Below are 288358 nucleotides of genomic sequence, written 5' to 3'. Positions count from 1 at the left end.
TATCGCACTGCCCACTTCTGGAAAGCCCTGATTTCCGCTACATCCATCTTGGCAGCTGTAAAAATGAGACAGGCAACCATCAGGGTCATCATTGTGTGATGCATGTACAGATGAAAATCTAACACTCTGCCTCAATATGCACATTCAGTCCAAATCACAGTTCAGATAATACAATGTCCCTGATGAATGTAATGGCAACGCTTCCCACCCATCATGTCTTTTACACCAGAGCAAAGCAGAACAAGAGTTGGACCAAATAAAGTGATCTGTGCATTGATGTACTGCAATGTCTCACAATGCAAAGGCAGCAACTACTTCACATAGGCCAGGCTAACTAATCTTTAGCGTCTGAGTCAACTTCAAAGCACACAATACCATGATTTGTAGATGTAATTGAAGGGATCAGTGTTGTTCGGGACACATGCATGCTTGAATGAGATGACTGTCATCTACACTGTGACCATCACATCTACCACATATATGTTGTTCCCCTACCCCTGTGCCTCAGGGCGGATGGGCATGCAATACATCATCACAGCTGTCAAGGACAACCTTGAAGGCATGTCCACTTGTACATGGATTTAATTAGTGGAACACATGTGAGGAGGGCTGCCACCTAGGAATAAGGTATCCATAGGTCATTCACATCTACATTCATGTGTCCAGTTGTAGACAACCATCAACACGTGATCTGCCAACACAATTTCCAAAACACCCACATTGATGCCAGCACATGTCTAGCCTTGACATGCATGCACCCCTATTACATACCACATAAGTGTCACGTAAATGGAGTACAACTTATGGGGCCAGATGCTGGTGGACAGTTACCCATACAGTCCCACATGTACATTACAATACAGGCATGCATCATTTTGTGTGGAAAACTGATGCATCACTGTGTTGTGAGAATGAGTGTATGACCCAGTGCCAATATACTGACACTGGAGCACTTCCAAGTCACATGTGGGCCTACACGTGGCTAGTAATCACCTTGTTCACACGCTGCTGCCTATTGCGCAGCACAAGACTCCCAAGATATGACTCTCTGCCTGTGAATGTCTAGCCCTTGCACAGAACACTCTGTCGATATCCAGCCAAGTGATATGTCATATCACGTGCCAGCTCATCATATCTTGCAATGAGTGCAACACACACGAATCACTCACACAACAGCTGCAATCACTACACAGGACAGACATTATCACACTTACTGGATACGTCTCGGTCCTGAAATCGAGCCACTTCTCCGATGGTATAGAGGGCAGGTCCACCTGTAACACATGAAAAGGAAACATATGCTCAATGTCAGATCACTGTAAAACGTGTGGGCAACATATCACAGTGTATAACATTTTACATGAGTGAGCTGGTGATCCTGCATGTAGACAGTACAACAGACATTCCACTGCAAACTCACACTGACACTCCAGTGAGTGATAGCCACACATCTGCACACATCCACTGGGCCTAACAATCATGTGGAGCTAAACCTGATTACAACCATTTGTGGCTAATCCATTTCAGATGGTACTCCATGGCATGATTTTCATTATGGTGACAATTTCAATGGCACTTCCCTGGTGCAGTGCAATACAAGTGACTCAGGTATTGCGGCTTGTGCATCAAGGGACACTGAGTTACTGTGTGATGAACATGTGGCTCAATTTTCAGTCTGCAATTATCATGCATTCAGTGGTCCATGACAGATGTGGCACAGTTGTATGTAGATAACAAATGCCCCATTGGCAGTGTCCCCTAAGCCGTGTATGCCTCCTTTCCAACATAATGGCAGGGATCATGGGTGTTAATGATGACAGTGTAGTGCTAAACATGGATTGCCCACTTTGCTGTCCTGATACAGTGCAATGTGGTATGCTGACAGTGTCTTACCTGATCATCATTGACAGAATGCATAGGCACAGGTGTTGCCATTGCACCTGAAATGTGTGACTAAGGGCCACATGTACGAAGATCAGGTTTTGTGAGTCATACATTGCAAGACCTAGCACCTCGCACTTGCGTGTAGGATAATATGATGTACAACACTGTTTGCAAATCACAAATGTGGTAGCAAATGACCTACCTCATGAATATTAATGAGGTAGGTCTCATTTTGCAAACCCCTTGGGAATGGAGGCACTCACAGGGATGCTGGCCTGCTGGGCTCAGCAGACCACCATGTCTGTGACTGCTCTCAAATGAAGATGTATTTTCTTTTTTAAAATGAAGCCTTATTTCATTAAGGGTAAACAGAAAACATGTCAAAAACAAATATTATAACTTTAATACATTTTTTTTCAAAGCAGACAGTGGTCCCTGGGACCACTGCCTGCTCTGACACAATTTTTTGCCATGCATTCACAAAGAGGAAGGGATCTCATGGGGACCCCTTCCCTTTTGCGAATGGGTTAGCACCAACTTGAAACTGGTGATAACTGCAATTGTTTTGTGACGGCATTCGCAGTCACCAAACAATCAATCAGCGGACTGTAACTCTCAAATAGGAAGGGAATGCACCTTCCTAAATGCCACTAGCAAACCATGTTTTGTGATTTGGCAATGTGATTGCAGAATGGCAAAATTGGGTATGTGCATTGGAATAAAAAAAAAATCTTGACGTAAACACACAAATTATGAAAACTAGGCCGTTTGTGACAGTTAAAAATAGCTTGGTACATGTGGCCCTAAGTGATAGTCGTACATGACTCATCAAGCCTCAGGACTGCATTGTTAACATGTATAGACATGTGGACACCATCTCGTTACTGGGACACTAACACTTTGTTCTGCTTTTATTCAACATGGCCACAAACATTGCATGCAGCACGTCAAGATATCTGCTACTGTCACTCAAGCATTGACATCTGCTACTGCCACTCAAGAGCATTCTACTGTACACATTTGTTAATGTGATACTCACCAACAGGGCCACCAATCACCATACCCAGCCGGTCCAGCAGATCCTGCTCTCTGGCTGCCAGGTCATCCCAGCGATGCTTCAGCTGATGCTCATTCCTGCTCATATGGTAGACTCTTTTGAAGTGGTAGAGCACCTTGCCCCACCGCAGTTGCCTTGCCTCCGTTTGATACTCCTGTATCACATGCCCACCCATATCGAGCACCAAGGGAAGGAAGTGGCACACCAGCCACTCAAAGCCCCCAAGCTCCTCCTCCTCCATGTGGGTCAGCCTCGTCCTTACCGACATGTCCTTGACCAACAAATCAAAACTGAAAAAGTCAAAAAAAGAAGGAAAATAAATGTACAAAAAGGAAACTTACAGCCCACACCTAAGAACCCCAACTAAACCAACTAATCTAACCCCCAAACAGACACCCGACAGTACACATACAATCTGAAAGACACTAAACTACACAAAAGCACATACACAGGTACAATAAACAACCAGAATTCAGAAAAGACACAAGAGAGACACCACAAGATACAAGAAAAACAATTGAGACACCAGCAACACCGAGACACAGCCACACAGTCAAGAAAAAACACAGACTGTAAAGTGAAAGTACACCCACTGCCCCATGCCTGTAAACAGGATTTCTTATTACATTACTTCCTGTCCCCTTTGCAGCCCGTTTTCAGTCATGCATGTATTCTTTTGATGCATACGATGTTTGTGTGCATATTTTCGACAGCAAAATACCATGCATTACCTGTAGACTTCAATTTCAATGGATATCCGCATGCATGTGGTGCACAGGTGGAATTTACGCGAATGGCCCACGTATGGTTAGTTAGCGTTTTGCGTGATTTTTTTACGCATTTGCATCACGATTTTTGACTCAGTCTGTGATTGCCTGATTTTCAAATATTTAACATGCATGCACCCTGTATCAACATGAAGATGGGATGGTATGGCCTGCAGTGTGTGGTATAGTGGTTTGTCGCATGTGGTAGAGCATGCAACTGTGTGTTTTGGGTGTGAATGATCTGTAACAACAATATGTGTGTTTCTGAAGGAACGGCATGCAATACATTGGACGTAATGCTAATGTTTGAATGTGTTCCAAATTGGTATCTACATCTGATGGCAATCAGTGATCTACAACAGTCATGATATGTGTTTGTAATATGTGTTGACTCATGTAATGTGTGTAGTTGTTTGACTTTGGGGACATTACATTTCACACGACAAACAAAACTCAGGGATGATTGAGGATGGCTGATGAGTGCTATTTAGGATATGTTACCCCTCATATGTCATTAATTGTTGGTTATGACTTCATGGTGACTTATGTGTGAACTACACAAATGTGGTACATGTGTACATGTTTGGGATGTACTGTGTTTGAGACTCTGTGCCTTAATTCCACCCATAAAATGTTAGGAACACGTCGATTTGACTGATAATAATTACCTATGTTACTTGTGTTGCTGTGGTGGACCTGCTGCTTTGGCTGCATGTGTTCACATATTTTCAGATGTGCATTCCACAGAAGTGTCCAGTTCAAGTGTGTGGGCATGTGTACCCTCTTTCAGGATTGGGCTCCATGGTGTTATGGTTTCGGGCGGGTCTAGTCAGGACTCTGTTAGGGGCACACCTTGAGTTCACAGAGTATCTCCCAAGGAGGTACAGTACCAAAGCAGAAGGGCATCTAAAGGCATACAAGGGGAAAGGCCAGCTATGGTAAGGCAGAGCCAACAGAAATGTGAAGGCAGCGCAACCTTAGTGTTAACAAATATGGAACGGGTCAGTAATGGACAAACACGCTGGGGTCATCACTAATGTTGTACACAGGGTAGGGCTCAGAACTTTCCACAGCAACAGGGAATGTCAGTGCCTCTGTGCAGATTAATCTTATAGATAGTCACCATGAAAGCCCCATAGAAAGGAGGCAGCAGAAGTGATTCTGGGTCTGGACCCTTAGGGCACAAACAAGTATTGTACTTACATACACAAGACCAGCCCTTTCGGGTCCGGCTGGAGACACAGTGGCAATTCCTGGAATACAGCCATAGCACACTGTCAAGACTACATGCAACACTAAGGATGGGGGCTGGATTTGCCTCCTGGAAACCAGGTGCCAACCCAAGTACAAAGGAAAACACTTCTAAACTGGTGAGGACTGATAGGAAACATACCAGACACGACAACCCAAGAGGAAACAGAAAGCGAAGAACCAACTAGGAGGCAAAGCCAGGCACAGGGAACAGGCTCAGGCTGACGCAAAGGCTGGAACAGGTCTGGGAAACAGAAAGCCGGCTCTGGCAGAAACAAACATAAACAAGGCTGAGAAACAGAGCAGACTCTGACTGGAAGAGAACAGGTTCAGGCTGAATCAGGACTGTAACGCAATCCAACAAGGGGTCTGGAACACAAGGGAATCGTACTCCAATGCACGACAAGGAGCTTCAGGGAATGGCAGCTTATAGGCAGTTCCAGGCAGCAGCAATGCCATGGCAGAGCCACATGGCTGACCTGCACAAGAGAGGTCACAAGTGTGTGCAGCTTCAGTCTCTCACAAGTCCAGGAGGAGAGAATCCAGTATAAAGGGTCAACCGGACTTTTCCCATAGGAAACAATGGACAGAAGATTACAGGTCTTACCGTCTACCAGGTAGTACATTATGGGACAGGAAGTCCATGCAAGCTAATGTAGTTATTCTGTAGCATGCCATATGGAAAAGGGAAGAATACAGGAGTAAGAAAGGGACTCTGGGTGAGTATTAATGATGATTCCCAGGGTACAGATAGTCAGTTTACAGTGCCCCCTAGAGATGGGAGGGCAGAGACGTATCACATGGGACTTATTTCCAGGGATGGACTGCACAGGGCATGTGTTGTGAACATTGCTTGTCATACCTGGAACACTCATTCTATCCATTTTCACAAATGATGGCCCCTTGTCACACAAGCTCCTTCCAGAGATTGAAAATGTCACACTTACTAATGTCAGGGGTATGTTCATACATTCCTGTTTCCACTGATATTTCACATCCACTGCCTCATGTATATGGCGCTTATTTAGCTTATGACTGTAGATGTCATAGTTGTGTGTCATGTGCTACAGTAGACCATGTTGGCAACGTGGATGTAAGTCATATGCTCTGGTCCATTGATTTTTTCCTTCATATGTGAAATTCAAAAGATGAGTATTTTTTATATGTGTGTGATGTTTGCTGTACAATCATATGCATCACCTGTGATGTTGCATCAGAAGTAGTCAGATTTGTCTTTGTACATTTTCCCTGAGGTAATACTCCCATTCCTAAGGAACATGTGATGGGGAATGAAGAAACCAGACAGGATTGTGTGATCAATAATGTGTTTATTTACATACCTTAACAAGGTGGATAGAGCGACTATTGGTTGAAAACGTTTTATACAATTAGCTGTCTGCGGCGTATTCCTGAAGCTGTGTTCTGCTGTTCCCCTCTTTTTCCCTGCCACTATCCTTCTCCTCCTCCTCCTCAGGCAGTTCTTGCTGTGGCTCATATAGAGGTATATTCCTCCTCACACAAATGCTATGCAGGATAGCACAGGTAAGTAACATTTTCCACACAATGTGTGGGGCATATAGGAGGCTGCCTCCTGTGATGTCCAGGAACCTGAATCTGGACTTCAGGATGCCAAAGATCCTTTCCACAAAGGTGTGTGTCCCCCGATGTGTCTCATTATAGGCACGCTCTGCTGCTGTGTTTGGGTTGGGGAATGGGGTCACGATCCATGGCTGGATCCCGTAACCCTGATTCGCTGCAAAAGATAATAGGAGTGAGTAATTTTGTTAGTGCTTGCAACAGGAATGTCATGTAGCATGGCAGTTGCTATCTTGTGTCGTCTGTGACTCATATGTGTTTGTAGTATTGTGTAAGATCCTGGGCTTCTGTGAGTTTTTTTTTGCAGAGGATTGTTTGACTTGACAGTTTGTGTTTTTTTTTTCATTGACCTGGGATCTATGATTTTGTTTCCAAACTGTTGGTCAGTATGTATGTACCATGCATTGTGTAGTGTCCAACATGATTTAGTGTGCTTTCACTGGAGGGGACATGTCACTTCCACCACACAATAGATTCCGATGCAGTGGTAACATGGTTGCACTACATGGCCTGGACATCCCATCCATTTAGACATATGTCATTGCAGGTGAAATGCAACAGTGAGGCCCTTTGATTTGGCTAGGTGACAATGCACAACAGATCTCCATAGGATGGCAGCACTGAGGTGTTCAGTATTGACAATGCACAATTGTTCCATGTGTGACTTGGTTCTAGGAAAACCTTTGTTGTTCCCTCTGCCAGTAGCTCATGTGCAAATGTGACACTACAATACCAAACTTGCTCTAGGGAACCTGGCTAACTGCCTGGTGGAGGTGGATGTATCTGTGCAGGATGGGCCATCTCCCTGTACATATGGTATTTTGATGGACAATTGGCTCGTTCAGTGTGTGCAGCAGTGTGCAGTTTGCATTTGTGCCACATCAATATGTGTTCATAGAACAGTCCACTTCCTTATTGATACCTGGCAACAGCACCCCAGGAGGGATGTATGATGTTGGGACTGCCTAAGCATTTCTGTGTCGCCTACATGTGAGTCAGCATCATCATGCTATGTTTCTCATGGTGATAGACCTGTTGCAACACACATTGCACACCCCTTCCATGCTACATACTTCTTGGGAGGGTGGTCGATTGACTATGTGGCCTAATGTAATTGCAAATGGTTCATCTTCCAAGTTGTACTTCCAGGGCAGGTCATGTCATTGTCACTTTGGGCTTTGACATTGGCCCCTTGTTGCTCTAGAGTGGTAGATAATGTATGTGGCAGCCATCATTTGTCCAGAGGTGTGTATCCCATTGTGTCAGGGTGTACAACATAACTACCAGTGTCACACCTCAGTGTCATCCTGCCCACGTGTCAATGTAGTGGTGTATGTTTTGTGAGTCCTACAGGGTTGTTGTGCTGTGTGCATATTGCTAGGTTTATGGACTTACCGACAAGAAGGCCATTGCCATCCTGGAAGTGCTGATTGATCGTGCTGTCGCGGAATATGAATGAATCATGGGCACTCCCAGGATACTTGGCCATGATGTTAGTGAACAATCCCTGGTGGTCAATTATGACCTGCACATTAATGGAATGCATGTGCTTTGTGTTCCTGAACAGGTGCTCTGTTGCTGCAGGTAGTATGTTCCGGTCATGGGTGCAGTCAATTGCACCGAGCACATGCAGGAAGCCCTGGACTTGGTAGAAGCCCTGTTTTATCTCCTGCTGCTTCTGCTGGATGTTGGCAGAGCTGATGTAGCGGGGTGTGAGGGAGATTATGGCATCCAAGACCTTGGGCAGGAAGGCCAAGAATGAGGGCTGTGATACCCACCAACCAGTGCACCTGTTGTCTGGAAGGAGCCACTTGCCAACATATGCAGGACAGCTAGCAGCTTGGTCACTGGTGGTATGTTGTGTAGTTTCTGCAGGTTAGCTGTTAGTTGTGGCTCAATATAGTGCAGCAGCTGCTGTCTGGCTTGCCAGTTCAGTCGAAACCTCCGGATGATGTCCTGTTTCCTGAGGCCATGGAGGGTTGTCCTGTTCCTGAAGACCCTCTCCTGCCTTCTGCGTTGCCTTTGTGGGCCGCGTTGGGGTGGTGGTGGCTGCTGCTGTTGGTCCTGTGCTCGGCGTCGTCTTGCAAGCTGCATCGATAACACCTCCATGTTGTCCTGTTGGTCTGTAATGTTGCTTGTGTGTGTTTTCCTTAAACAGTGGGGTGTTTACCTCATTTTAATGCCTGCCCTGACCCAGGCATTTAATTTTGATGCAAATCAAGTTTAGCATCATTTTTCGGGTCCTCCTCCTACCCCGTGCTTCATTTTTGCTCTGTTGGATAAATAGGGTGTTAAGGTGTTAGAGTAATTTTTTGGATGGGAACGCCTCCCTTGCATCTCATTGACGCAAGGCAGTTTCACACATCCTTAAAACAACGTTCACTCTATATTTGTAATACTTGACAGGTCTAGCATCAAAATATAAATATGGAGTTCATTTTGGGTTGGATTTACATAAATAAAATGATGCAAATCCAGCGCAAACAGAGTATAAATATGGGCCTCGGACTCCAAGCAACTAAAACCTTTAGTTTATGAATGGATGTTGTGCAGTTGCAGGATGTTTGATGGCTGGGACTCCAGGGAGAGGTGGAATACTCTTACTATGGGTCTGATTATGAGCTTGCCAGTCTGACCATCCAATCTCCAAAATGGCAGTGGAGAGGTGACCATGAAGCCGACGGCCTCTGTACTGTTGTATTACGATGTTCAAACCAGGTTTACCGGCGGAAACAGAGCAGCAACATTGGCCTCTGGGAGCCAAGGACAATGCCGTCGCACACAGCACCCTCAGAATGCGCACTGTCTGCCATAACAGACAGTGCACATTCCGATGGAGCCCTGCACTACCCACTACATGGTCATGGGCAGTGCAGGGGCCCACCTGTGGCCCCAACTCTGCCTTTCTGCCAGCCATTTCATGGTGGGGACCTGCCATGAAATGGCTGGTGGAAAGTAAAGTCTTGATCAGTATGGCGGTGCCAAACTCTGCACCACCGTGGCTGACCACGACTTTCACCCCTGTCAACCCATCTGGCTCAATGATCCTGGTAATGATGCCAGTATTTGGACCACCAAACTTGTTATCAGGCCCTAAGTCCCATGCCATCAGGTGCATACAAGTTTGGCCTACCTCCTAAGCAATATGGAATTTTGGTCCTGGGTGGTTAGCTCTGGGTATTTAGGCAGAACTTTGTCTGATCACAGCCTGCTTAAGGTTCATTTTCTATAGGGTGAGGATAGGGCACCAATTCCAACTTGGGAATTATGTGTAGAGGCATTACCTGATTTCACATACAGGGATACAGTTGGCACAAACTTACACTAGTATTTCACTGAAAATGAGAGGTTTGTGGTATCCACAGGTCTGGAATGGGATGCCATGAAAACAGTAATGTGAGGATATTGTATCAAGACCACATGGGTGGAACACTTGTTTTTGCTGCACAGAATATTGGAGCTCAAGGCGTGGCGTGACAGAAATAGAGGAAGTAGCTGTAGCGGTGGCAAGAGCACACTTGGTAGAACTTCTGCGACAACACAGGGAAGAGGTGAGATGCCTCAGCAACATAGACTAATGGTCCTTGGTAGCAAGCCAGTAAAATGATGGCAATAAAGAGGGATGCACTTTGGATTAGCTATTGCACTCAGCACAGCCCAGGACCTTGGCAGGGGTGATTTTGTACTACTGCATGTGATATAGTTAACAGACAGGCATATATAAATGAGGCCTTCTCCCACTACTACAAGGCGCTATATTTGCCTCCTCCAGAACCCACCCTCAGACCCTTAAAGAGGAACAATATACATCTCAACAACTGCCTAAACAAGCAAAACTTGTATTTAAAATAAAACATACTTGTAAATTAACTTAAAAATGTAAAATAGCAATTAATGAACAAAACACTTTCCAACTTCTCTTTATATGTACTACCTACAACAAAACTCTACAATTTTGAAAAGGGATAAGCTGGCAGACAAGAATACCCATCAAAAACCAGCAAAAACATATAAAAGAGTAAGTATACAAAAATCGAGTAAAAATAAATTACCTCAACCTCTAAAAAAACCAACAAATAAGCATTTAAAATAAAACTGTCACCTTTTTTCTTACAACAAAATGGGAATTACCTGCTTCACATACCAATAGCCTCAACGGAAAAGTTGCAAAACAGTGTAAAACATCTAAAAATAACATACATGTAAATATTAAAATAGAAGTAGCTACATACATACATGTACGTTTAAAAATAGAAGTAGTTACATAAATGTACATGTAAATAATAAATGTATATACTTTAAACAATTGTCTTTGGAGCCGATTATGATTCTAGCGGAAGAGAACATCCATCTGCCAAACTCCTGATGGGGTTGCTGCCACCATACAGGCAATCTCCCCGCTGGCCCTGTCACAATTTTTTACCAAGGTTCCCGCCTGTCAGCCCAGTGGGAAAGGTGGAGCAGCTGCCACTGGCACCAGCACCCTCAAAATGTGCACTGTCTGCAGAAGACAATGCACATTTTGAGGGTGCTGCTCAGAGGGACCCCTGCACTGCCCGTGCCACCAGCCTTTTCATGGTGGTAGAACCGCCATGAAAAGGCTTGCAAAGATCAAGGCTGTAATCAGCAGGGTGGCACTGAGTTCAGGGCATCTGCACTGCCATCAGCCTGTCGAGTTCTGAGATCCTGGCGGGAATGGAGTTAGGTTGGCAGGTCTGCCTGCCCAACCTTGCAACGTGGCGGTTGGACCGTCCCAGCTGCAGCGGTCCAACAGCCACCATGAGTCTAGCAGTCCTAGGACCGCCACACTTGTACAATCATGTATACTATTACACTACTTTCAGCTACAATGGCACAGCAAGCCAAATATATAACATTCCAGAAATGAAAGCAATTACTAAATCACACGAGTTGCACCACACCTTTACCAAGGTCCAGCCCAGTGGGAAAGGTGGAGCAGCTGCAACAGTCACCAGCACCCTCAAAATGTGCAGTTTGCAGAAGCGCGTTTGGCAGCAGGAGGAGGAGGCGGCGTCCTGATTGAGGGCAGGAGCCTTTTAAATTTGTGTTTGTGCTCCCGCTACCGCGGGAAGCGCGTTTGGTAGCAGGAGGAGGACGCGGCGTCCTGTTTGAGGGCAGGAGCCCTTTAAATTTGTGTTTGCGCTCCCGCTACAGCGCGAAGCGCGTTTTGACAGCAGGAGGAGGAGGTGGCGTCCTAATTGAGGGCAGGAGCCCTTTAAATTTGTGTTTGCACTCCTGCTACTGCGGGAAGCGCGTTTGGCAGCAGGAGGAGGAGGCGGCATCCTGATTGAGGGCAGGAGCCCTTTAAATTTGTGTTTGCGCTCCCGCTACACGGCGGGCCCGTCCTGCACCCGTCCGCGCCTGACAGAGGCTGGGCTGGGCCACCCCCCTGACATCCTTCTTTCGGCACCTACTGATATCGGTACCTACATATAGGGTTGGCATGTGTTTGTTTTTTTTTTTTTCAGGTTGACTCCGCTGTGGATTCCATGACTCAGTGTGATACAGGGCTGTAAGGAGACGTTTAAGGACTCAGACTTGCAGCTGTGTCTGCTCTGTGGACAGGGGCAGGAGCCCTTTTAAACAACTTTTTATCACTCCCACCCTACGAGGGCGCTCGTAACCGGTCCCGGCTCTGTGGACAGGGCAGAAGCCCTAAATAACTCTTTTGTACCCCCCCCTTGTGCCCGCCAGAGCCAGGAGGAGGCGTGGCTGGGCACACCCTGTTGATATCTGATTCAGAAATCGCATATACCCTGCCTGTGACTAGCTAAGAGTGCCTAACATAGTTAACCCCTTATATATAATGGGGAAAAGAAAGCAAAACCAAATAGGGAACAGTATTAACACAAATACCCAGAGAAGTACTAATACGATTACTAATTACCTTACAGATGCAATGGGAAAAATAAACGAAGAAATCATTAATGCTGAAGCACGTTTAGTGGCAACAAAAAATGTCCCACATGAGGCTATCACTGAAGTGAGCTTTGAGGCTGTAGGCTTAACTTCTGAACTAAAACCCCCAAGAGGAAAATGTATTGAGCCGGACACTAGATTTTCCCTAGGCTCTCTACTCCCTACAGATATAATAGAGGAAATTGATTCACCGAACAGTACAGATGACCAAATCTCTTCACCACCCAAGAAAAATAGAAGCAGTCAGATTACTAAATCCAAGCCTATGCTAGTATACCCACAGCTTCCCAAGAGTAACAAAAAATCACAGAAAAGCAAGGGGGTCATGCAGTAGTACTATCATCAGATAACGATGGTTCCTTACAAAAACGTATGGAAACCCTTTTTAAGAAACTGCATGGCAAGTTAGACCATATAGAGTCAAAAGTATTGTTAGAATTTAAGGAGATAAAAGAACGCATAACCAAGATAGAAGTAAGTGTTAACTCAATGACTGAAATGGAAACTCTGCCTCTTGGCAGTGATCTTATAACAAATGAGTATCAAGAGGCTGCAGTGTCAAGGAATAGTGCATCAACAGGGACAGCAGATCCTAACAAAAGGAGTATGAAATGTCGGCACCCCATACAGGAAGAAATCCCTCAGTCTAAGGCACCTATGATTAATCAAATGGAGCATTTGGATAGAAATCATAGATGCCAGTCCCTGACTAGAATTAGACCTGTGAAAGAGGTATTACAACTAACGCCAGATGTTACTCCATATACAATCATTCTAAAAAATGTTCCCAAACTGGGATCAAACATCGTTGCAGCCTGGCCAGATTTACGCAATAAAGTAGTACACTGGACGTCAGGGAATATATATACACCAGATATACTATTTTGTGAAATCTTATATGCAAGGAGAGTTGACTGGGTGGGAAATCTGGAGGAAGAAGAGGGAGATTGTATTGTGGTCAACTTTCGTAATCCTCGTTTTGTGGGCCAACTACTAGTAGACTTGGATATAAGACATTGAAATTGTAAAAACTTGAGGAGGGAGATTATGGCTGTTCCCCTAGGATACTTTTATAGAATGATGAATATCTGAGGCACAAGAGATACAGGGGCTACAGGGAATACATACACTACCTTGGACAGGCATAATAAAGTAGAATACTCCAACTGTTTTGCCCCCCTGAGTAACGTGGAGGATCTAGATTGACTGCAGGAGAACATGAGTAGGAAAGTGATTTCGTTATCCAATAAAACACAACCTTTCACTATAGTGCCCAACTTAAAATCGTTAAGTAGTAATGGCAACACTGAGATAGATGGGAGACCCTTAGTAGGAGACCTTATTATAATCATGTCGTGGAATATAGCTGGAGTAAAAACGAAAATGGTTGAGAAAGAATGGCAGACTATAATAAGTTCATCACATATAATCTGCCTACAAGAGACATGGCACACGGGATCCTTTTTTATGGAAGGCTATGCCACTTTCTCTACACCAGCCTTGGCCTCAGCCAGGGGAAGGGCAAAGGGAGGACTAGCAATTTTGATTTCAACATTGGTACTGTATACACTGGTGAAATCCGCCCTTGATTCCCCTCACTATCAGTTTTTATATCTTCGGATAGATGGGATTTTAGGAATTGTATTAATAAACTATTACAATAATACATTTGTTGGTACCAATAGAGTAGTGGCATCGACTCTTCAAGATGATCTACAGGCCTTTGTAAACAACATAACCTCAAGCTATATAATAATATGGGTTGGAGATTTTAATACCGGGACATGCAAGAATACTATAGGAAAGACATGTGGATTTATCGACGATGGGGGGAGTGCTCAACTGCACTTTTTGCACAATAACTATGGAACCGCATTGAATGAAATTTTATTTAGACATGACTTAGAGCTGATGGAACAAGATGGGCATAAAGGAGTGAAGCTTCCGTCATTTGTAGGAAGAGGACATTTCTCGCTAATCGACCATATACTAATGTCCAAGAGTTATGTGGATATGGTTGATTCATTGAAGATTGAGCCTACCATTTATAGTGATCATTACCCCTTGTTACTGACTATGAGATTAGCCAAACCCTTTAATATAGGTGAACGATTAGCAATGGATATAGGAAGAAGAAGGGAAAATGGATTTGCAATTAAATGGACTGGGGTAAATGAAATAGATGTGATGAATAAAGTTGTCACACAACACCGTCAAGAAAGTTTCACATGCACAGAATATAATCAAAATCCATATACGATCTTAGGATCCTTCAACCAGCTCAGAAACGCCATTGCAGGAAGCTTAGTGAGAAAATAGGGGGGAAAAAGATTGAAAAAGTGGGGTGGTTCAATCACAATTGCTCATCAGCTAGCCAGGAACTAAAACAAGCTCTGCAGGCCCGACCAAGAAATAGAGAAGAAGTAATTATTAAGCACTCTAACTATAAACATGCATTAAAGACCAGGAAGGCACAATTGAGAGCTAGGGCATGGGCTAATCTTGAGCAAGCAACGACATTAAGAGATAGTACTCTATTCTGGAAAACAATTAACCAACCATTCCTAAAAAATAGTGATGTACCCGAAATAACAGTACACGTTCCTTCATTGGAATGGCTTTCTCATTTCGGCTCAATTTTTAACCCAGACAATTTGACTATTCACCCATCAAATATTGGGATAATCGAGATCAAGCCACCCTTCTTGAAACCAGTTAGTCTAGGGGAAGTGAAATCTGCTATGGGAAGATGCCCGAAAGGGAAGGCGCCGGGCCCTGATGGGGTGCCAGTAGATGCTTATTTGACACATGTTGATTTATGGTGCCCTATTTTGACCCAAGTTTTTTTGAGTGTGACAAAGGGATATATTTTAACAACATGGAGTGAAAGTATAATTGTCCCTATTTTTAAAAAGGGAGATAGAGGCAACCCCAAATGCTATCGGCCAATTTCACTTTTAGATACCTCTGTTAAACTTCTGTGAAGAGTACTCTTAGAAAGATTAGAATCATGGGCAACTAACAATCATATACTCACAGAGGCCCAATTGGGATTTAGGCCTGGGGTTGGTACCCTGGAACAATGTATAAACCTTAACCTAATAATAAGTAAATATACAATAGCAAAGAAGGGTCATGTGTTCCTTTGTTTTGCAGATCTTAGCAGTGCTTTTGATTTGGTGAATCATACTAAGTTGTGAAAAGTTTTAACAGATATGGGTGCGTCCTCAGATATAATAAGCTTCCTGGCACAACTATACAATCATCTAAAAGCACGGGTGATATATGGAAGAAATGGTGAGTGCACCCCAGGTTTTAGGATAGGGAGAGGAATACGCCAAGGTTGTGTTCTGGCACCTCTCCTATTCTCCCTTTACATAAATGGAGTAGATGCCCACCTAAAAAATATCAAAATTGATAGCCCTAAAATAGGAGAATGTTCTATCCCAATTCTTTTATACGCAGATGATGCAGTACTGCTGTCATGAACTGCAAATGGGTTGCAGCGGTTAATTGAGGACTTTGTGGAATTTATGGAGGAAAGAGATATGATGTTGAATATGAGTAAAACAGTGGTAATGACTTGTGGACAGGGAAAGGCCAGGAAGAAAACTTACTTTATTAAGGGCCATAAATGTGAAGAGGTGAATGGATTTACATACTTGGGTATACAATTTTCTAATATGGGTCATTGGAAACAACACCTAGAAATTCTTAAGATTAAGTATATTAGGACAACTGAGGCTGTCTTTAGATTTTCCCAAAAAATTGGTAATAAACCCCTAAGGGAAATGCTGCAAATTTAAAAAAGCAAATCAATCAGCAGCATCACATATGGTTCTGCCCTTTGGGGCCTGATGCCCGAGATCCATTCATTACAAGTGCTAGAGAACACATTTTTTAACAGATTACTTGCAGTCCCAAATACCACCTCCACATACATGGTACATAAGGAACTGGGCAGCCCTTACGTGGAAGATCTAATATAGATTAATGCATTGTCGTCTTGGCATGGTATTTGGTCAAAATAAGCGATGCGTTTTACCCAAAAGATTATTAAAGATTGTCTTACATTAGAATATTGGGATAGAATCCCATGGTTCATGAATTTAAAAGATCTGTTGAAAAGTATAAATCTAGCACCGAATTTGGACAACCTGGGCATAGTCCTCCAATTTAGTAAGAAAGAATTGAAAAACCAATTAATGGCATGGAGGGTTACTGATAGAGAAAATAGAGAATGCATGAAATCAACAGTAGCACTCTATATGATCGAAAACAACGAGGTAATACCAAATTACTTATTGACAGTTGTAAACAGTCAGCATAGATTTTATCTGACCCGATTACATTTCAGAATGTTGCACTTTTTGGTAGCCTTCCCAAAGGTGAGGATCTGGAGTAAAAGCCTACCGAAGTGCCCCTGTGTGGGACGATTTGCACAATCCACAATGCACTTTATTACATTGTGTAAATGTTATCATGATATTAGGAAACAATTTTTATTTATTGCTAACAAGTTATTTTATTGTAGAGAAGCTTTTAATTATTTATCTAAATTGGATTCCAATGAGAAATGTGAAGCAGTGATAAAATGTATTCTACATGCAATAGAACAGAGGATAAAGTTGTCTTATCTAGAAAAACTCCGACTTGAGAATGAATAACCGCCTAATTTGTTGCAGCAAAGGTTCCTATCTATTTATTCACTAGTAATGTATCTTGAAGCATTTTATTGTATAACCTTCTTATTTTAAAGAGATTGTTTATCTTTTATGGAGTAAAATCCGAATAAAGATTGTTTTTGGATTTGGAGGGTGCTGGGCAGGGGGACCCCTGCACTGCCCATGCCACAAGGATGGGCAGTGCAGGGGTCCTGGGGACAACAACAACTGTCAGCCTCGCCCTCCCTACATCAACTCCTCCCAGCCTGCTCTTCAACATCTCAGGCAACCATTTGCACCCAATCCTGGGTTCCAAGGACAGTGTCAACCATCATGTGCCACTCAGTACAGATACCTGAGTCACCAGTTGTAAACCCAGAGAATGATGGACCTGCCACCAGTAGGAGTGAGCAAACAGTACCGGGGGCACAGGCACATGAAGGTAGGGTGCATGGGAAGGATGGCGTGGGCCCGAGGTTGGAGACTCCTAGGGATACAACTGACCAGGACACCATCTCCCAAGTCTTGGAAGCTTACCAACAATCCCATGCTGTGATGGGACAGGTACTTACCATGATGGGGAGATCAAGCAGCTGCAGAGGGACAACCACCAGGACGTCATTCAGCAGTGGGAGTCCCAAAATGCCCATTTGGCAGCCATTGCAGAGATGCTGAGAGACATGAATACCACCCTGAGTAGGTCCTGTGCACAACAGCTGGCCCCTTCCACTAGCAATGTGACATCTGCCTCTTTTACATCTGTGGCAGCTAGTGGAATGGAGGACCTGCCAGGGAAGGACATGCCTCACTCACTCCTGCTTCTGTAGCTGGCAAACTTCACCCCCACGCAAATGTGGACGTCCACCTAAACATCCAGGAGGTGTAGATGCCAAGACTTCAATCTCTGCCAGAAAGTGAACCTCTACTGACTGGTTCCCCTTGTGTGTCACTGATCAACCTGTTGACTGTCCTACAACCAAACTCCATTTCCCAGTGGTACAAGAACACTGGACGTAAGACTCCAAATGTTGTAGTAGCTACCCTCATGATTTCACCCACCATGACTGAACCCTTCACTGTTTATTTACATTTGATTTGATCCAATTCCTAAATATGAATGTGCACTCCTTAATAAACCTTACTAAACCACAGATCATGTGTGAGAGTCAACTGTCAGCTATTTGTAACTGTTTACTGTAACACCTCCTGCACTTATAAGATATTCACAAATGTATCAACTTAGTAAAGTCCCATCTCATGTGAACTGTTTAATTGGGGTACAATTTGTATTTGATCATACAGATGGACAAACATATATGCACATTCACTGTACTTTCCTGCATATAGGTTGGGAAAATGCCAATGATCACATGGTGAAGTACTGCTGCTCACTTTAGTGACTCAGCATAGGTGTGAATTACTAGCACCCCACAGACCAATGAAGTTAGGGACATATCAGTCTTTCACTATCCGTATAGGCAAACAGACTGGTTCAATGTATCGTCCGCTAAAGCATTATCAAATACCCATACCGTATCTCCCAAATGACAATACCCCATAGTACAGACATTGGTCTGTACAAATGCCCCCAGTCATTGAAACTTCTACTTACTATGGTCAGGTATCAGTAGGCATGCCACTCACCAATGTCAGTCTTGATACACAAGCACAGTAGCCTGAAATGATTAAACACAGTGACAGCTACATACAAATAAGTATTTCCAAAATCAAGCCATTAAGAATGTTGAAGTAATGGATTGCACAGGATGACGTGTCGCCACACACATGGCACCATTGGGTCCACCTCCCATGGCAAACAGGTCTATAGTGTGGAATATGACACTACCATCCCACTGCCCTGACAGTCTGGGCATAGTACTTGCACACAACAAATCTCATGCCTGACAGTACCTCATTCTATCCATGTTCACTTCACATGTCAGTCTGCAAATCCCACCTGCCTGTGACACTATCAGATATTGCCACACGACGATGACTTAGTGATGTATTGTGCAAAATAAACATGTCATACATAGGGGATAGGCAGGAATTGATTGTAAAACATCATATAGCTATGTCCTATATACAATGGTAACGCTGATTGTGCCTTGTGACAAACTTAGAATATATTGATCAAAAACCTGCACACTACTCCATGTAGGATCATGCATGCACATCTGAGTTATGTGCTCTGAAACTACTTATGACAAATCTGATAGTCATACTAAGACCCTTATCAAGTATCCTTAACAACCCCAATACCCCACTGAGTTAGTAAAATTACAGGACTTTACATACATACAGTCAGATGAAGTACTGATTGAAGAGATCTGCCCGAATGTCTCTAGCTTCATCCTCATCACAGTCATCCTCACTTGGCAATTCTGAATTCTCACCCGCTAGATCTGCTGGCTCCCCCTCATCTGGTATAAATGGGATTTGATGTCACAGGTCAAGGTTGTAGAGCATGCAGCAGGAAACAATAAATAGATATACTTTCTTAGATGAGTCAGAAGACTTATCTGTGCTATGGAATCTTAGCTTCAGGAGCCAAAAGTCCACTCCACGAGACACCTGGTCCTTCTGTGGGCCTCATTGAAGCGGACTTCCCCTGGGGTGGTTGGGTAGCTCACAGGTGTCAATAACCAAGGTCGGTTTGGGTAGCCAGAGTCCTCTGTAAGGATAGCTACGAAGATGCAAACATACATCTATGGCATTCACACATTTGGCAACAGATAGAAATTTCAGACACCCATGACATATATAACTTATCAACCAGCCAGGCCCTCTCTGTGCACTGTCCTGCCATCAGCAGTGGGATATTGCTGTTCTGCACGGTGAAGGCATAATCGGCTGACCCCAGTTACTTTGCACAAACTTGTGAAATATAGAGGTCAGCCATACAGACTACTTGGTCATTAATGGGGTGGAAGTTTTTCCTGTTCATATACACCTGTTCATTGCCATTTGGGAGAACCAAGGCCATATGGGTGGCACCAATCGCTCCCACTACATGTGGGATGTATGCTAAAACATAAAAATCAGCCTTCACATGGCTAAAATCTTCATGTTGTGGAAATGTGATGTAGCTGTCTGGGTGTTTCAACAATTCTTTCAAAACCAGACTGAACACAGGCTGAGACATTCCTGCAGTTAGGGCCAGGGTATTTTGAAAGGAGCCTGTGGCCAGGAAGTGCAGCACTAACATGATTTGTATAATGGGTGGTATGCTGTAGGGATTATGAATGGCAGGCATCATATCTGGCTCCAACTAATGACAGAGATCCTTTATTGTATGCCTAGCCAGGTGGTAGACTTGGATTATGTGTTGATTCTCCAAGGTCTGCAGGCCTGCTAGTGGACAGTACACTGGAGGTCCTTTCACTCTTCTCATGCCAGGGTAACTATGTGAGAAGAAATCAAGATGTATGTGTATCACTCATTCTCTCCATTGTAAGTGTTAAAATACATATGTCACACATAATGCTCCGACATTCCATATGAAAATGTAGAAACATTGTACACAGTACATACTTAGGCAAATAATGGCTTCTTACTACAATCACATTCCATTTCCTCAATCATGATTTAGAAATTGATAAGGATATCACTAAAAGACTCTGTGATAATGACATTCTTACCATGTTTCACATTTATAGGACACTCATACCATATTTCAGATTGCCACTGGATTGCTGACTATGCCACTAAAGTAATATGATTCATATCTCATCAAGTTTACAACCTGTAAATTAATCCTACATATCTCTACATGTTTGCTCAAAGCCAGCAGTGAACACAATGTCATAGATATGTTTCACAGCTTGTGAAGCAACTTTGATCTTACTTTACCGATCATCTATGAGCCTTAAAATGGCAGCTGTCTGACCTACTGTACTGGACATTAGGAAATTACCTAAGTCCGCCTGCGAAAGTCGTCATGGTGGTAGGCGGGAACAACTGCTGTGGGCATTGCATTGGAGCACATTGTTCCCCTATGGCAGTCTTGCATCAATGGTGATGTCTGCCGGAGGTGACTGTCTCTTATGTGGCAGATGTGACCGCCATCTCATACTTCATCTCTCACTTGACTCTTGGCACTGCTGCCAGCAAGACTTCCACGACCTGAGCTGCTGTGTACTGCCTCTGGGACTAATTATGCCATGTCCTGCAGGTGATAGGGTCCCTGTCTTCTCCCCAGAGGAGCTTGATAAGCTGGTGGAGGAGGTCGTACCCATGTAATGACATCTCTATGAAGCACCAGAGGAACAGGGAAGTGCACCATGTGCACATATGTAAATTTCCTCATCTATCCTTTGTTATGACAAGCAATGTATGATGGGTAAAGTTTATGATGAAGTACAGGAAAGGTGGAAGAATGAAGGGTTGTGGTTATATGTGTGGGTAAATGGGCATGTGCATATGTGTTTTGACAGTTTTTGAGTCCTGAGATATAGACAGTGTGTGATGCATGTTCCCTACCCCATCTTCTGACTGTCATACATGATCGCTGAAGGTGGTATGACAAACTTTGCCACAAATATCATGTTTACAGATATGCTTGTGGTCTGGTCAAATTTAACAAGCTGACACCTTTGGCTGGAAATGCATGTTGTATGCCTGTTTCAACATCACACATAGCCTGAATGCATATGGTCATCTATCATTGAAGGAGATTCTGAAGACTGTGTGTATATGGCTAATTGCACTAACTTGTTTTTCACCCTGTTTATTTTGGTATGGTGCATGTGGACATGACATTCTCTTCTGTTCTGTGTCATCCATGCACGTCAACACCCATCAGAAGAAGGGGATTTGGCATGCCATAACCAAGAAAGTGCAGACCCTGGGGGTCCACAGCCGGCAGAGCATTCACTGTAGGTAAAGGTGGCAGGACCCGGAAGACTGCAGAGGCAAGCTGGGGATATCCTCCCAAGGAGGATGGGGTGCCCGTCTGACCTTGAACCCTCTAATGGCCCACAGATTGGTGGTGGCCTACCCAGAGTTGGATGGGCATTTGAAGGCAGCACAGCAGCTACAAGGGGGTAAGTACAGACCTAACACAATTTCACCCCTTTACCAGGTTGGTGTCTGATGTGGCAGATTGTTAGCTCTGACAATGTGGTAAGTGCAAAGGGTCAAAGATCTCCAGTCAATACATTGATGTACAGTCCCCAACAATGGTACACAAGCGTGCACATTCTAAGATGCATAGGGACATATTACTCACCTATGTTGTCCCCTCAGTACAATAGCATATGATGATGCACATGTGACAATGTCAATTAGAAGAGTTGCATGGTCCATTGTGTATGTTGTTAACTATGTGAAATGAAGTGTGTATGGCTTGCGTACACCAGGCTGTCTTGAGTTTACAATACAATATGTTTCATTGGGTGGTAGATGACATAAAGTTTAATTGTTAGTATTTGTTGAGTTTGTGTATTTGAATTGTGGAAATAAAGCACCCAAACCGACAGGCATGGATCGACTTCAACATTCAAGAGTAGCACAGACAAACATAAGCACCGTAAGACACATCACTGGCATACACACAAGCAACATCCACCTGCATACACAGCAACAGTCACTACCTGTCCTGACACCCTCACCACCCCTAGCATCACACACAACAACACACACAACACCTGACACAACTGCAGACACCACACCAATATTCAGTGATACAGCCACCACACTTATCCTACCCACAGACAGCACCCCAGTCGACCCACAGACATCCACCCCAGTCACCACAACCGCAGACACCACAACCAAGGACACACCGATATGCAGCACATCCACTATACCTGCAGTCTCCACCCCAACAGACAGTGACTCACCTACCCACCACGGCATCCCCCAGCACCTCCACCCCACCTCAGCCCAAGACACATGTGGGTGGGCGATGCAAGTCTGTTTGTTACGTCACACCATCTATATTACAGAGACATAATTCATGTATAAGATTGAAAGGACCAGGCAGGAGTGCCCCTGTCCCAAAACCTTGATCTAGGGGGAATTTATTGACAATTATTCCAATGACAGTGTAAATCACATACCTTCAACACAAAGTAAATTAACATGAGATGACCTGTGCCCGGATGTGCATCCATCCATAACCAGAATGCCAGGTACCTTGCAGAAATTTGTCTCCAATAGCTGACATCACACTATTGCCAACCTGACAGGAAACTCAGCATAGATGATACACATTGTTGCATATGTCACAAAGTACTGCTGCTCAGGTCACTGGATTGTTTAAACAATTTCCTGAATATACATGCAATCACCTACACAACAGACATGATAGAGAGGAATCTGTACAAGATTTATTGAATAACATACTTAAGCCTATGTACACACTATCTATAATGCCTAACAAAACTATGCTAGTCTACACCGTATAAATACAACTATCTTAGCTACGCCTAACCTATTCTGAAAATCAAATGCCACAATTGAACATCACTTCCCTACCCCACTTCAATTACATCCACAGACAAGGACAACAGTGACTAAAGCTAAACATTGATTAACTATACTTATATGCTAAACAAATATATATTTTTTTGTATTTCTTGTATTTGTTTTTTGTTTTTTTATTTTATACCTGGAACATTGACCTAAGACAGCACCCCCCAGCCTCCACTATCATCCTGTTGCACACCAGCCCCACCCCCGTAATAATGTACAACTATGGCCTAAAAATACCTACACTAAGCTAATTTACCTATACTAGCTATCTAATGAAAGCCAAAATGTTTTTTTAAAAACAGTTCAAACAAGGGGAAGCGAAACAGTCACAATCACTGATCTTTAGGATCATTTTCTCCTCTGGCTGGCATGTATGTAATTCTTTGTAGTTATGATTTGGTAAACCTTATGTTCTAGCCGAGCAATCCTGTACTTTTGATAGGCCAGTTCTGTACGGAGGTCCTGCATGTATGGTGGCTCCACATGGTGCTGCCCTGGCTGTGATCCTACAGGAGGTGGTGGTACAGTAGGTGGCATAGGTGCCTTGGATGGTCTTGCCCCTGATGGTCCTCCTACATTTGTCATTGCTGACCTGCCTGCTGGTTGGGTGACGAAACTGACATTGGTGCATCTTGTCTCTTTAGTGAGAATACCCTCCACCTCCCTGAACACTTTCCACAGTCATAGAGGGCCTCCATTTTCCTGTACTCCCTGTGTGGCGATAACATTCAGCCCTTTGTGCAAAATTTATTTTTTCTGCTGGGGTCATATTGGCAGCTGCATGCAAAATAGGACATGGCAGGCTACTGTCTGTCAGGCAAAAGACAAACAGACATGCAGTGAACAAAGCAACCACAAAGCTCTGATATTGATGACTACATTGTAATGATAAGCTTTTATGGGCAAGGTATTGACAATTTGGCCCATCTTCAACCTTCCTAGAAATGAAACTTGTACAGGGTTTCTCAGCTCACAACTGTGGGCCAATAGAAAATCACCATCCATTATTATCTCCTAAGGACCATGACACCAGTGACAACTATTATCATACACAGCATCCATGTGACCATGGTATGTTCACAAGTGTGCACATTCTAAGGTGCATAGGGACATATTACTCACCTATGTTGTCCCCTCTGTACAATAGCATATGATGATGCACATGTGACAATGTCATATGTGTACCACTATGCAGCTTTTCATACCCTGGTGGTTCTTCATTCCTACCTACAAGTCAATACTCCCAACATCATGCTGGTAAGTTGTCCAGGTCCTTGCTCTCTGTCCATTGCAATGTCCCTTGATTCATGACTATGTGCAGCATTGAGTCCATTTCACACCCATGGAAGGCATGTACTTGACATGGTATGTGATTGTTACATCAACATGTAGACTTTTTCACATTTCACATATTATGTCCAACATCCTAAAGTGCTGAGTGCATGTCCTAAAGCAAGGTTGTGGGTGGGTAGGTAGGTTAAGTGAGTGCTGCAGACAGTTTTGGGATGTGATGGACGGAAAATGTAAATTGTTTTTTTTTAATAGTATGACCTGGGACTCAGCAATCAACTGGTGTTAGCCATGCCCTATTATCTGCTACAGACTTACGGGTCGATGGGTGTCAGCCGTACCCATTATCTCCTGGGACTCAGTGGTCAACTGCTGTTAGCCATGCTGTATTATCTACTATGAACATACAGGACTCCTTGATATGTGGTTTTCATGTCTCCCGTTTTTGCTGTTATACTTCATTAGTAGACATTGGGACAGAGAAATGTGTTGCAACCTGGCGTACAAAGAGTGTCAGTGCCAACATGCCTCACTTACCTCGTTGGTGCTGGGTTATCACACTAGGGGATTGTCTAACATTGGGAGTGTGATATAAAGTCTCAAAAACAGTGGGTAAACTTGTGTGTGGACTCACATGGCTAGAGTGGTGATTTGTAGTCTCAACACGGTATTTTGTGATGCTTCTCCAACATTGCAGCTTCCTTGTGTAGTGTAGGTTTCCGTTTTCACTTGGCTGCCACTGTTTACAGATTTTAAATTAGCTCCTCATCTTCCTCATCCACACTATCCAGTCCTCTATGCATGTTACAGTAATTGTTGAGGCAATTGTTATTCAGCCAAAATCGTTCTTTAAACCGTAGTTGTTCAGTACTTCGTTGTAGAGACTTTTTAGTTGTTTAGCAGTAGTGGTTTAGGCAAGTAGGTGTTTAGGACCTAATTGTTCCATCACATATTCCGTAAGTCAGAATCGCTTTGGAAACACACAGGCTAAATCCACACTTTGCAGGTCCTGTTCAACTCCACAGATAAGCCCCAAATCTAAAGTCACTAAGAACACTGTTTCGTGCATTTAACAAATCACTTTTTCTAGCAAATAACGAGTGCTGAATATACTTTCCAAACGCAGTTTAAACCGTAAAGCAGATTAAGCAGTCTCTTAAACATACTCTGATTAGCCTCTGAGATGTATTTTGCCTTTTTACCTTTTAAAAACACAGGGGGTGGGGGAAGTAAGGCTTGCCTTTACAGGCCTGGGCAAAGAAAAGGGGAAAACTAGGAGAGAAATTTAAACAGTCTCGGGTAGAAAAAAACAGCAGTTTTAAAACTACAAATTGCTAAAAAAAATTAGAGTTTGATTAGGCAGTCATGGTACAGGAAAAGGCAGTTTCAAGGTTTCAAGAATACACAGCACAAGTCTGTGTTCTTAACACCTCCTTTGTCTTTTTGCTCAATGGGCTTTAGGGCACATAGAAGTTGGGGCTACAAAATGGAGGTTGGCTGTCCAGGCGTTCCTTCCACAAACTTTAAGAGACTATGCAGGTGTGATAGGAGGGATCAGGATAGCTTTGGAGCTAGAGTGTCAATCAGGAAAGCACAGGCTGGTGGACAGGGTAGGGAGCTGCTTCTCATGACAGAATCTCCTTGATTACAGACAGACTAAATCCACACTTTGCAAGTCCCGTTCAGCCTGGCATGTAAGGTCTAAAACTAAAGTCACTAAAAATACTGCTTTTTGTGAACTTAATAGATCACTTTCTCTAGGCAAAAACGTGTGCTACATACACTTTCCAAACACAGTGTAAACCATAAAGCAGATTAAGCAGTCTCTTAAACACACTCAGCTTAGACTCTGAGATGTAGTTTGACTTTTTATCTTTAAAAAATACATGATTGGTGGATTGTCTCATACAGGCCTGGGGAAATACTGGGGGAGAACTTTAATCAGTCACAAGTAGAAAAAACTGTTGTTTTAAAAGTTCAAATTACACAGATACCATAAGTTCAATGTAAACAGTCACAGGTAGAGGGAAAAAGTCGTTTTAACCCCTTCGCTGCCAGGCCTTTTCCCCCTCCTGTGCCAGGCCTTTTTTTGCCTATTTGGGGCAGTTCGCGCTTAGGCCCTCATAACTTTTTGTCCACATAAGCTAACCAAGCCAAATTTGCGTCCTTTTTTTCCAACATCCTAGGGATTCTCGAGGTACCCAGACTTTGTGGGTTCCCTTGAAGGAGGCCAAGAAATTGGCCAAAATACAGTGAAAATTTCGTTTTTTTAAAAAAAATGGAAAAAGTGGCTGCAGAAGAGGGCTTGTGGATTTCCCCCTGAAAATGGCATCAACAAAGGGTTTGTAGTGCTTAACTCAGCAGCTTCCTAGCTTTCAGGAACAGGCAGACTTGAATCAGAAAACCCAATTTTTCAACACAATTTTGGCATTTTACTGGGGCATACCCCATTTTGGCAATTTTTTGTGCTTTCAGCCTCCTTCCAGTCAGTGACAGGAATGGGCATGAAACCAATGCTGGATCCCAGAAACCTAACCATTTCTGACAAAGTAGACAAAGTTCTGAATTCAGCAAGGGGTCATTTGTGTAGATCCTTCAAGGGTTTCCTACAGAAAATAACAGCTGAAAAAGAAAAATATTGAAATTGAGGTGAAAAAAACATCAATTTTTCTCTACGTTTTACTCTGTAACTTTTCCCTGCAATGTCAGATTATGGAAAGCAATATACCGTTACGTCTGCTGGACTCCTCTGGTTGCGGGGATATGTAGGGCTTGTAGGTTCATCAAGAACCCGAGGAACCCAGAGCCAATAAATGAGCTGCACCCTGCAGTGCGTTTTCATTCTATACCGGGTATACAGCAATTAATTTGCTGAAATATAAAGAGTAAAAAATTGCTATCAAGAAAACCTTTGCATTTCCAAAAAGGGCACAAGATAAGGTGCTGAGGAGCAGTGGTTATTTGCACATCTCTGAATTCCGGGGTGACCATACAAGCATGTGAATTATAGGGAATTTCTCAAATAGATGTCTTTTTTACACACTCTCCTATATTTGGAAGGAAAAAATGTAGAGAAAGACAAGGGGCAATAGCACTTGTTTTGCTAATCTATGTTCCCCCAAGTCTCCCGATAAAAATGATACCTCACTTGTGTGGGTAGGCCTAGCGCCCGCGACAGGAAACTCCCCAAAGCGCAACGTGGACACATCCAAAATTTTGGGAGAAAACAGAGGTGTTTTTTGCGAAGTGCCTACCTGTAGATTTTGGCCTCTAGCTCAGCCGGCACCTAGGGAAACCTACCAAACCTGTGCATTTCTGAAAACTAGAGACCTAGGGGAATCCAAGGAGGGGTGACTTGCGGGGCTCGGACCAGGTTCTGTTACCCAGAATCCTTTGCAAACCTCAAAATTTGGCTAAAAAAACACATGTCCCTCACATTTCTGTGGCAGAAAGTTCTGGAATCTGAGAGGAGCTACAAATTTACTTCCACCCAGCGTTCCCCCAAGTCTCCCGATAAAAATGATACCTCATTTGCGTGGGTAGGCCTAGCGCCGGCGACAGGAAACACCCCAAAGTGCAACGTGGACACATCCTAAATTTTGGAAAAAAACAGAGGTGTTTTTTGCGAAGTGCCTACCTGTAGATTTTGGCCTCTAGCTCAGCCGGCACCTAGGGAAACCTACCAAACCTGTGCATTTCTGAAAACTAGAGACCTAGGGGAATCCAAGGAGGGGTGACTTGCGGGGCTCGGACCAGGTTCTGTTACCCAGAATCCTTTGCAAACCTCAAAATTTGGCTAAAAAAACACATGTTCCTCACATTTCTGTGGCAGAAAGTTCTGGAATCTGAGAGGAGCTACAAATGTCCTTCCACCCAGCGTTCCCCCAAGTCTCCCGATAAAAATGATACCTCACTTGCGTGGGTAGGCCTAGCGCCGGCGACAGAAAACACCCCAAAGCGCAACGTGGACACATCCTAAATTTTGGAAAAAAACAGAGGTGTTTTTTGCGAAGTGCCTACCTGTAGATTTTGGCCTCTAGCTCAGCCGGCACCTAGGGAAACCTACCAAACCTGTGCATTTCTGAAAACTAGAGACCTAGGGGAATCCAAGGAGGGGTGACTTGCGGGGCTCGGACCAGGTTCTGTTACCCAGAATCCTTTGCAAACCTCAAAATTTGGCTAAAAAAACACATGTTCCTCACATTTCTGTGGCAGAAAGTTCTGGAATCTGAGAGGAGCTACAAATTTCCTTCCACCCAGCGTTCCCCCAAGTCTCCCGATAAAAATGATACCTCACTTGCGTGGGTAGGCCTAGCGCCGGCGACAGGAAACACCCCAAAGCGCAACGTGGACACATCCTAAATTTTGGAAAAAAACAGAGGTGTTTTTTGCGAAGTGCCTACCTGTAGATTTTGGCCTCTAGCTCAGCCGGCACCTAGGGAAACCTACCAAACCTGTGCATTTCTGAAAACTAGAGACCTAGGGGAATCCAAGGAGGGGTGACTTGCGGGGCTCGGACCAGGTTCTGTTACCCAGAATCCTTTGCAAACATCAAAATTTGGCTAAAAAAACACATGTTCCTCACATTTCTGTGGCAGAAAGTTCTGGAATCTGAGAGGAGCTACAAATTTCCTTCCACCCAGCGTTCCCCCAAGTCTCCCGATAAAAATGATACCTCACTTGCATGGGTAGGCCTAGCGCCGGCGACAGGAAACACCCCAAAGCGCAACGTGGACACACCCTAAATTTTGGAAAAAAACAGAGGTGGTTTTTGCGAAGTGCCTACCTGTAGATTTTGGCCTCTAGCTCAGCCGGTACGTAGGGAAACCTACCAAACATGTGCATTTCTGAAAACTAGAGACCTAGGGGAATCCAAGGAGGGGTGACTTGCGGGGCTCGGACCAGGTTCTGTTACCCAGAATCCTTTGCAAACCTCAAAATTTGGCTAAAAAAACACATGTTCCTCACATTTCTGTGGCAGAAAGTTCTGGAATCTGAGAGGAGCTACAAATTTCCTTCCACCCAGCGTTCCCCCAAGTCTCCCGATAAAAATGATACCTCACTTGTGTGGGTAGGCGTAGCGCCGGCGACAGGAAACACCCCAAAGCGCAACGTGGACACATCCTAAATTTTGGGAGAAAACAGAGGTGTTTTTTGCGAAGTGCCTACCTGTAGATTTTGGCCTCTAGCTCAGCCGGCACCTAGGGAAACCTACCAAACCTGTGCATTTCTGAAAACTAGAGACCTAGGGGAATCCAAGGAGGGGTGACTTGCGGGGCTCGGACCAGGTTCTGTTACCCAGAATCCTTTGCAAACCTCAAAATTTGGCTAAAAAAACACATGCTCCTCACATTTTTGTGGCAGAAAGTTCTGGAATCTGAGAGGAGCTACAAATTTCCTTCCACCCAGCGTTCCCCCAAGTCTTCCGATAAAAATGATACCTCACTTGCGTGGGTAGGCCTAGCGCCCGCAACAGGAAACGCCCCAAAACGCAACGTGGACACATCCCATTTTTTGAAAGAAAACAGTGCCTACCTGTGGATTTTGGCCTGTAGCTCACCCGGCACCTAGGGAAACCTACCAAACCTGTGCATTTCTGAAAACTAGAGACCTAGGGGAATCCAAGATGGGGTGACTTGCGGGGCTCGCACCAGGTTCTGTTACCCAGAATCCTTTGCAAACCTCAAAATGTGGCTAAAAAAACACATGTTCCTCACATTTCTGTGGCAGAAAGTTCTGGAATCTGAGAGGAGCCACAAATTTCCTTCCACCCAGCGTTCCCCCAAGTCTCCCGATAAAAATGATACCTCACTTGTGTGGGTGGACCAGGTGCCTGCAACAGAATAAGGCCCAAAACCTGAAGGGATAGAAGGGATAGTTGGGGGAGCCACGCAAGCCACACCTCCCTGGACTCCTTGGGGTGTCTATTTTTAAAAAGTTTCTGGGTTTTGTAGGTTTCCCTACATGACAGCCGCATCCTGGACCAAAAACATAGGTGGGCCCTCCCCCCCCAAACACAGGCATTTTTGGAATATATCACTTTGATGTGTGCACATACGTCCGTGATGTGCCAAACACTAAAATTGTGAAAAGAAACACACTTAGGTTATGTGAAGAAGACCCCTCACCCACCAACCAAGTTGGTGGCATGCTTCATCATCGGGGTCCCACCGAGGCACCTAGCGTGTCACAGGTGTGCTGCGACGCCTGATTACAGAGGAGCAGGTTTTGTCTTTTTTTACAACACATACTGGTTGGATTTGGCATGAGGGTGAGTGATGGTTCAGTGGATCAAATTTTATTAACAAGAGATTTCACAAAAATGAAATGCACTGCTAATAACTGAAAGGCAAAAACCAATGACTCACAGCTCGTGAGCTGTAAAGCCGCGACAAGGCACCAACCGCTTTACAGGCCATTCACACACCTTTCATACATGACACGCACAAGACCATTCACACCGCCAGCCACGGGCCCAGCACATTACAACACTCACATCGACAGACCGCGCCACTCAAGGGCCCATCACTTACATACGCCCACATGCCTGATACAAGAATCACACCAGCTGATGGGAGTGTGGACTGCCGTTCGGCTGGCACCGCCAGCCAAGCGCCACCCCACGCACACCGCCAGCCAAGCGCCACCCCACGCACACCGCCAGCCAAGCGCCACCCCACGCACACCGCAATCACTTTTTTTAATTTATAAACAACAAAGAAACTACTAATTATAAAATAAGCACAAAACTACAAACACAAAAGCTCTAACTAAATACACAACAGATGCCAACCGTGAAACATATGAAAATATAAAACAGACAGCTTACGCTCAAGGTATTTCACAGAATTTGTTTTGGGTATGGTAACTTCTGTAACAGCCGGGAACACACAGCCCAGGCTTTGAAGGGCATTCGGGGCAGTACATCCGGCTCTCCCTCCTGATTAATCTCCGGGCACATACTCTACATTTCTTTGTGGGCATGTCTTTTTTGGGAGTGGGAGGAATGTGATCTGGAAAGTGCCGATCTTTCAATCTAGCCACATCCTCCACCACTTCTACTCTAGGAACTCTTGCCGGTTCCACCACAATAAGGCTTTCTATCACCGACTCCTGAAATTTAACAAATGTCATCCTTGACTTGGGTGAACAATCCTTGTATACAATAAAGGCATTAAAAGTTGCCAAATGAAATAAATGTAGGGCCAACTTTTTATACCACACATATGACTTACGAAGAGCAGTGTAAGGTTCTAACCTCTGATCTACTCTATCAACACCACCCATGTGCCTATTGTAGTCCAAAATGCACGCAGGTTTGCGCACTTCCGCAACTTTGACCACAAACAGCCACAGGGGAAGTACTCTCATCATGGATGGTCGATAGCATGTACACATCCCTCCTGTCTGAAAATTTCAGAGCTAGCAGCTCATTATTCCGCAAGGCACTGCACTGTCCCCTCTCAAGTTTTTTACAGACAAGCTCCCTTGGATAGCCTTTCCGGTTAGAACGGATTGTGCCACAAGCAACAGTGTCCACCCTAAACAACTCCTTGAACAACTGCACTCCAGTGTAGAAATTATCTACGTACAAATGGTGACCTTTGTTAAACAGCCGTCTAGCAAGTTCCCACACAATTTTTTCGCTAACTCCAAAAGTGGCCGGACAACCAGGAGGGTCAATACTGGAATCCCTACCAGTGTAGACCCGGAAATTATACACATATCCTGTACTGCTTTCTGACAGCAGATACAATTTAATCCCATACTGTGCCCTCTTACTAGGAATGTACTGCTTAAAAACTAAACGCCCCTTGAAAAGGACCAAAGACTCGTCCACACTTATCTCTTTGCCTGGGACATAGACCTCTGAAAACCGATCCACAAAATGATCAAGGACAGGCCTAATCTTAAAAAGGCGGTCACAATCAGGGTGATCTCGTGGCAAGGCTAAAGCATTGTCTACAAAATGCAGCATATGAAGAAGAAGCAAATACCGATTACATGTCATAGTTGCAGGAAATATAGCAGTTGCCATCAAGGGACTAGTAGACCAATAGGAAGCCAGTGACGGCTTCCTGATCAACCCCATCAAAAAAGACAAACCTAAAAACCTTTTCATCTCTTCCAGATATGTGGGAACCCAATGAGTAGCTCTAGACTGAGGCTTAAGTCTGGCAGCGTTGTCCCGCAAATATTGCTCTGCATACACATTTGTCTGCTCCACAATCTCTTCCAAAAATACATCGTCCATAAACAAGTGAAAGAAATGGACAGGCAGAAAGTTTTCCGTATTAACTCTACACCCTGGGAGACCAGTAAATGCAGGTAACTGTGGCTGCTCCATGTTTGGGGCAATCCAGGTGTCAGGTCTTCCAATGGGAAACCCTGCAGCCCCAGGCTGCTGCACTCTTGGCACATCAATGTCCTCCTCTAACACAGGCCCTTCATCTGCACTGAGAGTAGCTTCCTCATCAGAAGAATACTCTCGGACAGAAAACTCACTTCCAGAATCTCCTGCTTCCTCCTCTGCCTCAGATGCAGAGTCAGTGTCGTAATCATGGTCTGAAGACGACTCAAAGAGCATGCGAACAACCTGCTGAGCGGTCACTTTGCGGCTAGCCATGATCCTAACAACAAATGGATTGCCAACAACAACTAGCACTAAATTAAGTAATAAACAAAGTGTAGCTTTATCACAAAGAGTTATGTACTACAAAAAACTATACCACACATTTGCCTGAAATAGCTACTCACCAAGCAACTACTCTGCACAGACAGCAATCACCAATGATATCCCACTAAAAAGAAAAAAGAAAAAAGCAATTTAGACATATGACAACACAAACACCACTGTGCTAAAATCTAAGGACAATGTCAAACACACAATACTGCATTTAGTACACCACCTACAAACATGTCAACAATACTCCTTTGGAGTAAATTGCGTTCACTTACCTAAAACATGCAACTATGCAAACCACAGGACAACTACTGCCAAAACCGCAAAGATCCACAGCAAAGGAAGCAAAAGCGTTGAACTAGAAGAAAAAGAAGAAATAAATTGTTATAATCACAAATACAAATACTTTGCCAGTTGACAAACACCCCACCACCAAGAACTTAGAAGTTGTCCCTGGTACCTAAGTGGATCCTGCCCCCCTCGGGGTAGATGGGCGTAAAAGAATTGGCCAATCTGACCACAAGGGGGGCAGAAATGGGCAACACCTCTGTGCCCCCTTTCAGGGGGCGACCCTTCCCCAAGGGGGCACCCCCAGCACAACACAAAACAAAAAAATCCCTGCCGTATTGGTGGTCTCTGCCCTCCTTGGGGGCAGATGGCCCTACAAAATTACGGGCAGAGATGGGCAACACAAATTTTCCCCACCTTAGGGGGGCGACCGTTGCCCAAGGGGTGCCCCCAAACACACACCAAACACAATCCCTGGCACCTAGTGTGCTTCCACCCCCCCCCCCGGGGCCAGATCGTCCAAAAAATGGCTGGTCTGCCATCGGGGGGGGCCGAAACAGAAAAAAAAAAGCTCCCCAGGGGAGCGACCCTTGCCACAGGAGTTGCCCCCAAAATAAACAATAAAAACTAAATCCCTGGTGTCTAGTGGTTTTCGCCCCCCCCCGGGGGCAGATCAGCCCAAAAATCGTCTGATCTGCCCCCGGGGGGGGGGCAAAATACAAATAAAAATTGCCCCCGAGGGGGGGCGACCCTTGCCCAAGGGGTCGCCCCCAAAAACACACATAAACAAAGATATCCCTGGTGTCTAGTGGTTTTCGCCCCCCTAGGGGGCAGATCTGCCGAAAAATCAGCGGATCTGCCCCCAGGGGAGGGCGAAATACAAATAAAAATTGCCCCTGGGGGGGGTGACCCTTGCCCAAGGGGTCGCCCCCAAAAACACACATAAACAAAGATATCCCTGGTGTCTAGTGGTTTTCGCCCCCCCCCGGGGGCAGATCCGCCGAAAAAACGGCAGATCTGCCCCCGGGCGGGGGGCGAAATACAAATAAAAATTGCCCCCGAGGGGGGCGACCCTTGCCCAAGGGGTCGCCCCCAAAAACACACATAAACAAAGATATCCCTGGTGTCTAGTGGTTTTCGCCCCCCCCCCCCTGGGGGCAGATCCGCCGAAAAAACGGCGGATCTGCCCCCAGGGGGGGGCGAAATACAAATAAAAATTGCCCCCTGGGGGGGCGACCCTTGCCCAAGGGGTCGCCCCCAAAAACAAACATAAAAAAAGATATCCCTGGTGTCTAGTGGTTTTCGCCCCCCCCCCGGGGCAGATCCGCCGAAAAATCAGCGGATCTGCCCCCAGGGGGGGGGCGAAATACAAATAAAAATTGCCCCCGGGGGGGGCGACCCTTGCCCAAGGGGTCGCCCCCAAAAACACACATAAACAGAGATATCCCTGGTGTCTAGTGGTTTTTGCCCCCCCCCTGGGGGCAGATCTGCCGAAAAAACGGCGGATCTGCCCCCGGGGGGGCGAAATACAAATAAAAATTGCCCCCGGGGGGGCGACCCTTGCCCAAGGGGTCGCCCGCAAAAACAAACATAAAAAAAGATATCCCTGGTGTCTAGTGGTTTTCGCCCCCCCCCCCACCCCCCTGGGGGCAGATCCGCCGAAAAATCGGCGGATCTGCCCCCAGGGGGGGGGGCGAAATACAAATAAAAATTGCCCCCGGGGGGGGACCCTTGCCCAAGGGGTCGCCCCCAAATTTAGGCAAAAAGAAAATCCCTGGTGGCTAGTGGAGATTCCTGCTCCACGATCGCGGGCCCTGCCCGCGATCGTGGAGCAGGAATCTTGAGAAAACAGACACAGGGGGAAAGGAAAAACCCTTTCCTTTCCCACCGTGTCTGTTTTCTCAAACCCCCCGTCCCCCAAAAACGGAGAGGACTCACCTTTGAGCTCCTGCTCCGAAGACGCGCTGGAAGGAAATGGCTTCCAGCGCGCCGGCAACACTAGATGTCATCGGATTGCAGTGGGGGGGGCGGGGGTGGAAGGGGAAGGTCTTCCCCTTCCATCCCCGCCTGGGGGGGGAAGGGGAGTGCACGGGGGCGCGCTAAGCGCGCCCCCAAGTTCCCCTGTGCCTAGGACGAGATGATCTCGTCCAAGGCACAGGGGAATTGTAGCCTTGGACGAGATCATCTCGTCCAAGGCACAGAACCGGTTAAAATGTCAAGAATACACAGCACAAGTCTATGTGCCTGATTTAAGAAAAGTGGTGCTGCATCCAACGCAGTGCCACTTTTCTTGCGCCCCCTTACGGCCACCATGTGTACGCTGTTTTTAATATAAGTCTCACAATGAGCAAGGTAGGGACAATAGCGTTGACCTTTTTGATACTGTTGATGTATTGTGTAGGATTAGTGCCATCATTTTGGAGCTAATCCTGCACAGTGCATAAGGGCCCATTGAAAGCAATGGTGTGCCCCGTTTTAATGCCCGCTCTGTGCAGGCATTAAAAGTAACCAAAACAAATGACGCAGTGGAATCTCTGAGATTCCACTGCTCCATTTTTACCATCCCCCTAACGGGGAAATGCCCTCTTTGCATACATTATGCCTGGCGCAGATATAATGTGGTGCAAGAGGTTACAAAGTGGCACAATGCTTACATTGCACCAGTTTGTAAATATGGCGAGGCAATTTTGGCTTTGATGGGCTACATTAGCATTTTAAAAAATTATGTTATTGTGGTGCAAGGCCCTCTTAAATCTTGGCCTTCTTTCAACCCTCTTTGTCATTTTGCTCACTGGGCTGTTTAGGGACAAGAGAAGCTAACTGAAACCAAAAGTATAAACCTATATTTTCATATTTAAACATTTAAATCTAAAAGGATGTTTTTGCACTATTTAAAATTAAATAATGTAAATTACATAGGTGGTCATTACAACATTGGCGGTAAAAGCCGCTTACCGCTGTGCAGAAGACCGCCAACACACCACCGCAGCAGCGGAAATCCGCCACAGCTATTCTGACCCACAGCACGGAATCCGCCAAAATTCAGACACGCACACAAGTCCGCCACACCAAAGGTCAGTGATAAACTGGCGAAAACAAATCCTCCACCGTCACGCCAACAGAAATATGCCCACACTATCACGACCCACGAATCCACGCGGCGGTCTTTCAACTGCGGTATTCCATTGGCGGTACACACCGCCGCGCTCAAAATACACACACATATACAAAACACAGCCACATTGGACAATTCGAAATACACACACCTGATACACATACACACACCACTCCCACACACCCAATACAATATAAAACACACACCCACATCACCCACAAACCCCTACGACCACAATTACTGAGAGAAGGCCAGAGAGAGACACCACCATCAACAATACTAGCATCCACAGGCACACAACACCATCACCCACATAACTTCTACGCACCTCACACTACACACCACTACATATCAGCACACTTATCACCCCACACACCACCCCACATATCACCTACACCACCCAAGACCCCCTAGGTTCTCGGAGGAGGAGCTCAGGGTCATGGAGGAGGAAATCGTCCGGGTAGAGCCACAGCTATTCGGCTCACAGGTGCAGCACACCTCCATAGCTAGGAAGATGGAGCTATGGTGAAGAATAGTGGACAGGGTGAATGCAGTGGGACAGCACCCAAGACATCGGGAGGCCATCAGAAAGAGGTGGAACGACCTACGGGGGAAGGTGCGTTCCGTGGTCTCAAGACACCTCCTGGCGGTTCAGCGGACTGGCGGTGGACCCCCACCATCTCCCCCACAGCTAACAACTTGGGAGGAGCAGGTCTTGGTGATTCTGCATCCTGAGAGCCTCGCAGGAGTAGGTGGAGGAATGGAATCTGGTAAGTCAAATCTTAACTATTACATCCCCCTCAATACCTGCATGCCAGCACATACCCCCACCCTCACTCTCACCCCCATCACTCTAACTCCTCACAAATATTCCAACATCACAAACCACACATCCTAACACCAAGCCCTGCATGCAACAACAAAACATGGACACCCATCACTAAAGCATGCCCACTGCACATGCCCATACACCCCCCTAAACCATCATCACACAAGGTCCCACACAGGAATGCAAGCACTGGGGTGCAAGGTTACCCACCTATTGCACACCATGGCACACACAGATGTAATAAACATCCTTTTATACCCCTGCAGGACCCCTACCCAACGTCACCGGACAGGAGGGTCCAGACATGTCCACACCACCAACAGAAGAGGCCCACAGTGATGACAGCACCTCTGTCCAACTGGATCTAGATGACCAGCCCGGCCCATCGGGGACCTCTGGACAGTCGGTTCCCCTCACCCAGTCACAGGCCACCACAAACCTTCCCCCCTCTGGAAACACCAGCACAGCACCCACCCAGCGGGCCCATACCTCTGTCCCCAGGACACGTCAAACAGCAGTGTGTCCACCACTACAGGGAACCCAGGCTAACCCACCACCCCAACAACAACAGGGACCTGGGGGCAGTAGTAGTGGGCACATGGTCCAGGGGACCGAGGCCCAGGAACACAGGGGAACTGGGAGGGCTGCTGTGCGACAGGGGGTGGACAGGCCCAGGAAACCCACTCTCCACGAGGCCCTCTCCAACATCATGGGAGCCTACCACCACTCCCAGGAGATGATGGCAACGGTACTGGCCAAGTTTCAGGAGACCCGGCGCCTGCAGGAGGAACAATATTCGGGCTTCAGGGAGGAACTCAGAGCCATCAATTCCACCCTGGGCACCATCGTAGGGGTGCTGAAGGAAGTACTCATCACCAGGAGGGACACTATGGCACTACAAGGGGCCCCTGACACTAGCATGGATGATGAACTGCCCACCACCTCCTCCGGCGCTAGTGGACAGGAGGCACAGCCACAGGATCACCACACCAGCACCCCACCCCCTGCAGAGGGAGATCCACCTCGCAAACGGTCCCTGAGATCCAGGACAAAGACAGAGAACAATGCCAAGACCCCTGCCAAGAAATGAGACCACCCTGAATGCCATCCTACTGTCCCACTTTTTCACCCTGTCCGTCCTTTAACTGCCCCAGCTCCACTTCCTATACCCATTAGGGCAATGCACCTGTGAGACTAATAGACTGGACTCTGCCATGGACATTCCTCCACCATCACCCCTCACCATTTTGCTACCCCCTCCAATATTGATCGCTTAAATAAACCCCCTTAAAGCACAAAACAATCTTTAGTCAGTCTGTGATTTCGGAATACTGTATTAGCAATTACTGTGGCAAAAAGCTCTTTCATTTGTAATGTCAACATACCTATGTCACCCAGCTGTAGTCAATGAGGAATCAAAGTAGATGTCACACATTGGGACCCACATCTGTGAAATCGTAAGGGAAAGTGACAACTCAGTGACCATACACTGGGTAAAAACGACAGACAGTAGAGAGGTAGTAGTGTTTAAGTACATGTAGTAGGTAGGTTTGTATTCTTACCTGTGTTTCACTGGAAATATTGCTTGATCACTGAGTCCCTGTTGCCCATGTCTTCTTCTTCTGCTTCCTCGTCTTCACTGTCCACAGGCTCCACAGCTGCAACAACACCGCCATCTGGACCATCCTCCTGCAGAAAAGGCACCTTTCGTCACAAAGCCAAGTTGAGAAGCATAGAGCAGGCATGATGATCTGGCACACCTTCTTTGGTGAGTAGAATAGGGATCCACCTGTCATATGGAGGCACCTGAACCTGGTCTTCAGGAGGCCGAAGGTCCGCTCGATCACCCTCCTAGTTCGCCCAGGGGCCTCATTGTAGCGTTCCTCTGCCCTTGTCCTGTGATTCCTCACTGGGGTCAGTAGGCATGACAGGTTGGGGTAACCAGAGTCACCTGCAAATGTCGAGGGACAACTGTTAGACACACACTAACCTGTAGGGATATCCCCAGACCCAGACAACCATTCCCACTGTCTTGCTTCCAGGTGCTCACCTAATAGCCACACATGGTGCCTCTGGAGTTGACCCATCACCTAAGGGATGCTGCTATTCCGCAGGATGTAGACGTCATGCACTGAGCCAGGGAACTTGGGATTCACATGGGAGATGTACTGGTCTGCCAAACATACCATCTGTACATTCATCGAATGATAACTCTTCCGGTTTCTGTACACCTGTCCACTCCTGTGGGGGGGGGGACCAAAGCCACATGTGTCCCATCAATGGCACCTATGATGTTGAGGATATTTCCCAGGGCATAGAAATCACCTTTCTCTGTAGGCAAATCCTCCACCTGAGGGAAAACGATGAAAAATGAAGCCATGTGGGTCCCTGAAATGGCATCTTCCTGACCGCTAAAGTGGGACAATGGGATGTGAGGTAACTGCGCTGGCGTTGTACACCGTCGCGGTAGGCGGTCGAAGACCGCGGCACAATGCTGCATTGGTTAGCATTGGACCCTATGGGTCCCAGGAGCCAATGGCGATGTACGCCAGCGGTGATGGTACACACCCATGCGGACGTGACCGCCATTTTCTATCTGTTCAATCACTCGATACCTGATCTTCGACAGGAGAGGACCTACACTGCAAGTGCTGCTGTGACCTCGGTCTGGAAGAGACAATGGCTCGAGTGTGTGGGGAAAGGGCCCCTGCCTTCACATCGGAGGAGTTGGAGAAACTCTTGGATGGGGTCCTCCCCCAGTACACGCTACTCTACGGTCCTCCAGACAAACAGGTAAGTACACTGGGAGCATGCTGTATGGGCTATGCCTGTTGGAGAGGTGTGGATGTAAGAAGGAAGGGGGGAGCGTGCGGCGTGCATGAAACGATGGTGAGTGCATGTGCCACATGCCAAGGTTAGGGATGGGGGCTAATGACTGTGACGGTGCAGTTGGTAATAAGTTTCTCTTCCCCCTGTACAAATCATGTAGGTCAGCGCCCACCAGAAAAAAGATATTTGGCGTGCCTTCGCCAAGGACGTCCGGACCCTGGGGTCTACCACAGACAGAGCACCCACTGCCGGAAAAGATGGGAGGACATTCGCCGCTGGAGCAGGAAGACGGCGGAGGCTCAGCTGGGGATGGCCTCCCAACGTGGGAGGGGTGTCCGTCGCACCATGACCCCCCTGATGTTCAGGATCTTGGCGGTGTCGTACCCGGAGTTGGATGGGCACTTGAGGGCATCACAGCAGCCACAAGGGGGTGAGTACACTCTCATCCTGCTGATTTTGCGCGCAGTGGAGGGGTCTGGGAGGTGGAGGTGGGCTGTGGGTTTCCCTAGGCCAGGGCGAGTTCCGTAGGCAAGGTCACTCCGTAAGGCAGGCAATGTGGCACCCCACTGTACCTCTGTAGAGTGCCAAGTACACCTAGTCATGCCCCTGTGTCATCCATGTGTGCAGATGTCATCCATAGCCTAGTAGGCCATTTCCCAGGAATTGAACAGTGGAGGCCAAGAGCGCGGCGTAGTGCAGGGGGCTTGTGTGTCTGTCGTGTCCGCCAACGGTAGCGGTAATGCATGCACTCAACATGTCTTTCTTCTGTCGTCCCCCCCTTTTTGTGGTCTCCCTGTTCTTGTGTGCATTAGCATCATCAGGCGGAGGAGCAGTGGCACGAGAGCACGAGGGGGCTGCATCCCACTTGGCCATGGAGGGCCACACTACGGAATCGGACTTCACCAGTGGGAAGGAGGGCGAGGGGAGCTCCACGGCGGAGACAGGAGCTGAGACCAGCGACACGGACTCGTCCTCTGATGGGAGCTCCCTTGTGGTGGCAGCAACAGCTGTGCCCCCCCATCTACAGGTACAGCCGCCACCCCCCTTCCAGCACCACCCTCCCAGCAGCCCCTCAGCCTTTGCCCGTGCCCGCTCACCCGGGAGGGTGGGCATCACATTCGCCCCAGGCACCTCAGCCCCTGCTCCAGTCACCCCTGCTGCCCTCAGTGAGGAGGCCATTGACCTCCTCAGGTCCCTCACTGTTGGGCAGTCTACCATTTTGAATGCCATCCAGGGTGTAGAAAGGCAGTTGCAACAAACCAATGCATTCCTGGAGGGTATTCATTCTGGTCAGGCGGCCCTTCAGCGAGCTTTTCAGACTCTGGCCTCAGCACTGATGGCAGCCATTGTCCCTGTGTCTAGCCACCCCCTCCAACTTCCTCCACCCAGACCCAATCCCATGTACCCCAGCCTATCCCAAGCACACCTCTAGAGCAGCATGCACACACGTCAACACACAAGGGAAGCTCAGGCAAACATAAGCACCACACATCCCACAGGCACTCACGCAAGCATCAGACACATGCAGACACACCAACATCCACTGCCTCCACTGTGTCCCCCTCCTCCTCGTCTCCCTCCTCCCTCCCAGTCTCGTCTACACTCACACCTGCATGCACTACCTCTACAGCCACTACTACCATCACCAGCACACCGACCTCCACACCCCGCTCACGTGCAGTCACCACCCCCACTACCATTCACACGTCCCCTGTGTCTTCTACCAGTGTGTCTGTGACGCCCCCTCCCAAGATACACAAATGCAGGCACACACCCACCCAACAGCCATCCACCTCACAACAGCCTCCAGCGCATGCACCTTCACCCAAAGTCAGCAAACGCACACCTCCTACAACCACAACCTCTTCCTCCACTCCCAAACCCCCTCCAGCTACCCGTCCCAGTGTCTCCAAAAAACTTTTCCTGTCCAACCTTGACCTCTTTCCCACACCTCCCCCACCCCGTCAGTCTCCTAGGTCCCGAACTAGCACCTCAGCCACAACATCTCTGGGACCAGTGGTGCCTGTAGTCACCGGAATCTGGAGTGCACCGGCCACCAGGGCAGCCAGTGTGGCATGGAGCCATAGAACAGACAGCCCCCCACCTGTGAAGCATCAGAAGTTGGCCAGTGCCCGGTGGGAGAGGGGGAAGACTCCTGCCACCAAAGCTGCTCCCAGGGGTCCCAGTTGGAGTGTGGAGTCAGCTGCGACACCTTCCAAGGTGGGGAAGGGCCACAAGAAACCAGGAAAGTCTGGGAAGAGCAGCACGGCGGAGGACACCGCCATCATCCCTGCTGCCCAGGAGGCCACAGCCGTCATCCCCGCTGTCCAGGAGGCCACAGCCATCATCCCCACTGACCAGGAGGCCACAGTCATCATCCCCGCTGACCAGGAGGCCACAGCCATCATCCCCACTGGGACAGAGAGGACCGCCAGCACAAGCCCCTCTGCGACAGAGAGGACCACCAGCACAAGCCCCGCTGGGACAGAGAGGACCACCAGCACAAGCCCTGCTGGGCCATGAAGGACCGCCAGCAGCTGAGTCACTGCAAAGGAGCCTGCCGCTCCAAGCACCGCTGAACAGGGCACCGCCTTCTCAAGCACCGCTGAACAGGGCACCGCCGTCTCAAGCACCACTGAACAGGGCACCGCCGTCTCAAGAACCGCTGAACAGGGCACCGCCGTCTCAAGCACAGCTGAACAGGGCACCGCCGCCTCAAGCAACGCTGAACAGGGCACCACCGCCTCAAGCAACGCTGGCCCATGAGCGCCAAGGGCACTGACGCTACTGAGTCTGTCACGGGCAGAATGAAGCACTCTGGGCACCATGCCCCCTCCAGAACCAGTGGAGAGATCCATCCACTACCTCTGTCCTTAGCAGGATGAAGCACTCTGGGCACAATGCCCCCTCCACAACGAGTGGAGAGATCCATCCTCTACCTCTGTCTTTAGCAGGATGAAGCACTCTGGTCACAATGCCCCCTCCAGAACCAGTGGAGAGATACATCCACTACCTCTGTCCTTAGCAGGATGAAGCACTCTGGGCACAAGGCCCCCTCCAGAACCAGTGGAAAATGACATCCACTACCTCTGTCCTTAGCAGGATGAAGCACTCTGGGCACCAAGCCCCCTCCAGAACCAGTGGAGAGATCCATCCACTACCTCTGTCCTCAGCAGGATGAAGCACTCTGGGCACAATGCCCCCTCCAGAGCCAGTGGAGAGATACATCCACTACCTCTGTCCTTAGCAGGATGAAGCACTCTGGGCACAAGGCCCCCTCCAGAACCTGTGGAGAATGACATCCACTACCTCAGTCCTTAGCAGGATGAAGCACTCTGGGCACAATGCTCCCTTCAGAACCAGTAGGGACTGTTATCCACTTGAGAGACTGTGGCTTTACACTCCCCAGGATTGAACAGTGGGCAACCCACCCACTGTAGAGACTTGAGAGACTGTGGCTTTGCACTCCCCAGGATTGAACAGTGGGCAACCCACCCACTGTAGAGACTTGAGAGACTGTGGCTTTGCACTCCCCAGGATGGAACAGTGGGCAACCCACCCAACGTAGAGACTTGAGAGACTGTGGCTTTGTACTCCCCAGGATTGAACAGTGGGTATGTGGCCCTCTCGTGGATTTGGGGTCGTGCACTCAACCGTCTGAGGTGCCCCCCCTTTCCCTCCCCCTGAGGTGCCTGTTTTCTTGCTCTCTGATGCCCCTCTGTTCTCTCTGTCATGGTCGGGGATCTTGTGTGGGCCTCGCCCATACCGTGTGGGCCCAGTGTTCCACGGAGTTAATTAGAGCACTACCTGGACTACTATGCTTGGTGTATATTTTGTAAATGGTGTATATATATATATATTTTTTTTGCATACTTGCTTTTAATATATTATAATGGTTCCACTAATTTCCTTTTGTCTTTGCCTTCTTCCGGGGGGTTGTGGGTGTGTCTATCATGTATTAAGATGTATTAGTGTGTGTTTGTAGTGGGTGAGGGTGGGGGTGGGGGAGTTGCGTGTGTGTGTGTGTCCCTGTTTTTTCCCTCCCACCTCCCCTGTGTTGTAGGTGCAGTACTCACTGTGGTCTTCGCCGCCGGCGTTCGTGCTCCTGGTATGGGAGCAGGAAGACTATCGCAGGGAGAATTTGGAGTTCTGGCTCCATGGTGTCCTAGTTCCTTGTGGGGTGTGTAGAGGTGAGCGTTTTCCCTTCGGAATCCTGTTTTTATCCGTGGTGAATCCGCCCCGGAAAAGGTGGCGGATTGGTAGGTTGTGATACTGTGGGCGGTACTTTGTCCTCCGCCTGTCTGTTGGCGGTGACCACCGCGCTGTTTGTCTGTACCGCCGTGGCGGTCACAGTGTTAAAGTGGCTGCGTTTGTTGGCGGTTACCGCCACGGTCGTAATTGCAAAAGTTTTACTGCTGGCCTGTTGACACCGACCGCCAGGGTTGTAATGACCACCATAGTGTATGTATTTTTTAAATTAATAATTACCATACCTAAACTTGCAAACATAAAATGACAAATAAAATCATAATCCAAAATTAACAATCATAAAATCTAAAAAGTAACACCAATTTTAAAAAATATAAATGTAATGTATTGTTATTATTTTTAATACAATTTTCTAAAAATATTGTTATTATATGAAAAAAAATTCAAATGAACGTTTTCATATAACAAATATGAAAAATGTTACTGTAATAAATGTAATTTTTGCTATATGTTTAAATTCTTTCTTATGTAACTATTTATGTTATTTGCACTATGTAATTTATTGTTATCATTTTTAATACAATTTTCTAAAAATATTGTTATTATATGAAAAAAAATCAAATGAACGTTTTCATATAACAAATATGAAAAATGTTACTGTAATAAATGTAATTTTTGCTATATGTTTAAATTCTTTCTTATGTAACTATTTATGTTATTTACAATAAGAGAAATATTTTTATAATGTATTACATTTAATATTTATTTTAGTTCATGAAAAATCTTATTTATAACATTTATTATCATGACACAATTAATTAATAAACTTTACAATATTAATTTGCATGCCATTAACATAATTAACATTATTCTCAAATTACACATTATTAACAAATCTTCCATAAAGTGTTTTGAGAGCTAATGTTGCTTTTCAAGCACAGACTGATGCTTCCTTTCTTAGGGCTCTGTATCACACTGTTTTATTGAGAGTGAATGTTCCTCATCTATTGGGACCTCGATGTGATTGTCATGACAGCTAGTTTCTTGTATAACAAGTAACAACATTTGTACTAACTATTGAGGTATCAGACAGGCATGAGGGATGAGAACCATATCACATGAATCTGCAGGATAGTGCTGAATAATGTTTGTCAGTAACTCTATCGTTCTTTCTTTAACTTGATTGGGTCAATTGTGTGATTCTACTACATTTGTGTTCATGGGTGGTTTTTGCTGAAATTTACTATCTTTTGCATTCTCCCATATTTTTGCCTTCATTTACTGAAGCCTTCTTTTAGGTCATGGGACTCTGTCAAATTTACTCTTGCTAACTTGTGGTTAAGTGCTTGTGTTCCCCCTTTAAACATCCTAAAATTGTCAAATTCCTAATTGATAGGTTTAATTTACTTATAAGACCCTTATAAGTCCCTAGTATGTGCCACTACAAGTTGCAGGGCCCGTAAATTAAATGCTGCTAGTCAGTCGTACCTCTCATTGTATCACCCACTAAAGTAGCACTATAAAACATGTCTCCAGGTCTGTATCTGAGCCTGGGTATGTAGTTTAAAACTACCATTTTGACCTGGTAAAAACCCTTTTGCCAGACTTCAGTCTTCGTTTTTAATTTTATATATCACCCCCTAAGGTAGGTCCTAAATGCCAGCAGGATGCATGGTATTTAAAAAGTAGGCCTTGCACATTTAGGGCCTGATTTACAGCTTGGGGGATGGTGTTACTCTGTCACAAACGTGACGGATAGCCCATCCTCCAAACTACAATTCCATAATATTCTGTGGGAATCGTAATACTGTGGACAGGAAATCCCTCACGTTTGTGACAGAGTAACCCCTCTGCCAAACTTTACATCAGGCCCTTAATGTTTTACCTATCCTTGCAGTGAAAAATCTCAGGCCCATATTTATACTTTTTGACGCTAAACTGCGCTAACGCAGTTTAGCGTCAAAAAATTTTGCGCCGTCTAACGCCATTCTGAAGCGCCATGCGGGTGCCGTATTTATGGAGTGGCGTTAGACGGCGCAATCAGACCGGCGCTGCCTGGTGTGCGTGGAAAAAAAACACGTAGACCAGGCAGCTCCGGCGTTGGGAAAAAATGACGTTAGGGCGTCTTAAAATGGCGCAAGTCAGGTTGACGCTAAAAAATCGTCTTAACCCGATTTGCGCCATTTTTTCGACGCCCAGACGCCATTTCATGACTCCTGTCTTAGTAAAGACAGGAGTCATGCCCCCTTGCCCAATGGCCATGCCCAGGGGACTTGTGTCCCCTGGGCATCGTCATTGGGCATAGTGGCATGTAGGGGGGCACAAATAAGGCCCCCCTATGCCACAAAAAAAATAAAAATATACAAAAAATTATACTTACCTGAACTTACCTGTACTTCACTGGGATGGGTCCCTCCATCCTTGGGTGTCCTCCTGGGGTGGGCAGGGGTGGCAGGGGGGGTCCCTGAGGGCAGGGGAGGGCACCTGTGGGCTCATTCTGAGCCCACAGGTCCCTTAACGCCTACCCTGACCCAGGCGTTAAATTCAGGCGCAAATGCGGGTTTTTTTGACCCGCCACCTCCCGGGCGTGATTTTTGCCCGGGAGTATAAATACGACGCATTTGCGTCGCCGTCATTTTTTTAGACGGGAACGCCTTCCTTGCATCTCATTAACGCAAGGAAGGCGTTCACGCAAAAAAATGACGCTCTTTCTTCATACTTTGGCGCTAGACGCGTCTAACGCCAAAGTATAAATATGGCGTTAGTTTTGCGCCGAATTTGCGTAGAAAAAAACGACGCAAATTCGGCGCAAACGGAGTATAAATACGGGCCTCAGTTTTTTACTATGGCTAGGCGGTCCTCTTATAGGAAAACAATGAGTTACACTATAACAACTTATAGTGCTTGATTTCAGTTTGAGAGCAACTACAAATATGGTACAAGGACTGATTTTAATATTAAAATCCATCTTAATAGTAAAGTTCAATTATACATGACTCTTTTAAAAATTGCACTTTTAGAATGCTCTCATTTCACTGTCTGAGCCGAATGTGCCTCTTTGCCAGTGTTCACTGTCATCCAGGAACTGAATAGCTCCTTGATAAGCTGTGAAGTGGCTCTCAGAGCACAAATGGGAGAGGGGTTGACCTTCATCTGACAAAAGGCCATCTACTCTGTGCTCAGGGAATTAGGGCCTGATTACAAGTTTGGCGGTCATATTGGCAGTCCTTAAAACACCACTGTGCCGTCATTCCCTAACCTGCCGTATTACGATGGAAACAGGGAGAACCGCCGCCAACCAAAGCAAAAAGGCAAACCACCAGCGGCGTGGCAGTCTTGTATCTAGGTGGTCCAACTTTCAGCACCATCAGCTCTGCGGCCAATCACTGAGCCTATTACAAACACACAGTCACCATGGAGGCCCACTTGCAGTGCTTATCCAGTGGCGGTCGACCACCGTGGTATGCGTTCAACAAAGCAACAGACAAGTGGACATTGGATGAATTCCAAAACAACACAGCTGACACACATTGGTCCAATTGAAACACCTGCAAATCAGACCAAAAAACACACCCTTTCACAGACAACAATCCTTTTCATCTCCCCTGCAAGAAAGACACCAGAGTCTACCATTCTGTTAATATGGATGTATAAGGCACTCCTTTTCTCACCATCCTGATTAACACCTTGCACACACTTTTGTCCATTCACTCCCTATTGCATACCCCCTGTTAGGTAAGTCCCTGTAACCCACTTTAGTTGTCCACCATGTGACGTGCCAAAAATCCCTGATTCTCTGAAGATGAGTTGAGAGTCATGGGGGATGAAATCTTTAGAGTAGAGCCACAATTGTTTGGAGCCGAAGTTCATCATATTCCTCTCAGTAGAAAAATGAACTGCGGCAAAGGATCGTCATCAAAGTGAATTCTTTAGGCACAACCCTGCACATATGGAGGACATTAGGAAGAGGTTGAATGACAGGAGGGGCATGGTGCATCCTGTGGCCTCCAGTCAACAGATAGAGGCCAAGACCAACAATACTGGTGGTAGCCCTCCAAGTGCCCCATTAAGACTCTTTCCCTGTGAAGAGAAGATCTTGGCGATCCTGCATCATGAGGGCTTGACAGGAAAACGTGGGGGAGTGGAGCCTGGTAAGTTACCACACAAAACCTGTCACAAAAATGCAATGTTCTACATGCTCACAGCTCAGCTTTTGCTTCTGTGTTGTTCATGTATTTCACCAATATTCAATACCCAGAGTAACTGGAATGTAACATTGTCAATGTGTATTAATGGACGCAACATCACGGCAACTAAGCCCCATAACATACCATAAGTCAAAATTGTGCCTAGAAGTCTTTTCACTTCAAAAAATCCTCCCAGGAATGATGGTACGCCTCAACATGTAAATGTATGCTCAAACCTAAATGCAGTCTTACAGATATGTAATACTCGTTATTTGTCTGGTGTGTGACGTGCAGCGAGTGACCTAACTGCAACTTGAGTGTACTCAGCTGGGAGGATATAATTTGTCAAGTGTGGGAAGTAGAGGGAGTGACCTGGCTGCAACTCAAAGAGGCCCTGTGTCTGTAATTCTAACTACCAGCCCAGTGTTCACTGGCCCATTAACCCCTGTTTGTTAACTTTCAATTGAAGTTTACTCACCTGGGAGTAAGCAACATATAGATCATGCTCAACTCAGAGACTTGCCCGTTTATCTAGTTCCATCTTGACCTGCTATCCCAAGATTAAACTATTGAGAACAGGGATAACACCTTGCCAAGTGTGTACAACAAGTATTCCTAAGGGCTTAAGCTGCTTCCCTGGATTGGTATCGGCAGCAAACTCATTGACACAGCATTGTACAAATGGTGACTGCAGTTACATATACAACAAAGTTCTGTGTTTGCCTCTATCTCACTCAACTAGACCTCCAAATGGTCAAAGGCATATGTTGCCTTTACACTGTGTTGGCTTCACTGTTGGTAAGATGTCATTTTCATTCTATCATCCAAAGTGCAACTGATCTGCACAACTCATCATCTGCTTGAGTCAAATAGTTTAGGCAAGCTTCACACATGTCATTTCAAATACTACAATACTATGGTAACATGGCACAATAGGCTAAGCTACTCTTAAAAATGTCCAATATCTCTGCTTACTGAACAAAAAAGCTTTGGAGGTTGACACCACACTTCAACCATTAACAACGTACTTCCTTCATCAACAGGTTGAGCTGCCACTGGGCACCCCAAGGCCATAGAACAGACACCTCTCTAGATGAAGGCCTCAGTGATGACACCACTCCTGGGCTTGTGGACATGGAGAACGTCCCTGACCCATCCAGGCAACCTAGTCAGGTGGCAACAGTGAGTCTCACTGTGGCCACAATGTCACCTCTCAGCCCTGTTGAATTAACATCCCAGGCAATGATGCGCCTTCCACAAACTGTGTACCCACCGCAGTTTCCACCATCTTGTGCCCCCCCAGTCCTGGATCCTGAGGTGCAACTTGATACTCAGGGTCCAGGACCCACTTGGAGAGGGCACCCTCTGCTAACAGGACTGGCTTGTGGGGGTAGGGTGCGTGGGAGAGATGCTGTGGGGCAGCAGAGTGAGGCCACTGGGGCTGCTTTCAGCCAGGACACAATCAGCCACATCTAGTGGGTCTTTCAAGAGTCCCAAGGCGTGATGGGCCAGGTGTTGACTGAATTCCGGGAAATGAAATAGCTTCAGAGGGTCATGATGGAAAAAATGGATGCCCATAACAACAAAATGGGCAGCCTAACAGAAGTGCTGAGGGAAATCAACAGCTGCCCTGAGCAGGGCCTTTCACCCCACCATCTACCCCTTCCTGTGTGGCAACTACATCACACCCAAGTATTCCTGTGACAGCCACAGGAAGGGAGGCCATGCCAGAGGCACAACCACCCACAGACACCACTGCCTCTGCAGCTGTTGACCCCTCCATGCAAGCAGATACACCCAGAACCCAGGTGGTGCAGATGGCAAGACACCTACTTCTGCGAGCAATAAAACTTTTCCTTAATGTCCTCCTTTGTGTGTCACACATACACTCTGTGGACTGATCCTGAACCACATACCATTTCCAGTGGCAGGAATAATCTGGACTTTGGACTTCCAATGGTGTGGCATCTCCTCCAATGATTTAATTCACCCTGACTAACCCCTTCGCTTTACATTTTTTAAACGTTTCTGTTAGTAGTACCATTGCAATAAATTCACCTGTCACAAACTCATTGTCTACTGTCTTTAATTTCACATTTAGCCATTTAGCTATATGAGACCATGTGAGCCATACGATGATGATCCAAGGTACTTGTGCAAGTAGGGATATGTTGCATGTGCATAGTATCCAGCTCAGAATTACAACCCTTCCACACAAACACCTACATACAATTCTTGTCAAAGAAGAAATGTTATTACATTGGCCAGCGCATAGGCTGTGAATATGTCTAAAACATAGCAAATCATACATGATTGGATCATACTGGGTTAATGTTCAAATTGACAGGTACAGACCTCCAGGCCATGGAAGAAAGGGATTCATCAGACATGGGGGGTCATTACAACCCAGCGGACGGTGTTAAAGCGGCGGTAAGACCGCCAACAGGCTGGCAGTCTTATTTTTGGAATTATGACCATGGCGGTTACCGCCATGGTCATCCGCTGCTTCTCTGTTCTGCCCGCTGGGCTGGAGACCTGGGTCTCCAGCCCGTCGGCCGTGACAATACCGCCGCCGGTATTTTGACCCGGCTTACCGCCGTGGATGTCCAGCGGTTTGAACCGCCATGAAATCCATGGCGGTAAGCACTATCAGTGCCAGGGAATTCCTTCCCTGGCACTGATAGGGGTCTCCCCCACCCCCCACCCCGACTCCCTCCACTACACCCCCCACCACCACTACCATCCCCCAAAGGCAGGGCTACCCTCCCCACCCCGACCCCCAACATAACATTACTCACACACACCAGACACGCATGCAGGCACCACCAACACACACACGCACACACCCCGACATACATGCCTACATCCACACACACAGTCAGACACGCACACCCACATTCAAACATACACACACATCCATACAGACATACCCACAGCCATACACGCAATCATTCCCAAAGCACGCAACACCCCCGCAAGCATACACGCACTCACACGCCCCCTCTACATACACACACGCACACCCCCATGCACGCACACAACACCCCCCCACCCCACTCCCCTAACGGACGATCGACTTACCTTGTCCGTCGATCCTCCGGGAGGGGACGGGAGCCATGGGGGCAGCTCCGCCGACACCACACCGCCGACAGAACACTGCCACGGCGAATCACAGGACGTGATTCGCTGGGCGGTGTTCTGTTGGCGTGGAGGTGGAGCAACCTCCACTTCCTCGCCGCCCGCAAGTATGGCTGTTGGCGGCTCTCCGTCGGAATAACGACGGAGAGCAGCCAACAGTCATAATACGCCGAGCGGCAAACCGTCTGCACAGTAATGACCCCCTATATGTACATTGTATAAATAGACTCCTGTAGGTTGTACTAATGTTGCCCAGATAGATAATACATCTTGCACATAAACGTACACTGGAGACAAGTTCGGCCAAATGTCAGGTAGATATGTCTAAAAAATTCCCACCACAATGAATCAGGTAGCCCCAGGGAAATGACCTCTTTTTATTGGTACAAAGGACAATACCATACTCTCATTGCATCAGTAGAAGCCAATAGTCCATTGAATTTTGTAGAGGCCCAGGGATTCGCAAGTACCTGTCAAAGGCCCTTAACATGTTGACAATGGGAAGGCATATCATTGTGATGCAAACATAGATTTCCTTGGATGAATGGTTGTGCACAATCACATATGATTACCACATTATTGCAAGTCACTCCCTGATGCATGTCAACACTTAGATAATGAACCCTCATCATTTGACATGTAGTAAGAACATTGCTAAATTAATCTGCATCAATTGCATGGAAAAGCACATTATGGGTAAAAACTGTAGTCCTACCTGTCATGTCCTTCATTGCTACTGCAGTTGTACATGCCACATTACATGGAATGACGGGTGAGGGTATGTGTGAGCCACCTATCAATGGTGACACACTCTTGTCTGTGACACCATATGTACTGTAGCCCCACCACATATGTCCAATTCCAAATACATGTTGTCATGCACACATATGTGAGGGAATCAGACCTCAACTCATAAAGACAGATAGAGCATGCATCAAACAGCAGTGAAAATGATATGGCAAATGTGAAAGGTAGACATGCTAACATATAGCCACAAGAAATGATGGCAACAGATGCCACCAAAATGATGTCACTGAACAATCACTACTCACCAAGGGAAAGTATTCATCTGAGACTGCACCGAAAGGACAATGCATGCTCTGTCACATGTATGATGGCAACTTTCACATGACAGACAGTAGTGAGGCACCAGCACTTGTCATGCACTGAAGATAAGTGGCCTGTGGGGGACAGACGCAAATAGAATTACCGAGTAGACACAGTACAGTGATCAATTACTCCATGTTGTTTGGGCTGATACACTGAAGACAAGTGGGTTGGGTACAAATGACACCGACAACTACAAACAACATGACCTGATTGATCACTCTACTCAGCCATGTTTTGGCCCTGGAGAGTTAATAGGTTGTGGACTACACTTGGTTGTGTCCTACATCACTGGGCCAACAGACAAGGCACATCGGTATGCACCAAGTACCATAACTACACAAACAATCACACATCTTGTGTGTCACACATGGCCCATCCCAATCTTGAAGAGAAGATAGCACACTCTAACACATCAACTTGCCAATGTGGCAGGCAGGAATATGCCCAGGGCTCACCTCCTTGTTGCTGTTGTGCTCCTCTCAAAAGCCCATCAAGCTTGGAGTAGGAGACCACCAGAATGCAGGTCATTGAGGGGTCAGGGCCGACAAGTGCCCCACCCATGTTTAGAGGACAGCCCCAGTTGGACCTCTGCGATCTTCCAGGAGCGTTTCAGGTCCACTCACCTCTTCGGACAGTGGGTGCTCCACCGGCTATGGCCCTCAGGGTCCTCACCTTCTAGGCAATGGCTCTCCAAATCCCCTCCTTCTGATGGGTGTTGACGAGTATGGATGCAAGAGACAAATCAAAAGGTTACAAATCCATTTTTTGGCCCAGATGTTTGTGTCACACACATTTCAGAAACAAAAGTTTTGTAATTGTAAACACAACACAAGTGTAAGGCACACATTCTGATAAGTACAGGGACATGACTACACACTTTTTGTTTCATCTGCAGACTAACCCTCTACCCTCCTCATGGCATACACTGACTAAGCAAGCCTACTGACATCAGTTAGCCCAGGGCCAAGCAGCATGCACTGTGATGTAAGCCACAATGAAACACAACACACCAATGTTGCCTTCTGAAGGTTAACGTCCTTGGGCCAGACAGGACAGACACATGTACATCCAGCAACATTGACTCAATGCATACAGTCCCTCCAGGGAACTACCATAGTACAAACTTCACCCTAACACTTAAGTGACAATGAAAGGGCTGCCAAGGCTGGCACAGAAAGTCTCTTCCCTGTGCAAGTGTGGACATGTGGGCTACCCAATGTTAACTCATACCACTTCAGAGTGGGTTTGTGTAGTATGTACTTGTAGCACAGAACACACTTTTTACCACATGTGGCAATCCTAGAGAGATGCCATCCAGCATACTTAGGTCACTTTGGTCTGATTGGTTGCTTGTAATCAAGCTGAGTCACATGCCATGCCCTCCCAGGACTTAACCAAATATCTGCTCTATTGGTTTGGCACTTGTGCAATACGCATGTACTGGACAAATGCAACTTGTGTAAAGGTGACAACAGAACTGTGGGAGTAAGGTACCTGTCATAAGCCAATGACACACATTGACAATGAGATACAAATACACATATGTACCAAGTCATGGAGTACCCTTAGTACACATCCCTAATGTAGTCAATGGAAAAAGGCCTTTAGGCCAAGTCTTGCCACTGGTGACTCATTGTGGCCACATGCCAGGATCTACAGGTCTACAGCGTGTGGGTCTGGTACCAAAGTAGCATAGCCACAGTTAATCTACCCCAACCTGGCCTATGTCCCATACTGGACATGCATATGACAGGCCCTGGTCACCGCAGACTGAGCATACAGAATCTACATTGCACTCACATTTTGATCACTTTGATGCATGACACCACATCATGTGCCTATCCCCTATGTGGGTTGTGGTTTGTGAGGCACTCTGAAGGGCACAGTGATTTTCATGCCCCGGAGAACCAGAGGATGACCATGGCGGTAACCGCCATGGTCATAATACACCAAGGTAAGACCGCCAGCCTGTTGGCGGTCTTACCGCCAGTTCTCTGCCATCCACCAGGGTTGTAATGACCCCCATAGTGAAGTGGCCATTGTTGATTTTTTCCAGTGTGACATGGATGTTTCCATGTCACCTTCTTCTGGCTACTGAACTTCTTTCAGCTACATGGCTGGATTATTTGGCCATCATTTCTTCATGATGTGGTATTTAGTATGTGAAGATTAGCTGTATGCATGAACTTGTGTGAGATCTATGGAATTGAACTTGGCATTGCCCTACTATTGTGTGACAACAGGTAACTGAGGCATGCTCATGAGGCAAACCATTGAAGGTGATGAGGTCTCCAACTTTTTCAATGGGTACTATGATTGCAAAACTTCACCTATGCAATTGGATTTGTCTGTGTCTCAGAATTTCCTGTGGGCAACTTGTAGCATGCATGCATATGGTTGACAGTGCACGTAGCGTGCGTGCATATGGTGTGGCAAATGTTGGAGACACTTTGCTGGAGCTTGTGACTGGTGGCTACCGTAAGTCATCATAATGTTTGTGATTTACAGCTGCTGTTGAAGTGTGATCAGTCACATGTAGTGACTCTATTTGTCTTTGTAATTTCAGCATCATTCCTGGCAAGCAGGGAAACTGGGTGGACCCAAGTGGGGAAGCAGCAGAGTCAACCAGCTTTAGTCATGAGACAACTAACACAAAAGGGACCCAGTGGCCCGGAGGGTGAGGGGAGTGCCACGGAGGACACAGGATCCATGTCATCATCTTCAGATTCTTCTTCCAGTGGCCACTTCCTAGTGGTGGCAGACCCATCAGGACCTGCTCCTGTTCCATCCTTGTCTACCACCTCTAGCTCTATCTCCACCCTCCCTGTTGCTCCCCACCCAGTTCGTTGTGCTCGCTTACCCAAAAGGGTGGGTGTCCTCTTCGCCCCAGGCACCTCACCCCCTGCCCCTGTTACCCCTGCTGCCCTGAGTTAGGAGGCTGTTGAACTCCTGAGGAGCATGTCTGCAGGTCAAACTGCCATTCTGAATGCCATCGAGGTGCAGGCAGCCAGTTCCAGCAGATGGTTGCATACCTGGAAGGAATTCATAGTACAATGTCTGGCCTATAGCGATCCTTTCAAGCTCTGATCTATTCACTCATGGCAGCCATCTACCCACCACAATCCCACCCCCCATGACCTACCTCTTCCCAGTCTAACTGTGTTATTACTCTACCTGTCCCAAGCACACAGACATATCCGCAGGCACCCACCTCCACACACACAAGCAGCACACATAAACCCAAGCATGACAAGACACCTTCACACCAGCACTCAACAATCACGCACACATACCACAACAACCACCATTCCTACAGACAGCACCCCCACCAATCAACACACCACAACCACCATACCTACAGACACCATCTTAACACCCACTGACATATCCACCACATCTACCATATCCCCAGACACCACCTAAATATCCACAGACACAATCACCACATTCACCATACCCCCAGATTTCACCCCTACACCCACAAACATAGCCACCACATCCCCAGACACCACTTCAACACCCATGGACACAGTCACCACTCCCACATTACCCAGCACCTCCACCTCACAGACCCCAACAAATGTGTACACTCACACATGCAAGAGACACCATCCAAACATTCCTTCGACATGCACACAGGGGCTGCATCAACACTAACAGGCAAAACATCCACTCCCTCAACCTCTCAACCACTAACACCTTCTGCAGACCCTACCTGTTTTCCTAAAGAAAGTTTCCTTTTGACCTTGATTTTGCCCCTGTGATCCCCACCCCCGCCCAAAACCAAAAGAACTCTCACCCACAACCCAACCTATCCCTTCCACATCCAACTCCTCCCCTGTCACGCCTGCCCCCCCGCAAGCAGCCATATCCCTCCCATCCCTAAGAAGACCACTCGTCCTAAGAAAAAGCCCCCAAACCCAAACCCTCCCTTCCCAAATCCAACCCCACCACAGCCAAGAATGATCCCCTAGGTGCCTGCATATTCACTTGATGCCCCTTTCTGTGGAGGTTCCCTGGCAGTGGTCAGTCATGTAGATGCACAGATCTGTGCTTGGACACGTGTGACACAATGTTCGGTACAGTTCATTGTCCTTGAAACTGGGATGAGCAGGCATTCGTTTTGTGGAGTGTGGCGGTGCAGTGTCAGTGACCTCCCCAAAGGGGGCATCATGTGTCTATGTATGGTCCTTAGTTGTGAACAATTCCGACCCGGGACACATAAAAAGTGTACTTGGTCCACAAGGCACAAGCCACATACCAGGTGGGTGGCACGCGATGATCTGCTGTTGAGTTTTGGAAGACGGGTAGGTGTGTGATCTTACTGTCGGTTGTGTCCACGGTGGCTGGTGTATTTAAGGCTTCATCTGTGAGCAGCAGCAAGACATGTGTGATCAGCTCCATGGCAGCACAGGACGTGTAATGCTGCCTGCAGGTGAGTTCCTTCTTTTAAGATTCTCGGTTTCCGCCAGATGGGACGTGGTGGTTGGACCACCACAGTCACACTGGCAGAAATCCACCTCACAATCTGTCCAGCGGAAACACTGGTACCGATGGCCTCATTGGCCTATCTCACCACCACGGTGGTCTGTGCTGCTTGGCGGCGCTGGCGGGACCACAGCAGTTGTTTGGTCTATGAAACCGTATGCATCATAATACGGTGGTATGACTACCAACCTGCAGATGATTGGACAGCTGCCATGGTGGTCCACGGACTGCCAAATTTGTAATCAGACATTTAGTGGACTTCAAAATTTTCATATCCTGTCACAAGCAGATGTAGCTCACACCTGGACCTTCCCCCTCTAATTTTCTGTTTGCCAGCCAGGCACCAAAGCCAGTGGGAGAGAGGCTATGACCAGAGCAGATCCATAGCGGTTCACCTTAAATCCTACCCTTGTCATCATCGATGGCCACTAGATGATTGTGATTGGCGATAAATGCTTTTTGGTGCTATCTTGAACTTTAAACTTTAAGAAGTCATAACTCCAATTCTACTTCTTGGATTTTTGTTATTTTCTATTTTCCTAAATTGGTTTGAGATTTTTTTGTATGTTGTTTTCACTGTACTACGATTTAAGTAGTGCATACATACTTTACACATTGCCTCTAAGATAAGCCTGACTTCAGCCTGTGTTTTGCCACGCTACCAGTGGGTTAACCACAGGTTTATTTATTGAATTTTCTGGTTAACCCTGACAGGGTTTGTGAATATGATTTGAGGTAGGTCCTCACCCCCCTCAACTAATACTCTAATACTCCTTTCTCTTACAGTGTTTAATGTATGTGACATTATAAAAGGGCCTTTCTCTGGTAGTGTTGGGTTCACTCGACCCTAATCTTTACGAGGCAACACAATGTCTGTCTGAGCTCTGATTTATCACTTATATTATTCAAGCTGAACTATGCTTTGTTCTATTATGTTATTAATTGTATTTTATTTTAGCTTCATGCTATTACTTGATCTGTACTCGCTATACTATTTGTCCAATTTTCATTGGCAGCATAATGTGCTTTACTATTTACATTGCAAATTCTATTAATATATGTTGGAGAGGTCCACTTGAGAAGCAACAAAATCTTCAGGGGTTAACAGATTAACTCTGCTCCCAGTTTGTTGAAAAGCACCTTGAAATATGATATTGACTATAATTAATTGTGTCTGGAAAAGACCAGATAGCAGGTGCAAACTCTGAAAGGTCATGCTTGCACTTAGGACAGCACATTATTGAAAGACAGGGCTGTGCTTTGAAACTGCATCTCACCTTGCACTCATAATAGACCAGCCCCAGTTTGAAGAAGAGATAAACGCATCCCCTTGCAGTCAGATGCAGAGTTAATGCACCCAGTTTAAGGGGCTTACCTGTATCCCACTCCCAGGGCCACCTTGAGGGTGCACTAACTGTGCACCACCTGTATGAAGTTCATAGTCAGCACGCTTCTAAACAGGCTCCTCTATAATATGGTGCAGGCAAAAGACAAAGGGCCACATTGCGAGTCTGGTAGTCTGAACACCCAACTGCCAGACTTGAAGGGTGGAGACTGCCACAGTGCTTGTGGTCTCCCCCCTCAGACCCATTACAATTTTTCCACTGGACTGACCCAAGGGTTCCGCCGGCCAGTGGTAAACATGTGGGGGCTTTGGATTCCACTCCACATAGAGTGTTAAGCACCCTTGGAATGCACACTGTCTGCTAGAGTAGTCCCTGCACTGCCCATGCTGTAGGCATGGGCATTTCAGGGGCCTGCTGTGGCCCCTAGCACTTGTTCCAGCCTTTTCATGACAGGGTTCCGGGCTCATCGTCTCAGGTCCTCCCACTTCTTTCTGCAGTGGGTGCTCTGCCGGCTGTGGACCCCTGGGTTCCGCACCTTCTTGGCAATGGTTCTTCGAATGCATTTCTTCTGATGGACGTTGACCTGCATGGATGCATGGATGCAAAAGAAAGAAATTATGTCCACAAGTCCCATCTAAAATGGCTGTCATGCACATGTCAGTAGACAAAGCTACGAACATTCTTTCTTACCCAAACTGCCCAAGTGTGCCACATACCAGTCACTGAGTAGAGGGACATGACTACAAACACTTCCCAATCTGCAGACCTATCTACTATCCTGCTCAGTCCTTCCACTGACTAGGAAGCCCAAGTGACATCTTGTGGCACATGAGCTAGAAATCTGACGGAGAGCTGTGGAAACATGGGATACATCACACCTCTGTGGCTTGTGAATGGTACACTCCCTAGGCGTGAATGCATTTATACACTCACACTCTGTGAGAATGATTCACTGCATACAGTTCCTACAGGCTACCGCCAGAGTACAAACTCAAGCATTACACATGGGTAACGATGAAGGGACTAGCATGGTGGGCATATAAGGTGTCTAACCTGTCCATATGTGGACTGACAAATACATACTCATGCCACCTCGGGGTGGGCTTCTGTGTCATGTACATGTACCACTGAACATGCTTCTGGACAAAGATGTCTATCCTGCAGAGATGGCATCCAACAAACAAAGGCATGCATTGTCCATTATCTGCTATGTGACCAAACCAATCAGTCACATATCATGGGTTCCCAGGATTTATCACACTGTCTGCACTAATGGACTATCTTTTATGCAATACGCCTGCACAGGACAAATATGACCTGTGTGATGGTGTCAACAGGGCTGTGGGAGTAAGGGACCTGTCAGGGGTCAGAGACGCACATTGACAGTGATGCCAAGTACACATTATACACAAATCATTATCTCCCTACTAAATTCATTTACATGTTCATCAGGGAAAGAACCTCAATAAACTGCATGTTCTCACTGAGCCTAGATTGGTTCACATGACAGGATATACTTGGATACAGGGAGTGGGTACAGTGTCACAATTGCATAGTCAAAAAGACTCAACTCCAGCCTAGACTTGGACCCATACTGGAAGATACATTTGAAGGGCCCTGGTCTCTGAAGGCTGAGCAGACAGAATCTACATGGAGCTTCATTCCCTTTACTCCCATGCATGACAGCACATCTTGTAGCCAGCAACATATTGGCATGTGGTGTGTATGTGGCAACCTGAAGGTCAGAGTGAGTCAGGCTATACCTTCAGAATAACAGTTTTGTAAGGCCAGATGTGGTTTGAAAGCTCAGAGGCAACATACACCTAGCTCACTTGACACATGCCTGACATATATAACATGCATACAAAGCTCATGCTGTCATGCAAACACATGTGGTCTCACATTGATATCATCCATGTGTCAAGTGATGTGGTGGGATGGCTGTGATGTCACCTCACCTAGTTTTGTGCATCCAACATAAGATACAACAGGATACACTCAAAACCGACACACACACCAAAGTCTAAGGACATAACATCTGGCACTGAACACAGTTACATGAACATTGACTCTCTCATTGATGCCACGCCAACTCCATGGCCTTGACTTTATATTCTGGCACACATGGGCACAATCAAGCCTGTCAGGAGAGATAATAGGGTGAAGTACAGTGAATAAAACTCGACATGATGTACTTACCTGTTCCTCTGGTGCACCATAGAGCTGTCCCTAACGGGGTAAGACCTCCTCCACTAGCTTCTCCAGTTCCTCTGGGGAGATGGCAGGGGCCCTGTCACCAGTTGGGCGTGGCATGTTTGCTCCCAGAGGCGTTACACAGCAGCTTACGTAATGGAGGTCTTGCCTGCAGCAGTGTCAGGAGTCAAGTGAGGGATTTTTCAGTCATGTGTGCCACGTACTTGGCCGTCACCACCTGCGGATACAGCCATCAGTCTACAACCACCACTGGCAACAACGTTAGCCAATGTCTGTGTCCACCACGGTAGCAAGCGCCTATTGCCATTACAACTTTCGCCGGCAGACGGTTCCTAATGTCCAGTGGAGTAGGTCAGGCACCTGCCATTTTTGAGGCATGAAATGTGGTATATGGCTAAGGAAAATGCCCACGACTCAAAAAATGTTGTTATTGCCAATGATAAGTGCTAGTCTTGTCCTGTAATGTGGGTCCTCAAGTTGGACACAATTTTTGTAAATTGCTTGACACATATGGCAAGGTGCTTTGAGGCGCAGCGCCCCCCACCCAGTAATTTAAGTCTTGGGACATCAAGTCACTGTCCGAGTGGCAAGTATTATGCACTCATTCTTGCTTTCCAGATAGAGGATGTGTACACATTTGTGGCAAAGCAAGGGGATTCTGTGTCATTCACAGTGGTGATGTGTACTGTGTATCATGTCCTCAACTTATGACATGCCTTGTCACAGCTTGTCATTGACATGCCTAATGTATGTTGCAAGGGGCAAATTGAGTGATGGCTAAACTCATTACTTGTCCTACATAGGTACACAGGGAGGGGAAGGATCAGGCATCCTCTTGTCTACCGTTCACTGCCAGACCTTCAGGCTATGGAAGAAAAACACATTATCCAGATCTACCGTTCAAATAGGCAAACAATCGTGGATCTCTGTTGTAAGTTGGAGAAAGATCTGATGCCTGCCATTCATCCTTCAAGTAGCATCCAACCCATTACACAAGTCATGGCAGTGTTGTACTTCCTAGCCACAGAGTCCTTCCAAAATACAGTGTCCCTATCTGCTGGGATGTCCCAGTCTATGTTCAGTCTTTTATTGAAGAATGTACTCTCAGCAATGTTAAACACCTGGACAGCTACATCCGGTTTCCTCAACGTGAGGAATTTGCCGATGTGAAAGCTGAATTCTATGATTTAGTACACATCCCACATGTTGTATGAGCCATTGTTGGTACACATGTTGCCTCGGTTCCACCGCATAGCAATGAACAAGTTCATTGTAACAGGAAGAACTTCCATTCCATCATGTCCAAGTTGTTTGTCTGGCAGACCTCCACATATCACATGTCTGTGCCAATATCCAGGTTTAGTCCATGATGCCTTCATCATGTGGAACAGTGGAATTCCACAGCATATGTCACAACTTTACCCAGACAGGGCCTGGCTGGTTGGTAAGTCATATATGTCCAGTTGGTTTGTATGCAATCTCTGCAGCAGAAATTCACATGAGAGGGACTCATAGTTGCCCATATGTCCCATTCCATTACAGGGGACTCTATGTACTCCAAACGTCCATGGTTGTTGACACCGGTGAGGAACCTAACTACGCCAGGGGAAGTCCACTTCAACAATGTCCATGGAAGAGCATGTGGTGTTGTGAAGTGGACCTCTAGAGCTCCAGAAAGCCAGATTTGGGTGTCTGGACAAGACAGGTGGAGCCCTCCTCTACTCACCCGAAAACTTATGTAAGGCGATTGTGACCTGCTGCATGCTCCACAACATTGCCCTGAGCAGAGATATCCCATATATTTCAGATGAGGGGAAGCTAGCAGTATCACTGGATGAAAATCCAGAAATGCCAATTGATGATGTCAGTGATGAAGAGGAAAGTGAATACTTGAGGGGAGATCTCATCAATCATTGTTTCACTTGAGTATAAGTATGTAATGTTATGTGATTACTGTGACTGTATGCAGAACTATAGGACTAAGGATGTATTGAGTAGGGTATTTGTTTCCAATAGACAGGGGATATCAAGCTATGCAGTATACAGCCAAGGTTTGCTTGCTAAGTAAAACTTGGAAATGTTGCTACCTTGATGATCTGCTTTGTTTGTGTCAGTCTCATTGCAATGTGAGTGGATCTATTGAAGTTTGATATGAGGTTTGGGTCATATGTATGATTGTTGATGCCTGAACTCCTTGTTTTGTGTTTTATCCAGGTCTCTTCACCATGCCATCCTCACGTGGACATTTCAGACATGTGACATTGGCAGGTAGCTGTTCCTGTTCTGACATATGAAATGGACATGGATTGATCCAGGTAATGCTGGTCACAGATATGGGGTGCACAAGTCCTGTGCCATAGCAACTTAGACAGTGTGGTAGATGGAATTCTGAAGTGCCCAATACACTTGTTTGATGTGATGAGTTGGTCTAATAGTCTCATGCGTCTGATCATGTGCCCTTGAAACAGGTCAACCACATGGAGCCGCCGTCAATGCCTCTGTGTGGCGGGTGCAGCTGCACCCGTCACACAGATCACGGCCCATAAATCAGGCAGTGACCTGCGTGATGGGGCACTGCACAGGGACCCCTGCACTGCCCATGCCAAGTGCATGGGCAGTGCAGGGGCCCCCAGGTGGCCCGGAGCACCCCTTCTGCCAGCCTTTCCCTGGTGGGTTTCCGGCTGGGGGAAATAGGATCATTATCCAAGGGGTAGAAGCGCTGCCCTGTTGGATAATGATGTCGTCCACCGTCAGGCTGCCTGTCGGAGGCAGCCTGGCGGTGGAGGAGGGCCGCCTATGGTGGCCTTCCCTGGCTTCAGTATGTGGCGGTCTGGGCCACCATGCCGGATGGTGGGATTTCCCGCCACTGCCAGCATGGCGGCCCAGACTGCCAAGATCATAATGAGGGCCATGGTTTTGCTACGTGATGAGCCTCTAGTTAGTGACAAGATACACCAATTTGTTAGCCTATTCTATGGGGCAAGGTCTGACAAACCTCTTCCTCTGTGGTCTGGGGGACAGTTCCTTTGTGATATCTAGCTTGACTCAATATGGTTCAGCCATTTTTGGCTATGGCATTCCAAACATTTTAACAGCCTATGTGCTTTACTGTGCAATGCAATGTTTGCTGTGACCAGGCATTGTATGGCTAATTCTCCTTAGCATGACACTCCCTGAGACATATCCCTTCTTCCATTACCGTCTTATGTCTTCCTCATGTGCATCACATGAGTTTTCAATTAAATCTTTCAAAATGTAGAAAAATGGTAGTAGGCAGTGTTTTTGTGATAGGAGTGTTCATATATATGTACAGTACATAATTGTGAGAGTGGCAGTGCCGTATGGCCTTAGCATTCCTGTCAGTGGCTGTTCTACCCACACAGTATGCAGATGTCATCCTCTTAAGGTGAGTATAGTTCAAAGGCTGTGTAGAGGGAGAAGGGTCATTGGAGCAGAGGACATTGGGGTGGCTGAGAAGAGTGAGAGTAGCAAAGCATCCTAGCCTTAGCATTCCTGCCAGTGTCTGTCCTACCCACACAGTATACAGATAGCATCCTCTCAGGTGAGTAAAGTTCAAAAGCTGAGCAGAAGAATAAGGGTCATTAGAGCAGAGGGCACTGTGGTGGCTGACTGGAGTGAGAGTAGCAGTGCCTCCTGACCTTAGCATTCCTGTCAGTGCCTGTCATACCCACACAGTATACAGATGACACCCTCTCAGGTGTGTACATTCAAATGTTGAGGTGACAATAAAGGTAATTTCAAGTGGGCTACACTGCTCAGGTTTTTGTAATGGTGGAACAGTGCCTGCTGGGAATTGTAGTGCTGTAAATCCTTGTACTACACACATTTAACAGAGTTTGGTTTTGCCCCAGGTGAGTCTAGTTCACATGTTGGATGCCAGACAGAGGTCTATGGACAGGTGGACACTGGGCTGTTGAGTTGGCAAAAGGTGATCAATGAACATGCATGACAAAACAATTAAGTGATGTTTTCTTGTTGTGACGTACCTGATTCCACTCCCCCAGGTGTTCTTGTCAAGCCCTCAGGATGCAGGATGGCCAGGACCTTCTCCTCCGATGGTGTGTGTTGAAAGGGAGCAGGTGGGGGCCCACCGCCAGACTTCTTGACAAGCAGCTGTTGCCTGGATGCCATGCAACGGCCCTACTCCCAGATGTCGTTCCACCTCTTCCTGATGTTGCCCCTTGTGCATGGGGTGGGGCCCTCAGCATTCATTCTGTTAACTATCCTTTGGCACATTTCCATTTTCCTGGCGATAGTAGTGTGCTGGACCTGGCCTCCAAATAGATGTGGATCTACTCTAATGATTTCATCCACCATGACTCCTAATTCATCTTCAGTAAAACGGGGATTTTTCTGGGGTGACACGTAGGTGATAATAAAAATTGGATAGGTGGTAGGAATTAAACAGGTGACAGGGAGTACATGGAGTATTGAGGTACAAGTGGATGTGATAGGAGTGTGTTGAGGATGTGGGATATGTTCTTAGTGTAATTTTGTGGGTGCCTACTCTATGGTTTTATCTTTCTTGCTCATGCACTCTGGCTACAGTGTTTGACTTTGTGGATGCAAAGGACTGTGGTGTGTGAAGGGGTGTGCTTTATAGTGTGCGTTGTAGGTGCATAGGGTGTGGTAATGTGTGTCAGCTGGTTTGTTTTCAAATCCATTCAATGTGGTGTTATGTTTTACTTTGTTGACCGCGAATGGCAATGGTTTGGCCCGCCATTGGCGGACCGCCATGGCTGACCACCACTGCAACTTTGTACTTGTAATAGGTTCGGTGGTTAGTTGACAGGCTGTTGGTGCTGGTGGTCAGACTGCTTATTTCCCACCCACCAAAGTGCTGATGGTGTTGGATTTGTGGCTGACTTTTGTTGGCCCTGCCAGTGTGACTCCTAATAAGGTGGTCTGTATGACCACCAGAATGGTGGTCCTTTGGCGGCCACCACTATGGTCGTCTGGCGGTCCGGCTGCCAAACTTGTAATGAGGTCTAAAGTGTCATCTTCTCCCACTTTACTAAGTACAACAGTTCTGGGAGAAGTGAGCTGTATGTGGAATTGTATACCTATCCAGCTTTGAGCTCTGTTACACTGATCTAATAATTGATGTAAAATCCTCGATTAACTGAACATGTTTAGTAATCATTCAGAACTCACAGATGCTCCTAATAACATAATAATTGAGATCAGTTTGATCAGCAGGTCAGTGGTTTGAGTGATTATAATGGCAGCAGTTCCACAGAGCTGGATCAATGGTAACTGTATGAAAAGACAAAACTGCATTTACAAGTGCCCTATAAAAACAATTTTTGTTCATAGAGATTCTGAGAGGAGGGCCAGTCATCCAGTAGCATCACAGCTGGGCATATTAACAGATCCAACAGACTATTTTTCACATATAATTTGCACTTTCAAGAAGCGAAGTGGGAAACCGGAATGGTTAAATTCTCCGGGGTCATAGAATTGAACTACCTTGTTGTGGTACACCTGTGTCCCAAAGGATGACAGGAAGGAATGGTGGTGTTGACAGACTTACCAGCTGCTGACTGAAATTACATCTAGAGTGGAGCCACTCAATGAGATTAACAAACCAAGTGGGATTAAATGGAATGTAGGGATGAATTCAAATGACCCTGTGGTATTCTCCAGTAGCTCCACATGTTAATTTGTGGTCAGGTCTGGTTTGTGGGCAGCATCACTGAATGATGTACCTGTAGTTATATGAACAGAGAGTCACACTTCATTGCACAGTTCCATCATCCTTCACAGTTATTCAATGTATACCAGTGTGTGACACTCTGGTATATAAATTCCAATGGACACAGTAGATTAGCATCCTAACTGCTGCATCTCTGTACAGACAGATGGGCAGGGAGTGTGTAGATAATACATCCTCCTTGTGGGCTAAAGACTGTGTAAGCCCTCTTTTATGAATGTGACTGTACAGCATGATTATACTCCCACCTCCTGATCCATCTGCATCTGCCACAAGTGTCACACACTTCATTATTAGACATCAAACTAACTTTCATGGGCTGTTCAGCCAGCTGGCTACAATACAACAAATGATCACATGTTTTGGGTATTTCAGCACTGCTAGAAGTGTCACCTCTCCTCTGACCCAGTGTTTGTATGACCTCTTGCCGATGTGTGTACTCACCTGGTTAATTCATCTCACCTCCAGTGGTGATTGTAGATGCAACAACATCTTTAATGTTTGATTAGGTCGATTAAGTGTGCAGTGTGGCCCAAGGGAGGATATCTCTGACATACCTGAATGAGCTGTTTCTTCACTGGCAATCTAATTGGGCAGTGTTTAACTTGTATTCAATAACTGGTTATGGTGTAGACATTAGTGTTAAGTATGTGCTTCATGTACACATGTGCAATTACCTCATATTCCTTGTTCTGTTTTTATCCCTCTTGCTCTGGACATTTGCTGCCAGGTCTTGAGACTTGCGGGACATGGTCTGGTTATGAGCTTCAACTCCTGAAATAAAACCTGTTTCTTAATCTTTCTGCTACAGCAATTCTTATTTCACATATTAGCGACGATTACTGAGCAACATATTGTGACCACTGTCCAAATGATGCATCATGTCAAGGGAGCAGAATTCACACTGCTATCTCTGTGAACATTTCTTCTGTCTCATGTAACCACTTTGTGCCTTGAACGCTTTGCAGACAGTGCACATTCCAATGGTGCTGGTGTGCTATGGTATTGGCCTCGGCTCCCTTCAGGGAGCCGAGGCCATTACCTTAGCACTTTTGCCACCAGTCAGCCCAGCTGGAATGGCGTAATACAATGTTCCGCTGGTCAGCCCTAGGGGAACATTATAATATGTTGAGGATGGGCATCCTCCCTGCAAGTTTAGCAGTCAGCTAATTCGACTGCCAAACTCGTAATGACCCCCTTAATCTGCAATTTTCTGCACTAGTCCGCATTTGCAACTTCAATGATGATGGACTCAGCGGTGTGCACCACGGCCACAGTGCGTTAGGATCCATACAGAAGTGATAAGTAACCAACTTCACAAGTACAGTACAGTGCATGCGCATGTATGATATCACATGCAAGCGGACATATAGAGTGTATTTCAGTGGAATTCTATTAAGTGACGCTCTTGACACTGCTTTGTCTTATTTAGCAAGTACAGATGTTTACTCTTCAGAAACACAAGGGTTACCTGATGGGCTAAATTGCCATATATTGCGCTGTTTTTTTTATGTGTTCATCGGGACTTTCAAAACATTTTAGGTACTGTTTTGGATATTTTTTATACTGTTAAAGCACCTTTGCTGTATAATAATTTAAATTACTATAGGTAACCAGTTACCATGGCCACCTCACAACTCAGCCACCTCCATTTAGACAGCATCCTGAAAAACCTCAGATGAAGTGGGGAAAGTGGTTAGGAGTTTTTTAGAATTATTTGGCTACTATAGATGCCACAAAATTAGAGCCAACGCACAAGGTATCATTATTATGTGTCTTGGTCAAGAAGCACAATGTATTTGATAACTTGCCTGTAGCAAATCTTCCACAAGAACAATCTACTGATGATTAGTATCACCATAAAGAAGCAGTTGAGCATTTACAGTAGCAGTATTAAGAAGAACCATGTATTATTTTTGAAAGGAATACCTTTTTCAGGCAAATCACTGAGGAAAGTATGAGAAGAGTATGTTTCAGTGTTGAGGGTGTTTGCTGCGACTTGTGAATTTGGAAACAACACAGTGTGATCAGTTTGTTTTTAGTTACTGCTCAAAGAAAGCACAGGAAAGGTTACAGGATTGCAGAAACACTAGACTTACCGAGCTGATTGAATGATGCAAAGGGATTGAGTGTTCCACGGTTTTGTTTAAAGCGTTAAATGCAGCAGTTACGGTAAACTGTATTAGCCTGATTTAGAGTTTGAGAGAGGAAGTTACTCTGTCACTAATGTGACGGATATCCAGTCAGCCATATTATGATTCTGTTAGATCCTATGGACATTGTAATATTACAGATGGATATCCGTCACATTTGTGATCGAGTAACCCGTCCACCAAACTCTAAATCAGGCCCTATGTCTTATACTGATTCTGGATTTAAACATGAGTCAGTGTGTGTTGTGAATGTCTATTCTAAGGTATGGAAAAACTCTACACAAAACAAACACATGTCTGCTATGGTTGTTCTTCTAAAATCATCTGGGAAACAGACCAAGTCACCCATCATTAGGAAAACATTGCATGTTGTGCAACACGTCTGGTCATATTCAGGTAGTTTGCAAAAACACTAAGAACCCTGTGAAAAATTGTAGTTTGGATTTTGTAGAGAACACTTTTACTGTAAAACTGAGTATAGCATTTCAACTGTTGGGTGTTATTCAATTATTAATTCTGTGAAGGGACCTTTGTGTGAAGCCGTAAATGACGGAGTGAATTTGCATTTTATGGCAGATTCAGGGTCCCCTATTACAATTTTATCTGACAAAACATTATTGATAATTGGAAGGGAAATGTTTCACTCAAGGAAACTGATGAAAATCCCAAAGCATTTTGTGAAATAGCTATTGACATGCTTGGGAATGTTTGTTCCATTTTATAGTATTTGGTTAGGTCTATTAATACAAAGGTATATGAAGCTGTCAAGGGGTGTAATATAATTGGATGGTAGGGCTTAGTTAAATGGGTTCATATTTTAAACCAGGTTCAGGGAACCCTGTAGTTGTGAGTGATATGCACATAGAATTTATGGACTATAATTGAGGCAGCACCAGTACTGGTGTGATTTTAAGTGAGTTCCCTGGCATGTTTTGTGAACAATAAGGAATGGTGAAGGAGTAGGAGAATCACATTATGTTCAAACTGCAAGCTCAGCCTGTGGTTCTCAAAGTTCACCCTGTACCACTCAATGTGAAAGATGAACTTAAGCAAGTTTTGAAAAACCTGTGATCAGAAAGTATCATAACATTGGGTTTCTTCAGTTGTTGTAGCACAGACAAAAAACAGTGAGAATAGATTTTGTGCAGACCTGAGCACTTTAAGCAAACACATTCTCATAGGTTGTTATCCCCTTCCAAATATGCATGTTTTAAAAGCCACATGTGGAAGGGGGATTGAATTTTTTTGGGATAATTAGTTTAAGATCACCCTAGCACCAAGTTGAACTTACGCTAGTGTCACAAGAACTAACCACCCTTGTGACGCCATTGGTCCCCACAAATATTTGTGATGGCTGTTCAGACTTGTCTCAGTGGTGGTTGGATTCTAAAAGCTGATGGACAGATTGTTTGGTAAAGTGAAAGTTGTTTCAGAACATCAAGATGATAGCTTGATTCTTGCAGAAAGTATTAGGAGACATAATTTTGCAGAATGTACTGACCAGACTTTCTCAAGCAGGCATGACGATCAGATGAAATAACTACAAATTTTGTACACAAGAATTAGAGTGCTTGGGTCATGTGGTGACTTCCACTTATATAAAACCAAAGTTTTGTTTAATGAAAGTGATTAAAGAAGCAGGTCCTACAAAAAACAGGAATACTTCTCATTCATTCATAGGTTTAACTGAGCTCGGATTGTACAAGGATATGTTCAGGTGATTGAACCATTGAAATGTTTACTTAGAAAAAAGGGCAAAGTATATTTGGTCAACTGTATTGGGTGAAGCTGAAGCTTTTACTAAAGTCAAAAAAGTAAATCCAAGAAGTGCCAGCTTTGCATGCCTTCAAGGAAGGGAGTAAGTACATGATTATGTAGCACCACTGTGTGTGAGGCTTTTGCTTGCATATGAGCAGTGCAAAAAATTGAAACATACATTTGGAGCAATGCACTTAAACATTACACTGATCACAAACCTCAGTTTACATGCTTATTAGAGATGGTGTTAGTGGTATTTGGACAAAATATATAGTCATAAATATCGAGTGACACTAATATCGAGTTTTTAATATTGTTTTACAGAAATATCATGATACAGGAATACCGTTGACAAAAATATCGATTTTTTTAAGCTAAGCAATATAATTTTTCAAAAATATCATTATTGTGAATATTGTATACAATAATATAGTTAAAAAAATGTTGTTTTTTATTTATCTTTATGTTTTTAAATATTATTTTAATTGCATGTGTTATATATTGTTTGTGTAATTGTTGTTAATGTTTTTCAACATGGTTTGTAATTTTAACTTATTTATCACTTTTTTCAATGTGTTAATAATAATTTATAGTGTCATAGGGGGTTGTGAGGTTTGTAGGGGTACAGGGCGGGAAGTTAATCAAGTACAATTGATTAATACTTTTTTTTAAAAATAATATTAATTATTTAATTGATAATTATGTAAATTGTGTAAATATTTTTTTTAAGTTATGTTTTAGTTGCAGGTTGTTGGGTTTGTAAGGGCATACGGTAGGAAGTTAATTAAGTAATAACTTATTAACTAATTATTAATTCATTATTAATCAGTAAATTGATATTTAGGAATGTAAATTGTGCAATTATTATTTGTTTAAGTTATTTTTAGGTGTGGGGTGTTTTAGGGTGGGAAGTTAATTAAGTAATATTTGATTAATAATTATTTATTAATTAATTATTAATTTTCAATTGATAATTGTGTGATCATATTTAAAATTAATTTTTTAGTTGTGGGTTGTTGGGTTTGTGGGGGTATAGGGTGGGAGGTTAACCAAATAAATAATGCATAATAGTGATTACTTTTGATTAAAATATATTATTTATTTATAATTATGTACATTGTTTGATACATATATATTGTTGGTGTATATTAGACCTATGTTGTTGGATAGGGTGGGAAGTTATCCAAGTAACAATGACTTAATTAGTTATTCATTTACTATTCTTTTTTTTGTTTATTACTTATGTTAATTGTGTTATTTTTTATTGTAATTATGATTTGCATATGAGCTGCTAGCTTATTTGGAAGTATAGTGTGGGAATTTAATTAAATAATTAATTATTAGGATTTTATATTTCATATTAATTATTAAACCATTGTATTATTATGTGAAATATTTAAATGTTGTTACAATAGAGATATAATTCTATGTTAATAATTTATATATTTTTTCAATTAATACATGTACTAAAATATGGTATGTGTTTGAAGTGGAGTACTTTCCCCACTGTTGAACCAACTGGATTGGGAATAGTAAATGTTACCCCTCCTTAGACTAACGCTTTCCCTACTGTTGCACCGACTGCAGTGGGACTAGTAAATTTTATCCCCCCTGATCCAGCGCTTTCCCTACTGTTGCACAGACTGCAGTAGGAGTAGAAAATTTTACTCCTCTGCAGTCCAACGCTTATCCTACTGCTGCACTGACTTGAGTCGGAATAGTAAATTTTACCCCTCCTGAGCCTAAAGCTTTCCCTACTGTTACACCGACTGGAGTGGGAATACTAAATTTTACCCCTCCTGAGTCCAACACTTTGCCTACTATTGTGCTAACTGGAGTGGGAATAGTAAATTCGACCCCTCCTGAGTGCAGTGCTTTCCCTACTGTTGCACAGACTGGAGTGGAAATATTAAATTTTACCCCTCCTGAGTCTAACACTTTCCCTACTATTGCAGTTTGGAGTGGGAATAGCAAACTCTACCCCTCCGCAGTCTAACGCTTTCTCTACGGTTGCACCAACTGAAGTGGGAATAGTATATTTATTATTTCTAAAATGTAATCGTTTTGTTGATATTGTTCAAATATATATTATTATTATATGTTTGTGTATTAAATTTTATAAATAGAAATGCATGTTATTTTTAAGAAATTTTTGAAAAACATATTTTTGTATTGCATATTAAATTGGCAATGTTTTCAAAGCTTTTTCAAGTTTATAGTTATAGTTTTTTTTTAATCACATATATATATCAAGTCAAGTCAAGTCAAAATTCTTTATTAGGTTTAAAAAATAAACCATAAAAGCTCACACAAATAAATTATCACATAAAAATGCATATGCACATATAACTAATTCAAAAATTACACACATAACCATTTCAGCCATAATCTAATCAATAGTCTTTCCAATATATTTATCTAAACACAAGGATTTTGCAAAGTCATCCAATTAGTACCAGTTAATTACAACTTTAGTTGAAAAGAAGATCAATAAAAATATATTCATGTCACATAATTATAAATATACTCAAATCTAATCTTAAAAGTGATTGTGCATTTAAAGTGCCAGGTAATGTTCTGTTAAAGTCCTAAGGACCATGCACCATATAATTATTTCTACTAAGATTAAATCTTCACATCAATTATCTAAACAAACTAAATCGATAAACTAGGAACATATCCAATTATAATCACTCAAACATGAAAGCTGTTTTACCAAGCGCATGTGAGATTACGCAGCATGGTATGTTCATATAAAGTGCATAAATAATTTCACAGACCATTTACACTCTAAAAAAGGCTAACTAATTAACATTAGCACACTGTACAGTACAAAGATATACTCAGTTAAATGTCTCCCATTGATTTTCTACTGTGAATAGCCTGTTGCATAAAACGGCTCAGTCTGAAGCATATGTCTGTGTTATTTATCAGTTGTAAAAAGACCAAGGACTCTCTACAATTCCGAATAGCTGATTTTCTTAATAAGGGCTTAAGACAGGTCTGAAAATATCTGCTATAAAAGGCACAGAAAAAATAAAATGGAGCAAGGATTCTTTTGTCCTTCCATTACAAGGACAAGGAGACACAGATATATACTTGCTATATTAGTAAATTAAAAAAATAGGAAATTATAATATACATTGAAAATATTATTTTTAATTATAATTTTACATTATATATGTCTACATAAACATACACACATACATATATGTGTGTGTTTAAATAATTATATGTTTATATATCTTTAAATATTCATTTAAATACCATTATATTAATGTTATAAGTTAAAATATTTATTATTTACTATTTTAATTATATATATCTTAAAAACAATATTTTTGTATATATTTTTCAGTTTTAGTGTAAAATGTATTGTTTTCAATATTTTTGTACTTACATTTATATGTATTAAAAAACAATGTTTTTATGATCAATATTTGTGACACGACATTATGATAGCACAATATTTAGATTTCAATATTATGTCAGTGAACCAGTGTTAGTAGAGGATCAGTCAGGTCAGTAAGGTTGGTGTCAAAACTTCAAGAGTACAATTTTGATGTCAAACATCTGCCTGGCACTGAAAATTACAGTGCAGATTGTTTGTCATGCATGTCTTTAGAGGATGTACCAGATGATGATTTAATGAATAACACAGATTGTGTTGTGGCTGTGTTGGATGCTATGCTATGTTAAATGTATGAGAATGAGTTGATACGTATTGAAGTGATTTTTTAAATATTGTATTGATCATTTTTTTAATATACGTTGCATCAGTAAATCACACATTACATATTTCAAGAGTGTCATATATACGGTTGATCATGAACCCTGGCACAAGGCTCCATATAGGTAGTCTTTGATGTTAGGTGTTTGTGATTTTAGTAAGAGCCAGTAGCCACTCAATAACCAGTAACATTTATAACTTCTAACTTTCAATGTATGCCTCATCTAGTAGTGAAGGATCATGTGCCGAGAATGAATCAAATGTGTGTGTATGGAATGGCGTCTGTCATCCATCTGGTCCATACTTTGAAGGGTCATACTGGAGCCTGTTGAATGTAGTGGCATATAATTTCATGGTTACAAATCAAGGTCACTGCTAAATGGGTGCAATGCACTTATGGCATGACGTCTTCAAAGGAGGCTGTCAGTTCAATCCGGAGATCTCCTTTTGGGTGTTTGCTGAGCCCTCGGCATTCTTCAGCTACGAGGGCCATGCTCTCAGCCTTCACCCATCTACAGACATCATCCCTCCAACGGCAGTGTGGGGAGGTCCCTCAGGGGACTTTCAATGCATCGCCTTGGCCTGTCGGGCTATGACCAATCCTAAATCAATAAACCTTGTCTGCATCCTTTGGGACTGCTGGCAGGACAGAGACCAGGCAAGCAGACCTCTATTGTAAGCTCAGTCGCTGCTCAGGTCAGTGGTGACCCTCCACCAGAACCCAACAATGATAAGACACGTTCACGTCATATGGAGGAAGTCAGCATCTGGTGTCAGCCATCTGTGGCATGCTTTGTATGTCATCATAAAAATTGTATTTAATCTGTGAGGGATGAGGTACGTAGTGTGCAAGTAATGGAATTCGGAGTAACCGAATCTAGTGTTACTGGAGACTCTTCCTGGGTAAGCCACTATCTGAGTCCACTGCATGTTTTATAGCTCTCGTCCAAGCACATTTCCCAATATGTTGTTTGTTTAGTCAGAGGGTTGATTGTTGCTGCCTGGAGTTATGTACACACAAGGGGAAACATTTGCGTCCACTGCCAAGTGTCAACAGGACCTGTAGTACCTCATGGGTTTTGGGGTTCAGCGTGGGCATCTCCCCAGAGGACAACCAAGGAGTGTGTCAGTGCCCTATAGGTCAGGACCTATGAGTCCCGTAGCCCAACCTTGTCGATCACGGATCATAGCTCTAGCAGCTGCCCCTCTGAGCAGCAGTCCCTTACTGGAGCCACCCCGCCTCTGTCCAGGCTTTCAGTAGCTGAGCAATAAAGTAACCCCTCTTCCTGTAGTGAAACCCACTGACGGAATGGCTGAACGATAAAATGGGTGCAGGGAAAGTCTGTCTCGGCAGCCTTGGCCTGCAATGAAGGGTGGTGGACGTCAATTTAGTGAGCTTGGGTTCCCACATCTTGACTTCCAGCTTCAGTGTCACCAAGGCCCTCTTCCACTGCCTGATGTATATTCAGGTGATGATAAGCCTCACAAAGGTTAATCGTTTATTAGCAATGGATGGCCAGACAGTAGGTGTTTATCAGGGGATTTAAAGGTGTTTTCCCAAATTTCTGATGACATGATCTTTTTGTACCTCCAGAGAAAGTGAGAAAAGATATCAAATTGTTAGCTCAGCAAGGTTTCTTAGGTGTTACAAAGCCTTTAAAGGTTTGGAACAATTTCTTACAGGCAGCCTTTGGCAGACCATGGGTACACCATTCCATACAGTTCCTTTTCCTTGGGGACGGTTGGATTAGATTTTTCTGGTCCTTATATTTTACAAAATAAAATGAAGTATTTGATCGTGTTAGTTGATTATTATGGGCGTATTTTTCTTTTGTTGACTCGCGAAGTACCGACTCTGCCATGACATTTGTAGATAATGCATTTGGTATAGAAGGGTGGCCAAAAGAATTTGTCACAGACAACAGTACACATTTCATTTCAAACTGCGTGTTGAATTTTATGAAACTGTAGATATTAAGCGATTAAAAGTTGCCATTTTTCTGCCGTTTGTTTGCCTATTTCCTATGGTTTAGTTAAAAGGGTGAATAGATTAATAAAGATGTTGGGCGCGCCGAACGTGCGGCTTACCGAACGAGCGGTCCCTTAATTGGGTGGAGAGCGTAGCCATCAAGGCTGCATGCACCACCACGGACAATTGCTCGTCGTCTCAGGAAATCCTGTTCGTGTCTCTACGTACCTGCTTGCATGATGTTTTCAGTGCCCTGCGCTCTTTGTGGGTCTTGTCGTCGGATTTGTCTTCTTACTTGAGTAGGTTCGCATCAGGGCTTTGTTTCTTGCTGCTAAATTCCCGAAAGGATCCACAACCTGAAAAACAAAATGGAAAGAAACATTTGACAAGCTTGTAACTCTTCAATTTGGGTAATGTCCATGAGACACTTCTGAACATTTAAATAACATACCTATCTTATGGATGCCTTGTGAAATGATGCCTTGAAATGTTCTTTCTCTGGATGCCTAGAGAAGCAAACAAAAAACGTTGTATACTTTCCTCTCAGCGCAAACTGGTCAAAGACAAGCATTATTTGATTCACTGCAAATTTTTGAAACCGACATCCTTTAGTGGAACCTGAGTGTGGAAAGTTTCTGCAAAGGTTTTATGTTGCTTGGCATTCATTTATGTATATGTTAATATATTTGCTTTATACTCAAGACTGAGGTTGCTTTTTAGTTCCTTTTTCTTTGTCACTCCACAAGTCTCTGGAAGCAGATATTACACAACACACGAGAAGTCAAATAAGTATGTGCAAGTGAGACAACACAATATATATATATATATATATATATATATATATATATATATATATATGCATGACTATTAGGATAACTAAGTTAGGTTCCTTGGTGTTACGTATATGCTGTGAATGTATGTTGGAAAATACCCTTGCATCAGACTGACGGAGGAAGGGACATTAGGTAATCAAAAGTCAGTGTACATTATAAATAGCACACCCTCAGAAGTAACAATGTAGCTTTAAAACATTGTTGTCTTATTTTGTTGATGCTGAAGGAGTAAAGGAAACTCAAATCAAATCAAATCATTAACATTTATAAAGCGCGCTACTCACCCGTGCGGGTCTCAAGGCGCTATGCGGGTCTCAAGGTCTCAAACCTCAGAAGCCCTTAAGGTGGCAGTCTAGTGATGATATCAATTTGCTTCTGTCCCTTCTTCTAGGGTGACCACCTGGCATTGAGGCAAATTCTGGACAGGGCTGTACAAAATTCAGGACAAAGGGTCAAAACTTAGGACAAAAATTCAGGACAAAGAGTCAAAATTCAGGACAAAAATTCAAGAACAAACGTCAGTTTTACAGACACACCGAAGAGAGGCCATGCCTCACTATGTTGTCAGTGCATTTATTTACTCTTTTTTAACATAGCACTATTTATTCACTGTGGTCTTTTTGTGATTGCCTCCTGGTATGCTACATTCAGGTATCACATTACCTCCTTGTTCAGTAGTAAATGAATGCCCTTCATCACTGTGTCAAGGCCATCACCCCTGCCCAAATTTTCCCTTTACTTGAAGAGAAAGAAACACCAACATTTTGATTGTTTCTGAACACTTTAAAACCCCTGGCAAACAGTTTGGGAAACATTAAGGTAATTAACCTTATGCTACTTCAAACAAATTGAACAAAAATATCTGCCTCACCCCAGCCCCCCATCGACTTTCAACCTAAAAAAAATGTAATGAGGCAGGGCAGATGGTGTGGGCGGCAGTCTCACACCTAAAGTGAGGAGTGAGGTACCCACAACTTGTCTGTAGTCTCACAGCACTAGAGTGTATGTCTGGGACTCTACATTTCTCTCAGAAATGTGAGCCCAGACTACAATTAAAGATAGTAAAAGAGGTGGAGAAAATTAAGATCAAATGAGAGATCCACTGCAAGTGATTCAAAGGGTTGTTGTTAAGAACTGGATAAATAAGGAAGAGCAGAACAAGGTGGGACAATTCCTAAAATCAGACAAGATGGGTCCACCAAGACTATTGAAGTATTGGGTACCTGGGGAGTTGTCTCTGCACACAGGAGAGAAACCGAAGAGGCACTCTAAAGTGGTTGAACAAGCAACACCCATCCACCTTGACAAACCCTTCTGGTGCAATGGTCCGCTGTTCGTGCTTGTGAAGGGTGAGCAGGGGCCAGACCCCTTGCAAGGTTATGCAAGGCAATTGCCCACTTTGTCCATGTCTTTAAATGGTTTTGAAATTGAGCAAAAGCCAAACTAGTGATTTGGATTATCCCTAAGTGCCAGATACATATAGAATCTTCAAACAATTTGCAATGTAAATTGCACAAACAAAAAGTAAAAATGTTAACATATAATTAGTGTTTCTTTAACATTTGGCACTGTTTTCCCCTTTACATACAATTAGATCTCAGATTAAACTGGGAACCAGTTACCTTTTGATACCTAGTGATTAGTATCTACCCTTCTCCCACTGATTTGCAGGATGGAAATCTTGGCAGAGTGTCAAGGTCCCTCCAAACCCAGTTTGCTTTCTGGTCTTCTCTTCTGCTTTCTGTAGTGGGCCACGTGGCACTAATGAAGATGGTGTGCTACCCCGATGATATTATTATTTTGCAAACCTTCCCCTGCTCGTCCTTCATTCCTTCTGCAGACATGCCACACATTTGATTTGGTCACTGTGGCGCCTTCGGGTAGCTATTTCCACAGTAAAGCTACCCTTGACTCCGGGTGGATTTTGTCTTCTGGACTTAGAATGCTACTTTTCAGTTGCACAGGTCCAATGAGTGGCTTGCTGGCTTTCTGCTCACCTCCCTGCATGAGATGGGGTTTATATGTAAAAACATTTAAGGAAGGCTTAATGCACTGCTCATTGTTTCCTACTGACCATTGTACGGATCACTATCCGGGGTTATTATACACAGCTTTCTCTTGCCTTGCTAGAACCTGTAAACTCACTGACACGAAGAAACTCTGAACTCCCCACTATCTTTGCTAAGCCTTCCCACTCGCACAGGATGGCTGTGCTCAGGGTAACTCCATCAGTTGCATGCTGCAGGTGTCTTAAAATTGGGGGATTTGTTTCTGGACAGCAAGTTACTACATTTCCAAACCCTGGTGGCAGACTACCATCTTCTCCCCGGTCAACTCATTACTTACAACCACCTTAAGTGATCATTAAATGCCCAATTGCATGTCTGCCACCTAGCACTAACCCTACAAGAGGTGTGCCAGAAGCTCTACACCATAGGAACTGGTGGCAAACTGATATAATGCATGTACAGACCTTTCCTGCAACTTGGAAACCTCTACAGGTCTTCTCTTCAAACTACCTTGGTGATTGATGTGGCCAACCCTCTGCAAGATACAGAATGGACGAAAATACTGGACTTTCCCCACAAAGTATCCCACGGCTGTCACTTTAAGTTCATTCATAGAGCTTCCTTGGGAATGCATTCTGCCTGTTGCTTGCCATTGGCCTTGTGGTTTGTAACTCACATTTTGTTGCTTTCAATTTGCTGGCTTTATTTGTTTTAGGCCATGCAGCTTGAGTTTGTCCCTTCCGTTGCCCGAACCTTATTTACAGTACCCTTCCGAGTGCTCCCTTTCTGTAAACATGCCTGTAAATCTTGTCCTTATCTCATCACATTTGCTGTGCACTCAAAGAACAAAGTCAAATGTCAGGCTCTGTCTTCAGTGGGAACTTAGGGGCAGATGTAGCAAAGGTTTTTACCCATTCTGTGTCTATGGGAAAAAGTGTTCGTACATATGGCCCTTAGTGTTTACTTTACTTTTTCTGACTTCAAAGTGAGAGGATTTATGCGACAATCTTGCTGGATACTGGGATTATGAAACAGTTTTTTTCTACCCCATGACAACATTTAAATAAACTTCAGAATATATTAGGAGTAAAAATGAAGCATATTTGTATTAATTCTGAACTGTGCTGGAAACAAATACCTTCATATGATTAAAAGAAATTATTGCATTAGGTGATGCAATCTCCACACATCATCATCTGTGCACAGTATGGTTTGATTTGAAAAACTGTATATCTGCAAATGTAATGGTCAGTTCAATCAAAAATGTGGTGTATGTAATGGCAGTGTGTTTCCACACCAAGCATACTCCACTCTGCTCTGCACCACTCCACACCACTGCACTCTATTCTGCATCACTCCACTTTACAACACTCCATGCCACTGCACTGCACTCTTCTCCATTCTGAACCACTCCACATTATGCCACTGCACTCTGCTACTTCACACTATGCATCTCTACTCTACTCTGTACCACTCTACTCTATGCCAATGCACTTTATGCCCCTCTACACTACTGCGCTCTGCGTCTCTGCACGCTACACCACTACAGTCTAGACAATACCAATTTAGTCTGCACAACTCCACTCTATGCCACTCTGCAACACTGCACTGTACGCCACTGCACTCTAAGCTAATACACTCTATGCTAGTGCACTTTACTCTGTAACACTCAACTACATGCCCCTGTACTCTACATCAATACACTGTACTTCACTCTAATCTACTCTGTACCTCTGCACTCTATTACTCTGTGCCACTCTACGCAACTCCACTCCACCCTGCACCTCTCCACTCTAAGCCACTTTACTCTACTGTGAAACAATCTACTTTATGCCACTGCACTCTGTGCACTGCATTATATGCCACTGCACTCTACCCTGCTCCTCTCCACTCTATGCAAGTGCACTCTATTCTAAATACAATCTATTCTACGCCACTGCACTCTATGCCACTCTGACCACTGCATTCTAGTTCAATGTACTCTACGCCACTGCACGCTAACACTCTACTCTGCAACACTGCACTGGCCGCCACTATACTCTACACCACTTTACTCTGTATTACTACATTCTGCACCAATGCACTCTATTCCACTGCACTCTATGCCACTCTACTCTGCCCCATGTCACTCTCTGCCAATGCACTCTACGCAGTGCACTCTAAACAACTGCACTGTATGCCACTGCTCTTTACTTTGCATAACTGTACTGTATGCCACTGTTCTCTGTACCACTCTACACCACCGCACTGACACTCTACTCGGCAACACTGCACTCTACACCACTCTACTCTGTACAACTGCATTCTATGCCACTGCACTCTATGCAACTGCACTCTAGGCACTATACCATACTATACCCTGCAATGCACCATTCTACAATACTCCACTCTGCACCACTCTATGCAACATGAGTCTACTCTGCACTCTGACACTGCACCACTCTGCATTACTGCACTCTCTGCCACTTTATTGTATGCCACTCTACTCCACTGCACTCTCTGCTACCCTACCCCATGCCACTTTATGCCACTGTATTCTGCACCAATGCACTCTAAACAATTGCACTGTACACCACTGCCCTCTACGCCACTCAGACCACTGCATTCTAGTTCAATGCACTCTACTCCACTGCACGCTAACACTCTACACTGCAACATTGCACTGGTCGCCACTATACTCTACACCACTCTACTCTGTACAACTGCATTCTATGCCACTGCACTTTATACCACTGCACTCTACGCCACTGCGCTCTAGGCACTATACTATACTGTACCCTGCACTGCACCACTCTACAATACTCCACTATGTACCACTCTATGCCACATGAGTCCACTCTGCACTCTGACACTGCACCACTCTGCATTTCTGCACTCTCTGCCACTTTATTGTATGCCACTCTACTCCACTGCACTCTCTGCTACCCTACCCCATGCCACTTTATGCCACTGCACTCTGCACCAATGCACTGTAAACAATTGCACTGTACACCACTGCCCTCTACGCCACTCTGACCACTGCATTCTAGTTCAATGCACTCTACTCCACTGCACGCTAACACTCTACTCTGCAACATTGCACTGGCCGCCACTATACTCTACACCACTCTACTCTGTACAACTGTATTCTATGCCACTGCACTTTATACCACCGCACTCTACGCCACTGCACTCTAGGCACTATACTATACTCTACCCTGCACTGCACCACTCTACAATACTCCACTCTGTACCACTCTATGCCACATGAGTCTACTCTGCACTCTGACACTGCACCACTCTGCATTACTGCACTCTCTGCCACTCTATTGTATGCCACTCTACTCCACTGCACTCTATGCTACCCTACCCCATGCCACTGCACTCTGCACCAATGCACTCTAAACAATTGCACTCTACTCCACTGCCCTCTACTCTACACCACTGTACTCTATGCCACTGCTCTCTGTGCCACTATCCTCACTCCACATCACTGCACTGACACTCTACTCTGCAACATTGCACTCTCCACCACTGTACTGTACACCAATCTACTCTGTACTACTGCATTCTATGCCACTGCACTCTATGCAACTCTACTCTGCATCACTCCACTCTACGCAACTGATCTCTACAGCACTATACTCTACTCTGCACTACACTACTCTATACTACTCCACTCTATGCCACTGCACTCTCTGCCATGCTAGTCTACTCTACACTCTATGCCATTGCACCACTCTGCACTACTGAACTCTCTGCCACTCTATTGTATGCCACTCTATTCTACTGCACTCTATGCCACTCTACTGTTCCCACATGTCACTCCATGCCACTGCACTCTAAACCACTGCATTCTACGCCAATGCATTCTATACAACTGCACTGTACCCCACTGCACTGTACTCTGCACCACTATGCCACTGCTCCTATGCCACTCTATTCCACTCCACACCACTATGCCACTAACTTTTAGCCCTGAACAGCAGCCACTTTGATGTATAAGATGGCTAAAACACATTGGCAAAGCCAATAACTCTTGCGTAGATGAGAACTATTGGCGTTGCCAATGTTTGTTAGTACTATGAGGTACCGAGGTCCCTGAAAGAACTGTGAATGTGTAAGTCCTTATTTTAAACATAAATTTGACGCCTTGTCAGAGGTAGTAAGAGCTATATGAACAATTACATCATAATATAGGCTGCTACAAAATGCGCATCTACATTTTGGTTAAATAAATAAAAGTGCTTCTCAAATACAGATTTGAATAATATACAGTTTTTTCCTAATACTAACATTTTTTATAACACTCCATTGAAACCACACACGCCACAGCTCACCTTGGAACACCATTACAGTACCACTCTAAAAGAAAATGGCTTTGCCATCATTAAGCTTCAGGTGACTTATTTGATTAAAGTCAATGCAGGTTTTCAAGCCCCTTTGCATTTGCAGATTTACCAGTTGCGCACATTTGCATTTCTTCAGGGATGGAGACACCCTGGCAAGAAGGCCTTTTTTTATCTGTCTGACCCTCCCTCCCTCAGAGCACAGGAGACTTCCTCCCTTTCACTCCAGCTAGGGAAACTGATCTGCACGTAATTTCACCCTGCTGTCATTGTCCTTTTGGTGAAAGGCTAAAATTACGGACAAATGCCATCCGTTAAGCTTTTCATCACAGACATCGGACGGCAGGGCAAAATTATGGGCAGTCCGTGAAATTTACGGACGGGTGGTCACCCTACCTTCTTCCCGGTGGGTCAGGATGGACCTTAATCTAGTTGGGCTGCTTGATTTGCAGGGATGTTGGGAACTTTCATCGTGCTCATTTCACTTCTGCAAAAAGCTCATCGGTGAGACCGTGACAAAAGGAAATAATTCATACTGCCATAGCTATGGGATATGACCTTAGTAGATTTTTGAAAATCAAGGTATGGAGTTATAACTTGTTACCTCACCACCTCATAATTCTAATGGTGTGGATCTTCTTACCTGGATTAGAGAAAGACAAACCTCACACTAATCCTTCTCCAGATTGGCTGAGAAACAGGGAACATATGACAGTTTCTAAAAAGGATTTTGGTAGTGGTAAAATACTTAACAATGTAAAAAACAAGTTATGATAAAGAGCTACTATGCTGAGAGAAACATTTCTCAAGATAAGGGTTTTTGTACAGGTGATTTGGTTGTCGTTTAAAAAAAAATAGGGACTAAAAAGGGGAATCCAGCTTCTCTTCACCTGCTCAGAGTGCATTTCTGTGATAGTAATAAAAAATACACCTACACCAGTAAGTAGCATTTCTTACCACTGTCACAACCATACCAAACATACCTACGCTACCCCTCATAAATCAGACAATACCCCTTACACATAAGGCAGGGCATTTCCAATGCAATCCTATGAAAGGGCAGCACTCACATTAGTGAGACACCAGTTAGGCTGTTTGTCACTACCAGGACAGGCCACGCAACATGGCACATGTCCTGCCTTCTACATACATGGCACCCTGCCCAGAGGGCTAGCTAGGACGTACCTTAGGGGTGACTTACATGTATTAAAAGGGGAGTTCTGGGCCTGGCAAGTAAATTTAGATACCAGGTCCCTGTGGCAGGAAACTGCGCACACAGGCTCTGCACTACCAGGCCTTAATAAGGTTTGACATGCTACTTCAGTGGGTGGCGCAAGCAGCGCTGCAGGTCCACTAGTAGCATTTAATTTACAGGCCCTGGGTATAGGGATACCACTTTACAAGGGACTTATAGGTAAATTAAATAAGCCAATCAGGTATAATCCAATCATACCAAATTTGTAAGAGAGAGCACATGCACTTTAGCACTAGTTAGCAGTGAAAAAGTGCTCAGAGTCAAAACGTCAGCCAACGACGGTCAGAAAAATAAGGAGGCAAAAGCAAAAAGTCTGGGCAATGACCCTGTAAAAGGGCCAGGTCCAACACTGATGTGTTGATAAATGTTCTAAAGACAGAGAAAATATTTTAACTAATACCGAATGTAACAGTATTTGTTCTAGCTGTCCAGCAAGACAGGAAGTATTATTAAATTAGCATGACAACTGTTGGAATCATCTTATGCACTCTGGGAAACAATTACAAAGTTTCAATTGGTAAACAAATGTTATATTTCAGTGAACTGTATGGATTCATCCAGATGACTTTGCACACTTCCTGAGAAAATCCAGAATAGTTGCAATTTTAATGCTGGATATTGATCAATTTGAACAAAATTAGCCCACATGGAGGCCCAATCAGACACTTGTGGACATTTCTAGTTTGAGAGAGACTTTTGAAACATTTAAACAGAGTCTTGCTTGTGACGCCTTGATGTGGTGCTGCTCTCTTTTCTCCTGACGCCCTACGACCCTTAGATGTCCTCTGAAGAATTAAAAATAATATTTCCTATTACTTCATTTGCTTATGCTGTTCAGTACAAATGTGTCCAATACATTCTGAACTGTTGATCTGCCTTATGTGCAGCTCATGTTATGGACTTCCACTTGATGCCACTGTCTACTGATGCTGAGAAGCTGTGAGAGCTCTGAACTCACAATTCTTTCCTGTCTGGTGTCCCATGAGGAGAAGTATATAATTTGCAATGTGGTTTCTTGTTTCCTTTTCAGCTTAGATGATTACACCAGTGTATTTTTTTTATAGTGAGTTACCCTAGCTAGATGCTTTTTCCAAATTATTTTTGTTATGCCTGCATGTGTTAGTCCGTCCCTACACAAGTCCAAATTCGTATTAGGGATAAGGATGGCCCTGCCACAAAAATTGATTGTTATTAAGTGAATGTTGATGATTTACTGATGTCATCATCATCATCTGCTTTGAAATCTGATTTTGATGTGCATAATATAGTTCTGTTAATTTGTGTTATCCTCTTGGAGTGTTTAACAGTATTGATGTTTAGAAAGATTAATCTCTTTGGACAGTTTGGTCAGCGTATGGTTTTCATGTATGTTTCTAACTTAGTTTTGCGCACCATTTACATTATATTGACTTTGTGGTTGTAATAAAGCTTTGAAACCTACTTCAGTTCAGAGCTCTGAATCTGTGGTTAAATTGGTCACAGAGTTTAAAATTGCTTATGTTCCTTCTGTTATTGATTTATGTTGAATGAATCTGATTACCATACTCCTGAGTCCAAAGATCAGTTGACCTCTATTGTAGGTGGGACAAGTTGTGGCATCTCACTAGACTGTGTGTGGTTTCTGAACCCGAGGCGGAAAGAAGACTTCTGTGTGCGCTCCAGCAGTATTCTTCAAAGATACATGTCTTCAGCGCTATCTGAAACTGGTGCAAGTTTAAGGCAGTCTTGACAGATATGGTAACACAATTCCAGACCCTAGGTGCATAATTGGAGAAGGCCTGTGGTCTTGTGTTTAATTTTGTGTACTTCCTCATCTACATTCTCATGGTGCCCGGCTGCAGGTGTGCTAATGGCCATTGGAGGAATTGAGCTGGGTAGTGAGTTAGTCACAAGTTTCAGTCATGAGAGTTTTGAGGAGGATGAAACAGGTTTTGAAGATGGCGCAGGTCTGCAAGGGGAGCCGTTAGGGTTCCATCAGGGTTGGGTTGACATTCTCATTTTCTTTAGGATCATATTTGCCAGAATGGTAGAGTTTGAAGTTGTATCTCTTGGCAGCACTATCATTTCGTTTTTGGTGAAGTCAGGCATTTTGTCTGATTCAGTCTGTCTGATTCTGGTCTCCTTTGTGTATTGTAGGCCAGATGTACTAACATAGGAAACACTGATTTTCTCTCCAAATCGCAATTAAGAAATCGGTATTTGTAATGTATGAAAAACTTTTGAGTTTCATTAGTAATTCCTATTGGCTCACAAATAGACCCATCTCATGCATATTAATGCATTAGGTCACAATTTGCAACCCATTAGGAATCGCAGACATCACAGGTATGGTGGCCTGCTGAGGTCAGCAGAGCATCATGGCTGGGATTGCTTTTTAATAAACGCAGCCTGTTTTCCTTAAAGGAAAAAGGAATGCTTTTTAAAAAAGAAATACTTTGCAATTTCATTTTCTAAGAGCAGGCAATGGTCCGAGGGACCAATTCCTGCTCTTAATAAATATTAATATTTACAATCTCAAATCAGAAGGGGTCCTATAGGAATCCTGTCCCCTTTGCATATGGGTTACCACCAGTTTTACAGTGGTGGGACAGGATTAATGTTTTGCGACCAGAATTTGGTCAAAAACAGTAATACATACCATGATAATTCAGTATTTGGACGGGGCGCCCTAAACATGCCTCTTCCAAATACTGAATCGTAAATGCAAAATGAGATTCGGTAACAAGTTACCAAATTGCATTTTGCCTTTTGTACAGTAGAGAAAGCATTTTTTGCATTTCAAACTGCTTGATTTTGTGAAACCGTCTGTTTGCATCTGGACAAATGCTTTGTACCCCTGTCCCTTTATCCCTTGTTGTTGATCTGTCCTCATTAGTGCCTCTTTTAGAGATGGTGAACTCCTTCTGTGGCATTATCATACACTGCACAGGGAAAGGCAAAGGGTTACAGTTCAGTTCGTAGGCAAGTGTTGTTGTCTGCTGACTAGTGCTTGTACTTATGCTTGACATTGATTGTCCAAGTCAGGATTAGTGTTATATCTCTGCTACTTACAGAGATATTGGTACTTCTAAGAATGTTTTCTGGGCTGCACCTTGTCACTGGTGTACATGGAAAAATTGACAGCAGCTCATCTTTTCATGCCAGACTATTTTTACATGGGAGCAAGTGTCCTGCATGACCTGATTATAGTAAGCTCCTGAAGTGGAGCCTGTGATGGTGTAATTGGAAGGGACAAATTAGATGGAGTTGCAGCTGAACGAGTAGGTGTTACACTATAAGATGGCAGCTGTCTTCCATGTCAGTGTAACTTCTTAATTATAACCTGCCGTAGGCCACTGGGGTGTAAAAGCTTAGGCAAAGCTGTGCCTGATGGTGAGGTAGGAATCATGATACGATTGAGGAGAGACAGGCTGTGCTTTTTTTATTGCTTCCTATCATCCTTGTTATGAGAGTCTTTCAACAAATTTTAGTATTCTTTGTGAAGGACTTTGCTCTTGTTCATAGACAAAGCATCAGATTTTATTATCAAACTACGGGTCAAAGCGTGTTAGTTTACAGGCATATTTTTCATGTGGGTATGAGCAGATATGTAACCATTTTAAGGTCGAGCACGCAAGCGCTTTGATCTGTTGTAAGTATTTTGGGCTTTTAACCACACCCGTCTCATGGCCATCAATTTCATTCATTCCTGGGCTTGCCTTTCAAAATTCACTAATGTCATTGGTAAATGCTTTATGTTTGACCCTCTATAAGGCTGTTTTATTCACGCCTTGCTACATGGATTATTGCACGATTGCCAACATACTTCAGCCTAGGCAAATGATGTATTTTGTCTCTCCCCTACGTGCTGCATGGTGGCCATGGTACTGCCACAGCAAACAGGCACAACAGCGTGAACTCGATCGGCGATATTGGAGCACTAGTCACATTGTTCACAGCTAATCAGAGTAATTTCTTGTGTCTCTCCGCTTAAAACACTTGAAATTGGTAAATGCTTTACGTAAAACAGAAATCCTCAAAGTGAAAGCGGCTGTCCTGGCACAGCGGGAGAGACAATACTACAATATTCACTACACCCGGGAAACTCACACCATAATACTTTGCAGGGCATTACTTTTACAAAACATTCTTGCTCGTAACACAGCCTGCTGTGGTCCCAGGACAATGGGACCACCACCAAAACGTTCAGCATGACGTACTCTTTCTGTCTAGGTCATCTTTGGGTCACCACACTAGGTTAGTGAGGACCCCAAAATAATAACCCCTCCCTCCATTCATTGTCTTCTTAAGCTCTCTCATTGGTGGACCTTTTGTTTTATTGCGAGGTGAAATTATGTTTTATGGAGCTTGTTTGTAATACGATTTCAAGAGTCTTGCTAGTTTTAAAAATGTGTAATTCACTGTGCTCTCTAGGTGTTAATTATATAATTATACTGTATTATTTATTTTCGTTACGCACACCTTTATTCGGCTAAAAGCCACAAAAGGGAAATACAATCAAGCAATACAAAAAGCACATTATTCCAGCAACAATTAATATTCACTTAAATACTAAAATCGGACTGTCTGGATAATGGCCAATGTTAGTCTTAAAAAGCAATAAATAACAATCAATTACAATAATACATTTTTATAAAACCCTTACAATTTGCCTCCCGTGCCATCAGGCACTAATTTACTTAACTAGGGGAGGACTAATTAATCAATTAAGTAAAAATAAATAAATAACTGGATCTAAAAGCTAGTTCCATAAGTGTCAAGTGACAGTTCTAAAAAACTTAAAAATCCTCCCGATAACTACGGTCCTTGTGCTAAGGGGCAAAATAATTTTATAATTCATGTTCTTCCCAAGCATTATCAATATCCCCTGGGCTAAATATATCCTTAGCTAAATATATAACCAGAGTCCATTGGATTACAGAAGGCGGCTCCCATTTATCATTTTGGGGACCGTAAATTAACTGTGGGGGTTTTGTCTGAGTTATGGCGCCTAGAGCCTCAGGCCCGCCTTGTCTCTGATAAATGAAATTGCTAGTAAAAACCGGCTTAAACCAAAAACAACATATGGTATAGTACTAGATCTCAAGAATCTAGCTGCTTCATTATAATTCCTGATTCCAACGTTCCTGCAAATAGGTTGAATCCATTTCCTCCTTGGTTTATCATAAGCTTTGCAGTTTAAAAGTACATGATCCGTCGTTTCAGAAGTCTCCATATTACACAGCCCACAGGTCGCCTCATGTCTTCTCCCACTCAAGGGGCCCCATTTAGAAGTAAAAGCCCTAACCTGGAGAGTCCCATATCGGAACTTCATAAATAAAACTTTTGCTCGCCTAGGTTGGATAGTATCTATCCGTTCCTCAGCTCTCGGTAATGGTTTGATATCCAGGAAACTTAAGGTTAGTCTACCTAGATCCTTGCTATAGAGAGGGCTGTTTAGAGTGAAGTCCCAAAATACTTGTTTTAGTCGAATCTTAGATTGTGTTGTGAGTGTATGCGGTTCTTCCCAATAACATTTCAGCCCTAGATTGTAAAAGCATTGCCTTATATAGTGGAGCCACGGAAGGGAGATGGCCTTGTCCAAGTCCATGATCTCGATTAGTGCTTGCCTATATTGGATCAATTCTGGGGTTGTCCAAAGTCTACACCAGTAAAGCAAGGGCCTCAGGGCTGCCAATTTACCTATTTGTTTCATATTAATATCATAGGTTAGAGGAATCAGTGGAGTAGATGGAGGGAGACCCAGTACCCCCCTCATAAAATTGTTTTCCTGGGTAACCAGTGGGATTAGATTTGTAAATCCCCAGAGTTCTGCACCATATAAAGCAGCAGCCTGTGCTTTGCACCTATAGATCTCAAATACTGGTGAAACAATGCTAGATCTTGAACATTTGTAATTTTTACTAATCGCCATGGAACTATGAACTAAGGAGATAGCAGCTTTATTGACGTGCGGTGCCCATGACAACTTGGCATCAAGCAGTATCCCTAGATAGTTGAAGTTTTTTACACGTTCCAATGCCTGCCCTTTAATCCGAATGTTTCTCTTAAGTGCTTTATGGGGGTTAACAGTCAGGTATTTGGTCTTGATTGTGTTTATTTCTAACCCCTTCAAACTGCAGTACTCACTAAATTTATCTAATAGGGTTTGCAAGCCCATGGGAGTTTGAGATAATAAGATGGTATCATCTGCAAAAAGGAGGGCAGGAACTGGATCACCGTTCAATCTTGGTGAGTCATGATTACTTTGTTTCAAATGTTTAACCAGGTCATTAATATATAATGAGAAAAGGGTTGGGGCAAGCACACAGCCCTGTCTCACCCCACTCTTGATAGGTATTGTCAACTCTCCATTTGGACCCCACCGAACCTTTGCAAATGTATTTTCATGTAACCTCTCTAGCTGGCACAGGAGGTTCCCCGGCATGCCCTGTTGCCCCAGTGCTGCCCATAAGGAGTCTCTTGGCACCAAATCAAAGGCTGCAGGCAGGTCCACAAACGTGATATAGAGGTGACCCTTCCTCAGTCTAGTATATTTCCACATTATTGTCAATAGCCTAAAGGCCTGATCGATTGTACTCATCTGCTGTCTAAAGCCTGCTTGACATATAGTCAATATGCTGTTTTCTTCTATCCAGCTACTAATTCTATTCAGCAACTGTCTAGCATACATGTTTTGCATGACATCTATGAGGCTGATTGGTCTATAGTTCCCTGGGTCTTCCCTGGATCCTTTTTTGTAGACTGGGATTATTTCTGCCCCTTAACTGGGATTATTTCTGCCCCTTGTGGGATTATTTCTGCCCCTTAATTATTATTTATTGTTATTTTCTTTTTGTGTGATTCTTCTCTCTTGGGGCTAACTATATAGTTACATAGGCATGTTTCTTACAAATGCTATTTTCATTGTGTTGTCCTCTAGGGGCTGTCCTAAGCATTACAGTTATATGTACATACTAAAGTATTCATGGCATGGAAACTTGTTCCATAATTCCTTGCAGGGTATTACTTTTACAAAATAGTTTTGCTCATAACTCAGTCTGTGGTGGTCCTAGGACAATGGGACCACCACCACAGCATTCTCAACGATGTGCTTTTTCTATGTACATCACGTCTTGTTCCCCACATTATGTTAGCGGGGACCCCAAAATAATAACTCTCCCCCCCCAAAAAAAAATAATAATAACATCATTCATTGTGTTTTTTTTTTTTTTTAGTGTTCTGTTGTTGGGGCTTTTGTTTTATAGCTGGGGGAAGCTTGTGTTTTAAGGGTCAGCTATTGATGAAAATGTGCAATGTACCCTGTTCTCTAAAGGCTAAGAGACTAAGGGCCAGATGTAAAAAGCGTTTTGCCAGACGCAAACTGCGAAATTCATTGTGATGCATATTCCCATTTTGCGAGTCGGTACCGACTCGCAAAATGGGATTGCGACTCGCAAATAGTAAGGGGTGTTCCCTTCCTATTTGCGATTCACACCACAACGCAAAATTGCTTTGTGACCGCGAACGCGGTCTTAAAGCAATTCGCAGTTAGCACCCATGTCAAGAGGGTGCTAACTCATTCGCAAAAGGGAATTTTTGAATGTCGCTAAAAATATTTTTTCAGAGCAGGTAGTGGTCCAATGGACCACTGCCTACTCTGAAAAAAATAAACCAAATGGTTTAATTTTTTCTTTTGTATTGCAACTCGTTTTCCTTTAAGGAAACGGGCTGCAATACAAAAAAAACTGCTTTATTAAAAAAGCAGTCACAGACATGGAGGTCTGCTGTCTCCAGCAGACCACCATCCCTGTGAGTGCAGGGAATCGCAAGGGGGCCGCAAATTGTGACCCACCTTATTATTATTAATGAGGTGGGTCTTTGCGACCCCCTTGCGATTCGCAGATGGTGTCATGGACACCATTCTGCATATGATTTTGCGACTCGCAAATTGCAAGTCGCAATATCATATATACCTACATCTGGCCCATAATATATGGTTATGCTGCATTATTTATTGCTGTTTCCTTTTGGTGTGGTTATTCCTTTTAGGGTCTACCTATATAGTTGCATGACCATTTTTCCTGCAAATGCTATTTTCATTGTGGGCTGGTTAGAGTAAAAACACATGACTCTAAACGGGCAGCGCAGATGTAGGGAAGAATGGGGATTGTGCGTCAAAAAATGGTGCAAGTCAGGTTAAAGTAAAAAATCATGGCTCTAACCGGACTTGCGCCATTTTTTGAAGCACAAACCCCATTGAAATGACTAAATGACTCCTGTCTAAGGAAAGACAGGAGTCATGCCCCCTTACCCAATGGCATGTAGGGGGGCCCAAGTTAGGCCCCCTATACCACGTAAAAAAAATGTTAAAAATTACTTACCTCATCTCACCTGTACTTACCTGGGATGGGTCCCCCTATCCATGGGGGTCCTCCAGGGGTGGGCGAGGATGGTGAGGGGTGTCCCTGGGGGCAGAGAAGGGCACCTGTGGACTGCTTCCATGGTCAAAGACCATGGAAATGAGCCCACAGGTCCCTTAACGTCTGCCCTCACCCAGGCGTTAAAAAACGGCGCAAATCAGGCTGTGCGCCATTTTTAAGGCCCACCCCTCCTGTGCGTCAAAATGACACAGGAGTATAATAAGGCGCACATGCCTTAAAGTCATTTTAGGACAGGAACGCCTACCTTGCATATCATTAACGCAAGGCGGTTTCCTGCATCCAGAAAATGATGCACACTGCTGAATTTTGACGTTCGCAGGGTCGGGCGTCAAAGTATAAATCTGGTGTTAGGTTTACGTAAAAGTTTTTGACGCAAATTCGGGGCAAACAGAGTATAAATATGCCCCATAATGCACTATGTTCTCTAGGGGTTAAATATATGGTTATACTGCAGTACTTTTGCCAATTATTTTTTCATTCGTTTATTTTCTCTAAGGGCTGACTGTATGGTTACACAATCTTCTTTCTTCCAAATGCTATTTTTATTGTGGTGTTTTCTAGGGCTGATCTGAGCTTTGAAGTCAACATAATATAATATTTGCATCATGAAAACTCACCCCATAATGTTTTGCACAGCATTACTTTTACAAAGCATTTTGGTTCGTAACTCAGCCTGTGTGGTCCAAGGACAATGGGACCCCTTCAAAATATTCTTTCTGTCTTCATCATCTCTGGGTCCCAACACTAGGTTAGTGGGGTCTCCAAAATAATAACCCCTCCCACCATTTAGTGTCTTTTAAGCTTTCTCTTGACTAGAACATTTGGTTTTATGGCCCTGATTTGTACTTTTTAGTGCAAAACTGCACCAACTCAGTTTTGCACCAAAAGGTTTATCACCGGCTTCCACCATTTTTGTGCACCAGCCGAGCATCATATTTATGGAATCGTGCAAGCCAGTGCAAAGGGCAGGCTTGCAGTAAAAAATATTTTTTTTGTCGGGTTCGGCTGGCAGTATGGAAGAAGGGTTTTTTGCACCAAAAAATGACCTGCCTAGAGTCACTTTCTGACGCAAAACCATCCATATCAAATGACTCCTGTCTTTGAAAAGACAGGAGCCATGCCCACCACCCCAATGGCCAGCACAAGGGACCAGGGTCCCCTGGGCATGGCCAATGCACCCAGTGCCATGGGCCCCACAATGGCACTTTAAAAAATAACATAAGATACTTACCTGTACTTACCTGGGATGGGGTCCCCCATCCTCTGCTGTCCCTCTGGTGTGGGCGGGGGTGTCCATGGGGCCTGCTGAGGGCACCTGTGGGCTTATTGCATGGTGTTCCACCATGGAAATAGGCCCACAGGTCCCCTAACACCTGCCCTGACCCAGGCTTGAAAAAATGTGGCAAAGCACGTTTGCACCATTTTGTGACCCCTTCTACCTCCCGTGCACCATTTTTGCATGGGAGCATAAATATGGCATTAAGGCCATAGAGTAATTTTTTGCACGGGAACGCCTACCGTGCATTTCATTAAGGCAAGATAGGTTTCCACTTCCCAAAAATGACTTTAACTCCATAAATTTGGAGCTAGACGGGTCTAGTACCAAAGTATAAATATGGAGTTAGTTTTACACCGAATTAGAGTGAAAAAAATGATGCTAATTCTGTGCACACAGAGTATAAATATGCCCCTACATGTCTTGTTTGTAATGTCATTGCATTAGTCCTGCTAGCCCTAAGAACGCTCTCTAGGGGCTAAGTATGTGGTTGCACTGCATTACTTTCTTCTATTTTCTTTTTTTTTCATCGGGTTATGCCCTCTAGGCGTTAACAATATAGTTAAATGACCATGGGCCACATTTATACTTTTTGACGCACAACTGCGCCAACGCAGTTGTGCGTCAAAAATGTTACCGCCCGCTAATGCCATTCCAACGCACCATGCGGGCGCCTTATTTAAGAAATTATGTTAGCCGGAAAATGGAGGTTGTGCGTCAAAAAATGGTACAAGTCAGGTCTGAGACAAAAATCATGCCTCAAACCAGACTTGCGCCATTTTTTGACGCACAAGCCCCACTGCAATGACTCCTGTCTTAGCAAAGACAGGGGTCATGCACCCTTGCCCAATGGCCATGCCCAGGGGACTACATGCCACTTCTGGGCACAGTGGCATGTAGGGTGGCCCAAATTAAGCCCCCCTATGCCACTTTTTAAAAAAATGAAAAATATACTTACCTTAACATACCTGAACTTACCTGGGATGGGTCCCCCTATCCATGGGTGTCCTCCAGGGGTGGGTGGGGGTGGCAGGAAGTGTCCCTGGGGGCAGGGGAATGCACCTCTGGACTGCTTCCGAGCCCACAGGTCCCTTAACGCCTGCCCTGACCCAGGCGGTAAGAAACAGCGCACATCAGGCTGTGCGCCATTTTTTAAGGCCCACCCCCTCCTGTGCGTCAAAATGACGCTTGGGTGTAAATAAGGTGCACCGGCCTTAAAGTCATTTTTTGGAAGGGAACGCCTACCTTGCATACCATGAACGCAAGGCAGTTTCCCGCATCCAAAAAACGATGCACAAGGTGGAATTTTGACGTCTGCGGGGTCAGGCGTCAGAGTTTAAATATGGGGCAAGGTTTGTGCCAATTGTGCATCAACATTTTTGACGCACATTCAGCGCAAACAGAGTATAAATATGCCCCCACGTTTCTTACAAATTATATTTTGTTGTGGTGCCCTCTAGGGGTTGTTTTGACTAATGCCAAAAGTTTATTTCTGATAATGTCTTATATGATTATTGTATATTTTTTATTAATCTTTCCAATTACAATTCTAACCATGATTCAGGCCAACTTGAAATCCTTTTTTGCACTATGACTGTTTGAAAACTCTTGATATGTTTGGGTGAACCTTCTAGTTTATTTTTCCTCTGTGGCTATCTTGTACCTTTTTTGGGGGTACTGTGTTAGCCAGCCAGTAACCCTGATGGTGGGGTGGTGAAAGTGGTATTCTATTGGAATTAGCATTACAGCTATAAATAAGAATGTTAAATGGCAACCTTTTTCATTTTTTGCTGCATATAGAGGAAGAAGGTAAATGGAAGTGATTTAGTTGTATCCAGGGCCACTCGAATTATATGGGAGGAAAAGATTAAATTATGAGGCAGGGTTCACCAATTTATGTGGCAAAAAAAGCCCAGTTATGAATTTACAATGCCAGTAGCTCTAACTCAAGCAAATGCAAGAACTATTGCATTGCAAATGCTTGTTTGTCTGTAGTGGTGTTGTTTCCGTATGATCGGTTTTAGTTTTCCTGTGTCACGGTGTGTGGGTGTATTGTGTTGTATTTATTTAACAATTACTTCTCTCCTTAGACTTTTTTGGGTTTGAGAGAGCAGTTGTGTTCGACTCGTGAGACAAAGAAAGAAGGAGACAGAGAGAGAAATAATGTGTGAGTATTTGTATTCACCACTGTGTGAGGATGCTAGCATTGCGGTAATTATTGCTTTAGAAGAGAACTGCATTCCAGTATTTGCAGCTGTCCATTTTTTGTGTTTTTAGTATGTCATCAGTATTTGTCATGACAGAAGTGGGAATATCTCTGTGCAATGTCCTCACGTGGTTCACGGCCATGAAGTTCTCTGGGGCGTGCTTAGTACTGCACTGCAGGGCCGTAATTGCATGGTATTTGTGCAGCTTTTTATATACTTCACTTGAGTTTTGTTGGAGTTAAAAAACACAGAAACAATTTCCTTTTTGTGGAAAAGATTTCTTAAATTGAGCTCAAATAACCACAATCATTGGCTTAGATGCTCAAAAAGCCTTATCCATGTTCTATCGTTAATTTTCCCCTAGCCATTACTATAATACTAATCAACCACTAGATCTGGAGCACCCCTTCACCCTCTTAATATTTAAAATTACAACTTTAACTAGCCAACTTAACTTTACAGCCATACTGTAAATTATTAATTCTTCATCCCAAACATCACTGTCAGGTTGTTTTTCAGTTTGCCCGCTCTATATCCAGCACTGTCTGTAGTTCCCTCATTGATACTCCCCATGCTTTTCCAGTTCTTACCATGTTATCCAACTCTCTTAACCTCAGCTCTCTCATTGCTAAAAGAAAAACATTCCCAAGAATTTCTCTATTACCCATTAAAATGTGGCTATCGCTCCATTTTATAATATCATGAAATTTCCCTTTTGGTTTCTATTCTTTCCCTGTTGATGACCACTGCTTTTGTTATTCCTCTCCATTCTCTTGTGGAAATCAACTGTGTTGTGTCCAAAACACCTTCGCCCTTTCCCACCTATAATGGCCAACCTCTACATACTAAGGGCCAGATTAAAAGAAAATTGGTGCTGCCCCAAAATTGGCAGCGCCGTGCTGCGTCACTTTAGAAATGCAGGGATGCGCCATATTTAAGGGAATATATTGCACCCCTGCATTTCCCCCTGTGCTGGCGCTAAATTTAGCTGCCAGCATCAACGCAAGCATCCTTGTACCATCGTGCAAGGATGTCTGTTTTGAGGAGTGTGATTGTTTATGTGCAGGAAGGTGTCCCTTCCTGCATATAAACAATCAATAATGCGCTTTGGCACTTCTGTGTGTGCTGCACAGGAATGCCAAAGAGTAATTTTCAAATGATTGTTTATGTGCAGGAAGGGACACCTTCCCGTACATAAACAATTATTTCTGTCATTTTGCTTTTTCTATGTGTGCAGCAGAATGCAGCACACATAGAAAAAGCAAAAAACGAGGAGGAATAAAATAATTCCTCCTCATCGTACCTTGCTAACACCACCCTTGGGGGTGGCGTTAGATTTTGGTGCTGCCTCAGGTTTACGAGATTTCATAGATCTGAGGCAGCATCAAAAAGCAATGGGTGTTGCTGTGGCATGCCCACAGCAACACCCATTGCACGCTCCTTCCACGCACAGTGCTGCGTGGGAAGGGGCCTTATTTACAAGGTGGCGCTAAGCCACAAAAAGTGGCTTAATGCCACCTTGTAAATACAGCGCTATGCTTAGCGTCACAGGAGCGTCACAAAAAGTGACGCTCCAGTGCCGCTAGGGGCCTATAAATACAGCCCTAACTGCTAGTCGTAGTCACAATCTTGTTATACTCCATCACACTTGAATGCACCTGGTAATTTCCCCCCTTGAGTGCATCATCATGACACCCAGCTTGGCCTCTTCTTCCCTAAATCCAGTAAAATGGACATCAATTGCATCACTACCCTTATCAGTGAAACAGCGCCTTTTTGCCATCAGTCCCCAGCTGCTGGCCATAAATCTGCTCCAGACCCATTTGCTTTTTCGACTGGACATATATCCATGCCCTATTTTTTTGCTCCTCCATCCTCTTGGCGTTGTCAAATAAAACACCCATTAATTATGGAAGTGCTCACCATTTCTTTTAGGGGTGAACATTTCCCCTCACATCTGAACTTTCAACTTCCACTGCTCTTCAAGGTCCCTTTCCTTATGTCCAAACAAATCCTATGGAAGCTGCCCCATCCCAAAGAAAAAGGTAAAACTCCCTGGTCTGGCACTTCCTTAACACTCCCAGCACTTGCCTGTTGCTGGCTTCAAAATCATTACCAAGATTAGTAACTCATCTGATATAGCCAAAATTCTGAGGTGGGCGCCTACATAATTATCCACTGTATCCACTGGGCACAGTCTCCTTCATGATGTTCTCCATGATAACTCTCCTGCTATCCCATCACCAACTCCTTTCTCTTGCCCGTTCCTTTAAAATGCTGTTGCCACACTGTACCCACCTACCCCCTTCCTAGGGCTCATACCACCAAAAAAGACTTTCCCTAGGAGGCTATCCAAGTAAATTTCCCACAAAGAGTAACTCCCGCCAGTCGCCTATTGATCAGACCCAGCAAGAAGTAAATTATGGGCCAAATGTAGGTAGGTTTCCTTTTGCGAGTTGCAAATTTCGAGTCCCAGCGACTCGCAATTTGCAACTCGCAAAAGGAAATGCAGAAAGGTGTCTCAGACACCTTCTGCGACTCGCTATGGGGTCGCAAAGACCCACCTCATAAATATTTATGAGGTGGGTCGCAATTTGTGACCCCATAGCGAGTCTAGGCACTCACGGGGATGGTGGCCTGCCGGAGACAGCAGACCAATATGTCCGTGACTGCTTTTAAATAAAGCAGTTTTTTTTTCTCTTTGCAGCCCGTTTTCCTTAAAGGAAAACGAGCTGCAAATAGAAAAAATACCGAAACCTTTTTGTTTCATTTTTTTTCAGAGTAGGCAGTGGTCCTTGCTCTGAAAAAATATTTTTGTGAGCATTCACAAAGGGGAAGGGGTCCCCTGGGGACCCCTTCTCGTTTGCGAATGAGTTACCATCCACTTCAAGTGGATGGTAACTGTGAGTTGATTTGCGACTGCTTTCGCGGTCACAAATCAACTCTACATCGCGGTGCAAGTCGCAAATAGGAAGGGAACACCCCTTCCTATTTGTGAGTCGGAATCACATTTTGCGAGTCGGTACCGACTCGCAAAAAGTGATTCTGCATCGTGTGAGGCCTTTTGCGCCTCGCAAATGGCGTTTTTTGCCGTTTGCGAGGCGCAAAAGGCCACCTACATCTGGCCCTATGTTCCATCTCCTGTCCTCTGCATGTAAGTCATTCCCACCCCTCTCTTTTGCTTTAGTGAATGCCCCAGACCTGGCGGTAAGCAGCTCTTGTTAATGGGGCCAAGACCCTTCTGCTAATTGTAAAGCCCTCATAGTCCAATCATACACATCTCTCAAAGTACAGGGGTTGCTAGCTGATCTGCATCAAGAGTCAACCAATGGAATTGTGTCCAATGTAGTGGAGGCAGTCCGACAATCACTTTGTTTTCTAGACCTGTACACCTAGCATGGAACAGAATGTTCCATTGCATTTATCACAACATTCGCTCTCTCAAAAGGTACAACTCCTACTTATTGATCACTTGTACCATGTCTTTATTGTCTATCAAAAGTGTTGCTTTGTTTTGGCATTGTTCCTCTCACATATTTGCACCGCCACCACTACTTGAAAACGAATTCCAGGAAAGCAATACCATGCTTTCTCTGTTTCTATCCATCAAAGCCAGTGTTTAGTGAAACCACCTTCCTTTCCAGTATGAACCAAATTAGTCCAGACCTGGACACACCAGAGAAAATCTCTAACAGATGTCACGGGATGTCCTTCAGCCACATTGTTACCCCATTAATGTTTTCCCGGCATCGACGCAAAACTAACATGTTTCTTTGTTTCCTGTCCATAATGTGAATCCTGTTGTGCGGTTTTGTCACTTTCCTCATTGAAAAAACACATTTGTCTCACAGAAGCCATTTTGCATTTCACACATAAGCTTTATTCGGCCACTGACCATCAAAGCAATATAATACAGTACAATATAAATATAAATAAACATCATAATATCATAGCAGAGTTTAAAAAAAAGAAGTAGAGTCCATGTTTGACCGACTTGGAACAATTTCAAATCATTGTAAATAAAAAATGCGTATGCGCCATGCCATTACTAAAAACTTACTTACTGCATAAATTGTCACATTTGAATTATGGCTTTTTAAAATCCTCAAAGCTAAAAGACATTTCCTTAAGTTCAATTCCCGACATATTTTGTGAATCCATTTGAACCTTGGGATTGAGTAAGCGGGACAAAAAAACATAAAATGTTCTACTGTTTCGGAAGAAGTGCCACATACAGGACAGATATCAGAGCTTAACTTGGGTCCCCATCTGCTCGTCAAGGCCTTCAAAGGTAATGTTCCAAATCGAAATCTGGCACACAAACTTTTGCCTAGTAGATTAGGTATTATATCTAAATATAGTTCGAACTCCGGATACCATTTAAAGTCAATAAACAAATTAGTTAAATGACCATTCGATTTTTGAGAAATGTAATTATTACGTATGTGGGACCAGTAAGCTCCTTTCAGTACTTTTACATGGGACTTCAGAGTTGCTGGGGATTCTCCCAAAAGTTCCTCAATCCCAGCGTGCAAAACCAACCGGATACGTATTTGATCCATGGAATGGACGTCGAGTTAGGGCATTTTAACAATTCTAATAGAGAAAACTTATATATGGCCAGTTCAGGAACTACCCAAAGCCTCACCCAATATAATAGAGGCCGTAAGATAATTAAATCAGCTATTCGTTTAAACCCTAGGTCTAAAACTAGGGGGGTTAATGGGGTGCTAATAGGGCAAGCACATAAAGCCCGTGCAAAGCTATTCTCAATTTTTGTTATCCTACTACTATTTGATGTGCCCCAGATCTCTGCGCCGCAAACAGCAGCACCCTGTGCCTTAGCCACATAAATCTTTACTGCTGGAGACACAACTTTAGCGATCGTATTGCTATAGAGGCGCAATATGGATGCTGCCCGGTGTTGCAAGAGCCCAGCACTCTTGCCATCTTGTTCCTCCCAAAGGAGTGAATCTGTAATTCTCACACCCAAGTAGTCAATGGAGCTAACCTGGTCCAAAATAGCTCCATCTAACCTAATAGTACATTTCTTACGAGGGCCAGAGCGAAGCACCATCAATTTCGTTTTCTTCGTGTTCAGCTCCAAACCAAAGTTCCAGCAAAATGATTTAAATCTGTCCACAAGAATTTGCAACCCCATAGGGGTTTTTGAAATCAATAGAGAGTCATCCGCAAAAAGGAGAATTGGGATTTTCTGATTGACTAGGGTGGGGGCATCGTTCTGGCATGTCAATAGTTCTTGGACCACCTCGTTGATGAATAAAGAAAACAGAAGTGGTGCAAGCACACATCCCTGACGGACACCTGACAGAAGCCATGTTTACTACTATGCATGCAAAGCTGAGACGAACCTAAACTTACTATGTCTATCTCAATTCACATACCTTCCTGACAACCATCTCCCTCTTAAAGTCCTCAACACGTGCAACTTGTTTGCTGGCAAAAGTGAAAAACATCACAATCAGTCACATACTTCCATGTTGTAGTTGGCCCTTCAGTCTTCCCTGGCGTCAATGGTATTTAAAAAGTTCAAACTTCCCAATCACCACAACTGCCGCACATTTCCTCACTATGGCCCAGATTTAAGGGGGCCTAGGGCTTCCTTGCACCACATTAGCATAATTGTTTTAACGCTAATGTTGCCCAACGAGGCCAAACTCGCTGCACCAGATTTGCAAAGTGGCACAAAGCCTGCATTGCACCACTTTGTAACTCCTTGTGCCACATTATGGCATCATGTATGCAAGGGGACGTTCCCCCGTTAGGAGGGCTGAAAAAATGGCAAAAAGAAATTTAAAACATTTCTTTCCGCCATTTTTTGTGCCATTTTGTACGCTAATCCTGCAAAGCGCCAAACTAGCATCATAAAGTTTGATGTAGTTAGCGGGGGTGCTAAGATGAGCAAGAAAAGTAGCGCTGCATTGGAGGCAGTGCCACCTTTCTTAAATCTGCCCCCAATATGTCCAGCTGAATCAGTGATAGATCACTTCACAGTAAACATACTCAGTCAATGTAAACACTGACCTAATTACCTCCTCCCTTCACAAAGGGTGTTTTAGTCAGAATTAACCCTTAACCTTCAAATGAACCACTCCCAGTGGGGAAATGCGATGATGTGCCACTGTGGAGGGGCATAAAATGGCCCCACATTTGCCCAACACACACCTCTTTTGACAAAATGCCCAGAACAATGCTTGAACTGTCTTAATTGTACATTTGCAGCCCATCACCCCTGTCTGTTGACCTCATAAGGAATCCTGAACCCTTGACTCAACCCTTCCCTCAGCTCCATGGACCCTTTCTCATAAGGGTATTTTCATTGCCTCGTCTCTATCATATCTACCCTAACTGGTCTACTGGCCATTCCCCATCATCTGATCCTCAGACCTCTCGACCCCACTTCGTTGCAACCTACATTCCAAGCCTTTGAACCAGCTGAGTGTTTGCTCCCACATTTTGAGCGCTTGCATGTGGAAGTAGAGCACACCACTTTATTGAAGTTCCATCATTCCCCATGAGGTGTGGGAGACCCTGGAAAGGGCATGAAGGACAAAGGCAACCCATTTGCTGTATGTAGTGCAGCTATGAGCTGCCTCTGTGTTATCACCAAGAGCCACAACATTTTGCCCATCTCACCCACAATTTCCTAAGGTTCAAAGCCCTCCCTGCTTTTAATTATACATCATAGCTTAGTCACTCTAGACTTCCAAAACTTATATGTGCTGTCCTGATCACATCGAGATATTTAAAGAACCCTATGCTGCATTCTGGGATTTTTCCTGAAAAAGGCAGATGAAAATCAAGGACTATCTAGCTGTCAATATTAATAAATACCCTAGGACACTCAGCCAGCTCCACCTCTTCAGCTTTTGGCCCCTCTTCACATTATATTTACCCTTTTAGGAGTTTAAAAATATGTACATATTCAACTGCTCAAATCTTTTCTTTCATGCCTAAAACAAGTGCCGCCCAAAAAGACTTGAACCTCCACTTTCACTGTTGCCCATCCTCTCTTTTCTCCTTTACTGTTTCACCCACTCACTTTCTCCCCCTTGTGCACTTGAGTGTCCTTCGTGCCCTCTCCACTATCTCCTTCTCTCTCATGTCAAACTTACTGTGAGCTCCCTCAGTCCTAGCCACCCTATATTACTGTACCGTTCTTGCTTCTATTCGTTCACACTTGATGTGGCATGCCCTGTTCGCTCAGCTGCTGTTAATTAGTTCAACACCTCTTGTCCAGAAATCTGCTCTATAAGTTTAACAATACACTTTGAACTTTCTCAAAGCTGTTGTCTATTCACACTCCTTCATCCCACTAGGAATATCACATAAAACCCTGCCACAATGAGCCTCCAGTCCCAGGAGCCACACCAAATACCCATATACTCACATTCTGGTTGGTATTCATTCAGGCCTATGACTACGTGATCACAAAGCCCTCGTATCCACTCTTTCATTTGTCTAGCCCATTGATAGCTGTATCTTGTCCAGCACCAGCATAGCTGTACCCTTTATAAGTCAGTAACTCACATCTTTCTGACCGATTGTGTCCTTTTCTTCATCATCTGCTTCATGCTCACTCACTCACCATGCCAGCTTGCCATCCTTTACTCGACTTGGTGCAGAGACCACCTTTATCTCTATGCCATGCCATGACCTGTCCTTTGCTGCAGAATACTCACTGAGAGTGTATCTGAAGGAAAATATTATTTCATTGTAGACCTATATAGGAGTGTAGGTATATATGTATGTGTATCCTAGTGCAATAATTATTCGATGCTGGAGCTTATAGGCTAGGTAAACAAAAGAGGTGAAAATAGGTACTTTTGCCTTGCCTCTCTATATTTCGCCATTTTCTGTGCTTTGTTGGTGTCTTTGATCCTCTCAGTGGATGCTGTGTAATATATTCACTATCTCAACTAAACTATTCCATTTTCCATCTATCTTCTTACTACTTTGGGGCAAATGCTACACACGTTTATGTTCTGTGTCTGTACAGATTGCACATAGTACGACATCAGATTTAAGCCAACAAACAACTGGCTTGTTGAAACATATCTGTACAATCGATCAAATCATCAAGGTCTGGTCGCAATGTATGTCTGTCACGTGCCCTTTGAGAATGTGAAAGGAAGGGGTGACTCCCCAAGTCCCCATGGTGCCATCTTGCACAGAATAATATATGTGAATGGTAACAAGAGTTTCCTTTAGAAGGCTCCAGCTGAGAGGAAAAACACACCGAAAGGAAACAATTACCTTTGGCAATCTGTGTCGATCATGATTTATGGTGTAGATTGCATTACAGTAATTTACAAGGCACCAAACTCCAAACTCCCCATGACATCAGGAGGGAGAAATGAGTAAAGGAGGTGAATATGTTCAAAGTCAGGTGATCTACAAAGACGTTCCTCTGTAAACAGATTACAAATAAGCATGTAACAAGAAAGATTATCAGAAAGTCTGAACACTTTTTTTAATAACACCCCAGACCTCCTTCCATAAATTTGAAACAAAAGGGCAAACATACAAAGCATGTTTCAATTTAGAATGCCAGCATTTCAGGGAATCTGAAAACTTTGAGGTATTGATTTCAGCGAAGCCCATAAACAGTTAAATAAGATACATTAATTATACGATATAAAGTGACTGAAAGCCAACCAGCTCAGAGAAAATTAATACAAAAATAGCAAAATCGTCACCTGGCAATGAGAAAGAGAATATTCACAAGGAATTACCCAAATCTGCAGAGAAGAAAATGGAACTAAGATGTAGGTCAGGGGGTCATTGATGTTACAGCCCACTAGGATCTTTGTGGAGGAGTTATATTTTGGACCTGATCAGAATCTACCATCCTCCACCAGTAGGGATTTGTCTGCCAGTAAACTTACAAAACCCTATCGTATCCAATCTAGTGAGGGGAAAATGGGGATAGGGAGGCTGAAGAAGAAACACAAGAGGTCCTCTGTACATCTCTGGCCTATTCAGAGTAACTCTCACTGCTTAGATAGGAATTGGCAGCAGCCACGGTAAAGCTCACTGCCAAAGCAGCATTCATGTCTATGAAGGTAACCACACACAAAATAGGTTCATGTACATGCTATAATTAGCTTGTTAACTAGGATAGATTGATAACGCATAGTGTATCACCTGCTGCTCGCACTGAGAATGCTGGTTCCAAACACAGGAAGCACCCGGAGACCTTTCCCGAGCTTGGGTGCACCAGAAGAGTCCTTTGACAAAAGTGTGGCTTCCAGCTGAAAGTGTGCTGAAGAGATGGACCTATGCTGGTAGAGGAGCCTTCATGCAGGTAAGTACTAAAAAGAGGGAAGTAATATGCAGATAAAAGAAGATAGAGCAAAGCAAAGGTGCAGGACTTCAAAGTTGTGTACAAGCTGATGAAGAGTGAACCATACAACTAAAACAGTTGGAGAGACAGCTTGTTCCCACTGCCTTTGCTACTTAAATTGTCACGTAATCGGGGGCAGCTGGTGACCTTTAAAAGCGGTGGTGTGTAATACTTGGCTTCAATTACTGAAAGCAAGCCTGACTCCTCCTCAGATGGTTGGTGGAGGTTCTCCGGCAAGAAAAGGTTGAAAGATTGCTGTCAAATAGCACAATTTCACATACATGTGTTCAAAAGATTAAAGCTTTGAAAGAACAGTCATGCAACATTCACGTCCTTCCAAGATGTGACAAACCAAAAAAACCTGACTCTACCAAGCAGTTGACCCAATTATTTTCCAAACCATAATATTGTCTTTGTTGAAAAATCAGGAAACAAAATGCAGTGTGACACATCCGAACGCTGCTTGTATATGTCAAAAATTGAAACAAACCGCAGAGGAAGCAAAATCTTGGATTGGGACATTCAAGTGAATCGCAATGGAGAGACCACCATATTGGATTAAACGCTTTATATAGTTAAGCTCCGTCTTCACTGCGAAGGGATGGCGACTGTGATCCCACAAAGAGGCTGCGCAGGCTTGACCTTATATATACCTATTGGTGATCTGGAGGTCAGCCTCTGACACCCACACTCTGGGTGCAGAGGAGCCAAGCAACTCTGACAAACAGAAGGCCCTGCTCACAACATGGAGCAGTGAAAAGTGATGTGGTGAAGCAGGAGCATGTCCAAGTCTCCTGGAAGCTACACAAACGTGAGTAAATTTTAGCTCTTTTTTCTAACTCTGGCATGAAAATTTCTGAAGACAATATGAACCTGCAAATAAGAATACTGCCAAGCACTAATACAAAGATTAAAAAAGACGTTTATCGCTCTAGAAAACACACACAATACAATTGAGGACTCCAGGAGAGAACCTGGAGTCACCATTTCAGGCCCTGGAGGCACAGTGGAACCGCTGAGAGAGACACACATATTTTGCAGAGAGGTTTAGAATTACTACACTGGTGTGGTCTTTCCTATTGTTAGTGCACTTTTCAGGCTTTATTACTGTTACTATCTGCAGATTATTCCTGTTAATATGTGTTAGAAATGGGGTCTTTGGTTGGCAGTCAAGTTACCCCCTGTCCAAACAAGGACCCTCACTCTAGTCAGGGTAAAGGAGAATCACCCTCAGTTAACCCCCACTCACCACTCACTCCTTTGTAGCTTGGCACGAGCAGGCAGGCTTAACTTCAGGAGCAATATGTAATTTGTACAACACACAAAGTAACCCAGTAAAACACTACAAAATGACACAACACAGGTTTACAAAAATAGATAATATTTATCTAAACAAAACAGGACCAAAAATGACAAAAATACAACACACACAAATCAAGATATGAATTTTTAAAAGAATAAGAGGCTGTGCGTCGTTTCCTTCTCCGGTCAGCAATTCATTGTTTTTCTCTCTCTCTCAAGACAGCGATGCATCGATTTCCAGACGGGGTACCTCGGATCCACGCAGAGTCTGGTTGACTTTGATGCCCAGGGATGATACGGGGAACATCCGGTCGCACAGTATCAGAAAACCGCGCTGTGTGGGGTTTGCGTTATTATCAGCCTCCTTTTAGCGGGTGTTGCACGTCATTTCTCCAGCCACATTGCGTCGATCTTCCAGACGTGATGCAGGTACAGCGTTGATTTCAGCCGCGAAGGCAGTGTCGCTTCGTTTATCAGCCGCATCACAGAAGGTGCATCGAAAATCTTTCTGCAAGACAGTCTGTGCGTGGATTTTCTGTTCTTGTCTGCCAACTTCGCCTTTCAAGGGCCCAGGAACTGGATAGGGGACCACTTGGAAAGGTTGGAGTCTCAGCAGAGAGTCCAGATGCTGTCAGGGGAAGTCTTTGATGGCCCTGAGACTTCAACAACAGGAGGCAAGCTCAGTTCAAGCCCTTGGAGATTCTTCTCAAGCACGAATGCACAACAGAGTCCAGTCTTTGTCCCCTTTCACAGGCAAAAGCAGCAACTTCAGCATAGCCCACCAAAGCACAGTCACAGGCAGGCACAGCACTTCTCCTCAGCTCTTCAGCTCTTCTCCTTGGAAGAGGTTCCTTTTGATTCCAGATGTGATCTAATTTTCAGGGGTTTTGAGTCCATTACTTATAACCCTTTCTGCTATTGAATTAGGCCTACTTCAAAAGAAAGTCTCTCCTGTTTGTAAGATCCTGCCTTGCACAGGCCAGGCCCCAGACACACACTAGGGGTTTGGAGACTGCATTGTGTGAGGGCAGGCACAGTCCTTTCAGGTGTGAATGACCACTCCTCCTCTCCCTCCCAGCACAGATGACTTATAAGTATATGCAGGCTACACCCCGGCTCCCTTTGTCTCACTGTCTAGAGGAGAGGTGCAAGCAGCCCAACTGTCAAACTGACCCAGACAGGGAATCCACAGACAGGCAGAGTCACAGAATGGTTTAAACAAGAAAATGCCTACTTTCTCAAAGTAGCATTTTCAAACACACAATCTGAAAACAAAATGTACTAAAACATGTATTTTAAAATTGTGATTTCAGAGACCCTAAACTACATATTTCCTTCTGCTCCCAAAGGGAATTTGCACTTCAAAGATATTTAAAGGTAGCCCTATGTTAACCTATGAGAGAGACAGGCCTTGCACAGTGGAAACCGAATTTGGCAGTATTTCACTGTCAAGACATATAAAACACATTAGTATTTGTCCTACCTTAAACATACACTGCACCCTGCCAATGGGGCTACCTAGGGCCCACCTTAGGGGTGCCTTACATGTAAGAAAAGGGAAGGTTTAGGCCTGGCAAGTGGGTACTGGCCAAGTTGAATTGGCAGTTTAAAACTGCACACACAGACACTGCAGTGGCAGGTCTGAGCCATGTTTACAGGGCTACTCATGCGGGTGGCCCAACCAGTGCTGCAGGTCCACTAGTAGCATTTGATTTACAGGCCCTGGACACCTCTAGTGCACTGTACTAGGGACTTACTAGTAAATCAAATATGCCAATCATGGCAATCCAATTACACATACGTTTTATATAGGAGAACTTGCACTTTAGCACTGGTTAACAGTGGTAAAGTGCCCAGAGTATCAAAAGCAGCAAAAACAGAGACCAGCACACATCAACAACCTGGGACACAGACGCAAAACGTTAGGGAGCCCACACCAAGGATGCCAAGTCTAACAATATGAAATCCACAAACATTGGTTAAAGTAAGTTTGCTTTATACAGTACAGGGATCATTTGTTTTCCATAGACGAACTAAGAACAATCATATGAACATTGAGATTATTTTTCTTGTGCCTACCATGTACAATTAATATTTGTCAAATGTGAATTCCTGATTGCAGCTTAAATTTGTGTACTAGAAATGAAGAACAATAAGGCGGTCAGAAGGCACACTTGCCTAGTTTCCTGCATTATTCCCTATCCAGGTTATTAGGGGAACATCTCTCATTTTTGTAAAGATGTTGAGGGGAGGGCACTATTAAGTCCATGGCATTATGGCCGCACGTTAGTGCTGCTCTGCCTGCCGGGAGCCTATATTTGACTACTATCTTGCCATCCAGCCCAGTTGCACTCTGCTTCCAGGGAACCCTATGTGAGGGGAGCAGTGGGGATACTGATGCCCAAAATGTCAAGTTTTTCTTTGAATCTTGACCTGATTCAGTCCTGTGATCATGCCACCTTGTGAGCCATTAAGTGGAGGTGAAGACGGGGTCGGGAGTGGAGGGCTCCTGAACAGGGCCTGCTTCCCGGACACCAGACCTCCCTACCGGCTGCCTAGTGCTGCAGACCCACAGCATGGAGATCACCATGCCAGAGGACTGACCGAGGGCTATGAGGCGGGCCAGGCGCCTACCCAGCCCCGATCCGTGACATGCGGTGAGCCACCCGGGCCCCATGCTCGGGGGAAGAAGAAATCCGCCTACTCTGTGCCTGTTGGAAAGAGCGGGCCTCAGGTCCCATACCAGCTGTGGGTAATGCTGCATCTCGCTTGGGACATCAAGGGCCTGGCACATCAGAAGGGCATGTGGGCCCTGAGTGAGAAGAATGGACAGCTGCAGTGAGGTCTTGGAATTCGTGCTCCCTGCCTTGTGGTGAGTCGACAACCTTTGCCTGGCAGATTGGGCCTCCCGAGAGGGACAGCTGAGGCAGATGCTCCCCTGGGAGCGCTCTGTGGAAATCTCCTGCAACTCTAGCCTCCAGAGGCCTGCCCAGACATAACTATGCCCTAAGAGACCCCGGCTGGTGACACTTGGAGATATTTGGCCTCTTTTTTGGCCCAGGGGCACAGACTGTACTGAGTGGCCCTCCCCTGGTCCTTGAGATCACCAACGGTGCCCACGAAGGAGAAGTGACTTTCCGATCTGGTCACTAGGGGCGCCCCTAACCTTGCTGCCAGTGGCGGGCACTGGTGAGTACCTGTTTTGCACTGTGCTGGGCAGAGGGACCAATATGAGGAAGGCAGACAGGGACAAAACTTGCATACCTTTTGGTGCTAGGCATGTGCTAAGCCCCTGCATGATGATCCTGCAGACCTAGAGCAGGTTCCTACGCCCAAAGGTGCAACCGAGGTCAAAGAGACGCTACAGCCTATGAAGTGGAGCCTGGCGTCAATAGATGGGAAAATCAACACACTAAATCAGCGCATTGATCATATGGCAATGTAGCTAGATCAACAGACAACACTCATCAAAACAGCAGAACAATGCATATCCACCACAGATGATGATCTACAAGAGGTATCAAATAAATGCTTTAACATGGAAAAAGTGCTCACAGTTATCCAAGCCAAGAATGAAGACTTAGAGGTGTGATACTGCCACAACAACCTGTGACTCACTGGCATCCCTGAATCGACCAATATCTGCCAGATAGAGACTATGATGACCTCTCTTTTGGGCTCTAAAAACCTATCTCAATTGTTGGTAGTGGAGCGCGCTTGCTGCTCATTTGTGGCACACCCATCTGGGGGTGCCCCTCCGTGTCCCATTACAGTGAAGCTTCTAAATCATAAGGACCTAAATGCGGTCCTTTGGCTGGCCTGTGGGAAGGGGGACCTTACCTATCAGGGCAAGAGCACTGCTTTTTTCCAGATTTTACGGTGTAGGTGCAGGCAGTCCACAGAGAATTTATGACTGTCAAGAGACAACTGCAGAAGGCAGAAATGACATACGCCATGCTCTAGCATGAGTGGCGCACAAGATAACCTCCTCCTACTCCTCTTATTCTAGCGGTGTCATGATCCTAGTTAAAAAAGGAGACTCCTTCTCTATCAACCACAACCTAAACGGATAATCAAAGCGGATATGCAATAGTGCAGGGAGTTCTCTGTGGCACTCCTGACACTCTAGTTAATACGTATGAACCAAATATAGACAACACTGATTTTAAACAGCGCTATGATGCCAGTGCCTTCACCTCACAACAACAGTACGGGGAGATCTCTGTGGCATTCCTGTCACCCTAGTGAATACACATGAACCACATATAAATGAACCTGATTTTTACATGTCGCTATGGTACCAACTCCTTCACCTCACATCGACCACCGTTGCCTGGGTTGGGGACCTGAACACCTACATGGACCCAATGTTTGACTGGTTCACTGATGGATTGGCATGGGGAAAAATCCACCAGAATTCTCCATGCTGGGATAGAGGAATACGGGATAGGAGACCTCTGGAGACTCTGCTATCCCACTCGGTGAGAGGGCACGTTCACTTCTTCTGTACACGTGTCTCGGTCCCAACAGAACTACTGGTTAGCAACCTGCGATGTCTACGCTATGAAATCTCATGTAGCACACTTACCCAAGACTTTTGGGATAATGCACAGGTATGACTCACATTGTTGTTTCGTACTCACACCCTCACCCAGTTTATGTGGCGATACCAGGCAATGGCCTTCTTGGACCCCTGTGTTCTGCGTTGAATTGTGCTCACCCATTAATGGTTCTGTGGAGGAGTGGACACAATCTGGGAAGCCTTCAAGGTCACCATTAGGGGGATCAGCATGCAGGCCGGTGTCCTGAAATCAATATGTGCGCATCTACAGGCCATACAGTACACACCACAGACCCTCAAGCGGGGCTATGAATCTAATCCTCATTCCGGCATCTTTGCTTCCATTTATGAGCAGGTTGTGAACTTCAATGGCACAGCAGCACACAAAGTGTGTCACTTGTCCAGGTGCTATGTGGCATAAACATATGGGGAGGGGGGCACCTGGGGCACAGTCGGCTGCCAAGCTGAAGATACCCTGGGCTCACACCCACATTTTTAGGAATACCTCATCTGAGGGTTCAGACCATTATGACACACCTGCTATTCTGTTGAGCTTCTCTCACTTATATACGCACCTGTATGGAGCGCAAAACTCTACCTTAGGAAGGGACATCTAGCTAAATGATATAGCTTTGGCATGGCTAGCTGCTAGTCAGCAAAAATATCTTGCTCAACCCATTATGATAGATGATATAAAAGATGCCACACATACAATACTCAGTGGTAAAGAACCAGGCTCAATGGCCTAATGAGCAAATTACTATAAAGAGTTTGCTTCTATCCGGGTACAGCACCTGCACACATTATATGAAGAAGCATACAAGAAACAGAACTTACCACCCTCCTTTAATGGGCACTAGTTATTGCATTATTAAGGCCTGATAAGGTTCCGGAGTATTGTGAGTCCTATCAACCTCTCTCTCTAATCAATACCAATGTGAAAATTATCTCCAAAATATTGGCAACCTGGTTGCAGCCACTTCTCCCTAGCTTAGCTGTACCAGTCTGGCTTCATCCCAGCCCGCTTCGCCACACAGAATTTGCACACCATATTTGCATTATTCCATCAATTGAACCCCACCTTAGAGGTGGTGGTGGTCTTTCTGGATGCCACTAAAGCCTAAGACTCCATTGAATGGGAGTACATATACAGAATTGTCAGCCTCACAGGGATCCCACTGGCTTTCCTGCACTGGATTCTCTTGTTATACACAAACCCTGTTGCTCTGGTACGTATCAATAGGTCTACATCATAGATAGTACACATCCATAGGGGCACTAGGCAGGGATGCCCTTTAACCCTGTTATTATTTGTAATAGTTCTGGAGCCACTGGTGTGTGTCCCCTGCCAAAGACATGCTGCTTATACCTTACAATTTATGCAACGACCCCTAAGTATTTCACTGTAAGCAGACAACATGGCATTATATATGAAAGACCCCATCACTTATTGGCCCCCATTCTACATGAATATATATGCTATGGCCATTTCTCAGGTCTTAGTATTAACTGATCCAAATCCATAATTTTCCCTTTGACTCCGAACAGTGAGCCCTATCGTAATTCCTTTTTTTGTGGAGCACTGACCCTGTAAAGTATTTGGGGATCTGTAAACATCAAGATCAGGATCTGGTATTTCAGTACAACTACGACAGAGCCATTTCACAACTTGAGGATCAGGTGCATAGATGGTCAATCCTACCGCTGTCCATGGAAGACAGAGTGACTGTCATGAAAATGGTGATTCTGCTCAACCTTCTTCATCAACATCCCCATTGTGCTTTTGCACAATTTATTTTCAAAATGCCCCGAACGCACTTAATAATGCTGCAATGGGTAGGGAAATAACCGAGGATTCAGTGGCACATGTTCACTTTACCATACATGCAAGGGAGCTTCGGAACACCAGACCTTGAACTCTGTTATTTCTGTGCACAAGCCCATTTCACGCAATATTGGTACCTTCCCCATGATTACATTAAACGATTGAACATTACAATGCTAGCCCACTCACACTGAACTATATCCTGCCACACAAATGCTCTCATGTGGCTAGGACTGAATTCAAAACCATTCACTGCACCACAAAGACATGGCACTTTCTTGGGGCATGATCTCACAAGGAGCGCTTATGCTCCCCAGCATGCCCTCTGCTCTTCGACCCAGCCACATCGGTCACACAGGAGCTGCGACCTCTAAGATTTTTGGCAAAGCAGGTTTAAAGACAATGGGAGACGTTTACTCCGGGGTCACCTTTATTACCCTGGATGATATCTCACACAAGCAGCGGCACACTCCAAAGTTGACTTTCATATACCACTGCCTCTAGACTGCCATACGAGAGCTATACCCTCAATTTCTGGGGGTTTCCCCTACAATCTGTGCCTTACATGCCTGACAGACTAGTACTAGTCATAAAGGACTCATTACCAAGTTATATGTCTTGGTACAGAATGATAGGCCTGCAGCCCCTGAGCCGGCACCAGAAAAATGGAATGTGATGCTTGACCCACTCTTGGAGCCGGCTGACTGGACACTCTGTTTAGCACAAGCTAGCATTCTTACCCATAACTGTAATCTACATATTTTTCAGTTCAAGAACCTCCACCAAATGTTCTATACATCGGTTAAATTATGTAAATTCGGCCTAAGAAAGGATGGTAGCTGTTTAGATGCAGGGCACTTTGGCCCATATTTATACTTGGTTTGCGCTGAATTAGCATCGTATTTTTACGCTAATTCAGCGCAAACCTAACTCCATTTTTATATGGAGTTAACGTCGTTATCTGGACGATATGGCCTTTGCACCATAATTATCTCCCCGTGCTGAAATCCAGCACGGGGGATGGGGGCCTTAAATAATGGCGCTAAGCTTGCTCATTGTCATTATTTAATGCCTGGGTATGGGCAGGCGTAAGGGGACCTGTTGGCATATTTCCATGGTCAGAAACCATGAAAAGTGCCCACAGGTGCCCTTCCCTGGCCCCAGGGACACCCCCACCCACACCAGAGGGACACCACAAGATGGGGGACCAATCCCAGGTAAGTCCTGGTAAGTATACATATTTTTTTTTATATAACCCCGCTCAGGGCCCTGACTTGGGGCCTCCTGCACAGCGCTGGCCCCAGTGGCCATGCCCAGGGATGTTTGTCCCCTGGGCATGGCCATTGGGGTGGTTGGCATGGCCCCTGTCTTTACTAAGACAGGAGCCATGTCCATGGGGGTTGTGCGCCAGAAAATGGCGCTACACTGCTTAGAGCCAATTTTTCTGCCTCTAAACAGTGTAGCGTCACAATTCGGCGCACAAGCCCTGGTTTCCCCTACGCCTCCCCAACCCTGTTTGCGTCCTTTCCAAGGATGCTAACAGTGCATTAGCGCCATTCCATAAATATGGCACCCGGCCAGCGTCTTGGAATGGCGCTAGCCGGCGCTAACACAGTTTTGCATGAAAAAAGTATAAATCTGGCCCTTGGTGCTGATTTCTTACATCTGCAATGGTCCTGCACCCCCATCCAACACTTTTGGACGCAGGCCACTGAGGCCCTGGCTGTTATGGTACTAGAGCCGGTTGGGTGTCACCCACACCTGTGCTTGTTTGGTCTAGCTACAGCTGGCAAACCGTAGGCCTAAAGCAGTGGCCTTGTTGCTGGCTGAAAGAAGAGTTGCGATACACTGGGGCAAATGCTTGGTGCCTACTGAGTAGCAGGGGCTATCAAATATGGTATACTGTAGAGAGCAATTGGAACTAAATGCTGAGGAGGTGAAAATGCTCTCCTGACCTAAGGACATATGAGGCTCCCTTACGACCTACTTGCTAACTATCCTCGACCTCACTTAGTGGTATGGAGTGTGCATGTGGTTCACACATTGGACTATGTTGTGATGGGAGTTTTGGTGGTGTAAGTGCGGCACTGGCTACGTGTTCTGTTTGAAATGTGCAGCACTGTTTGGCATTGTGTTGTTTGTAGTTTGAATACATAATGTACAAAATGCTAATAAAATACATTGTATATTTGTGTACCACATCACTGACCTATAGGACTAAACCCAGTGCTTAACTTAGCTGGTGGTTGCCGGTGGGGCCACCAGCATTCATTTTGGGGACCTACACTGATTTTTCCTCATCAGACATTGGTCAAGAGCAAGAGAGGGAAAAACAAACATGAGGAAAAGACAGAGGAAGAGAAAGATGAAATAATTGTCACAAAGGGAAAAAGCATAAAATCTGCAAGAGGGGGATAAAGTGGCAGGGAGTGTCTGGTAGTGGATTAAAGAGGCACGAGATAGATTCAAGTCTACACAGTCATGGTATTAGCACCATGCACAGGCTTCTGAGCAGAGTCTCAGCACTGTACTTATTCTTTCACCAACTACGTACTAACTAAAAGTTTTCTTTCTGTTTCAGATCATACAGTCAAGTTATTCAAAGCCTTTACATTATCTATAATTACTACATTTTCTTCTTTGCACACTTCTCTTCTCCTATATAGCACCTATGCATGTTTAAAGTTCATCTTGTTGATGCTAGTTTGGCGCTTTGCATGATTAGCACCAACAATTTTTACTCTAATCCTGCAAAGAGAAAGGAGGCCCATTAAAAACAATCAAAACATCCTTTTAATGCCTAAGTCAGGCTGGCTTTAAAAATGATGCTAAAAATGGCATAGTGGAATCTCATAGATTCCACTGTGCCATTTTTCTGGGCCTCTTAACGCGCAAAGTCCCCTTGCATACATTATGCCTGGCGCAGACATAATGTGGCACAAGGATTTACAGAGTATTGCAATGCATGCATTGAGCCACTTTGTAAATATGGCTTAGTGTTTTTGCCAACTTAAAGCCACATTAGCGTAAAAAAAAGACACTAATGTGGTGCAAAGTGGGGCAAGGAGCTCATAAATCTGACACTTTGTATTTCTGATGCTGGAGTTAAAATAACTGTCCATTCAATAAAACCTGGAGAAAAAATCCTCAACTCAGTGGCCTCTTGGTCAGTTACCCATTTCCTAGCGAGTGTTCCTGGTGAATGCTTTGAGTTAAGTTGGATTAATATGGCTGAATCGGGACATTCTCATACATTTTTCTATAACACATTTTCCTGGAGTGTCACTTGGTTAAGTTGGAGAATACCTGAATTTCCATGTCTTAAATATCTGAGTCAACTTTCATATGTGCATTTACTAATGAAGGCAGTAGTAGACCTGAATCCTTTTCTAAAGTTAGGCAGCTACTGCTTGTGAGGGAGGTGCCTGCTGAGATTAATTTCCTTTTTGCAATTTGGGAAGACATATGCAAACTTTTTCTAAATCTAATGCCCAAAGAAACAAAGTATTCAGGTCTAGACACTTACCTGTAATCTCGTCAGGGTCTACCCATATCTGATGAACGGGAGACAGTTTCCAAAGCCACAGTTTTGCCACGCACTGGAATACATGGTAGGCAAGTACCTTTAAGAAGCTGCCACTTTCTCTGGAGATAAAATCCAAAGGAATTTAAAACCTCCTTGCTGGACAAAGACTTCAGATGATTGAAGAAAACCAAAACTCTGAAATCCGTTGGTGGAATTCTTCAGGACCAAGGAGCTGGGATGAACAAGTGAAGAGAGCAAGGCATTAAGGGAAGGAACACTACTTTGTTGTGATGCACCAACCAACAATGTCTATTAAAAGAACAGAAAAAGGAAATGACATCAAACATTACATGACAGGCAACACAAAAGATTGGAAAAATTAGAAAGAAATTGAGAAAGAAACAGCCATGATGGAAAAGGGAAAAAAACAGGGATGAAAACCTGACTCAGACTAGCTATAGAGCAGCTATAAGGCATCTGCAACCCCCAGGCAGATGATTGCCCCTTTGGAGCTGGAGGAGCAATGAGCAGCAGTAGGGAGCCAGGAGCATGAGTTAAAAATAACAGTCCACAGTGGTGGGATTTATGCAACATTTTCTGAGACACAGGAACTGTGTAAGCACCATGGTTCTCGGATGCCCAGGTGACAGAGATGCTGTGGTTGCAACATAAAGTTAAGTATGGCTTGTACTTGAGTACTTAAAGATGAACTTTGCTAAGCCTATTGACTTCCTTCGGAACATGATAACTGGAAATTGTTGTGCATTTGAATTTCCAAATTCAAAAGTAATTAAGAGTGACAGTAAACCTCTATTGAATGGAAAGTTACCTATAAAACTCAAACATTGACTGTCCAGGTAAAGGGTTGGAATTCGAAAACAAAAGACACTAAAAATTGTTTTCTCTTCACTCTTCATTAGATACTGTTAGGAGTAAAGATATGCTAGAGGTAACAAAAGAAGTCATTTTGCAGTTGTTGATAGAATAAGATGAAGCGGCTGCCAGTGGAAAATGATTCTTCTAAGTCCTGTAACTGTATTAACCAATGAGTCGGAACCCAAAACTCAAATAATGAGGTAAAAAGTGCACAGTAACTCTGGTTCACCATTTGATTGTTTAACTGATTTACAAGGAACCTCAATGGGAAATTTTCCATTCCACATGGATAGCGACAAAGCAATTTGGAGAATGAAGAATTGGGCAGAGATCTCTCCATGAAATCCAGTAAAGTGAGAGTAATATCTCAACTTAAGCCAATAAAAGCTCCAGGTCCTAACTTGGTTCGCCTAGATTCCATTTTATCCTAAAAATCTTAGTGGACTAACATTTTGAAAAAACATTTTCCAGCAACCAGGGATTACTCTAAATCGTGGAACCATAGTACTTATCCAGCATATGAGAAGACCATGACTCAAGATGCTAAGTTACATAGGTCTGTTGGATTGACACATTTTGCAAGATGTACTCTAGAGTAATGCTACATGAATTTAAAATGTTGATTGAGAACAGAAATATTCTTCACTGCAGTTGGGCCTACAGGAAGGCCTTTCCAGGATTGACAAAATCTTTGCTGTAATTCAAATAGCTCACAAAATTTGAATGGTTCCAAAACCAAAATAAACTGCAAAGCATTTCATCCACTTTGCTATTGCAATAGCAAACACATTAAATTATTTGCAGCTTTTTTTTATTTTTGATCAGTATTTATCTTAGTGAACTTAGAGAAGTTGTGGCAAAAAGCCATGACCTTCAGATGGAAAAAATATTTTAAATGTTATTTTCCCCTTATAGTCAGAAGACTCAAGCTAGAAGAGGACAATCTTGAATGCAATAATCACAATATAACCTATTCAGATGATTCTGTGCTCCTTGCACCTCTACAATCAGCATAAGCTCAGCTGAATGTGGTGGAGGTAAAGTGAATGATTGAGGACTAGATATCTCCACATGGAATTCAAAAGTCTTTGGCCAGTACTGAAAGCATGCATGCATGAATAAATTCAAAGCAGAGACTAATTTCATGGAAATAATGAAATAATGGAAATAATTAAGGTATTTGTCCACTTAGCACAATGGGCCAACACCTTAAGCTGGGAGCTACATGTTGAAAAAGCTGTATTAAAATCAAGAAGCAGCAGGATTTGTCACTGTGTGATTCTCAAGAAAGCATGGAAATGCTCTCTCTTCTTAGGCTGATAAAGCTGGCTAAAAAACAGTAACTGTAATGTTCGTGCTTGATATCAGCACTTCTAAAATCATAGCAAGTGAAAAACATTGAGGAAACAAAATTATGATGCTCCTGAATGTTTTCCGTCTATTGGGATCTCAGAAGGTAACAGGGTCTATTCACAAAAGTAAACTTACACATGAGTAAATATATATGTGCAGGTTTACTCTAGCACACATGAGTAACTTTACTGTTTTAGACTATTCCCCATTTACTAGTGGAAAGTTATTCAAAATTGTAGACTTACGTGGTTGTGAACAAGATGGCGCAGCGGTAAGACGCTCTACACCATTAATTTCAGAGGACTCCTCTTGTCCCACCCACCACATGTAGCCCCTCAGCCAACCACACATTGATGGGGGAGCATAAGGCTTACAGTTATGACCCCAGCACCAGTTCAGGAGATGTGTTGGGTGACTGCCACTGCTGGAGCGGGACACAACCCTAGCCATGAAGGTGTGGGAGCAGAGAAGGTAATGGTGTTCTTACCTTCAGACAGGGAGCTTCAGAACGGCTGAGACCAGTGAGAGCCAGAGGAGGCCCCACACCGCGATTATCAGCCACTGTTGACCCACCAAGGACAGTGCCAATGAGCCATCAAGGGCTGGAATAGAAGGGTACAACGCTGGACCTAACTGCTGTGAGCATTCCCGGAAGACTGAAAGAGACAATGGAACCATCAAATGATGATGAGGAAAGGGCAGAGATCTATCCCTGTGCCGGAGGGGAGGAGGGTGACACCATGCTCCATGCAGGCCAGCTGTTACTGTGCAGGCTTGCTCCCTGGTTCCAATTAGGAAATGGACTATGACACATGGCAAGGTTCCTACATGCGCAAAATCTTAGCCGAAGCCAAGTTGAGAAACTGGAGACACGTCTTGCTTATGATTGATAGGGCTATACACGCTAGAGGTGGGGGCCTCTTCCATGTCCCCTAAGAAGAAAACCCTGGCACAAGGCATACTCGTAGAATACATGGACTGTCCTCCCACCTGCAGGAGTGAACATGCAGAGCAGCACTACTGGCCCTGCAAAGCCACTATCAAAGGAAGAGCTCTTCGACAGCCTCCTCATTTTCAAGATGGAACTTTAGAATAAACTGAAGCAAAACTTTACAAGGAGCCTGCTGGAACTGGGCACAGACCTGGGCAACCAAACAACGACCTTCAGAGTGGATTTGGACTCAGTAGGACAACACCTTGGTGACACAGAGGCACATCTGGAGATTGTTGCTCTGACTCATGCTGCAACAAATAAGATAATTTTGACCAGGTAATACCAACTCAGGGCCGCCATGGAGAAACCTGAAGGTTTGATAAATCACTCATGACAAGAAAACCTCAAAGTTCTAAGTGAGGAGATCCTGGAGACCAATATCAAAACCAACATTGTGGGGATGCTCTCATTTTTGCCTAAAATAATGATTGACCTTATCCATAACACCAGGCCGAAGAAACAGTCCCAGGAGCAGTGCCACTGAGACATGCTCATTAAATTGCACTATTTTTCTGAGGAAGAGAAGGTCCTTCAACAGGCATGGAAGGCCATTGAAGTAACTTTTCACAACTTCTCCTGCATGGTCTTTCAAGACATAACCCAAGCCACGTTACAAGGGCAAGCAGTATTACGGACCATAATGAAAAAAACTTTGAGATTATGGTATCCAGTACAAATGGACATACCCCTTTGATCTCTCCTTTGAATACACAGTCACAGAGGTCAGACGAGTATCTGCGATACTGGGCTTTGCCGGAGATAAACCCCCAAAAAGGCCCCATCTGACTGCACCTCCTAGGCGGAAAGAGAGAGTAACTGCTTTGTGTGACTCTGGCTTAGACTGAGTCTGCCCAGCCCAGTCAGGAACCATATGCCAGTTAGACAGATGCCACCAAGTGACACCTAGAGCCCAGAGGTGCCCAATGGAGGGCCAGTGAAAAACTCAGAAATGGCTTCACTAGCAATGACACAGTACACTGTGCTAACACAAACAAAGGATAGGAACCCTCTGGGTTTTCTAGTGAAATTCTGTAGCTCGTGACCCCTGAAGGGGGAAAGTTCCCCAAAGAGGAAGATTGCAGATAGATTTGGTCTCCAAGAAGGCCAATTAATACAGCCATCAGACAGACCTAGAACCTGTAAAATGAGGGGGTGATGACGTCCCACTCTCTATGGAGAACATACCACATGTCGTAGACACAGAGGATAGACATTTACATGAATAATGCACCCAGTGGGAGTGGGAGGGAGACCCATAGACTCTCTGTGGCAGATTGACTGTTCTGGTTGGGGGGTTCTCACCCAGCCACATAGAGGGGCCTCCTGCTTCTGTACACAGCATTTTGTGAGTACCACTGCCCTTACCCCCACTGGTTCAGAGGCCAGGGTTGGCTCCCCCAACTGTGAATACCTCGTGACACCTGTTCATTTTTGTTTAACTTTTTTTATTTTTTCAGTTAAATTATTGTTGAGAAAGTTGCAGAGGGAGTGGAGAGGGAACACCACTAGCTCCACCATACCACACCAAGGGGCATATTTATACTTTTTGGTGCAAAACTGCACTAACACAGTTTTCCACCAAAACGTTTAGCACCAGCCAGGTGCCATGTTTATGAAATGGCACAACGGGTGCAAAGGGTGGGCCAGCGTAAAAAAAAAAATGAAGTTAGCCGGGTGGGGCTGGCGGTATGGGATAAGAGGCTTTTTCACAAAAAAAGTACCTTAGGCTGGTTAGAGTAAAAGAAGATGACTCTACCCAGCCTAGCAGAATTTTCTGATGCAAAACCATCCATACCACATGACTCCTGTCTTAGGAAAGACAGGAGTCATGCTCACCACCCCCAGTGGCCCGCACCGGGGAGCAGTGTCCCCTGGGCAAGGCCATTGCACCCTTTGCCGTGCACGGGTCTCAAGTGGGGCCCCAGATGACACTTTAATAAAAACAAAATAAATACCTAACTATACTTACCCACCTCACCTGAATTGGGGTCCCCCATCCTCTGGTGTCCCTCTGGTGTGGGTGGGGGTGTTCCTGGGGCTTGGGAAGGGCACCTGTGGACTCATTCCTTGGTGTTTAACCATGTGAATGGGTCCGCTTGCCCCTTAACGCCTGGTCTGACCCAGGCATTAAACAATGGTGCAAAGCAAGCTTTACGCCATTATTTAGCCCATCCTCCCGCCCGTGCGTCATTTAAGTGCGGGGGATAAATATGGGGCTATGGGGTTAGCATCATTTTTTAGATGCGAACACCTACCTTGCATCTAAAAATGGTGCAAATTCTAATATTTTGACATTACATGGGTCTAACGTCAAAATACAAATATGGAGTTAGTTTTGTGACAAATTTGCGTTAAGAAAATGATGCAAATTTGGCCCAAATAGGGTATAAATATGCCCTCCAAATGCCCTCCATCACCTATCAGCGGTCTCACACCTGCTTATCTTTAATTTGCAAACCACAATGATCCAAATCATATCACTCAATACACAGGGACTGATCTCTCACACCAGATTTAATATGCCTCCAGGAAACCCATCTCTAGCAGAGACCAGGGGAAGTTGAAACACAAGCAATACCTTGTGGGATATAACTCTTCAGCCACCACCAAACAGAGACGACTAGCAATCAACCTAAGACGCAAATACCTTGAAAGTATTGCATACCCATACAGATAAGGAAGGTCAATATTTTCTTTTAGTTACATCACTACGAGACACCCCTCACTACAGGCATGGTGTATGCACTTAACTCTGCAGAAGATTCGTATCTACTTTACTCTCTGGAAAAACTGGTCGGAAAAGCCCAAGCCAATATTGTTCTGAAAGGAGACCTTGACACAGTATGAGACCCACACCTAGGGGCATATTTATACTCTGTTTGTGGCGAATTTGCGTCAAAACTTTTGATGCAAATTCGGCGCAAACCTAACACCATATTTATACTTTGACGCCCGACCCCGCGAAAGTCAAAATTCAGCAGTGTGTGTCATTTTCTGGATGTGTGAAACCACCTTGCTTTAATGACATGCAAGGTAGGCATTCCCGTCCAAAAAATGACTTTAAGGCATGTGCACCTTATTTATACTCCTGCATCAATTTGACTCACAGGAGGGGGCGGGACTTAAAAAATGGCACACAGCCTGATTTCTGCAGTTTTTTAATGCCCTGGTGAGGGCAGGCGTTAAGGAACCTGTGGTCTCTGACCATGGAAGCAGTCCACAGGTGCCCTTCCCTGCGCCCAGGGACACCCCCTGCCAACCTCGCCCACCCCTGGAGGACACCCATGGATAGGGGAACCCATCCCAGGTAAGTACAGGTAAGTAGAGGTAAGTAATTTTTAATTTATTTTTTAAGTGGCATGGGGGGACTAACTTGGGCCCCCCGACATGCCACTGTGCCCAACAGAAGTCCCCTGGGCATGGCCATTGGGCAGGGGGCATGACTCTTGTCTTTCCTAAGACAGGAGTCATTTCAATGGGGGTTGTGCATCAAAAAATGTCGCAAGTCCGGTTAGAGCCATGATTTTTGACACTAACCTGACTTGCACCATTTTTTGATGCACAACCCCCATTCTTCCCTATGCCTGTGCTGCCCAGTTAGAGTAATTTTTTTTTACTCTAACCAGTCCGCAGTGCAAGCTAATGTCAATCCATAAATAAGGCGCCCGCCTGGCGCGTTGGAAAGGCATTAGCCGGTGGTAAAGTTTTTGACGCAAGCCAGCGCCGTATAAATATTGGCCCAACACAGGGAGGGAGGGCACAGCACTCTCTCAGGATCTTTCTCCAAAAGACTGAAGAAGGCAACAGGAGAAATAGGCCTGTGAGATGTGTGGCGAGAACTCAACCCAACCTCAACAACCTTAACCTTTTACTCCCATGTGCATCGTACACACTCACGGATTTATTAGATACAATTAAGCAACTCCCTTATAAGACTATCCCACTCTGCAGAGATCGGACCAATATTGATATTGGACCACATACCAGTCATGGTCCAGTTTGACCTAGGGATGAGAAAGTCCAGGAGAAATTAGAAATTGCACCCATCCCTTCCAGAGACCCAGTCACCACAAGTTAAATAGGACAACAAATAGATGAGTACTTTGAACATAACGAGGGAGTGGAGGTGTTCTTTCCTGGAGTGTGGGACAGTTCTAAAGCAGTCATTAGAGACCACTTAATCATGGTAGCAGCAGAACGCAAGGTCCTCCGCATACTGGGAGTGCAGAAATCAGAGAAAGAGGTCTGCGACCTGGGGGCTGAGAGACTTCGGCATCCTTCATGAATATGTCAGAGAAATTATCGCTCCTTCAGGGATCCAACTGGTGGCTGATGAATGGGAAAGTGGATGAATTCTGATAACCCCCACAAAGGTACAACCCACACCAAGGGAAGAGGAGGCTTCAATAAAAGACATGCACCTCTCTAAACTCATGTTTGACCAAAGAGACTCTCTGGAGAGCCCACTTCTCCCAGAGGAAGTTAAATTAGCTAAACCCTTAAACATTAAGGCAAACAAAGCCTCAGGACCGGATGGTATTACAGCTCAATTTTATAAATTATTGGCGATCGACTTACACCAAACCTCACCTCTCCGTTGAACCACTGTGCCACTCTAGGTGCAATTGCCCCGACAAAGAGGCTGTGGTCACAAACTTAATAAAGATACTCAACACTGTGCATCTCTACTGAACATTGACGTGAAACTATACACTAAAATCCCTGCAGCCTGCCTCAATGAAGTACTTTCCACATTGATACACCCTGACAAAGCAGCTTCATCCTATGATGACAGGCCCATGAGAATTTTACGAGCAGCCATCCTCCTGATCGAGAAGGTATTCATGAAGAAGATGCCGGCTGTGTTGCTATCGCTAGATGCCTTTGACAGAGTGGATTGTAACTTCCCATGTATCACTCTCCAGAAAATGGACGTAGGCCCAACATTTTTAAAGATAAGATTCTCTTACTATGTAGCACCGTCACTCGAGTTACTGTCAATGGATACCTTTCCAAGCCCTTCTGACTCTCTAAGCGCACCAGACAGGTCTTTCCTTTGTCACCACTCCTTTTTGTTCCTCTTCATAGAACCCATGGTGTGCTTAATTCAAAAGACACCTGTAATGACAGTGATTACATTTCTATCGAGAGACTTTAAAATTTCACTCTATGCCAACAATGTGCTCTTGATACTGAATTTCCAACATAACCCAATCCGAGAAATACTCGCTAAACTTGAGGTCTTTCAGAAGGTCTCTTGCTATAAGGTCAATCTCGATAAGTCTGACATCTTAAACCTGACACTGGAGGTGGGGGGAGGGGGGAGAGGCCAACTTTTCTCCTTGCTTTCACTTTCAATTACCTCATTTCAGAATTAAATATCTTGGAGTTCGACTTACACTATTAAAATTAATATACTCCCATGTTTCCTCTGCCTATTGCAAGTGTTTCCAATATGGCTATACTTACATACTTAAAGCATATCCAACATAAATGAATGATCTTTATATAGAAGGGGGGAGCCCAGAGACTCTCACAGAAGCTCATGATTCAACCCAACAAGACAGTGGAGTTGGAAGCCCCAAGTATCTCCACTATTATGTGGTCTGTATACCTCTGTGGGACCTGGTGTGGCTGGAGAAAACCCATAGACCGCTTAACACTTAACTTAGCACCCCACTAGGACCACATTAATGACATGGGGCAAATATGTAACTACAAAAGGTCTTGTGTCCTACCTATCCACTTATATGCCAAGCCGCTTTAACCCAGCATTTTCACCTGCCCTTAATGACCATTCTTTTTTAAATGGAGGGAGTGAGGTTGCAAAACGATAGCAGACATATCTGATGCTACCAAGCCCAAAACCTTTCAACAATGTTAAACTGCCTATGAATCAGAATGGCTATGCCATGCACAGCTCTGACATTGGGTGACACATCCCATCACTTAGGCCAGCGCCACTAGAGCTAAAACCCCTTTGAACTTCAGTTCCCCAAAATGATTGCCACTCAGTGCATGATCTCGACGATACTTAAGCTCCTCCTATTGCCTGAGAGCCCACAGATATGGCACCACAACAGTGAGTGGCAACGAGTGTTGGGAATAAAGATAGAGTCCAAGAGATGGGACAAACTACACAGAGACATACACTAATTCTCAAAATCCACTCAAAGACAAGGCATACACTATAAAGTGTGGTTTGGCTGGTACTACACCATACATAGACTACACTGCATGTACTATAATGACTCACCTAGGTTCTGCAGTGGATGCAGTGCATAAGGTAAAGGGTCAATATATGGACAGGATCGCTGGTGATTCAGCCCTTCTGAGGGGAGGTGTCACAGTGTCCTTTCCTTGGGATCTGCACGTTGCTGAACAAAAGGTCTACCTTCCGGCGTCACCGACTCCGAAAGCTATTACAGCACTGAGTTATGATGAAGCCAGTCAGTGGGCGGACAGTTCCGATATCCATCGGTTCTATCATAGGATCTGAAGACAATTGAAGGTGTCTGGATCTTTCCATTCGCCAATTGGGTTTTCCCCATTTTTTCCTTACTCCTTTCCTTTCAGAAAGTCTGTGATCTATCCATAGGGTTAGATTAATTAAATCAGTGCAAGTTTCTGGTTGTGGTACAACTTGGGCCAATACATCTTTTAGTTCGTCTTTTAGCCCTTGATAAAATACTGCTGACCTTTTTTCCTCAGGCCAAGCGGTTTCCACTACTAACCGGTTGACATTTGACAAATACGTTCCCAGGTCTTTGTTTCCTTGATGTAATTCTAGTAGCTCTTTGTCTGCAGATATAGTTATTGCGCATCTGTCAAAAACCTTTACAAATTCCTCTACAAAACGACGCCAGTTATATAAAAGAGGACTGTCTAATCGGACTAATGGCACTGCCCAAATAGCTGCATCACCATTCAGGTATCATATAAGGAATGCAATTCTAGATTGTGCATCCGGAAAGGCACTAGGCCGACACGTAAAATGTAGTTCCACCTGTGTGAGAAAAATTTGAACCTTATTGGGGTCCCCAGAAAATCTCTCTGGTGCAGCTAAAGGAATCTGTGTCAGCACATTCACAGCTATGTTAGTAGCTGCTGAAGGCGTAGGCTGAAATTCAGATTCAGAACCATCCACCTTACTCTGTAACTGAGTTACTTTATTAACTAAATCAGCTGCAAAAAATGTTAAGCCTTTCAAATCCCTTTGCATCTGAGTGACTATTTGCATAAGGGTATCTAGGGTGCACATTTTGCGCAGCTCATGTACAGACCAAGAGGAAAGTATAAAACTCGGGGGCTCACTATTCTGTCACAGTGTCCTTTCCTCTGGATCTACACGTTGCTGAACAAAAGGCCCACCTTCCAGCGTCACCAACTCAGAAAGCCATTACAGCACAGATTTATGATGAAGCCAGTCGGGGGAAGGGAAGTAGGTAAGGAACAGCAGGGAGAGAGATCTGAAAAGAAAATGTTAGAAAAAATATGCATTTACTCATTCATTGAAATATAACTCATCAATAGACTCTTGACTCAAATGAGTCTCCGATATCTGATGGGGTCCCCTTTTGAAATGAGGGCAAAGCCCCTTCTTTGAATCATGGAACAAGAATAAACTATGACCTCAGAACCAAGAGATGGCAAGAGCTTTAGACCTGTGGACTGAAGCGCTTGTATTGCAGTGCCAGGAGCATTTTACACCTGTGGACTGAATCGCTTAAATTGCCGCGCCAAGAGCGCTTTACATATGTGGACTGAAGTGCCTGAATTATCGTGTCAAGAGCGCTTTAGATATGTGGACTGAAGCCCCTGAATTATCGTTCCAAGACCGCTTTTCATATGTGGACTGAAGCACCTGAATTATCGTGCCAAGAGCGCTTTACACCTCTGGACTGAAGCGCTTGAAGTGCTGTGCCTAGAGCGCTTTACATCTGTGGACTGAAATGCCTTTGATTATCGCGCCTAGGCCGCTGTAACCTGGACACTGGAAACGCTTTGCTCGTTGTGCTAAGGGGCACTTTATTTCTGGAAGTAATGACTTCCTCCAAAATTTAGGTCATCAAGGCTTTACCGCAACAAGTACGACCTACTCAGTTTTGAATTCACCATGGAAACAAGGATACTTCGATCGGATGCCACTCTGCCATGCAGGAACTCTGCACTCCTTCAGAGAATCCCCCATGAGGTCTGACTGCATTGGAGTCTTCAAAATAGTGAGCAACGTGCTTGGGTGTGGCTGGGCTTTATAGGCCTGCCACACCCCAAGATGGCTGATGCCTCTAAAAACATGGGAATTGTAGTCCCTTCATGGAATAGCACTGATAAGTGCATTTTGTCCACCAATGTACTGAACCTGCAGCTCTATGAGCTTTGCCACAGGGCAGACAAAGCTGATGGCCACCTTTGGAGCAAGAGGGGATGACAAGAGGTGCGCAGAAAGCACTGCAGAGCTGCGCAGCTGAGTTTCGGGCAGGACCTGGACTGCGCATGGTCTTATTCCTGACAGGAGGTCGCCATGCAACTTCCAAAAGATTTCACTGTCCTTCACTTAAGGACAAGTAGCACATTTGCCCATGTTGCTAGGATGCGTTGAAACTCACATTAGTGCACAATTAAAAAAAACTGAAACCCCGTCACCCACACAATAACATCAAAGATTATGGGCTGTGTAAAAGTGCCTGGCAAGTAACATCCAGGAATCCCATATGGAATTTGAACTTAAATGGAAACCATTGGTCTGGCCTGTGATCAAAGAGACGACCAGTTTGGCACTCCCTTCAACCTGATGGAGACTTTGGCATCTATTGGGATGGGAGGTGCTCCAGTACCCTGTCTTACATTGCAATCGCTGTAGGATGACCCTACAATGATGTGCAAGGATGAAGATTAACTCACTGTTATTTATCTCAAGGGATTCAGGTAGACTTATTACCGTTCTGCATCTGGGACCAGTAGAAGGTGGGAAGGGGTGAGGGAAGAGATGGCTGAATATGTAGACATCACATATTGAGAATACGACAGGCATGTCCCATTTAGTAGAATAATTGTGAGTACTCTGACTAACTCTAGTAAGTGGAGGCATCCACTTTGATTGATCACTCTTGTCTGTGCTATCAATAATATAGAATTGTAAGGAATGGGGTAACTGGTTGAGGGGGGGGTGAAATACTTGTCAAGCAACAACCATAACTCTTCTCAGGGTGAAGTCACAAGAAAACTCTAAATGAACCTGTTCTCAACCATTGGGTAGCCTGACACAAAGCAGTCAGGCTTAACTCAGAGGAAATGTGTGAAGTATTTGTGCAACACTTCAAACAGTAGCACAGTAAAAACACACATCAGTTTAGAAAAGGTGAATAATTGTTATAAAAAAAACTAGACCAAAATTACAAAAATGCAATTATTAGAACCAGAGATATTTAATTTTATGTTTTTTAGTTAAGATAGTGTCAAAATGTACGAAGCTCTAACTGTAGATATCTGGTCGCACTGGACCAGGACAAAGTCACAGGTGCAGGCTGATTGCGATACAGTGTGGGTCAGCTACAGGGACCTAGTTCGGCCCACTGAACAGAGTAAGTTGAGTATGTGTCACACAGCCAAAGCTATGCATCAGAATGCACTGTGCAGCAGAGGAGATATGTTGGTTCCACTGGATCCATAGAGGCTAGCAGAGCACCTTAGACCCACTTCCAAGGTTCCAGGACTGTGGTGGCACCACTTAGCAGAGTAGACTCATGGATGGCAGAGCCCAGGTGTTGGATTCAAGGTTGTTGGAGAGTTTGGTCCCTGAGGCTCAAGTCAAGAAGCCAGGCAACTAGTCCTTGGAGTCACTTTGGGGTTCTGGGTTCAGAAGATGTAGATCCAGTCCTTCTTATCCAGACAAGAGGGCAGCAAGCAGCAGGTCAGCACAGCAAAACAGCAGTTCTCAGAGCAGCAACCAGCACAGTGGTGGTCCTTTCAACATTACAGTGTCCTTCTTACTGGCAGAGTATCCACAGGTCCAGAAGTGTACTGAACAGCTGGTCTCTGAGATACAGTATTCATACCCAATTATGTTTTTGAAATGGGGGAAAAGCTTCTAGAGGTTTCCTTTTGAAGTACCCATGCATTCTGCTTACCCTGTCCAGCCTCCAGACTAACTACAGCATTTGTGCATATCCGATTCCACTGTAAGCAGGACTGTGCTCAACTCCGCCGCCCGATGATGCCAGTGATGGCCCATCCAGGCACACCTAAGCTCTCTATTGTGTGTGCAGTCTAGGAGGCATACACAAAGCCCAGATGTTAGCTACACCAAGTCATGTGACTGAGAGACAGGCTACAGGCACTAAATGGCTAAGGTAAGAAAATGTCAAAGTTCTAAAAGTGGCATTTTCAAAACTGCAATTTAAAATCCAACTTCGCCATAAATTTGGATTTTTCATTGCAATTCCAAAGACATCAAACATGAACTGGCCACCTGCTTCCATTTGGAAATTGCAGGTTATAAATGTAATAAAGTGACTGCAAATTTATGCTTTGGAAGAGGTAAGCCTTGTAGTAGTGAAAACTGAATTGAAGAGTTGGTCACTACAAGGACATGTACAAATTAAAGGAATATGTCCAACTTTTTTAGTGCACTACACCCTACCCTCTGGCCTGTCCTGGGTCTACCCCAGTGGTGACTTATATGTATTAACAAGGAAGCTTTGGGCCTGGCAAAAAGTTTATTTTGTCACATAAAAAATGGCAGTTTAAAAATTGCACACACAGGCTGCAATGGTAGGCCTGGGACATGTTTATAAGGTCAATATATACGTGGGTGGCACAATAGGCCCTGCAGGCCCATTTGTTGCATTTAAAATATAGGCCCCAGGTGCACATAGGGATAATATTAATATCTCAGTTGGAGATAAGCCAATGTGACCAGATGTTAAGTGATGAGCACATGCACTTTAGCACATGGTTAGCAGTGGTAAATTGGGCAGAACCTCAAGGCCAGCTAAAACAAGATCAGCAAAAATGAAAGTGGAAGGCAACATGTGCGGGGGAACACCACCCTAATGCTGTTGTGTCTAACAAGGATCGTATACATTTTACTTGAAAATGGCAATAAAATGTTTTGAAATAAAAAAGTACAGACTTACATGTCCCGGCTCCCTGAATTCAGGAAGTGTAGCCTACATGAAGGGGCATATTGATACTCTGGCCCTGATTTATACTTTTTGGTGCAAAACCTGCACTACCGCAGTTTTGCACCAAAAAGGTTAGCACCGGCTTGCACCATTTCTGTGCACCAGCCGGGCACCATATTTATGGAATGGTGCAAGCCGGTGCAAAGGGTAGGCTAGTGTAAAAAAAAAGAAATGACGTTAGTCGGTTGGGGCTAGCGGTATGGAAGAATGGGGTTTTGCACCAAAAACTGACGTTAGGCAGGTTGGAGTCAAACTAAGTAACTCTAACCAGCCTAGAGTCATTTTCTGATGCAAAACCATCCATACATCATGACTCCTGTCTTGGCAAAGACAGGAGTCATGCCTACCACCCCAATGGCCAGCACAGGGGACCAGTGTTACCCACCAATTTGAGGGCCCCATATAGTACTTTAAAAATTCAAATAAAATACTTACCTGCACTTACCTGGGATGGGGTTCCCCATCCTCCGCTGTCCCTGGTGTGGGTGGGGATGTCTCTGGGCCTGGGGAGGGCACCTGTGGGCTTATTCTATGGTGTTCCACCATGGATATAGGCCCACAGGTCCCCTAACACCTGCCCTAACCCAGACGTTAAAAATTGGGGCAAAGCAAGCTTTGCACCATTTTTGACGCTTCCTCCCTTCCGTACACCATATTTGCAGCAGAGTATAAATAATGCGTTAGGGCCATAAAGTCATTTTTTGCATGGGAATGCCTACCTTGTATCTCATTAATGCAAGGTAGGTTTCCACTTTCAAAAATGACTTTAACTCCATAAATTTGGCGCTAGACTGGTCTTGCCCCAAATTATAAATATGGAGTTAGTTTTGCACCAAATTAGAGTAAAAAAGATGATGCTAATTCGGTGCAAACAGAGCGCTAGACCCGTCTAGTGCCAAATTTATGGAGTTAAAGTCATTTTTTACCTCAATTAAAGCACTAGCATGCTGTGACTAAAATAACAGCAAAAAGACAAAGACATGTGGTGGAGCCTAGCATATTGTTTTGTCTTCTAGAATCATCCGACCTTCCCATCAAAAATAAAATTAACATTTTTGTTAGTAAATTAAAGAACAAGTTTCATAATTTGTGTGTTTGTTTCTTGTATATTTGTTTCTGTAGTGTTGAGTACTCGTTGAGATTCATATCTTAAAACATTCTTTAGGCAGGGCTTCCAGGGGTGACTCAGTGGTTTTTCACATAATTTAAACGTTTAAGAACCCCTGGCCTATACAACTTCCCACATATTTCAAACTAGCAAAAGTAGACATATTCCTCAGTGCATCAAACAGTGATATGTGCCAAATCAGTGACGGCTAGCAAACCATATATTGTCAATTATTATCTTGTTGCAGTAAATAAGAATTCAGTGGGCCCCCAAAAATCTCTGGGACAAGCGCTTAGGTGCAAGTTTGCAGTGTATAAGTCAGCTTGATCTCTGCAGTTTATTGTCTCGTATCCACTGGTCATGGTTCGAGGTAGTGATCCAAATCATAGCGACTCTCCTTTTACGCAGCAGTAATGCCATAGTGGTGAAACAAAGGATTGTTTTAGGCAGGTCCAGTTTAGCCACGATCAGCAACATAGATGAATAGAGAATTAAAGGAGACTCTGTGATATTGCTGAACCACTTCGGTCAGTGTTTTTTTATTTATTTTTATTGTATTTTTTATTTTATTCAGCATATTTTATAATGGACAAACATGACCCAAAGGTATCAGAGTGCTGTACATTGAGACAAAACCCACATACCTTTACATAACATATAGCAGCAAAACAGCAGAATACAGAAAACCATAAAGAACTCATAGGTATGCTGTTCCTGACAACCCTGTATAGCGAAACAACGGCGATCATTCATGATAGCAGCATTACAGTGAGCTTGTGTTCCCAGTGTCAAGTGTTCAGGATTAGGTCCTAGTCTGGTACTTTGCGGTAGGAATCTGTTCAGTAAAATATGTTGAACTTCTTTCTTGTAAGCAATGTTTGAAGGTTTCCCACAAATCTTTGGTGGGAGAGAGTCCCAATGAGGGGGCCCGCGGGAAGCATAGAGCAGCGCTCTGGTCTTCCCCGCGGGCCGGTTCGGGGAAGGAAGTGACGGCGGGACAGGGGATTGGTCGGAAGGTAAGTGGGGGTGGGTTTTAAGGGTGGGAATAAAAGGGGTTGGGGGAGGAGGGACCGGCCTCTTTCCGCGCTGACCCATCGCGCGGTTAGTTTGGCCGGTCCCTGGGTGGTTTAAAGAAGCGTTCAGGTAGCGTGGGGTATTGTTTCTAGTGGGCTGTGGGCCCCGGGAAGTTTAGGTTGGGCCTAAGGGCAAAATTTTTAGGGAGGACAGCCGGGTGTGGGCGTGCGCCCTCCCCGCGGTGTTTTCGGATTTAGGGGGCGGCAACGCGATCCTCCGCGGGCTGCCGCCCTCCTTTGTGCAGACATCTGCACGTGCTTGGCAGCCGGCCAGGCCGCCCTGTGGCCGGGGTTGTAAACGGTTGCCGAAGCAACCGAGGACAACATTCACGCGAGGCAGGAGCGGCTGGGGAACGGTTCGCGCTCTCCCCATCGCGCTGGTATTATAAAAAAAAAAAAAAAAAGGGGGAAACTTAGAATTAAAAAATAAATAAATAAATAAATAAAAAGAAAAAGAAAGAAGTACAGAAGTACAGAAGTACAGAAGGCCACAGCAGGTTTACCAGTCAACCCGGGTGGGGGATTGGGCCACAGGCCGGTAGGGCCAGGTGAGGGCCAAGTAGTCGGGCCAGTGCCCCTTAAGGAACCTCCCCCCCCCCCAAAAAAAAAGCAAAGTATACATAGGAATAATAAGGTGAATAATTTAAGAAAGAGCTCTTGTCCTCAATTTTCTTACGAGACAGAAGCTCGGGGCACACAAAAAAAAAAAAAATAGGGGAGGCCCGCCCCTGCGCCATGGCAGCCAGCCACGACGCGGAGGCGGTACAGGACGCGCTTCGCGTACTTGGCGAAGCGGGTCGGGCTGACCTCCTCAGGCCTGGTGTCTTAGAACAGGCATGGGTGGGTATGGTACGGCCGACGCGTGCCGCGTCAAGCGGAGTAGCGGCGGCGGGTAGCGGCATGTTCATCCCCCGAGAGGCCCAAAAAACCCAAAAAAGCGGCGGTGGAAAGGGCATATGGCGCATCCCCCTCCACCAGCCAACTAGGTGACGGGGAAGGCCCAGTGGTCGAGCCAGGCCCATCAGACGAGGGCACGGCACCAGCGCACCAGGTGGTGGGCACAGATCTACAACAGGATCAGCTTTTAGAGACAGGAGGCCCCATTCAGGACGAATTAGTGCTCGAGCGTCCCGCCCCCTCCATTGACCCCATGCCGATGGATCTGTCTCTGCCTAGGGGCGGGGCCTACCCAGCCGGGTCCAACAACAACACCAAAAAGAAAGGCAAAGGTCCCAGACCCACGGGCGGGCTGGGCAAGGGCAGGGCCAGTAAAGGGCAACCAAAAGAGACACGAGGGCCGTCAGGGGAGTCCACGCCCCCCGGCCCCTGGTCCGGCAGGCTAGATGCAGACGAGGCTTGGGACCTAGAGGCCAGGATCAGGGAACAACGCCGCATAGTGGCAGAAACGGAGGACAGGTGGGCCCAATTATGCTTGGAGCGGGACATGTCCGTGCCACACGGCCGGCAGGTAAAGAGACCAGCGGATAGTGTAGGCAGCACAGGAACCATGCCGCAAGACGCCGTGAAAGGTAGTTGGGTATGGGTCCCGAGCGACAGGGGCCAGGAAATGGGGATGGATAGCGGTTTAGGCAGCGGGGTGGGTACCAGTGACGCATACGGCCAGACTGGGCGCGGAAGGTCAATGCCAAGGCAGGAGGTTGGCAGAAAGAAGGCGATGTCAACGGGGCGCAACACGGCCCCTGTACGTTGGTCCGAAGCGCTAGAGGGGTCTTCGGCGGCCTTCTCTACTCCGCAGGATCGGGGACAACACAGAGGTGGCGGACGCCATGAGGGCCAGGAGGATAACCCTGCTAACTATACGATGATGAGTGGGAATGTTAGTAAACAGATGGATGTGTGCGAGGATGACGTGCTGGAACTAGATTATGAAGAGGAGCTGGAGGAATGGGAAGAGGGTGAGATCAGGGAGACGGAGATACTCAGCTTAAGGGGGAGGGGAAGAGGACGCAGGAGCGGCGCAACCCCCCTCTCAGCTTCTATTTTTCAGGAACGGGACTACAGCAGTGGTACACTAGAAAGGAGGCAAGAGCAAGCACGGGGCCGAGGGGCCCGGAAGGTTTCGTGACCAGTGGCTACGCAAGGAAGAGGTAAAGGGCAATGGTGGTCGGTCTGGGGGGATGGCGGTAAAGGGGATGATGCGCCAATCTGCAAGTCTGTAGGAGTAGGTGATGGTTCGATACTTGACCCGGTACCAGCTAAGGATAACCAGGGCGGGGACAAAAGTACAGAGACACAAGCCAAAGCCACGACCGAGGGCGAGGGTGGAGACAAGGCAACGGGGGAGAAGTCAGGCGCAGAAGCAAAGGAAGGGGGAGAGCACAAAAAGAGGCTACCCTATATGGGCTTGGCTATGCCTTTGGGATCACATGTGGCGGAGAAAACAAAGGCCAGAATATGGAGACACGAGTATGTGGACGTTTTTAAGCTATTACATAGGGACATACAAGCCAAGGAAGGGTCTAAAGAGGAGGAGTGGGAGTTGGCCCGTAGGCCGAGGGTCCCAATCAATATGGATAACTGGACATCGGCATTTTTGATTTTTGCGAGTATTTATTGTGAGAAATACCCGGACAGAGCTATAGCGCTATTTAAATACATGGACATTATTAGGAAAGCGCAGATGCATTTTGGGGGTTTTGCCTGGCTGAGCTACGACGAAGAGTTCAGAGCCCGAGTGAGCATTAACCCAGATAAGCCATGGGGGGATGTCGACCCAGAATTATGGATGCAATGGATGGCGTCATCGCAATCCACGGCATCAACTCATACAGCGAGTGGTTTACCTGTGATCTATAAGCCATTTCAGGCACGTCCCGCTCCAGGGGGGGCGGGTGTGGGACAGAAAACAACACCTAGCACGACAGGAGCGTGCTGGAATTTTAACAAGGGTTTCTGCTCCAGACACCCTTGTAGGTTTGAACACGACTGCTCCAAGTGCGGGGGCCGTCACCCGGTCACACAATGTTTTTCACTTTCCAGCCCCTCCGAGCAGTGGAGGGCCTCAAAAGGCAGAGGGACCCAGGGCGCTCCTGCTCCAAAGGGGGCCTACACCAGTTAGGATAGATTTTATCTTACCATGGCTGCACAGATACCCGGATGAGGCAGCTGCGTTGAAGTTAGCGGTAGGTTTTCAAGAGGGGTTCAGGGTCAGCTACCAAGGGCCGCGGGAGAGGCGCTGGGCAGACAATTTGCGGTCTGCGAAGGAACTACCTCACGTGGTTAGGAAGAAGCTGGACAAGGAGCTGCTATTAGGCAGAATTGCGGGCCCATTCTATGAGTGGCCAAGTCAGAATTTAATGATCTCCCCATTGGGAGTCGTGCCGAAGAAGGCCCCGGGTGAGTTCAGGTTGATTCACCACCTATCATGGCCGGAGGGCACATCAGTTAACAATTTCATTGCAGCGGAAGATACCAGAGTGGGGTATGCGTCGGTGGATGATGCTATTAAATTGGTCAGGGGATGTGGCAAGGGCGCAGAACTGGCAAAATGCGACATACAATCTGCCTTCAGGTTGCTACCAATACACCCTGGGGATTTTGATTTGCTGGGAATGCAGTTTGAAGGGGCCATCTACGTGGACAGGGTTCTGCCCATGGGTTGCGCAATTTCATGCGCTTTGTTTGAGGCCTTTAGCACCTTCATGCAGTGGGTGTTTATCAAAAGTAGTGGGCATTATGCGGTGACCCATTATTTGGATGATTTCCTGTTTGTAGGGAAAAAGAATTCAGGAGACTGCCAGAGGGCCCTGACAATCTTTCAGGAGATGGCACAAAAGATGGGAGTGCCTTTGGCACCCGAAAAAACTGAAGGCCCCGCAGCGGTATTAACTTTTCTGGGTATTGAGTTAGACTCCAATACAATGACGGCCAGACTACCAGCACAGAAGGTAACAGAGATACTGGTTTTCTTGGGTCTTGTGAAAGAGGCACGAAAAATCGACTTGCGGACAGCCCAGAAGCTGTTGGGGTATCTCAATTTTGCTTGTAGAGTAGTTAGGGGGGGAAGGACTTTCTGCAGGCGGTTGGGTTTGTCCATGTCGGGCGCAGTTTTGCCACACCACAGAATAAGAGTGTCGACGGGACTCAGAGAGGATGTGAGGGTGTGGGAAACATTTTTGAAACAATTCAATGGGGTATCTATGTGGTTCTGTGAAGAAGAGACAGCGTGGCAGGTGCAGATTTTTTCGGATGTGTCGGGAGCACATGGCTTTGGGATTTTCTGGGACGGCCGGTGGTGCGCGGAGGCGTGGCCAACATTATGGTTAAAACAGGGAATAAGTATTGCTTTTCTGGAATTTTTTCCCCTCCGGGGGCCATGGCAGTATGGGGACAGGAGTTGGCAAACAGGACAGTTTTATTCAGAATCGACAATATGGCGGTCGTTGAGCTGGTGAACAGACAGAAGGCGAGGGATTTGAGGGTGTTGCGCTTGTTGCGCCGATTTATGTTGCAATGCTTATCTCTGAATGAGATATTTAAAGCTGTACATATTCCAGGAGTTTTCAACGAGATTGCGGATTCCCTGTCTCGTTCACAGTGGCAGCGTTTCCGCAACCTGGCGCCAGGAGCAGAACAGAACAAGACATCGGTCCCGGCAGACATTTGGGAATGGGGGGCATGATGATCACAGGGCTGGTGGAGATGTCTTTAGCGGAATCTACTCGGCGAAGTTACCGACTGGCTTGGTTGGATTTTCAGTTTTTTGAACGGTTCATAGGAAGTTTTTGGGGACAGAGCAAAAGACAGCTAGAGCGTCGGGCGTTGCGTTTTGTGCTGTACATGATTCAGAAAGGTCTGTCAGCAGCCACTATCGGGGGTAAATTGGCAGGGGTATCGTTTTATGGAAAATTGTTTTTTGATCACGACCCGGCAAGAAACGATCTGCTGGGAAGGATGCTGAAAGGTTGGGGCAGTATTAGATCAGTAGAAGGTAGAGCGGCCAGGGAACCCATTGATTTTGATCTATTACTGGAGTTGTTACACGTACTGCCGGTATGTTGCACAGACGATTATCAATTGGCACTTTTTCGACTATGCATGGTGTGGATGTTTTTTGGAGCTTTCCGTGTGTCAGAGTTGCTGGGGGTTGGGAGGGCGGTGGGGGTACGTTACAAGGAGGTGTGCGCGCACGGCGGCCGTTTAGGGATCTCGCTTAGTCGATCAAAAGCCGATCAACTAGGTAGGGGTAAGTGGGTATGGTTAGAAAAAGGGGGCAACGTGTTGGCCTGCCCTGTTGCGGAAGGAGTAAGTGGCAATCTTCAGGCAGGTTGAATAAAGAAGTAAGGGTTTTCACACACAGGTCAGGCTCCAAGCTCACCAGATTTCAGTTTTTGCGAGTATTGAGAATGGCTTTGGGTCGTGTGGGCCGCCAGGCCATGGATTATGGCACACATTTATTTAGAATTGGGGCGGCCACGGCCGCAGCGCATTTGGGTTGGGACTGGGCAAAGATTAGGGCAATAGGCCGCTGGAGATCAAGGTGTTGTGAACGATACGTTAGACCCTGAGATGTGAGGAGGGATAGCTTCAAGGTTCTGGTTGGGGGGGGGGTTTGATGTTCAAAAACACATGTTACAGTTATTTTTCCGTTGCAGGAGATGCGCTTGGTCCATCGCAGGGCAAAACGGTGACATGGCTGCTCGGCCATTCATTTGTACATTGGTCAGCGAAGTTCGCAGAGAAGCAGATATATGGTCGGGCCTTGGGACTATCCAGCAGGCGGCACAAGGTACTATGGTGGGGAAAGAGCGGAATGCGATGGGGTAACCTGCTTCCTTTCATCACTACTAACTTATCGAGCTGGGGATGTCCAGATTTGTTGATCATTCATTTGGGAGAGAATGACCTGGTAAAATTATCAGGACTCACGCTACTGCAACACATGCAGAGGGACTTGGAGATTCTCAAGCAAAAACTGCATGGTACATGCTTGGTTTGGACAGAGTTTGTTCCACGAAGAGTGTGGAGAGGGGCAGTAAAATTTGGAGCCATGGAACGGGCTCAAAGGAAACTTAACAGAGCGATGAGGGTGTTCTGTTGGGCTCAGGGGATAAAGATACTGAAGCATGAAAATATTACGGAGCAGGAGGTAGCTTTGTTCAGAGATGATGGGGTGCACTTGTCCACACTAGGGAATGCGTACTATTTGACAGATCTGAGACTGCTGGTTGAGGAGTTGTGGGGAGAGAATTTGTGGATTACAAACAAGAAATTAATAGTGCGGGGTGCAGTAGCGTGTCTGAAAGGGGGGGGGGGGGGGCAGCACAACGCCAAGTGGGTTGGTGCTGGTTGGCAGTAGATGGGGGTGGGTGCTGAGCCAGATGCGGGCTTGCCCACCCTTCCAGGGAATAAACAAGCAGGTGAAGGCTCTGAGTGGGGGTACTCACGAACCAAATGGGGCATGAAAGGAAAAGGGGAGTGCGTAGGGGAATGGAAACGAAATAAGGGTTTGAAGGGGGAGGATGAGCGAGGCAGATGTTAAAGGGAGGGCGTTAATAAAGTTACGGTTTACGGTATAAAAGTTAAGGTTAATTTGCGTATGCAACCCTGTCCTAATAAATGACCTTTTACACTATAAATACAGCTGTCACTGAGTTATTTCCCGATGAGGGGGCCCGCGGGAAGCATAGAGCAACGCTCTAGTCTTCCCCGAGGCCGGTTCGGGGAAGGAAGTGACGGCGGGACAGGGGATTGGTCGGAAGGTAAGTGGGGGTGGGTTTTAAGGGTGGGAATAAAAGGGGTTGGGGGAGGAGGGACCGGCCTCTTTCCGCGCTGACCCATTGCGTGGTTAGTTTGGCCTCCCACCCACCCGGCAATTGGAAGAAGATTTTTGAAGGATGGTAGTTAAAGGTAGGGCATAGAGGGGGGAGGTTTACTTGTCAGTTAGGGCAGGTTGCAGCAGAGAGCGAGCAGTAGATGGGGGAGGGTGGTGAGCCAGATGCAGGCTTGGCCACCCTTCCAGGGAATAAACAAGCAGGTGAAGGCTCTGAGTGGGGGTACGCACGAACCAAATGGGGCATGAAAGGAAAAGGGGAGTGCGTAGGGGAATGGAAACGAAATAAGGGTTTGAAGGGGGAGGATGAGCGAGGCAGATGTTAAAGGGAGGGCGTTAATAAAGTTACGGTTTACGTTATAAAAGTTAAGGTTAATTTGCGTATGCAACCCTGTCCTAATAAATGACCTTTTACACTATAAATACAGCTGTCACTGAGTTATTTTCCGAATTTTCGGGGCAGATCCAGAGAAGATGCAGTTGTACGTTCTTCTTTTTTTGAATATAGGGGGTTCTAGCAGAAAGTAGCTAGCAATCCTTAGGATTAGCACACGCCTGAGATCATGACCTTGTGTGTCAGATACATGTGTGTTTTGTGGTGCAGGGCTGCCTGTGTTATGCAGCCTATCTTTGGCTGGATGCAGGCTTTGAATGGGTGACATTGGAAAGATTTGAGAAGCGTGTGAAATGGTTGAAATGTCTAGTTTCTGTTATCAGTTAGTTTTGCTGCAGCGCTGAGGATCGAATTGAGATGTGCCATTCTTGCTTTTGGTAAGTCCATTAAAGTTGTAAGTCTGTAGTAAAGTCTGGAAAAGACTAGAGACTGCGCTGCTATCCAGAATTTCAGGTGGTGGAATGTACAGTTTCACCTCCTTGAGGAGGTTCAGTTGTATAAAATGGCAGCACTGAAATGTGCTTGCATATTGATGTTTTTATTCATGATAATTCCAAGGGAAATAATCGGATCAATGGTGATGGGTTTGTAATTGATGTCACCTATTCGGTCAATCCATTCTTCTATCGATGGGGGGCTGTTTGGCAGGAATATGAGATGGGTGGGTGCAAGCAGTCTCCTTGATGTTCATATGAGTTACAAGTTATTGCCTCAAGCATGGATGCATGTTTCTTTTCAGGCAATTATGAGACGCTTACCAACATTTAAGCTTTCTACAAAATACAAAGGGCCTGATTCCAACTTTGGAGGACGGTGTTAAACCGTCCCAAAAGTGACGGATATACCACCTACCGTATTACGAGTTCCATAGGATATAATGGACTCGTAATACGGTAGGTGGTATATCCGCCACTTTTGGGACGGTTTAACACCGTCCTCCAAAGTTGGAATCAGGCCCAAAATCTTCTAATCAGCAATGGGCAGGTACTTTGTACTCCACTCTTCTTTTGTGGTCTGTTTTAGAGGCAGATGAAGGGCTGATTCAAAACACTTAAAATGGTTTTGTAGATTTGACTGGTCAGGCAGCTTTGGCTAAGTTCTTCTAGTCAATATGATACACCCAGAACAACACAGGCGATGCTGGCTTTCAGCTTTAGTGAAGAGTGTCGGAATCCCTTTTAAAAGACCATGAGGCAGGCAGGATTTAGCAAGAGTTACTGGGTCCAACTGTGGTGGTTAAGGCCTTTTAATCCTGATGTCCCAGAGTGCAGCCTATTATGGGGTCTGAGCAATTTGGGCTAAGTACCCCTTCAGCACTTGACTCTCAGTGGTAGCATGGGTCAAGCAGTCCAAAGGTTCTCAGGAGGAGGTAGGTGTAGGACTAACACAAGTCAGGTACATCCAGCCACCTCAATAAATGATTGTCCAGTCAAATACTTGCTTTTATGTACAAAAGGAGTTTTTATCTATGTTAGAAATCGGATGTCTAGTTGGCGCTCAGTTTACACCCTTCTCAAGTAGGGACCCCCATTCTAGTCAGGGTAAGGGAGATACACAGCTTAGATAACTCCTGCTCACCCTCGTTCTAGCTTGGCACAAGCAGTCAGGCTTATCTCAGAGGCAATGTGTAAAGTATTTGTATAACCACACACAGTAACACAGTGCAAACACCACAAAAAGACTCAATACCAGTTTAGAGAAATAGCTCAAATGTATCTAAATCGAACAAGAGCAAGACAACAAAAATCCAACATACATCAGTAACGATATTACCTTGTAAAGTTAAAAAGAGTCTAAATCGATGAGAATCAATAAAGCCTCAGAGGCAAGGGTCCACCAGAAAAGCAAGCAATGCATTGATTACACAAGTGAGGCCGTGCATCGATTCTTCCCCCGTTGGGTAAGCGATGCGTTGATTCTTTCCTTGCAGGGAAGGGCTGTGTCGATTTCCAGACAGGTAGCCTCAGCTCCATGCAGTGATGTTGAAGTTTTGAAGCCCAGGGTCTGTGCATGGGAATTTCTGACTCACTGTGTGAAGGGTCCACGTTGAGAGCAGGAGCTGTGTCAATTCTCTAGTCACGGGGCAGGTGCTGCATCAAATTTTTAGCTGCAGGACTGGCGGTGCGTCAATGATTCTGAAGCACACACAGTAATGGGTGAATTTTCACCCCCAGGTCCCCAGCTCACACTCAAGGGCCCAAGGACTGGATGTGGCACCACTTGACAAGTCAGGGGTCTCAACAAGAGAGTCCAGGTGCTGGCAGATGAAGTCTTTGATGTTCCTGAGACTTCTTAACAGGAGGCAAGCTGAGTACAAGCCCTTGGAGAAACTTCACAAGCAGGATACACAGCAAAGTCCAGTCTTTGTCTTCTCTAAGGCAGAAGCAGCAACTACAGGCCAACCCAGCAAAGTAGACACAGCAACGTGGCAGTACTCCTTCTCCAGCTCTTCAGCTCTTCTCCTTGGCAGAGGCTCCTCTTGATCCAGAAGTGTTCTAAAGTTGTGGGGTCAGCAGTCCAATACTTATACTCATGTCTGCCTTTGAAGTAGACGAACTTCAAAGGAAAGTATTTTTATTGCACAAGACCATGCCTCTTCCTTGCTCTGCCCCAGCCACACTCTAGGGGGTTGGAGACTAAATTGTGTGAGATCAGGCAAAGCCCTTCCAGACCAGGTGTCAGTTCCTGCCTCCCACTCTAGCTCAGGTAGACCAATCACGATATGCAGGACACACCTCAGCTCCCTCTGTGTGATTCTCTAGAGTGAATTCACAAACAGCCTAACTGTCAGTTTGACCCAGATGTCTATTCAGCAGCCAAACAAGGGCACAGAATGGTTAAGCAAGAAAATGTCCACTTTCTGAAATTGGCATTTTCATATTTACAATCTAAAAACCAACTTCACCAAAATATCTATTTTTAAGTTGTGAGTTCAGAGATCACAAACTCCATATGTCTATCTGCTCCCCTTGGGAAATGACACATAAAAGGTATTCAAAGGGTATTTAAAGACAATCCCCATGTTATCCTATGGGAGAGATAGGCCTTGCAATGGCGAAAAACAAATTTAGCAGTATTTCACTAACAGGGCATATAAAACACACTAGTATTAGGGGCTGCCTTTGGGCCTACCTTAGATAGGTGACTTACATGTAGTAAAAGGGAAGGTTTGGGCCTGGCAAGTGGGTGCATTTGCCAGTTCGAAATGCCAGTTTAAAACTGCACACATAGACACTGCAATGGTAGGATTGAGACAAGGTTACTTATGTGGTTGGCACGATTAGTGCTGCAGGCACACTAGTAGCATTTGATTTATGGGTTGTGGGCCCACATGGTACACTATACTAGGGACTAACCAATAAATCAAATGTGCCAATTACAGAAAACCAATCAGAATCCCAATTTACACAGACAGAATATGCACTTTAGCACTGGTTAGCGGTGGTAGAGCCCCCAGAGTCGTAAAGCCAACAAAAACATGTCAGAAAAAATAGGAGGATTGAGGCAAAGGTTTGGGGATGACCATGCAAAAAAGGCCAGGTGCAACAATCTACTAACACAAAGTACATTACAACACTCTGCAAACAATGTACACAGTCTTGAGGCAATCCCACTAGCCTTTCCCAGGTCAGCATTGTAGTCTTACTTCCCCATTTATGGATGATGGCTATTCTCCATTCCCATGTGGTGATATCCAAGAGAGGCCTGTTAAGGTGTTCAAGTCTCAGACGGTATATGGAGGCTTTATAGTAAGATCTCAGAGCCCCTGGACTGGAAAGTATTAACTCGGAGCAAGTTGCCCAGGGCCCGGTGGCCCGTTTGTCAACCGTATCCATGGAGTGGCAGTACAAAGTCCTCAGTTGCTGCTCAGGAGCCTGGCAGTGACCAGAGAGCAGGAAGTTGCGGTCATGGCTGCTGCCTTTCTTGGCACTACTCCAATGTGGTGAATCTCTCCAGGGATCCAAGGGCAGGTCTTCGATCCTCCTGGACAGGTGAGTCAAAGTTGTTGCACTCACTTTCCACAAATCATGGCCTGTGTTGCCTTCTATACTGCATGTGGGTTCAGGAAGATGGCCTTCTTTTACCTTCATTGCCTCCTCCTCCTCCTCCTTACAGACAGGTAGGGTCACAGCAGCACATACAGGGTGATGGTCCTCTCTCTTCACCGTGGCCCCAAACTGACATTCAGGGGTTGCCGTCAGTACACACAAGGTGACAGCTCTCTTTGGGTCATGGCCCTGTATTGTGCATTGGTCCTCCATAACTCACAGTGCAGTGCTAAGTACTAATCCTACCTGCTCCCACCTGGCAAGGGGGTAATGGACTTTTGGCACACTGGTTGACAGCCCAATCAATGCTGCATTCCAGACGGACCACAATCTCACACTGACTACTGCGATCTAATCAATGGGATCCCTACTGGACCACCATCCCTCCAAGCAATATCATTCACCAGACAGGGCCCACCGGTCCCGGGTCAGGTCGAAGCTGATGGTACAGGCTCCATGTGAGTTTTCTTGATCTTTCTGGGTGATGTCCATTCACCTAGCATGGGAGACTGGCAGATCCTGAGTCCCCAGTCCTGGGCACAACAGACAGACTTCGTGCTGAACTTCTCCATGCTGATGGAGAGCTTCAGTTTGACCATTTTGGAGTCTCAAGCTCCCCTTTTTATAATCTATTTCCAGGGACACTTTTGATTTAGCATTCGCTATTTGAAGTTTGTACTCTGAGGCATTGCTCCCTTTGGAGTACTCAGTCCTTTGTAGTGCTTTTACCCCAGAGAGCAGTATATAATAGCAGGACAGTCTCCAATCTTGATAGCTCCAAACACAGGCCAAAATAGTGACTAGTGATTCACACCTGGATGTCAGTCTCAGTGAAGTGTGCTTCAAAAGATTACCAAGGGGCCCTAGCCCTACTCTTTATGATTATCCTATCAGCCTGATCTCTTTCCTCAGATGTGCCCAGGCCTCTTTGACTTATCAGTATCAAATAGCTCCTACTGAAGTGCACAAAAGAGCCTGACTCTTCCTTCTTTCAATGTGTGTGTCACACACAGCTCTCAGAAAATCAGCCACCCGCAAATCTGTCTGGGAGAAACCTCTCCATTGCCCTGTTCCTCTAGCTAGCCCTGGGACTCCAAAATGGAACCTAGTGCCTTCAGCGTATTGTGCTCTCCGCAAGCTCCACACACACATTCAGAAGCAGGCAGTCGCTGTAGGAAAGTACCATCTTGCCTGGCATGTTACCCCCATTTTTCACTGTATATATGTTGTTTTAGTTGTATGTGTCACTGGGACCCTGTTCACCAGGGCCCCAGTGCTCATAAGTGTGCCTGAATGTGTTACCTGTGTAGTGACTAACTGTCTCACTGAGGCTCTGCTAATCAGAACCTCAGTGGTTATGCTCTCTCATTTCTTTCCAAATTGTCACTAACAGGCTAGTGACTAATTTTACCAATTTACATTGGCTTACTGGAACACCCTTATAATTCCCTAGTATATGGTACTGAGGTAGCCAGGGTATTGGGGTTCCAGGAGATCCCTATGGGCTGCAGCATTTCTTTTGTCACCCATAGGGAGCTCTGACAATTCTTACACAGGCCTGCCACTGCAGCCTGAGTGAAATAACGTCCACGTTATTTCACAGCCATTTTACACTGCACTTAAGTAACTTATAAGTCACCTATATGTCTAACCTTTACCTGGTAAAGGTTAGGTGAAAAGTTACTTAGTGTGAGGGCACCCTGGCACTAGCCAGGGTGCCCCCACATTGTTCAGGGCCAATTCCCCGGACTTTGTGAGTGCGGGGACACCATTACACGCGTGCACTACATATAGGTCACTACCTATATGTAGCTTCACAATGGTAACTCTGAATATGGCCATGTAACATGTCTATGATCATGGAATTGCCCCCTCTATACCATCCTGGCATAGTTGGCACAATCCCATGATCCCAGTGGTCTGTAGCACAGACTCTGGTACTGCCAAACTGCCCTTCCTGGGGTTTCACTGCAGCTGCTGCTGCTGCCAACCCCTCAGACAGGCATCTGCCCTCCTGGGGTCCAGCCAGGCCTGGCCCAGGATGGCAGAACAAAGGACTTCCTCTGAGAGAGGATGTTACACCCTCTCCCTTTGGAAAATGGTGTGAAGGCAGGGAGGAGTAGCCTCCCCCAGCCTCTGGAAATGTTTTCTTGGGCACCGATGTGCCCAATTCTGCATAAGCCAGTCTACACCGGTTCAGGGGACCCCTTAGCCCTGCTCTGGCGCGAAACTGGACAAAGGAAAGGGGAGTGACCACTCCCCTGCACCTCCCCTGGGAGGTGTCCAGAGCTCCTCCAGTGTGCTCCAGACCTCTGCCATCTTGGAAACAGAGGTGCTGCTGGCACACTGTACTGCTCTGAGTGGCCAGTGCCACCAGGTGACGTCAGAGACTCCTTCTGATAGGCTCCTTCAGGTGTTGCTAGCCTATCCTCTCTCCTAGGTAGCCAAACCCTCTTTTCTGGCTATTTAGGGTCTCTGTCTCTGGGGAAACTTTAGATAACGAATGCAAGAGCTCAGCCGAGTTCCTCTGCATCTCTCTCTTCACCTTCTACCAAGGAATCGACTGCTGACCGCGCTGGAAGCCTGCAAAACTGCAACATAGTAGCAAAGATGACTACTGCAACTCTGTAACGCTGATCCTGCCGCCTTCTCGACTGTTTTCCCGGTGGTGCATGCTGTGGGGGTAGTCTGCCTCCTCTCTGCACTAGAAGCTCAGAAGAAATCTCCTGTGGGTCGACGGAATCTTCCCCCTGCAACCGCAGGCACCAAAAAGCTGCATTACTGGTCCCTTGGGTCTCCTCTCAGGACAACGAGCGAGGTCCCTCGAATCCAGCAACTCTGTCCAAGTGACCCCCACAGTCCAGTGACTCTTCAGTCCAAGTTTGGTGGAGGTAAGTCTTTGCCTCACCTCGCTAGACTGCATTGCTGGGAACCGCGACTTTTGCAGCTACTCCGGCCACTGTGCACTTCCGGCAGAAATCCTTTGTGCACAGCCAAGCCTGGGTCCACGGCACTATAACCTGCATTGCACGACTTTCTAAGTTGGTCTCCGGCGACGTGGGACTCCTTTGTGTAACTTTGGGTGAGCACCATTTCACGCATCCTCATAGTGCCTGTTTCTGGCACTTCTCTGGGAGCTACCTGCTGCTAAGAGAGCTCCTTGTCTTGCTCGATGTCCCCTCTACCTCCTGGTCCAATTTGCGACCTCCTGGTCCCTCCTGGGCCACAGCAGAATCCAAAAACGCTAACCTCACAATTTGCAGCTAGCAAGGCTTGTTGGCGTTCTTTCGGCAGGAAAACACTTTTGCACAACTCTCCACGGCAAGGGGGATCCATCCACCAAAGAGGAAGTCTCTAGCCCTTTTCAGTCCTGCAGAAACCTCTGCTTCTTCTGTCCAGTAGAAGCTTCTTTGCACCCACAGCTGGCATTTCCTGGGCATATGCCCATCTCCGACTTGCTTGTGACTTTTGGACTTGGTCCCCTTGTTCCACAGGTACCCTAGATTGGAAATTCATCGTTTTTGCATTGTTGGTTTGTGTCTTTCCTGCATTATTCCTCTAACACGACTTATTTGTCCTTAGGGGAACTTTAGTGCACTTTGCACTCACTTTTCAGGGTCTTGGGGAGGGTTATTTTTCTAACTCTCACTATTTTCTAATAGTCCCAGCGAGCCTCTACAAGGTCACATAGGTTTGGGGTCCATTCGTGGTTCGCATTCCACTTTTGGAGTATATGGTTTGTGTTGCCCCTATCCCTATGTGTCCCCATTGCATCCTATTGTAACTATACATTGTTTGCACTGTTTTCTAAGACTATACTGCATATTTTTGCTATTGTGTATATTTATCTTGTGTATATTTTCTATCCTCTCACTGAGGGTACACTCTAAGATACTTTGGCATATTGTCATGAAAATAAAGTACCTTTATTTTTAGTATAACTGTGTATTGTGTTTTCTTATGATATTGTGCATATGACACTAAGTGGTACTGTAGTAGCTTCACACGTCTCCTAGTTCAGCCTAAGCTGCTCTGCTAAGCTACCATTATCTATCAGCCTAAGCTGCTAGACACCCTATACACTAATAAGGGATAACTGGGCCTGGTGCAAGGTGCAAGTACCCCTTGGTACTCACTACAAGCCAGTCCAGCCTCCTACATTGGTTGTGCAGCGGTGGGATAAGTGCTTTGAGACTACTTACCACTCTTGTCATTGTACTTTTCATAAGAGAAAAATATACAAAACAAGTTCAGTGTATATACACATAGCCAAAAAGTTTTGCATTTCCTCTTTTCACTCTTTTCTAAGGGCTGAAAAGTACTTCTAACTTTCTAAAAAGTTCTAAAAAGTTTTAAAAGTTTTTTTTCTGTCTTTCTAAAAGTTCTGAAAAAGTTTTTTATCCTTTTTCTATCACTTTAACTCTTTCTAAAAATGTCTGGCACAGGCCAAAATGTTGATCTGTCCAAACTTGCATATGACCACCTTAGCTGGAAAGAAGCAAGGAGTCTCTGTGTAGAAAGAGGTTTGAGTGTAGGGAAGAATCCTTCCTTGGAATTGTTACTTAACATGCTTAGAGAACAAGATAAGGCTAAAAGTGCCCTATCTGTTGAAAAAGTAGCTAATGGTTCCCAATCTGATCCAGGGACTCCCCCAGGTAAAGGTTCAGGAAAGAAACTTCTTAGCCTTCCCATTACAAGACAGTCTAGCATAGTTGGTACTGAGGTGGAGTCACATCATACAGATGATGTGCTCTCACATTACACTGTCAGCCAAGCTGTTAGGGTGCCTTCTGTAAGGGACAGGTCTCCTTCTATCCATTCTCACCATACTTCTGTTTCAAGGCATGAAGATGACAGATTGTTAGAAAGTGAGCTCAATAGATTGAGAGTGGAACAAACCAGACTGAAGCTCAAGAAGCAACAGCTGGATTTGGATAGACAGACTTTAGAAGTAGAGAAGGAGAGACAGAAACTGGGTTTAGAAACCCATGGTGGCAGCAGCAGTATTCCCCATAGTCATCCTGCAAAAGAGCATGATTCCAGGAATCTGCATAAGATAGTTCCCCCTTATAAGGAGGGGGATGACATTAACAAGTGGTTTGCTGCACTTGAGAGGGCCTGTGTTGTACAGGATGTCCCTCAAAGGCAGTGGGCTGCTATCCTATGGCTATCATTTAGTGGAAAAGGTAGGGATAGGCTCCTTACTGTGAAAGAAAGTGATGCCAATAATTTTACAGTTCTTAAGAATGCACTCCTGGATGGTTATGGCTTAACCACTGAACAATACAGGATAAAGTTCAGAGAGACCAAAAAGGAGTCTTCACAAGACTGGGTTGATTTCATTGACCATTCAGTGAAGGCCTTGGAGGGGTGGTTACATGGCAGTAAAGTTACTGATTATGACAGTCTGTATAACTTGATCCTGAGAGAGCATATTCTTAATAATTGTGTGTCTGATTTGTTGCACCAGTACTTGGTGGACTCTGATCTGACCTCTCCCCAAGAATTGGGAAAGAAGGCAGACAAATGGGTCAGAACAAGGGTGAACAGAAAAGTTCATACAGGGGGTGACAAAGATGGCAACAAAAAGAAGGATGGTAAGTCTTCTGACAAGGGTGGGGACAAATCTAAAAATGAGTCTTCATCAGGCCCACAAAAACACTCTGGTGGGGGTGGTGGGTCCAAATCCTCCTTTAATCAAAACAAAGAAAATAAACCATGGTGCTATTTATGTAAAGTAAAAGGCCATTGGACAACAGATCCCAGTTGTCCAAAGAAAAGCACCAAGCCTCCTACCACTACAACCCCTACTGCTACCCCTAGTGTCCCTACTAATAGCAGTGGTGGTGGGAGCAAACCTACTAATAGCCAATCCAAGGGAGTAGCTGGGCTCACTATTGGTAACTTAGTTGGGGTTGGCCTTGTTAGGGAGGCCACAGAGGCTGTGTTAGTCTCTGAGGGAGTTATTGATTTAGCCACCTTAGTTGCTTGTCCCCTTAATATGGATAAGTACAAGCAGCTACCCCTAATAAATGGTGTTGAGGTTCAGGCCTACAGGGACACTGGTGCCAGTGTGACTATGGTCATAGAGAAACTGGTCCACCCTGAACAACACCTACTTGGTCATCAGTACCAAGTAACCGATGCTCACAACAACACACCTAGCCACCCCATGGCTGTTGTTAATCTCAACTGGGGGGGGGGTTACTGGTCCAAAGAAAGTTGTGGTAGCCACAGATTTACCTGTAGACTGTCTACTAGGAAATGATTTGGAGACATCAGCTTGGTCGGATGTGGAGTTGGAGGCCCATGCAGCAATGCTGGGCATCCCAGGGCATATTTTTGCTTTGACAAGGGCTCAGGCCAGAAAGCAAAAAGGACAGGGAAGCTTGGATCCTGGAACAATGGACCAAGTGCTCCCTAAAGCTAGGGCTAGTAGAAGCAAACCACTTCCTACTATCCCTCCCTCTACAGTGGATTCAACTTCTGAGGAAGAAGAATTCCCTCCCTGTGCAGAACCTACACCAGAGGAGCTTGAAGCAGACACTGCTGAGCTTTTTGGGTGAAGGGGGGCCTGCCAGGGAGGAGCTGAGTGTGGCACAGCAAATCTGTCCCACATTAGAGGGTCTGAGATAGCAAGCTGTCAAACAGGCTAATGGGGATGTTATTGACTCTCACAGAGTTTACTGGGAGGACAATCTCCTGTACACTGAGGCAAGGGATCCTAAACCTGGAGCTGCCAGGAGATTAGTGATCCCTCAGGAGTACAGAAAGTTCCTCCTAACTCTTGCTCACGACATTCCCCTAGCTGGACACCTGGGACAAATGAAAACTTGGGACAGACTTGTTCCCTTGTTTCATTGGCCTAGGATGTCTGAGGACGCAAAAGAATTTTGTAAGTCCTGTGAAACCTGTCAAGCCAGTGGCAAGACAGGTGGCACCCCAAAGGCACCCCTTATCCCACTGCCTGTGGTTGGGGTTCCCTTTGAAAGGGTAGGGGTTGACATAGTTGGCCCCCTTGACCCTCCTACTGCTTCAGGCAATAGGTTTATCTTGGTGGTAGTGGACCATGCCACAAGATATCCTGAAGCTATTCCTTTAAGGACCACTACAGCACCTGCAGTGGCAAAGGCCCTCCTGGGAATACTTTCCAGGGTGGGCTTCCCAAAGGAAGTAGTATCAGACAGGGGAAGCAATTTCATGTCTGCATACTTAAAGGCCATGTGGAAGGAGTGTAGTGTAACTTACAAGTTCACTGCACCCTATCATCCACAAACAAATGGACTGGTGGAGAGATTTAACAAAACTCTCAAAGGCATGATTATGGGTCTCCCTGAAAAACTCCGCAGGAGATGGGATATCCTGTTACCATGCCTCCTTTTTGCCTACAGGGAGGTACCCCAGAAAGGAGTAGGCTTCAGCCCCTTTCAACTTCTTTTTGGACACCCTGTTAGGGGTCCACTCACACTTGTAAAGGAGGGTTGGGAACAACCTTTAAAAGCTCCTAAACAAGATATTGTGGACTATGTACTTGGCCTCAGATCAAGGATGGCTGAGTATATGAAAAAGGCCAGTAAAAACCTTCAGGCCAGCCAAGAGCTCCAGAAGCAATGGCATGATCAGAAGGCTGTTTTGGTTCAGTACCAACCAGGGCAGAAAGTGTGGGTCTTGGAGCCTGTGGCCCCAAGAGCACTCCAAGATAAATGGAGTGGTCCCCACACAATTGTTGAAAAGAAGGGAGAAGTCACATATTTATTTGACTTAGGCACTGCCAGGAGTCCCCTTAGGGTGCTCCATGTCAATCGCCTGAAACCCTACTATGACAGGGCTGATCTCACCCCGCTCATGGCAACTGATGAGGGACAGGAAGAAGAGAGTGACCCTCTCCCTGATCTCTTCTCTTCCACAGAACAAGATGCTCTTGTGGAAGGTGTAGTTTTGGCTGATTGTCTTACTGCTGAGCAGAAAGACCATTGCATAAATCTCCTAGATCAATTCTCTGAACTCTTCTCTACTGTGCCAGGTACCACTTCTTGGTGTGAGCACACTATAGATACTGGAGACAGTTTACCTGTCAAAAGTAAGATCTATAGGCAGCCTGACCATGTCAGGGACTGCATAAAGCAAGAGGTGCAGAAAATGTTAGAACTAGGAGTGGTTGAGCACTCTGAAAGTCCATGGGCTTCTCCTGTGGTACTTGTACCAAAACCCCATTCCAAAGATGGAAAGAAGGAAATGCGGTTTTGTGTAGACTATAGAGGTCTCAACCTGGTAACCAAAACTGATGCTCACCCTATACCCAGGGCAGATGAGCTGATAGATACACTGGCATCTGCCAAGTATCTAAGCACTTTTGATTTGACTGCAGGGTATTGGCAGATCAAATTATCAGAAGATGCTAAACCTAAAACAGCATTTTCAACCATTGGAGGACATTACCAGTTCACTGTAATGCCTTTTGGATTGAAAAATGCACCTGCCACTTTTCAGAGGTTGGTGAACACAGTCCTGCAAGGGCTGGAAGCTTTCAGTGCAGCATATTTGGACGATATAGCTGTCTTTAGCTCCAGCTGGGATGATCACCTGGTCCACCTATGGAAAGTTTTGGAGGCCCTGCAAAAGGCAGGCCTCACTATCAAGGCTTCAAAGTGCCAGATAGGGCAGGGGAAGGTGGTTTATCTGGGACACCTTGTTGGTGGGGAACAGATTGCACCACTTCAGGGGAAAATCCAAACAATTATTGATTGGGTTCCCCCTACCACTCAGACTCAGGTGAGAGCCTTCCTAGGCCTCACTGGGTATTACAGGAGGTTCATTAAGAACTATGGCTCCATTGCAGCCCCTCTTAATGACCTCACATCCAAGAAAATGCCTAAAAAGGTATTATGGACAGCAAACTGTCAGAAAGCATTTGAGGAGCTGAAGCAGGCCATGTGCTCTGCACCTGTCCTGAAAAGCCCTTGTTACTCTAAAAAATTCTATGTCCAAACTGATGCATCTGAATTAGGGGTAGGGGCAGTCCTATCACAACTTAATTCTGAGGGCCAGGATCAACCTGTTGCTTTTATTAGTAGTAGGTTGACCCCTAGAGAAAAGCGTTGGTCTGCCATAGAGAGGGAGGCCTTTGCTGTGGTCTGGGCTCTGAAGAAGTTGAGGCCATACCTGTTTGGCACCCACTTCATTGTTCAGACAGACCACAAACCTCTACTTTGGCTAAAACAAATGAAAGGTGAAAATCCTAAATTGTTGAGGTGGTCCATATCCCTACAGGGAATGGACTATACAGTGGAACATAGACCTGGGAGTAGCCACTCCAATGCAGATGGACTCTCCAGATATTTCCACTTAGACAATGAAGACTCATCAGGTCATGGCTAGTCTTATTGTCCTTTGTTTGGGGGGGGGTTGTGTAGGAAAGTACCATCTTGCCTGGCATGTTACCCCCATTTTTCACTGTATATATGTTGTTTTAGTTGTATGTGTCACTGGGACCCTGTTCACCAGGGCCCCAGTGCTCATAAGTGTGCCTGAATGTGTTACCTGTGTAGTGACTAACTGTCTCACTGAGGCTCTGCTAATCAGAACCTCAGTGGTTATGCTCTCTCATTTCTTTCCAAATTGTCACTAACAGGCTAGTGACTAATTTTACCAATTTACATTGGCTTACTGGAACACCCTTATAATTCCCTAGTATATGGTACTGAGGTAGCCAGGGTATTGGGGTTCCAGGAGATCCCTATGGGCTGCAGCATTTCTTTTGCCACCCATAGGGAGCTCTGACAATTCTTACACAGGCCTGCCACTGCAGCCTGAGTGAAATAACATTTTACACTGCACTTAAGTAACTTATAAGTCACCTATATGTCTAACCTTTACCTGGTAAAGGTTAGGTGCAAAGTTACTTGGTGTGAGGGCACCCTGGCACTAGCCAGGGTGCCCCCACATTGTTCAGGGCCAATTCCCCGGACTTTGTGAGTGCGGGGACACCATTACACGCGTGCACTACATATAGTTCACTACCTATATGTAGCTTCACAATGGTAACTCCGAATATGGCCATGTAACATGTCTATGATCATGGAATTGCCCCCTCTATACCATCCTGGCATAGTTGGCACAATCCCATGATCCCAGTGGTCTGTAGCACAGACCCTGGTACTGCCAAACGGCCCTTCCTGGGGTTTCACTGCAGCTGCTGCTGCTGCCAACCCCTCAGACAGGCATCTGCCCTCCTGGGGTCCAGCCAGGCCTGGCCCAGGATGGCAGAACAAAGGACTTCCTCTGAGAGAGGGTGTTACACCCTCTCCCTTTGGAAAATGGTGTGAAGGCAGGGGAGGAGTGGCCTCCCCCAGCCTCTGGAAATGCTTTCTTGGGCACAGATGTGCCCAATTCTGCATAAGCCAGTCTACACCGGTTCAGGGGACCCCTTAGCCCTGCTCTGGCGCGAAACTGGACAAAGGAAAGGGGAGTGACCACTCCCCTGACCTGCACCTCCCCTGGGAGGTGTCCAGAGCTCCTCCAGTGTGCTCCAGACCTCTGCCATCTTGGAAACAGAGGTGCTGCTGGCACACTGGACTGCTCTGAGTGGCCAGTGCCACCAGGTGACGTCAGAGACTCCTTCTGATAGGCTCCTTCAGGTGTTGCTAGCCTATCCTCTCTCCTAGGTAGCCAAACCCTCTTTTCTGGCTATTTAGGGTCTCTGTCTCTGGGGAAACTTTAGATAACGAATGCAAGAGCTCAGCCGAGTTCCTCTGCATCTCTCTCTTCACCTTCTACCAAGGAATCGACTGCTGACCGCGCTGGAAGCCTGCAAAACTGCAACATAGTAGCAAAGACGACTACTGCAACTCTGTAACGCTGATCCTGCCGCCTTCTTGACTGTTTTCCTGGTGGTGCATGCTGTGGGGGTAGTCTGCCTCCTCTCTGCACTAGAAGCTCAGAAGAAATCTCCCGTGGGTCGATGGAATCTTCCCCCTGCAACCGCAGGCACCAAAAAGCTGCATTACCGGTCCCTTGGGTCTCCTCTCAGCACAACGAGCGAGGTCCCTCGAATCCAGCAACTCTGTCCAAGTGACCCCCACAGTCCAGTGACTCTTCAGTCCAAGTTTGGTGGAGGTAAGTCCTTGCCTCACCTCGCTAGACTGCATTGCTGGGAACTGCGACTTTTGCAGCTACTCCGGCCCCTGTGCACTTCCGGCAGAAATCCTTTGTGCACAGCCAAGCCTGGGTCCACGGCACTCTAACCTGCATTGCACGACTTTCTAAGTTGGTCTCCGGCGATGTGGGACTCCTTTGTGTGACTTCGGGTGAGCACTGTTTCATGCATCCTTGTAGTGCCTGTTTCTGGCACTTTTCTGGGTGCTACCTGCTGCTAAGAGGGCTTCCTGTCTTGCTCGACGTCCCCTCTACCTCCTGGTCCAATTTGCGACCTTCTGGTCCCTCCTGGGCCACAGCAGCATCCAAAAACGCTAACCGCATGATTTGCAGCTAGCAAGGCTTGTTGGCGTTCTTTTGGCGGGAAAACACTTCTGCACGACTCGTCACGGCGAGCGGGATCCGTCCACCAAAGGGGAAGTCTCTAGCCTTTTTCGTTCTTGCAGAAACCTCTGCTTCTTCTGTCCAGTTGAAGCTTCTTTGCACCCACAGCTGGCATTTCCTGGGCATATGCCCATCTCCGACTTGCTTGTGACTTTTGGACTCGGTTCCATTGTTCCACAGGTACCCTAGATTGGAAATCCATAATTGTTGCATTGTTGGTTTGTGTCTTTCCTGCATTATTCCTCTAACACGACTTCTTTGTCCTTAGGGGAACTTTAGTGCACTTTGCACTCACTTTTCAGGGTCTTGGGGAGGGTTATTTTTCTAACTCTCACTATTTTCTAATAGTCCCAGCGACCCTCTACAAGGTCACATAGGTTTGGGGTCCATTTGTGGTTCGCATTCCACTTTTGGAGTATATGGTTTGTGTTGCCCCTATCCCTATGTGTCCCCATTGCATCCTATTGTAACTATACATTGTTTGCACTGTTTTCTAAGACTATACTGCATATTTTTGCTATTGTGTATATATATCTTGTGTATATTTTCTATCCTCTCACTGAGGGTGCACTCTAAGATACTTTGGCATATTGTCATAAAAATAAAGTACCTTTATTTTTAGTATAACTGTGTATTGTGTTTTCTTATGATATTGTGCATATGACACTAAGTGGTACTGTAGTAGCTTCACACGTCTCCTAGTTCCGCCTAAGCTGCTCTGCTAAGCTACCATTATCTATCAGCCTAAGCTGCTAGACACCCTATACACTAATAAGGGATAACTGGGCCTGGTGCAAGGTGCAAGTACCCCTTGGTACTCACTACAAGCCAGTCCAGCCTCCTACAGTCCCCAATGTACTGTACCTCTTCCCAGGCACTCATATGCCCTAGCATGCTCCTGCACATTCACACACTAGCTCTGATGTACCTTCCCAGTGGCACACACACACCCAAGAACTCCCATGCAACTGTTTGCACTATTTCTTCTGCACTGTACTCTCTCAGGCACATCCCAGTGTGCACATGCAATTGAACATGGTATACCTAGTACACTATACCATCTCTCAGGCATATGAACATCCTTGTGCTGCACACAACCCACTGTGGGCCAAAGGTCGAGTTAAGCACCCAGTGTTTTCCAAGTGAGGCCAAAAAGCACACCTTGGTGATACAGGTAAATTGATCCTGTTCACCCTAGTGATGACTAAAAACACAGCATGCATCAACCACAACATGCATACTACATAACTCCAGGCGAAGGCAGTAGCCTTACACCTCCTGAGGGTAAACTTTTAGGTGTCACTCCTGGTCTAAGCAAACCGCAGTCCATGAGACAGGCCTAATTCATAGCAGACACGCATCCTCTGTGTTTGCTCATGACCAAAAATCCAGATATCACTGCAGCTGGGGCACTCTGAGTAGAGGTGCACATCCATCACTATGCAAGATACATTTTGCCTCATTGAGGAGGAAAAGAGGTTTGTATGTGCTAAAGTGGCATGTTTCTCCCCTAACCTTTTACCTTCAAACCTCTTGTTTTGGTGATCTTGTTATTGCTGGCTCTAAAGCTCTGTGCATTTAACCACTGCTAACCAGTGCTAAAGTACTTGTACTCTCTCCTTAAAACATGGTAGAAATGGCTTACAAACAACAAAAGTGTGCAGTTCTGTTGAAAGAAGGAGGGGTTCCAAAGCCCACAATAGGGGTCAAGGCCTGTCAAATCACCAAGAGTGGCTCCTTTTAGGAGCACAAGCTCTCACCCACCCATGGTGGCATACTCAACATCGGGCTGTGCTCCACGATGGACTGGCACTGCAATGCCCAATGGTCCTCAAGTGGAGGCACTTTGCCAGATATCTTTTAGTTTTGCCTACTGTACAAAAATGTATAAACAGTAATCCCTTCAAGGAGTGATTCAAGAAGAGTTACAGGTACTCTGTAGATTGGTCTGAATATTAGAATTAACTAGAGGTCCCCTCTATATCTGTTTTATTCAGAGGGCCTCTGTTAATAGGATAAAATCAATCACTATATCATAAAAGCATTAATGATTCATAGAACCTCTTCACCTTTTCAACATGTTTTGTGCCTAATTTGTTGTAAAGGGGATCCACAGCATTTATTCAGGACCTTTAAATCACCTGATCTACTTCAGTATGAAAAAAGATTTTATGTGTAGTGTTGACCTACTAACACTATGGTATGTAAGACAAAATTAGTGTACCTGGACTTAAACCCTTACTCTGGATGTGTGTGTTCCCTCTTCCATCCATCACAGACACTGCTCACTAATTCCTGAAAAACACCATACTTTTGTGCAGCTTTCTCCCACTCTCCATTGTAGTAGGATAATGCTCACCTTCCAAGACATCTTCAATGTTTGCAACAACATATTCTACACTACTTCTATCACAATCCCTCTAAGAAGAACTCTCAACAAACAATCAGCCTATAAATTGCTCAACCTGATAGATACTCAGGGGCAGATTTATGGAAATTGGTGCTGCACCGAGTGCAGCGCCACTTTCCCTGTGCCTCTTAGCACCCCCCTACCGCCACCATGTGCGCGCTGTATTTAAAATATGGCGCACCATGGCACAAGGTAGGGGGCGATAGCATAATTTCACATGATGCTATTGATGTACTCTGCAGGAGTAGCCTCACAATATTGACGCCACTCCTGCAGAGTACCAAGGGCACCATTCTAAAGAATGTAAGCCCCCTTTTAACGCCTGCTCTTGAGCAGGCGTTAAAAGTGCTGTAAAGAATGCCATTTTTTCAGCTCCTCTAATGGTGGAACGCCCCCTTTGCATACATTATGCTTGGTGCAGGCATAATGTAGAGCAAAGGGTTACAGGGTGGCGCAATGCATGCATTGCACCACCCTGTAAGTACGGTGTCACGATGTAGGCCTCGTTGGGCCACATTAACGCCATATATAATGACATTAATGTGGCGCAAGGGGACTATAAATATCCCCCTCAGTTTTATACCTGTATTCTTGCAAATAAGAACTAAATTTTACCAATCTCAGTGAAGCTGTGTCCACTACTCCTGGTTGTAATACTTTAACCAATTGTTTATGATCCATTTGTAATGTGAAACATGCTTCCCACAAATATGTACAGAAGTACTCTGCCTTTCAAACAGCTGCCTGATCTTCACGCTCAATCACTGCATAGTATCGTTTAGAAGCACTCCACTGAACAATCTTAAAGCAGATTCTACAGATTTTGCACCTCCCTTTTTGAGGGGGGAAAAAACGGCCCCTAACCAAAGAGCACTGCCATCTATGGTCAATATACTTGTACATTGTGGGACTGATTCACAAACTTTGTTTTGTAGTACATTTTGTAGTACCATAAAATATACTACAAAATGCAGTTGACAAACTAAGGGCCAGATTTACAAGGCCCTTGCGTCCCTTAGCACCACATTTGCAGAAAGGTTTTTGCCACAAATGTGACACTAATGGGCCACTACCATAGTGCCATATTAACAAGGTGGCGCATTATGCATAATATATGCATGATGTATGCAAAGGTGGCACAATTGAATCTACAAGATTCTACCGCGCCATTTCTGGCGTCATTTTTAATGCCTGCTTAAAGCAGTCATTAAAATGAGGATCTCATTGATTTCAATAGGCCTCTTGACACTATACATGGATTAGTGTCAATTTTCTTTTACACTAATCCAGTATAGCGTTACAATAGTGTTAAAACAAAGGACGCTATTGCCCCTAACATGCGCCATGGTGCACCGCATTGTAAATACGGCACTACCATAGTGGCGTTAGGGGACGAAAGAAAAGTGTTGCATCACTAGTGTTGCGCTGTCAGGAATCCCCAAGGTGCCTCCTGCGTTATCTGTCAGCATCCCCAGGGATTCGGGTTAAATCATATCTCTGTTCTTGGTTAAACCTTCATGTTTTTAAGTAAACATAATGTTCTGTGTTACACAATTGGTTTTATCAATGCTTGTTTTACCAGTGCTTGTTTGCTAATGTGAGCAGGTGTAGACATGTGCTTCTAATTGGGTGTGGTGACTCATCCACATGTGGAAGCTCAACTGCTTTCCTGATTGGCTATAAAAAGCAGAATGAAGTACGCTTTTGTTTTGCTTCCTGATCTCAGCATCTGATTTGGCAATCCAGCCCCTGCTGTCATCCTCGTATTCAGGAATTTTGAGGCAATTCTTTTCTTCATTCCTGTACAAGCTGACACCAGGCATTCCTCCAGGACTCCGGAAAAGACTGCAGCTAAGTGACTAGTATTCTCCAGGGAGTTTGTTCTTTGAGCGCTGCGCTTTCCTTGAACAGCTGGTGTATTTTAGACCTCGTATTTAGGCAGAGTGCTTATCTTGAAGAGACAAATCCATTTCTGAACATTCTACATTATTATTGTAGTTACTTGCCTAAATGTGCTTCAGGAAATCTGCTTGAGCTCAAGTACTACAAACAGTGACAGTGCAATTTTAAAAGAGCATTTACGTGACTTTTCTTTCTCTAATAGCATAACTCTTGGATTTAAATTGTGTCGTTCATGCCTGTGTTTCAGGTTTGAGGAATTTGTTTTTGAAGGGTTTTTCACACACACAGTGAAACCAAACCAAACTGTGCCGCCATAACTGTTTAAACCCAGAGTGGACATTTTATTTCTTGGATTGTTTTTGTTCCTTTTAGTTTAACTCTATCCATGCTGGAAAGTTATATGTGATATAATTAATACCCCTGTTTGTCTTTCTTGTGCATAATAAGTGCGACCACAGTTCTAATTGTAGTGTGCAACAGTGAATCTCTGTGAAGCCATCCCTAGTGTCGCAGTATTTATTGTTATAGTACTCAGTTTGGGTTTTTGGTAATGCAGTGTTAGTAATTGTGCCAACAATTATTATTATCCAAGAAAAGTGCTGGAGCATCCCGGTGTTCTTCTACCACTCCCTTGCCCATATCAGAAAGAGAGATTCAGTTTCAAGGAAGTTTAGAGCACTAACTCTACTATCTACTATTCTGTCAACAACGACGTGCCCCCCGAAGATACAGGGCGCCTGGTTGGACTGGCAGGACGTTGCAGTGTTCTTTCTCTTTCTCTTCCACTCCCCCTTTCCTTTTGGGACACCTGCCGGGGTTTCTGTGTCCACTAGGAAGTGCCGAGAGGTGTTCCAGTAGGTCGGGGGTATACCATTGCCCCTGCAGGCATCCTGCTTTTCAGGTGAGTGGCCCCATCTCGACATGTGCCACTTTCTTGTAAATATGGCCCTAAGTGGAGTTTTAAAGCTCCACATTTCCTACACTTATGTGTGCAGAGTATTCCGTCCTGATTGCCGAGTCTCCAGGTGCAGAGAACGACACACACATAAGTATAGGGAGTACAGAGATTTAAAACTCCACAAGTAGTTCCTGAATACCTAAAAGTAGTAGACATATACAAAAGTGAAAATTTACCTTTGTGAATCAGGCCCTTTCGATCAAAGAAGTCAATATCCCTGCATCACTAATTACAGCTTTGATGTTGGCAACACTAATTACAGATTTGATGTTTGCAAAAGCTTTCTCTTATCTCTTTCCCCAAGTGAATTCCTCATCCTTTCTCAACAATTGTCTCAAAGGTTCTGTATTTTCTGTAAAATTGTGAACACTTTTCAAGTAATATTCAACTAGTCTCAGGAACGACTGAAGTTGATCTCTTCCTTTAGGAGCCAGAGCCAACTTGATAGCTTTCCCCAGATCCTCTTTAGTCATAAAACTGACACTTTTCCATATGTAGTGTGAAACTAGCCTTCCTTAACATTTCCAATAATTTTACCGATCCATCATTATGTTTTTCCACCATAGCTCCAAAAATTAATATGTTATCCTGAAACGAATGGACACATGACATTTTCATCATGCCCTGGAACACATTTGAAGCAGGAGATAACCCGAAGGTTAGTCAGATAGATTATACCTCTTCTAACTTTATAAAATGAGTGAGAGGCTAGGATTTGGGATGCAACCTAGTCTAATGATAAGCTTACTTCAAATCTACCCTGTTAAAAAACATGGCATGTTTGAATAGTAGTACCATTCCAGATATGTTCGGTAAAGGAAAACCATCCATCACTATACACTGGTTTAAGCTCCTCATATCAACAAAAAATCTTAAATGACAATCTCTTTTTTTGGTATTGCTACTGGAGACAGCCACTCTGAAGCCGCAATTGCCCCTATAATGCCCTAAGTTTTTCATGTCTTCTGACACTTTCTTAACTTCACACTGGACAGCAATGAGAATCTTCCTTAAGTTGAATCTTTACACAGCAGGCCTTCTCTAAGTTTACTGTTATGCATACACCCTTCACTGACCCAAACTGTTTTGGAAAACATCAATACATTTGTCTATCATATATTCTTCTGACTCTTTACCCAGGACAGCCAACACTTGCTCAACAGACCTAGAGTCAAGTACCATGTGAAAATTATGTTGCTGAACCCACCTAAAATGCCAGGTCCATTCTGTGACACAATAATTTTCCCATTTGGTATTCAGTCTTTAAATGAAAAGGTGAATTCTGTGGACCTTAAATCTAACTATTTCTCCCATCATAACCTTTAGGCTGAATATCACTAATCTGTAAAGAAGAGTGAGATCATGTCTTCTCAAATACCAGTTTAGGACAATTATTGTACCAAGACCCCAGATCACCCATTAGTTCTATGCATGCACCAGTCATGAAAAAGTCAGTCTTAGATTCATTCCTTCATGTGTTTCCTTCATCGTCAATGCACAGCACATGTTTTATGACTTCTTGATCTTCTTCTACACATCCCACCTGCAGCCTACATATGTCTCTACTAGCTCTTGGTAGGTGACCTCTTTTCCAAAATTTTCAACAACCATTATCTTTCACAAAATACCCCTTATAGTCCACTGTGTGGGATATGCTGCCGCACTTGTGACAGCCTTCAAATGTTGATTTGTTGTAATTTTGGCTTTGTTTATCTATATTTATCTCTGTAGAGCATCCTTTACTGTCTAATCTCTTGGAAGATTTGGTTGCCCTATCTCTCCTTTGTATTACATTGATGTCTTCATCCCTACTCCCATCCATTTGTTGAAATTCTTTCATGCAAGAGTCTTACTCTTGGTCTATGTTTGTAATACCAATCACTTCTTTAGTCTCTGCTACATTTTTGCATTTACAGTCAACTCTTTTAGTCTAATTAGAAACTGGACCACAGTCTCATTGCTCCTCTGTGACTATGTGTAAAATGTATGCTTCTGTAAGACAATGTTAACTTGTGGCCAAAATAAATATCTAACCTTTTCTTGGCTTCCAAACACATATCTGTTATTTCTGTGTTATCTGCCCCTTTCAAGGGTAAGAACCTGAAAATATTTTTCCCTTCTTGCCCACAGCATTGATAAAAAGTGGTCTAAAATCCATGCTGTCAGTGGATTCTAAATGCTTTTCATAGTAGTTGATCCACTCCTCCCCTACAACTAGGAGTATACCAACTAAAGGCAGAGCCATTAGGGTAGGGGAAACAGGTTGTAATGCCTGATCCGATTTTCCATAATGAACTGGAGGAAATATCTGAAACTGTAAAATCACTTTTTAAGTATGTCAGAACATGTAGCTCATCCGTGCAGTTTGCACAGATAAAGTAATGGGTGATAATGCAATAATGTATCCAACTATATCCCAAAGGCAAATACAGATGGGTGAAGTTAGCCTTAATTCTCTTTTTGCTGTGTGAAGATTCAAGTGTGCAAACAATATCAAACCTGTGCCGGTGTGGAGCCCTATGCAACCGGTGAAGGAAGGTAAGCACTGGTGCTTACTGATTAGCCTGTGCTAGTGTGGAGCGCAATGGCAACAGTGGAGAAAAGTGAACACTACAGCAGGGCATTGATCAGGAAAAAATCTACGCTCACACAAATGGGGAACAGGAGGAATGGTTTGCAGGCTTGATTGCATGCTTACTGTGCTCCCTCTGCTCTGCTCACAAAAGCAGTTTTTTGCCCTCTCAGTCCAGTAGCCATTTGGGTGACACAGCTCCATGGGATAGAAGAATGTTACTCCTCCTTGGACACAACACCACAATAGGCAGACTCCCATTCTACTCACCACCGATAAACAGAACAAAACAAAACATACCCAACGAAATGGGTGCAACAGCTGGACACAACATCCCTCCACAGTCCTATCCCATTGGCATCAACAATCTGGGCTTTGCTGTCTGGCAGCTAACCTCTGTCTCAAGCAGGCGAACATTGCCAAATTAAAGTCACAGATTGAAGAACAGATTGTAAAGAAAAGTAAATGTTTATTCAATAGACCATCCACGTACAGGAACTCTCTTACCTGCTCTCCAGCAACTGTCAGAAGACCTTGATACTTCCTGATCTCACAAGCACTGGTCACTGTGGTAAGAAATAATGCTGAACACAATCTAGAGAACACTGGAAGGTAAGACTGATGCAGTATACAAACATTATCACACCCATCCCACAACTTGTTTTAGAATAAACCTCATACACAGGTACAATAGTAGCACATATCAAGTGCTCAAAGCACTGCTCAGATTTCAGATATTATTCATATCTGAGGCAACTAGTACAGTGCACTATTTGGATTCTTCAACTTGAAAGAGATACAGAGTGGTGTGGAAACTGCTCTTTCACCTGCATGATACAAAAATAAGTCATCATTCATGATACAAGAATAAGGCATGCAACATGTGAAGTCCTTGATCGAATAATCAAATAATGAAACCCCAATGCTGTTAGATTACTGTTGGCTCCCAAATACATGAGGTGGTCTTCATTAGCAGGGTAATATTTCACAGATTGTGCAATCATTATTTATAGAGAAATCATCATAAGCCATTATTGGATTAATGAAACATTGAAAACCATCAGTGAATGCAAGTTTAAATTCCCAATTTTGAAGAAAAACCTTGATGTTTTACCTTTTCTCTTAGTAGATTAAGCAGTATGTCCTATAATTTGTTTATGTGCCTTCATTTTTTTTCTACAAGGTCTGGGAATTCATATAGATATACAAATGGGAAATAAATTCACAACAAAAAATTCACAACCCCTCCAACTATGGTCTGAGTGATAATGGTAGAGCCAGTGTAACAAGGAAGTGGTCATGTAAAGTGTATAAATGTTTGCCTTCTTCTGAGTACACATTGGAGATGTGCACCCTAAACATCAAACCCACAATACCGGTGGGACAGAATATTGTGGACAAAATGCAAGAAAAAATAAAATACTGCCAGGTAAGTAAGTCTAGAAATTCTACTCCTAACTACACATATATATAGCTATGCAATACATTCTTCTTCAAGATCCACAGATGTTAAGTTAGGATCCCTAAATCTGTACACTTACTCATCGATATTTTGACCCTCAATATTATGTCCTCTATATGTTTTTTTCTTGATATTGTTGGTGTTGATATTTAGTAGTACAATCAAGTTTGAGTTTTGAAAGCCAAATGATATAGGTCCTGTGCCATCTCCATGTTCTAAAAGTGGTGTCCCTTTCTTCATCCACGAGCTAGAAGTTTGTATAGATTGGATACCCAAAGTTTATTTAAGCCCTCCTCATACAAATTCAATGAGCGACATTGTGGGGGTCTTTAATTCTACTCCTTAGTTGAATGATCTGTTTTCTCAGTTGTGAATATTGAAACCTACATTGTTTAAAAACTTTAATTTTAACTTTATAATCTTCCAGGGTCAGAGGTTAATTTTCTTTATGTAACTAATCAAAGGCCATGTCTGCAGTTCTGATCTGCCTCAAGCTCTAAAATTCCGATGATCACAGCCAGAGGCAATTAGAGCATATCCAGGTCAGCGGCAAAAGAAAAGTAGCCATCTAAAATGTGCTTTTTGCTTTCCCCTTTGCAATTAAGGTGCTAGCATCTGGCAAGCATTAGAAGGCACACTAACCACTGGACCTTTGCCATTTCAAAGTTTATTGTATAGCAATTTCCATTATTGGATTCTGAAGAGCAATCCAATGCTACTGACAGTTGAGATTACATTTTAAATGAACTATAACCAGAACATGAAGGGACTGCTATTGCTACTGACCTTAGGAGATCGTTCTTCAATTTCATTGATTACTTCCTTGAATATAAGAATTCTAATATATTATTCTGAGCCTTAACTTTACCAGCCTGGGAATATTTATTGTAGGTGCTTTAATTGTATAAAGAATCAATGCCATAAACTTACATTTAATACCATAGTTTAATACTGTAGGTTTTCTTTTTTCCATAACATTTTGAGTGTCTGCTATTCTAAGGCTTTCCTCTACTAAAGTTAACATGGTAGTTCATTCGAGGCAACACATATTAGCATTGTAGATTGTTTATAGTTGAAAATTAAATATGTTATTTGAAACTTTCAAACATGTGCATCAAACCATGTTTACAATCACATGATAAATGCTATCTAACCATTTTCTGAGAACAAAAAGTAAGAAAACAATGACAAATTCATAAATATTACATTGCTAGGTCTAAATCGTATTTTCTTGTTTCTGAGGTTGTAGCATGATTGTGAGTAATTGTAGTTTATAATTTGAGTATGGAATGTCATTGACACAAGAGCACAAGCAGTACTATGGAAAATGGGGAAATGATCTGATCACCACTCTATCTAAACAAAAGGACCTGCTAATAAGCCATCTTATTGGATGAGGAAGCCTGCCCCATGTGTTGTGAAATGCTTCATCATTGGCTACAATATGCAGCTTCCTCATCCAATAAGACTGGTTTATTAGGAGGTCCTAGATTTTAGGAGTGATTATTCCTGGTTGAACTCCTCCTAGTTTCTTTCTACTGCTGCAAGTGCATTCACTTGGGACAATATTTTGCTCCAAAACCAAGCAGCTGGAACTCATTTGGTATAATGACGTCCACCAAGATTTGATGGGTCTCAAATTTTACCTTCTTTTTTACAATCATCTAATTCACACCCTATGTAGAACATGAGATTATTACAGATGTCATACATTTGTGTCCCCAGTGGGACTGGCTGATTAACTTGAGACATGTGAAATTATTGCACGGTACTAAGTATGTGCTCGAGTAGTGGTGGTAAAATCTGGCCCAGTTAGGGCTAATAAACAATGTAAGAGCCCCAGAACTAGCATAATCAGGCCTGCCAGGTTCAGAAAGTGAAAGGAAGCTGTAATACATTTCTTTTAGCTTACATATATAGGGAGTAGCCTCTTCTTGCACTTTGGCATCTATATAGCAGCACTTTCATGTGCAAATGGTAATGCATTTGGCATGCTAGAGAATTGCACATGCTAAATTTTGCTACAAAAGGCAAATGTATTGTGTGTCCTAGCAAATGCTTTTAGTCAAGTCAAATCATACTTTATTTCGACCATAGGTCTTAAAGGTTTACACATAAAACAGTAGAAAAAGAAAATGCATTCATTATAATTGTGCTTTGCAAAGCACCACACTGGCTTAAAATAGAATTTAAAATAAAAATAGCTTCTTTGAGGCCATAGTCACTGGAAGTAAAAAGTCAGTCATAGGCCGTGGCCTACTATAGTCCACCATTATTCCCAGTACATAACTTTACATTTAGGTGCCAAGGTTTCTAAAACATCTGCATCACAATGTTAAAATAGTACAAGTATTTAAAAGCCAACAAGACGATAAAAAGTGATTGCAGATTCAAATTTTTCCGGCTAATGCCATCATCAAGGTAAATGCATATAGTCCGACCCAGGATCTAAAATACTGGGTTAGTGTTGTGAAGTGATACAATATCATAATAATTTAGATAACATACTTTGGCAACGAGAGCCTGCTACATGCATAATCATATAAACAAAGAATGTGGAGAACAGGATTTGCAAAAAAAGAAAGAAAAAAACCTGTTAATGTAAGCACAATCGAATCATTAGAGACACGTGCACAATATGACAGAAAGCACATATCATAACTTAAAACAGCTATCAGGATCATGTTAAAATGACACAGATACAAAACAAGTACATAGAAATAACACTTTACAGCTAACACTGGTGATAAAATGACAGAATTTTATTACAGTGATTACCCATATACTGTCTAAAAGAAATCTGTTCCAAAGCCCCGTCCAGACCGCATGATTAAATAGTTCTTTGCCCGTGATACAGGCTAAACACTGTGGCCTGGTACTGTGATAACCCTATGGCGAATGGCCCAAACTGCTGACAAGTATTGAGTAACTGCATTTACCACCAGTGTGGACGGGTCATATTTGCAAATTCTGTGAGCATTGGCACGGTTGTGTAAAAACAAAGCCTTGCACAACGGAAAAATCAATTTTTCCCTGGGACTTTTATATAGGGGACAGAAAAAGAGTACATGTTTGGTTGACTCCACACATAAATTTCACTTTTTACATTTATTGGCCTCAGAACTGTTCTGCGACCACCGGGCGGTAAAATTATTAACTGGTAAAGCACCATATCTAAACTAAAGGAATAAAGCGCGGGCATGTACAGGTATTGGCAGGTCAAGGAATTGCTCTGCCCATGGGTCCTTTTTAACAAGCAAAAATTCTGATGTTAGATGGCCCACCCCGTTACTATGAAGGATCCGCTGATTGGCCTTCTCCCAATATCTCAGTTTGACCATCGGGATAGCATTAGCTGGGATCGACTCGGGCCTCTCCCAAAATTGGGGGAAACCCAAGTCATCCCTGTAGGAGGCTGGCCTGGCTTGTAGTGGGTACCAGAGGTACTTACACCTTGTGCCAGGTCCAGTTATCCCTTATTAGTGTAGAAGAGGTTTTCTAGCAGTTTAGGCTGATAGAAGGTAGCTATGGCAAAGCAGCTTAGGCTGAACTAGGAGACATGTAAAGCTCCTACTATACCACTGGTGTCATATGCACAATATCATAAGAAAACACAACACACAGATATACTAAAATAAAGGTACTTTATTTTTATGACAATATGCCAAAAGTATCTCAGTGAGTACCCTCAGTATGAGGATGAGAAATATACACAAGATATATGTACAGAAACCAAAATTATGCAGATAATAGCAAAGGGAAGTAATGCAAGCAATGTAAAGTTACAGTAGATTGCGATAGGAGCACATAGGTATAGGGGCAACACAAACCATATACTCCAAAAGTGGAAGGCGAACCACGAATGGACCCCAAACCTATGTGAGCTTGTAGAGGGTCGCTGGGACTGTAAGAAAACAGTGAGTGTTAGAAAAATAGCCCACCCCAAGACCCTGAAAGGTAGGTGTAAAGTGCACCTACACCCCCCAAAGAGCACAGAAGTCGTGATAGGTTGATTCTGCAAGGAAAACGAACACCAGCAATGCAACAACAGTGGATTTCCAGACCTGATTACCTGTAAGACAAGGGGACCAAGTCCAAGAGTCGCGACAGTGTCGAGAGTGGGCAGGAGCCCAGGAAATGCCTGGTGAGGGTGCAAGGAAGCTGCCACCGGATGGAAGAAGCTTGGTGTTTTGCAAGAACAAAGAGGACTAGGAACTTCCCCTTTGGAGGATGGATGTCCCACGTCGTGAAGAAGCTTGCAGAGGTGTTCCCACGTAGAAAGACCGCAAACAAGCCTTGCTAGCTGCAAGGGTCACGGTTAGGGTTTTTGGATGCTGCTGTGGCCCAGGAGGGACCAGGATGTCGCCACTTGGATGAGGAGACAGAGGGGGCGTCCAGCAAGTCAGGGAGCCCTCACAGAAGCAGAAGAAAAGTGAACCGGAGTCCACCCAAAGTCACAAAAGGGAGTCCCACGACGCTGGAGGACAACTCAGAAGGTTTTGCACTGCAGGTTAGAGTGTCGGGGACCCAGGCTTGGATGTGCATGAAGGAAATCCTGGAAGAGTGCACGGGAGCCAGAGCAGCTGAGAATCATGCGGGACCCAGCTATGAAGTCTAGTGTGGGGAGGCAAGCACTTACCTCCACCAAACTTGGACTGAGGAGTCACTGGACTGTGGGAGTCACTTGGACAGAGTTGCTGAGTTCCAGGGACCACGCTCATCATGCTGAGAGGGGACCCAGAGGACCAGTGATGCAGTCTTTTGTTGCCTGCGGTTGCAGGGGGAAGATTCCGTCGACCCACAGGAGATTTCTTCAGAGCTCCTGGTGCAGAAAGGAGGCAGGCTACCCCCAGAGCATGCACCACCTGGAAACAGTCGAGAAAGCCGGCAGGATGAAGCGATACAAGGTTGCTAGTAGTCATCTTGCTACTTTGTTTCAGTTTTGCAGGCATCCTGAGCAGTCAGCGGTTGATCCTTTGGCAGAAGGTGAAGAGGGAGATGCAGAGGAACTCTGGTGAGCTCTTGCATTCGTTGTCTGGTGAGATCCCCAAAGCAGAGACCCTAAATAGCCAGAAAAGGAGGTTTGGCTACCTAGGAAGGAGGATTGGCTACCAAGAGAGGTAAGAGCCTATCAGAAGGAGCCTCTGACGTCACCTGCTGGCACTGGCCACTCAGAGCAGTCCAGTGTGCCACAGACACCTCTGTTTCCAAAATGGCTGAGGTCTGGGACACACTGGAGGAGCTCTGGTCACCTCCCCTGGGAGGTGCAGGTCAGGGGAGTGGTCACTCCCCTTTCCTTTGTCCAGTTTCACACCTGAGCAGGGCTGGGGGATCCCTGAACCGGTGTAGACTGGCTTATGCAGAGATGGGCACCATCTGTGCCCATCAAAGCATTTCCAGAGGCTGGGGGAGGCTACTCCTCCCCAGCCTTCACACCTATTTCCAAAGGGAGAGGGTATAACACCCTCTCTCAGAGGAAGTCCTTTGTTCTGCCTTCCTGGGCCAGGGCTGCCTGGACCCCAGGAGGGCAGAAACCTGTCTGAGGGGTTGGCAGCAGCTGCAGTGGAAACCCCGGAAAGGTAGTTTGGAAGTACCCGGGTTCTGTGTTAGAGACCCGGGGGATCATGGAAATGATCTTAGACATGTTACATGGCCATGTTCGGAGTTACCATTGTAACGCTGTACATAGGTAGTGACCTATGTACAGTGCACGTGTGTAATGGTGTCCCCGCACTCACAAAGTCCGGGGAATTTGCCCTGAACTATGTTGGGGCACCTTGGCTAGTGCCAGGGTGCCCTCACACTAAGTAACTTTGCACCCAACCTTCACCAGGTGAAGGTTAGACATATAGGTGACTTATAAGTTACTTAAGTGCAGTGGTAAATGGCTGTGAAATAACGTGGACGTTATTTCACTCAGGCTGCACTGGCAGGCCTGTGTAAGAATTGTCAGAGCTCCCTATGGGGGCAAAAGAAATGCTGCAGCCCATAGGGATCTCCTGGAACCCCAATACCCTGGGTACCTCAGTACCATATACTAGGGAATTATATGGGTGTACCGGTATGCCAATGTAAATTGGTGAAATTGGTCACTAGCCTGTTAGTGACAAATTTGGAAAGCAGAGAGAGCATAACCACTGAGGTTCTGCTTAGCAGAGCCTCAGCGAGACAGTTAGTCATCACACAGGGAACACATACAGGGCACATACTTATGAGCACTGGGGCCCTCCCTTTTAAGGTCTTTAATTGCCTCGCAAAAAGGTTCCAGTTCCTCTGTCCTCCAAAGGCGGATCCAATATAAGAGGGCTTCAAACCCGCTACATCTTTAATGCTATTCATCCCGAGGTCTAGTCTAAGGGGGATCATAGGAGTACCCTTCCCCATCCTGACTATATGTCTGATAAAATAGATCTCTTTAATTTGTACAACATCTAACTGTCTTTAAAAGCCCCATAGCTCTGCACCATACAGTGCAGCGCCCCGGATCTGAACTTTGTAGATTTGTACAATGGGGTTTAGTGGGGGCTAGCTTCAGCTCTGGCTTTGCATCCCAGAGCCCCTCTTCTTTGGCATATGATGTGTGTCCATCAGCCTGATCCCCAAATAATCAAACTTGTTGACCCTTTATAATGGAATAGAATTCATTAATATAATAGCTTTCACTTTCTTCTTTTGCGAACTGCAGACCATAAACTCGGTTTTCCCTCACATTGACCTCCTAACCAAAGTCTCTGCAAAATAAACAGAATTGGTCAATCAGATTTTGCAATCCCAAGGGTGATTTTGCCAAGATGATGGTACCATCCGCATAAAGCAACCCTGGGATTTTCTGGTCTGCCAACCTAGGTGAATCGTTATTGCAGTTTGTTAAATACTTAATACAGTTATTTAAATATAAAAGAAAGAGGGTGGGGGCAAGGACACAGCCTTGCCTTACTTATCTTTCAATTATAACTGGGTCTGTTAATTCGCCATCCTTGCCACTCATAATTTGGGCAGAAGTGCCTTCATGAAGTCGGACAATAAGGTTCAGAAGGCCTTTAGGGACTCCCATTTTGATCAGTGTCAGCCATAATTTATTCCTGGGTACCAGATCAAAGGCTGATCGAAGATCAATGAAGGCCACATATACATTTCCACCTCAGATGTCCACGGTCCTCCATTTATTTGCCATAAACCTCAGGAATTGATCTATTGTACAAACTACAGGTCTAAAACCTGCCTATAAATCCGAAAGGGCCCACTCTCTTTAATCCACTCTACTAAGTGAAACAAAATGTGCTTCGCAAAACGTTTTTGGAAGTTATCAAGTAAGCTTATTGGACGATAGTTAAAAGGATCACAGGAACTGCCCTTCTTAAAAAGGGGGACTATCTCTGCTCCCCTCCATATACAAGGAATGGGTGCTCCTGCGGAAACTGCATTGCAAACCTTGTTTTGGTAAGGGGGCCCACCCATTATACCCTCCTCGCCATTAATATTGAAGGTACCATAAAAAATGCAAATTTAGCATTAACATGTGACCAATGAATGACCTTATTTTTCAACTCTATATAAGTCTCCACACTATTTGCTCGGAGCCTAGGAACATTTGTAATTACAAGCACATATGGGCAAGATTCTGGGGGTAGTGTAAAACCTCCAACTGAGCCCCCTGGTTGACAGGTCTAGCTCTACTAGACTCCAGGTCTGTCACTAAAGGACTTGCTAATTAATACTCATGGACATTGGACACTTTGGCCATCTTAGACACTAAGGGGGTCATTCCGACCCCGGCGGTTGGCGGGAGCACCGCCAACAGGCTGGCGGTGCTCCACAGGGTATTCTGACCGCGGCGGTTCAGCCGCGGCCAGAAAGGGAAAACCGGCTTGCTGATCCGCCATGGGGATTCTGACCCCCATACCGCCATCCTGTTCCTGGCGGCTTCGGCCGCCAGGAACAGGATGGCGGTATGGGGTGTCGTGGGGCCCCTGGGGGCCCCTGCAGTGCCCATGCCAATGGCATGGGCACTGCAGGGGCCCCCGTAAGAGGGCCCCACCCTGAATTTCAGTGTCTGCTCAGTAGACACTGAAATTCGCGACGGGTGCTACTGCACCCGTCGCACATCCTCCACTCCGCCGGCTCCATTCGGAGCCGGCATCCTCATGGAGGGGTGTTTCCCACTGGGCTGGCGGGCGGCCTGTTGGCGGTCGCCCGCCAGCCCAGTGGGAAACCCAGAATACCCGCGGCGGTCTGACCCCCTAAATTGGTTGTCGGGGCAACACCACAAACTTCCCTATTAGTAGTAACTACATCATTGGAACAGCCTTCCGCTAGATTACAGCCTGGCCTGGCAATCAGGCTTACCTCAAATTGACAAGAGTGAGTACAGCAACCCTTAGGTGGAGGTGGGCCCTCAACAAGGTGTGAGGGAGCCTTACCACCAATGCCAGAAAATTGTTCCAAAATTGAGGACTTACAGTTGGGTTGTGCATTAGCTCGAGGGATAGTGTCAGGCACACAGGGCTGAGTAAACACCCCTAACATCTCTTCTATAGTTTTTAGACGGAGTTCAATAGGATGCAACTTCTTGGTAAGTTCTTCCATTATGTTCTCAAGTGCCAGTGGACCAGTAGTACTCTCCTGTGGTTTTTCAGACCCGTCATTGCCTTTTTCAGGTCCATAGCTAATAATGCCCATAGTGCGTGCACGTTTATTTCTAAGGTTAATGTCACCGCGCTTTAGTTTCCTTTTGGCTCTGGTGCACCAGCCAAGGGGCCCAGTGATGGCGATACAAGTTCTATTGCAGTAACCCCGTCCAAAGTCACAGAGGGAATTTCCTGGGTGTTGTCTAAATGGTTGGCTGGTGGAAAAGCTAGATTTAACTCTGTGTACTGGGGCTGCAGAGGCTGTAAAAGCTGTAGGGGTAATTGTGGAGGGGGTGGAGATAAAGACATAGGAGTCGGTGATACCGTGGTAGATAGTTAACGCTCAGCCATCTCTATCTCTTTATCTAAGGCTCCAACAGCCTTTTGTAAGAAGCCATTGAGTTTTATTAATTTTAAGATGATCCTGGGGGAGCCCCCCCTTCCGTCTACCCATCTCTCTCCCCTTTACACTCTCCCCTTTGTACACTCTAAACCTCTCCTCCTCCTCTCACAAAAGGTGCAGCACTTGTTTTCACCTCCAGCTGTCCACCCACTCTTGAAAATATTGAGGTGTTAAGTTGTAGGGTTCTGGGAGACCAACTGGTTGCAACCTGGGGCACAGGAGGCCCAGGAGGCACAGGAGGCGCAGGAGCGCAGGAAACGCTGCATTGGCCAGTGGAGCACTCGGCTCAGCAAATCTAGCTCCAGCTCTGACAACAACAATGCATGAAATCTCACCAGACACGGGACATTTCACTCCTCTTTTAACATAAGTTTCTCCTGCTGACAAGTTTTGATTCCTGCTTCTTGCCTTTAACCTTTGTTCTGTGTTGACGTTCCTCAAGTTAAGTCACCTCAACCAGAGCTGGAGCATCACTCATCACCCTTTGGAGGTTTTTGCTATTGAGCTTTTTCCGTCCTTGGGGCTCCTTCCAGAAGACAGTATCTGTTGGCGCTACCTAATGCCAGCAACATTGCAGCTACTGGAGGTGGTTGCTTATACCTCTGGCAGACAAAGGCTCATGTTTATGGGGAAGTGGCTCAGTGCAGGTAAGCAAGTCACCTTGTTGCATACAGCTAATTTGTGTCCTTTCCCCCCTACACTGGCGCACAATGGGCTGCCTCGTACCAATGCAGGTACCTTTGCACCACAGTGCAAGAGTGCCTGAGTTGCGTGCTGAATTATTTTTGTGCAGGAAGGGGCAACTTCCTGCACAAAAACAATCCTGTGAGGGATATTCCTCTTTCTATATGTGCTGCAGAATGCATAGGAGTTGCATGGAGAGTAATGCAATGCAGCAATTAGCGCTACGTTGTATTATTCCATACTGGTGGAGCCACTCAAAGCCACACAAAGTGGCTTTGTGCAGCTTTAAAAATATAACTGAAGGACTGCGTCATGCATGTACACGTTGCTTGTTGGAAGCATGATACAAACCGCTCATAAATATGTCCCCAAGTCTGTGAAGACCTGAAAGCCTGGTTCAAGAAGCAACCTGTGAGATCTCTGTAGGCATGTAGCCTGTGACAGTTTGCAGCACTCAATATCTTGTTTTAGAGTGGACAAAATGGATAAAGCTTGGGCCCTAGCCAAAACAGTGCAGCACCAGACACAGAGACTGCAGCAATTGTGTGAAGAAAATCTGACACTAGGTAAAGCCCTCACTTCCAGAGTTTCTGATGTTCCAATGGGTGCTCCTGTGACTTCATGGTTTTTCTGCTGTACTAAACATATGGAAAGAATTTCTGGACTCCTTGGTGTTTTTTCTCTACCTTCCAATCAGCTCCATTTTGACAGGACAAGCAAAAGTCAGTGTTGGGACCTAAAAGTCCTGTGCATTGTGATGGATATCTACACCACCTGAGTGCCCCAGTTGCAATGCTGTCTGGATTCATGATAATGATGTTTGATCATGAGCAAACATGGATCATGCATATGCACTGACGTAGTCTTGTCTCATGGACTGTGGTCTGCATAGACCATGAGGGGTGCCCAAAGCATTACCCTCTAGGGGTGTAGGGATACTGCTTTAACCTTGAGTTAAGTAGTATGAGCTTGGTGGGTAAGTAGGTCTGTTTTACATGTGGCCATAGAGTGTTGCCTCCTTGCCCACTCCTATAAGGTTCCATTGCTTTGTGCTCAACTCTATCCTTGGCCTGCATTGGGTAGTGTACAGCAAGAGGATGCCTGAGAGAAGGCACAGCACAAGAGAAATAGTCTGAATGGTTGTGTGTGTGTGCAAGGTGGTACGTGTTCCTGAGGGATGGTACAGGGCAGAAGAAATAGCATGAATGGTTGTGGGTGAGCTCAAGGATATATGGTACACCATGGTACACCATGGAAGACACAGCACTAGCAGCTGTGTGTGTGTGTGCTAGGATGCTTATGTTTGTGCATGATGGTACAACACACAGGAGACAGTGTGTGGAGTTGCATGAGCACACTAGGATGTACGTGTGTCCAGGAAGAGGTACAGTACATTGGAGACTGCATGTGTGAATGTTTTTGTGCACAGAGATCTGTGTGAGCTTGCAAAGAGCACAACATACAGAAGACAGTGGGATCCATTTTTGGAGACCAAGGGTTGCTGGGGTAGAAGGGAGAGGTAGGGGTTTGCCTAGACCCATTTGTGGATTGCTACATCCCTGATAGGTGGATGGGGCTCACACTGGAAGAAGGAAATGCGGGGCTCTTCAGTACACTTCAATATGAGTTATTTGATTCTGAAAGGAGGTCACTAGTCAAAAGGGCATGGGAACAACTGAGGAAGGAGATGGGGCTGATAAGAGAATTATAAGGTGTAGGGCTTGGACCCTTTAGTAACTTTTTAAAGCACATACCACTGAGGCTGACATACAGGTGTAAACCTCCAAATGCTCCCTTGGTCTGTGTTTGGGGCTATCAAGATTAGAGGCTGTCCTGCTACGCTACACTGCTCTTTGGAGGAAAAGCACAAGAATGGTTTGGCAACTTCATAGTGTGCAACCCCCGAAACATAAACTTTAACTACAGAGACACTAAATCACAAGTGTGTCTGAGAATGGATTATAAAAATGAGAGCTTGAGACCCTGAAATATTGAAACTTAAGCTGTGATCAGAACTGAGGACCCAGGGTCTGACATTCTCCCTTGCTGGGTGAGAGGACATCACCCAGGAGGATCAGGAAGAGTCACCTGGAGCCTTTAGCACCAGGTTCTACATGACCAAAAGCTAATGGGCCCTGTGAGGTGAAGGAGATTGCTTAAAGGGAAGCAAGGTCCATTGGGGATTTTGTTGCATGGATTGCAGTAGCAGAGTATGAGATTCTGGTCCATGAGAACCAGCGCTCCGATTGGGTTGGACTGTGTGACAAAGTCTGTGAACTACTTGCCAAATGGAGGCAGCAGATAATAAGGGTTAATGCCCATGGCACTGCACTGTGAGAGACAGAGGTCTGGTGCCGATACAGCGACATGACCTAAAAAGGCCATCCCCTTGCTTATGTCTCCTGCACCACCTGTATGCCAGGAGGGGTCAGTGGTAAAGAGAGAGGGCCATCGCTCTTTCACTGCTGCAAACCGACCTGCATGCCTGGTAGAAGGAGCCGTAAAGGAGGAGGATGGACGACGCCCTGAACACACACGAAGCTGAAAAGATATTGCAGGCCATGACACATGGAGCATAAGAACAATAACTTCAACTCCCCCATCATGGAGCATCAGAGACCAGCCCCCAGATCCCAAGAGAAACTTACAGCATGAGACTGGGCTGCCGAGGGCCACCCTGAGACGCTAATATACCACTTCATTAGAGTCGGTAAGACTGACAAACTGGCCACTGGGCCCTGGGAACTTACTCTGTATTGACATGCTCCAGAATGGGGACTTATAAATCATACTAAATAGCCCCCATAGAACTTCTAAGACTTGAACGCCATATGTGGATGGGGAATACCCATCAGCCATAAATGGGGAAGTGGTTACTGGGAAGTTGACCCCAGTAACTCTAGTCGGCTTGCCTCAACAATGCTATGTATATTGATTGCAGCGTGTTCTACAGTACTTGTTAGTGTTAGTAAATAAATACTCCTTTTTACATAAAAGCAAGTATTTGACTGGACAATAATTTTTTGGGGTTGCTGAATGTATTTGGAGTTGTGACGGTGCTCGGCTTACACCTACCTTTTCCCCTAGAAGCCTTGGACTGCTCAACTGGCAATTTGTGAAGTCGTGAGAGCCTTCTTGGCACAGTTGTTCACAGCCCATAGTAGGTGGGCCAATGGGACATCAGAAGCAAAAAGCCTCTAACACCATGTTTGGGGCCATCTTATTCCTGCTGGTCCCATGGCTCTCTGAACAGGGTTTTGAGAGTAGAATACTAAGGGACAGAATTAGAGTTTGATGAAGTGGTTACTCCATCACAATGGTTACGGATATCCAGTCTGTTGAAATAATGAATACCATTGGATATTATGGGATTTATATTTTGGCGGACGGGATATCCATCACCATTGTGACAGAGTACGCCCTCCACTAAACTCTAAATCAGGCCCTTAATCTGTACCTTTTCTGGATCAGCACTAGCCTGGACAACCCAATGGTAACATCAAAGAGCCCAGTCTCTCAAACCATGTCACCCTTGTTATGGTCTATAAGCAAATGTTTGACAGACCAGAAGTTTTGGCCAAAGAGGCTCTTTGTGACTGTCACCAGGATGGACAAGATGTATTGACTTATATAACCTGTTTATGTCAACGAGCTCCTGAGACTACATTGTTAGAGCAGACTTTGATGACTCTTTTTCATCGAGGTCTTAGGGAAGAGATAAAGGAGGAACTGGCCCACTTAACCCAACAGGTCACCTATCTGAATTAATGGACATAGCTTCAACAGACAGACAACTCATACAACTCCAGCAGTGGGAAGCTCCTGATTAACACCCACTAGAACATAAACGTATCCTGAAAGACCATTAACATCCTCAAGTGAAGATCCTATTGGCACTACCTGCGGCTCTAATACAGAGTATGAGCGGGCACATTGTCAAATGAATTGTCTTTGCATGTACTGTGGCTCATCCAAACATCTGATCCAAACCTGTCCAATCCATTCTCCAAGGCCCTCGGGAAATGCCAGGTCTCATCACATGTGAAAGGGGACCGGATGGAATACCACCTTTAGGATCCCTTTGTGCCATTATGAATAACATGTTGTGCCCTGACTATGTCTCAGTGGTTTGTGGGTCATGATTTTTCAGATATGTTCAGTCAGTTTGTTGTCATCTACTTACATTCTATTCTAGTATATTCGAAGGATCCTAAACTACATCATTCACATGCCAGTCAAGTGTTGGACAGACTTCGACAGACTCACATCTTCTACAACCCTGAAAAATGTGACTTTGACTTATCTGAGGATGAGTACTTGGGTTTCCAATTAAACAGCCGAGGTGTGTCTATGGATCCTCAAAAGGGGGCACATACTCTGGAGTGGCCAATTCACTTCACAGCAAGGGGACTCGATGCTCCCTCAGAATCATCAACTTTTATCTGCAGTTTTTTAGTGACCATAACCATTTAACTAGTAATATCATTGGAATACTAAAGAAAGAAATGCTTTGCCAACAATTTTGATGGTACTCTTTCACAAATCTAAAACAATTCTTCTTTTAAACTCCAATTTTGCAGCACCCTGACTGAAATTTATTGTGAAAATAGACACCTCTGATAGACCCATTGGCACTGTTCTTCTATAACCCAACGAGGATGATGGCTTAGAGTTCCCAATTTTTTGTTTGTCTCATATTTTGTTAGAGCCTGAAAAAATTATTATGTTCTTGAGAAAGACTTTGCACCAATGAAACTGGCTTGTTCTGAAAGGAGGGGCCATTTGATGGGGATTCAGGAACCATTTGAGATCCAAACTGATCATTGGAATCTGCACTGCCTCTGGAGTATGCAATGCAGAATCAGTGGTCAGGTCTGAGGGGCATATTTTTCAATCAGTATGACTTTTTTATTGACCACATTCCTGGATATTCCTGCTGATGGTCTTTCAGAAGTTATCTAGAGTCCTCACCTGTCTATGATCAGACTGTTCTTCCTCCTCAAGGATAATAGTGGCACCTCAATAATATTCAATGTGGCTATTCCAAGGTCTCAAAAAGAAAATGGGTAATATAATGAGGAAATATTTACAAACCTGGAAATCTAGTCTTTGAAGGGAAGGCTTTTTTTGTTCCGTCTAAGGAACTGAGGGTTGAGGTATTGAAAAAGTGTCTTGATTTACCTTTTTCAGGCCACAGAGGGGTTAAGTCAACATTAAAACTAATATTTTGTTCCTTTTAGTTGCAATCCATTTGAGAAGACACTGAACTTTATGTTAATTCTTGTCCAGTTTATGCCCAGGGGAAGGTTTCTTATTCTTCACCCTCTGGTTCCTTCAACTTTTACCAGTTCCACTGCAACCCTGGTACACTATCTCCACCAAGTTCATTGTGCAATTCCCTCCTTTTGAAAGTAAAAGATTTGATCTTTCTTCTAAAATCGCCCATCTAATGGCCTTGAAAAGGTTACCTTCAGATACGATTTTAAGACAGATTTAGGAAATCATCTGATTACATAGGCTTCCAAAGACATTTATTCTGATCAAGGACCAAAATATATATTTCGCTTCTTAAGTCCTTTTGTCAATCTCCTCAGATTGAAGTAGTGTTGTCCTCTTATTATCACCCTCAGGCCATTAGCCAAACTGAATGACTCAATATAATGAGAAACAATAATTTCAATTCTTCTGTTACTCTGCTCAATGCAACTGATCTTTATTTTTGGTGTTTGCCGAATTTTACTCTAATCATAGTGCTACGATGACATATTCATCATTCTGTCTTCAAGGTATCAATTCTAGAACTTTTCATACTAGATTTCAGGGTTCTACTATTGTGTTGGTTGCCCTAAGGTTTGTAAGACAGTTATGACAGATAAGCCTTAACATTCTGTCTGACCTTCAAGATACTAACCGAAGGATGAAGTTCTATGCCAGTGTTTGCTGTACTCCTGCTTATCCCTATAAAATTGCAGATAAGGTTTAGTTCCCTTAAAAATTATTCCTTCACGATCTTTGAACAAATTTAAACCACGATTCTGTGAACCATTTAAGATCATTCAAATCATAAACCCAGTAGCCATCAAGCTCTAACTTTAGAAAGTCAATCAATCGATGCAATATATTTATTGCGTAGTTACTTAAAACCATTAAAGGTCAATCAGAGTACATTCTAGATAAAAGGAAAGAATCAAACAGCATTTCAGTTTCAAAATTTAACAAAAAAAAGTTCAACATTAGTTCTTGTTACAAAAGAATAATAATAATATAATGGCAAGTTAAAATTTGAGAAGAATTCCTACACTACACACCGCTGGCAAAAAAAATAAAGGAGCAGTTAAAATTATGAATCCTCTCATTTAAAACTCTACTTGACTGATATCAGTAAGAAAGAGTGAAAACAAAATATATGATAATCTAGTTTGAAATCTAGTGTGGCAACTACAAAATCACCATCTTGCAGGTCCAATTGTTGTAGTGCAGAATTCAGGAAATTAGTGTCAGCAGAGCCAAACAAAGGAAGACGCAGAAGGTGTGCTCGTCAGACCATCAAATAAAGTAATAACCATAGGAAAGATCAGTGAAATGTATGCTAATTTAACAGTTAAAGTGCAAACTGCATGACCACCTAACTTACGATGCCTTTCACTGAAGTGCAACGTGCAAGGGACTCTTACCAGCCATATGGAAATAAATGATTGTTTCAATAAACGTGGAGTTCCTTCCACCAAGTTGCGACATGCAATGGAATCTTTCCACTCATATAAGGGTCAATATTATTACAATGTACATGGAATTCCAAACTTGCGCTAATGCATGATACAGTTTTGCGATAAATATCATTAGTATGGCAAACGGACATCTAGGGAAGAACCTGCTTTACGCAGAGGTTCCAAGTATATACGTCTGTGACCATTCAATTTAATACAAAGTACAGCGTCATACCAGTTACCATTATATTAGTAGCTTCAGAAAGTTCATCTGTTTTTTTTCACTCTTCCCAACTGAAACCTTATTGTGTGGATTCCTTTCCATTTCTTTATTCTCTCCCTCCACCAGTTTTGGTGAACAATATGCCATAATTTGAAGTTCAATACATTTGTGATCCTCTGATGTTAGGAGGAAAACTGCAATTCTTTTAACCACATGAAGGACTTTTCACTTTAGGAGAGATCTTGGGAATATGAGAGCTCAGTTTATGCCTCAATTCTGATACAACAATTTTCTATACAATTTCCAGATAAACCCGGAGCTCCTGGAGTTGGGGCATACTCACATGCAGCTGTGACAACAAAAATAAATCCACTATGACTGCAAAGTAGGGAACAAAAGTGGGTGTCATGCAGCTACTAGGGAAGTTGTATGGCCTCCCATTTTAAAGGTGTATGCCTCAGATGGGCAAGGCATGTGTCAAGGCAACAACAGTGGGTTACTGCATCCATGTACTCAAATTACCTGTTGGTGGCTGACCCACCAGTGGAGTCCTCCCCTTTGAGGCTTCTCACCATGGGCAGTTCACTGCAGGTGATATATGCAGCATCTCCACTCTGCCTGGCCTTTTTCTTCCCAGAGTCCTTCAGTGAGGGTGTCTGGGAAGGTAATATATTTCCCAATTCAAGAGGACCCCTCTAAAGGACCCTTTCATATCCAAGATGGAGGCTCCAATTGTTCAGATGCTACTTACTTTCTGGCCTATGAAAGGGGGGGAACATTTTCTTCTCTTTGCATTGCAACACTATGAGTAGTTATTTGCTGTGTTTCCTTACACCTGGCCTTTTTCTAGGGTCCCATCTTGATCTACATCAATCCTGTTTCCTATAACATCTGCCTCTTGTCTTCTTCAGATTCCAGCTACACTCCTCTGCTACCATCAGTTGCTTCTGAGGGAAACTTAGAATCCTGTTGTATGCCTCTATGCCTTGATTTTCTTTGAGTCAAGTCACCTCAGCCAGCTCTGGAGCCTCTCTCATTGTCTTTTTGAGGTTTTCACCATTGACCTTTCTTCTCCTTGTAGCTCCTTCTGGAATGAACAAACCACTATGCATTACCTAGTGTCAGCAGCACCACAGCTATTGGTATGGATTACCCATACATGGTAGTCTGAGAGGCTGACTGAGATTTTGGCAGAGGGATTACTCTGTCACAACGGTGACAGATATCCCTTCCGCTGAAATCTAAAGCCAATTATTTTCTACAGGATTTAGGTTTCCGCTGACAAGATATCCATCACTGTTGTGACGGTGTAACTCCTCTACCAAAATCTAAATTCGGCTGTACGTCTGAAAAGAGTAGGATGTCCAGGGCAGGAAGCAGGCTGAGAGATCCCTCTAGATGTGAAGCCTGTGACAATGGTAGTTCACCAAAAATTACAGCTAGTGAACTAGGCACCCATTATATTCTTATGACTAAATGTGAATTTGTTGATCACAAGGTAAAATTTCTTCAAACAAGAAATATCTCAAAACAATTGTAAAATATAAAAACAATCACTAAACCTATACCAGGGCTTCAACCTTCTATCCATCCAAGGTGGGTAAACTAAGCAGCATAACTTGGGTAATTGTTACAGCAGATATTTACAGCAGTTAGAAACATTCCTTACAGGAGTTAAGCAGCACAACCGCAGTGGTTGCAGTATACTGTGTAGTGATCAGTAGTAGTGAACAGGATCATTATACCCTGTCTCACTGGAGTCAGGCCTACAGGTTCACTGTACTTTTTAGAAGTTCCACTGCTGTGTGTTTAACTCACCCTTGGCGTACACCAGTTAAGATGTGGAGAGCTGAGCAGCACAGGAGCAGTGACTCTTGTTTGTTGCTTGTATGTGTGCCCGGGAAGGGTACAGTACAAGCATGGAGCAGCACTCTGCAGTACATGTATGGTTAGCACATGTGGTGATTATGCATGCCAGATAGGGATATGTTAAATGATAGATGTGTCATGCGCATGCAGGGGAAGCATGTGCTCGATGTAAGTGTGCCTGCATGAAGTAAAATATATGAAGGGTGAAGTGCTGTGCAGCACATGCATGGTGAGTGTGTGTGCTGGCAGTGTGTGTTTGTAATGAGCACACCCTGGTTAAGGACAGAAACGTTTCAGTGCTGAACCACACACTCCGATCGACTGTGTGTACTGAATGCATATGTACATGTAGGAGTACAATGCATAGAAGTAACAGTGATGGATCCAAAGTGTGGTGTGAAGCACACTGAGGGAGTGTGCCTGCAATGGTTTATTGTATGGAAGACCCTAGGTTACTTTTTAGAAGGCCAAGACCCTCCTGCTAAAGACAGAAGAAGAGAAAACACACACAAGGGAATTGATCTCAGCACCACCTCCATAGATAAGATGAAGGGATTATGTAGGGACAGAAGGTGGAGGATTCTCAGGCGTAGAGACAGAGAGGTTCTTGCTAATTTTATTAGGGACCAGTCTGCAATATTGGACAAAAGCAACATCATCAACGTTTCGACCCCCTTTCTCTCTTGGGCCAACTCCCGGCTCCAACACGGGTCTTCATCAGGACTACACAACAGGAGACATCTACATTGCTTCATATCACTTCAAAATCTTCATTTTCACCATTTCCGCACAGTCCACCAATCCCAACTCTATACGCTTGATTCTCCAAAAAACTCTTCTTTGTTTGGAAACACGGGCAAAATCTCCCATCAATTCCTCCATCCACTTTAATTTTCTTGCCTTTCTTTCCAACACTCAAGAGTAACTCTTTCCGACTTTCCTAGTCCATACGCTCTGAATCACATTCATTCTAATACCATGGGATTTGTGCAGGATGTATTATCAATGAGAGGAAAGTACCTGCCATGAATGATACTGGAATGTTCCGCACTATGGTTGAGAGGAATTACCTTAAGCCTGAGGAGACACTTCCTGAAAACAAGGATACAGGATTGGTAGCCAGTGGAGAGGACACAAAGGGGGTCATTCTGACCCTGGCGGTTCGAGACCGCCAGGGCCATTATGACCGCAAGCCCCGCCAACAGGCTAGCGGTGCTTTTTTCCCCATTCCGACCGCGGCGGTAAAGCCGCGGTCAGACCGCCGGGGCCGGCGGTTTTCCGCCATTTCTGCTTGCAGCGCTGCCCTGGGGATTATGACCCCCTTACCGCCAGCCTGTTTCTGGCGGTTTTCACCGCCAGGAAGAGGCTGGCAGCAAGGGGTGTCTTGGGGCCCCTGGGGGCCCCTGCACTGCCCATGCCACTGGCATGGGCAGTGCAGGGGCCCCCTAACAGGGCCCCGGCCAGCTTTTCACTGTCTGCCTAGCAGACAGTGAAAAGCGCGACGGGTGCAACTGCACCCGTCGCACGGCCGCAACACCGCCGGCTCCATTCAGAGCCGGCTCCTGTGTTGCGGCCTCATTCCCGCTGGGCCGGCGGGTGCAAACTTGGTTTGCGCCCGCCGGCCCAGCGGGAATGTCAGAATGGGGGCGCGTGAGTGCGGCCGCACATCGGCCGCCGCATGGTGGTTTCCGTCTGGCGGGCGGCGGTAGCCGCCCGCCAAGGTCGGAATGACCCCCAGAGTGTCTGTTTGCCAGGGTTGAGATAGAGCTCAATGGCAAGACGACCATGACTGATGTCAGGGCAATGGAGAAGCAAGCATCTGGATGTCTTTTGGGCAATGATTTGATTGTCCCTGGCATGGTGCTGGGACCGGAAGCCTTTATAGCTTTGACAACATCAGCTGTGTGTGTTGGTGAACCACACACCTGAACTCCATGTGGTTCAGATAGGGTGACAATGTTCCCTGAGTCCCACTGACAACTGACAGGGTAGCAATAAAGGGCATACTGCGTCCTGGTAGTTCCCAAGGGAAAGAGGGTGAGATGAGAGAGAGAGAGAAATACTAGGACTTCTACGATTTTGGATTTACCTGCTCCAGGTATTGCTAGATTCAAGAAGATTTGGAATCAGGATTCTGAGTTCAGGATACAGCCCGCCAGGACTTTCAAGAGTATGTTCAGGGCACTTATTTTCTGCAACAAAATACACCTAGTAAAATATAGTACTACACTTGGTTCTGCCATTAATCAAACCATCAACTCAACATACCAAGAGTACACACAAAGTATCTCTTGATGTGCTGTTCATAAATAACTCAGGGTTGCCTGCACAAGAACAACTACTGCAATAATGTAACTGTAGACAATACTAAGAAGCTAGCTAACTTCAGTAACCTTATGGCAGTTCAATGTCTCAAGTTGGCAAGTGTCCTTATTCAATAATCAAGTATTAAGCAACTAGTCTTATTGCAGGTTACAAGTTGCCAAATTACAATTTCCAAGTTCACGCATAAAGCAACTAGTTGTATTGCAGTTCAAAAACTTTAATTGGCCAACTGTCTAAAGTAAAATCCAGAGTGAAGCAGCTATTACAGGAAATATGTCTTTCCTGTTATTTACCATTTAACTGAGCACTTTTCAAAGGGTTGTTCCAGGAAAATTAAAGTTAGTTTGAAGCACAGCATATTGAAATCCTGAGTAAAGAAGAAGGTTTGCTTTTACCTTTTTTACTGTCTCTTGCCTTTTCCTGTGTTCAGGTTGCAATGCAAGGGTGAAGAGGGAAGCTTTGATTTCTCCTGTGTTTTCCTTGCAGGTCCTGTGGTAGCAAAAGACGGTGCTGCAGAAGAGATCAGAATCCAAAAGGCAGGACACCGGAAGAATGACATTGAGAAGGAAGGAATCCTGCCAACAAAGATTCAGGAGCCAGGTAAGTGATTCTGCCAGTCCTAGGAGGTTAAGCAGGGGCTGCAATCAGATGGGGACTTTTATAGCAATCTGGAAGAAGTTGTGGGAGAAGGGGTTAGTTTAAGTATTGGGCACATGTTTGACAGTTGGCATGTGACTATGCACCTGCAGGATATGGCCAGAAACAATAATGGTGCACTTCACATCTCTCTTGCACTATGAAAAAACAAGCATGGCTTTTTGACTCAAAAATAAAAAATAGTGCTCTTGTCACAGCATTTCTTTCATTACATTACTAGAAATATCATAATGCATTTCTTTTGACTCAGCATTCTTTTCATTACATGACCAGTACTTATGGTAGGAATACAAAGTCACACCAGAAGGACACAAGGCTGTTATGATGACCAAACGTGTAACGTGTAACATGGGCGTTTTTCTGGGAATTCAGTGGTGAGAATGGTACTACTCAGTGCGGGGTACATGATAGTTTGGACCAGAGCACAGGCTGCACGTCAGTCTCAGAGTGAGGCTGGGAATATCTCAAATTTCCAAGACATGGAAGTTTGCTGGAAAGGGCAGACTTTGTGATGGCAGTGGCTGTGCAAGTCATCATTTATGCACCTGAAGGAGGTTGCTTCCAGTGTTACAGGGTTTATTAGCTATTGGTGGCCCTACCTTGGAAGTTTTCTGCAAGGCACAGGAGGAGTACCCTATGCTTGAGAGTCTTTGGAAGGAAGCCCAACATCAGTTAAGCAAAGAATTGGTCTGAAAACACTATGTTGGCTGAGAGGATGGTATATTATACAGTGAACTGGTAAATCCTGAACCAGATACCATCAAGAGGCTAGTGGTTTCATTAATGCACAGGAACTTCCTGTTGTCATTGGCCCATGAAGTGCCCTTGGTATGAAATATATGGATTTGGAAAACTCAGGATAGGCTTGACCCTCTGTTCTACTGGCCAGGTATGTGCAGAGACACAGAGAGGTCCTGTAGAATCAGTCCAGCATGCCAGGTGAGTGGTAAGACAGGAAGGAAGACAAAGGTAATAGTAATGCCTCTTGTATGTGTTCAGTTTGAGCGAGTGGGAATATACATTGTTGGTCTATTCGATTCACCCCTCACAATCAGGCGACAATTGCATCTTGGTTGTGGTGGATCACATCACCAGGTACCTGTACTTCTGAGAACATCACTGCAATGGCAGAACGAGAGCTCTTCTGGCCACTTTACCCAAGGTTGAATTTTCAAGGACGATAATTTCCGACCAGGGTACCAACTTCATCTCTTCCTATAGGAGACAGATGTAGAAGCAAGCTGGTGTGACGTATTACTTCACTAAGCATACCACCAACAGGCAATTGGTTTGGTGCAGAGGATTAAACCAATGGTTTGGTGCAGCAGATTAACAAGACACTAAACGGCATAATGAAATGTATGAAAGTGTTTTTCTGTTCAATTATCAAAAATTGTAATGCAAACCTAATTTTACTGACTCACTATTTTTGCAAATGAATATGGCATTTATCTAATCACATTTCCTAAATGGGATGTTTTAACCATTTGCACATTGAAAATGGTTGCAAAAACAGGTGTTTGCATTCACCAATTAGCTTCAAGAGGGAGCAGGTGGTAATTAGGTGCAAATTATGAAACAAGAGGAAAGACCTTTTTACACAATGGCAGCTGTGTATGCTCCACACCGGCAGAGAAGTCAAAGACAGGAGTGCATTTTCAAAGTCAGGGTGACTTTGTTTCAGCAAACGGAGGAGAAATGTTAAGTATAGGCTGAGCAGCAATGCTGTTTTAGATCTCATTGCTGAATTAGAAACAGTGTTGTCTAGGGACACACAGACGTGTCTGTCCCCTCACAAATACAGTAACTTTTCTTCCTTTACCTTGTAGCCTCAGGAGATAATCAGGGTGTAGTAGACACTGCCGGAGGTGATTCTCAGAGCTCAATTTCCTGTTTGTTTCACAATTTCCTATATTTGATGCTGTTTAAGGTTAACTGACGCATTGCGTTCCATAACGATCCCCAAGATTTGCAGGAAAACTAAGGGGCATATTTATACTCTGTTTGCACCGAATTTGCGTCAAAATTTTGGACGCACAATCAGCGCAAACCCTGCCCCATATTTATACTTTGCCGTCCGACCCCGCGGGCGTCAAAGTTCCACCATGTGCGTCATTTTTTGGAAGGGGGAACCAGCCTTGCGTTAATTATATGCAAGGTAGGCGTTCCCTTCCAAAAAATGACTTTAAGGCCTGTGCCCCATATGTATACTCTGACATCATTTTGACGCACAGGAGGGGGCAGGCCTTAAAAAACGGCGCCCAGCCTGATGGGCGCAGTTTTTTAACGCCTGGGTCGGGGCAGGCGTTAAGGGACCTGTGGGCTCAGAAGGAGCCCATAGGTGCCCTCCCATGCCCCAGGGACACCCCCTGCCACCCTTGCCCACCCCAGGAGGACACCCGAGGATGGAGGGACCCATCCCAGGGAAGTTGAGGTAAGTTGGGGTAAGTATTTTTGTTCGTTTTTTTTTTTGTGGCATAGGGGGGCCTGATTTGGGCCCCCCTACATGCCACTATGCCCAATGACCATGCCCAGGGGACATAAGTCCCCTGGGCATGGCCATTGGGCAAGGGGGCATGACTCCTGTCTTTGCTAAGACAGGAGTCATGTCAATGGAGGTTGGGCATCAAAATAAATGGCGCAAATCGGGTTGAGGCCTGAATTTTGCCTCAGACCTGACTTGCCCCATTTTTTGACGCCCAACCTCCATTTTCCCCTACGACGGCGCTGCCTGGTGTGAGTCATTTTTTTTTACGCACACAAGTCCGCAGCGCCGGCTAACGTCATTCAATAAATAAGGCGCCCGCATGGCGCTTTGGAATGGCGTTAGCCGGTGGTAAAATTTTTGACGCACAACTGCGTTGGCGCAGTTGTGCGTCAAAAAGTATAAATATGGGCCTAAGTAACATTTTTCCCTTATGCAAATGTTCCAGATGTTAAAGGCTGCGTAGATGGAGCACATGTTTCAAATTGTCCATCAAGCGCCACTGAATATACGTATAGAAACAGGAAAAGCAAGCATTTTTTAAACATACAATGCAGGCTATTTAAGAACACACTTTGTAGAAAAATTTCCAGGATCAACATGATTCATACATACCTTTTCAGGCAGTCTGGCCTATAAAACCGCCTTTCAAGAGTGGATTTTGGGATTTAATTTCTATTACGCATTATGGGCCATATTTATACTTTTTGACGCAAAACTGCTCCAACGCAGTTTTGCGGCAAAAAAATTAGCGCCGGCTAACGCCATTCGGAAGCGCCATGCGGGCGCCGTATTTATTGAATGACGTTAGCCGGCGGCGCTGTCTGGTGTGCGTTAAAAAAAACGACGTACACCAGGCAGCGCCGGCGTAGGGGGAAAATGGCGTATGGGCGTCCACAAATGGTGCAAGTCAGGTTGAGGCAAAAAAATCGCCTCAACCCGATTTGCGCCATTTTTTTACGATGCCCAACCCCCATTGAAATGACTCCTGTCTTAGCAAAGACAGGAGTCATGCCCCCTTGCCCAATGGCCATGCCCAGGGGACCTCTGTCCCCTGGGCATGGTCATTGGGCATAGTGGCATGTAGGGGGGCACAAATCAGGCCCCCCTATGCCACAAAATTTTTTTACAAAAAATTACTTACCTGAACTTACCTTAATGTCCCTGGGGTGGGTCCCTCCATCCTTGGGTGTCCTCCTGGGGTGGGCAAGGGTGGCAGGGGGTGTCCCTGGGGGCAGGGGAGGGCACCTCTGGGCTCATTCTGAGCCCACAGGTCCCTTAACGCCTGCCCTGACCCAGGCGCTAAAATCCGGCGCTAATGCAGGTTTTTTAGACACGCCCACTCCCGGGCGTCATTTTTGCCCGGGAGTATAAATACGACGCATATGCATCGGAGTCATTTTTTAAGACGGTAACACCTACCTTGCATATCATTAACACAAGGAAGGTGTTCACGCAAACAAAATGACGCTAACTCCATGGACTTTGACGCTAGACGCGTCTAACGCCAAAGTATAAATATGGAGTTAGTTTTGCGTCGAATTTGCGTCGAAAAAAACGACGCAAATTCGGCGCAAACAGAGTATAAATATGCCCCTATGTATTTTCACATACATATTTGCATTGATTTAAAATCGAACATTATGTTTGTATTAGGTGACAGTACGTATGATTTCGGAAAGTGGATCATGCCCCAATCCCCAAATGCTGCAAGTAACCAAAGAAGAAACAATGTTGCTCACAGGAAAATCAGGGCAGTAATAGAAGCTAGTTTTGAACTTCTAAAAGCCAGATTTTGCTGCATACATAACATTGGTGCTGCTCTGCAATATTCACCTGGCGTGGCATGCATGCAAAATAGAAGCAGTTTGTGTAGTGTTGGGTAACCCTGCAATAAGAAAGGGTCTTCCAATCCAGCTTGTGGTTGACATCTCTAATGAGGAAGATCTACCACCACACAATCCAATTCATAATGCCATAAGGGCTGCTGATTGAAAGGATCGACATAGATACATCTTTCTCTAAAGTGATTATATTATAATTGCAGTATAATGTATACCAACAATGACATATAGTCCAAATTGACATTAGTCATTTTTATTTCCATGTTTATTCATAGGAAAATGGAAGATAAAAAATGAAATTAAATACAGAGAGTTTTGTTCAAGCTACATTTTAAACTTTACAATGTAAGAGAAAAATAAAGATTTTTGTTTTGCTTTTCACAAGCATGTTTAATGTCTCATTCTTACATTGTTTGGAGTTGGTCTGCAAACGTTTTTCGCTGGCATGTCCCCTTCCCATTTAGCAGCATAACTACAAGTATGCCTACACCTTAGCACAGCAAACATAGACAGACTACTGTGGTTGAAAGCTCGCTCACTCTCTTAAACAATGTTTGGCTCAACAATAAAACATGGTTGCATAGTTTGCTGTAATTCTTGCTCCAAGCCCTTAGCTACATCCTTGCTACAGTGTGCCACTCCCTGTGCATGGTTCTTCTGCTAAGCACCTCCGTATCAGTAGTCAATTTCTCTACATTCTCTTATCCTAATTTTCATGCATTCTGAAGACTACATGAGGATCCCTTTTATGCTGTCACTGAGTCTCCTCACTAATTACTCCACATAATGATTTAGCACTGTCAGTTAAATAATCAGTGCTATTAATAATGGAAGAAAATCCTTTATCTGTTTTCCTGCCAATCAGATTTATAGCTTCCAATTTTTCACTTTGAAAATCCAACACTGATTTTTCGAGCTGCCCAATTTCCTCTCTTGAGGATTTTTCACCTCGTCATTGTGTGTTACAGTAGGCCTTCCTCACAATGGTATAACTATTTGCCTTCTAAGTGTTAGGATGTAGAAATGTATTGTGTGTCATGTAGGTGGACATGCACATGTAGAACATCTCGTTTGTTTGATTTCTGGAGGGCACTAGACTTACAAGAACCAGAGGAGGACTTATAATGTCTCCTGGTGGGGAAAGATTAATTATGGCATTATCCTGATCCTCTACCTAATCCTGATTATCTTCCTCATGGGCCTCCAATATCTTTGCCTCATTCTCTGTAGTGAAAAGGTGTAGGAATAATATAAGTGTGATTGTTGTTTAACTGCCATATGGACAAAATACATTTCTGTGTAATGAATTACTACTTTGAAAGGTAACACAATTTTTACACTAGTAAATAGTTGAAAAGGACCTTTTTTAGAAAGTCTGGGTGTAGTGTTTTCTATTGGTATCATATATTGGAGTTAGAAAAAAGTTTAACAAGACAAATACATTGATTATAATAGACCGCAAACCCCATAATGCATCTTACCATACAAACCCAAACGTTTAATGGATTTTTCTAACTTTTTAAATAATTGAATAGGTTACTGAAATGTCATTTTACACTTCTAGTAAATCATAATATGAATTGAAAACACACCATAGTGCATGGTTTTCATTTTTGTTGGAAACTAACCTGAATGTGGTGCAGGAGCTTCAAATGTGTCAACTCAAGATAGTCCTGATACAGCTTCTGATGTCATAGTACTCTCAATTGCCTCACCTAAAGGTGCAGGCGGTGGGTGGCTGTGTGGATGTACCCCTCCAGTTCAGGCAGCTTCCATCCTCTGACTAGCAAACTTCTCCTTTGGTTTTGCATGAAGGTCATGCCATCTTTCTCCTATTTCTGCAACTGTGTTTAGTTACTCCCACTGTGTCAATGCACTTTTGAATTCTTCTCCAGATTATTGTTTTGTGTCTTCTGAAACAGTTGAGGAAGAACACATTCTTCAACAAGAATATCTATTTCATCATCTGAGAATTTCTGTTTCCTTGTCGTTCCTGACCTCTTGATTTCCCATTCTTGTAGTTAGAAGTAGATGAGTTGTCCAGCACATGTTTACTGGCTGCAACAATGTATTTCCTTATTTTGATGTCACCGCTACATACATTTGCATTTTGCAAATGTGAACGAATCCCCTTTTGCGACTTGTTATTGTAGGATGGCAAATTTTAAGAAATTTTTATTTAGAACATTGACTCTGTAATGCATTTCATTTACCAAATCACAACATCTAATTTCTTAACAATCACATTCATTTCAAATTACTATATATGACCCTAATTGTATATCGCAAATGAAGAACAAATACTGTTGCCTTTGCACTCAAAGAACTTATATATTTATTTCTGTTCTCCACTTTATCACATATCAGGCAGCACCCACACTTATAAAAATAGCTGAAAGTATTTAAGTAGGACTGTGATACAATGTAGTCATGAGATAATATTTTGAGTGCAGTAGCCACTTTTTATATGTAATGTCACGTCAAATAGATATGCAGTCATGTAATCCTCAAGGTGTAAAGAATGTCAATATTTGTTGAATGTAGAGAAAACTCTATTTCTTTGATATTTTTCACCTGTGATAAATCAAATTATGTGGGCATCAGTGACTTTTTATGTGTATCAAACAATAATTCTGGCATTTATATATTATACAAATTCTCATTTTATGAGCTCTACATACAATAATAATCAGATAGCTTCTGTAATGTAATCATAGAAGCGTCCTATTGCTTTACGTCTGAAATTGATAACATGGAAACAATTACCTTGTGTCTTAAATAGTTCCCTATATTGCACAATGTTCCACAGACGTTTAGCTAGATTTGTGCCATAGATATACCGCACACATATACATAGACACATACATACATATGGAGGATGCTGCAATGGTGTAACAAAGGCCCCGCAGCCCCTATGGTGTGGGGGGGCCCTGAGCTCCAGGGGGCCCTCGCATGCCCAGCACCCTTTCGTGGGAGCTCCTGAGTGATTCGGGGGGGGGGCTCCCTGTTCTTTGCAGTGGGGGCTCCAGTTTCGTTATACCACTGGGATGCTGGTATTGAAACTTGTGGAGTATGAGCTGCTTCTATGTCAGATTGAGTTAGTGGATTTACCTTTATTAAAAACTTGTTTTCTATCTTGATTTGATGATTTGAATTAAGGTGGCTTTGTATTCAAGAGAAGTAGCACTGTACATCTGATATGTGTACTCATTCTTTTTCAGTTCATCAAGCTATAGATCCAGTAGATCAATGTCTGTGTTCCATATAAAAAATAGGTCAATATTTTAGCTTAGATATAACTTCACATTATTACTCAGCTCACCCCATTCAGGGCCCTGAGCGCAGTTATCACCTAGAAAGGCCTCTTAAAGAATGAATTCATAGTGGCACCTTAGATCTGCAAACAGAGATCCCCTTTAATTACGAATACCTTATTTAAGACTATACAATGTACCATTATAAGAAGCACTTATTTGAAGAGATAGATAGATGCTTAGCTTTGACTTAAATTATTTTAAAGTTGTCTGGCCATCATTCTGTTTAACCATAGTATGCAAACCTGGTACCTCAAGTGTAACAAAACACATGAATAGCCCTGGGAGTCCATCAATAGCCTTGATACATCCTGTGTGTCCCTTTCGTGAGAGATCAATGATCTTACATATGAACAAAGGAAGGAGTCTAGATATGTAAAATGGTGTTTAGTTAGAAAACCAGGGCAAAACAGTTGGTGCATTATTCATTAATCTGTGCGCCTTCAAATGAAGGTACCACATTGTTTCCATAGAAACTTTGAGGTTTGAACAAGTAAAGAGCTATTTCATTTAAATTTATTGATTTATCATTATTCATTCTCTTAATATTCAAGGAGAAGGAATTAATTGTAGTTCAGAGACGGTGTGTTCAAGGAGAAAACACTGATGATAGTTTCTTTCAGTTGCCAGGCAGAAGCAAAGTCATTTTTATAGTCTGGAGTACCACTAGAGAGGGGCTTTGCCTCCATCTACATGAGGGGAGCTAGAAGTACATGTTTTGAATGGGCATAAATTGTGTGTTTTTAAAAAAATAGTGCTTACCCTCCACCAGCTGTGACCATTTTATTTATCCAGCTGGCTGACTTTGAACTTTCAGGGGCACAAATGACACTGTAATACTGTAAAATTGCTTAGATAACAAAATCATTTATGGTGTTTGTTTTACTCTAGCAGCAGCCCAGATGGGAGGAAGGCAGTCATTAACCTACGTGGATTATTAGGTCTAGCTTGACAGTTCAATTGTCACTTGATCTTTTAACCTATGCCAATATTATTCTACAGCTGTTTGTTACCACACAAATACATATGCTATTTGCTTGTAAAGATTCAGATTACCACCCAACATGCCTTAAAAGCTAGACATATTGCCATTGCCAATGCTTGTTTCAAATGGTATTTCTCAGGTGGATTATAGTGCTTTCAAGTCCAAAGAATCTCCTTCTCTTATTTGCAGTGACGGAGTAGGGACTTAGTTACTAAAGCTTCTCTTTGTCATTATGCAACCCATCCTCTCACTACTAAGTTTGATGGAGCAGGAACTTCAAATAAATATTTGACTTACAGCATAAATCTTACCAACTCATCTGGACAATAGTCACCTCTTCTACTAGGCCCAGGTCAGTAGACATTTGCCATTAGTAAGAATTATTCAGGAACTTTAAATCAAAACAATTTATTACTCACAGTTTCAATTTCACCTTTGGAGTAAATGATGAGAGTTGGTTTTAGTTTCAAAGCTTTATTTAAAACCTCTTAGTAAGTAAATATTTATTGATCATCTTCAAAATGTTCAATTAGGGAAAACAATACAAGTCATTAAAATCAGAACAAGTTCATAAAGCACATTCCATAAAGGAAAAGTCCCTATCCTCCCGTGTGGAGAACGGGAGAAAAACATTAGTCAGAACTCGTAAGGAGTTCTAAATCCAAGAGGTGAAAGCATGAAGCTTTTAGCAATAAATCTAAAATCATAAGGCAGAACTTCACATAAAGGGAGGTTCAAGAAACTCAGTAGAGTTTCAGAGCAGCTAATATTCAGGCAGGGGAAATAAAAGGGTGTCACAAGCAAAGTGATCTGCAGAATGGTCTGGAAGCAGCAAAGAGAGTTCTGTCCTACTCTAGGCACACATTTTAAAGGTTCTTCATATCAACAGTTGAAACAAATAGCTGCAGTTCTCGGTTGCCTCGGCCAATCAGAACAAGGTGTCATCATGGGAACAGAAATGCTTCCATACTCTGTGCAGTGAAAGGCAATTACTTACAGATTAAATATTTGAGTAAAACATTTTATGAAACATTTTGCAAGTTAGAAAAAAAATCCCAACGTTCACTTACTGTAAGACAACTACACTACAGTTCATGGCTAGACCTCTGCGTTATACCATTAAGTAATGGGTTTCTCATGCATCTACATTAACAGTATCATTGTCCATATAAAATATTCTAAGGAAATTAAACTATTTTAATTCATTATTATATTTTATAAAAACTATACCTTTGGGAATGTCGAAATCTAACATTTTCTACTAGATCCTGCTTTCCTCAGCACATTTGCATCATTAAAAGTTAAAAATCTCACATTTCTGACCTAGGTCAGGGTTTTGTAAAAATAAGAGAACATTTATTTTACAGCCTTTCTAAGTTAGCACTGATAGATGTGAAAGAGTAGTGCTCTCATTTGCTTTTAAAACACAGCTTCTTGTTTGGCATGCATGCTATTTTTACACACTAATTGTGTTTCTTTATTAATTAAAAACACCCTAGTAACCTCTCTCCTCACATGGTTTATAACCATCATAAAATTTCATTCACAGATGATTACACAGTTAACTTTTGTCTTCAATTGAGTCTTCTCCTTCTCTTTTTGATTGTTCTCTTTCTGTTAGTCTATTGTATTTTTTGTTAATACACTCAATTGGTTCTAAATCTTGCTTTTTTCTGTTTGTTTTTTTCTCTGTTTTTCTTCTTTTGAAATTTATTTTTATTTTTTTGTATACTCCTAATGAAGTCAGGAAAGAAAGTACAACAATTAATACAGGTGCCCTATAGCCGCACTTTTTGGAGCTGGGATTTGGGGCTAGGCTGACACTAATAAATTGACAGTGAGTGAGAAAACTTATTTTATATCACTCATCTCAGTCTCAAGCGGCACACCCTTTATGCCCTTGTGTTTTTTTATCTGGGAACCAAAATAACTGGTGATGTGACTGCGCTAAAACCTTTCATGAACTGTCTAAGCTTATGCGCCATGCCAGAGCTTACTGATTATAGGGAGGGTTTGAGGGAATTGTTAATGTTGTGTTGCAAAAAAAAAAATCCCTAGCTGCAGCATGTCACATCCTGGTGCAGGTTGTTGGGTTTGACTAGAATCTGGAAAAGCCTTGAGGGCTAAACAAGAAAGTAGTACACAGTGTTAAAGCTAAGTATTGGGCATTTGTGTTTGAACTGTACACTACAAGTTCAACTTCTGGTTGCTTACACTGCCAGTTTTTGTGCTTTAAACCAAGCCCCAAGTTTGAGACCAAACTAGATGTGATCTTGCCACCATTAGCGAAAAGTCTTTATTTGAATTTTTACCTGGGTTGTTCGCCTTTTAAGTCCTTTAGCTGTTGGATCAGAGGTCAGGACACAGAAAATTCCCCTACATGCAGGTTGGTCCCGGAGACAGAGGAACATGTTTTATTTTTCTGAACAGAATATGATTAGCTTTGTAGGAAGTGGATTCGGCCAGTATGCCTGAATCTAGATGTCAGACAATGGCGGTTATTACAACATTGGCGGTAAAAGCCACTTACCGCCGTGCAGAAGACCGCCAACACACTGCCGCGGGCGCGGAAGACCGCCACAGCTATTATGACCCACAGCACGGAATCCGCCAAAATTCAGACACCCACACAAGTCTGCCACACCAAAGGTGAGTGATAAACTGGCAAAAACAAAACCTCCACCGTCACGCCAACAGAAATATGCCCACACTATCACGACACACGAATCCACGCAGCGGTCTTTCAACCACGGTATTCCATTGGCATTACACACCGCCGCGCTCAAAATACACACACATTTACAAAACACTGCCACATTGGACAATTCGAAATACACACACCTGATACACATACACACACCACTCCCACACACCCAATACTATATAAAACACACACCCACATCACCCACAAACCCTTACGACAACAAAGCACAAACGAAGGCCAGAGAGAGACACCACCATCAACAATACAAGCATCCACAGGCACACAACACCATCACCCACAGAACTTCCACGCACCCCACACTACACACCACTACATATCAGCACACTTTTCACCCCACCCACCACCCCACACATCACTTACACCACCCCATGGCTCGGCAACGACACCCCAGGTTCTCGGAGGATGAGCTCAGGGTCATGGTGGAGGAAATCGTCCGGGTAGAGCCACAGCTATTCGGATCACAGGTGCAGCACACCTCAATTGCAAGGAAGATGGAGCTATGGCGAAGAATAGTGGACAGGGTCAACGCAGTGGGACAGCACCCAAGAAATTGGGAGGACATCAGGAAGAGGTGGAACAACCTACGGGGGAAGGTGCGTTCCGTGGTCTCAAGACACCACCTGGCGGTTCAGTGGACTGGCGGCGGACACCTACCTCCTCCCCACAACTAACAACATAGGAGGAGCAGGTCTTGGCGATTCTGCATCCTGAGGGCCTCGCAGGAGTAGGTGGAGGAATGGACTCTGGTAAGTCAAATCTTAACTATTACATCCCTCACCCTACCTGCATGCCAGCACATACCCCCACCCTCACCCTCACCCCCATCACTCTAACTCCTCACAAATGTCCCAACATCACAAACCACACATCCTAACCCCAATCCCTGCATGCAACAACAAAGCATGGACACCCATCACTAAAGCATGCCCACTGCACATACCCATACACCCCCCTAAACCATCATCACACAAGGTCCCACACAGGAAGGCAAGCACTGGGGTACACGGTCACCCACCCATTGCACACCATGCCACACACAGATGTAATAAACATCCTTTTATACCCCTGCAGGACCCCTACCCAATGTCACCGGACAGGAGGGTCCACACATGTCCACACCACCAACAGAAGAGGCCCACAGTGATGACAGCACCTCTGTCCAACTGGATCTAGATGACCAGCCCGGTCCATTGGGGACCTCGGGACAGTCGGTTCCCCACACCCAGTCAAAGGCCACCACAGAGCTTCCCCCCTCTGGAAACACCAGCACAGCACCCACCCAGCAGGCCCATACCTCCATCCCCAATACACGTCAATCAGCACTGTGTCCACCACTACAGGGAACCCAGGCTAACCCACCACCCCAACAACAACAGGGACCTGGGGGCAGTGGTAGTGGGCACACAATCCAGGGGACGGAGGCCCAGGAACACAGGGAACTGGGAGGGCTGCTGTGCGACAGGGGGTGGACAGGCCCAGGGAACCCAATCTCCACAAGGCCCTCTCCTCCATCATGGGAGCCTACCACCACTCCCAGGAGACGATTGCAACGGTACTGGCCAAGTTTCAGGAGACCCAGCGCCTGCAGGAGGAACAGTACATGGGCTTCAGGGAGGAACTCAGAACCATTAGTTCCACCCTGGGCACCATCGTAGGGGTGCTGAAGGAAGTACTGAACACCAGGAGGGACACTGTGGCACAACAAGGGGCCCCTGACACTAGCTTGGCCGATGAACTGCCCACCACCTCTGCCGGTGCTAGTGGACAGGAGGCACCACCACAGGACCACCACACCAGCACCCCAGCCCCCTGCAGAGGGAAAACCACCTCGCAAACGGTCCCTAAGATCCAGGAACAAGACAGAGAACGATGCCAAGACCCCTGCCAGAAATGATACCACCCTGATTGTCATCCTACTGTCCCACTTTGTCACCCTGTCCATCCTTAAACTGCCCCAGCTCCACTTCCTATGCCCATTTGGTCAATGCACCTGTGAGGCTAATAGACTGGACTCTGCCATGGACATTCCTCACCATTTTGCTACCCCCTCCAATTTTGAGCACTAAAATAAACACCCTTAAAGCACAAAACAATCTGGAGTGAGTCTGTGATTTCGGAATACTGTATTAGCAATAACTGTGGCAAAAAGCTCTTTCATTTGTAATGTCAACATACCTATGTCACACAGCTCTAGTCCATGAGGAATCAAAGCAGATGTCACACTGTGGGACCCAGATCTGTGAAATCGTAAGGGAAAGTGACAACTCAGTGACCATACACTGGGTGAAAACGACAGGCAGTAGTGTTTAAGTACATGTAGTAGGCAGGTCTGTATTCTTACCTATGTTTCACAGGAAATATTGCTGGATCACTGAGTCCCTGTTGTCCCTGTCCTCTTCATCTGCTTCCTCGCCTTCACTGTCCACAGGCTCCACAGCTGTAATAACACCGCCATCTGAACCATCCTCCTGCAGAAAAGGCACCTGTTGTCGCAAAGCCAAGTTGTGAAGCATACAGAAGGCCACGATGATATGGCACACCTTCTTTGGTGAGTAGAATAGGGATCCACCTGTCATATGGAGGCACCTGAACCTGGCCTTCAGGAGGCCGAAGGTCCACTCGATCACCCTCCTAGTTCGCCCATGGGCCTCATTGTAGCGTTCCTTTGGCCTTGTCCTGGGATTCCTCACTGGGGTCAGTAGCCATGACAGGTTGGGGTAACCAGAGTCACCTGCAAATGGCGAGGGACAACTGTTAGACACACACTAACCTGGAGGGATATCCCCAGACCCAGACAACCATTCCCACTGACTAGCTTCCAGGTGCTCACCTAATAGCCACACACGGTGCCTCTGGAGGTGACCCATCACATAAGGGATGCTGCCATTCCGCAGGATGTAGGTGTCATGCACTGAGCCAGGGAACATGGCATTCACATGGGAGATGTACTGATCGGCCAAACATACCATCTGTTCATTCATGGAATGATAACTCTTCCGGTTTCTGTACACCTGTTCACTCCTGTGGGGGGTACCAAAGCCACATGTGTCCCATCAATGGCACCTATGATGTTGGGGATTTGTCCCAGGGCATGGAAGTCACCTTTCACTGTAGGCAAATCCTCCACCTGAGGAAAACGATGTAGCTCCACTTGTGTTTCAGCAGGGCAGACAACACTCTGGACAACACGTTGGAAAACATAGGCTGGGACATCCCTGATGCTATGGCCACTGTTGTTTGAAATGACCCTCATGCAAGGAAATGGAGCACTGACAGCACCTGCACTTGAAGGGGGATTCCTGTGGGATGGCGGATAGCTGACATCAGGTCTGGCTCCAGCTGGGTACACAGTTCCTGGATTGTGGCACGGTCAAGCCTGTATGTGATTATCACGTCTTTCCTCCATTGTCGACAGGTCCACCAACGGTCGGTACACCGGAGGATGCCGCCATCTCCTCACATGTCCCAACGGACGGTGCCTATGAAGGACAACAGCGAGCACAGAGTCAAACAACTCAGAGGTACGGACACACAGCACACAGAACACCATTCATAATCTAAAAAGTGGCCTGTATGTGTGTTGAGTCTAGGCCTAGGTATGTGTGACGCAGTTGAAAATGAAGCCATGTGGGCCCCTGAAATGGCGGCTGCCTGACCTGTAAAGTGGGACAATGGGATGTGAGGTAACTGCACTGGCGTTGTACACCGTCGTGGTAGGCGGTCGAAGACCGCGGCGCAATGCTGCATTGGTTAACATTGGACCGTATGGGTCCCAGGAGCCAATGACGATGTACGCCGGCGGTGATGGTACGCACCGCCACGGACGTGACCGCCATTTTCTATCTGTTCAATCACTCGATACCTGATCTTTGACAGTAGAGGACCTACACTGCAAGTGCTGCTGTGACCTCGGTCTGGAAGAGACAATGGCTTGAGTGTCTGGGGAAAGGGCCCCTGCCTTCACGTTGAAGGAGGTGGAGAAACTCGTGGATGGGGTCCTCCCCCAGTACACCCTACTCTACGGTTCTCCAGACAAACAGGTAAGTACACTGGGAGCATGCTGTATGGGCTATGCCTGTGTGGAGAGGGGTGGATGTAAGAAGGAGGGGGGAGAGTGCAGCGTGCATGAAAGGACGGTGAGTGCATGTGCCACATGGCAAGGGTAGGGATGGGCGCCAATCGCTTTGACGGTGCAGTTGGTAATAACTTTCTCTTCCCCCTGTACAACTCATGTAGGTCAGCGCCTATCAGAAAAAAGATATTTGGCGTGCCATGGCCAAGGACGTCCGGACCCTGGGGGTCTACCACAGATGGAGCACCCAGTGCCGGAAAAGATGGGAGGACATTCGCCGCTGGAGCAAGAAGACAGCGGAGGCTCAGCTGGGGATGGCCTCCCAATGTGGAAGGGGTGCCCGTCGCACCATGACCCCCCTGATGTTCAGGATCCTGGAGGTGGCGTACCTGGAGTTGGATGGGCGCTTGAGGGCATCACAGCAGATACAAGGGGGTGAGTACACTCGCATTCTGCTGATTTTGCACGCAGTGGAGGTGTCTGGGTGGGGGAGGTGGGCTGTGGGTTTCCCTAGGCCAGGGCGCGTTCCGTAGGCAAGGTCCCTCCGTAAGGCCGGCCATGTGGCACCCCACTGCACCTTTGTAGAGTGCCAAGTACACCTAATCATGCCCCTGTGTCATCCATGTGTGCAGATGTCGTCCATAGCCTAGTAGGCCATTTCCCAAGAATTGAACAGTGGAGATCAAGAGCGCGGCATAGTGCAGGGGGCTTCTGTGTCTGTCGTGTCCGCCAACGGTAGCGGTAATGCATGCATTCAACATGTCTTACTTCTGTCGTCCCCCCTTTTTGTGGTCTCCCTGTTCTTGTGTGCATTAGCATCATCAGGAGGAGGAGCAGTGGCACCGGAGCACGAGGGGGCTGCATCCCACATGGCCATGGAGGGCCACACTACGGAATCGGACTTCACCAGTGGGACAGAGGGCGAGGGGAGCTCCAGGGCGGGGACAGGAGCTGACACCAGTGACATGGACTCGTCCTCTGATTGGAGCTCCCTTGTGGTGGCGGCAACATTTGTGCCCCCCCATCTACAGGTACAGCGGCCACCCCCCCTTCCAGCACCATCCTCCCAGCAGACCCTCAGCCTTCGCCCCGTGCCCGCACACCCGGGAGGGTGGGCATCACCTTCGCCCCTGGCACCTCAGGCCCTGCCCCAGTCACCCTTGCTGCCCTCAGTGAGGAGGCCATTGACCTCCTCAGGTCCCTCACTGTTGGGCAGTCTACCATTTTGAATGCCATCCAGGGTGTAGAAAGGCAGTTACAACAAACAAATGCATTCCTGGAGGGCATTCATTCTGGTCAGGTGGCCCTTCAGCGAGCTTTTCAGACTCTGGCCTCAGCACTGATGGCAGCCATTGTCCCTGTGTCTAGCGTCCCCCCTCCTCCTTCCTCCACCCAGACCCAATCCGCTGTACCCCAGCCTATCACAAGCACACCTACAGACCAGCATGCACACACGTCAACACACAAGGGAAGCTCAGGCAAACATAAGCACCACACATCCCACAGGCACTCACGCAAGCATCACACAAATGCAGACACACCGACATCCACTGCCTCCACTGTGTCCCCCTCCTCCTCATCTCCCTCCTCCCTCCCAGTTTCATCTACACTCACACCTGCATGCACTACCTCTACAGCCACTACTACCATCACCAGCACACCCACCACCACACCCCGCTCATGTGCAGTCACCACCCCCACTACCATTCACACATCCCCTGTGTCCTCTCCCAGTGTTTCTTTGACGCCAGCTCCCCATGTACACAAACGCAGGCACACACCCACCCAACAGCCATCCACCTCACGACAGCCTCCAGCGCATGCACCTTCACCCAAAGTCAGCAAACGAACACCTCCTTCAACCACAACCTCTTCCTCCACTCCCAAACCCCCTCCATCTACCCGTCCCAGTGTTCCCCAAAAACTTTTCCTGTCCAACCTTGACCTCTTTCCCACACCTCTCCTACCCCGGCCCGAACTAGCACCTCAGCCACAACATCTCCGGGACCAGTGGTGCCTGTAGTCACCGGAATCTGGAGTGCACCAGCCACCAGGGCAGCCAGTGTGGTACGGAGCCACAGCACAGACAGTCCCCCACCTGTAAAGCATCAGAATTTGGCCAGTGCCCAGCGGGAGAGGGGGAAGACTCCAGCCACCAAAGCCACTCCCAGGGGTCCCGGTGGGAGTGTGGAGTCAGCTGCGACACCTTCCAAGGTGGGGAAGGGGCACCCGAAAGTCAGCAAGTCTGGGAAGAGCAGCACAGCGGAGAAGACCACCATCATCCCCGCTGCCCAGGAGGCCACCGCCAGCACCAGGCCAGCTGCCCAGGAGGTCACCACCAGCACCAGGCCAGCTGCCCAGGAGGCAACCGCCAGCACCAGGCCAGCTGCCCAGGAGGCCACCGCCAGCACCAGCCCAGCTGCCCAGGAGGCCACCGCCAGCACCAGCCCAGATGCCCAGGAGGCCACCGCTGGGACAGAGAGGACCGCCAGCACAAGCCCCGCTGGGACAGAGAGGACCACCAGCAAAAGCCCCCCTAGGCCATGAAGGACCACCAGCACACGCCCCGCCGGGACAGAGAGGACCGCCAGCAAAAGCCCCGCTGGGCCATGAAGGACCGCCAGCACAAGCCACGCTGGACCATGAAGGACCGCCAGCAGCTGAGTCACTGAAAGGAGACCGCCGCTCCAAGCACCGCTGAGCCTGGCACCTCCGTCTCAAGCACCGCTGAACAGGGCACCGCCGTCTCAAGCACCACTGAACAGGACACCGCCGTCTCAAGCACCGCTGGCCCATGAGCGCCAAGGGCACTCCTGCTACTGAGTCCGTCACAGGCAGAATGAAGCACTCTGGGCACCATGCCCCCTCCAGAACCAGTGGAGACTGTCATCCACTAACTCTGTCCTTAGCAGGATGAAGCACTCTGGGCACCATGCCCCCTCCAGAACCAGTGGAGACTGTCATCCACTACCTCTGTCCTTAGCAGGATGAAGCACTCTGGGCATCATGCCCCCTCCAGAACCAGTGGAGAGATACATCCACTACCTCTGTCCTTACCAGGATGAAGCACTCTGGGCACCATGTCCCCTCCAGAACCAGTGGAGACTGTCATCCACTACCTCTGTCCTTAGCAGGATGAAGCACTCTGGGCACCATGCCCCCTCCAAAATCAGTGGAGACTGTTATCCACTTGAGATACTGTGGCTTTGCACTCCCCAGGATTGCACAGTGGGCAACCCACCCACTGTAGAGACTTGAGAGACTGTGGCTTTGCACTCCTCAGGATGGAACAGTGGGCAACCCACCCACTGTGGGGACTTGATAGACTGTGGCTTTGCACTCCCCAGGATTGCACAGTGGGCAACCCACCCACTGTAGAGACTTGAGAGACTGTGGCTTTGCACTCCCCAGGATGGAACAGTGGGCAACCCACCCACTGTAGAGACTTGAGAGACTGTGGCTTTGCACTCCCCAGGATTGCACAGTGGGCAACCCACCCACTGTAGAGACTTGAGAGACTGTGGCTTTGCACTCCCCAGGATGCAACAGTGGGCAACCCACCCACTGTAGAGACTTGAGAGACTGTGGCTTTGCACTCCCCAGGATTCAACAGAGGGCATGTGGCCCTCTCGTGGATTTGGCGTTGTGCACTCAACCGGCTGAGGTGCCTCCCCTTTCCCTCCCCCTGAGGTGCCTGTTTTGTTGCTCTCTGATGCCCCTGCAGTGTTCTCTCCGTCATGGTCGGGGATCTTGTGTGGGCCTCGCCCATACCGTGTGGGCCCAGTGTTCCACGGACTTAATTGGAGCACTACCTAGACTACTATGCTTGGTATATATTTTGTACATGGTGTATATATATATGTTTGCCTACTTGATTTTAATATATTACAATGGTTTCACTGATTTTCTATTGTCTTTGCATTCTTCCGTGGGGGCTTGGGGGTGTAACTGAGATGTATCATGCTGTATTAGTGTGTGTGTTGTCATGGGTGAGGGTGGGGGTGTTGCGTGTGTGTGTCCCTGTTTTTTCCTCCCCTCTCCCCTGTGTCGTAGGTGCAGTACTCACCGTGGTCTTCGCCGCCGGCATTCGTGCTCCTGGTAAAGGAGCAGGAAGACTATCGCAGGGAGAATTTGGAGTTCCGGGTCCATGGTGTCCTCGTTCCTCGTGGGGTGTGTAGAGGTGAGCGTTTTCCCTTCGCCGTGTTCTTATCCGCGGTGAATCCGCCCCGGAAAAGGTGGTGGATTGGCCTGTTGTGATACTGTGGGCAGTACATTGTCCTCCGCCTGTCTGTTGGCGGTGACCGCCGCGCTGTTTGTTTGTACCGCCGTGGCAGTCGGAGTGTTAAAGTGGCTGTCTTTATTGGCGGTTTCCGCCACGGTTGTAATTGCAAACTTTTTACCACCGGCCTGTTGGCGGTCTTACCGCCGCTTTAACACCAACCGCCGGGGTTGTAATAACCACCAATATCTGGTTGTTTATGGGATTTTAAGGACCAATACATCTGGCCCAACTGTCATTTCTGTAATTCGTTTATAATTAAGTGTCTGGTATGAGCATTCTAAGGTCATGTCTAAGCCTGACAGAGACACCAATGTCATCGCTTTATAAGCATGTGATTGACAGCTTGGTTTGCTACTTTGCAGTTAGTTAGAATAATAGAGGCTTTCTGACCAAGGGATTAGCACTTTCAAGGCATGATGCACTTTATAATTAAAAATGTGGTTTTAGATTTGTGTGATTGGGGAATTGTCCCCGTGGGTCGTTTGCATTTAATTTAAGTCAATGTTCATTTTAAGAACGTTTTTACCGGTCACAATTGTAAAAAAAAAAATTATTGTTTTTTTATTTTACATGCTTGAATGTAACTGGATTTAGCACTAGCTTGTTTTAATTCTATCGCGCTGTTTTGCTTTCTGTAAACTTCCAAGATTTTAAATAATAAGTTCAATAAAGTTTTTTGAATGATGAATGATAAATATAGCTACTAATATTGCTTTGAGGATCCCTCCTTCTGCAGTTGCAAACCAATTGCAGAAACTCCTTTGGTGAAACCTTTTACATGCTAGTGGTTTTTAATGGTTCCAAATCAAGTTTTATGTCAGATATGTTCTTTGAATATTCTTCAATTTTCTTACTCTTGTTAGCTATGTTTGTACAACAATTTTCAACCTTCAATATCTTGCAGACCTTTTTCTGTGAGTAAAATGTCTAAAGCATACCTATTTTGTAAAACCATTGATCTAATAGCTACTAGTTCTGTGTTTTCAACTAATAAAGCTCCATATGTGCAAGTTGCTAGTTTGACCACCACTGTTGAAAGTTTTCTAATCTTTTCATCATTTAGTATAAAAAAAAATACTGCTGGAATAACAGCTCCAAATACGTCTCCCACTAATTGTGATCCTTCACTAATGGTACGGATTTATCTGTGTGCAGATGTCCTTGTTAAACCACTAGAAAACTATGTGCATGATAGGTTTTAGGAAAGAGCAAACCTAAATAACAAATACCAGCCCAATCAGCAGGTAGTCTAAATTATGCATTCTCTCCACAAATAAAATAAACTCCAGGTATGGTTTGATTGTCTCCTTGTAAAATTTGACATGAACCTCCTGATCATTCGAATATGTGTTCACAATTACTGTTCCCTAAAGGTCTTTTTCTATTTTGAATTCTTCTTTCCCCTTATGTCTCCTCTTTAACTTTAATTTTGGATAAAACATATGTCTTCTATATTCATCTTCTTCCTTTTTCCAAACATTCTTCAAAACATAATCATGTGGATTAGTACTTGGTGCAAAGTGTGCTCTTCTTTCGTCTAACATCATAAGGAATGTCTTCTCTAACGGGCTCATCAAGCAAGTTAGGTTAATCTCCTATGCCTCAACAGGTCTATAGTAAGGGAAGATCTAAAATAATGCCATACTGTCTCCATTTCTTTTGCCTGCAAATCTAAATTCATGCTCTTTGGTAAAGGTACTTTTGAATGAATCATGTCAAAATAAGAGTAATAATATTCAAAATGTAATTGCCTGTAAACTAAACTAAACTAAGTATTGCATGGAATAGCATATGAAATAGGACTTTGAATGTATGCCACTTCCTCATCAGCAGATGAAGTCAAGTGTGCACACACATAACAATCCTTTGCATCTAAAGCTTGTGTACACTCTTGAACTCATCTAGAATAAACATTTTTTGAAACATCTTCTGTCATGTCACAAATGAGGCTTTCAACTCATCCTCATCTATGTCAGAAACTAATGTTGTGATAGTAAATGAAAATTCAAATTTCTCCTTCTCTAGTGTAAAGTACACTAATAACAATAATGCTATAGTTACTAATACTAATACTTAAAATGTAATACCCTCAATAATCTTTCATCGAGCTCTTGTTAGAAAACATGTTTGTCTAAAGTCAGATCTTTTAAAACAATCAGTATAGCAGCAAGAGTTTATTCTTTGCTTCCAAAGTTACTTATTTTCTTTGAAATTCATTTAGTTTCTTCTAGTTTCATTTACAGCAGTCTAATTTTCCTTTACCCTACTCCATGTTCTTCTAAAATGTTATCCCTACTCTTCTATTGCAGCCTTGGGCCTACGTAAATCCTTTTGATTATTTTTGCTTAGCAACTCGTCAGTTTCTTATTTCATTCTATTGCCATAGATCATTCAATTAATTTTCAGCAACTTTTCCTTACATAGATTTAAACAACTTCAAGAAGGCCCATGTAGTTCTTTGCTTTAGACAATCAAATCTGATATTGGGATATTTAGCACTACACTCATGTAGTAAGTCTATTCAGGTGTTGAATACCTCCAGCAAGGTACTCTTGCTCTTTTGGCTCTTCCCAGTGTTTGTTGATCTCCTTCGGTGTCACTTATACTGCTTGATTCTGTCTCCTCATCAATTTTTTGGCGGCATGGATCCAACTAACGCACTTGATTTCAATTACTTTCAACTGTAGGTTCTTGGCCATTTAGCATTTGTGGATGTCTCTTCTTGGGCTTGATTCAGTACTTGTTGGTTCTCCTGCATCTTCTTGTTGCTTTGAAAGTGTCTCAACTGTCAGTTCAGTCTGAGTTCTTGCTTCTCCTCCTTCTATACCAAGAGATCCAGTGCCACTCTGTGAGATGTCCAAGAATTGGATTTCTTCACCTGTCTGCAGTTCTTCACCCCTTTATTCTTGTTGTTGCGCCACTTGCTGTTTTGCTCCTTCTAATTGTGTGGTTTGTACAGTTTGTGGTGGTACAGTCACCAGAGTTCTCGGTTCTGGCCTTTAGACACTATTTCTTCATATGGTTCTCTAGGCATGTGAGGTGTGCACCCAATTTGGTACTCCAGCACATTTAACAGCAGTGTTCTTGATTCAAATTACCTGGTAGGGGGCCTTTCCACCTTGGCTCCACAAAGGACTTTCTCATGTGTTTCTTAATGAGTACCAAGTTCGTGGGTTCAAGTCAGGCACTGCTCTTGATGCAGATTTGCTTTGACAGCTTCAACTTGTCGAGAGACAAAACATACCACATCAGCCAATCCTTTGCAGTGATTTGTATTATGTAATCTGTCATGTTCACAAGTGCATTTGCAGGGACAGCAGGCAATGCCATGGCTCTTCCCACAGAAATCTCATGAAGAGCTAAATCTGTCTTCCTGTCAGGTGTACTTTGAAGACTCATCAACACCAAGGGCCCCCATGGTGAGCCCTGTAGCACTTTTCACTGCCTGCTTTACAGACAGTGAAAAGCAGGTGTTGGTGTACCCTATGCACCGCAACATTGCAGCCGGCTCAATTATGAGCCAGTGTCAATGTTGATTCTTGTTTCCCACTGGGTCAGCGGGCAGAAACACTGTTTCTGCCGCTGACCTAGTGGGAAATTCTTAATAGTGGCCACAGGAAGAGGACCACACTGGTAGTAAATCAAACGTAGGAGTTTGGCAGGTTGCCTTTTATGCCCACCAAACTCTTAATGTGGGGCTTTATGTCCATTCTCAGCAAGGGTATTTAAGAGAGCTATAGTATCCTGCCCACAAACTTTGTAGGAGGCTGGTTCTATATATAGTGAATGAAAAGACATATTCTATGCAGAGAGTCCAAGCAACCCCACTTAGGTAACCAGAGGTAAAACCTCATAATGTTTTTTTTGTGTGGAATATCTTGAAGATGTGCTAACTATTTATGGTACTCACAGTGTCAATACATTTGGACACACACTCAAAAGAATAACTTGAGACCAATTTACAAAAATACTTCAGATTTGTATAAAATATTTAAGACCAAGATTACCACAATCAGGTAAGTACTTTTTAAGTTATGATTTTTCAAAGTTTAGTAAAAATAGTCTTATTGTGCGTCATTAAGAATCAATGGGAGAAAAGTTTAATGATGCATATAAAATCAGGCGATGCTCTCATAGGTGTCACCTTCTGTTTTTAGTTTGAGATCATTGAGATGTCCTGCAAGCCATCCAGAGAAGTTCAGTCGATTCCTGGTTCAAGAGGGAGCAGCCAGTGAAAGTCTTGGAGCCGGTACAGAACAGAGAAGGGGACTACCTGGAAACACACTGCACAGGTGGCTTTAAAGGCAGTTTCCTTGGGTCCCCTTGGGGTGTAGAGGTTGCAGGGGGTTAGGGACCACAAGAGCACAGCTGGTTTTCTGATGCAGGGGCCGGGGAGGCCAGGTGCAGTGCAGATAGGTCAACCAAACGTCATGTATCAAGGAGTCTTTAGAACCCGGGTGCAGGCTGGGTTGCCGGTCAGCAAAGCCACTCGGTGGCGGTTCTTGGTTTTCAAGAAGTCACTTGACTGCTGCTTGCTTCTGGGCCTTGGAGAGTCTGGAGTGGATTTTTCTTCTAGGTGTCTGACATTGGGGGTCCAATATCCTTGGCTATGGCATGTCTCAGCCACTGGAGGCTGCAGTGCCACCAGATTTGGTACACTGGCAGGGCTTGTCCTTCGGGTCTGTTGGGTGGAATTTGGTCTGGCTGCTTTGTCTGGTTCGTTGGTCAGTGGCCAGTCAGTGAACTGGACTTCATAGGTTCTAGCCTGCTGGTTGCAGGGAATGATGCCTTCACTTTGGGGGAAGGTTGTTGGCAATTTGTAAAAGGTTGGAGGTCCTCTGGGGTTTCTTGGAGTCTGTCTGATGTCCAGTCGACCCCTTAATTGCGATTTTCGAGTCTTAAGTGCAGCAGACAGGGTTAGGCACCTTTTTCTTCTTGCAGCAGCACTTCTATTCTCGAGCCTTAGGTTTTCTTTGTTGCTGGTCTTCTGGTGTCCATCAAGTCTGATATGCAGGTCTAGGAATACCCTCTTAATATTGCATTTAGTGAGTACCTGGGAGTGGTCAATGGGCCACTTACCTTTGGGGGGGTTCCACCCACCATGTGACCAGTTCCTGTGTGAAGAGATCACATCCTTAACCCTGATTGGTTATTTTCCTGCCATCCAAGATGAGCAAATGCCATGAAATAGAGCGGTCACCTTGCCTGTCACACCTGGGAGTGGTGCAGGCTGAGAGGGCCTACTCCTTTTCCTGCCAGTTTTCCCACTCAAAGCAGGGAAAAAACAGTGGGTGGCCATCTGCTGCTAGCAGCAGAGTAAGAGGTCAGAGTTCAAAGGCTATAAAGCCTTTGAAGCTGACCTCTGGCCTAGGTGCCTCCCTGGGGGAGGAGGTGTAACACTTCCACTCAGGAAAGGTTTTGGATTCTGACATCTGAGAGCAGAGGCTCTCACGCCAGGATTCCACATCTGTGTCTGGTGGAGGCAGGCTGCTAAAAAACAGTCAGCAACCATGGCAGGGCTGGTAGATTTTGCAGGGGGTGCCTCTAAGGTGCCCTCTGAGTACATGGTATAATAAATCCAACACTGGCATCAGTGTGGTTTTATTTGAGTTGTTTGATACCAAACCACCTAGTATTCATAGAGGCCATCATGTAGCTGGGGTACTCAAAATGACAAGTGTCCAAAACATTTTTTTGCTATGGCTCCCCTGTACACATACTATGGTCCCCATTGTGACTTTGGTGGCCTAATTTGAGTTCACCACTGGGGGAACAGGGCCTTAACATTGCAACCGGCTCCTACTGGAGGCGGCAGCAATGTGGGGGTGCAGCGGGTGCAGCAGCACCTGTTGCGCATTCCACTGCCTGTAATTCAGGGAGCGGAATGCGCGACTGGGCTGTGCATGGGGGCCCCTACACTGTCCATGCAAGGTGTATGCGCAGTGCAGGAGACTCAGGCTCCCCGCCCCCGAGTTCCCAATTCCGCCAGCCTTTCCATAGTGGTGTAAACTGCCTTGACAGGCTGGCGGATAGGAGCTTGTAATCACCAGGGCTTACAGCTGCCGGGGCTGCCAGGCTGCAGCATGGCGGTGTTGGTGGTTGGACGTTGGTAGCTCTGCCATTGTCATAATGTGGCGGGACCACCAACGTGACCCTGGCGGTCTGGTGTCTTAAGGTTTTGTAAAGACACAATAGGAGCATATTTGCTCATTTACATATATGCCCTCACGTGCATTATAGTGCATCCTGCCTTGGGGCTGTAAGGCCTGCCGGACGGGTGACTCACCTATAGTGCATGCAGCATTTGTGGACAGGGCACTTACAGTTCGAAACCACATCTTTTGACAGGCAAAAAGTGGGGTGCTACCTTGTCAAATGAGGTCCTTTCTCACAAACCTCTCTTGTGCTCGATGCCACAAGCAGGTCATCAATTTAATTTACAAGGACCAAATTACAAGGCATCTGCAATGTTTCCATATTTTTCTTTAGAGTTTAAGTAAAGATTGAAATACTCTCATTATACCCTTGTGGGACTCAAAACCATGCCAAAATTCTCCCTCAAAACACAAATGAGAATAGGAGTTGGCTATCCTCATGAAATAGAATTGGAAAGAAAGCCTGAGGAAGGTCCACGACAGTGAACGATTCTACTGTGCATGGAATTTGATAAAGTATGGTGGCTGGATTCAGTATTACAGGACAACATGGGATTACCATTTTATTACTTTTTTGCAAATTGTGATTTTTTTTAACTTTCCATTGGGCTTCTGTTAGCCCACAATCGGTGGGTTGCAAGGACTCCTGACTATTTCCCTCAAGATCCCCTTCTTCAACATGTCCTCAATTATTGGTGTTAGTTCTGCCACTATTTCTGGGGTCAAATGATATGGTGTTGTTCTTGGGAAAATCACAAATTTTCTTGACTGTAATACAGACTGGTTCTTCACCTTTGATTAGTCCAATGTCTTTCCCTGTGAAATCCCAACCTTTGGATTCACAGTTCCTCTCAAATCAGGGGGCAATTCCTTTACAGTTCTCACTGGGTAAATCCCTACAGCATCTTGTTGAGCCAGGTTAAACCTAATGTCCTCATCATGGGTTTGTAATTGAACTTCATTAGTGGTGAATTAGATTGTACTGTTTAGTTTGCAAACAAATCACATCCTAACAGGTTTACAGGAGTTGAATCGCACACAAACAACTGGTGATTGTCTTCAAATGAACCTATTTTTACAGGGACTTCAATTGGAAGTGGATGGATTTGTAATCTGTGTATTTGTAACTCCTATAACTTGGATCTTCTTTCCTGAAAGGGGTAGGTCTGGGACTTCCACTATTCTTACAGTGGAACAGGTAGCTCCGGTGTCAATAACAAATGACACTTGGTGGCCATTTACTTCACCTTCTACAAGTGGTCCACTCTGGTCTACCTCTAAGACTGCCACAAGAACAAAATCTGCCTCCTCTCTCAGGCATCATCATTGTGACATATCAGAGTCAAAGCTCTCACTTTCAATCATAGGAACCTGCTGAATCGCGTTCTGGTTTAGTACCAGAAATCTATTTTTATTTTCATTGGGCCATCTGATTCATGTTCATTTTACGTTTTCCCACATTCTGTTAAACCATAGGATTGGGGGACCTGCATCATTGAAACTTGATTCTGCATTGTCACTTTAATTTGCTGTAAAATTACATTCTGTGTCTGCACTTGATTAACTCCTTGCATTTGGCTACTATCACTCAGTCTATCTGGATTAAGCCTAGACTCCCTCTTCCAATACCCAACCTCATTACAGAAGTGACAAGGAGTTATTTTCTTCAGTGTTTCAATTCCTACACCTGTTTTTGATCAATCAGAACTCCTCAACCTATACTCTGGGACCAATCATACTTCCTTGAACATGTTGCATTACAGCTTGAAACCCAACGGTTTCATGCCATTCTGTAAATTGACACCTTGCATTGCACCAACATTCCCTGCAAACAACTGATTCTGAAAAACATTCTGAGTCATTTTTGTCTGTGCCAAAATAAACGTTTCCTTAAGCTTTTTCTGCTTCATTTTTGTTCATCACTACACTACTTGGCATATTTCACAATTTCCTCCAACAGCTTTGCCTGCCAACAAATCACATTGTGCTGAATATGCTGACTGATTTCAGGTCTCAATCCAGAAACAAACTGCAAAATAAAGAATTACATTTGGGTCAAGATTTGTTTGAGCTGTCACAGGACCCACTAGGGTGGGGGGCGTGCAGCCAATACCTCATCCAAAATATAATCTCTTGAATCAGAATCAGTATCAGTGTCTGATTTCATTTAGGGCCAGATGTAGGAAAGGGTTTGCGCCTCGCAAACGGTGAAAAACGCCGTTTGCGAGGCGTAAAAGCCTTTCCGCTATGCAGAAATGCATTTTGCAAGTCAGATCCGACTCGCAAAATGCATTTCCGACTCGCAAATAGGAAGGGGTGTTCCCTTCCTATTTGCGACTCGCAATGCTATGCAATTTCATTTGCGACCGCGAAAGTGTTCGCAAATGAAATCGCAGTTACCATCCACTTGAAGTGGATGGTAACCCAGTCGCAAACGGGAAGGGGTCCCCATGGGACCCCTTCCCCTTTGTGAATGGAAACAAAAATAATTTTTCAGAGCAGGTAGTGGTCCTATGGACCACTGCCTGCCCTGAAAAATACTGAAACAAAAGGTTCCGTTTTTTTTTCTAAGTGCAGATCGTTTTCCTTAAAGGAAAACGGGCTTCAGATAGAAAAAAAAAACTGCTTTATTAAAAAGCAGTCACGGACATGGTGGCCTGCTGTCTCCAGAAGGCCACCATCCCCTTGAGTGCCCATACTCGGAATGGGGTCGCAAACTGCGACCCACCTCATTAATATTAATGAGGTGGGTCTTTGCGACCCCATTGCGAGTTGCAGAAGGTGTCTGAGACACCTTTCTGCATAGCAAATTGCGACTTGCAATTTGCGAGTCGCACGGACTCGCAAATTGCAAGTCGCAATTTGCTTATTTGCTACATCTGGCCCTTAATCTTTTGTCCCGTTTTCCACTTTAATATTTTTCTTGTGGATTTGTCATGTTTTTCAGATTGCTACTTTTTCTCATTTGTAAATGCAGGGTATAATATAGCTCCTTCCACTATTGATTTTCTCCATCTTTGTTGTTGTTCATCTTTTTTGGTTTCTTGTGTTTTTCAGATTGCTAATTTTTCTTATTTGTAATTTCAGGGTATAATCTAGCTACCTCCACGATTGCTTTTCTCCATCTTTGTTGTTGTTCATCCCATAGTGTAGTTTCTCATAGTTCTTTTTATTCAACTTTAGTATTTTCCTCTATCTCTAGTGCAAGCCATCTTCTCCCAAGCACTTAAGGGCTGATTTAAGAGCCCCTAGCACCATCCTAATGACACATTAGCGTAATTTTTATTTTACATTAGTGTGGTGTTCAATGGACAAAAATACTTTGTAACACTTTGCGCTACATTATGTCTGCCCCAGCCATAATGTATGCAAAGAGGGCATTCCCAAGTTTGGGGGGGGGGTCGGGTTGAAAAATGGTGCAAGGAAATGTAAAGATTTCCATGTGATATTTTTTTGGCACTTTCAACTTCTGCTCAAAGCAAGATTTATAAGGGGGCATGCCATTGAATACAGTGGGCCCCTAGGTACTAAAATTTTTGTGCTACATCAATAGTGTAAGGAATTCTGATGCTATTGCCCCTTACCCTTTCCCATGGTGCACCGTATTTTATGTATGGCACCCATATAGTGGTGGTAAGGGGCACTAAGTGGCGCAAGGAAAGTGGCGCTGCACTGGGTAAATCAGCCCCTTAGTGCTTAAAATTGTGTAGGTCTAGGAGGGCACAAAATTCTTCTATTAATCGCTCTTTAATTATCGATTAAATGTACCCCATCTGTACCCCATCTGGAAAAGTTCAATTGTTGGAAATTGCTCTTTTTGCAGGATTACCCCCAAACGTTCTGCCTTCTTCTTTCTCACAAGATATGGTCTCATTCCTGACAAGTACATGGATCAGTTTACAGGGAGTAAGAAAACTGATTCACATACCTGGTTAGAATGTGTGGATTCTTGTTCCATGGCACTGGATGGTTGGGTGAAGGGCAGTAATGGCATAGATTTTCAGGGGCTGTACAACTTAATTGCATGGGAACACTTGTCTAGTCTGTGTTTTACAGAGCTGCTCTAGCACCAGACTGATAGTAAGCTGACTGACTCCAGGAAGCTTGCTAGGGAGGCAGACCACTGGGTGAGTACCAAGGTTCCACAAGAAGGTGTATGCAGGAGTCTCAGCCAAAGATGGGCAGGGTCCCCAGCAGAAGAAGGGTGGGCAAGGTCCCCAACAGAGGAAGTAGGGGGAGGTCAAGGGAGACCCAGACAGGTCCCAGGACAAGGGGGAGAAAAAGGGTTCCATGTCCCTTCTGACAGGAAAGAGGGAGGTTTTGCTCGGCGGTGGTCCAGGGCACCCCATTTTCAACCTTGGTGCTTTGATTGTGCCCAGTTAGGACACAAGCAAGGGGACTCTGTCTGTCCTAAGAAAACCCCCACTGGTGGCCCCTCTACAGGGGTGGCCAATGTGGTATTAGGGGGCGGTAACCCCCAGGGGCAGCTCATAGACCATGCCATGGAATCCCTTAGTTGGGTGGTGGACTCAGAGGGTGAGTTGGTGATCCCTGAGGATGGGAGTCATCACTTCCACCAGGTGACAGTGAATGGAGTCTCAGTCACTGCTCTGAGGGACAGTGGGGCTAGCCATACCATGATGGTGGAAAGGCCCATCTCCCTAGAGCAGTATACTGGCCAGGTGTGTAGGGTGACACCAGCCCATTGGCAGGACTTCTTGTACCCTATGGCCCTGGTATCCCTGGAGTGGGGTGGGAGATGACCCAGGGGAGGGCCATAATTTGTCCCCAGATGCCCACTGATTGCCTTCTGGGGAATGAGATGCCCCAGGTGTCAGGGGATCTTGGAGGGGCGGCCCCCAGAGGTGCCCTCACAGTTCAATTGTCTGTGGGGTACCACTCCAAGGTAGACGGTACAGGACCCAAGAAAGAGGAGGGTGAGCCTACCCCTGTCCCCTGCCCAACCTGAGGGTACAGACTCTAAGGTGAGTAGCCAGTCTCAGGATACCACCCCTAAACTGGTGGGTGGTGAAGTGGATATAGGGTGCAAGTCATTTGGGATTACTGTCGCCTGCTTTTAGGAACCAAAAAAGCTAGAGACCCTGTGATGTCCTGGGACCTGGCTCTTGACACTGACAGCTGTCAGTGGCCTCTGTATGTTGTTATCCTTGTGGTCAGAGTTTTCCCTGGGAGGGGAACTGAAGTCAGACCCAGTGGCGGAAGGAGCCAAATCACACTGTTGGCCATGGTGGTACTGTCAGCCTACTGGGATGCATCTGTGAACAAGGTTAGGTTAGGTGCTGCACAGATGGAGTCCTCAGATGAGAAGGGTTCCCCCAAGGCTGGCTCAGTGGGTCCTGAGAGTGTTGTCCAAGGGATTCACCTGGGTTCAGAGAGGTGTAGAACTGGCAAGAGCCCCTGCAGTAGTAGGTCATTGTCCAGTTTATATTGCCCTAAGCAGGAAAGTCCAGCAAGGTATTGATTGGCCTACCCTGGCTTTAGGCTGGCAGCGGGTTGTTTTAGAAAGTACCCTTTTTGCAGGGTTGCTCCCCAACTTTTTGCCTTCTTCCTCCTATTTTTTCAGATCTGTTTTTGCTGGTATATTGTCTCTGCGCGCATTACCACTGCTGATCAGTACTAAAGTGCAAGTGCTCCCTATGAAAATTGTACCAGTGATTGGCTTATCCATTATTGGCATATTTGATTTACTGGTAAGTCCCTAGTAAAGTGCACCAGAGGTGCCCAAGGCCTGTAAATCAAATGCTACAAGAGGGCCTGCAACACTTGTTGTGCTACCCTCATGAGTAGCCCTGTGGATATGTCTCAGACCTGCCACTGCAGTATCTGTGTGTGCAGTTTTAAACTGTCAAGTCGACCTGTCAAGTTTACCTACTTGCCAGGCTCAAACCTTGCCTTTTACTACATGTAAGACACCCATAAGGTAGGCCCTAGGTAGCCCCATGGCCAGGGTGCAGTATATTTAGAAGGTCAGACATGTATTGGTGTGTTTTACATGTCCCGATAGTGAAATGCTACCAAATTTGATTTTCACTATTGGAAGGCCTATCTCTCTTGCAGGTTAACATGGGCACTGCCTTTAAACATATTTTAAGTGCAGTTTCCCATTGGGAGCAAATAGAGATATGGAGTTTGGGGTCTCTGAACTTAAAAATACTCCTTTTGGTGAAGTTGGTTTTTAGATTGTCAGTTTGAAAATGCCACTTTTAGAAAGTGGGCATTCTCTTGCTTAAACCATTTTGTGCCTCAGCCTGCTTCTGTATTCCACGTCTGGGTCAGACCGACAATTGGGCTGTTGTGAATTCCTTCCCATTTCTAACATCAATGGACCCTCCTTCTCAGTGAGATTGCACCACACGCGAAGACATACACTTGTGTGTAACCCTTCCTCAATCATCATATGATAAGCTAGTGTACCATCAGGAGGGGCTTCTTCTCCCACCCGTTCTGAAATAGTCACATCACCTCTCATTAAACATCTAATAGCTTTGAACGATTTCATGATTCTAAATTTAAATGAACAAAAGGCAAACAAAATATAAATCTTCATTATTTTGATTCTGTACTGTACACATACATTTTCAATGAGCCGTCTCACAATCTGAGCTCGGCATTTTACACCAAATGACCAATTCCAGCGCTGCACAAAATGACACAACAACCTGCTCCTTCCAACACCTCACCCTCCTTTTCAATTTCTTTGTATTCACACCAAACCTCAATTGCACTAATCTATGCAACATAGAATACCAGTCTTTGTCTGTCCCTTCTAAAGAAAACAAAAAGAATATTACAACAACCAGAATAGTCAGGTTTTTACACCTTTTAGATTTTCTAAATCAAAAAGAGTTTGTCGCACACCAATGAAATCTTGACCAGCGGGAAGTCAGCTGAATCAATGGACTGTCACCTTTGTGCATGAGGTTTCACTATCATTGACCAATATTACTACAATCACAACAAATTGCTACTGTCCTTGTCTCAAAAATGCAGTCGATGATGCCTCACAATCTGCACAATGAATCATTGCCAGATAAGAAAACCAAAAAGTAAACTCTTTATTTATCGGTCCCTGGATCTTGCACTACTTCTAAGTCTGAAAACCTCTTTATCTTCTTTGTCAAAAGGGCATACGCATCAGCAATTTATAAACTCAAATAATTCATTCAACACTCATACTCCAATAAGAATACTTACAAAAAAAACACAATAAACAATAATCATAATGAATTTTGATGCATAATGCTATTGATACTCACACCTCCAATTCCCCAATCACCTTAGAAAACCTACCTCTGTCAAACTTCAAACTTGGGCTTTGGGCCATGGGACGTGGGCACTTCTCTATCTTGGGGACATATTTAATTACTACAGCTCCTCTTTGTCATTATGTAACCCATCCTCTTACTACCAAGGTTGTTGGAGCTGGAACTTTTAATGAATATTCGGTTTACAGTGTAAATCTTACCAACTCATCCAGACAAAAGTCCCCACTCTGTCTGGAACCAGTTCGATAGACCTTTGCCGTGAATAAGAATTAATCAGGAACTGTAAATCAAAACAATTCATCCATCACAGTTTCAATTCCATTTTTAGGACTCAATGAAGAGAGTTGGAGTGAGTTTCAAAATTTAATTTAAAATCTTTGTCAGTGAACCTTCATTGATCATCATCAAAGTAATCAATTAGAGAAAACAATGCAAATCTTCAATATCAGAACAGATGTATAAAGCGTGTTCCACAAACGAAAAGTCCCTATTCTAAGCTATGGAGAATGAGAAGAAAACACCAGTCAGAACTTACAAATAAATCTATATTCAAGAGGAGAAAGCATGACGTTTTAGAATTAAATCTCAACTCATAAGGAGGAACTTCCCATAGAGGGAGGTTCAAGAAACTCAATAAAATCACAAAGCAGCAGTGATTCAGGCAGGGGAGATTAAAGGGTCTCTTAGAATGAATCTGCAAAGGGCTCTGCAGAATAGTCTGGAAGCAGCAAAAAGAGTTCGGTCCTATTCCAGGAACACACATTTTTATACGTTTTTCAGATGAACAGTTGGAACATATAGTTGCATTTCCTGGTTGTCTCAGCCAATCAGCGCACTGTGTTATCAGGGGAACAGGAAAGCTTCCCTCGTCTAAGCAGTCAAACACAATGGCTTACAGAGATTAAACATTTTAAATAAATATTTTTATGAAACAGAGAAAAAGTCTCAACGTTCACTCACTATAAGACAACTATAGTTCATGGTTAGGCCTCTGCATTACACCATTAAGTAATGGGTTTCTTTAAAAACTATATATATATATATATATATATATATATATATATATATGTATGTAGCTTATACAAATAAAAATACAAAATACTTTCATTGAAAAAAGGAAAGAAAAGAAAAGCTATACGTCAAGTCTGACTGAGCTGGGACATACTTGACTATTTCTGACAATTTCATAATCAGCAGAGAAAAAACATCTGGATGGATACTAGGAAAATAAAAAGTACATAATTACAGTAGTCACAATAAAGTGGTAATGATCAGGATAATTCAAGACACCACAATTGTGTTGAGTTCTCGCTAAATTGCTTCTAAAGAAAAGTGTTGTGTGCCATGTGTAAAGAAGGTAACCTATGGTCTAACACATAACAGTGTTATATACCTTCTTAAAGAGGAAAACTATACACCCAGTCCAACAATACATACTTATCGGTGCTAACAGTCTCAGGCACTGTGTATTTCATAATCAGGATAAGACAAATTGGATACAGGGAAGATAAAAGAACATATACTTGCAGTGATCTCAATAAAGTGCATAATAATTGAAAATACCGCTGTCATTCCAATCTTTTCATTAAAATGCGTTTGATAAAATGTCAAGTGCCATGTGCAAAAAGGAACAACCTATGATCCCATGCAATAAAGTGGTATATGCCCCAAAGTGTCTACAAAACCATTAATGTAAAAACAAAAACAAACAAGAATTGATAAACATTTGGGTACAACAGGCTGTATACTAAAAAAGGCAGTAGGAATTATATCAGGACAGTTGCAAGGGTGCGTAATGGGACAGTCTAAAAGAGATAACCTTTTATTATATGATAGAAAGAAAAGACTTCCCCGAAATTATTAATCAAACCCCTCAGACCCTTAGTGAATTCTGGGGGCTCAAAATAAGACCAGATTGCTTCAAACCTGTTAAAACACCCAACACATTTTGCATAGGCTTCTTCAAATTTTCTTGTCCTGACTATTTTCTCCCACTATCCTTACCATGTGGGGACCTGACTAGTCCTCCAATTTTAGAGTATTAAGGACCGTGCCACTGTCAGTGCAAATGAGACATAGAGCTGTCCTGCCTTGGTGATTCTCTGGTTTTCCTTAGACACCCAAATAGCACTAGGCTGGTCTCAGGAACAACAGTGATTTTATCTCCCTTACTTATAGCGGAGAACAGTCTCTCCCACAAATAGCTCAATTTAGGGCACGTAAAAATAATATCTAGCCAGTCCCCCATATCGTCCCGTTGGCAAAGAAAACATTGATTGTAGACCTCAGAATACATTCTATGCAAAATGTTGGGTGTGTAATATGTCATCCACTGAGTAAGAAAGGCCATTCTCTTGAAGTTAGCTACTCTAAATGGCCTATACCCTATTCATCGTCCGTGATTCTACATTGAGTTTTCTCATAATTCTTTCCAGAAACTTGGAAATGAGGTCCTGCTTCGAGGTATTGCGTATTAACCTGTATCAGTTCCCAACTCCTGTAAGCCTGGTCCTAATCAATGAACACATATCCTAGTGGTTTACAACTTAATTCATAAGAATTCGAAGGGAAGTGGGAAAGTTGAGGAAAACTACACCTAAAGCTATCCCCATGGTGCCAACACCTCAACATTGCCTCATCTTAGGTCATTATTTTGCCTCTGAGCAAAATCTCCTAGTGAGATACCTAAAACAAGACCACTGCCTTCGATAATGACAGGCCAAAATAGTTGTATTCCTGAATCTGGAGATAATTAAAGCTTGCAAAACTTATAGATAGTCATCTTCTTACTGTCACATTCCTGCATTGTTTTATACCTAGTTTTCTGAGACAGTTTTGCAGTTTTAATAAAATAAAGGCAGGGAGACTGATTGCGGTTACTTGAATCATTTTTTTTAGGTAAAAATCATCAAGAACTCCCCTGCCTTCAATTAATCTTCCTATTCGGTCGAAAAGTGCTGCATACGTCCACATACTGGGGAGAGCCAAGCCTTCCTTAACCTTCTCTAGCTATACTATGGCAAGTTTAGTCCTAGAGTCCTTCTTATTCCAAATGAAGCTTCTAAAGAGGTAATCGAGATCCTGAAAATAACTACTGTTCCTTATGATAGGAATTTTGGAAAACAGAAACAGGAATAGGGGCGATATCGACATCTTGAATAATGCCACCTGCCCGATAAGCATCAGAGATAGAATAGAACACCTATCCAACAGATCTTGAACTTTTGTCTACATAGTAACATGATTTAGCTGATATAACTGGGAAAAATCTTTTGGGACATATATACTTAAATACCTGACTGGGGTTTGAACCCTAGCCTGATGTTCTAAAAATTCCGACAAGTTCTTGAGCACTCTTATGGGGAAAACCGAATTTCAACAAAAAGAGAAATAGAGCATCCCAAATAGATCAGTTAAACACCTTCTCAGCGTCTACCCTAATTGCAGCTGCAGGATTTTGGTTACATGAAAAAAATCAATAGCGTGAATCAAAAATGTTTTATTTGGAGCCATAAAGCAATTAGAAACAAAGCCACTCTGGGCCTTATGGATCATTGCTAGACCTCCTGGAGTAATATGTGTGGTCCAAATTTTAGTAACAATCGTGTAGTCTGCGTTAAGCAGACTAATGGGTCTGTAAGAATTGCCATTCAATGCAGGTTTACCCTTTTTGACAAAACGGACCACAATAGACTCCTTAAAGGAGCAGTGTACTACCCCACCCTGTTTTATGTGATTAAGTAGCTTAGTTAAAAAAGGCACCAATTGCTGTGCAAATATCATATCAAATTCAAAGGGAAAGCCATCAGTTCCAAAAGTTTTCGCATTCGGCATCCTAGCTAAAGGCTCAAAGACCTCTGGCTCTGTTATTTCACCCATTACTGCCTTAGCTAATCACTCAGGGAGTTGTGGCAATGTTAATAAGCTAAAATACTGTACTAGGGAAGAGGAGGGTGCTCTATACATAGTTTCATAAATGTGATTATAATGAAGCAAAAAGACACCATGTTATGTGTATCCGAATCCTCAAATATCCTGACAAATGATTTTTCCTGCTTAACCTGTGTTGACCAAGCTAGGAATTTTCCAATCTGCTGGCCCGCTTCATAAAATGGTTGCTGGTAGGTTTTAGAGATATTCATTTCCTCTAGTATATAAATTCCCCTTAAATTGTGTTTGCCTTCTCCAAATCCTTTACCAAAGACACCTGACCTAAGGAATTAATAGCAGTTCTCATTGCAGCATAAAGTCTTAATTATAACTCTAGGACTTGCCTAGTGTGCTCTCCACTCTGATTAGCCTTTTAAAATCGATGATGCGCCCACGTACTCTTGCCTTAAAAGCTTCCCAAACATAAAAAAGTGAAGCTGTATTTCTGTCAATCGTCAAAAACCCAGTTATGAATACCCACTTTTCTTGTAGCCACTCCTAATTAGTTAATAGGCCCCTATTGAGGTGCCACATAGGCCTTATTCTTGAGAGGGCAGCTAGTTCTACTGAAATTGAGACAACCGAGTGGTCTGAGAAAGCATTCAACCACATATCCCTGCCTACTATCCTGAGTGACTAAGAAGCCAAGAAAAAATCAAGACCGAAAGCAGTATGGAAATGCTGCAAAAAACAAGCACCTCAGCAGGATACTCCAGCCGACAAGGATTTACAACCTTGAAATCCTGCCGTAGCATAGAGATCATCTGCTTCGTTTTAGATGGATACTAAGAGCTCAATCTCATCACTAATGGGTCACAATATGTTATCAAATTGAGGAGAGAACTGTTACCAAAACCTTCAGCCCGAGCCACCTGCCACTGGGATCCCTGATCACCTCCCTAACTACCCAATGAATACAATTACTCAGGTTTATAACCACACCTTTAGCTGCCACTCCTGCAGAAGAGCGGTACGCCTGAGGATACCCCTTGGGGATAAAAATGTTGGGAGCATTACACTTCAAATGGGTCTCTTGTATAAAGGTTAACTGCGGTGAAAGTGTAATTAGCCATCTCATGAGCCCCCCCATAGTTGCATTTGTTAGGAATACCATTTGCATGACAAGAAATAGTTCTTAAGATATGCATTACTCTCTTTCTGTAGTTTTCTACTGCTGACCCTGTTCACACTCAAACCAACCACCTTGATAGAGCTCAATTTTTCCTTTTTTCCCACCATAAGTGCCCATTCCCACCAACACCAGCCAAATTCCCCCAACCAACCCCAGGAGCCCCGCTCATCATGAGTCTCTTTGGGGGAGACCACCCTTCTACATTAACAGTATCGTGGTTCATATGAAACATTCTACAGAAATTAAACTTAACATTTTAATACAATAATATATTTTAATAATAAACCTATGCCTACGGGAAGGTTGAAGTCTATCATTTTCTATTAGATCATGCTTTCATCAGTACATTTCCTTCGCTGAAAATGTAACATTTCACATTCCTGACCTAGGTCAATATTTTGTAAAAAGAGGAGAAAATGCATTCAATATACTGTCAAACTTAGCACTGACAGATGTGAATGCCTTGTGCTCTCATTTGCTTTTAAAACACAGCTTTGTCTGAGGCCTACATATTATTTCTCCTTGTTAATTGCATCAAGCTTTATTATTTAAAAGCACTATTGCAGCTTGTGACAGGAGTATCAGGTTGGTAATGTTATCACGCTGGACTTCATTAGGGTCTGCAAGTGAAGCAAAAAGAATTTTAATCAGTCGTGTTAACACTTTTCCATTAAAAAATATATGGCTTAGAGCTGAAGCAGCTAAAACCCTTCTTTTTGGTATGGTTCGTATGACGCTTGCAATTTGTTGCCTTCTGATCATTGGCGGCTCTTATAATGGCCTTCAGTTGTGGCTAGCAATACTTTATAAACATCTTCAAGTCAGGAAATTCATTGGACAGCATTCACAGCATGTGCCAGCTTCTATATATTGCACTGCAAGGATTGCATAGCTAGGATATAGCCTCAAGTGCTCAAAGGAAAGGTTGCAGATGAATGTGTGGGTGTGGCGCAGGTAACTAGAGAGATCCTTTATTGTCCATAAATAATACATTGGCAGTGATGCAAGTCTTTTAAAAATAGCGAGTTGATGCCTCGAGGGGATTGTTCTCCAAACAAGTTCTCTTGCGTAAGACCGCGCTTGACCTTTTGGTTCTTCTTCTGGGCGTCAACATCACAACCTTCCCGCTCCTCTCCTGCGTGAATCACTGTAAACAAGATCACTGCTATTTGGTAAGTAATATGGATACAAAATGAACTGTGGTGGTATAATAATAAATATAGCAAGTTAGATACCCTGAAAAGGAGCGCGCACCAAAGGGTTAGGTAAGGAAGTCTTTAAGAAACCAGGACAGTGGATACTGAAAACACAACAAACATGATACATTTCTTTCTTCAGCTCTTCGACTTCTATTCATAGGTGCACTTATACACCCCTGTGACAACTACTGGGTGCGCACCCTTTCTCAACAGTTCTACCTGTTACCGGCAGCGCTAAGAAACAGCAAAACTCTGGTTCAAGCCCTATAAAACCAGGTTACATAAAAAAATAAAATATTAACAACAGGTTTGTGCATCATTTCATTACTTAAGGACATTTCTTTTAGTTCCCTTCTCCCGTCTCCGCTTTCATCCTTCCTTCCAAGTCAGTTTGCCAGTATGACTGTTGCTGTGAACTTTTCACTCTATTGCTGGATTTTCCTCCATATCATTTGATATGACTATTTCCCTAATTGTTTCTCCTTTGCCCTGTATATATTGTCTGTTGTTTCATATGTCTTTTCAGCAGTTTTAATTGCATTTATTATCTCTTTCTCAATTTTTATACCCAATATATTTGATCTTTTTATTAGGGTAAATGCTTCCTTTGAACCCCATTCTCAGTTTCCTGTACCTATTATTTTCTTGACTATCTCCTTTTTAAACTTTTTTTACAACTATATAACCTTACATTTCTTCCTTATGCTCTTTCAATTTCACATTTACATCTATTTTCACATCTCTATTCTCGATCCATCAAACCCATTTCTTTAATTAGCTTTTATGTTGTTTTCTCTCTTGTTCTACTATTGCAATCTCCACTGGGCTCACTTTTAGTTTTCTCCCCAGTGGCTGTAATTATTTCAAACCATTGCTATTTCATTTGTAGCATCTAAGGCTCAGTCCCTTTTCTCTTCAGCATGTTTCTTTTCTTTTCTTCCAAGTGCTTTTCTATTAGTTGCCTCCAGTCCTCTTTCAAGCTTCTCTTCTCATGTTCGCTCATTCTTTTCCTCTGCATCCCCCCTCGTTATTTTCCAGTAGCCAGATTTCACACTGTTCCTGTGATTTCGCCATAGTGCTCTCTTACTTATCTGTCTCTGGTGCTCTCTCTGCCTTGTACCCCCATGCTGTGCCACTCTATTGTCCCCTTAGTTGGAGTCATTATTTTAGTATTTTCTATCCATAGCTCTCAGATTCTTTATCCTACAGAGTGGTGCTCTGACCTGATTTTCCCTGGTTCTACTGCTCACTAATGAACCCTGGTTTACATGCTCTCAACAGTGCTCCCAGAGCTCCTTCACTCACTTCTCCTCACGTCTCACTCTCTTTCTTTACCCTCAGGTGCTTCTTCATACTAGTCCCCCGAGTGCTTTCTCGTTCTTTTCTCCGAGTATTTCCTCTTTCTTTCTTCCCAATGCTCCAGTATTGATTTATTTCTGCTTGGATTGCTCATTTTCTTATTTTTGTTCTGCTCCGTGTCCATCTTTCTCAGCAGTAAACTCTCACTATTCTTTTATTCTCACTTCATTCTCTTTTTTCTTTAGTCAGAATCCACATTATCGGGGTGCCAGACCACTGATAGTTACTGCTTAGAGCTCTCTCTTTTCTCCTCGGTGCACACTCATCTTGTGTAGGGAGTACTCTCTCATTATCCTCCCTCAAGTGCTTCCTTGCTCCTTGGTTTGCTCCCCGGCCCTGTCGCTGTCTTGTTTTTCCTCAGTGCTCCCACATTTCCCTCGTTGATTTCTGGTAACACTCGAACGGTATCCGGCTATTCAGGAAAAAAGGAAAACCCTTGGTGGGCGTTTGAGCGAGAATTACTTTCACGGTGAGCTTCTCATCCTCAGCTCAACCGCCCTTGAGACCCGTCCATAGGTCGCTACACACATTTCTTTTTTAACTGTGAACTAACTATTCGGTTTGCTGCTGTTGAGAAATAATGCTCCTGTGTATCGTGCAGGGCCATAAAGCATTGGAATATTTCACTAGTCAGCCTTCAGAACTACTGTAAAACGTATTGCTTGGTTTCGAATTTATCTGCAAAAGTGAGCTCTAGAATGTATCATATGGGATTAACATTAAAACATTTTTTAGGTTTTGCCTGTGGGTATCAGTCCTATGACTGTATTGTCTGTCTCGGAAATAAATACACTTGGGACATTCTGTTTTCTTATTCAGACTAACACTAACTGGGGAAAACAGTGTGTTTATAGCACGCAGTTAATTCCACATCTTCGAGCTGCACACGGGGCCAACAGGCCTTACAAGAACTGTCCAGCGAAAACAATTCCCCATATCTATAACCTTGGGGGCAGAACCCGTTATCAAAGCAACAGAGAAGCAGGTTACTCTTTGTTGTGTCTTTTGGGGATTTTTTCCTTCTCAGATGTTCCCTATGTAGTCTGACAGGGCCGCCTCCTGAAGCAGTATTTATTTTCTCACATTGCTAATGGCAGGCGGGGCAGCCACAGCGAGCACCCTTGAAGTATAATTTAATTCTGACGTACACGTAGATTAGAAAAAAAGTTCTGAACTGATTCACAAAGCCGCTCGCCTAAATTTAATGTAGGAACATGGAATGATTTGCAAGTACAAATTCTTAAAACCTGGCTTTATACTTGTAAAGTGATTTACTCCCAAGTGAATACGGTATTATATTACAAAGGAATAAATCTGCACCCAGCTCTGGGAAGCGTCCCTCCCTGAATAGGAATGGGTTGTAAAGTTGTTGAACACCCACACAATTGTGATTTTGTAGATACTCACAAACTTTTCCCTTCTTCAGAGATTTAGGCCGTGATTTAGGAAAAGTGGCGCTGCATCCAATGCTGCGCTACTTTTCTTGAGCCCCTTAGCGTCCCCCGTAACGGCACCATACGGCGCACCATGGCGCATGGTAGGGCAATAGCATCAACATTTGTAAAGCGATTGATGTTCTGTGTAGGATTAGCACCAAAATTTGGGCGCCAATTCTGCCGAGTACATAGGGGCCCATTGAAAACAACATCACCCCTTTTAACATCTGCTGTGTGCAGGCATTAAAAATAGCCGCTAAAAACGGCGGAGTGTAATGCCTCCTTGCATACATTATGCCTGGCACAGGCATAGCGTGGCGCAAGGGGTTACAATGTGGGGCAATGCATGCATTGCGCCACTTTGTAAATATGGTGCAGCAAATTTGACCTTGTTGGGAGCCGCAAGGTCCTCTTAAATCTTGACCATAGTATTTAGGTGTAGGATTAGGGAGAGGGATGCCCCTAAAACTGGTGGAGGATTACACCCATGTATTTCTCAACAGGAAAAAAATGTCTACAGTGAAGAGAAAAAACTAACATTAGCACTTGCACTTTTTTTTACAGATTTATTCATGTACAAAATATATATAAGCATTCATACCTTCTTACTCTTTGGAGTAATCCTTAAAGGGTGTGGCTGTGGCAGTTTTACAGGAGAATTCCTGGAATTCTTTGAGAATTCAAAACTTTTTGTAAATCTACTGCAACTGCAGATGTACACCTATTACATTATATGCATTAATTATTTTCGGAACTGGGCCTCTTGAGGAGAGAATCTTATTATTTTCTCATGGTCTGTGCGATACTCTGATGTATTTTCGATGTGCTCAATTTAAAGTGATTCATGCCTATCATTCTCGCCCAAGACAAGTGCAGAAATAAATAAATAAGTACAGAACAGTTTGCTTTTAACATACAATTATAATTACAGTATTGCACTACATTAAACTCAAATCACTAGACCAGATTTAGATTTCAACGGGCGGGTTCTCTGTCACAACGGTGACAGCTATCCTGTCCACCAAAATATGAAAAACGTTATTTCCCATGGGATTTATTTTTCAACAAACGGGGCATTCATCACCATTGGGACGGAGTAACCTGTCCTCTGAAATCTAAATCAGGCCCTACGTTTATTTACCCATTGGCAACATGTGAAATTTGAATTAACCAGCATAAAATCGATCAATAGATTAAACTGCTAAATAAAATCACTTGGTAATTGTTGGACTTTTTGCCTTACACAGGGTCATCCCCATCTTTTTGCCTCCTTCCTCCTGGTTTTTCTGACCTCTCGCTGTTGGCTCTAGGACTCTGAGCACTTTATCACTGCTGACCAGTGCTAAAGTGCAGGTGCTCTCCCATCTAAAGTTGGTATGATTGGCTTATACCTAATTGCCATATTTAATTTACCTATAAGTCCCTTGTACAGTGGTATCTCTATACCCAGGGCCTGTAATTTAAATACTACTAGTGGGCCTGCAGCGCTGCTTGTGCCACCCACTGAAGTAGACTTTCAAACCTGTCTCAGGCCTGCTAGCGCAGGGCCTATGTGCGCAGTTTTCTGCCACAGGGACCTGGCATCTAAACTTACTTGCCAGGTCCAGAACTCCCCTTTTATTACATGTAAGTCACCCCTAAGGTACGCCCTAGCTAGCCCTATGGGCAGGGTGCCATGTATGTAGAAAGGCAGGACATGTGTCATATTGCATGGCCTGTCCTGGTAGTGACAAACAGCCTAACTTGGTGTCTCACTGCTGTGAGTGCTGCCTTCTCATAGGATTGCATTAGAAATGCCCTGCCTTATGTGTAAAGGGTATTGTCTGATTTATGAGGGGTAGCGTAGGCGTGTTTGGTATGGTTGTGATGGTGATACTAAATACTGCTTACTGGTGTGGGTGTATTTTTTATTACTATCACAGAAATGCCACTTCTAGAAAGTGCGCATTTATCTGTGCTTATGACTCTGGTGTTTTGCAGATTGACTCCAATCCACGTCTGGGCAGAGTGACAGTTGGGGCTTTGTGCATACTTTTCAGACAGCCTGTACACAGGGAGGGTGGAGGTGTCACAAAGGTGCATCTGCATACTGAATAGGCTTCCTGTGCTGAGAGAAGGGAGAGGCGGGGCACACCTACATTTGTAAAGGCTGTGCCCTGGCCTCACACAATAGGGTCATTAACCCCCCCACTGATGTTTGGAGCCTGTGCTGAAAGGAGAGAGGGGGCACTCCCAGAACCAGTTGTAACTGGCTGGAACCTCCTCTCCCTACCATTGTAAAACACTAAGAACTGACTACAAGTACAGGGGAATTTGAACATCATGGAACTGGACACAGAAATGCTGGAAGGACTTACCAGGGACCGCCATGGACTGCTGCTGATGTGCTGACCTGTGACCTGCTTGGTCACTCTAAAGGACTTGTCACTTGCTGCCTTTCCCTTGTGCTGGCCTGTTGCTAGGGCCCCACCATCTCTGGGCCTTTTCCGGAACCTGGACTCCCCAGGGGCAGGGTGCTGTGGCCTCTGACCCCTGGAGTGACTCTAAAGCATGAGAGGTGCTTCGCCTTGTTAGGAAACTAAGCGCTTTGGAAAGCGCTCCTTAGGGGATTCCCTTAGCGCTGGAATGCGCTTTCCCCTTGCTGGGGCTTCGTGCTGGTATTTAATTTCTTTATTTTGTGCCAAAAAGAAATCACCGCCGCAGCCGGGCCCCATGAATCACTTAAGCGCATTGGAGCGCGCTGCCCTTTTAGCCTCAGGGCTTGCCGAAAGATAAAGGAGCTATCCCCCTCGTGCCCCCGGGGCACCCGACGTCTCTCTGCTTCCTTCAACTCGGAGCACAAGTGCTCCTGTCGTGCCCCCGGGGAGAAGCACGCTCCGTGGAGCGCCCCCGGGTCACTGGCAGGCACCGACTTTGGTGCCTGCCTCTTCTTCGACGGCTGGACGGGCCGCACCGAAAACTGGACGCCGGGCGAGGGGAAGGAAACCTCATCGGAGGTTCCCTCCGGCCCCAACGAGGCCGTCCTGCGGTTTCTGGGGCCGCTGATGAGGCGGAAGCCTTACCAGAGGCCCCTTGTGCCGCTGGTCCTTGGCGTGGCCCTGGTGGGGGCCAGCTTGAATCTTTGTGGTTCCCCCCTTCGTGGAGGGTCAGTCCAGGCCCAGGGGGGACCCTACAAGGTTTGCGGGTCCCAGGAGGGTCCGCACTCGAATCGGGGGGGGTGCGTGGCACCCCCCTCCTCCCTAAAAGTATTTGGCGACCTTGGCCCCACTTGTGAGGGCCGGTGGAGGCCCTGGGTGATCGTGGGCCCCAGGAGGGGCCCGTCAGTAGTGCAGAGGGGGTGCGTGCCACCCCTCTCTTCCCCAGGACTTTAAGGAGGCCCCCTCATTGCGCAGAGGAGAGCTAGGGGCCCCTTTCTTCTTTGTCTTCGAGGCACGGAAGGTGCCTGCTTCATCATTCCCAGGTATTCCTTAAGAGGGCCAATATGTTCCTAATCTAAAGTTCTTTCTAAAGACTTTGCGAATTATTATATATTGCCTACCTGTGATGTGTGCTGATGTTTTTACATATATGGCAAATGTTCCTTTGATGGGCATGCCTTGCTAATATGTTTCTCTAACTTGCCGTATGTTTTCTAATGTTCCTACTATGGGCGTTTTATGATAGTCTTATGACAAGTGTTCTAATGTGATAACGTTTTTCCTGACTACTGCTTATGTTGCAGAATGCTGAGTAACCTGTGTGTTATGTGTGGTGACTACTGCTAATTTGCAGAGTAACTAATGTGTAACGTTCTGACAACTGCTAAGGTAGCAGGATAGTACTGATATGTGATGTTTGGTCTGATAATTGCGTTGTGTACAATAAAGTATATTTTCATATAATCTGGTGTTGTGTTTCCTTTGTGGTGGGGATATTGCGTCACATGTGTGTGTGTGTTGTGCAAACGCTTTACACATTGCCTCCGGGTTAAGCCTGACTGCTCGTGCCAAGCTACCAAGGGGGTGAGCAGGGGTTATCTTGGACGTGTAACTCCCTTGCCCTGACTAGAGTTGGTAAGTTCTGCCTGGCTGAGGTGCATACCCTAGCCAACCAGAAACCCCATTTCTAACAGTAATTAAAATAATGCCAGTTAAGGAAGTGCATAACCATCCCGAAAATTCTGATAGTTAAATCACTCCTAGTCTAACGTAAGGGTGCCACATCCAGTAGGTACAACATCAAGGTATTCAAAACACAACATCTATAATCTATCCTGGGATAGACTAGGCATGGCAGACAGAAAAGGGAGCCGTAGACCCACGAAATAGCGTTTCATATCATAAAAATGCTCTGCTCTGGGTTGTATTGAAACACCTCAATGCACAATAGCCTTACATAACAGCCATCTCTATTGTTTAGAATGGTACAAGTGTAGGGATGGGCATTTCTGCAGAGGTAAAAGTGCACAATGAAAGTTAAATAATGCAAATTCCCTTTCTTATTTTTAATACTGCTTTGTAAAATGTGCGCCTGTACATTTCCGTGAGTGTAAATAATAAGTGACAACAGTTGGGACTCTGCAACAGTCACTAGCCCCAAACGAACTTCCTGGAATTCTTGGAGAATTCATAGAAAGTAGAAATGTACTGAAAATATATTAGTACATTATGACATGTCCCAGATTTACTATACATTCGTGTATGCACAGGAAATAGCCTTTACCACACATCTTTTACCACACATGCCTTTACCATGCATTCTAACTATATTTAAGGTAAAAATATGTATATATATAAAAAGACGTAGGGAACTCTGGATAGTTCCCAAGTTTTAGGTGGCAAATAACTCCTTTATATGGTACTCTGTACAACACCACTAATAGTCTAAAATTGTTCACCTCAAAAGTTCTGTTTTTCAAGCACAGTTTTTATGCAGAGGATTAGCACAGTGCCATCCATGCCGAACAAGACAAGTGACAAAGTCCTTTGCCATTTTTGCAGCACGCGTTTTAATCATAGGATTAGCTTGTGCCATCCACACCGTGCTGAAAAATGAGAAAAGCCTTTAACCACTGCAGGAACACGAATTTCAGCTTTAGACTGGTAAAAACAACACAAGCCATCCCCGAATTAATAAAAACTGTTCCTGACACGTGTTTCACTATTATCCAAGCTCATCAGAGAGACATAGCTTTGTTCCGACACAAGGGAGTACCCAGTATAGGCCAAAGCAATACCCCTTCAGCATTAGAAGGCCACATAAATTATGCAAAAAAGAAGGGAACACTGGGTAGTTCACAGGTTTTAGATGGAGAGCTGCTCCTTCATATGGAACACTCTACCACACCATCAACAATCTAAAAACTAATCACCTCAAATATCTGTTTTTTTTTGTAACCGAGCTTTTGAGCACAGGACTAGAGCAGAGCTATTAAAACTGAGCTAGAAAAGTGAAAAAGTCCTTTGTCATTTTTGCAGCAAAGTCTTTAAGCACAGGATTAACTAGTTCCATCCAAGCCAATCTGGAAAATGACACCCAGACACAGTATTAAAGCTTTAGATTGGTAAAATACCATTCAAGTCAACCTGGAATTAATATAACAGCCCCTGCCGTGTTTCATTCTGATAAGAGCTTGTGAGAGAGGTTATACAAAACGGAAAGTAGGGAACTTTATATATATATATATATATATATATATATATATATATATATATATAGATATATATAGATATATATATATATATTTAGATGTATATATACTATATATATCTCCATTAAAAATGAAAGGTCAAGGATAAGTTAAACCATAGCCACTCTCTAGTCATAGTTAGGGTAACCAGAGATCAGATTTTTGTTCTGTAATAGCTGTACACTTCTTTGATGAGTCTTTGTTGAACTTTGCAGACCTATTGCACCTGTTACATTAATGGAGAACTACAAATTTTGCAGCATTTGGTCAAGGGGGTGCAAAGATAAATGAGGGGTCAGTCAACTGTACTCAGTCCCACTCCACTTACCGCCACGCCACTATACACCACTCTACTCTACGCTATTAATTTGTAAGCCACTCTATTCTACTACACTCCAGTCTATGCCGCTGCACTGCCAGCCCCTCCATTCTACACTAATTTACGGTACACTGTTCCACTGTATGCAATTCCACTCTATGACACTACACTCTACGCTACTTTACTCTATGCCATTGCACTCTGTACCACTTCATGGTACAACACTGTACACTATGCTATTCCACTGTGTGCCACTCCACTCTACGGCACTCCAATGTACACTATTACTCTGTAGAACACAATATTCTACGCCACTTCACTAAATGCCACTCCACTGGATGACACTACATGCTTTACTTCTACAGTCTATGCTAATACACTGTACAACACTGTATTGTACGCTACTCCACTAAATGCCACTGCACTCTATGCTTATCCACTGCAATGTATGCCATTGCACTCTATACAACAGCACTCTACTCCACTCTAAACCACTCCAATCTACACCACTCCATTGTATGCTAATCTGCTATACGACACCTCACTGTACACCAGTCCACTCTATGCTCTTCAACTTTACATCACTACTCTGTACCTCACTCCACTCTATGCAAGTCCAGTCTATAACACTCCACTGTACAACACCCCTCTCTATACTATTCCACTCGATGCCACTCCATTCTACGTTATCACACTGTATGCCACTCCTCTCTACCACACTCCACTGTATACTACTGCACTGTGTGCCATTCTATTCTGTGCCAGTTAAGGGTACCCCACTGCACTCTAAGCTATTCCACTGCACGCCACTCCACTTTATGGCACTCCATTGCATGATATTACACTGTACAACACTACATTCTATGCCACTCCACTAAATGCCACTGCATTGTACATCACTACACTCTATGCTTCTGCAGTCTACACTATTCCACTGTATTCCACTGCACTCTATACTAGTCCACACTATGGCCCTCACTACAACCCTGGCGGTCGGTTATAAAGTGGTGGTAACACCACCAACAGGCCGGCAGTAAAAAGAAATTGAATTATGACCACATGGGAAACCGCCAACACAGACAGCCACTTTAACACACCGACCACCACAGCGGTAGCAACAAGCACTGCGGCGGTAACTGCCAACAGCCAGGCTGAAGACAAGGTTCCACCCACTGTGTTATGAGACACCAATCTGCCACCTTTTCCGGGGCAGTACCAACGCCATCAAAAGCACGGCAGAAACAGTACACAATAGGCAAACGACTCACCTCTGGAGACTCAAGGAAGAACCACAACACCATGGAGCCCGAACTTCAGGTGTTCCCCATGCTGGTCTACCTCCTCCTACACCAGGAATACCAACACCGCCGATGACGACCATGGTGAGTACTGCCACTTAGCACACAGGGGAGGGGGAGGAAAAAGGGAGTGACACACATACGCAACACACAACACCCCAACCCCAAAAACATACACACAACCAGATGCAACAACATTACATATTCCCCTCATGAATAATGCAAGGACAACATTATTTTAAGAAAGTGAATGTAATAATATAAAATACTAGAAAAACCTCAAACCTCAAAAATCAAAACAGTATTTACAGACATACAAATGAAGGGACACTGCCCAGTCCATAATGTTTGTGGGCCACAGGGCCATATCACATAGGCCAATGCCCCACTTGACTCCTGCCTCAATACGGAGAGAACTCTGATGGGGCATCAGGTCGAAAATACACAGGCACCTCAGGGGGAAGGGGAAGAAGGGGTACCTCAGACGGAAGATGGTACAACGCCACTGCTCCTGGAGGGGGCTACATGCCCACTGCTTGGTCCTGGGGTCTGCAAGGCCACAGTCTCTCAAGTGGGTGGTTTGTCCACTGCTTGGTCCTGGGGAGTGCAAGGCCACAGTCTCTCGAGTGGGTGGTTTGCCCACTGCTTGGTCCTGGGGAGTGCAAAGCCACAGTCTCTTAAGTGGATGGCTTCTCCACTGGTTCTGGAGGGGGCTTTGTGCCCAGTGTGCTTCATCCTGGCAAGGAGGTGTGAATAGATGCCTTCTTCCACTGGTTATGGAGGGGGCTTTGTGCCCAGTGTGCTTCCTCCTGGCAAGGTGGGGGTGAGTGGATGCCTTCTTCAACTGGTTCTGGAGGGGGGTTTGTGCCCAGTGGGCTTCATCCTGGCAAGGAGGGGGCGAGTGGATGCCTTCTTCCACTGGTTCTGGAGGGGGCCTTGTGCCCTGTGATGCAGCACATGCAGAGCGCAAGGTCACAGTCTCTCACCTGGGTGTCAGATCCACGAGATCTGCTGTGGGCAGGATGCATGACACTCCATGGAGGCAGGACTACAGTCCATCTGCCGGCGGCGACGGCTGTACAGTGGTGGCAGTGCCGGTGCTGGTGTTGGTGCTGGCAGTGGTGGGGGGAGGTTCCAGCCCTTCCCCTGCAGCCTCGGACGGCTGCCCACTGGGGCTGCTGCTGTTGCCAGTGGTGCTGGTGGCGGTGCTGCTTGCGGTGTTGGTGGCAGTGCTGCCAGTGGTGGGGGGAGGCTCCAGCCCTTCCTATGCAGCCTTGGACGGCTGAAGTGGCATGGTTGGTGGTGGGGGCTCAGATCCTGTCACTGCACCAGGTCTCCTGTCCCTCCTGCCTGCAGGGGCAGGCCCTTTGCCCTTACTCTTTGCAGCTGGTGGTGCCTTCTTGCCCTTGGCAGCTGGTGGTGCATCCTTGGCCTTGGCAGCTGGTAGTGCCTTCTTGGTCTTGGCAGCTGGTGGTGCCTCCTTGGTCTTGGCAGCTGGTGGTCCCTTCTTGCCCTTGGAAGCTGGTGGTTGTTCCTTGGCCTTGCCCTTGGCAGCTAGTGTAGGCACACTGCCAGTGCTGATGGGTGTGTCCTTGGAGCCGCTCACACCTGCAGTAGCTGCTGAAACTACAGTGGCCGTGGACTGGGTGGCTGAGGTGCGGGCCTGGGTTCTGCCCACCCTGGCCCAAAGTGAAGGACGGGGGGGAGCGGCAGGGAAGAGGTCAAGGGTGGAGAGGAAAAGCTTTTTAGGGAAACTGGGGCTGGAAGAGGGTGAAAGTTTGGGAGTGGAGGAAGAGGGAGTGGTGGTTGGAGGTGTCTGTCTGCTGTGTTTGGGTGCAGGTGCATGGGCTGGATGCTGTTGTGAGGTGGGTGGCTGTTGGGTGTCTGAGTGCTTGCGTTTATGTACCTTGGGAGGAGGGGGCACAGACCGTGGGAGGGGACACAGAGGACGTGTGCATGGATGTTGGGGTGGTGACTGCCAGTGAGGGGTGTGTAGTGATAGGCGTGATGGTGATGGAGGTAGTGGATGAGGATGTCGTGCATGCAGGTGTGAGTGTAGACGCAATCGGGAGGGAGGTGGAGGAGGAGGAGGAGGTGAACAAAGAGGAGGCAGTGGATGTTGGCATGTCTGATTCTGGATGGTGTTTGTGTGAGTGCCTGTGTGATGATGCGTGGTGCTTGTGTTTGCTTGAGCCACTCCTGTGTGTTGTCTTGTGTGCATGCTGGTCTGATGGGGTGCTTGGGATAGGCTGGGGTTGAGGGGAATAGGACTGGGTAGAGGAAGTTGGAGAGGGGAGGCTAGAGAAAGGGACAATGGCTGCCATCAGGGAGGAGGCCAGAGCCTGGAATGATCTCTGTTGGGCCGCCACATCAGAGTGAATGCCCTCCAGGATTGCATTTGTTTGCTGCAAATGCCCTTCCAGCCCCTGGATGGCATTCACTATGGTTGACTGCCCAACAGAGATGGATCGCAGAAGGTCAACAGACTCCTCACTCAGGGCAGCAGGGCTGACTGGAGCAGGGCCTGAGGTGCCTGGGACGAAGGAGATGCCAACCATCCTGGGTAAGCAGGCATGGGAAACACGCTGAGGGGCTGCTGGGAGGGCGGTGCTGGTACAGGGGTGGCGGCTGTAGCTGTAGTTGGGGTGGGCACAAAGGTGTCCGCCACCAGCAGGGAGTTCCATCTGAGGAAGAATCACTGTCAGAACTGTCCTCTCCAGACTCCGCCGTGGTGCTCTCCTCGCCTTCCGTCCCACTGGTGCCCTCACCGACGGTAGATTTGGCCTCATGGGCCCTGTGGGGTGCAGCTCCCTCTGTCGCCGGTGCCTCTGCTCCTCTGCCAGATGATGCTAATGCACATAAGGACAGGGTGACAAAACAAAAATGGGGGAAAGAGACAGAGGATACACTTGGTCAATGCCAGGAACAACACCACAGTTGACGTACACAACACACAGGGAACAGCCCTATGCACTAGGTGATGCACTACCAGTCACAATGCTAGTCACCAGGCCATGGAGAATAATGCCTAATGCCAATAGCAGCATACCTGAGACTGGCAGAATTCTGACCAGTAGTAGATGCCCACTAGCATGTTTGGAGGTAGAGTGCAACAGACCCTGCCCAACATGGAACCTACCCTGCATGTTCGACCTGACCTAGGGGCACCCAGAGGCCCACATCCCCCACCCAGATAACACCCCACCAAGCGCAATTTGCAGATTTGGAAACTGTACACACCCCCTTGTTGCTGCTGTGATGCCCTCAAGCACCCATCCATCTCCGGATAGGCCACCGCCAGTATGCGGGACATCAGTGGGGTCAGGGTTCGACAGGCACCCCTTCCTGGTTGGGAGGCCATCCCCAGCTGGGCCTCTGCCATCTTCCTTGCCCAACTGCTCAGGTCCTCCCACCGTTTAGGACAGTGGGTGCTCCGCCTGTCGTAGAACCCCAGGGTCCGCACATCCTTGGCGATGGCACGCCATATACCCTTTTTCTGATGGCCGCTGACCTGCAGACAAATAAACATAGAAAAAAGGTATCAGTCATACCGTCCAGCCTGTTACACCCATGGCCCACCATATCCCTCCCATCCCCTTACGCACATCCATTGACCACCATACATGCAGCACTCTGCCTAGGACCCCTCAACCAGCCCCCCTTACACTAGGCCTTCCCACACAGCACTCCATGCATTCATGCCCCATGCATCGTGCACACAGTGTACTCACCTGTTGGTCTGGAGGCCCATAAAGCAATTGGTACTGGGGAAGGACCCCATCCACCAGTCTCTCCAACTCTTCTGAAGTGAAAGAAGGGGCCCTTTCCCCAGAAACTCGAGCCATGGTCGCTTCCAGACACAGGTCACAGCAGCACTTGCAGTGTAGGTCCTCTACAGAAGGTCAGGTAACAAGTGAGGTAACAAGTGAGTGAACAGATAGAAAATGGTGGTCACGTCCACTGCGGTGCGTACCGTCACCGCCGACGTACATCACCATTGGCTACTGTAACCCATGGCGCCCAATGATAACCAATGAGGAGTTGCACGGCGGTTCTCGGTCGCCTCCCGCAACGGCGCACAACGTCAGCGGAATTACCTCATTTCCACCTGTCCCTCCACACAGGACAGGCGTCCACCATTTCAGGGGGGGCAGGCCATGGCACTTAACTGCGTCACAGCAGAAATCAGCACATTTAGGCACTACGCGTAAACATACTGTTTCTGTCACAACATTTTACTCTGAGGATATGTTTGAAAATTACCAGCTGCTCACCGTTTTGCCCTCCAGATTACAACCGCTGTGGATGATTCGGAGATGGAGACATCCCCCCGTGTACAGGCCCCTGGTGGACTTGGCAACAACGGAGGACAGGCACATTATCCTCACCTACAGACTTGATAGGGCCACACTCCAGGAGCTGTGTGCCCAATTGGAGCCACACCTGATCTCAGCTATCCATCAGCCCACTTGGATACCCCCTTTGTGCAAGTCCTATCAGTGCTACATTTCTTGGCAATTGGCTCCTTCCAAGTGACAGTGGCCATGGCAGCAGGGATGTCACAGCCAATGTTCTCAATAGTGCTGACCAGAGTGTTGTCTGCCCTGATGAAACACATGCACAGCTACATTGTTTCCCCCCAGGTGGAGGATTTGGCCATAGTGAAGGCTGGCTTCTATGCAATGGGACATATCCCCAACATCATTGGAGCAATTGATGGTAGACATATTGCCTTTGTCCCTCCCCCGGAGAAATGACCAGGTGTTCAGAAATTGAAAGAGCTTTCACTCCATGAATGTGCAGAGTGTGTGCCTTGTGGACCAGTACATCTGCCATGTCAATGCAAAGTATCCTGGGTCTGTGCATGATGCTTTTATCCTGAGGAATAGCAGGCTCAACTCCAGAGGCACAGGGTGTGGCTAATAGGTGAGCCCTGGTCCCCACCCAGTAGATGTTGGTATATGGGTGTGGGGTTGGCCCTAAGGTTGAGTGTTTGGCTAACAGGTATCCCTCGATATTTGCAGGTGACTCTGGTTACCCCAATCTCTCACGGCTACTGACCCCAGTGAGGAATGCTAGGACAAAGGCAGAGGAACATTACAATGAGGCACATGGGCGTACAAGAAGAATTATTGAGCGCACCTTTGGCCGCCTGAAGGCCAGGTTCAGGTGCCTCCATCTGACAGGTGGATCCCTATGCTACTCCCCAAAGAAGGTGTGCTAGATCATCGTGACATGTTGCACAACCTTGCCTTGAGATGCCAGGTGCCTTTCCTGCAGGAGGATGGGGCTGGAGATGGGCGGGTGGCCGCTGTGGAGCCTGTGGACAGTGACGAAGAGGAGGCAGAGGATGAGGATGTGGACAACAGAACAACTATCATACAACAGTACTTCCAGTGACAGACAGGTAAGACACTGTGGCCCATATTTATACTTTTTGATGCAAAACTGCGGCGGCGCAGTTTTGCGTCAAAAATATTACTGCCGGCTAACGCCATTTTGGTGCACCGTGCGGGTGTCATATTTATACTTTGATGCATGGCGGCGCAAACCACAGGTGGGAGTCATTATTTTTGATGCACACCGCAGCGTCAAGTCGTAAAGCAAAACGACGTTAACGCAGCGGAAATGACTGTGGGTCGATTTATGACCCCGCAAACCGTATATGCGCCGTTTTTTGACGCAATAGCGTCAAAAAACCCCGCGAACACTGCCATTTCAGCAGAGGAGAGCCAAAATGGATCCCAGATGCCACTACAGACCTCAGGAAGATGACAGCAGACCAGGGACCAGCCAGGAGGACCCACACAAGAGCCAGGACACTTTTAAGAAGAAAAGAAAGTGTTGCTTTAGTGCAGAGGAACAGGAAATTCTGGTTAAAGAGGTGACGGAACACCAGCACCAACTGTTTGTCACCTCAAAGTTGCCAATCAGTAGGAGAGAGGCTATTTGGCAACAAATTGTCGACAAGATAAACAGTGTGGCTGAAGTACGCAGAACAGTCATCGAGTGCAAGAAACGCTGGCATGACTGCAAGCGCAGGACCAAGGAAAAGATGGCCAGGAACAGGAAGGCAGCACTGCAGACTGGAGGTGGGAGTCCAGCACACCAGGAGGCCCTGGACCACATGGAGGAGATGGTCGCAGCCATCATACCTGAGGAGATCGTCACAGGGATTCAAGGACAGGACAGCGCAGACTACCAGGAGACAACGCACATGCAGGGTAAGTCGCAAGGGGAATTAAAATGCAATAATGTCATCTACAACCGGGGGGGATACCGACCACAAAATGCAAGGAAGTCATCTTCTACATGGAGTGGCATGGCTAAAGGGGCACAGCAGGGGGGCATGGCCCGTTCTGCGAAGATCTGTGGCGCACCATTACACAACACCAACAACAGTCCCATGGGGGCATGCTGTCATGCCAATGATGGAGAAAAGGGAAAGCCACACCAGGAGGGAAGGCCACAACGTCAAACTGACATCCCGGCACACGTCAGCCACCATACCCCTACATTAACTAGGGCCCTCTTAACAACCTCTAGCCATACCGACAACTGGAATGTAACTGCGACACAGTTGCCACTACCACCTCCACTCTGTATGCAGCTCAAGTAGCCAATGGCAGTAACCTCCCCACGGATCATACACACTAAATTAGGGGGTGAGGATGACAACTTCAACAATCCCCATAAACAAGACAAAGGCCCCAGTACTCTCAAATGTCAATGCCCATAGTTGTCGCAAACATCAGCCAATGTAAACAATAGGAGCTACACAGCACTAAGGACACACCCATGCTGCATATGTCAGGGTCCATCCTGTGCCTGGGTAACAATGCAACATCCCAAATGTCATACTGCTCAGACAACAGCATTGAGGAGGGGACACATGTAACTGGTCACTGAAAAACACCTGCACAGTCAGAGGAGGAAATAGGACACTGATACGATTATCAGGGCAATCCAATGTAACACACATTCCCCAACATCAGCAGGACACATTACCAATGTCAACATCCATATCGGATCATAACATTGCCATGCATAGGATATGCCACATGTCAATTACATTTAAGTGGATGTGAAAGATCAGAGATTGGGGCAGGTCCATATTGTTAAGTGTGCTGCCAGGGCCATCGGAACACCCACAGCCAGTGACAGGTCTCACAATGAGAATGGATGTACACGGAGGGTTGAGTAGGACAAGAAGGTGGCAATTCTCTATTTGGCCTAAACCAACACCTAGAGGCAATGAGGCTGACAAGTCTGATAACTCAATAACATACATGTGACACACAGGTGGGCCATAGGCCTGGAAGAATGCCCATCTGAAGGACTGGAGAAATTAACACAAAACAAGATCACAAAGTGAATTCATCTAAAGGCAGGCCCCTAACATCAAAATTGCCACAACACAGATGCACTAATTGTACCCTGTTTCATTGCAGAGGAAGATGGATCTCCTGCCGATATGCCTGTCCCAGATTTCCCTGATGACATGGATGACGAGCCGATAAACATTCCCCAGGAGACTATCCAAAAGGTCCTTGAAACCCTCCAAACCCCACCTTCAGTCACAAGGAGGAGCACAGAACAAGCAGCCATCACAGAGGATCCACCCACCACCCCAATTGTAAGACCTGCCAGCTCCAATACAGCTGAGGACTCAAACGACACTGGCACCAGCTTTGAGAGAACTGTGGTTGGAGTACAGCGGGAGCTGGCCAAGGAGGTGCAGGTGGGAATGCAAAATATGGCAGCCAGCCTTGAGGGGATGCGTTCGTGCATGATGTCATCTGCAGATCAGGCATCAGCTATGCAAGCCCTAACATCTAACTTGCAGGAACTGCAGAAAACCCAGAAGGAAATCAGCACAGCTGAAATACAGTTGACCCAACACCTACAACAGCAATCCTGTCAACGCGTGCACAAATGCAACATTGAACCCCTCAGGGCCGACCTGGCTGCCTACCACTGTGATGTGGCTGCTATTCTCAAGAACCAACAGATCCTCCTTGCTGCAGTACTGCCCTTAAGACCTTCACAGGGAGCAGCGACCGGGATGTCTGACTCCACGTCTTCTAACACTGAGGTGTGTGTTGCCCCTTCAAAACCACCACCAACAAGGACAGAGGAGGCAACACACACATCAGAAGAAGAAATGGAACAGATCACATTCACAAGGAAAATGACCCGGAAGCACTAGTCCCTGCCACATGGCCAACATTTACCAAGGTCCTGCGCTTTGTAACTTGCATTCTTGCAACAACTGCACTCAAGCACTGTTCTGCAAACCACTGTATATCTTGTCAACCAGCCCAGTGATTGTCTCTCTCCTACTCATTGGCAAAATCTGTCCCTCTGCACTGTCTGAAACAGCAACCCCAGCATGTCAAAAGCATTTTGGTAAACCCTTGTGTTGGATCACAATGTAAGATGTCACTATAATGGACTCACAATCATGGACAATGTACAGATAGCACTACAGCACTTTTCAATAAATAGCACTTACACAACAAATCTGTCTCTGGGTAATGTGACATATCAGCTGTGCAGTAGATAATTGAAATGTGCCTACTGTCAATACAACTGTCCTGATAATATGTAGTCAGAGAAATCTGCACAGTGCCCATGATTGCATCATACTCTGCCCATCCTGAGGGACAAATCGGAGGAAGTGAGAAACCATACACCATCATGCTGTGTTGGACAGAAGAATGCTTCCTCAGGGGATAACTAAGTCATCAAATAGTGGCCGCAAAATGTTGTCAACATGCAAATATAACACAAATAACATGGCACACTAATCTAAGCAAACACTACAAAAACTGCAGAAATGAAGGTGTCTGAGTTTACATACAAATAGGTAATCATGCTGAACTGTGTCACAACTGAATTATGAGAGTGATGAAGACAAGAATACAAGAGTGCCAATGAAAACTCATCTTATAAGGGTGTCTATGATCATCACACTGCAGTCAGACCTAAAACTGTTTCCCCAATACCAAGTTTGGAAGCACTGTTTGTGACTTTCAAAACACACTTATCAACAGAAACACATTGTCATCCATATTAACTGTGATTGGTGGTTGCAACGAAGGGTCGACACTTTGCAAGGTAGCTCTGGGCTAGCTGCCAATCGTACAGCTCAGTTGGGATTTGTTTGTAGCATAGGACACAAATGTAATAGTACAAAATGTATTTACACTGAATCCAAACCCACGATCAAGTACCATTCAACACATACTATTAACGGTTAACCAAATATTTATTAGATGCTAATCACAATAGAGGAAACTGCGGGAAAAATCTTACCTACCCTAATCAACCCTGACTACTCATTACCCACAACTGTCCCTAACTAACCTAAGTTACACTTACTTATCACATGCAACAAAACGTTCTAAACATCTACCCCCCACCCCCCTTATGAGACGGGACACATGGAGGACAACACATACTAACCTAAACACATACTATACTATCCTAAACAAATATACATATATATATTTTTATTTTTATTTTTTTATTTTATTTAAACACATAAGAACCCCAACATAGCCCATCACACTTAAGAAGTAAAAAGAGAAAGAATCTGGACCTCCCACCCACTAACACTAACTAAACTAACAGCCTATACTAACCTAACACTAAGCCCCCTAAGCCCACTAACTATAAGAACAAGGAAAGAGGAGGGAGGGGAGGGAATCATGTCCATCAAAAAATGTCTAGAGGTTGGACCTTCCCAGGGTCCTCTTAATGGACTTAACACGCCGGTTAATGTGGCGCACATCCCGGTTCAGGTGGCTCAACTTGCGCAGCACACGGTCCATCTTACGTTCCACGTTGTGGAAGGCTGCATGGTCAACAGATGGAGCTGTGGCAGTCTGGGTACCGGTGGAGGAGGTGTGTGTGGTGCCAGGCCTAGTGGGCTGTCCTGCACCAGTGGCAATGCTGGGGCCTGGAAGTCCAGAAGATGTAGGACCAACAGTCCCAGCTGTGGGTGGGGCCACCTAGCTTGGATTGGTGGTTGTGCTGGTGGTGGCTGTGGTGGGCAAAGTAGGGTCACCCTGTGGGAAGGCTCTCCATGCCCCGGAGGCCCGTTCATGGCGATATTGCCGGGCCATCCTCCTGAACCCTGACTCCACCAGCAGGATGTGCTGGTATCTCATGGCCCGGCGCTGGAATTCACGGACCTGGTCTGGAGTCATGTTTGCAGCTGTGAAGACAAATGCAGATATTCTACATTAGTAACTGCATTGTGTGAAATGGCACAAGAAGTTAATCAGACAATACATCTACTGTACTTGTAACAGCTCATATCACAATACAGATCATTGAATGTCCCTGAGGAAGTACATGGCAGGCCAGCCTACAAAGGTCACATCACACATAGCACATCCATAACCTACAAGATGGGTAACAACTGGCTTTGACTTGCAATCTGAGTTCTGGCAGTTATCAGCTAAGAATCATGCTGCATATCCTCCGCCAAGACCTGGGCTACAAATGTCAGTGTACGGAAAGCAAAACTAAAGCCACATGGTCTGCAAGTTGTAACTGGACTTGCCATATAGTACCAAGTGCCAAACCTGAGTGTGTATACTAGGTTGCAACCAAACTGTCACTTATTCACATGTATGTGTAACATACTGGTAGCATCAGTACTAGGTACCCCATTCACAAACCCATGCCCATGTTTGAGGGTGGGGGGGTGGATAAACAACTATCAATTTCCAACAACATGTACACCGAGGAGTGTATAGAAAACTCCACATGTGTTTGGCTCTACACACACACCACAGGTAAGGTCTATCAACAATTAGGAGTCAGCAAACCCTAGAGCAATCATAGGGCCACGCATGTCAGGAAATGCAGAACTTGGTACACAACATATACTTCCAGTAAGGCCTGACTTACATCAGGCACAGAGTTGCAAGAACACCCATGATCATGAATTGCATGCACACCTAGGCCATTGCACTCAAGTTCCACATACTTGTAGCACTACATGTGGAAGTACATGCTGCTAGGAGGTTCTACCTACTGTTTCATAATTACGTAGGTAAATAGGGAAGCAGATGTCTATTGGAAAGCAATTTGCTGTACCAATCTTGGAGAATGTGGGTCTGACAGGCTGACTAAATCGGAGCTGACTTCCAGAGCGACTCTTGTTGATACAAGTGTCATCCACATGACTAACCCCTGTACTCACAGTGGGGCCTACAGGAATGGCCTACAATTCCTACATAATACCATTGGATACGCATTGGCCAACTCAAAACATTTGAGAAACTGAATTCCCACTCATGGAACAAGAGAAAAGCTTGCCCAACGCATCACACCTTGCTATGCGTTCAATACACACAAGTCCATAACCAACAAACACAACACATAAGAGACATATCAACACTTACAGGAGTGGTCGGGGTCCTCAAACATCGCCACCTCTCCCACAGTGTAGGGTGCCGGTCCACCTGTAAGGTATGGAAGGAAGAAATGTGCTCAGAATCTGTGCACAGCGCAACAATTTCATAAACATATACAATGTGTAGGCTGAATAAGGAAATGGCAGCCATTCAGACATGATGGTACTGCATCTGATATATCACGGCCAACTTGTACATAGCATGGGTCTCCTGTGACAGTTACACACATATCTGCACACATACACAGGCCCTAACTATCATGTGGTTGCAAACATGCCCCGTAATTGGTGAGCAGAAAAAAATATTGAGTGTAATCGTCTCATCATGTGCATCCAAGAGAGACATCCAAATCCTGGTTACTTGAGGACTGCATTACCAGTCAAACATGCCTTGTGGCCATGACACATTAATGACACATAGGTACAATGTACAGAGGGAGGGGCAGGGACTTTTGTAAGCCCCCCTGTTGTTACATTTGATTAAATTGATGTGGCCCAGCTATGGTGATTTGCACCAACCATGGAGATGTGAAGCCATGTGCATACACTTGGACTGCCATGAATATTTGGAATGTGGCACAACTAACTCCAACAAACATTCTAAGATATTAGCTGAGGGCACCTTACACCTTTTCACAATGTTTTCAAATCCAGATCTGACATGTATCCAAAAAGATCAAGGAACACAATAATCCCAAACATTCATAGTACTTCCGTGAACGCTTTCCTTCCACACTCACCAGACTCACATGAGACATATGTCTGAGCCACTTTGCTATTATCAATTGACATGAAGGCAGCACTCATTTTCAGCATCATGTAGAGATTTTAAAGTCAGTCTAGCTATTGCCTCAACACAGTTAGCCAAAATGTTGGTACATCTTTACTTCCCTGTCAATAGTACCCTATATAGACATGATTGGCTCCTATTTTGTTTGGTTTTCTGACAAAAAGGCTGCACCAATTTACTTCATGAAAAAGTATCCTGTAAGTTTGCTGAGCACGTGCTACCTGACAGCTAGCAATTGTGATCCTTGCCATAGTGCATCAATTATCCCTTTATGTTTCCCCAGCATTTCACACAGTCAGCAAGTTAGCTGGCAGACATTGTACAAATCCTCTTATGTCACTACAGAGCATTTAATCGTGCACATTTACATGATTAGTACTCACCAACAGTGCCACCAATCATGATTCCCAGGTGGTCCAAGAGATCCTGCTCCCTGGTGATGAGGTCAGCCCACCGGTGCTTCAGCTGGTGGTCACTCCTCTGGCTGGCATACGCACGCCGCAGGTGATGCAGCACCTTTCCCCACCGGATTCTGCGCGCCTCTGTTGGATACCCCTATATCACCCTGCCTGGATCATGAGTGGCAAGAAATGGCACACAAGCCAGATGAAGCCCCCCAACTCCTCTTCACCCATCCTGCCAAGACGTGGCCTACCAGACATACTTGAAAAGTGAAAGGGAATAGGGGTAAAAGAAATAGAAAGATAAAAAGGGGTAAAGTAGGGGTACAAATACAGATGAAAAGTAAACTTAACCACTAAAAGAGCCCAACTATCCCCAAACTAACACTACCCACAACAGACGCCCACAAACAACAAAAACACAAGATAAATGGACAAATGTAGACAAAACACAGTAGTACAGTATACAGCAACAATATTTATTTCACAAATGGACTTTACAGATAGCACACAGGACAAAAAAGCACAAAATCTCAGGACACCACTCTCTACACAGCCACACAGTCTAGAAGGATCATAGACTGCAAAGTGAAAGTACACCCACTGTACATGATCTGTAAACAGGATATCCTATTACATCACTTCCTGTATGAAAAGTCCCACCTTTTTCGCGTTATGCGTCATTTTTTGTCTACCAAAACTGTATTCGCGTCAGTGAAAATTAGCCTGCATCCACATAATAGTACATGGCCTGTTCAAATATCTGGATGCGGGCTAATTTTCACTCCTGTGCCTCAAAACAAATGACGCAAATACAGTTTTGGTAGACAAAAAATGACGCATAACGCTAGGAACGTCAAAATTTCAGTGCATTAACTGGTTTTGGGCAACTTTTCTTGTTTTTTTGTTATGTTACATTTGGGACACATCAGAGATAGGCTGATTGAAGACACTATGGTGTTGATGGTGTATGTTCACATGTGTGACATCATACTGCAGCGGACCATGATTCGCTGCTCCCTTCACAGTATTTTTATGGTTGGCTGACGCAATAGTTGGTCATAAGTGTGGCCTACATATATGTGTTGCACAAATTGTGCATTTTTGGCATTAGGAGAGGATAGCAATGTGACACACATATGTACAATACCTAAATGCCTTTGGCTCAAAGTGTGTTCTTTGGCAACTAATGTATTTGTTGACCAAGTGTGTGTGTATCACATGAAGCATATTTGTACATATGCTTGTATGAATGTGACGTCCATGTGTCCAATCCTTAGATGCAAGTCTTTGTGGAAATGAGAGAGGGCATGTGTTAGTCTTACATGTAGCAACATCCATAAAGTGGACTTCCAAGATTTAGGGTCACGTAGACACCACATGTGACATAGCATGCACCAGATAGATGGCAGACGCTTGTTCATGTTAATGGTCCACGTTTTCTACATCCTATGTCCCAGAGTATTGGTAACAGCTTCCTAGGCACTAGTTGGTGAATCCCACAGTGAGTCATACACATGCATTGAGGAAGTGGGTACCATGTTGTTTGCACAGACAGACAAGGGTGAATCTCAAATGTATGATGACACCACAGTTGAGGCCATAGAAGTGAGCCCCAACTATCAAGTGGCTGTGGTGGACCAGCATACAAGACCGCACGTGTCCACATATTTCCAGTGATCAATTGCACATAGGTGTCTTGTTCATGTGTGTGGTCCAATGATGATCCTGTATTTTGTTTGGGGTGTAATTTGTCACAGTTCGGTCCAGGACTCATCATGGGTCAGTGGCAGCTATTTCTGTATCTACTGAGTATCCTTGGTTGATCAATGTGAGTAAAGTGGATGTGGACATGTGACTCTACATGGGGATGGTCTCACCCTGTCACTAAAGACGTGCAATGAGACAGTCAACAGGGCAACCTTGGTGTGCTGAGTGAGATAATGTCTCAGGTGTCATGTTCCGGCAGGTGTCATTACAACATTTGTACACAGGTTAGCCTCTGCAATTCCCACTGCATCTGGGAACATCATAGCCCCTGTGCTGATTATTCTTGCAGCTATTCACCACACACGGACCCTCACTATGTTGTGAGCACTGTGATTCTGTGTGTAAACTGTCATGGTCCTGACATGTGTGTATTTTTCATGGACATTATCAGAGGTTGCTGGCTGTGCTGAAAGCCCCGTACCCAATCCCTGCCTACGGCCCTGTTACACTGTCACACTTTGTTATTCATGCATAAATGCGACCCAGACAAGGGATGGGCCATGAATTTTGCTTTTCCCAGAGGATTTAACTCAAATGGTACAGTTAAAAGGCAGATGATGCTATCCAATGTATTTGTGTTTGCATTGAAGAAGCCCAAGCCCAATACCCCCTGATGAATGAGAGGTTTGCTAACACAAGTGTGGTACATATGTAGACACAGGGATACTTTAGTGTAACGCACAGACAGATGCCAGTCAGGCTGACAGAATGCAGGATGATTCAGGATCCAGCAATTTGACAAGTTACATAATCAGTGGTCTGACTCAGACTGTTTGGAGGACAAACTAGAGAGTTGACATGGCAAACTGTGTATGTCCTGTGTTTTGGAAGGTGACAAATGAAACCAAGGGCTGTGTTACACAGCTTAATTAGTATCAATGCTTAACTGTGTAATTGACTAAATGGCAACTCCTATGCTGTTCCAGGCATCAGCAGGGGCAGTACTTTGTGAAATGGGTGGTGTGCATGGAGGTGATCACAGGTGTGGGCTGCATCTGTTTCTCACCAGTCCTGTAGGTGAGACTTGCATTCTAAGGGCCAACAGATATTTTCACATGGGAAGCAATCTACAGGTGCTAACAGGGCTTTGAAACTAGAAGACAGTGTATAAATTAACCTGACGTCCAGGCCTTCAGAGGAGAAATGTACATGATATATGTCATTAACAGTGTGTGTGTATGTGACCATTGTATGCTAGGCATCACATTAGCTCTGGGATGTTCAGTGTCCTAATCAGTATCCCAGCAATGCTCCATGAGGCAACACTCTTATTCTGAAGTAGAGATGAAGGTGTGCAAAAATGAATAGCCAGACCATGATATGGTGATTATTGTAGGTGTTTATTTAAATTAGTTAACTAAAGTGGTGAAGGTGATTATATTCAAAATAAATTTGTTGACGATCTGTTGCCGCCTGCGTATACCAGCGGCTGTGTTCTGTAGTTCCCCCTCATGTTGCAGGCCAGCATCCTCCTCTTCCTCCTCTTCAGGCATGTGTGGCTCTGGTTCCAGGAGGGGAATGTTCCTTTTGATGCAAATGTTGTGCAATATTGCACATGTTATGTTGATCCTACAGACCATCTCCGGCGAATACAGAAGGCTACCACCAGTGATGTTGAGGCACCGGAACCTTGACTTGAGGATGCCAAAGGTCCTCTCGACAATGCTGCGTGTCCTCCTATGTGAGTCGTTGTAGGCACGCTCTGCAGCAGTACTCGGGTTGCCAAATTGTGTCATAATCCATGGCTGGATGCCATACCCCTGATCAGCTGCAAGAGAAAATGATTGGGATCAAATTAATGTAGCTGGCCCTATTGAAATGACCTTTCATGGCAGTAGTTGTATTGTGTTGTCTGTGACTCTTTTGTGTTATAATGTAGCATCCTAGGCCTGAAGGATGTACCATCTGCATTGTGTTGTTTCCTTGGCTGAACGAGTGTTTGTCTGCTAACCGTTTGTCAGCAGTATGTTTTGGGATTTGCAGTACAGTGTGCCCTCACTAGCATTGTGACTTGTGATACAGGTGTCCGTGTGTCTTCACTGGGGGTGAGATGACAGTGTTGTTAACACGTTCATATCAATGTACCCTGGACATTCAATACCTTTAGACTTATGCAATGGATTAATGTAAAGGTCATTAGGACACTTACATTTTGCAAGGTGACATTTGGGCAACCCACTCCACACGTTGTGATCTTTGACGTCTTAACATTAGACTGTACAGTATCAGGTTCAATGGTCACCTAAGAAACATGGCTAGTGATGTCACGACCTCAGTGTGTTCCTGTTCACATGTTGCTGTTGTGGTGTATGTGTTGTGTGTCCTAGAGGGTTGCTGTGCAGTGTGTATATAAGTAGGTTTTTGTACTTACCAACAAGTAGTCCATTGCCATACCGTCCATCCTGGAAGTGTTCATTGATGGTGCAGTGACGGAAGATGAATGAGTCATGTACACTCCCAGGATATTTAGCAACGATGTTGGTGATCAATCCCTGGTGATCGACTATGGCCTGCACATTGATGGAATGTGTGTAAGGTGTTCAGTTGCAGCAGGTGGCACAAGGCGTACATGTGTGCAGTCGATTGCACCAAGGACGTGTGGGAAGCCACTGATGAGGTAGAACCCCTGTTTTGTTTCCTGCTGCTTCTGCAGTGTGTTATGGAAGCAGATGTGGCAGGGTGTCAGTCCAATGATGGCACCCAGTACTTTGGGCAAAAAGGCAGAGAATGATGGTTGTGATATTCCGGCAACCAGAGCACCAGTTGTTTGAAAAGAGCCACTAGCCAGCATATGAAGTACGGCAAGCAGCTTGGTTTCTGTTGGGATGGTACGTGGTGTCAGCAAAGTGGGGGCCAACTGCGGTTCAATGTTGCGCAGCAGCTGCTGAATGGACTGCCAGTTCAACCGGTACCTCTGGATGATGTTGTGTTCCCTGAGGCCCTGAAGGGTGGTTCTGGGGCAGAATATCCTCTCCTGCCTTCTGCGCTGCCTTTGGGGTCCTTGCTGGTGTTGTTGTAGCTGCTGTTGTTGCTGCTGGGCTCTGCGTCTGCGTGCACAATAGATTAGAATCACCTCCATGGCTCCCTGTTGCTGCTCTGCTGCTCTGCTGTTTGTTCTGTTTGCTCTGATTAAATACAGGTGTGTTTGCCCCATTTTAACGCCTGCCCCGACCCAGGTGCAAAATTTTGACACAAATCGGGCTGTGCGTAATTTTCCGGCTCTGCCTCCCGGCCGTGCGTAATTTTTGCCCGAAAGCATAAATACGACGCACAGCCATTTAAGTCATTTTTTGGACGGGAACGCCTACCTTGCATATCATTAACGCAAGGCGGGTTGCTGCATCCCAAAAATGACGCACACAGCAGAATTTAGTCATCCGCGGGCTCGGGCGTCAAAGTTTAAATACGGGGCAACGTTTGCGCTGAATGTGCGTCAAAATTTTTGACGCACATTCGGCGCAGACGGAGTATAAATATGCCCCTGTAACTTCACCTTCCATTGCAGTTTTATGTAGTGATTTTATTCTGGCATGCTACTGTTCCCACTACTATGGCCACTTACTGTACCCTTTGACATGTTTATTCACAGATCCTTTTCCCCTACTCTGGCTCCTGGTGTATTGACTGCAGCACATTACAGGTCATACCTATGTATACATAACTGTACAGTCTAATTGCAATGTCTACAAATTTTTAAACAAATACATCCTTAAATCATTTGACAAACTCCATACTTTTTAAGAGGGTGTTTATTTCAGTGCTGAGAAGTAAATGGGGATGTGCAATGGGCTGGGGTGATGATGAAGGAAATTCCAGGATAGATAGAGTTCAGTCTATTTGTATCACAGGTGCAATGTCCAATGGGGCATAGGAAGGGGAGCAATGATAGTTCAAGGTGGACAGGGTAACAGAGTGGGACACAAGGGTGACAATCAGGAGAGTCTTATTTCCTGGCGAGGGTCTTAGCAATGTTCTCTAGCTTCTCCCTGGATCGCAGTGACCGTTTGCGTGGTGGTTCTCCTTCTGCAGGGGGTGGGGTGCTGGGGGCCTGTTGTTCCTGTGTCGGGGCCTTATGTCCACTAGCGTTGGCGGAGGCCTGTTCATCAGTGTGGCTAGTGTCAGGGGCCCGTTGGTGTGCCACTGACTCTCTCATGGTGTTAGCCATGTCTGCCAGCACCTCTGCAATGGTGACCAGGGTGGTGTAGATGTTCCTCAGGTCCTCCCTGATCCCCAGACATTGTCCTTCCTGCAGCCGCTGGGTCTCCTGCAACTTGGCCAGTATCTGGCCCATGGTCTCCTGGGAATGGTGGTATGCTCCCACAATGTTGGTGAATACCTCTTGGAGAGTCGGTTCCCTGGGCCTGTCCTCCCCCATCACACAGCAGTCCTCCCAGCTTCCCTGTTGCCCTGTGCCTCTGTCCCCTGAACCGTGTGCCCACTGCCACTGACTCCAGGACCCTCATCGTCTTGTGGGGTGTCCTGGGGTCCCTGTTAGTGGTGGACACACTGTTGATTGATGTGTCCTGGGGTCAGAGGTATGGGCCCGCTGGGTGGGTGCTGTGCTGGTGTTTCCTGAGGAGGGAGACTCTGTGGTGGTATGGGACTGTGGCTGGGTAACCGACTGTCAGGAGGTCCCTGATGGGCCAGGTTGGTCATCCTGATCCAGGCGTGCAGAGCTGCTGTCATCACTGTTGGCCTCTTCTGTGGGGGGGCTGGATGTTGCTGGCACCTCCTCTCCGGTGACGTTGTGTGGGTGACCTGTGGGGATGTAAATGCAGTGTTATGGTTTCTGCGTGTGTCATCTCATGCATGGGTATGTTGCCCTCTACGGTTGTTATTGCCATATCAGATTGGCCTTAGTGAGAGTTGTTATTTGATGGGCTAGGTGATTGTCTCTAGTGTGCATGCAGTGGTGATGGTTGTCCATGCAGGTCTGTGATGGATGTCCATGCATTGATAGGGCATGCAGGGCTTGGCATTGGCATGAGTGGGTTGTGATGGTGGGGTGTTTATGAGGTGGTGGAGTTATGGTGGGGAGGGTAGGGGTGGGGGTTTGTGATGGCATGCAGTGGGGGGGTGAAAGTAGTAAAGATTTGACTTACCAGAGTCCAATCCTCCTGCTACTCCTGCCAGGCCCTCAGGATGCAGTATTGTCAAGACTTGCTCTTGTTAGTTGTGTGGGAGGAGGTGGGGGTCCACCGCCAGTCCTCTGTACAGCTATCCGGTGTCTTGCAACCACGGAACGCACCTTCCCCCGTAGGTCGTTCCACCTTTTCCTGATGTCATCCCTTGTTCTTGGGTGCTGTCCCACGGCTTTGACCGTGTCCACGATTCTCCGCCATAGCTCCATCTTCCTAGTAATGGATGTCTGCTGCACCTGGGATCCGAATAGCTGTGGCTCTATCCTGATGATTTCCTCTACCATGACCCTTAGCTCCTACTCAGAGAACCTCCGGTGTCGTTGTGGTGCCATGGGTGTAGTGTGAGTGGTGTGTGTGAGGGTGTGTGGGGTGATGTTTTGGGGTGTGCGCTGTGAGGTGCGTAGATAGTGTATGGGTGATTGTGTTCTGTGGCTCTGGTTCTGTGAGTGCTCTTGGTTTCTTTCTCTCTCAGTTGTATTTGTTTTTGGAGTCGTAAAGGGTTGTGGGTAGTGTTTGTGTGTGTTTTATATTGATGTGGGTGTGGTGTGTGTATGTGTGTCAGGTGTGTGTGGTTTGAATTGTCCAATGTGGTGTTTTGTATGTGTGTGTGTATTTTGAGCGCAGCGGTATGTACCGCCAATGGTTTACCGCAGTTGAATGTCTGCCGCGGTGATTCATAGGTCATAATGCTGTGGGTGTAGTTCTGTTGGCGTAATGGTGTGGGTTTTGGTACCGCCATTTTGTCACTGACCTTTGGGCTGGCGGACTTGTGTGTGTGTCTGTTTGGTGACGGATTTCTATGTGTGGGTCATAATAGGGGTACCGGTATACCGCCACGGTATGTTGGCGGCAGTCGGCAATGTCATAATAAGGGCCTATGTGACTCCACTCCACTTTATGCCACTCCACTGTACCCCACTCCATTGTACCCTATTCTGCTGTATGCCAGCCCGCTAGTTGAGACTTTTCATTTGTACTTTTTGTCATTATACTGTAGCTCACTTCACTGTACGCAGGTCCAATCTACATCACTCCACTGTGCGGCACTCTACTCTATGATACTTCACTCTGCTATCCCACTGTATGCCACTCCATTCTAACACACTTCACTGTATGCCACAGCACTGTACGCCATTCCATTATACGCTATTCCACTTTATGCCACCACACTGTCTACTTCTGCCTCGCCTTCAGACTTGGCTGCTGCCGGAAGAACAATAAAATGGTAATAAATCAGCATTATTCCCATTTTATTTTTCATGTTTCCTGCTCTCCAGAGGTAAGGCGATGCTCCTCCTCTCTCATGGAGGCACCACTGCTGTTTTCCACTGCAGTACAACACTTAAGATCCAATTCACAAAGATTTTGCTATAAATAGATTTGACTTACTCTTGTAGTACTGCTGGCTACATTCTGAATTTCAGAAATATTCCTGGCTTACTTATAACTGTTTTCTAGGCCCAATTCTCTAGAGTAATTCTACCTACGGTGATCTGCCAACCCATAGATTTATGCCTTATATGTTTGCCTAGGTGCACATCATTAATTCTAGGTAGAGATTTATGCCTATTAGTAGTAGTACTTTATCCCACCCTCTTGCTTTACAGGGTGCAAAGACATCTTAAAATATGACTATAAAGATACTACTACTACTATCTGGGCATAGTGTAGATGTACATCACACAAAAACTGTTCTACATAGCTCAGGTGGAAGTCTCCGTTTACACTGTGTGTAACTGTTATTTGCAAATAAGGGAAATAAGCATCACCTGTCAAACATTTTTACTGGAACCTCATAAATAAGTCTCGTTCCTCTGGTTCTGACCTCTTCTGCATGTGCTTTAAGACATTGCTGCGGCAGGCATCATGTATATTTTTGCAGTGTGTCTGTTTCTGTGTGTATTTATATGTTTGGGACATGTACTTTGTTATGATGTGCCTTTGAGTGTTGGGAGAATAGTATTAAATATTGCACGAGTCATGTATTGTTTTTTAATTCATTAGCAATTTACATTTACACATGACATTTTCTGTGTCATGTTCACACTTTTATAATGTAATTTGTATAAGTATTTGCAATGATTGCCATTATATGACTTTTAAAAAATATGTTTGTTTTTTAAAATGTGTGTACACTTTGCTTTGTATTATTTACAATTATGTATTTTTACATTTTATGGTCATATTTGTATCCCTTATTACTTTATAATGTGTTTGCAATGTGATGTATATGGCTGCAACCAATGTCAAAATTTGGATGGCTATTTTCTTAATTTAATCTTATTTTTATTTCCTGTACCCTATCTTTAAATATGTTTACCTTTCTACAAAGTGGTGTACATGAGTGCCTGAAGTGTCTAAAGTATAATTACCATTTTTTTATTTACCTTTGCTGTTGCACTTAGTGATAAGTGTTATTCTATTGATTTATATGTGTGTTTCTTTCCTTACAGTACATGTGAGCAACTGTGTGTTGTGTGTGAGTGTATCACAGGCTTGGCTGAGCCTGTTAGGGCAGTAAGACTTACCCTTTTGAGATACTCCTGGTTTAATCCTGTCTTACTCCTAGTATTAATGAGTACTACATTAGTAAATCTTTGTGAATCAGTCATTTTGTGACTTTAGGCCACAATATTGGAGAGGCATAGATGGGAATCTCTTTCTGCAAATTACTGAATTGCATTTAGTAGAATGTGAATTTGTACTACTGTGAACCAGTAATACTGGAATACTACTTAACAAACTCAAAAATACTTTGGTAAAATAGGCCTTTAGTCTCATTCTAAAACAACATTTTTTGGGCAAATGCAGTCAGTGACATCATCCCCATCTGACCCTTTGTAAAGATGGCACTGTGCATTTTTTAAATTTTGTGCAACACAGCACTGCACTGTCTAGCTTTTAATACAGCTGATCCTTCATATTGGACTTCTTTCCTGCAAAATGTGGGATTTGGCCCAAAGTTGTCAATAGTGCTCCATCGTTTACAAGCAATAATCACAGCAAGTATCTAGGTTTCTTTGTATTACTTATTTCAATTTTACTTTCTTGGTAAAACTGTTTCAGCTTACAAAATGTTGCCTCAAGACCTAGCAATGTGGCTGGCGTTACATGGTTATGTGACAGTATAGCAGAAGTGCTTACCTGGATATTGTCAAATGAAAAGTTACAGTCCAATGGAAAGGTTTCTTTTGTAAACTTGGCAACAACACAATGTGCTCTGTTCAAGAGCACAAAAGCCTTCTGACCACTGGGGTCAATTTGCAAAGGTAAATTCAGTAAGGTGCAGGCAGAAATTGCTGTCTATGCCTCTCCTATACTGTGGCTCTGATTCACAAAATGACTGATTCACAGAGATTTGGTTGTATATGTACTTTTATGACTGTATTTACCTGTTTTATGCCTTCAAAGAATTCACAAAGGGAATTTTTAGAGGTGTAAACTTCTTTCTGGGTGTGGCAAACTCCAATGAGCCCAGAGATCTCCACTGCCCTAAATCCGATTGGCAGGAACATAAGGACAGGAGCATTCCAAAACATGGTCTTCTTTGTAAGTCTGAGAATGTCCACAAACACCTACCACAGTGCTATCATAAATCCCTTTCCCAGCAGTGTGGATAGAGAATAGACCACCCAAAGATTTGTAGGGGTGTAAAGGAAGGACTTTCTCCCTTGGAAAAAAAAACCTTTCACTGCAGAGGGAAGAAAGTGCAGTTTTACAGGTTATCCACCGCACCTTGTATCTTTCCTAGTCTGTAGCATGGGAACAGAAAAATAGAAACCTGTGCCTGACACAGCTTTCTATGTATACTCTTGGGAATGTTTGAGAATCAATAAAAGTATGAAAATATTCTTAAGACTCTGGACCTAATCTTTATTGATTTTCAGAAAATCCATCATCAGGAATTAAAATTAAATTTTATTCTAAAAACTAGTCGCTACCACAAAAAGATCAGAAGCCACATTTATCATGTAAAGCACCTAGAGGTAGCCTAATCAGTTTGGAACTTAATAAACAAATAACACCACAACGCAGTTCTCAGGAGTGGGTGACATATTCCAAGGTGGTTAAATGAGCATGGAAGCCATGGCAAAATGTCAGGATAGTTACTTTGTAAATGATTCCAATTTAGGTTAATTATTGTATGTATATTAACATTGCGGAGATATCTTGAAATGTACAGTAACTCCAGTAGCTTCAGTTCTTGTGAACTATTGTTGGGACACATCTGCTGGAATAGCAGTGAGTGTGCATGCGAGTAGAGTGTTATGTCTGGCAGGGTAGTTACTGCTGCCAGTTGGTGCGATTATTTCACTCTACTTCAGCTTGTGCAGTACTCAATATGCTCCGGATTTCCTTATAGTTTGGAGGATCAGGATCTTTGGTCTTGGCTTTCACTTTTTGAAGGGTGTGCCGGGCCGGCTTCGGATCGCCCGCACATGGACGGGACTAGTGCTGGCTCTCCCACTTGTGATCCTGACCTTCCCGACCTCCTGGCCCATGATTGGTGGACTGGACTATGTGCGCGGGATGCCGGGAGGTCAAATACCCCGGTATCAGAACATGCAGGCGGTGGAGGAGGAAGAAGTGACGGGACCGAGGAACAGGAGGAGGACGGCGAAACCCAAGCAGACGAAGAAGACAGAAGTTGGAACCTCGAGCGGAGTTTGGAGATGGGGAATCCAGGTTCGGCACAGAGAGAAGTTCAAGGCATCCAACGGGATCCCTGACAGCAGGCAACCGGGAGGACGGAGCGCTGCGCCCGCCACGCTTCTGGAGAAGCGTGGCAAGTCCAGGTGCGTGTGCCACTGCCTGAAGGGAGAGAGAGAGAGAAAGAGTGAGAAAAGGGGGGGGATAAAGAAGGGGGATTCACAAATAAGGGCACTGGAAGGAAAGGGGGGGGGACCAAACTGGGGAGCACTATCACTAAAGCACACCAAAGTACAGTAGCACCTATAGCTATCACCCAAGGCACCGAGCGCATGATCCTACAACCACAGAAGAAGGTAGACAATGCATAGACCCAGATAAGAAGAAAAAGGAAAAGACGAATGAGAGAAAAAGAATAGCTTAGAAAGCACTGTTAAAGAGAAAAAACCCAGAGAAAGAGAATCAGAGAAGACAAGAACATAAGAGAGAGAAAGCAAAGGAAGCTCACCAAGAAAAGAGACAGGAAGGGAGAATAATAAGTCTTACTGAGGGACAAGACCCTGACCACTTACCTCTGTTGTTCTGTTCTCTCCACATATGCTTCCCGGGGACAACTGTGAGACGAGGAGACAAAAGAGAAGAGAGAAGGACAGACTACGAGAGATAAACCCACCCTATCCACGTTTGGAGAAGAAAGACTCAAATCTACCCGGACTGTAACCTACAAAAACCTGCTAATAAAACCCTTATATATTGCACATGTGTGTCCCGAGGGATTCCACCGTGCCAATACGGTTACAAAGGGGAAAAGGTCATGAGCATCTGTGAAGCATCTCATTCTGTAGAACGGACCTCAATATTATCAGTATTTGGTAACTGGAGGGAGCATATTGTCTATAGGAGACCATCAGAAGGGAAGTTTTTAAAACATTGGGTAATGATAATAGGGTATTAGATATGGAACATACGCGGAAGGTTATGGGGAGTAGCAAAAAGTTTGATAAAAGTGGTCTGTCCATTTAGGAAAATTCATTGGATGAAGCAGCTAGATGGTTTATTGGAGCAAATAACATCAATAATTTTCCTAAGGTTGTTTGTAGGTTTTGAAGAAAAAAGAGGTGAGGGAAACAGGATAAAAGAGTCAAGTGTGAAGCTTACAGGCTTCTTCATGTTGGCTACGTCTTCAAGTTTATAGTAACCACCATACATATTATTGCAGTGGGAGATGGAGATGACGGTGGGGGAGATGAAGCAGGAGGAATTATTAAAGTGTCACTAATTATAACCTTGGAGAATATAGATGGGGTGAAATTGGTGTGGGAGAGATGCAAGCTGTGAGAACTTCAAAAGAGGGTGCTCAGTGTGAGGGAAGAGTGAATACTTAAAGTGAGAATAAGTGGCTAATTGCAAAATGGGTAAATCAGTTGGTCAACTAAGGTATGTTGGTAAAAGAGTGTCTCAAATATCATAAAGATGAGGTAGTATATCAAAAATCGGTGAGCATCTACGTTAGGATTAATTCTGACATTTTTTAAGTCAGATGCATGTTTGCATTCTGAATAAGTCTTGATAAGCATGAATGAGATTGGAACTCAGGGTGTATTTGTGGAAGACATGGGTATTGTCTTGATAGGAATTGGGTTGGTGGTATTGTGTGGTATTGTGTTTGCTGTGGGTGGCATATTTAGATTGTTCAAACCCTGCAATATCCAAACAGAACTAAACTGTTACCATAGGTTGTTTCCCTTTGTCTGACCCACTTTTCACAGATGTCACCTGAGTAACAATACCTGTGTGATACAAGGGAGAATGACAGTCCTTACTTTGTAGATTATGTCATATAAAGAGTGTTTCATCCAGTCAACTATCGCTAAGCAAATTTGCCTACCCTGGGACGAGTTGTAAAACAAATAGGTAGAATAGGCTGGTGTATTCCAGAGGCAGGTACAACAGCCACTGGATAGCCTCTGGGGTGGAGAGGATACAGACTAAAGCTGATGTCATGAATAGATCTACATTTGTATTTATTTATAATAATCAAAGTCATATATTATATTTACCAGCCCTCAACACACTCAGCTGTGCTACAGGCATATAATTAATGTGCCTTGAGTTTTATATACTAAATGCACTGGGTTACATGCTTGCTACCAATGAACCAGTTCACACTTTTTCTGTAGCTACCATTCATTAAAAGGCTACCACCCTTTTTATGGGATTGGAGGCCTACCCCAAAGTTATCAGTACCTTTTTCATATATTTTAGTGTAAGGTAATGTACACATTTTGCAGCTCGCCCCATTATTTATGACACATATGTAGCTTGTACCTATTTTCAAAGGAATCAAAAGCAGCAATAAAGCAGTAGGGGGTGATGAAGGCAAAGCTTTGACAAGTAGATTTGTTCACATTGCTCTGCACAAGATCTGGACTTCGCTGGCCAAACCCTCATTTGACATCAAGATTTTTAGAACATATGAACTGAACACCACCCTTCTGCGGTGCACGTTTTGGACTTTTGGACTTTCCTGCACTGTACATCTGGGAGCAACAATCCAATTTGGATTTCTCTACAAAAACTACAGACTCTTAAGGGCTTGTGCTTGTTGTAGTCTCTAAAATGGAAAGAAAGGGAAGCATGGCCAGCAACAGATTTGCACAATCAACCCCATGTATGACTTATGTTTGCTCTACAGTACCCAAAGATGATACCTATTGCATGCAAGTCTGTGGCAGCTACACAGGAGGAGATGTACACACTGAACAGCCTCTCATGTTACTTTCCTTTTAGCCTGTAACTTCCAGGTCAGACAAGTGTACATCTAGGGTGAAATTAGCAGAGCCATTCTAAGTGTGGACATTTGTCCACTATTACTTTGTGTCACACTTGTCATGTAGCATTAGCATTTTTGCACTCACAAGTTCACAAATAACTACTGGTATTCCTGTACCTTTTTTTCTTCTTGTCTTTACATGATCTCCTTGTGATACTTTCTTCCAGTCTACCTGGGATGGCTTCTGAGACAGTTTTATTGATGTGGTTTCACTGCATTGACTTTCAGTTCCATTTTCAGCAGGTTTCAAAAAATTGTGTCCTCATCTTTCCTTGAATCTAACACGAGTTGGAAGAAGGCCAGTGAACCACCCATTTATATCTGCTGTTTAGTACATGTTAGATGTTTATGTTTTAATACAACAGACAGTTTATAAGAATGTTACAGCTGTTGTGAGTCAAGAATCTCCAGTGGTCTATCTAGATCACTTTCTAATCAGAAGCATGTCCATGCTCATTTACCTTCTACACCAAAAGTGCTAATCGCGAAAGATTGAGAGGAATTGACACTGTAAGAATCTAAAATCATCTCTCCATCGCATCCTCCTATGCTGATAGAACATGTGTGCTTTTGCAACAAACTAGTTTTTCACAACAAAATGTAGTCCCTTTCTCTAAACAAACACAGAATATGCCACCCGTTGAAGAGTGCATGGTTAGATTCTTGAACCAATATGTTAACATGGGGAGATGAAGGGAAAGGATACTTATTGATCATCTTGGGCCACTCAATCATCTTCAGCACTATGAACCATCATGCTCTGCCCAAGAGCACTGAAGAGGTGGCATTGGCCAAGCCCTTGGCAATCAAGTGATTTAACTCCTACCTAAATCAACAAACTCAGAAGGGGCCATCCAGGTTCCTTGTTGGCATTAACTGCCTCTCCAAACTATAGAACTCTGCAAGACTACCCTCTGTCACCAGTTTTGTTTAATATCTGCAGAGCCCCTTTGTTTCAGCCATTTGCTGACACAGATTTAAAGTCCAATTCTCTACGGAAGACACACATGTGCATTTGGGTATCTAGAGCTTTCGATACTATCTTTCCATCAGAGGGCTTTCTACTTAGGTTCAAGGGCTGGACGTGGAGGGTCAACTCTACCTCAATGCTTCTAAAAAGAAGTTATCATCTTCATGGGCAAAGCTCTGCAACACCATCTCCCTATGTTGCTGGATCAAATTCCATCCATGACCACCTCAGCTAAAAACCTGGGTTTTAGGTTAGCCTTCAAGATACCACTGAACCCCAAATAGATGAGGTGGTGGGTAACTGCTTTCTCCTGATGCAAAGCTTAACCTCTACCCTACTTTATTGTCTTTACAGAAAGCCCTGGTAGTAGGGGACATGACCGACTTCATACTAGATTATTATAGTGCTCTTTATAAAGGCTGCCATATACTTGCTGTACCACAGATGCAGAAGAGACAAAACTCTGTGGTCTGTGTACTGGTAGAGCTTAAACTGAAGGAGCATGTTTCACAAGCTAGCATGTCAGTAGATTGATTGACAGTCAGGAGCCAGATAAGATTCAAATTAACCTTTTGGATGTTCAGGTATGACTATCACATAAGACAAAAGTCTTTAAAAACAACTAGTTCTGTCTTCTGTGCAAATTAATTCCTTTGACAAGCCAAGGCTAAATCATGTCAATGGTTCTCAGGTACATTCATAAAGCCAATAGTGGTAGATCTTTTGAAGTGGCAGGTCCAGCCTTGTGGAATTCACTTCCACACAGGTTAGAGCATTACTTTCTGGACCGGGTTTCCAGATGAAAAGTGTTTTTAGTTTTGCCCATAGCTTGAAGAATCTTCACAACACTTTCCAAAAAGGGTTCATCTACCTCCGTTCTTTCCTCAAAAGTTTTGGGGTGATCAGTCAAGTGGGGACCAAGAAAAAGGGAGATTCAAAAACATGTTTTCCCCATGCAGTTTCTCTTAGGAACATTGAACAGTGCTACAGTCAAAACAGTTAAATAGAAATGCACCAAATGTGTCAAGAAGATAGATCTTTACCCCAAAAGCACATTTGTTGTGATTGGTGTAAATCTGTTTAGTAGTTTTATGAAATGCAGGTTTAACATTTATAGATATGTCAGGCCATGGTATTACCACTGGACCTGCTCATCAAACGATAAGATATGATTGACTGCCTCATATCAACAAAGATGTTTGGCAGCCATTTTAGGACCCGGAGGTTCAGTCCCTGTTGGCCTGGCCCTTTCTGCATGGTCATCCCCATACGTTTTGCCTTTTCCTCCACTTTTTACTGAATGTGTTTTTGTTGGTTCAGGACTCTGGGCACTTTACCACGTTTACCCAGTGCTAAAGTGCATGTGCTCTTTCCTTAAAACATGATAATCTTGCTTATCTGCAACTGGCATGTTTAATTTCCCTAGAAGAACCTAGTAAAGTGGACTACCGGTGCCCAGGGCCTGTAACTTTATTGCTACTTGTGGGCCAGTAGCACTGATTGTGCCACCCACTGTAGTAACCTTCAAGCCTGACTCAGCCCTGCCATTGCAGAGTCAATGTTTGCAGTTTCAAACTGCCTTGTTGACCTTGCAAGTTAACCCACTTGCCAGGCCAAAACTGTAGGCCTGGCAAGTGGGTTCTGGACAGCCCCACGGGCAGGGTGCAGTGTTCTTAAAAAGTTGGACACGTACTTTTAACTTTTACATGTCGGGGCAGGGAAAAACTCATAAATTCATTTTTCACTACCACAAGGCCTATCTCTCTCACAGGTTAACATTGGGATTGCCTTATTACAGTTTATAAGTATAATTTTTGATTGGGAAGAGATGGACTATGTTTATCTCAGGGCTAAATGAGAAAATCGCCAATCTTAACAGCTTGATAAGAAGAGCACCAGCTGATCCACTGGGGGCATGACAAGGATTATATTGCTCTCCTATCCTGGATAAATTGATGACCTGCCATGAGACAATGACTCAGCTCCTTGGTGAACTAAGAACCTTAGAGGAAAGCTAATGCCCAGGGAGACTTGACTGACTGTGGAATGAGAGCACTCCCCTCTGAGGGGGTCGGTGACCACCAAGAGCTTTGGAGATAGTCATGACTGCCACAGAAGGAGCACCAGCAGCAGCACCATGTGTAATATCGCTACAGGATGAGGTACTCCCGTGGGGAAGGTCCACGGTCCTGAAATAACTTCAGCACAAATGCATTAATAGAGTATGAGTCCAGATGCAAGGGATAAAGGTAAAAAACAACAGATCCAAGAGGAGAAAGCAACACAACAAAAAAATCTCTCAACAAACCGGCTATTAGTGTCTCCCATTTTCAATAAGATAACAAAGGAGTCCCATGCAAAGACACCTGTGGATCAGTCAATACCTCCAGTCTTATGCTCAGCTGAAGACAATAGCACAAAAAAGACAGTGGGAGGCCCATTATGCTAATGAGAGAAGGGGGGCCACAGCTAAAATGCAGACCTTTACAAACAGCCCGAAAATGATGAAAAGGAAGAAATTATAGTGACCCAAAAGTCTAGAGCCCCACTGCTGTAGAACACTAAAAAATAAGTCGAGGCCACCTTACATCGAGGTCCCGGGAACAGCTGCCAAAAGAATATAACAATGTTCCAACAGTGGAGACTGACAGTTTTGGGTCTGAGAAGGCACTCAACAAAACAGCAAAGGAATCTGGCAGAGGACTTAAATGGCCCTCCTGGGCAATTGAAAATAGAAAACCACTCGATAGTCTGCAGATCCACCAATCCAGAAGTAAATAGCCCGATAGTGATGAAGTTGTAACAAACCAAAACTCAAGACCTGTTAGGACTCCCTTAACTAACATCGCAGTGAATAACAATGACTACTCCTCCAAACTGACCTCTAGAGAACAGCTGCTCAATGCACATGATAAAGATCAAGCATGGATTTCAGCTGGTACTTGGGCACAGCTGGGATCCTGTGAAACTACAAAAGGAGTCTAAAAGTGGCTCCATATCTATCATGGATGCTGATTTCAATCCGGCTTACATAACCAATGTAATAACCTGGGAACCTCATTGACCTGGAAGTAATTATCCAGCAAAACCCTAGACCAGTACACTTTATGAGGTTCAGTTCACAACAAATAATGGAGGATGGGCAAGTTTGCTTTTCTACCTGGGCTACATTTTGAAAGGTCCCTTCGACATTTTAAATAGAGGGCAAATTTGGAGGCTCACTGGCCCGATCCCATCTTTGGGGAATGTTTAGTTGAATGACATTCGCTCAATTGAGTTAATAAACTCGGGCATAGAAAATCTTAGAGAATATACCAGAGTTACTTGGTGTTCTGCAGAACTGGCATGGAGGGTACTGCAGGAGGCAGAAACCTTCAAGAACTGGGGCATCACAATATCTGTCCCCAGGACTATCAGGTACCCTGGCTAAACCGGAGAAGGAACGCTTACTGGGTCCTAAAGTATGCCCTCCGGGACAGCCCAACGAACCGGCCGGAGAGAAAATCTCAAAATCCCATCAACACAATAGCACTGAACCAGAATGGGGCTGATTATCTGGAGTACTAAACATGACTAGGAAGCTGTGATGACAAGAGGACTACACAAATCCCCAGGATAACAACTCAATATGAAAACAAGACATGTAAGTTTAATCTCGGGTCCAGTGTTTTCCCAAAGACACAAGATTTTTTTCTTATTTGTGCCTGTTATTTGATTCTTCGCAGTGTTGGCATCCTCTCATGAGTAGGAAGAAAGCAGAATTTACACTGGCAAATGAGGCTGTATCATTTTTGCTTTGAGATTAGGGAGAAGACTGACTACGGCCCTACTACAGATCTATCAGGCAAAATGAATTTCCAAGGAAGTTTATAGGAGCGAGGTCTGGGGGTTTGCTATTCAGGCTATCTGCAGGCTGTTGAAACTCTTTTTCAAGACGTCTTTTGTTCATTCCGCATAGCACACCCAAATTTTTTGAGCATGTGGAACTGGGCATGAGGTATATAATGGATATTACAGCTTTTCACCCATTCTCTTTATGGCTGTATATCTGGTCAAGGCCTGCAGCCAAATTGAACAAGGTGATTCTAAAGGACTGCATGTCCCTTGAACGCTCACTTCAGATTCCTTAGCTCAAGTACATTAAGGACCTTTTTCAGAGCCTAGGTAGGTAGAATCTGTTTAGATCTCTGGAGGAAATTGTTAGGACTGACGTAAATGGGCAAAAGAAATGTTTTCCCAGCTCAGGTCTATCACCAGAGAAGAGGCTGCCCTCTTGAAACCCTGAGTACGTGCCCACCTTCTGTTGAAGTCCACTCCTTTTATGGAGCCCTATCTTTTAACTGTAAAAAAACACGTATGAGTGTTTCAGTTGACCAGAGTTGGGTTTCACCTTTTTCATTTTTTGTTAGCTTTTCCTCAGGGGAGGAAAAGGGGTCATTCACTGGAATCCTGCAGTTGTGACAGTCTATACTCACAGAAGGAACGCAAATATTGCCCTGTTGCTCAAAAGAATGAATTTTCTTCAAGTCCGGCCTGCCCTTTTGAATTTACAATTGTTACCGGAAAAAGTTATTCCGAATGTTGTATGCTTCATGAAAGCTGTGATGAGACTGAGGAAAGCTTGTGATTGAATATTTAAGTGGTCTGGTAATGGTTGTTTCTTAAGAGCAATATATGTTTTCATGTACAGTCTCATTTATTTAATTTTATTTATATTAGTGAATTTTATTCTTGATGTTTATTGCATTTGTTAGACATATTTTACTTATTTATATTTTTGCTGATTTCTGCTTTATGTTTTTTATTAAAAGAATCAAATAAAGCTTATTTGATTTGATTTGATTTGATTTGAACAACTCAATATGAACCTGTTCTTGGAATAATAACAGCCTCATCAGCAAACTGGATAATCCACAGACTATTCGGCATTTCCGTTCCGTTCAAGTGGTATTATTACAGGATACCTGGGCACTGGACAATGTGCCATTGGATGGCTTCACAAACATTTTTGTTCCAGCAACAGAGGCCCTAAAACATGAGCATCGAAAAGGGGGTCAGGCAATCCATTTTCCAATAACTAAAACATGGAGATTAAAGAACTAGAATGGAATGGGGGTGTCTGCAGTTTGTGGAACTGACCATGAAAACAACTACTGGTCTCCATGTCACCATGGCATTAGTAAATATTTAAATTCATGCCAGCATAAAAGTGAGACTGGAGCTCTCAGCATCCCTGATGGAAAAGCTTCTGAATTTACAAAGTGAGAAAGGCAATATCCCTCTAATAGTCTTGGGTGATTTCAACATGTGCCTGATGGGAGCTGCACAACCAAATGTATTTTTGACAGCTCATGAGCAATACTGGGACAAAAAGCATCTAAAGAGTTTGATACAGTGCACAAATGATAAGAAAGGCAACATATTATTAGGGAACTTGGAACATCTTGAGCTTCAGGTCTAGAGTGGTCACTTTGCTGGTGCCAAAACCCTCAGGAATGTCATGCGACTCTAAAGCAGGAGCCTCCATGATATACTATACTCTGTTGAGCCTACTCCTAATGCCTCTTTTGGCCTTGGTGACAATAATTGACAGTGCCATGTCCACAGGAGACAGTTCTATCAATCCCACTAGAAGTGCACGACCTGACAGTTCAGAGCAATATAACATCCTGCATTGTTAGCAATAAGAGGATCAAATTCTCATCTACCACTCTGCCTTTCCTAATCTAAGCCTTCAAGGGAATTCCAGAAATGGGCAGTGCGCAGCAGAATTACTTTTCAAGCTGGGAACAGAATTTGCTGGTCTCTATGCAACAGTAGTAGTTGTAACAACAAAAAGGTCAGGGGTCAAACTGTGTCCCTTTTAGCTCTCAGAAGAGGAGTGCTTAATTTGAGCAGGTGGTTTCCGGTGTGGAGCACCAGTACTTATTTTTGAGGGCCGACACTTATTTTTCTGTCTCAAGCATTTACTGCAAGGAAATGGTACATTTAACAGCGGAAGAGAAAAACGAAAAAGCGTCACAAAGAAAGAAAGCAGGAAGCTGCAAGAGTGAGCTGAAGGGGTAGAGAATGGCCATAAATGGATTAAAGAGGCCTTAGATGGCTTCAGAATTATGCTTCCTCCGTGTTCTCTGCTTGCACCTTTAATTGCAGCAGCTGCGTGTTTCAGAGGAGAGCTTTGGGCACTGTCACATTTTTATTTACAAATTAAGCACTGCTGAAGAGGAACTGTCACATTAGGGAGATAACAAGGTGAGTTAACCAACTTTGGAGGGCTGTGAGGAGAGCCACTGTCATATGGAGAATCTTCAGAAAGGCAAAAAAAAGATTTGAAAAAGCGGAAATGGGAGCTTTGAGATCTAGGGGCGGTGCCTTCTGGGCAAAATAACTACAGGATATAAAAATAAATATATCTGCCAGTTTTTGAAGGTCAGTGAATAGTCTCAACAATCCTGGGCCTAGGATGGCAATTTCCAACATCTTCAAAGTGACCTGGGCCTATCTTTTAGTTGCACATTTAACTCAATAGATGGAGCACTATCAAAGAGATCTTTACAGTCACTTTTAGAACCATCTGGAGAAAAATCAAATGGTGCTTTCGAAGGGCTGCAAGAATTTTCTTGACATGTTGGACATGTTCGTTTTCATTGTCTGAGTAGATCAAAATGTCATCGATGTAGACTATGGCAAATATGTCGAGGTACTCTCTAAGAACATCATTCAAGAAAAATTGAAATGCTGCTGGAGCATTACACAGACCAAAAGGCATGACGGTATATTCAAAAAGGCCATATCTTGTCTTGAACGCCGTTTTCCATTCGTCACCCTCTCTCATTCTGACCAAATGATAAGCACCTCGAAGGTCAAGCTTCGTGTAGATTTTTGCTCTCTTTACTTGCTCCAATAAGACCAGAATTAGGGGTAAAGGATATTTATTCTTGATGGTGACTTTGTTCAAACCCCTATAGTCGATGCAAGTTCGAAGTTCTCCATTAGCTTTGTAACAAAAAACAAAGGCGAAGCTGCAGGAGACTTAGAGGGGCGAATGAAGCCATTCTCCAAAAATTGATCTAGGTATTTTCGTAAATGTTGATTTTCATATTCTGACAGGGCATATACACAACAGTTGGGAAGTATCGCACCTGGGGCTAGCTCAATTTGACAGTCATAAGATCTATGAGGAGGTAGAGTCTCTGCTCTTTTCTCATCAAATACATCTTTGTAAGATGAATACTGTTTGGGCAGCTGAATATCTTTCTCCGCGGCAGTAGCTATGTAAGAGTTACAAACTTTTGGTACTTGAATCTTTTGGAGACATTGTTCGTTACATAGCGCAGATGAGAACACAATTTTTTGTTCTGCCCAATTGATCTCTGGATTGTGATGAGTTAACCATGGCAAGCCGAGGATAATCCCATATTGGGTAGCATGGATCACGTCAAGGATGATTTTCTCTTTATGTTTCTTTCTTTGATTCTTATCTTCACAAATCATCGACAAGGGGATAGTCTGAAGAGTTACTGGACCTCCAGTCAAAGTTTTCCATCGACTGCCTGGATGATTTCTGGGGTCTTCTTTTCAATACATGGGGTCCCCCATGCACGAACCAATTGGACATCAACAAAGTTCCCAGTAGTCCCAGAATCGACTAGAGCTTTTTTTAAATAGATCTTTTTCTTGACCTGAACTCTTATTTCCAGTTTAAGATGTCTAGATTGTGAATGGTCCACGGTGTCACCCAAAAGCAACCCTTTTCTGCATCTCGGGTGTTTTAGTTTTCCAACTCGTCTGGTGCATTGGCTGCGACCTTCTGAACTGGACCTTGCTTGTTCTTTGGTTTGATTGGACAATCTTTGGCAAAATGACCCTTCCGCCCACAATAAAGACATTGTCCATTTTTTCTGCGTAGGTCCTTTTCATCTTTGGTCAAAGGTCTTCTGATGGTTCCAATTTCCATCGGTTCCGGCGTTCTCACTTTCGGAGTTCTTGAGTCTCTGTTATCATGAACACGCCATGAATATTTTTCAATCTGTTTGAGCGTTCCTTTACGTTCTGCTAAACTATGATCAAGCCTCAAGACAAGGTTTATTCATTTTTGACAGTCTGTAGGTTGTGGGTCGATTTGCGCTAAGATATCTTTTAGTTCCTCTTTGAGTCCCTTGTAAAACAAGACCGCTTTTTTTCTTTAGGCCAGGATGTCTCGGCAACCAGCCAGTTAAAGTTAGCTAAATACGACACTAGGAGGGTCATTTTGACCTCGGCGGTAAAAGGCCCTTACCGCCGGTCAGAAGTCTGCCATCATACCGCCGCGGCCGCAGTAAACCGCCACAGTCATTCTGACCTCCAACTGCCAAACCGCCGAAAACCCGACATCCACGGAAGTCCGCCTCCTCAGCGGGCAGCGGAAAACTGGAGATGACCAAACCTCCACCGCCACGCCAACACAAACACGCCCATGCCATTACGACCCACGAATCCACGCAGCGGTCATTCAACCGCGGTATTCCATTGGCGGTACACACCGCCGCGGTCAAAATACACACCCAGCTCCAAAACACAGCCACATTGGACATTTTGAAATACACACACCTGATACACATACATGCACCACTCCCACACATCCAAGCAACTATAAAACACACACCCACATCACCCACAAACCCCCACTACTAGAAATTTGGAGAGAAGGCGAGAGAGAGAGAGAGAGAGCACAGCTATCGAAAAACCCAACACACACAGGAACCCAACATCATCAACCACACCACATCTACGCACACATCACCACACACCACCACTCACATCACCACAAACACCACCCTACACCTCATCCACACCACCCCATGGCACCCCAAAGACACCCCAGGTTTTTGGACCAAGAACTCAGGGTCATGGTGGAGGAAATCATAAGGGTAGAGCCCCAGCTCTTCGGCACACAGGTGCAACACACCACAATAGCCAGGAAGGCGGAGCTATGGCAAAGGATCGTCGACAGGGTCAACGCTGTGGGACAGCATCCCAGAAACCGGGAAGACATCCGAAAGCGCTGGAACGAGGGAAGGTACGGTCGATGGTCTCAAGACACAACATCACTGTGCAGAAGACTGGCGGCGGACCACCACCCACTCCTCCCGAATTCACTGCATGGGAGCAAGAGGTCTTGAACATCCTGCATCCTGCGGGCCTCACTGGAGTAGGCGGAGGAATGGACTCTGGTAAGTCTCATCTCAACTACTCCCCCCCCAACCACCAGCATGCCAACCCACATCCCCACCTTCACCCCCAACCCCCAGCACACATCCTCCCTGCCAATGTCTCACCAGCACAACCCACCCAACCCAAAACCAAACCCTGAATGCCAACACAAACCATGGACACCCCTCACCTATGCATGACCACTGCACATACCCATCCCCCCCCCACACACCACCCTCACAACTCCTCCCACAAGGGAATGCCAGCACTGGGGGACAAGGGCACCCACAAATCGCACGCCATGGAACACACAGAAGCAATAACCATACTCTTTTACCCCTGCAGGGCCCGAACGCCAACACACTGGCCAGGAGGGTCCAGAGTTGTCCATCCCATCCCCAGAACAGGCCCCCAGTGAGGACAGCAGCTCTGTCGACCTAGAACCTGATGACCAGCCCGGACCATCGGGGACCTCTGGACAGTCGGTTCCCCACACACAGACACAGGCCACAGCAGACCTAACCCCCTCTGGGAATATCAGCACAGCTCCCACCCAGTGGGCCCATGCCTCTGTCTCCAGGACAGGTCAATCAGTGGTGTGTCCGCCACTACAGGGCACCCAGGCTGACCCAACACCCCAACAACAACAGGGACCTGGGGGCAGTGGTAGTGGGCACACCGTCCAGGGGACAGAGGCCTGGGGAAACAGGGCAACTGGGAGGGCTGCAGTGCGACGGGGGGGGAGGACAGGCCCAGGGAACCGACTCTCCAAGAGGCCCTCACCACCATCATGGGAGCATATCACCACTCCCAGGAGACGATGGCGACGGTACTGGCCAGGTTCCAGGAGATCCAGGCACAGCAGGAGGAACGGTACATGGGGTACAGAGAGGAGCTCAGGAACATCGTCCTGGCCCTCAACCAAATAGTCACCACATTGCGGGACCATGTGGCACCCCAAAGGGCCCCTGTCAACAGCCTACCACCTCCGCCGGCGCTAGTGGACAGGAGGCCCCCACACAACGACAGGCCACCAGAACCCCACCTCCTGCTGAAGATCAACCACCCTGCAAGAGGAACCTGAGATCTCAAAGGAAGACAGAGTAGGATGCCAAGACCCCCGCCAGCATAAGAAACCCCCTGATGTCATTCTACTGTCCCACATGGTCACCCTGTCCAATCTTGAACTGCCCCTGCTCCATCCTTCCACAGGCATATGGACAATGCACCTGTGCGACTGAGAACTGGACTCTGCCATGGACATTACTCCACCCCCACCCATCACTGTTTTACTATCATGGACCTATATGTAGCACTTTAAATAAATCACTAATTGCACTTAAAAAATCAGGAGTCTGGTTGTATTCTTAACAAATGTATTACACATAACGGTTCAAAAATGTTCAGTTACATTGTGATGACAACATACCAATGTCAATGTGCTTTACTCCATGGGCAAACAAAGCAGAAGTCACGCAGTGGGTCATACAGCTCTGAAAAGGGAAGGGAAAGTCACAATTCAGTTGAAAGGAACTGGGGGGAAACACAGAAAGTAGAGATGCAGGAGGCCTGAAGTAAATGTAAAATGGCGTGGGGGAATCTTACCTGTGTGCTACTGAAAATACTGTTATATAACTGTGTCCCTGTTGTCTGTGTCATCCCCGTCGTCTTCCTCCTCTTCACTCTCCACAGGCTCCGCAGCCGCTACAACACCACCATCTGGACCATCCTCCTGCAGGAAAGGCACCTGGCGTCGCAATGCAAGATTGTGAAGCATACAGCAGGCCACGATGATCTGGCACACCTTCTTTGGTGAGTACATTAGGGATCCACCTGTCATATGCAGGCACCTAAACCTGGCCTTCAGGACCCCGAAGGTCCTTTCTATGATCCTCCTAGATCGCCCATGTGCCTCATTGTACCGTTCCTCTGCCCTGGTCCGGGGATTCCTCACTGGGGTCAGTAGCCACGGCAGGTTGGGGTAACCAGAGTCACCTATTAGCCACACACGTTGTCTCTGTAGCTGTTCCATCACATAGGGGATGCTGCTATTTCGCATTACATACGCGTCATGCACTGACCCAGGGAACTTGGCATTTACATGGGATATGTACTGGTCAGCCAAACAGACCACCTGCACATTCATAGAATGGTAATTTTTCCTGTTTCTGTACACCTGCTCATCGTCTTTTGGGGGTACTAAGGCCACATGGGTCCCATCAATGGCACCAATGATGTTGAGGATATGTCCAAGGGCATAGAAGTCACCCTTCACAGTGGCCAAATCACCCTCCTCAGGGAAAACAATGTAGCTCCGCATGTATTTCGTCAGGGCAGACAACACTCTGGACAAAATCTTAGAAAACATAGGCTGAGACATCCCTGATGACATGGCCACTGTTGTCTGAAAAGACCCACTTGCCAAAAAATGGAGGACTGACAGAACCTGCACCAGAGGGGGAATTCCTGTGAGTTGGCGGATGGGGGACAACAGTGCCGGCTCCAGCTGGGCACACAGTTCATGTATAGTGGCTCGGTCAAGTCGGTATCGAAGTATTATATGACGTTCCTCCATTGTCGACAGGTCCACCAGCGGTCGGTACACTGGAGGATTCCTCCTTCTCCTCGCAAGTCCCAGCGGACGGTGCCTAGGAAGGAGAACATGGAGTACAGAGTCAAGCAACCCACAGGTACGTAACTACAGCTTGTACAGTACACGAATCGCTATGCATTGAATGGCTTGTATGAGTGGCAATGCAAGGCCTAGGCCTGTGTGACGCAGTAGAAATTAAGCCATGTGGGCCCTTGAAATGGCGGCTGCCTGACCTGAGAAGTGTGACAGTGGGATGTGAGGTCAATGTGCTGGCGTGGCACACCGTGGCGGTAGGCGGTCGAAGACCGCGGCGCAAAGCCGCATTGGTTAACATTGAACCCTATGGGTTTCACGAGCCAATGACTAGGTGCGCCGGCGGTCGTGGGACGCACCGCGGCGGTACGCCATTTTCTATCTGATTAATCACTCGAGACCTGAACATCCACAGGAGAGGACCTATACTGCAAGTGCTGCTGTGAACTCGGTCTGGAAGAGACAATGGCTGCTGCGACTGGGGAAAGGGCCCCTGCCTTCACTACAGAAGAGTTGGAGAAACTTGTGGATGGGGTCCTGCCCCAGTATGCGCTACTCTATGGTCCTCCAGACCAACAGGTAAGTACACTGTGTGCACGTTGAATGGGCTATGCCTGGGTTTTGTATGGTGGATGTAAGATGGTGGGGTGGGGAGAGAATGACGAGTACAAGGCACGACAGATGAGAGCATGTGCCACATGGCAAGGTTGGGGAGGGGGGGGAAATCACATCTAACAGGCAGAGAATTAATGATATTTACTTTTCCACCCTGTACATGTCAAATAGGTCAGCGCCCATCAGAAAGTCGACATTTGGCGTGCCATCGCCAAGGAAGTCCGGACCCTGGGGGTCCACAACAGACGGGGCACCCACTGCTGCAAGAGGTGGGAGGACATCCGCCGCGGGACCAGGAAGACCGCCGAGTCACTGCTGGGGATGGCCTCCCAACCTAGGAGGGGTGCCAGTCGTACCCTGACCCCCCTGATGTCCCGGATCCTAGCGGTGGCCTACCCCGATTTGGATGGGCGCGTGAGGACATCACAGCAGACACAAGGGGGTGAGAACCAGCACATTCAGCTATCTTTACGTGCAGTGGAGGTGCCTGGGTGGGGGAGGAGGGCTGTGGGTGACATTAGGCCAGGGCGCTTCCTGTAGTGCAGTCCTCTCCTTTAGCCATGTCCCTGTGCCCCCGCCCCCCACCTCTGTAGGGTGACAAGTACAGCTATCCATGGTCCTGCATCACCCATGTGCGCGTTTGTTGTCCCTAGACCTGTTGGCCTAGTCACAAGTACTGAGTAGTGTACCCCGATTGCGCGGCTTAGTGCATGAGGCTCCTGTGTCTGTCCTCTCCCCCAACGTTGTTGACAATGCATGCACTCAACCTGTTTTTTTTTTTCCCCCCACCCTTTTTCTTTATCTCCTTGTGCATGTGTGCATTAGCATCATCAGGCGGAGGAGAATTGGCACCGGAGCACGAGGGAGCTGCAACTCACAAGGCCCCGGTGGGCCATGGCACAGACACCGAGGCCACCAGTGATACGGAGGGCGAGGGGAGCTTCACAACGGGGACCCGTGGTGACACCAGCGACACCGACACGTCCTCGGATGGGAGCTCCCTAGCGGTGGCGACAACATCCGTGCCCCCCGCCTCTACAGGTACAGCCGCCACCCAGTGCACCAGCTCCGCCCTCCCAGCAGCCCCTCAGCCTTCGCTCCGTGCCCGCTCGCCCAAGAAGGTGGGCATCTCCTTCGCCCCAGGCACCTCAGGCCCTGCCCCTGTTACCCCTGCTGCCCTCAGTGAGGAGGTCATTGACCTCCTACAGACCATCATTGTTGGGCAGTCTACCCTTTTGAATGCCATCCAGGGGGTAGAGAGGGAGGTGCATCGTAGCAATGCATACCTGGAGGGCATTCATTCGGGTCAGGCTGCCCAAGGGCCCAGGACACCGTCACCGAAGGGTCCAGCAACTGCACGGTCGGAGGGCGACTGAGCAGGGAGTCCTGGCCAGGTCTGACTCCCTTGACTTACAGAACAAGCACCGCTGAACAGGGCCCCGCCGTCCAGAAAGGCACCGCTGAACAGGGCCCTGCCGTCCAGAAAGGCACCGCTGAACAGGGCCTCGCCGTCCAGAAAGGCACCGCTGAACAGGGCCCCGCCGTCCAGAAAGGCACCGCTGAACAGGGCCCCGCCGTCCAGAAAGGCACCGCTGAACAGGGCCCCGCCGTGCAGAAAGGCACCGCTGAACAGGGCCCCGCCGTGCAGAAAGGCACCGCTGAACAGGGCCCCGCCGTCCAGAAAGGCACCGCTGAACAGGGCCCCGCCGTGCAGAAAGGCACCGCTGAACAGGGCCCCGCCGTCCAGAAAGGCACCGCTGAACAGGGCCCCGCCGTGCAGAAAGGCACCGCTGAACAGGGCCCCGCCGTCCAGAAAGGCACCGCTAAACAGGGCCCCGCCGTGCAGAAAGGCACCGCTGAACAGGGCCCCGCCGTCCAGAAAGGCACTGCTGAACAGGGCCCCGCCGTGCAGAAAGGCACCGCTGAACAGGGCCCCGCCGTCCAGAAAGGCACTGCTGAACAGGGCCCCGCCAAGACAGGCACCGCTCCGCCGGGCCCTTCCTGTCAAGCACCTGCTCCGCTGGGCCCCGCCGTCTCAAGCACCGCTCTGCTGGGCCCTTCATCTCAAGCACCGCTCCGCTGGGCCCCGCCGTCTCAAGCACCGCTCCGCTGGGCCCTTCATCTCAAGCACCGCTCCGCTGGGCCCCGCCGTCTCAAGCACCGCTCCACTGGGCCCTTCCTGTCAAGCACCGCTCCGCTGGGCCCTTCATCTCAAGCACCGCTCCGCTGGGCCCTGCCGTCTCAAGCACCGCTCCGCTGGGCCCTTCATCTCAAGCACCGCTCCGCTGGGCCCCGCCGTCTCAAGCACCGCTCCGCTGGGCCCTTCATCTCAAGCACCGCTCCACTGGGCCCCGCCGTCTCAAGCACCGCTCCGCTGGGCCCTTCATCTCAAGCACCGCTCCGCTGGGCACTTCCTGTCAAGCACCGCTCCGCTGGGCCCTTCATCTCAAGCACCGCTCCGCTGGGCCCTGCCGTCTCAAGCACCGCTCCGCTGGGCCCTTCCTGTCAAGCACCGCTCCGCTGGGTCCTTCCTGTCAAGCACCGCTCCGCTGGGCCCTTCATCTCAAGCACCGCTCCGCTGGGCCCCGCCGTCTCTGCACCGCTCCGCTGGGCCCTTCATCTCAAGCACCGCTCCGCTTGGCCCTTCATCTCAAGCACCGCTCCGCTGGGCCCTTCATCTCAAGCACCGCTCCGCTGGGCCCCGCCGTCTCAAGCACCGCTGGTTGAATGACAGTGCCGGTTCTGTGTCGAGCTACTGTTCACGCTGCACTCGGGCCACCCTGCCTCCTCCATTGCCTGTGGAGACTGTTCTCCACTTGATAGACTGTGGCTTTGCACTCCCCAGGATTGAACATTGGGCAAGCCACCCACTGTAGAGACTTGAGAGACTGTGGCTTTGCACTGCCCAGGATATGGCAGTGGGCAAGCCACCCACTGTAGAGACTTGAGAGACTGTGGCTTTGCACTCCCCAGGATGGCACAGCGGGCATGGTGGCCCCTTAGTGGATCTGGCGTCGTGGACTCATGTGGCTGTGGTGCCCCCCCTTCCCTTCCCCCTGAGGTGCCTGTAGTTTTATCATCTGATGCCCCTGCAGTGTTCTCTCCAACGGACTCAGGTCTCCTGTGTGGGCTTTGCCCATGTGTTGCTACACTTTGGCCCACGGACAGTTGAAATTTCAGTGACTGTGCAGGACTTATTGCCTCTATTTATCGGTTACGCAATGTTTTAACTTGATATTTTTAAATTCATTTTCCTATTTTACCATGACTTCAATGAACCTATTTTATACATAAATTTAGTTTCTCACTTTAATGATATCTTATCATTATTCCGGGGGGTTTGGGTGGTGTCACTTTGACTTGGTGCTCTGCATTGGTGTGTAGATAGTTGGGGGGTGGGTGTATTGCGTATGTGTGTGCCCGTAACCCTTCCTCATCCCCCCTCCCCTGTGTCGTAGGTGCGGTACTCACCGTTGTCGTCTGTGCCGGAGTTCGTACTCGTGGTAGATGAGCAGGTAGACGAGTGCAGGTAGGATGTTCAATTCGGGTTCCATGCTGTCCTCCGTCCTCGTGGAGTGTATAGAGGTGAGCGTTTTCCCGTTTGTAGTCTGTTTCCGCCGTGTTTTTATCGGCGGGGCTCCCGCCCCGGAAAAGGTGGCGGATTGGTGAGTTGTGATAGGGTGGGCGGTACATTGGCTGCCGCCTACCTGTTGGCGGTGACCGCCGCGCTGTTTGTTTGTCCCGCCGTGGCGGTCGGAGTGTTAAAGTGGCGGTCTGGGTTGGCGGTTCCCGCCAGGGTCAGAATTCCATTTTTTTTACCGCCTGCCTGTTGGCGGGTTGGCCGCCGCTTTATCACCGACCGCCAGGGTTGGAATGACCCCCTAGGTCTTGATTCCCTTGGTGTAAATCTAATAATTCACGATCTGCTGACTGTGTTACAGTTCTACGATCAAAAACTCTCTCAAACTCACAAACAAAATTTCTCCAGTTGTACAACAAGGGACTATCTTTACGCACAAGAGGAATTACCCAAGTAGCTGCATCCCCAGACAGATATGATAACAAGAAAGCTACTTTGGACTGGGCATCGGGGAAAGTATGTGCTCTGCAGGTGAAGTGTAGTTCCACTTGAACCAGGAAAAATTACGCTTTCAAAGGGTCACCTGAGAAACGTTCTGGTGGAGCCAAAGGAATTGCGGAAGAACATTTAGGGAAATGTTTGTCGGATTACTTCCAGAAGCCTGAGAAGAAGTACCTGGCCAAGACACACCTGTGGGACTTTGTTCCTTCTTCTCTACCTTATCTTGCAACTGACTCACTCTCTCAGCTAAGCTAGTTGTCAATTCTTTGGATGATACCACCTCTGACCGGAGCTGGGTGATAGCCTTGACTAACTCGTCCAGCGTGGCCATGCTGAGAACATACACAAACCAGGAGGATAATAATTTGTGGGCTCACTATTCTGTCAGAGTCACCAGATCCTCAGGGCTTGTGCACGTTCCCAACACGTCCACCATTGAACAGCTCCAAGACTCTGATAGATAAATCACAAAGGCTAAGAGAGTTCAAGAGGGGAAGAGGGGATTAGGAAGGGAACAGCTGGGAAGGAGACCTGTAGCAAGAAAAAAGGTTAAAACACACAATATCAAAATTACGTCTCATGAAATCAATACTAGACTATGATTCTAAGCTTTGTCATTCTGAAAACACAAACAACCTAAGAATTAGGCTTAAAATGACTACGTTTCAAGATGGTCGGATACCTGTAAGGGAATCAAGATGGATTAAATGAAACTTTCAATTTCAAGAACTTTTTTTTTCATGAGAATCAGGAAAACATTCTAAATAAGTTCTAAACCAGTCGTATGAATTCTTCTTTGAAAATATATATTAGGATCATACAATATTGCATCTAGAAACTCTGGCCTTTTGTGTTCTCTTGAAATGTTTCAACACGAATTGCGCACATTACAGATTTATATATATATATATAAATATATATATATATATACATATATATATATATATATATATACATATATATAGTAAACATCATGGAAGGATTGTGCACCTTGAATAACACAGTATGGATTCAAGTAATAACTCACACAACTTGTCAAATCGAATAAGTCCAAATAAATGTCTTAAAATGTTGGCATACAATGAACAATCATGAATTAAGCTCAAGGAGAGAATAGTGCATTTTTGCCGATTCGTAAGCTACCATGTAAATATCAAGAAATGGTAGCGTGCAATAGTTAGCAAAGTTAAAACCACATGAAATGAATTGCGTGTCTTGCCGATTTGTAAACCACAATGTAAATGTCAAGAAATGATAGCGTGCAATAATTATCAGAGTTAAAACCACATGAAACGAATCGCGCGTCTTGCAGATTCGTAAATCACAATGTAAATGTCAAGAAACAGTGGCGCACAATAATTAGCAGGGTTAAAACCACATGAAACGAATTGCGCATCTTGCCGATTCGTAAACCACAATGTAAATGTCAAGAAATAGTGGCGCACAATAATTAGCAGGGTTAAAACCACATGAAACGAATTGCGCGTCTTGCCGATTCGAAACCACAATGTAAATGTCACAAAACACTCAAAAGCACATTTCCCATGCCCAAAGTAATCTGTTAATCATAAGGCTTAGGCCCAAGAATATGAGAATTTCTCAATAACGGCGTCAGGACAGCCAAACCACCATCTTACCGCCTGGAACAAGGATCACCAATGAAGGATGAAGGGCAGAGGCCTGGAAGATCAAATAGGCCGCCGGGACAGGAGCTCAGGAAGTAGCTGCTGCTCTGAACCGGGACCTCTGAATAGTGAGCACTGGGAGTTGGGCTGGCTCTCTTTTATAGAGCCTAGGCCCAGCCCACAACCACACCCAGGCATGCTGCAGGGAAAGTCTGTGGAAGGCCCTGGAAAGGGGCCACACCCTAACACACTCTGAAAACCTACAGCAATACATTGCAAAGGAACAGGATTTGTAAGCATATTAAAAATAAGTCTTCAGGATTGAACTCTGCAATGCAAAAGTTTAAACCACAACATATCAGCACAATGCATAAATTACATTGTTTTGAGAGTGCTGGGTTTTTGCATTCATAGAGTGTGTACTGCTCTGGTGTTGACACTACGGGGCATATTTATACTCCGTTTGCGCCGAAATTGCGTCGTTTTTTTTAACGCAATTTCGACGCAAAACTAACTCCATATTTATACTTTGGCGTTAGACGCGTCTAGCGCCAAAGTCCATGGAGTTAGCGTCATTTTTTTGCGTGAACACCTTCCTTGCGTTAATGAGATGCAAGGTAGGCGTTCCCGTCTAAAAAAATGACTCCCAGGCATGTGCGTGGTATTTATACTCCCGGGCAAAAATCACGCCCGGGAGTGGGCGGGGCAAAAAACCCTGCATTTGTGCCGGATTTTAACGCCTGGGTCAGGGCAGGCGTTAAGGGACCTGTGGGCTCAGAATGAGCCCAGAGGTGCCCCCCCTGCCCCCAGGGACACCCCCTGCCACCTTTGCCCACCCCAGGAGGACACCCAAGGATGGAGGGACCCACCCCAGGGACATTAAGGTAAGTTCAGGTAAGTATTTTTTTTATTTTTTTTTGTGGCATAGGGGGGCCTGATTTGTGCCTCCCTACATGCCACTATGCCCAATGACCATGCCCAGGGGACAGAAGTCCCCTGGGCATGGCCATTGGGCAAGGGGGCATGACTCCTGTCTTTGCTAAGACAGGAGTCATGTTAATGGGGGATGGGCGTCGTAAAAAAATGGCGCAAATCAGGTTAAGGCGATTTTTTGGACTCAACCTGACTTGCCCCATTTTGAGACGCCCATACGCCATTTTCCCCTACGCCGGCGCTGCCTGGTGTACGTGGTTTTTTTCCACGCACACCAGGCAGCGCCGGTCGGCTAACGCCGGCTAACGCCATTCTATAAATACGGCGCCCGCATGGCGCTTCAGAATGGCGTTAGACGGCGCTAATTTTTTTGACGCTAAACTGCGTTAGCGCAGTTTAGCGTCAAAAAGTATAAATATGGCCCTACATCTTTCTATTGACCCACTTTGTCAATATGTCTCATTTACCACTGGCAGGCCCCTTACTCACACAGGTCTGTTGTCACTTTTCCCTAAGTTATGTTTGCATTCTACTGGCCTACTGCACAAGTGACAAACATACAGTGCAGATAGTTGATTAGCTCTGGAGAGATCACTACATGTGAATCACTAACTTTGTTGCATTCAACCAATCCGACCAAACATACCTTGGTATGGTGAATGTAATCTCTGTAAGAGGTGTGTCCTGTGATACCAGTACATACCATAAAAACTCAATCAAATGTAGCATGAGATTCCATTCAGTAGTCCACATGTGTACACATCCACAGAGAAGAAGCTCTCAGTGACACCCATGCCAGCCCTTTCATTGTCACCTAAGTTCTAGGGTGTAGTCTATACTATTGTAGAAGCCTGCATAGACCGTCTGCAACAAGTCAATGTGTCTGGATGTAAAGGTGTCTGTACAGTAAAGCACAAGTAGTTTACCCTACAGAAGGTCACAATGGTATGTTGTGTTCATAGTGACTCACATTACAGTACATATTGGTTGGCCCTGGGCTACATGATGTTAGTAGGCGTGGTTGGTCACTGTAGGTCATGACCAGGGTTGTGGATAGTCAGCAGATGACTAAAAAAGTATTTATCTATTTCCCTGTACTTATCTGCATGTGAAGTATTTACATGTAGTGTGTTAATAATTCAAAAATGCTTGTGCTAGGTATCTACAAAATGTGTGTGGACCAAACAGATATCCTAAATTTTGCATTTATGATCTCTTCATTCATCTATTGTATCCATACAGGTCAATACCTATCAGAAGCAAACCATTTGTAGAGCCATCGCCCAGGAGGTGTGGACCCTGGGGGTCTATCATTGATGCAGCGTCCATTGTCAGTAAAAGGTGGGAGGATCTGAGACGCTGGGCCCAGAAGATCACTGAGGTGGATGGACCCTGACCCCCTTAGTGGTCCGTCTACTGGTGGTGGCCTACCTAGAGCTTGATGGATGTTGGGAGAATCACAGCAGCTACAAGGGGGTGAGTCCTGGACAGATTCATACATGTTACATCACCACCTTTATGTGTTAGCAGCAGCCATCTCCCCCGAATACTGGAGGTGGCCCATGTGCAACACTTAAGAAGAGTTATTGTTTGTGTAGGTCTGGTAGTAGGTGCATGCTGATGTGTCTTGTCTATTGCCCAAACGAGCAGGTACATAACAGAATCCAGTCCACTACCAATGTGCTCTCTTGAGCAGGTACATTGCTGAGTACAATTATCAATCAACTCATGTTGTTTGATGTTGTGGGTGATATTTGTGCCCAAAAGGCTACTTGTTTTCTGAGTGTCACCCACAACATCAAACAACATGAGCTGATTGATCACTGTACTCAGCCATGTACCTGCTCAAGAGAGCATATTGGCACTTGTACTCAACAGGCCACTTGTCTTTGGTGTGTCATGATTGCTGGTACCTTACTACTGTGTCTCGTGATAGTGGCCCTCATACATGTGACGTAGCAAATAGTGCCTTGGGTGCAGTCACTGAGCAGTACTTTCCCTTGGTAAGTGAAGAATGTAAAGTTACGTGAGTTAGCTAACATCACTGTTTCCAACAATATTTGTGCCTACAAGATGGCATGTGTACATTTCACTTTTGTATAATCATTTACACTACTGTTTCACACATGATCAACCTGTCTTCATGGGATGACGTCTGATTTCATCATATGTGTGTGTGCGTGCAAAAATATATTGGAAAATAGTTATGTGTGATGGATATACAGACAGGAGTGTGTAAACATTGGTTGGTGGGACACACATACCCTAATACATTACTCAGTGTAATTTGTCATGTCCAATTGCTGAAGCAATGAAGGACATGGCAGGTAGACCTACAGTAATTATTCACATTGTGCATTTCCATGCCATTGATGTGGAATTATTAAGCTTAGTTATTTGCACATCTTTAAGGTGAAGGTTCATTAACTGACTGTTGACGTGCATCAGGGAGTGACATGCAGAAATGTGGTAATCATATGTGAGTATGCACACTCAGTGATACAATGGAATTTGTGTTTCCATGAAAAAGGTACAGTGATGTGCCTTTCCATTGAGAAACAGAATAAACCACCACTTCAGGTAGAGGAGTTCCCCTGAGCCTCAACAAGAGTCAATGGACTGTTGGCTTTTAGGTATGCAATGTTAGAATGGAGTTCTCAACAGTACCAATCACAGCTGGTGAATTACCTAGGCCTAGCTGATTCATTGTGCTGTGGATATTTGTAGACAACTCTCCAAGACATTTTTACCAGATTGTCTGTGTGTACTTTTCTGTGCGACATGAGACTATTTTGACAATGGACATATTAGGAAGTTGCATTTGGGGAGTTTCTACAGTGTGACACAAGTAAGTTTTTCCATGCCACCTTTATCCAGCTACTGTACATCTTGTTGCAACGTAGCTGTGTTAGTTGACCATCATGTCATCATGATGTGGTATTAGGAATATGAAAATTTGCTGATTGCAGGGCCTTGCATGGAATCTGTAGGAATAATTTGGCATTACCTTACTATTTGATGACAACAGGTTACTGAGGTATGCTGCAAGAGTCAAGCCATTCAAGGTGACAAGGTCTCCTACTTGATACACGAGTATTGTGATTTCAGAACTTCACTAATGCAATTTGAGTTGCCTGTGATTCTCACTTTACTGTGGGCAACATTTTACTGTTCATTCGCATGCATGCATGTGGCCTTACAAATGTTGGAGCCACTTTGGTGGACTTTGTAGCTAGAGTCTACTGTACATTATAGTAATGTTCTGTGATCCAAACTGTTGGTTAAGTGTTCTGGCACATGTAATGACTATATTTGTATTTGCCATTTCAGCATCATCCCAGGCACGGGGAGGAGACATTGCTGACTTCTGTGGGGAAGCTGCTGGTCACGGTACTGTTGGTCATGGCACTGCAGACATGGTGGGACGCAGTGGCCCAGAAAGTGAGGGGAGTTCCACGGAGGACAAAGACTCTACATCATCATCATCCAAGTCCAACTAGAGTGAACACTCCCTAGTGGTGGTGGGACATACAGGACCAGTTCCTACACCATCCTTGTCTGCCACCCATACTACCATCTCTATCCTTCCCTGTTGCTCTCCACCCAGTGGGCCTGGCCCACTCACCTTAGAGGGGAGCTGTTTCCATTTCTCTAGTACCCTGTTCACCCTGCTGCCCTGAGTGAGGAGGCTATTGAACTCCTAAGAAGCATTTGTGTGGGTCGGACGGCACTACTGAATGTCATCCAGGTGCATAGCAGCCACCTGCAACAGATGATGGCCTACCTGCAAGGCATCCATAGTTCTATGTCTGCCCTACAGAGATCTTTTCAGGCTCTGGTCTCTTTCCTCACATCAGCCTTCCACCCAGCCCATACTTACATCCCACCACCTGCCTATTTCCAATTAATTTTCCCTATTCCCGTATCTATCCCAAGCACCCTCACACATAAGCATGCACACACCTCAACAGCCCAAAGCAGTACATGTAAACAGAAACACCACAAAACACTCAAGCACGCAACAACTCAC

This window comes from Pleurodeles waltl, chromosome 3_1 (genome assembly GCF_031143425.1).
Source record: "Pleurodeles waltl isolate 20211129_DDA chromosome 3_1, aPleWal1.hap1.20221129, whole genome shotgun sequence".
NCBI classification, from domain to species: Eukaryota; Metazoa; Chordata; class Amphibia; order Caudata; family Salamandridae; genus Pleurodeles; species Pleurodeles waltl.
This window is presented reverse-complemented; position numbering follows the sequence as displayed.